At 38.1% G+C, this 231,420-nt stretch overlaps 2 protein-coding genes across 18 annotated transcripts; one reads left to right on the forward strand and one right to left on the reverse strand.

Moving 5' to 3' along the window:
- The first annotated feature begins 20,387 nt into the window (after window positions 1–20,387).
- On the forward strand, window positions 20,388–39,508 carry Scgalpha (sarcoglycan alpha). Of its 8 annotated transcripts, none has more exons than XM_083126857.1 (12): window positions 20,388–20,514; window positions 22,444–22,595; window positions 24,622–24,764; window positions 25,458–25,536; window positions 26,407–26,608; window positions 27,095–27,269; window positions 28,114–28,331; window positions 29,912–29,980; window positions 32,665–32,859; window positions 35,014–35,100; window positions 36,362–36,427; window positions 38,734–39,508. In XM_083126857.1, the coding sequence occupies exons 2-10, from the start codon at window positions 22,457–22,459 to the stop codon at window positions 35,081–35,083; spliced, it is 1,290 nt and encodes a 429-aa protein (XP_082982983.1). In that variant the 5' UTR covers window positions 20,388–20,514; window positions 22,444–22,456; the 3' UTR covers window positions 35,084–35,100; window positions 36,362–36,427; window positions 38,734–39,508. The 8 variants fall into 8 exon arrangements, with proteins under 8 accessions (XP_082982983.1, XP_082982981.1, XP_082982979.1 ...); XM_083126855.1 differs by lacking the exon at window positions 36,362–36,427 and adding an exon at window positions 37,611–37,692; XM_083126853.1 differs by lacking the exon at window positions 35,014–35,100 and adding an exon at window positions 37,611–37,692.
- A 2,821-nt stretch (window positions 39,509–42,329) lies between these two features.
- On the reverse strand, window positions 42,330–186,170 carry Unc-115a (actin binding LIM protein Uncoordinated 115a). Of its 10 annotated transcripts, none has more exons than XM_083126868.1 (19): window positions 185,949–186,170; window positions 87,145–87,240; window positions 86,052–86,235; window positions 84,092–84,216; window positions 82,772–82,898; window positions 82,359–82,452; window positions 81,677–81,767; window positions 80,488–80,648; window positions 79,234–79,305; window positions 77,536–77,725; window positions 76,210–76,455; window positions 74,590–74,696; window positions 73,309–73,495; window positions 70,280–70,393; window positions 63,130–63,227; window positions 57,376–57,445; window positions 54,081–54,121; window positions 48,403–48,591; window positions 42,330–45,625 (listed from the first exon to the last, which is right to left on the reverse strand). In XM_083126868.1, the coding sequence occupies exons 1-19, from the start codon at window positions 185,950–185,952 to the stop codon at window positions 45,512–45,514; spliced, it is 2,310 nt and encodes a 769-aa protein (XP_082982994.1). In that variant the 5' UTR covers window positions 185,953–186,170; the 3' UTR covers window positions 42,330–45,511. The 10 variants fall into 10 exon arrangements, with proteins under 10 accessions (XP_082982994.1, XP_082982987.1, XP_082982989.1 ...); XM_083126861.1 differs by lacking the exons at window positions 63,130–63,227; window positions 185,949–186,170 and adding exons at window positions 61,200–61,297; window positions 144,115–144,427; XM_083126863.1 differs by lacking the exons at window positions 63,130–63,227; window positions 185,949–186,170 and adding exons at window positions 61,200–61,297; window positions 144,115–144,426 and having other exon boundaries at window positions 76,222–76,455.
- Between the last annotated feature and the right edge of the window lie 45,250 nt (window positions 186,171–231,420).

Genomic DNA, 231,420 nt, shown 5'->3' on the forward strand with positions numbered 1-231,420 from the left:
GTTCTGATCTAACATTATGCTAATCGTGTAGATGAGAATGTATGGAGAATGAATTAAAGATGATCAGGAAACATTGACATGACCACAATTATGTCACCTGGATTCGTAACGTGTTAGGATGACCACCACGGGGCTTTTAAGAAAAAACATAAGTAAAGGTGACCTCTCTCATTCAGTGTGTATACTTCGCATCCTAGTTTGTTCTACCATATGGTTCTATCCCTTGTGTTAGTAGACACCTTTACGTGATAATAGAACATAGGATCCTTGTTTGGGACCCGGCAACACGACAGGGTTACTATGTAACATATAAACAGGTTATAATAAATGTAGTTGCTTGAGAGAATAGAATTCCAATTTTTAGGCGCAATTCAGCTCTTTTCTGCCAATCCAATGTGACAACACTGGCCTGTTCCGCCAGACCTGAAACAGACATGGCCCGCGCAAAAACCCCATAACACAACACTCTTTGTCCTAAACCCAAAAAAAGTCTTCTCTTGCATTGTACTCTCATTGACCGCCCTCTTCTCTTGTTATCCCTTCAGGGTAAACGAAACTGCCTACCTCTTCGCTTGTGTCGGCTGCATAAAAAAATGTCTGCTTGTAATATCTATTCGACGACAGTGTTAACGCATTAAATAACGTTTCAACAACTTTTAATATTTTTTTTTTATATATATTTTGCTGTCACTTGCCACTGCTACTTCCAAAGGAAAATATAATTGAAAACATTTTAGAAATTATTGTTATAAGAAGGAAACATGAAAGACCAAAAGTGGGTCCTACCTTACCGATGATTACATCTTCACTCAATGGACATTTCCACTCAATTTTTTTACAACAATTTTAAAAACTACACCCTGGAAAAATGACCCCTGCAAGTTCTCGCGTTTCTCTGCGTCCAGTTTAAGGCAGAAACGAGACTTCCAAAGTTGAGAGGCTCAGGGGTTTATCCAGGATTTTTCCCTTGGGGGGGTGCTGGAAAATTTTGGGGGGTGTAAGTTTGGGGAAGTTAAGTGCATATTTTGGACCGTTTTAAAAATGTTCGCCCTAATTCAATTTCTTCAAGGATGTTTCTAGAGATTAATCACCCCCTCCTCCCTTCCCTTCACGTAACATTTCAGAAGAAAAAAAGATGTCAAATACAGGAAAAAATGAAAAATAGATTAATGTTAACATTTCAGTTTAACGTTTCGAGTATTGCTTTCCTTCCGATAATGTTCAGTACTTGATTTAATGAATCGTTAGACAAAACACAAGGGATGACGTTAAAAAACACAAAATTTTAACATATTATTACCAGGAATCATTTCATGCAATTCTTAAGCTAGTTATAAAGAAATTAGGAACACTTGCGCAATATTTTAACTGTATTTGTATCGTTCTTGCCGTAGGTGTAACTCGGAGTTCAACTTGGGGGTGCCCAATTGAAATATCAGTAACAATGCATTGCATGGGTGTGCTCGCACTTGCCTGTCTGAAGTAGTAGTAATAAATGCAGATATAATATGACTTAAATAAATTATGACACTGCCAGCGAAGCGAGCAAGAAAATTTTTAGAACTATTTCTTTGCAAACTGATTATGCATATTATTAGTTAAACATAGCGACAGTATCCCATGATGTTTACTCTTTACAATCTTGCTTTGCTCGTTCGTTGAAGTTCCTTGACCGATTTCATTCAAAAGCAATATCAGGTATCTATCAAACGTGCAGCCCAACTTCCCACTATATTTTAACGTCTTCATGGCCATGCTCTAAATATATCGAGTTTCATTACTTTATTTCAGTTTGTGAATCATCGTTTAAACAGAGATTTGAAAACACCAGCAGAATTTGGAACTCACTCGCTACATAGAACTATTAAAATTATACATGCATATTTTCTGTTAGAACAGTAGGGGGCAGTCGGCAGGGGGCATGTGGTGAGGTAAAGAGGACGCCGAACGAGCAAAGCAAGATTGTAAAGAGTAAACATCATGGGATACTGTCGCTATGTTTAATTAATAATATGCATTATACCCTTACAAAACTTTGGAAATACGCTTGGCGCTTTTGAGAGTTTATCTTTCAAATACTAAATGAGAGACTCTAGGGAATTAGGAGTCACGTGCCTCTTTGCCTTAAAAGAAAACGAAATAGCATGTGCAAATAAACGCATGGCATGTTAACTGCAAAAGGAAGAAAATGAATTTTCACTTCAAAATTGAGGCAATGCTTAATTTTATTTTCAATTATTTAAAAATTGAATAGCATTTATTTCACTATCCAACACAAAGAGCACAATGAACCAAACAAATTTTCTCTCTCCACGTTTTCCAGCAGGCAGTGGCAACTGGCAAGTGCCGTCGTGCCCTCACTGGTGTGCCTATGGTCAGATATAAATTTGGGACTTAATGTAAATTAAATTTCTTTTATGTTTAATTCCTTACACTCAGGCCCCTAGCCAGGAATTCTTTGTGTGTGTGTGGGGGGGGGGCAAAGTCAATTCTAGAGGGGGCAAATTTTTAATATATTGTGTCGGTCGCATTGACAGATATAGCAGGGTACACAGAGGCACTTGACACCTCCCCAAAAAGAAATAAGTAACAGAAAAGGGATGATATCTTGAAACTGCAACGGACAAAAAAAACTTCGAGCAACATCAAATGGCATTTTTTTGATAATGACCTTTCCAGATTGCCAAAGAATATAAAGTTTAACATAAATAGGCTAATAGGGACTGTATCTACTTGATATTTACAGGTTGATAATGTTAATAGACGATTAATGGGCCTCTCTGAAGAACTGATTAAGGGAGCCCTTTATAAATCATGCTTCATAATGATTCCCTCTAGTTTCCAGTATGCAAGATTTTTCCACACAAAGGAATCAATGGAATCTAATGAGAATCCAACAACACCATTGTGTTCTGTTATGCAAGAAAAATCGAATTAATTAAATAATAATGGTTACATATTATCAGTGATCAGAACGCTACATTTTAAAAGTAGCTTCGCTACAGCTACAGCTACTCTTCCAAAATGTAGCTTCGCTACAGCTACAGCTACATTTTCCAAAAAGTAGCTCGCTACGCTACTCATGTGCGCTACTCGCTACTTTTGCGCTACTTCTGCATAAAAAAATTAAAAACAACCATATGGGTATTAAAAATCTTCTACTACTGGTAAATAAATTCTGTTATTTATTAATATGGTTCCCATCATTCAATAATTTTGATAGCACTGTTACTTCAGTTACTTATTTTTACTATAGTTTTTGAGAATACCATACCTATGCAAGTGGCATATCAATCCAAATTTGATATATGAATATTGCAATTAGGGTGTTACCCAAATTAATGATTACAACTATACACAAATAAAATTTGGAAGGATTACGTATTTATGTTCACATCAACATATTTTTCTTGAGAATAAATATTTCATTTTTTATAGACTGATAGGAAGGCAGCATTTTGAATGAAAAGTACCTGGAACCCTTTGATTACAAAAGGGCCCCAGGTTCGATACCCAGCGGAGGCACATAGTGGTTCGGATCGAGTCTCGATCAGCTTATCTATGCATAAAGTGGACTCAAAACAAAAACTAGGAAAGATACCAAGTTGGGAGGATGAGATCCTCCTGCTCCTCCATTCCCCACACTGCTTGCTCATCATTCATCATTCTTCCTCGTACTTACAATTAGCCGAAAGTGGCAGAAAGAGACTAGATAAGAGAATAATTAAATAAACCATTCATACTCATTGTCATGATTGAGAGAAGTGGAAGAATAGATGAGGAGGTAAACAGAAGAGGACAAATGGGTGGTGGACTATACCAAAGCGTTCGAAGATTAATATGGAACAGGGGTGTACCTATGAAATGCAAGAAGGTAATATATAACACATACTATGTGCCAGTAATTACGTATGGAGCAGAGACTTGGACAATGTAATAGAGAAACAAAAAGAAGATGCAGGCAGTGGAGGAAGGCATAGAATAAGGAATGAGGAGATCCGACAGACAGTGACAGTGGTTGGGGTGAAGCTTTAGGACAGAATAGATCAGGTACAGATGAGATTTTCGGACACATGAAGAGGGTGGATGCAGAAAGACTAACAGTAAGAGCTTATAATGCAAAAGTAGTGGGAATATGGCCAAGGGGGAGACCAAGAAATTGGTGAAAAAAGCAGATAGTGGAGAGTGTTAGGAGAAGAGGACAAGATTGGAACCCCGTGGAAAGAGAGGAGTGGTGGAAGACCAGGAAAAATTCAGAGGCTTGACTTCTATGCCTACCCAGCCAGAGGCAGGAAACGGCAAAGAATGATGATGATGAGAATGTCATGATTAGCAAAAGTTACAGCAAAGCGACGCAAAAGTAGGAAAAATACATAAATTTGAAAACAATGTATATTTTTTGCAATATGATAAAATATATTTAGGAACCTGTCGTGTAAACCTGAGTGTTCTAAACGTATTGTAATTTTAAAATTTGTGAACAAAAGTTATCGCGAAAATAATTATAATTCCAGAAACTGTATATCATTCTTGTAACAATAATTTCTTGCTGGTGAGATCTTATATACTGACGATGATCAATGCTGTTAACGTACTGAGCCATTTATTGCTGGCACTATTCCTTTGTCAGTGCAGTGGAAATTCCATCGCTCGCTTTGCACTGCAAGTTGTGTTTTACACAGCAATTAATGACATTTTGGTGTTTCTTACACCATGGATATCCACAGGATTTGTGAAGCAAACGAGGCACTTTTTCCAGCAGTGCAGCAAACGAGGCATGTTTCTCTCCAAAATAGCGATGCAGCTAAATTAACGAAGCTGTTAACTGCAATATATTCATATATGTCAGTTAGTTATGTGGATATCTGAATTATTGATACTAATTAAATAAATTACGCAGATATCTATAATCTACAATCTACATAATCTGTGTCTTCATGTAATAGACTGTCTTAATGAACATCATGCAAAATTAACACTACAACTACAGAAATTTTGTAGCTTCGCTACCGCTACAACTACAATTTTCAAAATGTAGCGTCGCTACAGCTACAGCTACAAATTTTGTAGCTAGCTACAGTAGCGACGCTACAAGTAGCTCGCTACTTCTGACCACTGCATATTATCTACACTTTGATGAACTATGTAAAAATTTGTAATACATTTTTTTTTGTACTTGCTAAAATATGGGTGTCCAACACTGACTCTATTTCCTTCAAAGGGGAGACTCTTGCATCACTACAGACAATGTTTGGTTACTGGTTACGTTAACCATTTTGCAAAATATTGTGTGAATTGTATTATATTATAGTTGAAATACATGTTTTGACACCTGACAAACAAATAGGAATCCCTTGATTGATCAATGACTTCTTGGATTACAGAGTCATCATTAATATTTCATATTAAGTTTCATAGAAAGAAATTGTTTTAATAGGGCGCTAATAATTTTACGGGGCACCATGGCATTCTCTTTAACATTTTTTTTTCATATAGATCGTTTGGTTCCCAGGGCTGACTCCCACCGCCCCATAGCTATGGCTCTGAACTTGGACTATAAGAATAGAAGGCATTGCGAGCGAAGCGAGCAAGAACATTTTACGAAATGTACTTTTATTTGTATAAAATTTGAAATCGAGAGGGGGGTAATTGCCCCTTGCAAGTGCCCTTGGCCTTCTCGAAGAAAAATGCAAGAATCTCGTAAAAACTAATTCTATCATGAGTATCCAATTGTCCTGCTATTCTTAGATTCTCCTAGCCTTGTTTTTTTTTACTTCAATGTTTGCTTCCCCTAGAATGGACTTCCTTCCAAGGTCAGGAGGGTGGGGGGACAATGCCCCCTGCCGCCCTGTGGTTGCGGCACTGTTTATGAGCGTCTCTTCATCAATTTCACATCATCATTCATTGTTGCGATTAGCTAGAAGTGGCAGAAAAGCAACGCTAAGTAACAAAAATCAAATATCCACTCCCTCTCTCTACCACATGAATCACTATTGCCAAAAAATATTTTTTTCCCTCCCAATCCTGATAACGACATTATACTGAATCCCCCACACGTTTATAAATCACAAAATCAATAAGTGTTTTTGTTATGTTGCTAGAGTAATTGTAAAGATTAGTGAGAATTCTAGGCGTTCTGTATTTTTCACAGGGGTGGCAAAGCAGGCTCTCAGGGGGGGCAGTTGTCCCCTGCCCCCTCTAGCTACCTACGGGCCTGCTTGCACTTCCTTTGCTTCCTCTGAAAAGTTGAATAAACTTAAACATGTCATTATGTCAGTGAACCGACTAGATACAAATAGAAAGACAATCTTTACTAAAGCTATATCTTTGCAAACTGACAATAACTTTAATTTAATAGGGTACCAGTAATTTCACAGGGCACCACGACGTTAACGTTTTTCTATTTTTATCTGTTTTGCTTGTTCGGCACCCCATTTGTACTTAGCGCCCAGGCAAGCACCACACGCGGACCCTCCCCCTTTTACAACTCTCTTTCTAATAGTATCGTAACGCAACTTTATTTTAATTTCTTTTACAAAGGTAAGAACTCTTGGAGCCACAAAAATGGTCATCAACTATAGACGTGAACGAATCACTTAGGTTCTTCATGAAATACTTGCCATTTTATATCGAATACTCGGTCAGAAAATTTTATGTTGGTACTTTATGAATATCGGTTGGAAGAAATTATACCTACATATAGTGTCACTGATTTTCTACTCACCACTTTCGGTTTCTTTCTGTCTGGTTTTTCATTTTCTCTATCTTCTTCGACAGTTTTACAGTCAAGTTTCAGACATTGTTATACACTAAACAGAACGACAACACACGAATGGAGATGCTACACTGAGACTGACCTAAGGCCAAAGGCATTTGACTGTTCTTTTCTCTACCGCTCCAAAATCATTCTTCTCGCCAAGTTACAGAAAATAGTGTTGCTAACCATAGTAACAGAATTATTCACTACAAGGAGTCAAACCTGTATCTTTTAATTTCTTCCCTTACTTTTATCGTACATTTTTCACATGAAAGAATTGAAAGGAAAATGTAACAAAATGTAAATTTAATTGACTCAGGGGTTGAATAATTGAATTTACGAATCTGTAACGTATTTAAGAAATATATAAGGTATTCAAACGCTGAACTGTCAACACTGTGCGCGGAATGTGCTCCCTGTAAGGAGGGCGAGAGGTCAGTTTGACATTTTCCAGATGGCAGTGTCCCTTCCCCAGAGCTGACCGAAGCCTTGTCAAGGGAGCTAGTGTTTACAGGAAATGACCATGCTGCACATTCCACCCTCCTTCCTGGACACTTTGGTTTCAGTTGACCGAAAGGTCTATTGGGCTACGCTCCTTTCTGTTAATGTTGAAGTATTGTCATTCTATTGTTGATACAAACATCCATATTTACACCCCCCTGTAGGGGGGGTGTTCCACTTTTCTGCTTGGGGGGCTGTTCACCAAAATTTGGGAGGGTGTTGAGGGGGTGTTAGGGGGGTGTGGATAAATCACTGGAGAGGCTAGTGTTGCGCTGAAAACACGCCGCCGCCATGTTACTACGTCACTCCTTAGGGAGAGCTCGTTTGTCGTCTGCTTCAAGCGTCCAGTTCCTGATGGGTAGCCCACGGTGAGCGAACACGTGCGCAGCAGTTTTACAAATCTGTACTGATTTAAATAATGGAAGAAGGAGCGATAGGAGAAAGGAAAACTATGCTTTGTAATGATCATTCTTCTATGAAATATCCGTGCTGCTCACGTGCAAGATAAATGAAAGGGTTCAGCTGCGTGTGTGTTCTCAGACCATGCGAAAAGTATTGCTTATAAAATTGGTTGATGACCAGACACTCAAAAATATTTTTTAAACTTATATTTATCGATATTTACCGTAACCTATGTAGTGCAAAATAGAAATTTTCACATTCTTCACTTTATTTATAAAGCCTATTTAATTTTCTTTTCCATAAAGCAATTTCAGTTTGTGTTCCATTTCTGTTGCGCAAATTATGATCAAATATTTTTGTGCAGATAAGAGAAAATACACAGAGAAGATTACATTAGTTGCACAGTACATATCTATACTTAGTTTATGTATAATTATTACAAGGAAATAATGTGTATAACCATGGGCGTATTTATGGGGGATTCAACAGGTCCAACCCCCCTCTTTTTTTGGTTCACTAAAATTACCAGTTTCCTTGTTCTATCCGCTTGTTCATAAAAAATTCCTTCAGACTTATTTCATTCTCTTAAATTAGAGATGTATAGGACGGGATACGGATGGGAAGGAAATTTCGTAATTCCACACACCAGATGGGACTGCAGACCAATGTCTGCAATTTCCTGATAGTTTCGGAATTTCTGCGATAAGAAACTGCATTGAGACTGTCAAATCAGTAATTTTTCCCCCATGAGTCATCTTAAAGTTATTTGGTTCTTAAAAACGTAGTGACAGAAGATGAACAGAAAAGTATCAATACTAGCGTGACTTCGTGACTACATACACACAACTTTGTGGGGTCCAACATCCCCTCCCCCCATGCTTCCGGCCAGCAGTGTTCTGGATTTTCACTTACGAAATAAAGCAACCCTAATCATACCAAAAGTTGATCGTATCGAGACGAGAAATGGCAGCCTTGGTCTCGTTCTCGTTGAGAGTTGTAAATGTCTGTCTCGTGTTTATTTGTAAATGTCTCATTGACAGTCTCGTCTCAATTTATAAACATCCGTCTCGGTTTGGGAGGGCAATTCTCGTTCTCGTCTCAAGTCTAGAAAAATATAGAATTAACAACGTATGCAAAGGCTTATCATTATAAATACAAAAAAAAACTTTCTTAATATTTTTTTATTACTTTTTTTTTACTCCTCGTTTCGACGGTACAGCCCTCGAAAACTAAATATTATCCTGCTTATATATGCAAACCAAACTGCAGATTCAGAATTACCAGGAATGAACTGGCGTTGTAATTATTATACACAAAATACATGATTTATCTGAGGAAGTCACATGTTCCAGGTTTGACTCTCGACCTGGGCATGACTGTTTCCTTGTGAGTGACATTTCATTGAACTGGAAATTGTTACATGGGAGGATGTTTGCTCGAGACTTTGGGGACAGCTAGTGGGATGTTTCTATTGTTAATGTTAGTGTTGCTCACCGTCTCATAAAAGGAGATGGGACAAGTGAATGTTTTCGAATGAGATGGGGCAGAAGGAAAAGTTCGTCTCTTATCATGGCAGATTGGGTGATCCTTAGATTGTGCAGTTGGTGGTAGTGTGTGTGCATGGACGTCCGCAGGATTTTTTCCAGGGAGGGGCAAGGAAGGTATTTTTTTCCAGGGGGGCCAACATGACATATTTTCCCCCAAAATAGTGTGCATCCTTCAAAAAACATTGCTAAATTTGAATTTATCGTGTTCGTGCAATAATTAACACACATTATTGAGGCTGAAATTAAATTATATGTGTGAAATATGTAATTTTTGGTTGACTTTCGTTTTTCAGGGGGGGGGGGGCACGGCCCCCCCTTCCAGACGCCCATGTGTATGTGTGTGGGGGGTGTACTCTTGCACCCCGACTTCGAATACTGTTTGTAGTTATTCATCTTCATTGTAGCGATTAGCCAAAAGTGGGAAGAAATGTGATGTTAGAGATGATACATAATAAATTAACCATGCGTTCTCATCGTTGCGGTTAAACAAAGTGAACGGAAAAGCGACGTAAAAGTAGGCTAAATACAAAAGTTTGCAATATATATATTAACTGAAGAAAACTGACATTTACTGCAGGACATTTAAAAACTCACCGTACCTTTTTATACCGTATCACCTCTTATATTGCAGACATTGGCGTGTAAACCAGTGTGTTCTAAAAGTATTACCTTAAAATTTGTGAAGAAAATATTATGACGAAAATAATTGTAATTCCAGAAAAGGCATTCCTATAACATTAAGTTCTTGCCAGTCAGAACTAACCTATGTATTCGCAATGAACAAGGCTTTTCACGTGTTCAGCCATTGACTGTTACAAGGTTTGCTTTGTCACCCTAATGGGAAAACCCTCTACCGAGTGGCTGAATTATAGTAAATACTACTACAGTATACTTCTAGGGCATAATTCATCTCCAAGGAATGGAGCACATATTTTTGCATTGGAAGTTGTAAGATACTTGTTTTACACAGTAACAAGTGAATTTTCTGTCGCTTCCGCGGCTCATGCTAAGTTGACGGGACGAGCAGAAGCCCCGCCTGCACGCATTTCTAAGTGATGACGTCAGAGGACCTCCTATCTGTCGAGAGCACGTTTTCAAATCCGTGACGTAGTAGGTGAATTTCAGCGGTGTTTGAAGGCGTGTTTCTCGAGAACCAAAACAAATATCGCCGAGATATTTTGCACATCTCATGTTTGTGTCATTATCTGTAAAGTGAATGGATTTAAAACGTTTTTCATGTCAAAGTGGAAATGTCCATTAAGAACTCGATTGTTCTTGCATTTCAGCCCGGCACTTCTTGCATAAATCTGATCGCTGCACAAGACACGAATCACAAACAAACCTCTACCGCCACGAACCTCGCGCTCCGAGCCACGCTCCCTTGTAGCGTCCTGCTCAGGAGCGAGGGAATCCCCGTTCACGATAAAAATAAATTATTCTATTTCCAGTGAAAGTAAAACTACTTTGTAAATATAAGGCGTAGCTAGCATTTTAATTTACATAATTTGGTAAGAAGACTTACTTTACACATATAAGTTCTTTAGACTTTCTGTCTACGCTACGGTGTTCGGTGAATCGACAAGACCATCAGCACTCTGACCAGAAAACGAAGTCAGAACTACAGTACTCCGTAATTTTCAATTTCACTTACACTTGTCGATGAAAGGAAGGAAAACCTAAGTTTCGTACAAAATATGGAGAATGTACAATGAAATAGAAATATCTCTGCACGAACACAGGCTAATATTTACAAAAAATGCCGGTACACCACAAATTTCCAACCCTGGCGGAAATGCAGTGTTGCTGATATTCTGTTCGTCCTAATGGGTAACAACGCGAGGCCGGCCTCAGGAGCACGTTATAAGCATACGTACAGTACTCGTAAGATTAGGCTTCCCGCATATACGACCGTACGACGGAATGTAAAGAGAAGAGGCCCCAGCAAATGTGCCTCACTCCGTGGAAAGTTCGTATACTGGCCAGGGTTAGAATTTTTTTGTAATTATCATAAATGAAAATTCCAAAATTTCCGTTGCATTACATGTGTTTTGACGAAATAAGTAAATACACCTTTAAAAGAGTAATGACGTGGGTAGGCCCGGCCTCCTGGCCTCATAGAACGCTTCGCCACTGCTAAGTCACAGAGAACAACATTTTTTTGTTATAAAATATTGCTACAATTTCACCATTCGAATTACATTGACTCTTTCCAGAAATCTCAGGGGGCGCAAGTGCCCCCTTTTTTATTCTAGAGGAGAGCAAGAAAATGTCAAACTAATAGTAGCTAATATGCATATTCTACACAAAACAGGTCAAATAACCGTATTTAACGAAATGAGCTTAGATTTATGTTTATGTATAACAGTAATCTTCTTCAATAAATGTGTTTGCAGAGAGCGTTTCAAAAGTCGCGAAACCGCTTACAACATGAAAACCGTTATCTTCTTATCCATAAAAGAAATAAGCATTTCCTTGCTTTCATACCTTGCAAGTCGATAATTAAAATTACACTTCTGAACTCTGGTTTCTGCTCTGGGGAATTTGTAAAGAACCTACAATTTGTCACGAAGACACTAAATAAATTGAACACAACCTAAGTACAGCGCCTTGTAACCTAAGTACTGACGCGTCTGCATTATCATATTACCATTATTATTATTTTTTAAATCCAAATAAGACATAACACATGAAATGTGTGGTAGATTCACTGTAGATTCACAGTGAGACAAGTACTTTTTTTTTTAAGGCATGTTATTGCTCAAACATGTCATGATTAATATCAAACGAGAATCACTCCTCTACATGTCCACTGAATACCGACGCATTGTAAATTGCCCATTGGAACAGGGAAATATTACAGGATAATGGTAAATGCTCATTTCGAACTTTTGGCGAAGAACACAAGAAACAAAAGATATTTGTTCTAGAGGAACAAGGTAGCGCACTTGAAATATAATAAATAAAATGTTTGATACATAGGGTCGAGAAATCGTTAGTAAACATAATATTTGTCCCTAGGAGAGGAGTGGGACGCAGAATTTGGTGGAGGGACAGTCAATCTGGTCTATTCTCGCGCTCGCCCGGACGCAAAAATCTCCAGTAACGGCTCTGTAGGGCGCATACTTAACGAAATACACGAATTGTACGAAGATAAGTGGCATCGTGAACACGGTGAAACCAGAGCTGCTTTACAAATCTTGTGATGTGGTGCAGAATGTTGATTGCATAACCTGACAAGCTACAGGGAGGTGCAGTCTGGCGTTCGGAAAAGTTCGGAACCATTCGTAAACCTCCACGGATGACGTCAGACACAGGACATGTCAAAGACGAGCCCAAGCAACGGCATAGGAATTCATATATACTTCTTCCGTGTTTTTGGAAATAAATTTGTCTTAAAAATCGATTGAATGTTCTAGCGTGTGTGTGTAAGTAAATGTATATGTATAGAGCAGACTATACTGTGTCGCCGAAGGTTAACTATCAACAGTGGCGGCTCGTGGTGAACCAAAGTGGAGGGGCGACAGCTCATAAATTTGCTCTACTTGTAATGTGAGTTTAATTGATTAATTTCGTATATAACAGCCAACATAATAAGAAATTGATATATTCGTCCTTACCGAATATCATGCTTTGCACGTTTGCACAAATTAATAATTATTTAACAGTAATGCGGAGATTACGAAAGATGGAAGAAGAAATAGAGTTCTAACAGATTTAGTTGTTTGTTTTTTAACTTAACAGAGGGGAAAATTGATAAGCACAATGACGAATATTTACGTGCATTGAACGTGAAAATTTCTAGTAAAAATGTTACACAAAAAACGTTTCCTGTCCAACATGACTAATTGATATATGAAATAGGGCAGCAAAGTAAATATCTCACTGGAAAGGTGATATCTGCGTTACCAGAAGCTCAAGCTCTACAGTAAAAACTTCAAACTTACCAGAAATCTTCTTCAGACATGCTTGTTCTAGATTCAAATTCGGTCTAGGCCGGCCTAGGTTTTTTATGTTTATTTTATTCATCTAGACTTCTGGGAGAAAAACTTCGCACCAACAAGTTCTCCACGTAGCTCATCGCAACAAACGCACAACTACAGCACACTACCGAAAAAGCTTCACTTTTCCATGGAAAACGAAGAAACAACAAGCAAAGAGAATCGAGTATTCTCTTTGCAACAAGTGTCAACGCTATCGTCTTCCCATGCAGTCATTTTATTGCCTCGGGGTTGCCAGACAATTTGGCCAAATTTTCAGAAATTCGTAGTACACAGGTTCCTGTAGCGGCTCTTGGTGAGTTTAGATGACTAGTTTCTAATTTATTTAACAGCCGGCTTGAAAAGAAATTGCGAAACTTTGTCACACTATCAGGGTTTTTTCAAAACGTGCTAATCAAAACATGTAATTAAATCTAATTTTGTGAGTAACACGAAGCTGTAGCCGACTTCCGTGGCTATAAAAAGCCATGGATCCTGGGTTCGAATCCCGGCCTGGACATGAGTGTTCTTTGTGAGTGCCCTTCCATCATTTAATTATCACTTATCCTCATCGTCGTGATTACCGAAAAGTAGCAGAAAGCGACGGTAAATAACAAATATCAAGCACCTGTCTGTACTTTTTCAGTTACCGATATTTTCTTTCCTCATTGGAAATTGCATTATTTATTGCTCTATGGAATACAGAATGATTTCTTTCGACGGTTGGTAATTTTCTTTCTTACGTTAACTTCATTGCTTCTGGCAACTCTTCATTGTTTACCGTTCTCCGGAGAGAGGGCCAGTTTCGCCTAGGGGGTTGGTTTCGGACGACATACCCTCCGTCCTCCCAGCCCATTCCCAGCCACAGATCCCGCGCGTGTAATTCCGCCAGTTCCCTCGCCTCTTACCCCTCGCGGCAGCGCCTGAAAATGCTTTACGTCTCGTAAGGTGGGAGGACGCCGCCCAGTGTTGCCAACAGCACAAGAGAAAAATGGGCTAAATCGCACCCGAAATGGAGCTAAAATTCACATCCAAGGGGCTAGATTTACAAATCTTGGGTGTTTTGGTGCAAAATTTCTGAAACTCAAGAACCAAAACTAATCAACTGTCAAGATGAGGGGCATACGATCAACTAAATTAAATTTTCTTACCTTAAATAATTCATTTCCCCCGTAAATTGTGGTGCAGTAAATTACACAAAAGCATTACACATTTTCGGCATATTCCTCCTTCATATATATGCCCACGCACACTCACACACACACACACACACGGCAGCACACACGAACTAGTCTCTGGTCGAGCCTCACTGTTACGAACGATTCGTCGATTCCACATCGCATTTCTGTAAACTTTCAAGGACCAGATGCAATACAACTGAACAAAGATTCGCATTTTCTGGAATCGACGCTATCCGTAATTCGCCTCGGGCTATACAGCATATCAAAACCAGAAACCAGGGGATAAAGTGACCATGTGCACTTGCTACCTGCTCCCCAAGAGGGGTCGCAGGACGAGCTTGCAGGTGCAGAGGAGGGTCGGTTAAGTGAATTCTTCTTTGCAGTTTACTTTACTGAAAATACCATAAAACATTTCATTACTGAAAGGGCTAGATTTGTAGCAAGATTTCTCTCTGTAGGGCTAAAAAGCCCCTTGGGGCTTTTGCTGAATTTTGGGGCTGAGTACGTACTCAAAAGGGCCAGTTCTGGCCCCACAAGGGCTAACTTGGCAACACTGACGCCGCCCTGCCAGATTTCTCTCGAAGTTCCGTATTCCCCCGCACGGTGGCCTGCAAACTTCGCAATTGTCGCGGAAGAATGAATACAGAACCAACTAAGCAACGGAATATTTGTAATTCAGACAATGTAAAATATAATATATAAATGTTAAAGTAATGTTTGTTCACTTGTGATTACACACGGCAGTGCGGCGTCCGTATCGTCCTTATGAGCGGCCGCCCCTGACTATCAATATAATTAACATGTAATGAAAAGCGGGAAAGCCGGCTCGGGGGTGGAGCAGAGGTCTATTCAGAATTTTCTCTTTTAGGGGTGTAAGTTCGTGTTTATGGGGGTGAAAAGGTATACTTAGAGCCAAAATAACCACAAAGTTGTCCTTTTTTAAAAACTGTGTGGTGTGTTAGGGCGAAGTTAGTGAATAAATCACTGGGGCCGAGACATTACAATATCAAAATACCAAAATGTAAATACAAATGAAAGAAAATATACTACCATGCACAAGTTAAAATTAATTGATAAATGTGACTTACCATGTCCAGGAAAGAAGCATTAACAAAACGCCAGGAAATACACAAAAAGCACACACACTGCACTGCGCACATGTAGCAAACATAAATAATCCAAACACTATTGTTATTTCACTTCACACTCTGTTCACGCTTCATTTCAGAGTCTGGATAGATGGCTTTTTATATCCCGTGAAGCGTCAACACACACAAAATATTGAGTACTTGTTTCTCATTTGTTCTCAAAGTCAAATATACATTAATGTAAATTAGATCACAAGTTCCCGCTCCAAAGTTAGTCATGCCTGACTACAGGTTGGCATTAATTAGATAACAACCATTTTTTACCTTTCTTGAGCAGACTTCGATTGTGTTTAATTTTCGAATTTAAATGCCTGATACGAATGTATGTCCGAGTTTTGACAAATAAATCTATAATTTCCTTCTTTATCATAGCAAACCTGAAAAGTAATAATTTCCTCATTGCTTTCATTACTCCACATTCCCTGCTTAAATCACCAGGAGGATTGTATAAACAAAATGCATTTTCCATTTGTTCAATGATTTGGAAAAATTCTTCAGTAGGTTTATACAGTCCACCACGCGACACTATGTCAACCCATTTTTTCTCTTTTTGACGAACGGGAGGAAGACTGTCCGTACGAGAACCCAAATCTTTATCTAAATGCCGACACTTTTGCGCAATGAAACCTGCGATATAATATAAACCTTCCTTGGAACAGTCGTGGGCTTCGTTGTCACTGCACTCTGTTGGAAACTGGAGTTCGCTGCCATCGGTGTTATCCTTCGTCTTTGATTCGCCTTCCTCTTTGTCAAGTAAAAGGTCAGACACCATCGTACTAAAAACACTATTGTATGTCCTACTGTGTAATTCATCATTCTCGCACTGATCCCTGGTTGGCATTTTTAGGGGAAGTTGTCCTATATTCACTCCTAACAACAGCAGCCTAAGTCGGTTTTTAAATTCTGTAGGGAGAGGGTGATCATAGAAACCTCCCATGCCACGAAGACGTGAGAAAAGATTTTCAATTACATCCTGATTCAACCTTGCAGTCAGTAAAAAATTCATATTGTGTTTCTGTTTCATATCCTGATAGAGCCCAAATAATGCGTTGATAGATTGTATCATTCCTTGCTGAAAAGGCAACAATTTTCCATGTCCTTTCACGCGAACACTTTCGATGACCTGCTTCATTTCATTTAACACCTTGGTTTGATGTCCAAGATGCACTCCAAAAGCACTTTTTAATTTAACATCAAAATTCTCTTTAACATACGAATTCATTATGTCAAACCAGTTGTTAATTAATGCGAAAAATTCTGCACTTTCAACTTCATTTGGGAATAAATAACATATAGCACTGCTTGTCCTTCTAGAAAATAACTGAGCGGCATAGAATACTCTTTGTCTCTCGCGACCTGATACGCAAATGTGTGCATCCGTTATCGGTAAAGGCAAATGAAGTTCACTTTCATTTTTATCTAACACTGACTGCTGTATGACTTTTTTTGTTACGACATTCTGCGATGGCATTCTCTTTATCAATAAAATGGTTTCTTAGCAATTTAAGCATGTGTGGAGTATCTGCAAATACCCAAATGTTCCGTCCCTTATCATTCGGATTCACAAACGAAGGATGACTCGAAGCGACACCTAATTCTCGCCAAACCCTTATATTTCCACCTCCCAAGTCGGAAACACACGCAACAACTTCATAGCCCGCACTTTGCACTGCTGATATTACTAAATATAAGATCTCCTTAGTCATTTGTGTGTCGAAGTTGTAGTATACAGTTTGTTTCCATGGGGCGTACAACCCGCGAACCAGAATGATCTGTAAAAAAAACAAACAAAAAAAAAAAACTTTCTAAAATCTTGTCATTAAAATGTTGAGTTTCGAGCAATAATTACGGTATTAATACTTGATAATAATCTCATTATGAACTACTAATAAATTTAGTACTTCATCCTGATAACACAGTCTATCGAGATGTGTCTTTCCAAATTTTAATATGTATTTTTCATTCTTAATTATGCTATGTAACACTTTTTTAAGGACTTTAAAGTAGTTTACTTCTATTAGAAAAACTTCAGTCAAAAAATTAACGCTGAGTTTTGGTGAACACACCCTAGCAATTTTATTCATATTTTACCTTATATCTTTTCACATATCCAACACAGTAAGAATACACACGCGCGCACACGCTAACGCAAGATAGAAAAAGATGAAGGTTGCAGCGGAAAAACTCCGCAGTCAATGATGAATGATTTGGTGTTTTAAGTCCACTTTATGCACAGTAAGGCTAATCGGGACTGGACCTACAGTTTAAAGTGGGATCCTAACCACTATGTGCCTCCACCGGGAATCAAACCAGGGACCACTTGATTGAAAGGTGACGACTCCAGAACTGCGCCATCGGAAAGGCTCTCAATGATGAATGAATGAAAATGATTACTTGCTCATTCGTTATGCTAGAATTTGACTTCTGTTACGTTCTAACATTATATAAATAACTTGTTAATTCTACTTGTAAGTAAAGTAATAAATTATTTACCTGTGCATTCTTGAACGGTCCCATGACAGTGTCACTCTCAGCATCGTACGCAACTTTGGAGTATATATTCATTTCGTCGAAGCATAATACGCAGCACTTTTGGTGTGGTTGAAGTGATTCTCCATAACTCTTCATAACATCAATAACACTTTTCAGAAGGCCTGGTCTACACTTGAAACTTTTTGTCCAGTGACGCAAAGTGGAAATGCTTGGAAGAGGGATTTTCATATTTTTCCTCATGTAGGTGTAAGCTTTTCTTGACACATGCCTAAGTGCTAATGCACTTACAATATCACTTCTCGACCACAGTTTCGGTCTGCTTTTGTGGCTAAGAAGACATTCGATTTGGTTGGAGGAAAACACTGGTCGAAGAATTTCCCTTACTTTCTTAGACACATTGAAAGCAGATTGCTTTGATTTGTGAAGTTTTACTAACTGTTGCCTCAAACTTTTATTGCTAATTTGTAAATTCTTCACTTTATGTAATAAACGATTGCATTGTTTCTTTACTTTGTTTACTTTCTTAGCACTTTCATCATGTAGTGTCTGCAGTTTCTTTATTTGTTCTTCAGCACATTTTAATTTCTTTATCAGCGTTTCGAACTCACTATCTTGTTGCAGATTGGATATATTTCCAGTACTCAAAGTCTCTGAATTATGTGCCATGCAAATTCTTTTGCGAGGAGACAACTCTTCAAGTTTTTCAATGCTCGCTTTCTAATCTGACGTTTATTGGCACGTCCACTTCGATCAATTATGTCATTTGGCTGTTGCACACTACTACAATTCACCACACAACCAGGCAAATTTAAACTTGGTACAGCGTTTTTATTAAGTTGCGGTCTACAGGCAATGCTCAGCAGTTCTACTTTTAAGTTCCGTTCGTAATCAGCATCCAGAAAATGCGATGAGCACACTGTCGCTGTTTTGGCGTTAACAGGATCTAACCTCTTACACTTTGAAACCCATATCTTGCACGTAATCGGATCCTTTGGGAACGAAAAGTAGCTTACACCTACAGTATTTCTTGCGTTGTTCGGGCACAAAGCAACAGCACAATTGCACGGCATCTTCCTTAAATGTTATTGTTGTTGCAAAAAAAAATTCTCCACTATCACACAAGCTACAGAAAAAGGAAAAACAAGGCACTTTCACACTCTCTCGCACAAATGCAGATCCTATAACAAGTGGAAAGGTCAGTGACAGAGTCACCCCTGTCCTGTGAGTGACGTCAGGGTTGGGACCGCCCACGACCCTCTTTTTTCAGCTTCGGGAGGGAAGACTGCGCTACTTTCTCAACTATATATATACTTACTTTGACAAGACAAGCATCATAGATGGGAATATCCAATTCCAGGAATATTTAACCAGCTGTTTTTGGCAACACTGCAATGGGGTGAAATGTGACAGTGTTATGTCTGCTATTTTAGTCCCCCTCTCCTATCCGCCTTGCCTATACTGATCTTTTACCTCGGGTCAAAAAAAAATTCATTCCCAGTGGGAAAATTGGGTTCATGCCGCAGTGGCAAAAACCACTACTTATAAATGGTTCATCGAAAAACTCCCTATTCGACCCTGGTTTCATCACCTAAAAATGCCTCGTGAAGTGATCACTTGTGTCCTACGCCTTAGAACGGGACACGTGACCACCAACGATCATCTCGCAAGAATTCACCAAACTCCCTCTCCCAATTGCACCTGTGGAGAACATAAACAAACCCCCACCCATTTATTTTTTCAATGCCCGCTATGGACTACACAACGTCAGGCACTATTTCACAGACTACGTCGAAAAAAGGTTCCTTTTCCTCTCTCCTTGCCCTCTTTACTTTCATCACCTTCCCCCTCTACTATGTGGCCGCGGTGGCTCAGTCGGTAACGCGTCTGACTACCATGCTAAAGGTCCCGGGTTCGATCCCCGGCCGGTTCAAATCCGGGAACTTTTCTAACGATGGAAGCGGCCCCGGCGCCCACCCAGCGTCGAATAACATGGGTACCTGGGGGAAACCCTGGGGGGTAAAGGCGGTCAGGGGCGTGATGCTGATCACATCACCCCCACTCACGACCGGATCAAGAAAGTGTGGGGCGTTACCCCCACACCCCCTATACGCCTTCATGGCGTGGTGCTATGCACAGGGGAGCACTTTACCTTTTTTTTTACCTCTACTATGTGGATTCTCTATGGATTTGCTCGACAGTGTGAACTTCGCTTTTGAAATCATCCCTCATCACTGCAGTGTTCTAGTGACAGTGAAGTGAAGTGTAATAACATATTGTGCTGTTCATACTAGTGCGCGAATTTCCAGCCCTCATTGTTTTCAAACCGTTGCCCAAGACTGCTACCATACAAGCGGTGAGGGTCATGAAGAAGAAGAAGAAGAAGAAGCTATTTTAGTCAAATGTGAAAAACATGTAGCCTATAAATTTATTAATACCAAAGAGGGCAACCAAGTGTTCAACTGATTTTTAATTAAGTGCAAGACATCAGAAAATAGTTCCAGTTCTAGTGTAAGCATTAGAACTTATTGATCGTTTGTGTTTAGAACTATTCCACTTGCCGATGATTTTTCACCGAATACTGTTTATTTTTAATGAAAAAATGAGTATCAAATTGGGTCTTAAGATTTACACATTAGGTTAAATTCAATGTCTAGAACTAAATAAATATACTGCAATAGATTGGACATTAGATGCGTATGTATATTATTGATTTTTCCTTGGTGTTCCTATCTAAATTATGCATGTACGTGCTATTTCTGAATTGGTACTCCGAATATTTACGTGCTCAGACATCGATAACGAATTTTTTCCTAATAAAACATTGAGTGCAGTAATTTATCAACACCCCCTAACACCCCGCCCAAAATTTCTTCAATCCCCTTAAATTTTTTGACAAAAGGTCAATTTATGGTAATTTTGGTTCTACCCCCCAAATGAAAAATTCTGGATAAACCCCTGATTGAGTGCAAATATCGTGTTTGTAACAACTCTTTTACAAACAAATATCCCTGCTTATGTAATTAGAATTAAGGTTTTGGCACTACTCAAGGAGGACACCCCAATTTAGGGTTGCCAGATTTCTAAAATAAAAAAAAAACGGGACATAGACTACAAATTATATAGGCATGGATATAGTTAAATTTACTTTTTATTACAAAATAAATTGCTGTTTAAAGCATTGTTAATCCATAATATTTAACATTTTGACAAAATATATTAATATTTGAGTAAACTCTTGGCGTCCTTTGAGAGGACATTCTTTTCCAGTGCATTACTATAAAATTCAGAACATGACAGCCTATTCTCATTCACTTATTATTTCTTTAGCTAAATACGAGACAAATGGGCATCCCGAGAACATTTTCTGGGATTCCGGGACATTTCTTTATAAAAGGGGACAATCTCGTATATACGAGACGTCTGGCAACCCTACCCCAGTTTGGCGCCCCCTCAAGGGTGGCACTGCTGGTCGCCTGGCTCTTAAGCTGCCCTGAGAGTAAATATTAGTTTGCAAATTGTTTTTCCTTGTCTATCTGTATGAATTGCAAGTTAAGGACTGTAGTAGTCACCCCCCTCAGGAAAATTTGTTCTTGTGCCAGTTTCCTCCAAAATATTTGCAAGAACCTATTTTGAGCGAAACACATTATCACGTAATCAGTTTTTCAACCATGTAGTTATGCCGAAACATTAAGCATTGTTATTAATACAGAAGCTACCAAGAGCAACATTATATGCATAATATATTTTTTGTAAGCTTTGCATGAGGAAGGTAAGGATGATGTTTTAAAACTATAGTTAATCCAATGGAATGAAGTGTAGGAACTGAATCATAACAGAACATTTGTGAAAAATTGCTTCATTGGGTAAGTATGATTGATACACATGCATATGAGCAGCACTTGAAGTGAAAATGTTAAGGGGGGGGATGCTCCTATGGTTTAGCATGGTGACAGTGAGATAGCTGGGAGAATGCTTTGTGAAAACTTTACTAGCTATCATCCCCTGCATCCCCCTTCACTTCATGAACTACACATGAGAGAGAGAGAGATTGAGTGAGTGTGTGTACCGATTATTAAATTTGGCCATGGTTTTTTTTTTTGCACACATTGATTTTGGAACCCTATTAACACAAGAGCAGATTGCACATAGCAGAAAAACATTGATGTATAACACAAAGCTTGAATCATGTACCAAGCTTTAGCACAAATTAAAAGAATTTACCAACTGGTACTGGTACCAAATCTTCAATTGATAGTTTTGATGTAAACCATCATTGTATAACAAATTAGTTGCACTTTTCACAGTACTTGCCTACCAAAGTGGTAGCAGCTAGATTAAAACTTAGAGCTTCTTCACCGTAATTTTAACATTGTATCTTACGTCATGTGATGTTGCTAATCTGTGCCTTTCTAACTTGTGGCATGAATATTATTGCAGATTATTCAGAAGAATGACAGGGAAGTTCCACTTAGGGGTGGCATTTGCTGCCATTACAGGATTGAGTGTTTGCTGTCATGCTGCAAATATTCACATGACTGAAGTGTTTATTCTACCGATTCAGCCAGAAATGTTCAACTGGACATCATTTGGTAAGATGGAAAACATGTAGTATTGCAGGATATTATTATTCGTGTGGAGTTATGGTCACTTCTGGATTGTTACAAACCCATTTTAAGTAAATGGGCATGTTACAGCCTGGAAGTGTCCATAACTGTAAATATTTAAGTTTCTGCTTCCAGAAGTTAATTAATTGAATAAGTGTACGTTAAAGTAAAATAAATGTTACAATAATTAAGTATTGTATGATAACATCTACTCTACCTTGAATGTCAAACAATACAAGATTAATATTATAAGTATTGTACATAGTTTTTAGAATACTAATTCAAAATTATCATATACCTTTCTAAAGAAAAATATCTAATATTTTGTTCACTTAGAATAAGGTGAGTTTTAATATGCGATTTCTAGGTCCATACTTTTTTTTTTTTGGGCTACATCCTAGACATATGCTATTTAGAGATCTTTGCATTTCATGTACACAGCACCCCTCTACTGAAATTCTATAGGACCTAAAAATGCCTAAATAAACTATAAATTCCTAAATGAACTATAAATTCCTATAAATGCCTTAAACCCTATTTTGACGTGAATAACTACTTTTAAAGCTGCCACATTACTTTAGAAATTACTTTTATTAAGAAGGACCCTTAATTTCCATCACAAATCTTTGAGACCCTTGAATGAATCCGAACGGCAAAAGAAGCAATGCGACAGCAAGGGGTGTCAACGTCTGCAAATTTCTGCCATCTTCCAGCTTGCATTCATGATATTGGAAAAATGTGGAGCGAACTGACTGGATAAGACGTTCTCCATTGTTGAATGCTGTATTTCCAAGGCAATTAAAGGTACCATAAGTGTAGCATACCAAACAAAATTGCGGGCTGTTTTGGAACAGAATCCTAGCTATGAAATGTTAAAACATTATTTCCGGCCTTCCAACAGTGTAAGATCGCAGGAAGATTCCAAGAATACCTCCATGTGATTGGCTGTATCAATTGCCTGCTGTCACGAGTAGGAAAGACAACCCTGCAAGTAACCAATCACTTCGCATATTTTCCCCACTGACTCCAACAGTTAGATGAAAGGGATGGGTTTGCGTCGGAAACTACAAATTGCCCTAGTATAGAGGCTGTTCATCGAGGAGAGAAGACTACTGCGAACCTGCCTGCAGATAGAGTATTAAGGTTGAGTTTTTTTTAGCACACTTTATGCACAGATAGATTAATCGGGACTTGACCTACAGTTGAAAGTGGGATCCGAAACACCATGTGCCTCCAACGAATATTGATCCTATGACATCTTCATTCCAAGGCGACGAATTTACCATTATGCCTCGGGGAGAACCAAGCCTGCCTTGGGAATCAGCAGGAATTGCATTTGTTAAGTTTGCACCAATAACTTCCTGTGGCGTTGAGAGAAGGTTCTCCATGTACAGTCATGGAGAGTTCTGGGTTGTAATGATCAAATTGAAAGTTAATGATAATGGAATTCTTACAACCAAGAAGTGTCCGTGACTGTACAAGAGCCTACTCATGAATGACTGGAAGAACTTCACCATGGAGGACATTGAGAAGGATATGGTGGTGCAGTGCTTCAAAATATGATAAAAGGTTTTACACTGGATAAATTGGATACTTTTATAATGAAAGAGTAGTATTCATTGCACTAAAAATAGTAACTTTTGTATGCAATTTGCATCTAAAAGAAGTTATTTCTTAAAATTATTATTAATTAATAAATATGCCTATTAATTTATTATAAGCACCTAAAAGTCCTAAAATGGGTTTATATAGTCCTAAATCCCTATTTTTAGAACCTAAAAATCCATTCCCTAGTTGACTGAAACATGTCATTTGAATAGTCATCTGCATGGCTGATGGACTTCAAAAATGTGAAGATAAAAGAATTTTAAGACATTATTAAAGTTAATATTTTTGATATGACAGTTTTAGCTAATGTAAAATTTGCAGGAAACTTGTATTACAAAAATTAAGAGTAATTCTTCTCCTTTTCTTGAGAAATAACATAATTTTCCATAATCATATTTTATAGCTGGATCTCCAGATCAGTTTTCATATCGTCCTTCGTTGCTGGACAAACCAGATCTTCCACCATGGATACAATACACATATAGCACAAGGCACAAAACTGGCTTTCTATTTGGTGTACCCCCACAGGATTCTGAAAACATTAAGGTATGCAAGGATTTTAAGAGTTTTTTTTAAAATTTTTGTCACATTCAAATTGTTAGTGTAATTGTTCTGTGATGTACAGTAGATTCTACTTGTTCTTTTTCTGACATGATGCCTCCGTTTAGAGACTAACAGATCTGGATCTACAGTTGTAACTAGGAGTGCACTCCATTTGTTTTACTTTATGTCACTTTTCTGCCATTTTTGGTTGATTGTGATGATGAGGACTGACAGTGAGGCTACACATGCTCAGCCACCGAGGTGGCTCGGAAAGCCACTTGAGCAGACTTACAGTTAAATTCAAACAAACAATGTTTTGTTTATATTCTTGTTCATGTAATTTTTTTTTATTTTGGTTTTGATAAATTTGCAATTTTATGTATATACTTCTCATAAGTTAATCGTGATGATAATGAATGATGAGGCAGTGGGATAGATGAGACAGACACAATGATAGGTACATGTCTCATGCAAGATTTGATTCTAGAAGCTTGAATTCATAGTGTGTTACACTAATCACTCTGCTATAGGGGCAGCTTTGTTCTCATCATATATCACAAGTTGATTTAATCTGAACAGTGTGATTGATAATTTCTACTAATAATGTTAAGAATTATTAGCAAACATAAAAAATGTAAATATTATTGCATATATATTAAGTTATTCTTTATTTCATGGAATTTGTTACTTTTCCAGCTCGAAATTGTTGGCTTAAATAGAAAGGATTATGAAACTCGGCATCGAGTTGTACATATGAACATTCAGGAAAAGGAAGGTAAGATAAGTATTTCATGCTTTGTAATTTATCCAACAGAGATAACTGTAGTGCACCACAAAAATGTCCTCTTGCAAACAAATAATATGCAAGTATCATGTTTTTTTTTTGACTGATAACCGCCCCCATGTATAGTGTGATATGTGAAGGTCCTTTATAGTATAGGTTCTTAATTTTGGGGATTTTACTATATGCACCATAAAGCAACTCAAATTGCAGTTACATTAAATTTAAAAGTAGATATTTCAAGGTGACAGAATTCTTAAAGATTCAAAGTTTTAGTTGCCTTGCTTGGGATCAAACATTAAATATTCCTTACAAAATAGGGAAATGAAGTGTTCACTCCACAAAAAAATTAGTCTTGAAATTGGTGTCATTTATCCTGAAAATTTTGTGATTATATTTCAACATTATCATGTCTAATAGCCACAATACACAATCAGAAGATAATAAATTGTTTATAAACAATCCAAAAACAAAATGCAACACTGAAAAGGAACCAAAAATTGTAAATGTGTTTCAGTCCAAACAGTTAAGTATTATAAAATCTACTACATGAAGTATTATAAAATATACTACATGAAAAAGAGTTAAGTACATTTACCCCCTTTTTTTCTGTTGATTTGTTAATGATTAATTTTTTTAATAATGGCCTCTGGGCCTCAATGTGCAAAAATAGTGATGTAGGCAGTTCTTTTCCTTAGAAATATATTTTAAAATATCTTATTATGCTGACTTATAAATTAAACTTTATTATAATATTGTATCTAAATGAAGAATGGCATACATAGGGTTTGCTACTATGTGGTAGGTATTGGAACAGTTAGCTCTATTTTAAGAATAATTGTACATAAAATATATATTTTTCAGTTCAAGCCAAATATGAGGTGCAACTGAAGATAGATAACTTAAATGTGGAGGATATGTTTGACCTATATAGACAAAATAGACTCTTGGATATCTTCCGGAAAAAGCTGTGGAAGGAGAGTGAGCATAACGTTTATATCACGTTTCTTGCTTCTGCCATTCAGCTTGGTGCCAGGTTGCCACTACGTCCCAACGAAGAAGAGGGGTATGTACTATTCTGCATGCAAACTGCAACAAAGTTTTATTTCTCTACAGTATAAAGGCTGGCCATGAAGTCTTTCACATAATTTTTTTTAGTTTTTATGTTTGTTATTTAGCTGCCACTTTCAGCTAATATCAATGATAAGGATGAGCGATGAAATTGATGATGGAAACTCACAAAGGACAGCATGCTCAGGCCGGGATTCTAATCCGGGATCTCTGGCGTCGTAGTACGTGTGCTAACCACTTTTCCATGAAGGCTGGCATTTTCCAAGTATTGGTGATAAACAGTGTGAGTATTGGCAATGGTAATGGTATCTGTGCAAGTAATATCAGTTCAGCTCTATTCATGATTGTGGGTTAGTATATGGTATATACCATTACTACATGGCAAAACAGCCTGCAAAAAAAAAAAAAAAAATTGAAATAGCCAGGACAAAATTCAGCCTTTACTCAGGCTTCAGTGACAGAATGGTCTCATTCCTTGCAGAGTTGTAATGCGCATTGGGAGTGAAGCCAAGTTCTCGTCTCAGCTGAAAGAACTGCAGGAAGAAGTGAAGCCCTTGTGGAAGCTCGGAAGTTGCCCCAGAGACTTTAAGCGTACCAAAGTTGAAAGGATATTCCGAGACGTAGGATTTTTCTTGGACTGGTGTGCCTTTAGGCTGGTGAGTATTACCAAAACTATATACGGTACCAGTCTAGCAGTTCACGTAATGTTCTTGCAAACCAATGGTTCTGTGTTCACATCCTTGGTGAGGCATATGTTTTTGCCATTTATTTAATTGGATCTTTTATTCTCATTACTGAAATTAACAGAGTAGAAAGAAGTCCATAAAATAACTTTTACACTTATAATAATTATGAAAGAAAAAGTCACATATATCAGTGTTTTTAAAAGTCAACTTTCATTTGTAGCTGCAAGAAGTGAAATTGTTATTGCAATTTAAATTCCACATTTAGCAAGTAAAGTGCACTGTGGAGTTAGCTAAATGTTACAAGAATAGTGAAACAATTGTCAGCATCTTTCAACTTACATGAACTTTACTAAACAGCATAGAATTAAAAATTCAACTTCTGCCTACAGTGCTTCACAAGAAAAATGCCAAATCATTCACAATCCAGTAACATTTTCTGAACGGAATATAAAAAAAAAGGTAAAGTGCTCCCCTGGGCATAGCACCACGCCATGAAGGCATATAGGGGGTGTGGGGGTAACGCCCCACACTTTCTTCATCCGGTCGTGAGTGGGGGTGATGTGATCAGCATCATGCCCCTGACCGCCTTTACCCCCCAGGGTTTCCCCCAGGTACCCATGTTATTCGATGCTGGGTGGGTGCCGGGGCCGCTTCCAACGTTAGAAAAGTTCCTGGATGTGAACCGGCCGGGGATCGAACCCGGGACCTTTAGCATGGTAGTCAGACGCGTTACCGACTGAGCCACCGCGGCCACATCAGCATGAACGGAATATATTCTTCCTAATTTTAATGCTATGTTTTTATTGATTCACAGCTAACTCATGACTCCATGATGCATGCAACGCAAGAGACCGAGATGAGCTACTCCCCAGTAGCTTTGAGCAGTGAACGATGGCATACACCAGCAAAATCCGAGGTTCCACAGCGTAGTTATGTCCATGAGTTCGTGTTCACTATCCTAGTTCCAATGGTTGTTATGGTGTTCTTAGTTCTCATCCTGTCTTTAATTCTCTGCTTCCATCATGAGGGGATGTAAGTATGCATTGCAGAGTTTATTATATTGTTGAAAGGTGTCACCACCTTTGCTTATTTTGCAATAAACTGTTTACAAATTATCAATTTTAACACCTAGCAATTAGTTGTCTAGTACTGCAAGTGTTGACATAACATTAGATGTCCTGGAAAAAAGGAATGCTAGATACTTGGGAAAGTGTGCAAGCAATATATCCCCTATCTAAATTCATAGGTATATGTACTGCAATATTAAAGTTTGTTTCCAGTGCACTTTATGCACAGATAGGTTAATCAAGACTGGACTCTCACTTTAAAGTGCGATCTGAACCACAGTGTGCCTCCACTGGGTATCAAACTTGAGACCCCTTGATTTATTTATTTGTTTGAGTTTGTTTTTAAGTTCACTTTACACACAGAAAGGCTAATTGGGACTGGACCTATAGTTTAAAGTGGGATCCGAACCAGTATATACGAGGGTGTTCCATAGTGATTTACACTTTTGAGAGGCCTGCATATCTTGTTGACCATTGGGCTTGCCATGGCAGTCACAGGTAGCTAGTACCTTGGTCACTCACCTGATATCAGCACCGAACAGAAGCAGGCCAATTCACGTAAACCCCGGCGCATTTGTTGCACCGCTGTCAGTGTATGCGTGGATAACATGGAAGGACAGCACTGGGTGACAAGGTTCTTTTGGAAAGAGAACCTGAGTGCCACAGAGATTAAGCGACGGTAGTCAGAGACATATGGTGTGTGTGTGTGGCAGCACTTGGAACCCCATCTTGGCAATTGCACCAGATATTTCCCAACTTCTATGCAGGCACGCATCATCATGTCGCAAAAGCACATCTTTTGCCCACTTCTCTGGCCACATCTTTTGAATTGCGGAATGGAATCTGTGGAGAGTGGACACATATGCTGTGCTGTTAATGGAGCTCTCCAGTTCGAAGCAGTCGACGAGGGTGATGCCCTCTGTGTCCAAAGAGATTGCGGCCATGTGCTTGCAAGCTGAGGATGATGTCTGGAATGTCTGGTGTTTTTATTGCATTGGTTGGAATTTCGTCCCCAACTTGCGGTATTGGAGCCATTGCCAAGATAGGGTTCCAGGTGCTGCCACATGCACCATATTTCTCTTACTATCGTTGCTTAACCTCTGTGGCACTCAGGATCTCTTTCCAAAAGAACCTCGTCGTCCAGCGCTGTTCTTCCATATTGTCCGTGCACACACTGACAGCAGTGCAGGAAATGCACTGTGGTTCACGTGGATTGGCCCGCTTCTGTCCAGTGCTGATATCAGGTGAGACACCAAGGTACCTGCAACTGCCATGGTAAGCCCAATGGTCAACCCATGGTATTCAGGGCACATTATGGAATGCCCCTTTTACAGAATTGTCATTTATAGTGCTGAAGTTACTTTATAGTGCAGGCTCATATTCTTTCAACAGAATTGCATTCAACACTAAAATATATTGTTTGATATTTTTATGTGCTTCCTACTCTTTATTTGCTATGTATATTCATTTTTGAAAAAAGGAACTCCTTTATTTTCTGCTTTTCTAGTTGTATGTATTTTGCTTCTTTTCCGGTGATCATTATAGTCTTTCCAGGGTTGATGAATCAGATGATTACTTTGATTCAATCTTTGATATCTTTGAGGATTATCGGAGGTAAGCGGTCCCTGTGGTACCACACTACCCTACCCCATTCATTTGCATTAACATGAATTTTCAAGTTCCTCACTAATGGAATAATTTTTCTCAAGTTCCCAGCTTGATGTCATTATTGCGTGTTTCCAACCTTTGCACCTTCAGAGAAAAAGGTGTGTGTAATTTGTTTAGTGTTTTTATTGCTTGAGCAAAACAGTTTTAAACATTTTTCTTGTTTTTTCCAGTTCAGTGGAAGTTTCAGTACGCGTAAAGGTTTTTAAATTTTATTGTTACTGACTTTTAGCAAGCAATATTGACATTTGTCTTATAATGGAGGATTATCAAATCCTGGAAATATTTTTTTGTGTATTTTCAAGTTGTTACCGATATATTTTGAATTATTATTGAGACTATGGCACTTGAATAGCTACAAAATAAAATCTTGCAGTCATAAGTATTGCTACACATGTACATACATGTTTCATAAATTGTATATTTTACCCTGGCTATACTGCCATATTGCTGACCAACTTATTTAAACAGCATTGTCATCATAAACACTTCCAGCGACCAGAGAACCAAGAAATCTAATTTGTGCTTTTTTTTTAAATAGTACAGTGCTGTAAATGATACAGTCTTTATTTTAAAATAATTTTCCTTTACTTATACAATGTATTATTTTTAAGAACAAAGATTTTGTTTAGTTGAGATACAAGTATTTATTTTTTTAGTGTAGTTATTCCCATGATAATGTATTAGTGTGAGTTATATGTTAACATGTACTATTATTGAGCATGATTAGCTTTTAGTTATTTCACTGACATGTTTGTCATGAGTAAGTTAAGTCGTTGTTAAGTAAGTTGAATGCTGAGGAAAGGATAGTGATAATTATAGCCTGTTTACTTTGATAGAAAGTTAAGCTACAAAGAAAATTCCTGGTTTTCCAGAAAAAAAAGTTTTTGAAACATGATGGCAAAACATTTCCCGACACACGTGGAATTTTCATGATTTTTTTTTGTCTACAAAATGTTCTACTGTAACAATGTGAATGGCATTGCACCCATCCATGCTGATGCCTCTGCATTATTGGAGGGGAAGGTGGGGGGGGGGGGCTTGTATATAATACACTAATACCATACATATATGCACTGTAGGGTTGGTAACTTTTCTTCTGCAGGTTTGCATAATCAGAGCTGAGAAGGATGCAATGTTGTTTGCTGCCTTTAGTACAATACATGAAGACAGCTTCTGCTGTCTATCACAGAGTAACTCTATGCAGTAATTCAATATCCAAGACATTACATAAGCTTGAGAAATATGTAGTCAATACATCACTGAAAATGTATGTTTGCATATGAAGGTAAAATATCTACAGGACCTGAAGTAATATCTGCAGCTGAATATAGCCTACAGAGTTTTATCATGATTGCCCATCTTAAACATAGCTCTGACTTATTCCTCACATATATCTGGTCAATCTCTGTTCATGCACTACCTGGCAAATTAATTGCTCAATAAACAATTGTTTTATCTGCATTTCAAATCTGATTGCAGGTTTTATTCTTTGATTTCAAAAACTAGTTTTTATTTTTCGAAACACTTTTCTGGTTTCTGTTTTTAAAACTGCTATCATTTATTTTTGTTTTCCAACAAACAGGTTTTAAATACGGAGAAACTAGTACTCACTTTTAACAGCTTCACGGATAAAAGTGAGTACTAGTTTCTCCGTATTTATATACTACCGCGTGTCTCTTTTCCCAATCATGAAAACAGGTTTTCTTGAAAACTGAGTGCGAAATAATTCCAACTGTACTATATTGATTGACAGCTTATCTTGGTAGCGACACAGGCACTGACTGTCGGGCTGAATTGTGAAAATGAAAGTAGCAATTTGTGCTAATTGGAATCCAGATTTGTGGAGGAAGTCATGGATTTGAGTTACAGTCCACTTTATGCACAGGTATGCTAATTGGGACTGTGCCTACAATGGGATCTGAATCGCCATGTGTCTGCACCAGGTATATGTTCATGGTTCGATTTACAGTGAAATCTCATTGCGTATTGTACTTTACAGGAACTTTTATGTCACTTTTCTTACCATGTATGTAGAAAGCCTACAAATAATGCTATGCAGTTAGTTCTAAAATTGAAACCAAGTTTTCAGTCACAAAGAATTGTGTCTTGCAATTTCACTACATTTTAGAAATGTATTTCACCTACAGTCACAAAGTCATATATTCTTTATTCACTCACACATTACTAACTACATTACCTTAAAGGATCATTAAAAACTTGAATAAGGTGACTCAAAAAATTTACAGTTCAAATGGTGAACATTTTAAAAAGTGAACCTTGGCAATTATGTTCTTGCATCAATGCCAAGTCAACTAGTGCATCACATTTTTAGCATCTACTCAAAATTCACACAGAACTTGCTATGATTCTTTGTGGCAGTAAGATTTGTACAATTCCCATTCAGTAGTCAGCCGGAGTTAGAAATGAGAGGCATTTTACACACATTTTGTATTTTTTTTTTTTTTTGCTTCGAAATTAGTTAAAAGTTAGGTAGTGGGATAAATTTTACTTTTAAATTTATGTGCTATTATTTGTTCAAAGGAAAAATTAACAAACTTTTTGCACAAAAAATTTCCAGATATAATGTTTTCAACTTAAATGTATCCACAAGTATTGTTTCTACTTCACAGAACAAAACGCAACATGGAAACACCTGCTGTTCAAATGGTCCAGTACGAAGCCGTTCACAGAGCCACAAACACTTTAAGATCTCTGTCCAATCACCGTGATACAGGACGTTTATCTACACCAGAGAGAAGCTCTACTTTTTCACGTTCACACACTGCAAGCCCAAACAGTTCACTTCCAAGAACCAGCACACCAAAGTAAGTATGCATGCGACATGTTTATTGAATTGCAACTAATGTTTAAATTAATAATAAAAACTTGTCACTTCCGTTTCCTTTCCATAGCTATTTTCTGTCTCATATTATACCGCGGAAAAGAGGGGGGTGCATTTTTGAATCAGTGGTTTAATCCAAGTAATCAGTAGATACTCTACAAAAAGAGTCAAGGTAGTAAGCAATGATCTACAAAGCACGTAACCTTTCCTTAAGAAAACAATATCTGAAAGTGATGTGAAATATGAGGAACAGGTTTCAGTATTTCACATGATGGAAATAAACATTGAACCCTTAAATGCCGAGGCTCATTTTATGCATACGTATTAAGGCCCAGTGCCAAGCATGTTTTCAGCAGGAAGTTTAAAATTATGTAAGTTTCACATAAAAATTTATATTTCGGTAACTACGAATGCTACAGTTACAATTTTGGCTCATATTTTTCATTGCAGATTAGGCTACAAGCTTAATTACGCTCATTGCCCTTTACCAATATTTAATAGAATTCGCACAAGCGAGAGAGGATGATCACACACGAGCCAACAATATATCTAAACACTGATAATGAGAAACCCAAAGTGTCACCACTGTACCTGTTTCGTGATTCCTCGACTGAGTCACGACGTGGCACTGTGTCCTTCCATCGAAGGTGTCCTCAGTGGGTTCGTCCAAACCTTTTAGATGGACCAACTTAACACTGTCACTCGCAACACACTTCCCACTGCGCTTCTCGATCCCGAATCTCCTGATCAAGACTCGTCACCCAGGGACTGCTGGCGTTTTCGATTACACAGCATTTTATTTCCAGCTCGTGACAGGTACTTTTTGGGGAAAAAAGTTTTCAAATTTTAAACTTAAAAAAATCACAGCTACACAAAATATTTTTTTTTATCTTACCTTGACCCCTTCTGGCTACCATGTGAGGGCACCATCAGCCTCTGAACCACACATGACTGCCTTATGCCACTGAACAAATCTGGTAAATTCTCTCGCAGACACCCCACATAACTGTGTATCAGTCGACTTCAAAAGTCAAAGTGGGAGTGGTTTAGTATTAACCCTTCTGGGGGTATGATCTAAAGCAAATTTTCTTTATTGTTGCAAGCAGCTAAAATTAGCACCGCTAGCCAGTCCCTCCCTCCTTCCACCCTCTCTGGTAGTTTCGACCTGTCACTGGGTTTTGGCAAAGTGATTCTCAAAGTACAAGTGCCTGACATTTGACCGCTCTGTACAGGAAACATAACTCCCCACTCTTTGTGTTCCATTAGTACTCTTCCATGTAAAGGAAACTTAGAACCTTACAGGACAGCCTTTCTTGGTAAAACTTGTTTTCAAACACCAGAATTGAGAAAATAATGTCAAAAAATGCACATTATCTTGAGGATATTTCCATAGCCAGAATCAAATTAAACTTTTCCAATTTCTAACATACCGCATGTACTCAAAAATGTATCTCCGAATGTTGCCTGGGCCACAGTATGTTCCAAAAAGTCACATACTGCGGGAAAACTCGATCTGTGACACATGTATCATGTTAAACCCTCGTCTCCTCTACAGGAGGAATTCCCAGATAATCTGCATTTACACTAGTCTTTGATATCATTTCATACAAAAGAACATTAAAAGAATTGCTGTAATATGATACAGAAAACTTCAAATGCACAGTTGTGTGTGTGTGTGAAGTATAGACAAAAGCTCGAAATATATTTTTAATTGATTAACAATGCATTTTAGTAATTAAAACTTGCTGTGTCTTATTCTGTATTTTTACTGTGTATTTTTCTTATCACGAGGTACACCGACCCAGTAAGGTGATAAAACATTACTCCTAAATTACAAGTCACAAATAACATGGTTATTTACAGTTAACACTACATTTCTGTTAATAATAGGTATGGTAAAATGTAAAAAAAACAAAAAAAAACAAAAAACACTGCACTAATAATGATATTAAATTTTAATAAGCAAATGCTTGTAATTCAAGATTTCACAGCATTGTGCTACTTATTAATTGGCATTTGAAATTAGGGCAGTGTTACGAGAATGAGTTCGTTTCTCTTTTTTAAAATGTATCGAGATTCCTGATGTTTCTATTTCTCTGCATAAAAAATCTGACAAGAACTTTGTGTTCCTCTTCAGGATTTCACGTACAAAAAACCCAGGAAACATGGCTGATAGGCGAGAAGTAGTGACTACATGGTTGACATAAACTGCATTCAATTTGGGGTTAGTGTTGCTGTGTTAGGTGTTAATTTTCCAGTTGGTACAGTTGCAACTTGAAGTGATGTTCTGCAAGCATTTCCAGATTATGTACATATACGTATTATCTTTATACATGATGCAAAGTTTAACGGCTTTAATATTTGGGAATTTGCATTGAGCATGCTTTATAAACAGAAAGATTAATCGGGTCTCGATTTCCAAGAGTTTAAATGGGGTTAAAAGTAATTGAACTGGGATTGAAGCAGGACATCTAATCTATGTAGCAAGGTGATGATAACCAGAAAAACCCAAACCATTAGCTATGGTTTAAAAATGACCAGGGCCATCCTCAGCTTTTGTTATTTTGTATGTCGTCACTTTTTTGCCACTTTCAGCTAATGAACATGATTATATAAAATAGATGAAAATACACAAAGCAATTACCCATCTACTTTGAGTGGCATTTCTATGCAAATGTTCCTTTTATCTATTTAATCTAACTCCTAATCTTTACATATGTGTCCACATCAATTTTTTGTAACACAAAGGAATACCCATGAACATTTATTCCAACTACTAGCTGCTTTAAGGTTGAGTTGGTTCTTAATAAATACCTAAGAAGAACTCTTTCTTAGATAAATCTGACTTCAATAGTATGCATTAGAATTCAGTTCAAGTGTGCTGTTTTTCCAATGAACTTCTAAATCACAGGAAATGTGGTGTCAAGAATTAAACTACCTATGCTTTGAGTCAATAAATGTATTTATAACATATTGATTCTCCAATATACACAAACTTACAATTGGATACAATTTACCAATTGGAAATTGTCTTGATTTTCGAATTGGTTTCATTTGAGATTCCGATAGCTATATTAGGCATCCGATATATTCCAATTGAAATTTCAATTGGAACCAATTCCAGCTGAACATGCAACTAAGACTTTAACCTGAAATCTTCAATTGACCATGACTCACAAATTAAGAGTTTACATAAGAGTCTAACACAAACTCAATGCTACTACCGTTCAAAACATGTGGGCGAAAAGTTAGATACATAGTTCGCTGTAGAATAGACAGAAATGTGCGTCTAGAACCACATATATATGTAATTTATCATTCAGTCCTAGATGACAATTGAGTGCAGGGTAAATATGCTGTAGCAAGCAAACATTTCAAGTTGCATATTGATTGTGTGTATGTGTATAGTTATAAATCAAATATATAGTATTAATACACTTAAAAATGGATGCACTATGTAAGTGATGTATGAAAATTACTTTCAGGAATTATTTGGACCATAATTCACTCCATCGTCCAAATCCACCTCCATATACTGGCCCTAACAGGAAGTAAGTAAAGATTGCTCTGTTCAGATAAAGGAAATGTCAATTTTTGCCAGTTATTTTTTTTTTTAAGTGTATAGCATTGGGAATTCCAATTTTTTGATTGATCGATTTTGTCCATTTTATGCACCAAGGCTAATCAGGGACTGGACCTTTAATTTAAAGTTGGATCTGAACCACTGTGTGCCTCCACCAGGTATAGAACTCAGGACCCCTTGAATACAAGGCAATGACATTGCCAGTATGCCAATTTTTATTTGTATTGTTGAAAAACAACAAAGGAACAATGGCTGGACTCAAACCCAGAACCTGCGGTGGCAAGAATAAAATATTTTGGAATTAGACTTAATGCTATTGTAAATTTCTTTCTAGGGTTCAATATCCCTTAAAGAAATGGACTGCTTAGTTCACAATTGAAGAATGTGAATAAGTATAACTTTATATAAATTATACAGGAATTGGCAAAGGCTAACATTTTCTTTTTTAAGGCCTTTCACCCTACCAAGATCTGTAATTTGAAGATGCATTTACCGTACTAACATGCAAGTTCAGTTGTATTTACCCTACATTTGCCTTTTTTAAAGCGTTTAATTTTCTCTGCTCACACGTTTACTTTGATGACAAGATGTTTTGATTATTTTGCAAGTTGCACGAACTTACATTACTGCACACAAAAATGTATTTAGGGCACTATTATACCAGTCAATTTTTTACATTTCTATGTAATTTTTAGCAGAGCTGCTGAAAAAAAATCATAATTGAGGGTTTACTGTAGATAGAATTTTCTTTGGCACTTCTATATTCTGGCTCAATCTGGTACTCTGGTATTTTGTGTCCGTGCTATAACGAACCAAGGCTAGCAAGCCAATAGTCATGATACCCAGGAAATTTTACAATCACATCCAGCACCACTTGCTGCAGAGAACAGTTACTTGCGCCTTTTTAGATTAATATTTTTATACGTAATTATTAGTATAAATTTGGGTTGAATCTTGAAGTTTTGCATGTTAAAATTGATGCCCCTCTTGCATTTGCTGGTAAATTGTTCTGCATGAATATTTTACTTTTATTTTTGAGTCTGTCATTGCATTTCAATTTGGTTGTTTTGGGGAGTTTTTCTTTGCTCGATTTTTCAACATTATTGTGTTTATGAAGTTTTTGCATGATCACTATGTAATTATTTTTCCAGGTTATATTTTGGTTGACCAGTTATTTTCTACCACCACTAATTTGACCTAGATCCATAGACGTAAGGAAGGATAAAATTCTAGGTAAAATCTATATTTTACAAGAAAAATTAAAAATACATCTTTTGAGCAGCATTTACAGCATCACAACACTAATCTCGACATAAACCACAGCACTTGCTTACTTTTCCGAATTATGTCCTAAAATATGGGAAACTGAAGTATCCTAAGTCTTGAGACCTATGTTCAGGTTAATGTTGTGATGTGTGGAATCATAACTTCTTTTAATGAATTCGGCGGTTAATTCAAAATATGATCCAAGAACTCATTTAACCAACTTCAGGTAGATAGTTAATATTGATTGTTTAGTTAGGTTAAATTTTATTACACACTTGGCACTAAGCAGTGAAGAGAAGTTTTGGGGCTCAAGAAATGACTTAATCAGCATTATGCTCCAGCTGCACCTTTATCTGCATTTTCACAAAGTAGTAGTTTGACAATCACAAGGAAAGAACAGTCACATTGTAGCAGTCTAAGGCATATTTTAAAAAATCATGAAATTTACAAAAACAGCTATTTAGTAATTAACTTCTGTAATTGCTCGACATTTTGTTGTACTCCAAGTGTTTCTTTCTCAAGAGATATGTATTATTCTCTCTTGAGAAAGATGTATTTGAAGTACATCAAAATGTCAAGCAATTAAAGAAGTTAGCCACTGAAGAACCAGTTCTTATTAATTTTATCAAGATTACTCATCATTCAGATTACAGAAACTAAAGATGCTTGTGTATATATACATACATGCAATGTTCGTAACTCTACAAGTTCCGATGTGGATGGTGTGGTCACCAAAATTAATCAAATGAAAATAAACAGTTTCGCAGATACCCAAGTACATTGTGTGCATGTGTATATAAAATGAAGCAAAGCTCATTTTAATGGCAACATAAACAGATTTTTTTTACAGGGCATAAGTGTTGAAGACCACATTGGTTAGATTAGTGAGAATCAAGGTTTTAGCCCTTGTTAAAAAAACATGTTCTGCTTTTTCTTTTTTTAAGTTATTATTTTTGGGTGCATCTTGCAAGTTTCCAAATTCACCAAAATTTTCATTTCCTCTTTCAGTGGAACTGCTAGAGGCAATTTCTGACAAAGAATAAACTTCAAAACCTGGTATTGCTAATTCAGAGGCTACGGCATGGCACAGTGAAAGGAAACTAACACCCATAAGGTCTACTATTATTGAAGATAGTTCTGGCTTTGTGTATTAGTGGAAGTAATGTGACCAATAGTGTTAACTGTTGTTCAAAGTGTATTTGCACTCTGTCTATACATGTGTGTTATAGTGAGATAACCAGATCTAGTCAATTTTCTTAAGTGATGTAGGATTGTGCAAATGTGTATTTATTAATTATCAGATCATTGCAGTAAGCTTGAATGTAGGTATGGCAGGTTTGGGGATGACAGTAGGTCTTTTTTTCCCCCTCTAAGAAATGAAAGAGTAGTAACTGTTATTGATGTTAAAGTAAAAATCTTATAAATGTAACTCTTTTTTAAGGTTTGTTTTATTTTGTACTCTCTGATGACTAAGGCAATGAGAAGTGTGCTTCCTCATAAAATACAATTGTGGTCAACTTGTAAAGAGATGAATGAACATGGAATATGAAGAGAATTGTTTTCTTGTGAGTAATGTATTTCTGTGCTAAATGTGGTCAGTCAGATATTGGTTAGTGTTGCTTCTGGCGATTGTAATTTAAGAAAAATCTGTACAGACAATTTTACAATAGTCATCACTGATTAAAATTTAAAGCCGAAATTTGTTTTACTGTTCAGTAGTGTACTGTAATGCTAAAAATGGAATAAAAACATAGTATTTTATAAAATGCCAAATTAGAGCTGAGAAAAATAATTCTACAGGTTTGGTGTGGGGCACGTTCAGCTGCTTACACTTCGCAAAAATCGGTTTCTCAAACATGCTGGTAGCACCAAACTTAACCATCCTAGCCAACATTATTTACACAGTTACAATCCTAATAATGCCCACGTTCTTAGGTTAGGAGGGCTGTTAAGAACACATTTTCACGATGTGATAGCAGTTGGGTGTGCCTCTCACTCAACCCTTAATTCTACAGGTATTGTAAGACTACGTGCAGTTCTACACATCTTCCAAATCAGTGCTACCAGTGGATGATGTTAGGTACAAGTACTATTTTGTAAATTTCCAAGGAGAAATTAAGATTATTTTCTTGTAGTTTACGGTTATTACAAGCATAAGAAAACAGTTTTTCTTTGTGACGTTTCAGGAGAACACACGCTCCTTTCATCAGACATTTATTTTCATTTTGACTAAAGATACAGTTATAACAATGGTTAGTAATTTTTAAACAAAAAGAATCCGTTATATAATGGACGTTGTCAATGTTACATTGTTGTAATATAGCAACTTAACTGTGAAAAAAAGCAGTCTGTTGTATTTTTATTTGAGATTTTTTAAATTATGAATCCCAAATATCATCAGGTAATTCAAATTCATCATTGTTTTCACACAGTCTGAGAATTCAAAATGAGAAACTTTCTACCAGATGCGGAAACCACAGGAATATATAATATAAGTTGTTCATGTTCAAAGGATTATGTGGGACAAACAGCAAGGAAAATGGCAATAAGATGGCACGAACACGATTTGGACATTATAAATCTAAACCCAAGAACAGGTTTGTCAACTCATATCATCGAAGAGAAACATTTGATTAAAAAGAGAAGGGTTTTAAAAAGATTAACGGGAAACACAGAGTTGAATGTCTGGGAAGCTTCGTTCATTGCAGAAGAACACTGGAATAAATTAAATAATGAAAATGGTAATGTAGATCCAGTATGGAGTTTTCTTTTTCACAAATGGAGTAAGCCACCATCTTTGAAATTTAATGTAACAGAAAACATCAGGAGAAAAAAGACTGCTTTTTTTTCACAGTTAAGTTGCTATATTACAACAATGTAACATTGACAACGTCCATTATATAACGGATTCTTTTTGTTTAAAAATTACTAACCATTGTTATAACTGTATCTTTAGTCAAAATGAAAATAAATGTCTGATGAAAGGAGCGTGTGTTCTCCTGAAACGTCACAAAGAAAAACTGTTTTCTTATGCTTGTAATAACCGTAAACTACAAGAAAATAATTCTATAATGCAAGCAATGCGTACATACAAGAAAAACTATTATTCATCTATTACGGGGAGAGAAATTAAGATGCTTTTGTGTTTTGTTTTCAAAGTTTAAGAAGTGGTTTATGCGCTTGCATAACAGTTACTGGCAATAATAGATAGATGCAACCCAGGAGTCAAAGTAGGTTTAGTTGTGCCTGCAGCGTTTAAACAAGTTTGCACACTTGTATGGAGAGAAAACTATTTGGGTGAAGTAACTTCATTATGATAAAAGTTATTGGTTTCCACTACTTTTGCTGGGACTTTTAGTTTCATTGTAACAACCTCAAATTAGCGCCACTGTCAAGACATGCAATGTGTGCACAAGACCAAGAGGGGGGAAAAAAACAACCTTGTATGTCAGATTTATGAACACCGTCCATTTACCATTGTTCATTATTTTAAGCCTCATGTCTACCTTGATGAGGATGAATGATACACACAAAAACATGGCCATGTCTTCTCTGGGATTCAAATCTAGGACCAGTTATTGTGCTGGGTGGCCGCAAATAAAGTTGCCCTACTTACAGCCCTTTGAAGCCCGTTCAAAGCTTCGGATTGTGCTGAAGTTTGGTAGAGAGGCTATGGAGACAATGGAAAAAAAAATCACCAGGTTGAAATGTGGCACTGAAATCAGTGCACAGTGAACATCATGGGAAATGCTTCATGTGCCTATTGATCACACTGTCTTATACTTCCAAAGGGCTGTTTGCATTGACAGGGTGCATATTGAACACTGCTGTACTGACAAACTCAAATTACTGGTCATTGTTACTTCAGTGCTACATTTCAACCTGGTGGTGAAAATTTGAAATCCTTTTTTTTCATCAGCATTCACTGTCCCATGGTCTGCATAACCTTTATATCAAGATTTAGCACAATCAGTTGCTTCAACCAAACTCCAGAAGGCTCCAAATAGGGAAAATTTAATTTTAAGTGTCATATGTACACTTAGTGGTGAAAATTTAAATTAATTTTTTTTTTTTTAATCCGCCAGCATTTGCTTTCTCATGGTCTCCATAGCCCCTATACCAAGTTGCGGTGCAATTCAATGCTTCAAATGGGCTCCAGAGAGCCGAGTACAGCAACTTTAATTGTAGCCATCCAGTACAACAATGTCAAAAGGAATCCTAAATCGCAATTCAGAACTCTGAAGTCAGCTTCCGAGCCCTCTTCTTGCAGACAGCTAAACCCCACAACCACCCCAGAATCTACCAACAAGACAAAAACGCCCTCGATTACTACCACTTTACTGTTATGCATAGCTGCTTTAAGTACTTACTAAGGAACAATAAAACTTCAAAGCATTGAAATTCTCCCTAGAAGCTGCTTACTGATCTCTCCCCTGATGGATGTACAGAGACCAAGAATGTAAATTTCAAGTATTCGTAGTTTACACTCATGTTATGATCACAGTGTTTAAATTTTCAGAGACCACTCAATTATAACTCTGATGCTTTAAGGCCTGTAACACACAAGATCATCATAAGTGAAGGAATTTTCAGTGAAAGAAACATTAAAGAACAAAGCCTTGTTTTATTCTACTTGCATATGCTACACTAAATGCGAACCTTACTCATCTCTCTTAGATAAATAATACACATAAAAATGTGATGCACACAAAAATGACTTGTCTAAAATAAATTCAAATCAACTTCTAAGTTCTCTTTTTCTTTTCCTGTTTGAAATTTACTTTTGCTTTTTTTGAAAAAAAAAAAATCTTTATTTGGGTGTACAGCTGGTAATAGAAACAGGTAAACTATACCATGAGAAGTTAAAGCTCTATGCCACATCACACCTGTTTGTTAAGAAAATTTTGCACTTTTTTATTTCCCTGCATGTATTAAGAAACACAAGTTACAATTATTACAATATGTAACTGTTTAGAAAATTTAATAATGTGTGTTTGGTATGAAGTGGCAGCCTCGAAAACCATTTACATGGATAGGTCAGGACTTTTATTGCCTTTTGTGCATTACACAACCACACTAGCAAACAAACATGTTCAGCTGCCTTTAAAATAACCTTAACTTCAATTAACCTTTTAATAATATTCCCATTAAGAAGTAGGATAAATATCTGCTGTAATAAATTGGCAACAGTAACCATTAAGGTATAAAAATATATTACTACTAGAGAAAAGTCTGAATGTAATTTTTTAATAACTTTCTTCAAATAATTGATTTCAGAGCTGAGAAATTATAAGCCTTCTATGTTTATGAACTTTTTCATTCTGAAGTAATCTCAGTTATCATTAACAATTTAATTAAAGACACACTAAATACACATAACTGGGTATTTAAGCTGCACTAATCACAACACTGTTAACTAAGTTTTTCCTAAAAATAATAAATTTTAGACAAAAGAGACCGGAAATACTTGACTGTTGCAGCTGCACACCCAATTTTTTTTTCTCCACAATCATCACAGATGCCTTACGCTACATTTATTCATGCATACTTGAAGAGGAAGAACAGGACAATAACAATGAAAGCAAAGTAAATATTGTTGACTAAAGCATCTTATTCTTACCAGAAAAATCCCATTAAAAGAAAAACTCTCACTCGCCACATAAATAAAAGAGAAACTTAGAATTCACAACTGCATGTACCTGTACATAATAGTAACATGTTTGGTGATAAAAATGCACACTATTCTTTTTAATTATAACCTTACGTTTTACATACTGATGTCAACTATACAATATTTCAACCTTTATGAACAATAAAAATCATACATGTACAAGACTTAATGTTACACCAGAAGTTAAGGGTTTAAACAGAATTCAAAATAAATCCAACAAAGAAAAATGCATAATTGGTAACTTAGCATACCATACAAAAGTTTAACTTGAGGTGAACTGTTAAATGTTTCAACATATTCCTAGGCTTCTATATTAACCCTCACTGGTAGATATACTTAATAGGTTTATTTAGGATTTTTCACAATGCTTTTCTCCCTTACACACATGGCCACACTTATACATGATGATTATAATCAGTGAACTTACGGTTATGATATTGACATTATAATCCCTTCAAATAATCATTATAACTTTTTGTTTTGTACTTATTAGAATGGCAAATCACAATTTTTCAATGGTCCATTATTACCAACATAACAGATATATTGTAATCTGTTGCATCAGAGGAAACTCGATGAAATGGTTGACATGCATGGTTGTAAAGTAACTCGCTTCATATGATGTTCCCATTTAAAACTTCGTTATGACGTTTTTGTGTTAGAATTCGAGCTGCAGGGACATGCACTGAAGGTGTTATTGATTATTGTTAAGTGCGCAAGACAAGCAGTTGCAGATGAAGTGGTCACCTTATGCACAGCAGGTTTTTCTATACCCACGACTTCAGTTTTCACTTGAAACTAAGAATGCTGCACATATTTTTAGTTTTTGGTCTAAAATTTGTATAAGCAGTTACTTCTATTCTAAACATTGTCACATAACTAGGAAATGTGTGTTAAGCGTAGTGCACCTAACAGTGCTCTTGCAAGTGAGAGCCCTATGCTGGATATTGGAAATATGCTGAATACCAAAGATATAATGCATTGTAGTGTCTTTTTACATGCAAAAACCTTTTTGGCATAGTGAAAATATTAACATACAGGTACTTTGTCAACAAGCTCCCATGTCCACCTTGCTAATTAAAAAAAATAACCAGAAAGGAATTATGTTTATTGATTTTGAATCAAACTATGTCTGGAAATCACAATATACACAATCCAGGAACACACAAAAAAAATGTCAATACAATCATGCACACACACATAAACAATGCAAACTTCTTTTACACTTTTTGTACATAAGCTTGTGAAAAATCCTAGTCACCATCATAATAAAATAATAATTCAAATTATTTCATAGCTGTCTATATACTTATAATACACATGTTGTTCACCTCCACGTAGACACTTCATATAGCCCCTATGTACAACTTATGTTTCAAGCCCTGAAATACAGCCACTGCTTGTGTCAAACTGAAGCAGGAACGGAAACTTATTTAATAGTAGTAGTAGAGGAGAGGGAAATAGTGTAATGTATTATTAATATTACAAAAAAACAAGAACTTTTATAAGGTAAAAGGTGCATGTCAAGGCTCAATCTATACAATGTTCTATGGCCTATACTCTAATTGAAGTCAACATAAATGATATACTAGCATGAAATATATGTTATTACATTAAAAAGATACAAATTATGCTTAGTCAATACAGAAATAGCTACTAGCAATGCCAGGGCTGTATCACGTTTCTCCCTGCAGTCTTGTGTAGTTAGGAATTGGAGAAATTAATTAACAATGCGATTGTTCCTCCCAAAATAATAACAACACTCAATAAGTTTCAATACAAGAGCCTCATACAACCCTCATGCATATGTCTTCGAAGATAAACTAAAAACAAGGCCACAATAGGTTATACAGATCTAAAAAGCATTAATTTAAAATCCTAGCTTGTATATATGTATATATGAAAACAACTACAACAGGCATACGCTCTGAGAAAAAAAAAAAGCACGTTAATGAAGAGCCGAAAGCTTATTCATTAATAAAAGTCTTCTGTTTTCTTTCCCATAAAAGCTTCAACTATTAAGATCACTGTGTTGTTATTTTTGAAAATCTATACCATTCTATGTTGATTCTTCCAAACTGTCCATGCTACCTGTTACAATCTTCCGATAAAAATCTAGAAAAGCCTGGCTCTCCTTTTCATATCATTTCTTTTCCATTGGGGCATTCGGTAGAATTCTACTCGACTGACATGAAACACTGCTTCAAATTCTGCATCTGACAAATGCCGCTGGAAAGAAACAAACATTAGCACTGTCATTATTTACAGACGTCTAACATTAAACCGTGATTGTCTGAATACGCCACATTTTTGTCACACTAACTCTTATTTCATGCTTCACTTTTCTGCCACCTTTAGCTATTTGCAACTATTATATGACATGATGATTAGACAAAATTCTCAACACTCATGCCTGGCCCAGGACACTTATGGTTTAACCTTTGGTGACAATACCATAATGGAGCTTTCATACTGAAGCAACACATGTCACTGGAGACTGACCAATCAAAGCATATGATGTTGCTGGAGGGTGAAATATTGCTTCCGATTGGTTTGTTCTCAAGTGACATGCATTTTGTGTCTCGTCTGCGTGAAACCCCTCAAGTCTACCAATTAACACATACACTGCCACTGAAGTGGCTACCAGAATAACCAAAAATACTTTGACTTAATTGACTATCCTACACTGTAGAAAAATTAAATAGTGCAAACTTTTAAATCCAGTAAAAGAAGATAGAGATGGTCGAAGGTGCGTAAACAAAAACAACAGAAGATTCTATCTCGGCATTAACATAATAAAAAAAATATTATGCAAGGTCAGGTTTAAAGGAGTTTGTGCTATAACAATCAAATCTTGCTTAAGCCAATCAGATATCATTAAGTAATTACATAACTTAATAAATTAATTAAGCAATGGCAATTAAACTTCAGTAAAAGCCTGAGAGATATGCGGTTCACCGCAGTTAACAAATTATTTCACGTTCTAAGAGGCCAGACAACGGAGGTACAAGGCAAAAATTGAACTTTTGAACCACTGAACAGATTTGCATGAAATTTTAAACAGCCTTTTATCATCATAATTGTTGAGATTCCCAAAGTACAACTTCATAGGAGGTGAAACAACCGAGAGAAAAAAAGGATAAAGAATAGGGGTGATAGACAATGGGTACGGACCACCTAGAGTGCACTGGCAGGAGAACGGGTGATACACAATGGCTTCTGCAACAGGACAGCCTCTTCAGAGGTGCCAATGACAAAGGGTCAAGGAACTCCAACAAAACAGGCGATCATAGAAGGTTTGGAAGACAGTATCAGTAAGATTTAACACTGCCTGAAAACGGGAGGCTAGAACAACGACCACTTTGAATCCAGGATACATAGATATTTTAGCAGTGAGAAGACACAGTTTACCATCCACGACCTTACAATACTCTTCTGCGATCAAAAGGCGTGTGTTTACTGCGAATACCAATTAGTGTTTGTTTATTGTGTTTCACCCTGGAGTGTCAAGATTGAGTAGAGAAGGGGCCTGAGGGGGGCTTTGCCCCTTACCATTCGGACGATGCCTATACCTTCGAGAAATCCCTGACAATTTGTGTGAAGCCGTAATAGCCAGAAGCCTTATCATTAGGCCGCCTGCAGCCCGAAAGGCCAAGAATAAACAACACCTTTACAGCAAGACGCCGGGAAGTAACCTGTAATTGCCCAGGTTGGATATGCCTACTAGATCCAGCAAAGGTAAGCGACAGTGTGTCCCAAGTGGCCCGAGAGTGATGTGCTTGAATTGAAGAAACTTCTTTCCACCACCATTAATTAATATTGCCCACTGAGCTCACCGAGATACATTCGTTATCATCCATTAATTGACATTGCTTATTGCAACAGTTAGTACCTTACGTGTGATGATGATTATTATTTTACTCATAGCAGCAATTTAAGTAAAATCATACTTGCATAAAAGAACTTTCCAGATTTATCCGGTACTATCAATCGCTAATGTAAACAGAATAACTGCGAAAAATCTTTGAATTATAAGAGTATAATGTAATGGTATAATATGTACATTTATGGTTTCATAGAAGAGTAGTGTTAAATAACAAACTAAAAAGAAAAGTAAAAGAACCATTCAAACTAAAGTGTTTCCGTTCATGCATAACCTACAACATGATTACAAGTTATGTAGAAAGAAACACGAATGCATTAGAAATAACCGGTACTGCATTAATTACTTTAATCACGAAGTCAAAGTTTTATCTCTTATTATGTTTGAAATGCCGAAGCATGAGAGAGAGTGAATGAATGAATGAATGAATGAATGAATGAATGAATGCAAGGGGCATTGATGTAATCGTTTTTCATGTTTGTCTTTAACTATCAATTATATAGTAGTATTAACTAAATTAATCCTGTGGTTAGTGTGATTTCAAGCAATAGTCAGTAGTCTACCCTCCTATATCAATCTCTTGGGCTCAGGCCGCTAGGCACTTACTTACCTTGGCGTTGGCACTTACTTACCTTGGCGAAGATTTGAATAACAAAAATTGTTTTTTTCAATGTAAAGTATCCTTGAGCATGACAGTGCACCAAAAAATCCCATAAAATTTACCAAAAATGTTACATCTTTATTCATCTTTAAACACAAATCTATTCAACACTTACAATGTCTCTGAAAACATATTGTAAGCAATATTTTGTCTAATAAATTAGTTTGATCTTTGTACACACTTGTAACAAATGATAAGAAGAAATTTCTATGTTAATGATCTGATACTAATATTTCAGGGGAGAGACTATAATAATGATAAGAGATGTTATCCCTGCATCCTTATTGCAAACAGCCTTTTCAGCTGTTCACATTTTTTTTATAAAAATAGCCATATTGGATGACGAATAGCACATTATATGAGTAATTAAAATTGTCTACTTTTGTGAAACTTACATTGTATTAAAATTTTGACACCACATTATAACTAATAATAATAATTAATACAAATAATAATAGTTACCTCAAGGTTGCAGCGGTCCACATCAGCTGGCAGGCGGTAGTTGGTTGTGACAAGTAAATGGTAGGGGTACACTTTTGGTGGCTCTGAAGACATATGGGACATATTTGGAAGGGAACGTCGCAGATGAGGACTGTATGAGGCATAGCGCAAGCCACCAGCAAAGGTTGTGGAACTTCTCATATCAACATGCTATTCAACAGAAAACATTAACATTAGTATTTTCAGCAAGATATGTCTAAATTCAAAATTGTCCTCTTTCCACCACCACACCCCATCAAAAAATATGAGAAGTTAAGGGAGAAAAACACTAACACCTAAATTACATACAAAAGGCAATGAAAGAAATGTACACGTGTAGATTCAATAAGAACGAGAAACTTAAAAATTACAGTTTTTTTTTGTAACTTACATTATAACACATTTCAAATATCTGATTAATCTCATCACTGACAACTACATTTGAAAATGAGAACTTTTGGTGGACAGGACATTTTACGCTGCAAACTCTCTCTGGGTAGGATGTTTTCAGGTGCACGCTTTTAAAATGTGCGGCGATGTACAAAAAATTGTAGGAGGCAAACTTACCAGAGAGAGTCAAAAGTGTTGTTTTGATTTCTTGTGGAAAAAACACTCTTGGAAGACACCACTTGCTGGCAAAATTGGATGTAACTCCTCAACTCAAGTGCATAGATTTATTTCAATTAAAATATTTCACAATTACAAGTAAATTAATTACAGAGGATCTTGGAAAATGTCCACACATATATTTTACATCTTTCGAGAAAGTTTGCTTTCACATGCATTAGTTCTTCAGCGCGACTGTTTTCACATAAGAATTGTACATAAAAATTCTTTGTTCTAAAGTGTACTTTATGTTGCAGCATTATAACACTTAATACTTCAGTTTACCACTTATTTTACAAATCTACATGGAAGCGAATATAAATCCTTTAACTTTTGTATGGTGGAGCCCTGCATGTGGGTGTATTCCCATTGAATCTGACACCTTTTCAAGTGCGCACTTTTCAAATTTGCCACGAAGTGCAACAAAAATCGTAGCTCAAGAACTAATTGTCATAGAGTGATGAGTGATGTATTTGCTTTCATTCTTAAAGACTAGGCTTTTAGCAGAGGTAAAATTTATACATTGTGCCTCTCAATAATTAGTGTTAAAGGGTAGAAGAAAATTGAATTTAAAAAAATACCTCAAAGTGAATGAAAAAATGTAGTAGTGGTGGTACACCCCTACAACCGTGCAATGTTTTGTTGAAATCAGATTGATACTTCTTGGCTAAAAAAATAACATTGTGTAAAGCAGCAGTATTGCCAGCTTATGGAACAATTTCTAGAACCACTCTTCTAGTGTCAGCCCTGTGGAAACTAAACTCAACTCTGTGGCGCCACAGCCCTCGAAGGGTCAGGGCCTGACAGAGGCTTGTCATTGGGTGATGTGTGGTCAGCGCATCGGATCCCATCGCCACTGTTTTTCTGGCTTTTGTGACTGGAGCCCGCTACTACTTATTTTCAAGAAGTTTCCAAATTGTCCTCACGACTATGGGTCAGCACTGACATTTTGGGGGCTCCCCATCGGGAATCTAACCCGGGACCACTCCCACCAAAGGCGAGAACGCTAATCACATCAACGCTAACCAGATGGCTGAGTGGGAGCTCCCCTGTGGATGCTGGATGGACCAAATTTGGATGTAAGCACGACAAGAGGCCACTCTAGGAGGATATGTAATGCCCATGTCACAATTTTGGGGGAAAAAATCCACATTTCCGGAATTTTGCATAATTACGGAAAATTTCTAACTTTGGGCCTTTGCCCCCCCACCCCCCCTTCCAAACCGTTAATTGTTGGATGTTACTTAAAGTGTTGCTTTTTACTCATTCTTACATGTAGAATTTAAATTTTTCAAAAGGATGCAGTAGTTTAGAAGGTATAGCCATTTTTTAAATCAATCCCATAATTTTATGGGGGAAACAAAGGCCTTTTTCAAACTTCGCTTGTTAATAATAGTAACAACGAATATATTGTTTTGTAATTCGAGTGTATTATATCTTCACATGTATACTAAGATAAAAAAAGACATCTGAAAAATGGCACGTAGTTTTCAAGAATTGTCACATTAATTGATGCCATGCTCTGCTGGTCTCAACGGAAATATAGATGTCCAGCAGAAAGACAGAGAGCTACAACATTTCAATGGCATGGATATATTTTCAATAACATGTCGTTGATCCGAGGGAGATTGATTGCAGTGTTGCGCAGTGTGCTTACCGAAGAGAAACTTCACAAAACCTCAGCTTGGAAAGGTACAAAATGTGCTTTAGTTGTGGGGATATGTATATCTGATTTTGCCAGGAAGCGGACTGCTTCCAGTCGCTACATGGGTCTAATTTGAGTGGAACATTAACCAAGTGAATCCACTGTACAATCTGTCCCACAAGATTCTACCCTAGATAAGAAACATGAAAGAATTGGACAACATACAGGGTCAAAGTGAAGCCAGAACTACAGAGCAACTGAACGATGTTGTTAATAACCCATCTAGCAGCATCATATCTCTGCACTTGATGACTTATGCTATGCACAGAGACTGTGTCCACACAGAGCAATTCATTACATTTCTTGATATTTTTAAGGGATTATAAAATAAACCATTTTTTATTTACGATTACCACATTCACGTTTTCATTATCTAAGGCTATAGGGTCTTGCCGGACAGACTGTACATTTGTCAAGAATGTGAATTTACTCCAACATTACTGTTTATCTAATTTCATTGTGTGTGTGTGTATGGCTTCTTCGATTTTTAAATGCCGTGATAACTGTCATAGGCAGAGACATGAAGTCCTATTATTTCGGAAAGTTTCCTAAATTCATAGGTAAACAAAATCAGTTTCTCAGCGTTTACAGATTGCTGTATATAAACTGTGCAAATAGTGCTTCACCTCTTCATCACAGAAATGGTGATATGCAAATTGCACTTCTTCATTTTTGATAGTGTTGCAAACACTAAAAATCACATAGGTTTCATTTAATTTTTGCCTGAAGTCCAACTTCCTCTCAAATCCATTCACTTGCATCCATGATTTCGTGCAAGCAGAAACTGAGCATGTTTACAAGCTTGCTTAAATTTAAGGCCATAAACCTAAAAAAAACTTATTGAAATTATTTACACCACATACATGCTTCATTCACAATAATTACCACCAACTATACCAGCTCTTAGCAAACACGCAACATGCAATGGAATTAGTTTGTGGGGGAACTTGCCGTGCACCTCGCACATGAAAAGATTGCATGACCCATTTTATCCACTTATTCCATAACTGCATATTTTACTTTCCTACAGATTATCCAATCTTTAGAATGCAGTTTTGAACCTAACATATGTGCACTTTAGAAAATGTGTATTTGCTATGTATCTACATGTACACACCACTACATTATTGTATTTTTCTTACTTTTATATTTCTTTTCTGCCTCTTTAGACAAACTTTTTATTCAAATTTTTACACACAAAATTTCCATGCTCAGGTTAGGATATCACTGTTGCCAACTTAGCTCTTTTGGGGCTAGATCTGGTCCTTGTTACAAACAGTATTTTTTTTGTTTCTTTTTTGTTTTGTGTATAACTCTGTATGCTTGGGTTTCTTCCATGGTTCTGTGTAGTTTAAAAGAGCCAATAAGATTTGAACTTTCAGCCCTCCTCCATGCGACGAGGGAGGAAGTATATATATGGCCTCTGACAGAGGACAGGACAGTGTGTGAAATTGATAGCAGAAGGGAGAGTGATCTTCAGTCTTCAGCAGCCTCCCATGAGAAAGAGCATCCCGAGGTGGTTCCGCCGATGCTAGCTTCCACTTGGCAGTTGGGCTCAAGTTGGAGGAATGTAAATAATGTAAATTAGGAGAATTAATGGAAGAATCCGAGCCTTGTTTGTTGAATTGTAAATAAATGTATAGAGCCCATTTCTGCGAGTTTTCAGCAATCACCCTGCAACATTAATTCAGCAAGTTCTTGCCTGTGATTGATTCTTTGGTTCAGAGCGCTCTGGTGAGGAACGAGATGGGAACCCAGGACTAACGATCCTATTTAGTTGTTTATTTGGTTTTTTCCTGCCAGAAGCAGCCTGGTAAGGGTGGAGTGTTGCGGAACATCCTTTTGCACTCTACTCCTAAAAACATCTAGCCTAACAAAATTCATGTAAATTTCTAATTTAGTTTCAAATTTTATGAGAGCACATCAATTTTTCCATGAAAAAATGAAATTTGTGTATATGCGAACACGCATGTGTATGAAAGATCTGGTTTGTTCTCAGTATAAGAAGGCCTTCATTGATACATGCAATAGTAAAGTTTTGTAGCTCTCTCGCCATGTTCAATGTTTAGTTTGCCATGGTATGTGCCCATAATACTTAAAAAAGTGAGCACACTACGAACATACCTGGAATACGGGAAGGTTCTAGTTCCTTGAAAGTGATTTTTAACTCCATTTAAGTGAGATTATTTAGTTTTCTGTAATAATGTATCATTGTTGGGAATCTAACCTTTGCAGCAGAATCTTGTGCATCATTGAACACTAACAGAGAGGCCTATCAGTTCTTATACTCTACTCTGATCGAGAAAGATTGGCGAATGGCCCTTGAAACGTTAGGAAACTATTCCCCTCACACAGTATTCTGCTACATGTAGTTTATTTATTGAAGATTCTAGGCCTGCTACATATTTGCTACTGTTGGTACATACGGTATGCATAAAAAAACATGCAAATGCACACACTTTGTGCTCAAATTTCCCCACCTAGGTTTACTTAGCACCTCAGATTTGGTAAGCTACGCAGTGCAGTGTCTTTGAGAGCTTTCAGACTGAAGTGACTAGAAGAAGCTTGCGGGAATTTCATATGGAGTGATACAACCATAAATTGCACATACAGTAATAGGCATGTGCAACCAGCGAGTGGTGTGCTCAAGGAGAGGGGGTTAGTGGGGGTTATAACCCCTTCCCCTTTGGCCCCGTATTGCTAAAAAAAAGAACATCAAAGGCAGGAAATAATGGCAAAATGAGGAATGACTACTAAAAAAATAGTGTATGTAATCACCACCTCTCGTACATCCTGGGCACACCACTGTGTGCAACCAACAGACTTAGGAGACAAGAATCATGTGCAACTTTCCATGCCAGTCCAATAACAAAGGTTAAATTTCTTTCTGAAAATTTGTTTCCTTCATTGTACTTTGTCACTTCAGCCTCAAAGATCCCCTTTTCTCATTTTATGTTGCAAAACATTTTAGCTAATCGTGACAATGAGGATGAATGATGATCTGATGAAACTGATGTTCGCAAACGAACAAGCATGTCCAGGCCGGGACTTTAGAACCAGAGTGCATTGTAACACATTCAAAACGTGCACCTTAAAATAGCACTGTGCAACATTCAGAACCCAGTGTGACGTAACACAAATCCTTTGTTTTCTGAAAGTATTAACATGCATAACTACAAATAATGTTGTACGGTAGGAAAAACATCTCCAGGTCTGTGTTAATAAAAAAGAAGGCTATGTTAGTATACAATCATGCTTTGCTATAAAGACCATGACCCCAAAACAAGCAGATTCTCCTACACAAGGCAACTACTGTCTGTCTACTCTACCAGAGCAGTCAGGTACGTACCAATGCCCGCCTGTCCACCTCTGAAATGGAGGTAGCTGAAACTGGGAATGGAAAAGCCGACATCAGCATTCACACTTTACTTTCAAGTTTGAGTGTACATGTTTGTTTCTGCATCCAACAGATTAATCTCCTGGTCAATTGGAATGATACGTTATTTTTCTTTTTAAACTTAAACTTGTGATGTAATTATTTTTACTACGGATGTGGCAGACTAATCAGTACTCTATTGTTATCCACCAATATACAGTACAACCAGTCTGTTATTTAGTGTAAAATTTTGTCAAGTAAATGTCCAAACATTCAGTTCCTTTTTCTAAGGCAAAAATCTACTGCAGTCTCCGATTACATGCAATTAAGATTAATGAAGCATCAGTCCCTTCATGGAATACTTGTAACTATATATTGATATTTTGTACTTTTACTAAGTGATGGGACCTATGAATCTGGACTATCAGTTTAAATACTGTACTGATCTGATATCTATAACTAGTTTGTAATTTAGTGCAAAAATTGACATTTTTAATTTTTATAACCATATAATTCATATGGCTTGATTTCTTGAAGAAATGTCGAAACATGCAGTTTCTTTCCAAAGGCAAAGCCCATTGCAGTCATCTTGTTACATATATTAAAGAGGTTAAACCGGTTACGTCCTCAAGGAGCACTTGCAATTTCATATTGGTACTTTATTGGTGTTGGCAAAAATGTAACATCCCTCATAGAAATTAAGAATGAAAACATTCAATAGTTATAATAGCTCAAAACTGCACATCAATTTCTTGGTAATTTTACTTGATGTTGGTATAAACTAGCCATGTATTATAAATTTTATCATATTGATAAACTGCTACCAAAACAAAGAGCAAACATTTCATGCACAACGAAAGATTCCTTAATGAAAAATATTTACTTCTTTTTGCCTTACAAAAGAGAAACCAAGTGTTGTTTGAATACGTTATGCTTTATTCAACATCTAGCTTAGTACTTTTGATAAAGTTTGGACCAATTGATCAAGAGGTTTTAACCAGCTATCCAGATGAAATGTGTGGATATGCAGCCATGATCAACCAGTATATATTTCATAAAAACCACAAGTTACCCACAAAAAAAGTCACCAATTGCAATATGCACTCAGAAGCATGTGAAGAGATTAAAATCATTCTCCTCAATATGCAATGTAAATTCTTATTTGGTACATTCAGCTGCTGTACAAATGGATCTCCCTTTTCAAAAAAGCCATCGCATTGACCCTGTTAGTGACGACTTAAGATCAATTAGCCATTGCATGCAAAATATTAGACTACATCTCACAATGAAGATCTTGCATTAACACCTAATTCATGGCAATGACGACACCACAATACTTGGGTTTTGTTACAACTACAAATCCAACACCATTTATTAGGAATATTTAATTCCTTACTACTTTTAGCTGTAATGCATGGATGTCACTTTCTGTAAGCATATTCTAATATTTCTACAGTTGTTGCTTTAATTTTGAGCACATTACAACTTATGATGTTTGAGTGTTCTGTAATATCAATCTACCATAAAGTTGGGATCACTAAATTCATATTAGCAATACTGCATCAGAAAATATATGAGCCCATTAGCTAAACTGGGATAGAAAATTTAGCCCTTTGAATTAGTTCAAAAGAATATAACTAATTTTTCAATGCAATGGCTCATACTGTGTTTTTCTAGTCTTACAGTAGTACATAACTTTTAAAAAAATAAAAACAATATAAACAGCCTCTTGTAAATATTCACCAGAATTTATTTATGTTTGTTCAAATTTCATGTTACTTTTAGCTAATTGTAACAAGGAAGTAGATTGGTGAGATGAAATTTATGAATGACACCCCCGAGGGACACCCACAAACATGGGCCGATTGGACTGTTCAATACACTGCCACAGAGGCAACTCCAAAAAAAAATTGATACATGAATAAAAATAAATTCCACAAGTAACCTAGAGTTGAATTTAATTTCTTATGAACAAACTAAGCAAACACAGAATTTGAACTGGACAGAGTAGCATATCTTATGAAAAAGATAAAATGAACAACAGCCACGGTTTTTTGTACTCTCTTCTATAGTGGTCTTTCAATCATATATTGATAATTGACAGACACACAAACTCATTCCCACCACCCCCTTTGATGAATACCCTAATAAAAGTGATTCAGGCAATACCACAATAAGCACTCTCCCTTCTTTTGGGATTGAATTGGTGTATTGTGTAACAAGAAAAAATCCCTAGACCAAAGATTCTACACACCTCAACAGACCATTTTTCTTGGAAAATGGCCATCATATTTATTCAGTCTCTGAGTTCCCGCTTTTTAGAAAAAAAAATCATTCTCAAATTCTAACAACAAAAAAATGCTATACTTTCTGACTTTTCCAGGTTTCTGGATGTGATTTCAAAATTCAGACTCTTCCAGGTCAGTGTGAACCCTAATGTTGCAAATATGCATGGAAACAAATCATGAATGCCATTTCTGCTGCAATATCAGACATGAAATAGAATGAGTGCTCCACATGGCAATTTGAAATATGAACAAAATATTTAATAACACCCTGTAATTCGTACGTCCATTAACCGTTAATATACTACCAGATTACTTGAAAATAACTATGAAATGTATCTATATGCAATACTAAACACTAAATACAGGATATGAAAGTCGAAGTTTGTAAAGTGATTTTATTTTTTTAGGTGCAAAACTTATGCAGCACGCAGGAATTCAAGATTGTGTAGATCATGTATGAATACTTGTGTTTTGTATTAACATTACATTCATATAACCATACATCATTGTTGCTACCATGATTAACATAACAATGAAAGGAAAAGGAGGCAATCATTAAAGTATACCAAGTTAACATTACAAAGATCTGCCTCTGTTGCATCCATTCTCATTGTTAAGGTAGGATATACGAACAATCCTCGTCACTCATACATTTTCTTACATTTATTACTACATCTACATCAACACCACATATTGTGATGTAAAAAAAAAGTAAACTATATTCAATTTCCTACCTCTCCATTATACAACACACGTGAGAGAATCTATAGAACTCAAAAGAAGGAAATGTCTGATTAAGATATATACATGTAACACAAGAGAATTGTGTCTTAGTACCTTATCTTCCACTCCTAGTACAACTGATGCTTTTATCTTATCACTTATCTGACTGAACACCTTACATATAAAGCTGAGCAATGCTTAGTAAGTATTATGTAATAGAATTATCTTCTACAAACATTTTTTTGGGTATTACTTACTATCTGACTTTGCGCTGCTGAACTCCGTACTCTGAGTCTTCTCGCCAAGACCACTAAAGGAAAAATCACCCTGCAAAATATACATGTCACATAAGACAACGGCAGAGAAATATGATAACAGGTGGTAACAAAAAACATGCAAAGTATCATGCAAAACATAACATAATGAGTACTTCTTATTAAAATATTCTGTGAGGTTAAGCCTAATTAACTTTTAAGCATGACTAAAAATCAAACTTAATAATACTAACTCTAGGAAACTTTTGCAGTAATAAATAGTACTATTTCTCACTCTCCCTCCTACTGAAAATTGGCTGCTATAAGCAGTTCAAATAAATTCATGTACGAATTCTCAAATGGTATTTACATTATGGAAAGCTTATGTACAAATCTGTAAGATTCTGTACAATTAAATATTAGTAAATTTGATATAATTGCACTCCTATTTTGAATTTCATGGTTTTACAGCCCCCACCCCCATATTCATCAAATCACAATACTACATGTTCACAACATTATGTGTTTTAGTGCAAGAAATTTATAATTATTATATTTGTTTTTATGCTTATGATGATATATTAACAAACTAAGGTTGGTTGAGTTGAAGCTTGAGTCCTAGCCAAGCTAACATTTTTTTCTAGTTTACATGATCCGTATGTGACAAAATGTAATAATTTACATGCTTCAATTTAGTATGATCTTGTAAGGGAATTCTAGACATCCTTAATCCCCGTGCCTAATGATCTGACCAACATAGCACTGAACCTTCAATTCAGTACATTAATTCAACGAGCTTTGTGTGTTCCACTCCCAAATGTGTGTTGTCACATGGAACAAAATCCCTTATACATTTAAACAGTGGAAATTATGTTACAGCAAAATTCCTACCAATTACTAGGGATAGGATTTTAATGCATTTTTGCATTTTTTTTTTTTTTTTTTTTTTTAGTAAGGGCGATAGTGTCCTGAAACATACAGAAATTCAGGTTATGAAAGACTAGTGTGTTTTGTTAAGGTATGTATATGTAGGCATTGAGCACAGTAGCATGGTGCAAGTTTTCGAAAACTGTAAGCAAGTATACTAAGAAAAAGCCCATCACTGACATGACAAGTGCCTGCTAAGTAATTTCTAACTTATGTAGCCAGTTCACGAAATTTCACAAAAGCCTATGTTACAGATACAACAGTACACACCATTATTCATATTTACTTGATGGTTGCAAAGCTGAAGCATGTACTCCTTTCATAATCGACCGACTTCAAGTTACATAAGGAGATTGACACGTGTTACACTATACAAAATTTTCAAGCAGTTTGGGAAACCAGGTTAGTTGTAGACCACTTATTTTCTGCACATTGTTTTAGGTCATAAGTGCATTATTTGCGATTTTAGGACACAAAAGTCTTAGCCCTACTCCTAATAATTATCCCTATGCTGGGTTTCATCATTAACAACCATGAAACCTAATTCAAACCAATTCAGTATCGATCAACATACATATGTTGGTGAAACAGTTAACCAGCAGAATATTTCTATTCAGTGTTCTAAGGCAAACTCCACTGCAGTCTCCTGGTTACATACATTAACCACTTGCCTGACAATATTTTCCCCAAAATGGTCCTTAATTTACACATTTTTTTTATTGTGTGTTTGTAATGTACCAATATCCGCAATTAAGGAACAGTAACGAAATTCTATTTTTGGGGTCAAATAAGGTCACAAAACTATTCAAAAGGAAAGTACTACAAATGTTTGAAAATAGCATATAAACTGTCGAAAATAAAATGTCTTAACATTTTAATGCTGTCCAAGTTTACGGACTATCACACATACTGTCTCACATCAAATGTTACCCACAGTGTGATAAACCCGAAAGCATGGGCTAACACAGAGTGCAACATCGCAATGTGGGCAATAATATCTTGACTCGTGACGAATCTTCTTTCCTCTCACATCACTGGAAAGGCGAGTACATGGCAGCAGTACCTCGACAAGCTATCTACACCTTTCCCCTAGTGACCAAAATGGGAATTCACACCTATTAAAGCTCAAACAAGACTGTCAGAGTAGGCAGAAAAGTACACTGTAGTTGTAAGATTTTAACGAGATAACTCTGGTAAATAACATGTAAAGCAAAAACAAATTCAGAGTTAACTCTGGTTAATCAGGCAAGTGGTTAAGGGGGTTAAAGCATTCTGGTTCTTCACGAAACATTTGCAATTTTGTATTGAATTTATAGAATAACAGCCATTGGTAAATTTTATATCTGTATCAGAAAAAAAAGAACCAATCCCTAGGCATTATTACTGATAATTTATTTTCTTACTAGGAGAAACAAATGTCATTACACTTCTACCACTCCTTATATACTCCTGTTCAGATAAAGTGGCACACTCAATTAAGAGTAATATAGAGTGAGTCACTTGAGCTGAGCAGGGGTGTACTATACAACATATGCTAGTCATGCCTATTGTACACTTAACATTGGCTAAGTAGATTCACTCAACTCTTTAAGTGCTAAATTATAGATTCCATTTGAATCCATGCAATATGTATAAGCAATCATGCTAAATATTTTGTCACACAAAAACTGTTTGCTTCAACAGATAAAATTAATAACTAAACTTTTGTTGCTATCTGGTTGGATTACATAGGAACAACATGGCACAAGGGGAGAAACAATTTATAGTATACTGCCCATTAAACCAGCAGCTCTTTTTCTCTCAATTGGATTTCATACAACCTAATTGTTCCAATTTACGCATCTTTCTTCTGTAGAAATGAACCTGTCCTTCTTGCAAAATTTTGTCCAAAAAAGTATTTTGTTTCAAAGTCCACTTTATGCTCTCAGAGGCTATTCAAGACCAAATCTATAGTTTAAAGTGGGATTCAGACACTGTGACATGTGTTAGGGGATCCAAACAATGACCCTTTGATAATAAGTTGCAAAATTAACCAATATTTGGACATATTTTTCTTTGTATTAAAAAAAAAAAAAAAAAAAAAGTGGCCGAGTGAAACAGTTCATATTTTAACTATGTTCGATATTATTATGTATGTGCAGAAATATACATGAAGTACACAAAAAATTCTTTTGCAGTTAATTGTACAAATTAATTTTTTGTCAACAATTTTTTATCAGTGAAACTGACTAATGATACAGTGATCAAATGAAGAAATGAATATGACCACAGTACTGGTAAATAAAAAAAAGCCACTTTAAACATTATATAGTCATACAAAAACTGCCACGTATGAATCTCAATATAATTGTTTTATATTTGTTTAAAAAATAATAAATCAGATTATGGACTTATTACAAATATATCACTTCCCTGCACAACATGCAAAGGAATGTTCTGTTAAATTAGGTGACAAAATATTTTTCCATTAAAAAAAAGTAACTTCAAACGATATTATATACTTTTCAAAATAAATGTTAAAACACCACAAATGATTTTAACTCTTCATAGACAAGCATTTACACAGCTTAAGCATTTTCAACATGTAGCAATTTTGTCGATCCAAGCGTAAAGGTAAATTTTTTATTGCCTGGTGGTAAAAAGAATGTAAAACAGCATATTTTAATGATACATAAGAAATGTTACAATCTTTTTTTTCAGTTGTAAAACTTTCCATTCCAATGTCAGTAAAACAATATTTTTATAAGTGATTTATGACTTTTACTCATTCTGTACACACCATTGAACAATACTGCTTCCATGTTGAAAATTCCTACATGTTAATGTATAAATCTAAATCTATTGGAAATGTAAAAAAACAGAGGATTTGGCAACAAGGGAATCTCTCCAACAGGACTTACTCCAATGCCCGAGACACTTCCAGCAGTAGAACTGAATGTATGTGATCGGGGAGCCAATCCGTACCCAGGCTTTGGTACATGCCGCAGAGCACTTACAACTAAAACATAGTCACAACTTTTATGTATGATGTGCATTACACTGAAATCACACACACTGAACTTATAATACTTCTATTATTATCAACACATTAATGCTACCCCAGTAATCCTGCATAATAAGATCTAAAAAGAAATATCCTATTGTTGCTGCAAGAATAAAAACATTATGAAGAGTGTCTGCAATATATATATATAAAACATGACAGTGAAATTATGCACACACTGAACATTTTCAAAATATTTCAGTAAAAGATTCACTGGAGTGGGAAAATGTGGACAATTTGAAACAATTAAGGAATGGCAAGAGGAAATTTAGAACAAGATGCTACAGATGATTATCACAACACTGGTATGGCCACAAGCAGTGATAACTTATATGGGCCCCAAGCCTACCTAATAATTTCTCAATTATTATATTTATTATTGTGGTGAACTGGTTATTACAATCGCCAATTCATATGCTATATCCGCATTTCCTTGCAGCCCTAGTTTCATTACTAACAATAGTTGACACTTGTCGACATTGAATTTAAGATGATCGATTTCATTTTTGTTATTTAGTCTCTTTTTTCTGCCACTTTTGGCTAATCGGGGCAATGAGGATGAGTGATATAAAGTTGATGAAGAGACACTGACAAAGAACATCCATGTCCAGGCTGGGATTCGAACCTGGGACCCCTGGTGTCTCAGTATGCTGTAACACGACAATATGCCACAGAGGTCAGAGTTTTAAGATGATTGATTCTGCTTCATTGAGCATGCAGAGTATAATTAACACTTTCAGTATTCTCAATGGATCTTATAGTTATAATGAAAGTTAGCAATGGTCCGTGCAATAATTGTAACACACAGCTTCCTAAGTTAACATCAGATTGCAACATCGAACAGGTTTCGTACTTTCTGATGGCAGCGTGGCAAGCTGATATACGTACTTCAGTATAGAGTTTCTTCCATCAGATTATCGTACTGAACAGGTACAACTCTGTATTGTTTTGCCAACTGAAGAACTCAAGCAGAATGACCAGACCTTTCAGCTCAAGAGTGCCTGGCATGAAGATGTGTGTAAGAGGGTCCCTGGGCACAAATATCTTGCAGCATGACAATCTGAAGTCATCCTTGTGAATGGCACGCTGATACATGTAATACAGCCACAAAGGAGGTAAGGGTTGTTGTACCAGGTGGCCATTACTAAGCTTACACTACTAGATACCTCTGGAGCCAGTTCGAAGCATTGAATTGCAGTGAAACTTGGTATAGATGTTAAGGAGACCATAGTTAAGTGAATACTGATGAACACTTAGAGTTCAAATTTTCACCAGCAGGTGGAAATATGGCACTGAGATGATAATCAGAAGTCAAACATGCAGTGTTCAATATGCACGCTGTCAATGTGAATGACTGTTTGAAAGAATGATCCATGGTCATACGAAGCATTTCGTGGATGCTAATCACTGTGCACCAAATTTCCACCTAGTGGTGAAAATTTAAATGTTTGTTTTTCTTACCAGCATTCACTTACCCATGGTCTCTATACCAAGTTTCACCACAATCCGCTGGTTCAAACAAGTTCCAGATGGCTCTGAGTATGGGCTGGTACAAAATTACAAGTCTGAGTTGAGCCCATCCAAGGTATTTTAAGAGTTGGCACCTCTAGTCAGGAGGGTAAAAAAGGACTAGTAAACTGTAATATTCCTATTTCTGAAAAACACATTTACGGCAAAATCTTAAGGGCCATTTTCGCAAAGTATGAAAGAAAAGGGGCAAAGCCTCACTGTCAAGTTCCATATCAAACTGGAAAGAAGAATTTTTGCGTTATCTGCCTTGTACTTACAGCCATGCCTGCTGATCCACCATTTCTTCCTGTAGCAGGCAAAGTGGAAGATTTCAGTCCATAACCAGGCTTGGGAACTGAACGCAGAGATGAAACAACTGTCAACAAACAGACACAAACACATCAAACATGCATGCATTGTTAGTTCGTAATCATTCTCTAGTTTTTTACATGACATTGAAGTTACCTGGAAAAGTTTACTGTACGTCTTTCAACATACATGAAAAAAAAAACTTGATTGAAAAAAAAATGTGCTACAACTATTGAAGAAACAATAAGAGATAAAACTAGTTGCCAAATTTTCAAGAAGGTAACCCTCCTAAGAACACGTTTTCAAAATATTCATTTAAAAACATTACTTGCTATAATTATCACAGATTGGTGTTACTGCTAAAACAACACAAGCTAGTGAACAAACAGGGCTTGCTTGCTTGATTGATTGATTGATTGATTTAGTTTATTTTACTTCGCGTTTTGTGCCTCTTGGCTAATTTGCGAAGATGGGGATGAGTGATGAAATGATGAAATTGATGAATGGACATTCACAAACAACCAAGCCTGACCGGGATTCGAACCCGGGACCCTTGGAGTCGCAGTGCGATGTGCTAACCACTCGGCCACAGGGTCGGGCGTAAGCAAACAGGGCTTGCATCCATTGAAGCAGAATTTCGTATCAACTGAAGAGAGGCTTGGTCGTAATGTTTGTACCTTCAAGCCCTAATTTTTTGTGCATTATTTCATTACACCATATGTTGAAATTACTTCTAGTTCAACCATAATTCTCAACAGTGCATATGCTAGCAAATATTTGTTGTCTATGAAGTTGCAAATTTTTGTCCATGTGGGTAGTTTGTTTAATAACCATTCCACATTCTTCGTGCATTTGCACACACACAATAATGATGCATTCATATATTCTAGTTTCCACCAGAAAGCACTATCCTATGTGGCTAACAGCCTATTCTCTGTCTGCTGTAGGAACAAAGTCATTGTAAAGAAATATAGGATATTGTGCATGTGATAAAGCCAAACCACTCAACTTAAGGCGAGGAGGGACAATTACGCACTAGTTCTGCATTTATTTCAATATCGTCGGATTGGGCACTGCTATTTAAAAAAGGGTTTAGTATGCAAGAGAGTATGAATTTCTCTCCATGTTGCAAGTGGAAACTGTTTTTCAAGTTTATTAGTAAGCTAGACACTATGTTTGAAAAATATGATTAATAAGTATTTACAGAATCCCATGTATTCCTTATGGGAAAATAACCAACTTCAAATTACGGCTAATCAAATGCGAGTTTAGACTTTTCCTTCTACTATGACAAAGTGCAACGTGTCCTTTTCCGTCCATGTACTTTTCTATGACATTGGATGTTTGGTATTCCAGAGAGAACTGATAAAATAATGGTCCCATAAACCTAATGCATTTCTCCTTGCCTCATACGGCCATCCTGGGAGTGTTGCCAAACCTGATGTGCATAAAAAAGCTACATTTCACCATTAATAGAGCTAAAGATGACTGTCAAGGAGCTAGATTAACGAAGGCTGCAAAAAGTGCCTCCTAGGGTAATTTTAGGTGTCAGAGGGGTGGGGGCTCTGCTATTACCGTTAGCTTTCAAGTGATGGCAATTTATTCTTAGTTTTCACTGCCTAGATTTGGCGGCATTGCTCATCTCAATAATCCAATGATGTTCCTATGAAATCAAAAATAAAGGATTCCCGGATAATAATATTGTCATATTCACCTTAGCCACAGCGCTATATATAAAAATACCTGGGGAGGAAAGAGGGGGTGGGTGATGCAGCCTATATATGAATATCACGTCACGTGCAAAATGTACACTCATGGCAAAGGTTGGTCTTTATGGGCCGGTGGCATCATGGTGGGGCAGAGGGCGGGTGCCACAGTTCATAGTCAAACTAGTGCACGAAAGAGCCAGATCTGGCTCCAAAAGAGCAAAGTTGACAACAGTGAGAAAGACCTAGGGGAAAATGTCCCTCCTCACCTTAACTGCTATACTGAATATGTGGGACCTTATATTTGTGCGCAAAATAACAATAGTAAAAAATAGTTTCACATCAATATAATTAACTAACTTTCTGCTCCCAGCACTACAATACCCACGATTCATTACTTAGAAAGCTAAAAAGTGTGTGTGTGTGTACAATGAAATTGTGTCTGAAAGCAAAACTTAAAACAACAAAGTAATATAATTGTCATGTTCTTTCCCGCTTTTGAATTTTGAATCAACTTGATCTTAAGGCTACGATCATTACTAATGATGCAATTCCCTTTTGAAATATTTGGCAACTTTCAATGTCTTTGGAGACAAAAAACAACTTTGAAAGACTGTAGCTTATTTTTAAAAACTCAATATTAAGCAAATTTTGCATACATCTGTGCAAATAATATATTCACTAGATTATTGCATATAATCTTACATGCATATTAGTATGAATGAAGAAGAAATTGAAATTTTTTGATGGATCTAAAAAAAAAAATGTGCACCAGCAATATTTACACACTTTAATTGTAGTAGTGCTGGAACAAAACAAACATTAGAATAATGTTATCTTTAGAAGAGAGTAAATACATGCCTCAGGCCTGTAGTAAACAGGTATACTTTTCAGAGAAAGGGTTGTGGGGATACAGTTTGTATTTTGTTTTAACACTTTCTATTTTGAAGTGAGCACCAGTTTCATTAGACTTTTATGTCACAAATTGTGTACCTCTCCTTTATAAACAGTATGCATAAATTTGTTAAGGGAGGTAGGAGTAGAATTCGTGACTTGCCTGTACTATAGTGAACAAATTTCAATGTGGTTGAGGGTTAATATAACAAAATGTTCAAGTTCATTACATTATTAACAGTAATGTTACTTTCCCAAATTTTACTTCGTCAATGTCTCACAATCTAGGTTCATCTGGAATTTTTTAGTTTCAGTAGTAGTGACTCAACTGAAAGTCTCGCAATCAAAAAATCTAAGTCACTATACTAAATTCTGAAAAAATAGATTTCTTTGGAATTCCTCCTAGCAATTTTTGTGGTCATTGTATGTATTGTTGCTGGTATACATGTCCCAAAATGTTTAGAAATATTTAGACAGCAGCAATACAATTAGCACAAATATTCTCTTGAAAAGTTCAAGATAATTCCTGCGATTATTATATTTCAAAATTAACAGTGTCGAAATCATACATTTTTGAAGAAAAAAAAATACTTGCTGAATGGATGCAAGGTTCATCACAACTGGCTGTTGGCCAGAAACTTTATAATCCTTATAAAAAATTGAAAAGCATGATTTACTGATAATTAAACAAGATTTTCAAAATTTAGAGAAGCTGAAAAAGTGGATGAAATCCTAAAACAATTTTTTTTTAGTTGCAATAGTGATGCTTTGTACAATAGTGTTCTCATGGAGTGAGTTTAGTTTTGAGATTTTTATTTAAAGTCCACTTTACGCAAAGAAAGGCTAATCGGGACTGGACATACAGTTTAAAGTGGAATCCGAATCACAACTATGCTAACTGGGCCATCAGGGAGGCCTTTCTCATGTAGTGAACACACATGCGTGAAGCATATTGTTAATGTCATACAGGTGAAATTTTAGTATAACTACAGTACTGATTTCACAAAAATTGTAACATTAATAAACTGCAAATAGAAGTCCACTTAGACTTTTTGCATGAACTCTTGTGGGATGTGGTGAAAAAAATATGCACTTTAAAAAGGTACACATAGGGGAAGAGAAGTGCAGGAAAAAACATCAAAAGCACTATTGTTATTGAATCACAGTGCATAATGATTCTTTTGTATCAAAATTACAAGTACAGAAAACAAGTAAAACACATGAAGGGAAGCCTACTGTCACACACACACAAAGCATTCCTAAAAATGGGACAAAAAACATTTTAATACTACATAGAAATAAGATAAAAAGCTGCACAGCTCACTAGCCTTTACAAGCAACATGGAACTGCTTACCTTACGAGAGTTCTTCTGAATGGACTTACCAACAAACAAATACACTATTTCACTTTAAAGTAATCCTAAACAATTTCAAATTCAACATGTAACCAGCAACAGTATTAGCCACGTAATGTACCTATTGTTCTTAAACATTTCAACTACTAAAATATCTAGCACATATATGTATGATTAATCGACAGCAGCCTTGTGAACTTACATACAAACATTACATATGTACCATTCTTTAAATTATATTGTAAGTTAAATTTCTTCCCTACAAAAGATTTTTGTGAGCATTTACAATATACAAAGGAAGTAAACTGGTTTTTGCAATATGCATATTTATGTATTTGTCACATACTGCATCTTGTGCATTGGAACCCAGATTTTACATTTATTCTTTATGTTCCTAATGGAGCCAAATGTTATAAAATTTTCCCGGTTTCCTTTTCATTGCAAGTGCTTTTTCAGCTTGCTCCCCCTGAAAAACTTAAGAGAAGTTCCACTGTAATGTGGTGGAATTCAGAAGCATATTCAAGGAGCTTTCAAACCTGGGTTCTGACATTGCAGTGCAAGATAAATCTTGTCTAGGAACATATATCGGTTGAAGCTTGAATTAAGATGACCAGTCTCATTTTGAGAATATCTTTTGATGCTGTTGTGGTCTTTTTTGGATTAGAATAAGTGAAATTAAGGATGTAAGAGAAATTAACGAGAGTCAGGTAACTAATATCTGGAACTGGCAATGCAGGTGGGTGATGTCTGAAGAAAGTTTTCATGGAGTTTTAGGTTGAGTAGGTAAAACTGTACCCATATTCCTATGACAAGATCCCATTAGTGTGTGTGTTTTGTTTTATTGGTGTTTGTTAGTGTCCTAGAGTTCATTTCATAATTGAGTTGTTGGCACAGGGGAGAAGTTGCTTCGATTCCCAGGGTGGGACTTTTGCCAGTTTGTCCTTGCCTGGGGTTTGACCAGCTTCTAATCAAAAGACTTCTGAAGAACAATGCTGATCACATCATCTCCCATATGACCGAGATCGTGAATGTGTGGGTCCTTGACTCAACACCCCCCCCCCCCTTTTATTCTTCATGCTACTGAAATGCACAGGGCATCGCATGCTACTGTAATGGTACATATGGATGAAAATTAAACCTATCCTCTATTTAATTATAACAGAACACATATTGATGTTAACATTCAAATTTTACTGTACTACCACACTAGACCAATCCATGCCCCAATTCAAAACAAGATTTGATTACCTCAATATTTAACCAATTTGGCACTATGGGTTTTTTCATTCTAGAACAGGTGAGTAAACATATATAGATATCAATCTGAAAATAATATATACAGTGGGTAACTTACACAACTTCCTGCAAACGTGTATTTGCTAGAAACAAAATACATTAAAAAAGAAAATTGGAAGAGAATACATATATTTTCTGGCAACACTCTTAAAGCAACAATTATTAACAGTATGTGAAGTGCTTGCATTAATGGCGCAAACTCTAATGCAAGCTGGAAAAGCACTGAAAGTAAATACAAGATAACACTCATTGCAGCATGAAGTACGTTCAGCCGTGCTTCTTGTACTCCAGGGTGATCTGTGTAAAGGTTAAGTTTGCATGTGCATAAAGGGGGGAGAAATGCATGCAATGTTAAGCCAGAAAGAGGTTAGTCAGTGCATAAGTGCTGACAAGGCACTTACGGTTAAGATGTCAAACGGGTGCAACTTATTCACATGGTTAAGTGTACACAAGAGATTAATTATAAACAGTTTTCTATGATGTACAGGTATCGGAACAGCATTCGTTCAATAACCAACTATTAAGCTGTTGCACCTGACAATATTTTACAAGTATTTAAGTGTAACGTTTTTACCTTTAGCATACAAAGATTGTCTGTCTTGATCCCCTGATCTTGTTATGAAACAGATCAACTTCAGCCCACTTTATGCAAAGAACGAACTTTCTGTTCAATAAATTCATCTTACTTCCAAGATAATAAATTGTCAGGATAAGCACAAATATAGGACAAAATATTTTTAGAATTAGCAACTTATTACAATTAATGCATTTTAATCTACACTATAATTTGAAACAAGGCTAGAGACTTACATCCACTGCATTTCAAATGCATATTAGAACACTGACAAGTATAGAGTAATCTTATAATTAATTACAAGTATGTATTTATTATTGAAGATTAATTTAAGTATTTTCCAAGCAAGTAACTTTTAACTAAATTCTCTGTCTCCAAGATAATATATATTGAAGAATACATAGTTTGAGAATGGAAACTTTAGTGTTTTGAATTAAATACTGTATGTGCGTTCATTTGTTTCTTCAAAGTCTGGCTCAAAATGGAAAAATAGTTTCCTGTAATTACATACATGTGCTATGTTGTCCATAAATCTAAAGTCCCCCAAAAGCAATGTTTACGGAAAAACTTTGATTTAGTTTGCATTTTGTTCATGATTCACACGGAGATTTACTAGTAAATCAACTGCAACAAAAATGATCTCTACACTACCAAAATCTTCCAACAAATTAACATTCTAGATTTTACCTGCCATCTTGAGACGTGGTATTTCAAGCCTCTTACTTCCAAGCGAACAAGACAATTTTCTCACCCCTTGTTCGCACTTTTCACTTGCACCACAAAATATAAAAAAGGCAGCACAAGAAAGCCGACAATTATATGGTTATTTTCATTTGAAACTTAGTTCCTTACAAAGAAAAGTAAATAAAATAATGCTGGTAGTGTGCTTAAAATGCAAGATAAAATTACATTAAAAACACTGTATACTTAATATTTTATATAAATAATATTTCAACACATGAAACAGGTCAAATATTGCCAATTATTAAAACATTGCCCCATACACACCTGTTGTTAATACTTTATTTTTATTTATTTGGGGGGGGGAGGGCATTGTTTTCAATTAAATTCAATACATGACCTGAAGATTTCAACAGGAAAGTGCTGAAATACACAGCTTGGTTTTCAATGCAATTCTGTGCCTTATGTACGTGAAAATCTACTAGCTATGTGCAAACTTAAGAAATGTCACTCATTATATTCTGCTCTGTACAAATACATAGTGTTTGCTCTCTCAAATCAAGCACAAGGTGAACTGGCACAGTAAAGATAAATAACCTGTAACTCTACTCACCATTGTAACTGGGTATTGTCCCTACAGATCTACCGACAGACGAGCGGTAACTGGACCCTCTGTCCATCTCATCCTCTTCCCAAGGTCGAGGATGATCCATGTTTCTTGACGGAGCTGCAGCAGAAAACCACAACAATTTTCCAGTGATCTGTTTCAAGTGCACTACATTCTACATTTCCTTCATCTACTGTATTGTTGTTCATATGCTAACCAGCAAGAACTATCTGCAGTTTCAGGAAATTCTAGTCCACATACAACAAAAAATCCACGTGTGTTTTGTGTAGAGGGGATGATGGGGTGTGCGGAGACTGTTTAAATCAAAGATTATCTTCCTTCATTTATGTGGACTTGAGAAAATATGTTAAAAAAAAATAATCCAAGTGTTGCCAAATGCAGAACATAAAATTCTCTAAATTCAGTATGGAGCCACTAAATGAAAAGTGAGTGCATATCAAGATAAATGAAACTGAAAACATGCTTATGGAACAAATCATATGATAATGTTTACTTTTGTTGCCAACAGCATCTCCAAAAGGAGAAAATGACCATGATAGAGATTCAGATGGAGACTACTGCTTGTAGTGAAAAGAAATACCAGAAAAATCTTCCTTGTAGCATCAAACATGTCGGTAAGTTTCTGATGAGAACATGTGCTGTTATTGTTGAAAACAGCCCTGTTATTGATGAAATATTTCAATTCTACTTGATAAAATCCAACTCTCCAACTGCAATTTCAAATCCATCAGATTTAGTTGTCACTTGAGTTGACAACTCTTGATATTACTGGAATGAATAGTCACTTCAACTCAAGTCACAATTTTTTTTCTTTTGATTAGGTCTGACAATATGTATATCCTCAGCATGGTATTGTCATTGGTATTTATGAAGTAGGCCAGGAAATATTGGAAAATAAAGTTTATATATGCCAGGATAAAATACCATACCATACCATACTGTCATTACAGTATTTTCCTACATATAAATGTTGTTCTTAAAAGTTCGCGTAACCACTGTTGAATATTACCAATACAGTAATCTTACTATTATAGTGATTTTTACTCTTGTGGTGACATTTTGTCCTGGTCCTCCAGAACTGATTCAAGCTTACACCACCATACATACATACTCCATGTATGAAAATTAGTTTACAATTACTAGCCATGTAAGGTTGTGTGAAGTATTGGGTAGTGTAAGCCTGAAAAACAGGACGAAATGTCAGCACAAGAATAAAACCACTTTAATAGTAATATCTGTTGCATTATTTTGCAATGTTTTGACATACTATGACACACTTTGGCATCTCTCATACAGCAAAATCTATTTTTTGCATTTAGCGTGACTTACTTCACGTTTGCTAAGTTTGTAGCTGGACCTACAGAGTGGAATCTGAACCACTAAAATGTGCCCCAATCTGAAATATAGCCCACTATTCTCATGGCAACACCATTAGCCACTATGCTATAGAGGAGGCTGAAGCTCCATTATATGTATGTGAACAGAGATTTTATTTATATATATATATATATATATATATCACAATAATATTTTTGCAAGCTTCTCATTTTGCTACTCTCACTACAATCTTTGATGTCTGCCATCATATGCTAATTTTCAATTGTTATGTTATAAAAATGGTCCAAGTTATTTAATATGAAACATAACTGTGTTACATTCGATGGGGTAAAAACTAATTCAAGTGATAAAAAAAATTCCATTCATCTACTATATATGAAAAAAAATGAAGCCTAAAATGATCAAAGATAATGCCCAAAAAAAAAAAATCATGCAGTATAAAACATATTCTAGCAATACACTACTGTTTCTTTGAAGTTGCAAAAGTGTGTGAAACTTCCACAAAAATTATGAGATCTCTCTTCACCTTTAATGTTACGTTCCAATTATGGTTGGAGTACCGAAAAAATAAAAAGTAACACCATGATGTTCCGGCAACAGCAGCAAACTTTTTCAACCTTTCAATAATAAAGCATTCATGTGCTGTGCACGTCATATCTCATTCCAGTATTCCTTAAGGTAAAACTAAAATAATTTATGTCATGTGCAACAGCTTGATTGTACACGTACACTTTGTTAAAAAATAAAAAAAAATGTTAATGTCTTTCTACTGTTACTTTACCACAACTTTTATATCTACTGACTTAAGTTACGCTGTTTGGAAATAGAATCTACAAGAAATATATGATTCTAAGAAATCCAAGGCTACCAGTCACCAGCCCAGAAAATAATCATGCTAAAAAATAGAGGGGGACCATAAAACCGCATGCATAAAATTGTGAATTTTCATCCCCAGTACAGACGAAATTGAAGAACTTCAGTAATACCTTGCAGAGAAGAAAGCATACAATAAAAGACTGAGTAATAGAGAGTTTCACAAACACCTAGAGTAGAACTACAACCAATTCTAAGAGTTCTTATACATGTTGGCTAAATCATGACATGCAATGTATTACGTAACCTGTAAAAAAAAAAATTGTCAACCTCCTACCAGGTTTAAATACACTATCATTTAAAATTAAAAAAATAATAGGTACACACCTTGTGGCTGTTGTAGAAGATTAAATCCTAATTAGACAAATTTTAATGCTTTGATAACATACCATACATAGGTCATATGAAGTTTATTAATTATAATGAAACCGTTATAAGTACCACTATTAAGCTTATCTAAGTTGATGAAACTTGTAAAAGGAATAATAGCCTTGAAGTTAATATGACCTCCCTGAAGAAAAAAAAATGAAAATAGCTCAATAACTTTAAATTTTCAAACAATGCAGTACAAAATTAAATCAGTATTAACTAATATATTAAAAATTACGAAAAAAATATCACTTAGTAGATTCATGGTCCATGTTTATAAATAATGACTACACAAAAAAAAATATAAAAGTGTGAAACAAATAAGTGATAATATCCACCACAAGTTAGCTGTCAATGCCTAAAGAAGTTTGACAAACTTTCCTCTGAAAACAAAAATAAAATTTAAAAAGATGCTGTGTCGAAGCAATACTCACAGGCATTGATTGGAGATTCATATCTGAGTCTATGGCTAGGTTCTCGATTGGCTGAAGGTGTGCGTGAGGCATTCCGAGGATCCAAATGGCTCAACTTCCACTGGCGGAGTTTCTCTCTATCTCTGACATTTTGAAGGAATACCTTTCCTATACCAGTAGCGATCTTACTCAATTCTTCCTCTTCTTTCTGTAACGACATTCAAGTGTAAAGGTTGTTAGAGGCACATATTTTTGGTAAATAAAAAAGCAAAATTTCAGTGCAAAAACAGTCAATTTCGGGTTCAAAAGCGATAAATAAAATGAAATTTCGCTGCTATAGCAGTGAAAAAGCGACATATAAAATTACATTTTGGTTTTAAAAATGTGAATGTAATCCAAAATCTGATTTAAAAACTGCACTATTACATAAAATAAACACATCCCTTCTAATAGCACATTAAATCATTACCAGAATATTAAGTTTATTCCTGTATAATGGGGTCAATTTTTGCTTCTCAAATGTTTGCAGCAGGATTAATCAATTTTCCGTGAATTGCATAACTCTCAGGATACTTCAGAAAGTGTCGCACCCGTATATAAATGGTAAATTTCGTGTTTAAGAGTCTATTTCGCATTTTGCAGTTCATTTCAGAAACATGAAAAATTAGTATTACAATGTGTTATTTCACATTTCATGTTTTTGTCAAAAACTAAATATGAATGCCTCTACTAGTTGACTAGTTGCTTGTAATGTAGACCCTGTTCTTTTCACAAAACCACAACAATGAGAATGGATCAAATGCAAAAGAAATAAATATCAGAAACTTCCCTGGAATTTGATCTCAGGATTTCTAGATAGGACAGCAGGTTCGAATCCCAGCCTGGGCATGGTTGTTCTTTGTGAGTGTTCCTTCATCATCACTTATCCTCATCTTCACGATTAGCCAAAGTGGATGAAAAGTGAAATAAACTAAACTAAATCAATCTATCAGTATTAAGAGTCAGTGAACTTGCCAGTAACGATACCGATCAGACTTTTCAATAAACAGCCAATAAAGTAAGGCAAAATTCTTGAATTTTGAAATTTTTATGAATATAATGGTATAATTCACATAACCTGGTTATGTAAAGAAAAGTGTTTACATGTGCAGTTTCCTTTTCAAAACTAAATTTGTTGTTGTCATCTGGTGTCAAATACTAAAGAAATGAATAACAGGGTCATTATGCAATTTTATATCAGACTGGTAGATTATATCAGTATTGGCATTAAAGAAAGAAATTCTGTTTCACAAAGGAGCATACCTTTAGTTTTGCTTCCTCCCCATTCTTCATTTTAGTCTCTCCATCTTCCTCTTCGTCATCTGAAACAGGAACACCCTTGTACGTGTCGGACCAACGTCGTCGTCGTTCTGAAAAATAATTTATGTAAGCAGCCATCTGAATCCATAGTCCCAACAATTAAATAATAAGTTAACTTTTCCTATAAGAACAAAGTAATACATGGATGAACCATGCAAACAAAGAATTTTAAGCATGAAATTTGTTTACATACACAGATTATTATTTCAGGGAAACCTAGTAAAAATAAATTTTAATTGGCAATAAAGGGTAAAGGTTGAGATCTAAATACCAATTGCACTGGAGGTAATTTAGACATAAGTGCACATACATATTTACATTTGTCATATCTGAAAAATTACAGGAAATTAATGACATTTTTAAATTCCAGGATCACAAAGATTTCGTGACATTCATGAAGAAATGATTTATAGTGTGTGGTACAAATGTTACCTTTCCATCAAAATTGTCATTAATGATAAAATTTTTGCTACTGATTCTGTATTGTAGCACACAGAATTAAAAAACTACAACACTTTCCAGAAATTAAAATATTCTGTTTTAATTTTATAATTGATTTTATGTGAAAGAAAAATATTATGGTAACAAAATAATTTTATGCATAGTTGAACACAACCTTGTCTAGTACACACGTTTATATATTTTTCCAAACATGGAAGTGCCATGTGGCATTTTTGCAGACTGGAAAAGTATGGTCATAATTGGTGATTGATTTCAAAATTATACTTGCAACCAGCCTGGGCTCGGAACGGCTACTTGGGATCCTTTTTAGTTATTTTAATATAAGTGTGGAGTATTTTTACGAAGTTTTTAACATGCTGGGATTTTTTAAATTGGAATATGCAGAGTTTTTGTAAGTGTTTTTAACCTTAACCCTTAACCAAATCCTCATTCAACACTTCTTTTATATGGCACTATGCTCTGTGCCTAGAAACATCCACGAACCTGATGGAGGCAGTCTGACCTCCGAAACGTTGTCATAATAAGACTCCATACTCACTCACGTAAGTAGTTAAATTAATCAATACTATTTAACATATTTATTTCCTTTAATAGTGAGTAACACGCACAAACTTGCAATATGTTATGGACACAGTCTCATTACTTTCTGGACAAGCCCTGTATTCACATGGGAAATGTTTAAAAAAAACTGTAATGATCTGCATCAAAATTTTTCACTTCAGTCTTAATTAAAGAGGAAAATAATCATAAAAATATGAAAATAATCAAAAATATAAGAAAAATAAAATTCTCATAAAAGCAGATTACATACTGTATGCTTTGCAATCTAAGAAATCCCAAGAAGAATTTGAACTGTATCAAAAGCTTGACACACTTTTTTAATACATCTATAGAACAGAACTTAAAGATGTTCTTTACATTGCTTAACTAGAAGCAAAAATAGTATTTTATAATCAGTTACAAGTGTGTCTACAGTGCATGACAAGCTATTGGTAAGTCAATGTTTTCCTCGCTCAATTGCTTGAACTTTGTACATACAGAATGTTTTCTATAACATAACATAAAATAAAGAAAAATAAAAACAACAAAATCATGAGATACCTTTTAACGTACCTGGATCAGTGTAGGGATACGGTGGTGCTGGGAAGTCATCGCGCTCAATTTTAGGTCGTTCGTTTGGATCAGGGCGACGGCCTCCTGGGAAATGTGCCATTTCAATGGGTTCCTCGTTGTTCATATGTGGCGATCTAGGTCGTGGTGTTTCACTTTGTATGCTCTCCACCAGCACTTTCATTCCTGACCTGGAACTTGTCTTTGGCAGGTACACTTTGCCCCTTGAATGAGCCGCTGCAGATAGAAATTGGAATTCATATAGAATATAGCATGAATTTCACTTAAGTTTAAAATGAAGAAAATGCGAAAGTTTTGATAACCTGCGATTTATTTGCTTCTTACAATATATGCAATAGTTCTGTGCAACTAATATGTGTAATGTACCTTATCTTCATACATGGGTAAGAAACAACAAAATTCTGCCTTGATCCTTAACCCATTTCTACTTCAATAAGAAACAGCAGTTTACAAAGACAGACAATGCCATTTTTTTTAAATAGACTGACCGGAATTTTCTGCTTATTCCAATAGAAAGGAATAAAATTTACTGATCTGATATAAGAGTGAAGATGTTCCATAAGAACATGAACAGTTCCTTCGTCTCTATAACTGCTGTATGGAACTAGATCACTGCAACAAGTTTGTCTTACAAAAATCTGGCAGGGACTATTAATTATACCTTTATATGCATAAAAGTGACAATATATAAACATTACAATCAATTACAGGTTAATCCTAGATAATTATCTTATGAATAAATCGATGTGCGTATATATCAGCCAATACCCTGCATTTTACAATTGCAAAAACACAAACATATCTTGAATACAAATACAAAGAAAAAATATAAACACATACATAGAAGTAAATATATATTTATGTTGTACGGACATGACTATTCTTCAAAAACATACTACACTGTACTAAAATAAGTACATGTTAGTTGTAAAATCACATGTCTTTAACATATGTAGTTTCTCTTAGTAATATTGAACAAATATTTAAAGTCATATTTGCACTTAAATGCAATCATATTATATTTTTCAGTTAAACTTCTGTTTCTCATAAATATGAATGTCATTCATTCATACATTTTCTTAACTACGCATTGAACCAAAAGCAAGACCAATATGTCAGAAAGAATAGGTTAAGTAAGGAGGAGCAAGAATAGTTCAGAAGAAAGGAGTGGCATAAGATTAGAAGATCAAAACCCTACTTCTGGGCTGACCCAGCCAGAGACTGAGAAAGGTGAAGGAAGAGAGAAAAAAAAGACACAGAATTAAGACAAAAGCTTACGTTTTCTCATTTACTTACATGGTGGCCTATGAAAATGTGGTGAAGTAGGTGGTTTATCATAGGGATCTATTGGCCGTTTCAAATACCCATGGGTGGGTTCTTCTGTTAGGTAACTATAAGTGTAGATGCGGCTAATATCTTCAGGATACTGATTTGACTTGTACTCGCGAAGTATAAGCCCTGGACTACTTGTTCTGTAACTTGAGTACTGAAAAGAAATCAATTTTTACATCAACTTAAGTGCTGGAATAAACAACCATACTTATCAGTGGCGAGCCAATGAGGGAAGTAACCCTCATGATATTATTGGGTCAAGTTACTGGCACAACTTCAAATATGGTATAAAATATAGTTTATTAATATCTGAACAGCAGTACCTGAATTCCCAGACTGACATTTCACTGTGCAGACCACACTAGCTGCAAAATATAAACATCACACAATTTTCTTGGGTGGATATTTTGCAAAATTAACATGATTTAAAAATAATAAATCATGCTTCATGGAAATGAATTTTTAAAAACATTTAAAAATGTAATAGGATTTGTTACAGTTATATATATTATATAATGAATGGAAGGAAAAAGGGCCAGAAGGGCTAAACAGCAAATTAACAGGGAATAGAAAAAAACGCAGCTGCAAAGAATTATTTCTAAATTTACTATATATGCGCTAAAGAAATATGTAATCTTTTAAGGTCTTTAAAGTTCAATTTTTACTCTCTTCACAACTTTCTGCAAAATTACCAGGTTGAGTCAAAAACCTGGAAAGTCAAGCAAGCACCTGCAAGGATGACAGTTCGACACATTGGATGCTTTGGAAACAGGGGTGCGAGAGTTTTTAACCTCGAAACCAGCAGAATGGTATCGTTACTCTCACTGAACTTTGGCAATGTTCATGTGCAAAAACAAACAAACTTTTGACTCAATTTCTACCTTGTACAAAAATTAAAACATAGTAAAACAAGAAGAATATTTTACATTCTCCTTATACTCCACTTTTTTACATTACTACAGTATCAATTAAGGGTTTTTCACTTATTTTCTCAAATCAAATTCACTGAAAAAATTTCCAGGTTTTCAAAATATCTTCAAATATATTTCCACACTTTTCTGTGGTTTGTGAACTTAAACTGTTTATAGCAATGCCTTCAGTTGCAAAAACCACATGTGTCAGTTTCATGTTTTCTACTTCCGTTATTACTCTATCAAATTAGGTTTACAAACAAATTCGAAAAATTTATATTCACTGCAGAAAACTGAATTTGTGCACTTTTTGTTATTGCAGCAACAATAATAAATCTAGTAATTGATATTATATAAAAATCAGACGTTAATCACAATCTTATTTTATATTTCCTGACTTTGCAATTGACTTTTTCACTAAATCAATTTCCCCGACTTCTCCATGACTTTTTCACTGTAAGTCGATTTCCTGGACTTCTCCATGACTTAACCATAAGCAAATGTCCCCGGCATTTAAACCATAAGCTGATTTCCCCGACTTTTCCAGGATTTCTGGGAGAGTGGGAGCAGTGTAATTACAATTTCACAATGCATTATGGTGTTTTCTTTACATTTGTTTGGATTATCACACATGTTAACCTGTTAGCTCTAAAAAAGAAAATGAACATTGTTAAATATGACACACACAATGCATATTAAAATGCTAAATAATAAAAATACAATAACCATGCAGATGACAAAATGAACTAACCTTTCTAGGCAAGCTATTATAAGGACTATAAAATGAACCACTAAGACTAGGGGTGCGGGATCTCAGGGAGAACTGAAACCAAACAAAAAACAACAAATAAAAACAAAAGATTAAAAAACAATCATGCTCCAGTCAACACATAAAAACAGCATGTTCCCCCACCCCCTGCAAGGTACTCAAAACAATAATGATTTAAAAGCAACTCCATGCAGCAATCAAATAAGATATATTACTTCTCTTCTTTAGTTTACACTAAAAAAATCTTTCCTTGCGTTCATTTCAGTAAACTTATATTATTTTCAAATTAATCATCAAAATTGAATTAATAAAAAAATAGCTTTGAACATAAAAATCTTACTGTTCTTTAAAAATCTCACTGTTCTCAAGTTATTTTCTTTGATACTGAAGAAAAAATACAGAATATGATGCATGCAAAAATGAGTAAAAATAAATACACAAAAATTACAAAATAAAGAGCACTGTAAATGAAAATTTCTGTTTACATGAAAAAGCAAGCAATTTAACATACATATCAATAGAAAAAAATATGAAAATACCTATAAATTATCTGGAGCTTTACTGAAGCAAAGATGAAGTATAAGTGTTTCAAAGCTACACTGATGGGGAAGGGGAAAATGCCAAACACTTTCAACTATCAGATTTAACAATTGTGTTATTTAAAAATCTTCCATAACATCATTTTTCTTAGAATTTTAACATCTAAAAGCTGTACAACAATAAATCCCATCATATGTGTTTATTACATATTTCAATTTACTTTATAGGGGAACAAATCTTGCATGTATTGTTATGTATAATTAATTGGTTATGTTGCAGTCTCAGAGCTAATGACCACTACTGGTTTGTCCCAATAAAGATATTATTTTAATGTACAGTGCCAGAAGGGGAGGGGGGATATAGGCTGTATTTTCCCTGCTTATGTATCCATAAGTTACAGATGATTTATGGTGTTTTATGAGTAATGATGCATGTACCGGGTTTATATCCAGAAGAAAATTTTGAATTAACCGAGGGGATAAAACGTACCACCATGGCTGTTGGCTCATTGATCTAAACTAGTGTTGTATTTTCCATATTATTAGAGTCTTTGGCAAAAAGATGGTGGTCAGAAGGAAGTAGTTGAGCCTCTATGCAAAAACTTGTACTTGACATTACTAAGGGCAGTTTTGCAAATGCTATCCATTCTCAACATAGAATGCAACCAATCTGAATGATGGATTTGATTAGTCTTGCCTGCATCTCGCTGACAGAACTGCTCATTCGGTCAAACTCCCGCCCTTCTTTGGAATCTGGTCTCTCTCCATCTGTACAATGGCCATTTTCTAAAGAACCATTTAGTATTGTGCCGTTCTCAGTTGGTCCTGGACCACAACGAGGATGCCAAATTGCTGTGCCTGTGGATAAGAAGAACAGCAACATGTCGATAAATAAAGTTTCAATGCAATGAAAGAAACATGCAAAAATTTCTATAGCAATTATTTAACTCTCTAAGTCAGTGCTTGAAGTGGGAGGACATTCCCCAGTTAAGAAAATTTTCATACAACATTCCCCCCTGGCTAGGATAATTTGCATAGGCATTCTCCACTTACTGCATTGCCTCCATGTTGACCCATACAACCGTCCCCACCTACCACCAGCTACGAATTTTCGCTTTGAGCACTGCCTGTAGTTAAGCATGTAGAGAAAGTTTGTGCTGTGTACTGGGGTTGTTCAAGGTTGACACGAATTTGTGCATACAGTTTCAATGAATAACTGTATCATGATAAAACATGTGGAGGACATAACAGAACCCTTCATGAGCACCCAGTGCTCAGCATGACTTAATTGGTGCACATGCAGCAGTTGCAGCGAAGATGAACAATAGACTGCAGTCACGTTTGATATTTTTTTTTTTAAGAAAGTGGTTACAATGTCCAGCATTACTGCATGTTGATGAAGGGTGTCTGTCATATGAAATGTCATTTACAAGGAAACACCTAAGATGTTATCTGGACATGTCAGTCGGCAATGCACACTCTCACAGTCTATTTGACAGCAATAAGATTGGGCAAAATGTGCTGACAGATTTTGGTCTATGCTCCTTACAGTCCCCAGTGATAATCATTTGTTTGAGCTCCTTAAAGAGCATTTGGGAGCACAGAAATTCAACACACATGTGGCACTGAAAATATATATCCTTCACCGGCTGACAGCAGTCCAGTTCTTTCTACACAAAAAGAACTGAGAACTTGCATAATGACGACAGGGTGCCTGGATGCACCCGTGAAATAGTTTGAAAAACTGACATAGTTTGGTGCTGTTGGGACTTTCCCTTTCTTTTGTAGAAATACAAGTTTTATCAACTTTGAACAACCCTTGTATTTTAATAATACATCCCTTGTATTTTAATAATACATAAGTAGATGTGTATTTAAGAACTGACCTTGAAGATACATCTCCTCCCCATCTCCAAAAGGGTCTCCGCACTTCGTACACCGAGCACAAGTAGGATGAAAATGATGATTATCGCCAGCCTGGAAATGAATAGAAATAAAATTTAATTCTGTTGCTCATTTTAAGAAATATGTGGACAATTAGAATATAAAAAAATTAAAAAGTCCTGCATCTCTTCTTTTTAAACTTTCTTCCTTTACACATTTGTCTCCTCTATTTTACTGGAACACGCATCTATCTATCCATATAACTATACATTCTAACACAAAATAAAAACAAACATTCCTACACAACACCACACACCCACAGCACTGGTAATTCGTCAGGCCCAGAAAATGGTGCTGTGTGTCGCACAGCAGCAGCTCTTCAGTTCATCCCAAGTAATCTGAGAGTTTTCATTAGCGCTTTTCAAAAATTTTTGTTCCTACTTTTACACCAAAAGATGGTGCTTTTTTTGGAAAACTGAAAGAGTAAGTTTCAAAAACAGATTTTCAGTATTTAAATAAATACATAAACAGTCCAAAGGAGGCTTTGTTTAGATTTTGAATGCATTTCACTGCCATCTTCCAACCAGTGGTAGAAACATATGCTTTCAGCTACTCCAGTCTGATACCAGATACCCATATTGATGATTACCAAGACAATACAAATTAAATTATTTACTAACATACCTGCAACACTTTCCCTGATATGTAGCGGTTGCAGTATGCACATTTAACACCAAATTGCTTCTGGTAGTCCTTTTCACAGTATGGTGTGCCATCCCTGAAACAGAAGAAACACTTCTTGTAAAAATAAACTGGTATGTGAGAAGTTACAATAGTTTACCCCTGGCAGATACATTCATGCATTGCATGCACACAAATAATTCATAAAAATGTGACATTTGGCTACAAAATTTATACTGAATATTTCAGCAATTGCAGGTTTTAATCTGTACTTAACAAGAAATAAGTCTACTACTAATTAATTACATACTGCTAATGATCAAAACTGAGATATGCCAAGTCTATGATACTGCTTAGGCCAAATTGTTCCTAAACTGAAAACTAGCATCATATACAGAGTACAGTAGTAAACTTACTTTCCCATATATTCTCCGTGAAGTACAGAATCACATGTGCGACACTTGAAGCACCAAATGTGCCACTGTCTATCCAGGGCAATCAGAGCTTGGCCCTCTTTCAGTTCTTCTTTGCATCCAGCACACTCTGCAAGATGAAAACACTTAAATAAAAATATTACTATGAATTTTGCACAAAAAAGTAGAACACAAACTGGTACTTATGTATAAATATATAAATATTCATATTTCGAAGAAAGAAAGATGTGGTAGCAAATGGTGGCAAAGGACACTGAACTGTTGCCATTGTGGATAAGTGAGTTAAGTTGGAATACGTGTACTACATTTCAACTGCGTCATGTCAATATATAAGTTTTATTTTAAAATTGTCTTATATTTACTTACAAGATAATCTGAATATTAAAATAGCTGACCCTTAACAAAATGGCAAAATCAATGAAAATTGTGTACTCTGGGATGAGCTCTGACAAAGTATCTTCAATTCCAACCAATACTTTCTGATGCTTAAAACGTTGGTCTCTGCTATATTGATACATTAGTAGCTCAGTACTAGTTAAATGTATCAAGACAATTATGTTTAACAAATTTACTTATGAGATACATATAAAAGTATGTTATATACAAGTTGGTAACATCAGACAAGGGAAGCACCTGAATTCTCCCAGCACTTACATTCTCATTTGCTATGAATGAATCTTCTGCAGCATAATAGCTACTTTTAAATTTCATCAGATTTTTTACAAGTATTCCCATATTGGTTTGATCTAAGAGGAAACACCGATATACTTGAATTTGGACTTACACTACTTGAAGCTTCCACTGTTGAAGTCCTTCTGTATTACACAAATTAGACCAAATAAATTCTTTCATTATACAATATGACAAAGGTAAAATTTAAGATGACTGTATAAGAATCAAGTGCATGTATATGAGAGAGACTAACTATTATCGGATATTTTTAACTCATCAATTTTAATGTAAGTTTTGTTCAATATCTCACTCAAATAAACTTGTTAGAATAATAATAATTGCAAAAGCATTACCCAATTCACATCATGAATGGACTTCTCATTAAAATTCAGTAGGTTTCAAAACATTTCCTTGATCAAATCGCAAATCCTCCCACAAAAACCAGGAGAATATTTTACGTTAAATTGTGCAGTTTATTTTTAACCATTGTTTTAGTGAAAAGACATTTCTAAACTACATTTGCACACATGATGAAACTCCACTTGAAGAGCTGCTACTACTCATTTTTACACAAACTGTTAAATTATTGTAATAAAATGAGGCGAGTAGTAAGAGAGGAAACCGACATACCTGGAGCATTTCCTGAAGGGCTGGCTTGAGGAGATCGTGAGTCCACAACAGGAATCTGCACACATTTTTGACACAAAACTTCCTTGCCAGTGTAGGTCACACGTTCCCCTGTGGGGAAAGGCTGCCTGTTGGAAATCAAGGGGAAAACAATCAGTATTTCAAAGTTGCCATGCACACTTTATTCCTTGTACTAGGAGTGTCAGGTTGAGAATAAAAAATTATATCAGTTAAGTTTGTGGGGGGGGGGAGTAAGTAAATTGATATTGTCCAGCATAGGACCAAATGGAAGTTTTAACTTTTGCATTAGAAATGCAAAAGAATTAGATAATTTCAAAGTATTCTACTGCAACTACACAATATAAATACTCACAATATTGCATACAAGATAATCCAAATATTAAAATAGCCATCTTAATTACAAGCCCATTCTTCACACAATGATGGTGTAACATAAATAAAAATCAGTCATTCAGCATAACTTCCAGGATATTTAGACACAACACAACTTGAAATAAGTATCTGTGATTTGATAAAATTACAACAAATACCTTTTGATACAAACATCAAAAGTTTAATTATATATAAAATGGAACCCAAATTTCAAATTAGCTTCAGAACAAATAATATAATATTATAAGAAATAAAATTAAAGAAAAACACAACAGCATAGCCAGAACATGGCTTTGTTGATATCACGACCAGTGTAGTGACAATTACTAAAAAATACATTGGGTCAAATATAAGCCAACAGCAGCAGTTATGAGTTAAAAACAACTAAAGCTGGAAAGAGTCATCAAATTAAAATGAAAGTCTGGACTTAAATGTCATACAGATAAACTCCTTTTTAAGAACACTGAAAACGCACAAAAAATTACACTCCTTTCATAAAAACTCAAGTGTGTAGCAGGCACTGAACACACACAAGGACAATACGTAACACTAAAGAGAATCATCCTGACTGTTGGGTAGTGCAGAACCTTTTAAGGCTGCAAGAATGCAGTTTCTGTGGAAGAAGGGCGACTGGCATCGAGTACTTTCTGAGAAGATTCCCCTTATACTCTTGCCTCTCAATGCGAACAAATTTCCATTTACATTGCCAGCCTTTTACATGGCCGAGTGGGCAGCATAATGCACTACAAAGCCATAGGTTCCACAATTGAACCCTCAGTAACACAGTCATGGCCATATCACTGTCTGTTCCATCATCAATTTCATACCTCACCCTCATCTTTGCAATTAACCAATAGGTAGAAAAGCATATTAAAGAAACAAAATAATAATATCTATATTGTGAATTATTCAACCATTATCAAAACGTGTAAATTCTAGTGATTACGGTGGCATGTACAGGTGAAAGTTGATGGTAGTATAAAATCTCCTATCCTTTCACAGCAGAATTTCCTATTAAAATGGAGACAAAATACATGAAAAGATTATAAAATATGATTCTGAAAAAAAAAGAAAAAAAAACTATAAGAAATAAACCCTATTTTTACACTCGCATACCATTGGTTATCAACATTCAACTGGGCCTTTGGCAGATTTTCTAAATTTCATCTCAATTTGAAAAATTGCTATGATATTCCAAAATGAAAAATTAAATCTGCTTATAATTCCTTCTATTTAGATCACTCACGTGAATCTTCTTATGGTTTGCCCATTGTTGTAGAGATATTCACAATAGTTCAGTGGCTACATAAGCCTATTAACTCGTGCAAATATCTACAAACAGTGTAAGGAAAACACACAAAGATTCATGTGAATGCTTTAGAAGGAATCTAAGCAGATTAATTATTCAAATTTTGAAATATTATAGCAGTTTTTCTAAAGGAGAGGAAATTCTGAAAATGTCTTCACTAGCATCGGCCAAAGGTCCAGCCAAACAAATTGGAGACATGTCTGGAAATGTTTTCCATGCTCTTCATTTGTCAAGTCTTCACTTTATATAATTCCAACTTACCTGCAACGAGCACAGGTAAAGCACTTCTGGTGATATGTGCTGCCTAGTGCAGAGACCACCTCCCCCTCCACGAACTCTCCGCAAGTAGCGCACTTGGTACCAAACTGCCGCTGGTAGTCATTTGTACAGTAGTATCCTCCGTCCTTACAGAAGAAGCCTCCCTGTGCTAGCGAATTCTTGCAAACTGCAACAATGGAGGACAAATTATCAAAAATTAAACACATGAACTTTCCACCAAATCTTTACAAATTCTCTACACAACAGGGTAGGGGGTACGCAACCAACTTCTTACCCAACTCAGCACTCCAACCAAAGCAGTTATTGATAAAAAAAAAAAAGATAAATTTGTAAATATAATATAAAGATGTAAAATAGAAAACATTGAACGATGTGAAAATTTCATTCTGAAAGTGCCATTTTTAAACATAAAATATACACATCAAACAAGCATAATTAAACAATAAGAAGCATGGATGTATGCTTACAATACATAAATATTTTTCCATCCTTTGATAAACGAAATTAACAATATCTCTAAAATTTCTTGCTTGCAAATTGACATTTATTCACTTAGGGATGGACTGATTGAAATTTTTGCTCACGTCAGTAAGATACAGACAAAATTGCAAGGACTCTATGAAGAAACTCAATCATTCATTCACCTCCCTAAATAACCATGGACCTCCAGAAGGGGGAGAAACACCCCCACCCTTGAAAATCAATGACACCACTAAGGTATAATTTAATTTTGTTCAATGTTAATTATTATAAGGGTCTTGCAGGAACTGAAGAGAGGTTTTTGCCTTGTCTTGGCATCCATATTGTCTCTACTTTAATATTTTAAACACCATTTTTCACTTCTGTTTAGCAAGATTAATGAGTGTATGTCAGTAACACATGCAATTTATCTGTCATGATGCAGGGAAATTCCCCTTATCTAAAATCTATCCCCAGGTTATAAATCATTCTCAAACATCCTTGGAGGAAGAACTGCAGGCAAGACCGAAACATCAGGGATCACATTTAAAAAGATTCGTCACATGCTTAAAACTATATAAATTGGGAAACCCCCATGTTAAAGAACAAAACTTACCTTTGCATTTAAAACAGTTAATGTGAAAATATTTATCTTGTACTCGAAGCACTTCCCCTGAACACTTTTTCTTGCAATTCTGGCAGTATGTCTTTCCTGAAAAAAAAGGAGACATTCAATAAAATTAAATCTAATATTTTAAGAAAAATGGAGTTCTAATTTATAACCTATGTTTACTGTCAATTAACCGAAGCAGTCAAAATATTTATGAAAGTGTACCATTTCTAATTTATAATGAGTTACATCATCAATTCAAAGGCGTAAGTTGCAATTCTTCCAAAAATGATACAACACTAATGCTAAATAAATCCATGCACACCACACACACACACACACATTTAAATTTAGTACGTTAGCATTCCTTCCCTATGAAAAGTTGAAGTATGCATGCTCTATTTATGAAATGAGCTCAACACAGCCTTGACACACAAACAAAACAGCATTTTTTTAATTTTGTTTTCTGGGAATAATGAAGACTTGTGTTAGAAAACAGGAATTGGACATAGGAAAGAATTTGAATTACCAGTGTTCAGTGTTGCAATTTCTTAAATGTGCTTTGCTTTTCAATAAATGGAAATTAAATATTGATTAAAATAGCTATTGCTAACAATGTCAGGCAATTGTTTCATTGTACAAACAGTGGGAAAACCCACTTGTAAGGAAATGACTTCACTTTTGCCTCTTATCTTTCTCCCACATTTCCTTAATAGTTCCTGGAATGAAGAAACTGGATAAGAGCCAAGATCCTAATCTTATTCCAGTGTCGTTTGTTCCTTGGGCAGTCAAAAGGGCACCTCTAACGAAAGTAAATTGACTTAAATTACAAATGCTGAACATGTGAAAGAAACATCAGACACCTCCTTTCGATTAGAGGCCTTAAAACGTCTCCACTGAAAATGTACAATCTCTCATTACTGGAAACCGGGTCGCTCAAGTAACAAGCTCTGGGGTCATTCTTGTTAGTGTATCTCGAGGGATCCAATTACAGCAATCACTCCTTTGGCCCCCCGAGCACGCAGGGGCACTTGAATGTCAATTGGTCCCGTTCGAGCAAAAACCTTTTGTCGGAGGCTCAATCCCCGATTGCGCTTCCGTTTCTGTAGGAAGAGAAGACTACATTTCCAGTCCTTTCTCAACTGATGGTTCTTAAAAAGTGCGAAATGGAGCATTGAGGGATAAATTTGTCTTTAACACGTCTTCCAAGAGCTCTATGCCTTTTCTCACACGACAAATATTTTTCAAATGACGAGATCAAAAAAGTGTTCTTCGAATCTGTGGGTTAACTTGCGGGACCAAGCAAGACCTGAGAAAAACTACTTGTGCCATGAAAAACTACTACTTCAATAAAAATGCAATTGTTCATTGTATTTACCCTTCCAACTCTACAGATCTCTTAACTAGTACTCTTCCTCCTCTACAAATTATCAATGAAAGCACTTTACAATAACATTTACAACTTTTCCAAGCTTTTCAGAAAATCATAGCAATTCAAAAATATGAAAACGTAAGTTAAAACCCCGTGCAATAATCTGACATGAATCGTATTGCTCGACAATTGCTACATTAAACTGGTAGAACTTTTTGAACGACCCTCGTATATACTTAGAATAAGACAAAAGGAAATGACGGGGTAAAATACGGTGGGCCACAAAGGAAAACGACGTGACATTTTCTTCATTACGCTATTTTTATAATCGCCATTACGGTGTCGGTAAGTGGACAACGATCTCTTGCAAGTCAGTCGGTCAGTCACAGCTGGTGGAGAGAAAAATTCTCTCTTGCTCGCTTCGAGTGAGAATTAAGAAAGTTCAACGTCCAGAGATGTGTTTGTGTTTGTATTTTGAACGACCACATTCAACCGAATGAGCATCCATGTGTAAGAAAGATTCTTTTAGAACGGGAAACACGAAACTTTCCTTTCACGCTTCACAAGCCGTAAACACGGTCGTTTTTTGAGCTACGTGCAATGGAATAGGAGAAGGGGGGGGGGGGGGGTGGCCAGTATACATTTGTGCATTGAAGTTCTGCTAATACTTTGTGGTTGGTGGGTGATGAATTATGCGCTGGTGACAAATTACTGTTCACGAGATCAATTTTGGAAATACCTCTGATCAAATGAGCCTTTTTTGTTCACAATTACCAAATAATTTAGTGAAAAATGCAAAATTTAGTAAAGGCTACAGCTACTATAGTTACAACAAAATTATAATAAATGTTCTGTTAATTCAAAAAGTCTGTAGAAAGTAAAATTTTATCTAAAGGGATTACAAGTTTTACTTGGTTTGCATAATTATATCGATAATCTAAGATAGTCGTCAGAAACTAAGGTCCCCTATACTAATTCTAGTCTGAAATTGAGAAATATCCCTTCGTACTTTGACTTCTTACTAGATCCAAACAAACATTCTTTCAGAATCAAACTGGTTTAAATGTTATTTCGAATTCGAATCACACCGTCAAAACAGCAGCTGCAACATTTTTATAGATTCTTACAAAAAACCCACGAAACAACATGGCATTTGCACACCATTGTCCTTGACCGTCTTGGATAACTTACTGGTGCCCATCATGCAGCATCAGAGTTGCACAAAAAAGCTTCGGAATTCTTGCCATGCGAGCAGTTTGCATCTTATTTTCTTGTCTTCCACGCTTTCCTAGAACGTGCACGTACGTTTACCTCTGTTTTATACGTGCTGCAGCTGAAATACCGGTTGTGAACTTGCACATTTTTTTTCCGGTGCAATTTCGAATTCAAACACGCGAAGTACTTTCCAGGGGCGGGCGGCATGGGACGTGGTTGTTGTGGAAGACAAGATCACCATGAGGATGAGAGTTACGCTATGTCGGTTCTCGAACGTTGGCAGATCCGACGTAACCTGGCCGATCACCTGAAAATGGGGGTGGTTATCTGTATTCACCCACACATTTGATAATTGATTAACTTCGCAATAAAGGGACCTGTGCAGGGATATCGCTGGAATTTCCAGAGTTCCGACGCGCCGAGGATGGAACCAGAATCCTACACGTGGCAATTAGGCAGGCGGATTACCAACTGAGTTCTAGTGTCACTTAGATACATTTCTATCGTTTTACGGAGGTTTTTACATCTCTAGGTTAATAGACACGATGAGGATGAATGGCAAGGAATTAGACAAATAAACTGCGAATGCATGCCTAACCTGAAGGATTCGAACCCAAGACTTATATTTAACCATTGCAGGTTACTTTTCGATAATGAATTGCTGTCTTCTTGTAATCTAGGTATACCGGGTTTGATCCCTTGTGGGAGCACACCTACGCCGGCAGTCAGATAATGTAAATTAGTTAATTATTTTAACTTCTCATTATAAAGGGGACCGAGTTCAGTGAATTGCACAGTGTTATTCAAACCATAGGCCCAGTTTCGATTAGCCTTATCGGAGCATAATGCAAAACTTAAAACAAACTTCTGCTATCATTCCGGCAGACAAAGCGTATATTTTCTTAGGTCAGAAAATTGATTTTCTCCAGTTAGACTTGATTCCTGGCCGACTGGATTCCTAGAGATTCTGAAACTTAAATAAACGTCTGGCAGGCAGGTCTCGGGTATCGCGTTACACAAGCTGAATATAAATACACTCTCGGCCGAGGGGGAAAAAAAGGCATCGGCTCATCAAATGTCAGCGGATGATATTTCTTTCGCTAGGTGTCGCACGATTACCCTTTCGAAAGTGTGAAAACGGGCTACTTTGGACTTCTCAACCTGTCGTCGGGCTGCGAGAAGGAACCAATTTCTCGCCTTCTGCCCTTTCTATTTGGAGAACGCATAATACGTACCTATGTGATTCATGGGACGGGTAAATAAAAGGATGTCTAGACTAAGGTGTGAGTACGTTGGAGTTTCAGTCAATCCTCTACAGTTTCGATTCACACTGCCATCGACTTTTAGATTGCACAAGTTGTCTTTCTGTGGTATTTTCCATTAAGCACAATCGGTATTTTTGTTAAGGTTTGCAGTTTCAAAAGATGATCTGAGGTTCAATTACTGCACGTCATCAAGCCCACCCCCTTACAAACCAACCCCATTGTCAAGTCGGTGACACGGCTTAACTGTTAGGCAGAAGGATTGGATTTCCGACCACATCTTCTGGCTCTAGAGCTCACCCAGCCTCTAAATCAATGTATACCTGGGAGCAACCTTGAGGAATAACTGGCACAGTGGTAAACCATGTTTCATTGCAATCAGTGGATCCCGGGTTCGATTGCTGTGGTGGCACATTGCACAGTGGTTCAAATCCCACTTTGAACTGGTGGTCCAGGCACGATTGATCTGAGCATGTGAACTTAAAACCAAGACTGTCGGAATACGGTGCTGATCACATCTGTAGCACGGCGGATATTGAGAATGTGTTAAGTCCCCTACCTCCATACCCCCAAGATGCCTTCATGGGATGGTGGAGCGATTTACCTTTAAAATACACTTACGACATTCAGCAATCTTGAATTTGTATTTTTCTTATTCTACGTTCCTTTTCTGCCTCTTTTTGGCTAATCACGACGATGAGTAATGAATAGATGAAAGGGCACTCGCTTTGGCAGGGTCATCAAGCCGGCATGTGGCACAACGTTAATACATTACAAAATACATCTGCTAAGCAGGAACACAGCCAGCAAAGTGAGTGGTGAGGCGGAGCGGTTTATCCAGAATGTTCCATCTGGGAGGGTGTAAGTTCGTATCGGGGGAGGGGGTGTAAGGGTAAATTTAGAGCTCAAAGGACCTAAAATTGGGCTTTTGTGAAATATTTTAGGGGGTTGAAATTTGGGGGTTAGGGTTTGTGTATAAATCTGGCGAGGTGGAATTGGGCAGGCGAGAATAATTTGCGGAGAATGCACTCAAATTTTATATGTAAAATTGAACTTGAAAATGCAAGTCCTTTTAACTTTTTCCTTGGTGGGGATAGGGTTGAATCAGACGTCCTGGAAAGGTCATCCCCCTGCATTACTGCTACCAGTACTTCCTTTTTAAACTAGTAATTGCTACTTGCTCGAGCGAAACAGCATGAACAATAATAAAGTAAAAAAAATTAAGAGCCGCACGTCTTGTTTGTTTTTATCAGCTATTTCGGTACACGACTGGATGAATAAAAAACCATCAAAGCATTATGTATTGAAGAGTTATCCTCCGTTGCTGGAAGGGACTTCGGTGGCAAGTTTCCCGTCACGTCATTCCTTTCTTGTGACACTTCCTTTGCGTCGCGGCCTCTCAGAGCTCGGGGCTATCGGTTAACTCCAATACCCTCAAGGGGGTAATTTCTGGTGACCGTCTCCACAATTATATTTAATGTTTTCAGCTACTTGAAGAATGGGTTGAGGTCAAAGACCCATAATTTTCATGCTTCCTTACCTAACGGGTGACCGGAGAGCTTTTTTACAAGAACTATTTTCACCGTTATTTGGAATTTTGGAAAATCCAGTGCGAGAATTTGCAATAATGTGTGTATCGCCTGTGCAGCTTGATGAGCAACAGCGACATGTTAGCACGATGGATACAGTATGTGAATAGGTGGAAAGATCTTTTTTTTTTTTTTTTAATAAGTAATCAAACCCTGTCACCTTCCAACATTGACAAAGCAGTTGGGAATATTAAAATGGGCTACGAGGATATTAATGTCTGCACGCTGAACAATGTGCTGGACTGTTAACAACTATAATTACATGTTCAACATGCATGGTAAGAGTTTTTTTTTAACACAAATTGCCAAATAGGGTATAATCCTTCATTACTAGCTTACGCCTGCTACACTGGACGGGAGGATGAGAGAGGAGGGGGAGATAGAAGGATGAGAGAGGGGGGAGGGTATTTGTAAGTGGCAATTTAGCAACTGAACCTTACTTTCCGAAACACCTTACATACAGAAAGTAAGGAATGCATGGAAAAATCAAGATTTTTTCCCCTCATGAAGACAGGAAGGATAGGAATGGGTTACCTGCAAAGCGCGTGTTCTGCTGAACGACATATTTCAAAACATTAGTGACCAACACGATTCCCCGGACTACTACTTTTGGGGATATCTCAAGGATGTAGGATATTCAAAGTACAGTAATCCGCATGTAATTCAACTGTTGCTCGCCAGCATTCAGCGCCGCGTGGATGCTGAAACATGATTTGTAGTTTACATTTGTGCGAAACGCAGAATGGTGTACATCTCCAGGGCTTGTCACAAAACATGCTTCTCCACAATGTTGCATTTCCTTCTGGACACACTATACAAGCGGCAAGACAAATTACGCTGCAATTCCACCCATTACAGAACAAAGCGTGTCTTTATCAATAATTTACTCTGCCTTCTCGTGTCGACCATTATTTATCCCAAAACGACGGGTCTCTTTAGTTCTGTCCTTATCTGATGAAATCAGCCTCGTTCACAGAATTAACCTCCCCCTCCCGCGAAGGAACAGACAGACAACTCGCTCCAGCAGCTGTCGCGTCCGTCATCCCTTGTGAAAGACCAAATTCCAACCTAGTTGAGGGAATACTCTTGGCTTTGTCAACTGGCATGTGCGTGTGTGTACGCACAGCTCTTCTACCAATGCGTGGAATTTTACGTCCACTTGCCCATTGATTTCAACACATTTATTCTTGGAGAGAAGAACAGCCAACGCGGTGGAGCTCAGTTTACGGCGCGCAGCTATTAACGGTGGTGCCCTTATAATGGTGTTCGAATTCCAGAGCCAGAGCCTCCTATATTTTGCATTTTACGTTGCTTACATGCTTTCGGCTAACCGCGGCGATGATGAATTTTGATTAGATGATGAGACTCGCATCCATTGAATCTGGGACTATACAAGAGACCCCTCCGTGGTCGAGGACGTTGGGAGGATGACGCACGATCTAGCCACTGAAAGTTCCGGGTTCGAGTTTTGGAAAAGGCATGAGTAACACTTCGCCAATTTCGTGCAATCGTTCAGTAACTCATCGTCATTAGCCAAAAGTGGCAGAAAAACAAAAGTTTCTCTTGACATAATTAAGTGTCTTCCAAGTGATACAATTTACTTAATAATAATTTAATTAATTTCAATAGAGCAAACTAAAAAAAATATGGAGAAAAAATATTCACAGTTCTATGTCTTACCTATTCAGGACCAGTGTTGTGTCGTTTACTCACTGTGCGTTGTATTTCTGCCTATTGAGGACACTCGTGAAGAAAGTGAAAATGTTGTTTAGATCGAAATGATGGGCAAACTCGAAGGGAGGACGTTCAGGAAAATATTTTCTGGAACTGAGTGTAGCTCTTTTGTAAAGTTACATGCTCTCAATGTCAACGGAGCACTGGGACTTAATATAGTGGGTCTAAAAAGTCTTCGAACATCTAGAATTTTTACTTAAAAGTAGTTATCTTTTAGTGGTTTCGGCCACCTTAGCAATGAACACCATCGCAAGGTGTTATTCTGTCAATTATTTGCACTTCTGTAAAATACGAATGTGAGGAACCTAATTTACAAATATGGGGCTTCAACGAGGCGCAAAAAGTATGAAATTCTTACACCATATATTTACTTAATTTGATTCCATCCAGCAGTCATTCATTACTTGCCACATTAGCACTTGCTAGTAGGTAAATAGGATCCAGTTCTTGAAAATATTATTTCAATTTGTTTGTATTTGGGTTGAACTTTATTTTTAATGTTTATTTTAACAATACTGGCATAATAGTTGATTTTATTCGATTAAGCGCAATGAGTGAAGATGTGGGGTTGTTTCGGAGTGTTTTGCAGCAGTCCAACTCATATTTTGAAATTTCAATTTCTGGACAGTAGTCTTGTAGCAGCTATCAATGAGTTCTTTTAAACATCAAAAGGTTCGTGTCATTGCCGCACACAACATTTGCTCCACACTGGATTTATGATCTACGTTATCAAGTTTTATTCGGGTTCATACGATACATACTATAGCGATTTCTGCCATATTACGAACCATTATTCGGCATATACGGGGAGCATAATTATTCAACATTGTGCATATAAAACTTTTTCCTTTCCACGAGATTCAGTAGATCCAGCATTCCAGAACTTCAGTCTCTGGGAACATCGTGGCAGACGCGAGCTGCTTGATTCAATCAGGGTGGCTTTCGTTCCAGCAACGGAAGTCCCCACCAAAGGACCAATGTCTGAGCTTCTTTCAACGGCCGACAGTCAAAGGAACAGTGTGCCTTACAAAACACTTCCTTTTTAACCGTGTAGTTAAACGGAGCACTTCCATAAACAGTGCTTATTGGCTGCTAAGAATGATGGCGGTGCTTGACAAAGAGTAGCCGATGACTAAGGCATTTCAAGAAATAACTTGCCCGTCTTATTAATGGGAACGAATTGTGCAGCTGGAGTTCTCAGTAAAAGCATGACAAATGTGGATAATTATAATATCTCTTACTACATTTAGTAAGAGAGCTAGAAATAATTTTAGAAGAAAAGGTCACTCGCAAAGAGCAATAGCTGAAATTGTGCACATCCACATGTCAACATTAACACAATCATTATCAATTTCTTGTATTTGTATTCTCATTTTAAGCGGCATTTCTTACTCTTTAGGAATGATGAGGACAATCAGATGGCAATACTGGGATTCGTGGCGAGATAAAAGTCTACGTTCTCGCCACAATTTCTGTGTGGGAACAAAACACTGGCGGTGGAGGTGTAGCATTTCCAATTAATCTATACGCTATTGTAATTATAATTGAATGGTTTCACTGGATACAATTTCTGTGACGTTATGTTTTATACTCCTGGTGCACATCCAAATTTAATTTATTAACCATTTACACAAGTATTATATTAAGGTTTACATTACACTTGCATCGCATATCAATAAAGATAAACACTACAAGCATGTATAAAGTTGCAGTGTCACATTTACACTTGTGAAAATTTCATGCGAGGCACAATTGGCAGATTTATTTCAATCAATGAGCACATGTCAAACAACGAATACAAACAAACCAATTAACAACCAATCCTTAAAAAAGCTCTCAATGCTTGAATCATCACTCATGGAAAATAAGTTTCTACACGTGAAATGCCAAAATGCAAAGAATAGAAATAAATGAGTATAATCTGTATACAAACACTTCAATGCAGAATTCTACATAGTATAGTTTACTTCACATGCTCGCTCTATTTTTACAGGTTGGACAAGCAGAAGTCTCTTGGAAAGACTTCCAAGATCATGTCATGTCAACCAACAAAGGAACGAAAAGATAAATGCGGACAACATGGCGTCCAGCCAGGCAATATCAAGCAACTCAAAAGAAGAATATTATTAACATACAACCTACCGTCGAACTCCGTTGTGTCTTGGTTGCGTGAAAGAGACAGAACATTTAAGGACAACGGTATACAATAAAGTACCTTATATCTTTGCAATCAACTCCACAGAAGGTAAGAAAAAACTAGCAGAATAGAACAAAATGCTGTAACATGTGGTCTTCAGTTACCACATGTATACATAAGAGGAAACTGGTTTAATCTAAGTGACTTGAGCTGTCGGTATGGGATCCATATGCAGTTTGTACATGTGTGAGGAAAAGTGCGTTGCAAGAACCATACGAAGCAATCAGAGCTTACACAAACTCTCACTCGTAGCTATTAAAACTCACAAACTCGTATTAAATTTAAAGCTGACAACTTGACAAGTTTAATTTGAATATACAACACACTTTCGCTTTTGATTGAACTCCTACTGTTTAGGTATTCCTACAAAGTGTGTACCGGAGTCTACAATCTCCACTAATTAGAACAGGGCTCCCCAATCTACGGTCCGCGAGCCACATCCGACCCGCCATTGCTACTTGTGTGGCTCCCCTTAGTACTTACGGAACCTCTAATATTATTTCGAGGCATTATTATTGGTGTAAAAATAAAGGGATGTGGCCTGCGACCAGTTGGCCAGTAGTTAATTGGTTCTGCATAAAAATAAAAAAAACTTGGAAGAAATTTGCTTATGATTGCTGACTCTCTCTTCATCACGGCGTATGTACTCGTATTAGCCTGAACTCGCATGCGGCGATTGAAATTTTTCGTTCCAAACATGACTGCGATCATTTCCATGTGTATTTTGACAATGTCCTGTACTTTGTTGTCCAGGGGCGGAGGGGCATTTTTTTTTCCAGAAATTTTGGAATTTTCCGCCCCCCGCCGCATCCATATATACACTCAATGTGTATAAATTTTATATAGTCAGATTCTATGGTTCATTCCGCGTATGATGGTACTTGATTCGTCCGTCTAGGGCAATTAGCTTCGGACCTACAGTCGTTTCAAGGTAACTGCGGATTTTTCTGAATGGCTCAGTGGCGTAGAGACACATCGATTTGAGGGTACAAGTTGTGTTGTATTGTTCAAATCATAATAGTGCAACTATTTTCTTGTTCCAGACATGCCAGTGACCATTTCCATGTATATTTTGACAATGCCCTCTACTTAGTTGTCCAGAGGGTGAGGGACATTTTTCTGAGATTTTGGAATTTTCCAACCAACGGCCCGATCTCAACGAACTTTTTTTATAAAAAGCTTAATATACGTTCTATATTTAATGTTATCGTTAGTTTTTCGATAGGAGCAAACGTTAAGTAGTTAATCACGGATTAGTAAAAAAAAATGTATTTTTTTACTATTTTATATTTATCATTAATTTGTTAATAATCTAGGCATCTGAGAAGAAAATGTTCCAAACAAACATTGTAGCGTAAACGATTGTCTTTAATTTGACATATTACACTTGTTGATTTTCGCCTTAAATTCAAATAAAACAAATGAATTATATAGTGTGTGCATCGAATTCTTCTAGCAGCATGTGTACTTAGTCCTATTTAATTACACGTATTGTAACTGGTATTGAGTATTGAAGAGTATAATATTGTTATATACATGCAATAACATTTAATAATAATCATAATTGATATTAGTATTATTATTATTAATAGTTGTTTTTGTTGTAGTATTAACTAGCCATTAATTCTGTTTAATTGTTACCGATATTCATGGAAGAATGTTATTGATTAATTGAAATTAAAATTTTGTATGCATCAGCACTTAGGTTATTTTCACCCGTCATATTATATGAGGCCAAGCCCTTATAATGTATAAAAAAATCACCATGCGTGTCTAAAATCTCCTTACCCAGAGTAAAAACCGAGGCGATACTTGAGCACTCGACACATCTCGTATTCCTGTGAGCAATACACAGGAGACCGACCATACATGCAACCATACAAAGGTAGCCTCCCCGATGGCTTAGGGTAACGTCGTCGCCTTGTGATCAAGGGAACCCTGGTTCGATACCCTATGGAGGCACAAAGTGGTTCGGATCCCACTTTATACTGTAGGTCCACTCCGGATTTTCCTATCTGGGCATAAAGTATACTTAAAAAGAAAATCTCAAATCAAACAACACTACAAGGGTTGTGCTGGTCGTAGGTTCAGACGCCAGAGCCTCGCTGATCTCCAAGACTGCAGTTGCTGAGGTGAAGTACGTGGAAATGAGGTTAACATTTGGAAGTGTTCAGAAGAACATTATAACATACGTGTATACTAGTCATTAGTTTCACAGCCGAAATGTCTGCCTTCAACAAAGTAAAAGTCTGTAAAAACAGAAGACTGACCAGAGAAGTTATATTATATGTGGGGGAAATGCATTCACGAAAAGAGTTTTGTACAGCGATGCCGTGAGCAGAAATTTTTGATTGAGAATAAAGATGCATGATTTATCGGCTGAAAAATTTCATTGCATGTGTCGAGCCAATTTTACTAATATCCCTACAGTTTAAAGTGGGATCCGAACCACTTTGTGCCACCACAGGGTATCGAACTTGGGTCCCCTGCGACGACGTTACACTAAGCCATCGGGGAGGCTACCTTTGTATGGTTGTATGTATGGTCTCCTGTGTATTGATCATAGGAATACGAGATGTGCCGAGTGCTCCAGTACCGCCTCGGTTTTTACCCTGGGTAAGGAGATTTTAGAGATACGCATGGTGATTTTTTATACATTATACGGGCCTTGGCCTCATATAATATGACGGGTGAAAATAACCTAAGTGCTGATGCATACAAAATTTTAATTTCAATTAATCAATAACATTCTTCCATGAACATCGGTAACAATTAAACAAAATTAATGGCTAGTTAATACAACAAAAACAACAATTATTATTATTATTAATAATAATAACAATACTAATATCAATTATGATTATTATTAAATGTTATTGCATGTATATAACAATAATATACTCTTCAATAGTCAATACCAGTTACAATACGTGTAATTAAATAGGACTAAGTACACATGCTGCTAGAAGAATTCGATGCACACACTACATAATTCATTTGTTTTATATGAATTCTAAGGTGAAAACCAACAAGCGTAATATGTCAAATTAAAGATAATCGTTTACGCTACAATGTTTGTTTGGAAAATTTTCTTCTCTAGATGCCTAGATTATTAACAAATTAATGATAAATATAAAATAGTAAAAAAATACGATTTTTTTACTAATCCGTGATTAACTACTTAACGCTTGCTCCTATCGAAAAACTAACATTAAATATAGAACGTATATTAAGCATTCATTATAAAAAAGTTCGCTGAGATCGGGCCGTTGGTTTCAGAGATATAGTATTTTTTCAAATGTCAACATTCGCCATCTTGGATTGGCCGCTATTTCTATTAGCTACCACTTTGAGATGGCAAGCACGGTTTTTTGGTATCCTTAGACACCCATATAAGTGTGGAATAAAGGTAAATTAGTACCACCAAATTATACCGAATTCTTGATTTTGGCCACTTGGCCCACTGACTAATATTAGCTCGAGCCTTGAGGATGGTTCAAAACTGAAAAATTAAAGACATAGGGTGATACTTTAAATACATTTTTCAAGGTGTGGGCTAGCGTCACAATATTCGACGGAAGCAGTTGTCGTTCACCGAGTTCATTTGGATGAATTATCAATGGAATTACTATTTTATCCATACATCACCTGCAATTCAAAGCAGAACAGCTTCGTACTTTTGTTCTCTTACGTTTATGCTAGGTGTTTGTATGCTATGATAACACCGTATAATACACTTAAACCTAAAACTCACGTGACTAAACATGACCTTAGAAGTGATTTATGGCTATGATGCAGTGCTAAGTGCAGAACATAGGCATAAAATTATATAAATGCAGTACTTTTATGGATATTCGTTTAGGATGGAATCAAATTTAGTTGCTAGTTTTCCAAACAAGCCAATGCAATCAATATAAGTGGCTAAGTCAAATTTTCAAAAATTGTGTCATTACACCCCTTCCCCGGAATTCTTCAAATGGGAAATCGAACAAAGTATTTATAACTTGAGTTGGTGTTTTTTCAAGTACACTTTGTGCACATTAAGGCTAATTGGAACTGGACCTACAGTTTAAAGTGGGATCCGAACCACTTTGTGCCTCCACCGGTATCGAACCCGGGACACCTGATTACAAGGCGACGACGCTACCACTACGCCATCGGGGAGGCACTATTTATAACTTGACTAAATAGCTTATCTTTACCATGATGTAAAAAAACAAATAACATTATGAATGATAGATTGAACTAAAGAGAAACTTGACACCACTTACATAAGTTTAACTTTCAATTGTGTGTACTTTCACTTTAATCTTGCAAACTTTCTTCTCTTTTACACATAAAAACACAGACACAGGATTACAAAATCAACACACAACTTTACAAACACGAACATATCAACAAGACATGTGAACACATGCAATTTTCAAGCTTCTACTGCAACCAGATGCTTGGCATGAACGGCCAAGATCTGAATTGCATGAGGCGAATTAATGACTTGTGACAGACACACACAAAAGATCAAGAAGACAAATGCTTCATTCACCGGACCAAACGAAAAAACACCGTTAATAGACTCTTGCAGTCACTGATAATGACAGTTTTCATGCAGGAAGTACATCATGCTAACAAGACCCTTGAAGGATTTATATTCATTTTCATTACACCAGTTTATCCATGGGCTCTGACAGTCAAATTTTTCAGAGCCTGTTTATATCTATTACGTTAGATAAGATATATTTATATCAGTGTTCAGTTATTTACTTGATAAATGTTATTATCTGTTATAAAGTTTCTTGATAAACGAATCTCACATAATCAATGATTATTAATTGTAACAAAATAAATATATGAAGACCGACTGGTACATAATATAAGTCTTCTACACTGGTCTATAAGTCTTCATATATTTATATTACAACAAATAAAAATGATGGAACTGAGCTTTGCTTGGATCATCATTCTATTTTACTCTATACACGCACCTTAAACACTTTCTCTTATTAACCAATGAATTCTTTCTAGCTCTACTACCATATTCCAAACGAAAGCAGAAGTCTACCCAAAACATTGAAGTCTTTGCAAGCAATTATACATGACGAATTGTAATAAAGTGTGGATGTTCCTTGCCTTAGGTGATTCCACGAAAATTCTTTCACCTTAGCACTTCGAGAAAGAAGTCAAACATTAGATGCCAAATTTCTCTCTTCCTCACGTTACAAATTTTCAAGTTAACAATTTAAAGTGTCGCAAAGTAACTGTTGTTACTTCTCTTGTAAAAGAGAAACTCTGTTACAGTTGCAGATACTTCCTTTTAAGAGCTGGTTTCAGTAAAAATTCCTCAATACAACTTACTTGTAAGTTGTATCTACAAGTAACTACTTCCAAAGACTGACTATATAAACTACATATCACTTCTTCAAATACAAGGGTCGTTCAAGGTTGACCGGGACTTTTATTTCTGCAGAGGAAATAGGTAGCAGAAGAAACACCAAACTGTCAGTTTTTCAAAGTATTCTCCGTGCACGCCGAGGCACCGTTGCCTTCGTTCTGGCAGCTCCCGAATTCCTTTGGCGTAGAAAGAACTTGGTTGTTGTCGTAGCCACTGGAGGACATCGCTCCGCAGTGCTTCGTCTGTCGTGAATTTCTTCCCTCCTTGATGGTCTTTTAGGGGTGCAAACAAATGATAATCACTGGGGGCTAAATCCGGACTGTAGGGGGATGGGGCAGAACTTCCCAGCGCATGTCGGCCAGAGTTGTTGTTGTTGTCACATTGGCCATGTGAGGGCGGGCATTGTCATGGAGTAGAATGACATTTCCAGACAACATCCCAGGTCTTTTCTTGCGAATGGACTTTCGTACAGCACCACTCAACAATGTGGAGTAATACTGGGCATAACGCCCTTCATGTCCCAGAAGACACTTGCCATGATCTTTCCAGCGGACGGCTGCGTTTTGCTTTTATTGGGGGGTGGGGAACCTTTATGTAGCCTCTCCATGCTGCGTCTTTTGGTCTCTGGGGTTGAATTGTGCAACCATGTTTCATCACACGTGATGATGGATTGCAACAATTCATCGCCTTCTGCTCGAAACCGATTCAGAAGCTGTTCACAGACCGTCCTGCGTGTCCACTTCTGATCGAATGTCAGCTGGCGGGGAACCCAACTTGCACAGATTTTGCGGAAGCGTAAGTGGTCGTGAATGATTGTCTCAACACTCCCGACACTGATATTCACCTCGGCAGCAATATCCCACACTGTTACTCGCCGGTTCTCAAGAATCATTTGCTCAACACGTGCGACTGGTGTGACTGCAGTCGGGCGAATGTTTCCATGCACTTTATTTGTCACCAGCTCCCGTCCTTCGCAAAACTGCTCACACCATTCGTACACTCTTGTCCGCGACATCGTTTGTTCACCATACTGTGCTTGCAATTGTCTGAAAATCTCAGCTTGTTTCACTTTCTCCTTCACGAGAAATTTGATTACACACCGCTGCTCCACAGCCACAGACACACTGCTTGCCGCCATGTTCGCTGCAACTGCTGCGCATGCGCGAAATACGTCATGCCGGGCGCTAGTTACTCGTGAAGGAATACATTACGTCACCCGCACGTTTCATCATGATCCGGCTATTCATCGATTTTTTAAGTACGAAAATCCCAGTCAACCTTGAACGACCCTTGTACCTTCTAGATACCATATCTTGGGTCTATATTAGTATAGGTTGAGTGTTTAATGCAAATTATGATTAACACTGTAGAGCAACGTTGTTTGTGAACAACCTCACCACCCAGCAAGGGCGATTACGCGGCACACACTGAAATATGAAACACGTACTCAGAACAGGAAATTTTTTTATAGAAATAGTTTGGTGAAATTTTTATAACCCGACAACTGCATTTGCATTCATGTTTAAGTAATCTGAATTACTTTATAGCTTTTATGAAAGGAGGAAGAGCGCGTAAACTGAAAGTGAAAACTGATATTTCGGCAGCATCGCTTTCCACCTTCGGAATAAGATCTCTTCGTTCGAGAGTTCGATGACCCGACCGCGCAGAAATACCAGAGTTTCTCGTGTTTCACATCGCGTGAGGAAAGTTCACACTCGGGTGTTTCTGCCTACCCCTGTCAGGAATAAAACAAGAGAAGAAAGTGAAAAATGCCTGCTGGCATTAATGTTCTAATGTGAACAGAGAACTTCTCCCCATGCTTTGGAAGTTTGTACAGGGGGACGAATTCACACAGCTTTCAAATATTTTCCTTGTAAATTTCTACAAATTCAAGTATCGAAAACATTACAAATCAAGGGAAAATTATAAGCTCGTGAATCGAGAGGGAAATAATTACTAGAAAAAAAATTCAGGTTCCAGAAAATGTTTATATTTAGGCCGGGAACTCACTATAGACAGGATCAAACCAGTTACTCGGTCTCGTCTCGTGTTCTCGGCCTTGTCTTGAGTTGTAAACAATCGTCTGGTTCTCATCTCGGTAGGTATGGAAGGGCAAGTTTTGGTCTCGTCTGGAACATATGCACAAACAGCATACACAACGTGCCAGTACACACTGTTCTTAGTAGTTTTTAGTTTCCTTCTAACGCTTTGTTTCGACGCCACGAACCTTAAAATAACCCGGCATTTTATCCTGAATACATGCAACCACGCAGTACATGTTCACAATTGTCACCGATTGGCTGACTTTGCAAAATTTATTTAAAACTTAGCTGGAACGTGAAGAAATCGCACAGTAAAGGAAATTTGGTATAGTTTGGTTTAAACACATTTTTCAATATCATACCAAAGCCTCGAACCAGACAGTCTCTGACACTAGGTCTCTGTCTGATCCCGTCTCACTTTTACAAGGCCATCTCGTCTCCAATATATCAATATTGGAGATTCAAATAGTCACCGACTGTTGTCGTGTTTCACTGACATGTTGCTTATCTGACAACTAAGTCAAACGCTCAATACGAATTGCAAATTATTGTTGATTTAATTGATTGATTGATTGAATTGGTGTTTTAAGTCCACTTTATGCACAGTAAGGCTAATCGGAACTGGACCTACAGTTTAAAGTGGGATCCGAACCACTATGTGCCTCCATCGGGTATCGAACCGGGAGCCCTTGATTACAAGGCAACCACGCTACCACTGCGCCATCGGGGAGACACGCAAATTATTGTTGATTAGCCACTAGTGTCCCTCAAGGTCGAAACTCGAAACAACGGGCCTTCGACCCGAAGCACAATCCCCTTGGAAAGCTTCTCCAAGTTCGTACGAGGACAATCTGCTTGTCAGTTAGCCTCCTGAAAAGGCGAGGTGCATTATGTGGACGCAAGTACCAAGAAGAAGCCGAATATGGCTACCAATAAAATTAGGGCAACAAGGAGAGAGTTGCACGACCTTTCGTCATAGTTCGCGTATCCCTGTAATTTACCTCGTCAAGATTGTTGGTTGCTGAAGATTTCCAATGTTATAAGGAAGAGCTTATTTTTATTACAACATGTGCTCGAAGTGGGGGAATGCGGAGGGATGCTTGCTATCCCCCAGTCAATAAATTTCCATGAGGCATCCCCCGCCAGATAGGATCATTTACAAGGCATCCCCCTTCACATATTGCATTGTCTCCATGTTGTCACAATACAAATATCCTCCCCACCTATCTCCGAACCCGACTCAAGCATCCTCCCAGCGAGGAATTTCCACTTCAAGTACTGGTTACGACAAATCCTTTTAGGCATCGGCAGGATATGCTGTATACTAGTGTTGAATGTCACTCTCTCGTAGAAATGAAACTTATTTTAAAGCATTCCGACAGTTCCAATACTCGAAAAATAAAACTATACCGCATCCAAACAGTTTAGCGGTAATTGACGCAACAATTGGAATGGAGCTCTACACACACGGTACGTTCAATAAATTATTATGCTGAAAGAATTCTCGTTTCCCGTTGGTACTCTATTTCACTACACTACAAAAGGATATTTGGCAATATACTTTGCGGAAAAGTTTGTTTTAAGAACACTGAATCTACAGTTTAAGAGAGATCCAAACCACTCACCGCGGTAGACCAGATTGACATTTAACACCCTTATTTACTGTTGGGTCATATTTGACCCGCTAAATTTTTCATTAATTATCGCACACTACGTACAGCCACCTTCTGGTTCACTGTTTTGTTTTCTTGAATATTGTTTTTTGTTTCCGTTGCATAAGATTATCTTCTTTGGAATTGAAGCTTTCTTGGCGACGTGTTTCTCCGGTTACCAGCCAGCTTCCTAACGCCGATTTCATCCGGTTGGTTACCCGAGAACACTTGTCCGAAATGCCTATTTTTTTCCAGAGCTAACTGGAGTTTTGTATTAGAAACATAACGAAACTTTACTTAATCAGGTAAGATATAACTCAATTGCAGTTGTGGAATAACGTCTTATGGTGTTTACATTTAGCATTTGTCACAAAAAAGAATTAATTGTACGAGAAGTTTCAAGTGTTAAAAGACCTGTAAATTTAACTATGCGTCGTCACACTTCTCGAAATACGTTGCACACACAACTTCAAATTCGAGTTTGTCAAGTTTATTTTTGTCTCCGCTAGCAAAAACACCAAAGAATATATGAATTACCTATATTCTAATTTTCTGGTAAACAAGTGACAAGCAGGAATGATAATACCGTAAGACTTGTTTCGCTTCGGGTAGGCCTATTCTGGATTCTGCATAAGCTATTCTGTACGGAGCCACTCCCATTAAATGCAAGTGAAGCAGAAGCCACCCTCCTCTGTACTTGATCTGAAGGTCAAATCTAGAAGTCAGATGAGGTTAAGGATATTCGCCTGCGATCAAATCCGGTTTTTCCGTTGCCTACACCCAACCGCTGCAACATAATACAATGACTCTCGGCCACCCGGGCATAAATTACAATCGCGGGTCATTCCATGTCAAATCATCCAGAATTTTGTGAAAATGTCACCCACCATCTCCGATTTTGATGAAATTCGGTATACTTATAGAACTTTTGATGCTAATTACAAAAATGACAACTTTTTTGAGTTTGGTCAAGGGGTTCAGAAATTACGCGTTTTTAAAAATCTCGGTGTACGCCACATGCGGCTCCACTTTGAATGACACGCATTAGGTTATAAATTATAGTATCTTCTCTCAGGTTTGCCGTAGAAACTTCAAGTTTCTTTTCTTTTGCTCAGGATAGTGTAAGCTTTCATTTAAATAAGGTTTCAGATCAGTGTATCAATAATCATGTATTTTATGTATAGTTTCATGTATTTTTTTAGAAAAATAAAGTACTAACTTCAAGAGCGAATTTCGTGCAATGCCCCCCCTTCAATTTCCCCCAAATTTTATATACAGGTAGCTCAGAGTGGGTACTTATGTTTGATGGAAAAATTGGGATGGGCGGTTCAGAGACAGGGTAATAAAAAAATAATTTGCATTAAAAGTTAATCTTATTAAAAATACTTATGTATTTAGCACAAAGTCTGAAGTACAATATGTTTTGAGGTATAATAGTCAAAATTTCTGTTCACTATGTGTGAAGGTAAGCATAGGCGTAACCTGGCGGGGGGCAAAGGGAATCATTTGCCCTATCCAAAATTTATAGATTAATTAAAACCTACAAGGTAAATATATTTTGTGAACCTCCTGGCACTTGAGGAACAAACAAAAAAAGAGTAATTATTGTGATTTTTTAAATGTATTTAGCAAATAATCTTTGACACTATTTTAATGGGACGGAAAACTTTATGACTCTCTCAACCCAAAGATAGTTCCCAAGTTACGCCTATGAAGATAGTACCGAAAAATACTTACTCGATTGTATGTTATGCATTGCCAAAATTTCATGCACTATAAATTGTGGCGTTCACATTTTCTGTTCCCAACTGTAAAAAAAATATATCTGTACCTTCTCGGGATGCTACGTAAAAGAATTTTCTTGGAATTGCCGGCCTTTCAAGGAAGGTATGCTTTGTTGCATGCTAACTTAATCCACGCTTTACTTCAATTCATATCTACTGTGAAAACTCCAGTGTTTTAGGTGGACTGTCGAGCTAGGAAAAAGTCATCGTCGAAGTAGTGGGTCTTTGGATCTTGTTGAACTTGAAATGGAGGAGAAAGAAATATAGGTGGAAGTGGAATCAATGACACCATATTCAAAATACCGTGGTGAGGATACAAATGATTTCTTAGTTTAAATCGTTCAAGCAAAGTTGACTGTGTTTCATAATTTATTTGCAGTAGTAATGTAAGTATATGAAGACATATTATGTACTAGAAACGCAATTTGTAATTTTTACACAAATCATTGATCATTAACTGTAAAGTAACTCACAGTTACTTTCAAAGTACCAGTAACTGTAACTGAGTTACTTTTTAAATGAGTAAACGAAACTCGATTACTTGTAAAAAGTAACTTACCGAACACTGTAAATAGCCTGTAGCCTAAGTTCAAAACCGTGCATACTTAATCTTCCTGGTGTTGTTGTATAGTACTATGCAATCGCTGACACATTGTACTGCGGGTTGTTGTCATTTCACTTACGTGATTAATAAGAAATTTATGCCTCTAATACTATTTCTATGGAATTGGTACTTCATTGCTGAACTTGTTACTTGATACTGTTGATGTCTATACAAGTACAAGTCTTCTAAGTGTTCCAACCACCCCATCATAAGGAGATTTTCTGTGGTATATGGCAAGAAAAGCTCCATTTGGAAAAACTTCAATCAGCACAAATGTGTATTATTAATTCTTACTTCATATTACGTATCTCCGTGAAGAGTAGCAAAAAAAAGTTCCATATTGAGATAAAATGCACAAAAAGAAGAATGTTCTCGAAGAACATTTGCTAAACTTGGGAATATTAATGATGAGGATTATAATTTTTTAAAAAATTGAAGACAGTTGAAACTAACTTAGATACAGTGCAACCTCGATTTTACGTTGTTCAGGGGACCAAGCTGAAAAAATCTTGAATTCGAGAAAATGTAAAACCGAGGAAAATTTCTTAGCAATTTGCTATGTTGGGACCACCAATATTGAATGTAAAATGCAGGAAAATGTAAAGTCGAGAAACTTGAAATCTGGGTTCCACTGCAATTATTATTTGTAGGTATTAATTAATCTATAAATTTTGGAGGGGGCAAATGATTCCATTTGCCCCCCGCCAGGTTACGCCTATGCTTACCTTCACACATAGTGAACAGAAATTTTGACTATTATACCTCAAAACATATTGTACTTCAGACTTTGTGCTAAATACATAAGTATTTTTAATAAGATTAACTTTTAATGCAAATTATTTTTTTATCACCCTGTCTCTGAACCGCCCATCCCAATTTTTCCATCAAACATAAGTACCCACTCTGAGCTACCTGTATATAAAATTTGGGGGAAATTGAAGGGGGGGCATTGCACGAAATTCGCTCTTGAAGTTAGTACTTTATTTTTCTAAAAAAAATACATGAAACTATACATAAAATACATGATTATTGATACACTGATCTGAAACCTTATTTAAATGAAAGCTTACACTATCCTGAGCAAAAGAAAAGAAACTTGAAGTTTCTACGGCAAACCTGAGAGAAGATACTATAATTTATAACCTAATGCGTGTCATTCAAAGTGGAGCCACATGTGGCGTACACGGAGATTTTTAAAAACGCGTAATTTCTGAACCCCTTGACCAAACTCAAAAAAGTTGTCATTTTTGTAATTAGCATCAAAAGTTCTATAAGTATACCGAATTTCATCAAAATCGGAGATGGTGGGTGACATGGCCTGGATGATTTGACGTGGAATGACCCTCGCCTGTTTCACGGACACCTTTGGCATAAATTAAGTCACTGAAAAATATCTACGAACGGCAACAGTGCTCTTTGCCTTACGTCATTAGTGACGTCACGGGAAACCTATATATCACGTCTAATTCTGATATTCTTTTTTGCCCGTTCTTCCCACGCAAAATCCTGTTCTTAGTTAAGCATGCGCTTTCTCTGGCCCTGATTAATCTTGTTTACATCAATTGTTCATGCTGGCTTGAAGACAGGAGGTGGCATACGCCCATTCTACGCTGAAGATCGCCATTTCAAAGCAAAGAATAGGCACGTTCCTCTCAATTACGGTATCATATCACCAAGTACTTTTGGACTTATATACGCAATCGGTATAATATTAAAGAGAATGAAGGTGATAAGTTTTCAGTCTTCAGGCAGCGTAACAAAAATATCGAGTTACATGCATATAAAATAGCATCCAGAAAAACTTACGTTAAGTTCAATGCGCAAGTGAAAACTTATGCATGTACCTTGTCATTTACCACCAACCACGGGAATATATTAGATTTAAAAGAAGAAAAAAAACGCGAAAATGAGCAAATCAAAAAATTTTCGAGTGCATTTAACGCTAAGATGGGCTAACCGGGACTGAACCCACGGTTTAATGTGGGATCCGAATTATTGTGCAATTGGCCTCCAAAGGATCGAACCTCTTGACTCGTTACAAAGCGACAGCGTCGCTTCATGTGTAAGGCATGGTCACGTCTTCATCCAGAGTAAGGAGTCTTGCGGATAATGCATTTTGCGTGAGCACTTTTTTTTTTTATAGTAAGCAATGTGTACGTCGGATATTTTTACCAGAGGATAGGTTTACGTATGTACTTCTACGTAATAGTACACATTATGATGAATTGTTTGGACAACAATTTATGAGTCAACCACCACTGATCAGTGGTAAAAGAAAAATAGTCCACATTGTTATCTTTAGTGGTGCGTTGTATTTTTTTGCAATTCCAGACTACTTGCATTCGTTCCTTCATCAAACTAAAAATAAATAAACATCAACGTTTAATATACAGGCATAACTTGCTTTTCTTTCTAAATGTAGACAGCCCAAAAATAGCTGCTAAAAAGAAGATTAATTCCTGGAAATGCCAGTGTGAAAATATCATGGTGTGTCCAGAGGGAATACTATTCGATTTTACAATAGTTTGTTATTCAGTGCAATTATTGGAGAAATCCAAACAATAATTTGTGGTATATTTTTAATTATAGCCACTGCAATCTGTAACGACTCCAGGAGTCCAGAGGGGTGGGTTACCGAGGCCGGATCGTCCAGGAGGGGGGGTTCAGCCCAAATATACCTTTCTGAATGGTATAAAGAGGTTAATTGAATGCGACAGCCCCTCCCCCCCACCCTCTCCCTCTTTTCTGCGATGTCACTGTTGCAACGGAAGTATTGCTGCAACAAATGTAAACATCGTTGTTTGATCAACGATAGTCTGCTCAATGATTCGGAACTTTGTTCGGTGGGTAATACCCGGATACTGACGCGACTTTGGTTTCGAGTTACTTCTAATGTACAGTGACTGGTGGAAACAATCTGTACGCCACTTGTAAAATCATTATTGACTTCGGTTTTGTTTTTTTGAATCCGCTTTTTGCACAGAAAAGCTAATCGTGACTGGACCTACTGTTTAAAGTGGGATCTGAACCCGTTGATTACAAGGTGACGACGTTCCTGCATACCATTGGGAGGCGTGGAATCATTATTATTCAATGAAATTAATGTTTGAAGTTCAAGACATAAAAATGCCATACTCAGCTATTTCTTCCAACGGAACCATTTGTCTAACCCTCCCACAAAGCATTCGTCAGATTCTATAGACTTCACGCTCGTTAAATTCAGAAAAAAGAAGAGTTCCGATGAGCGCAACAAATATATGCACGTGGATTGCCAGAGGCCTGGCTCTGAATGTGAATTTCCCCGCCCAAAAGTGACCGTAGCCTTGAACCGGTGAGTCAGCTCTTAGTCATCAGTGAGCAGCCGTTGAGCAATTCCCTCCACTTTTTGCTCGCTCGTTTTTTGTGGGTGGCGGGATTCCACCATAAGTAGTGCTGCCAATCTATATATTATGTTACTAGATTAGAGTAGTTTCAAGGACACTGGGGTAATCCGACTGCTAACAACTCTGTTGATGCTTTTTGTTAATAAATCATTCCGGTGTTAAATCATGTTGATAAGGGTCCGTAAAGATAAGACAAGAGTACGCTACTAGGTAGCTATTGTATTATATAAGTCGATCCTAACTGGAATGGTGGGCAACAGGAACACTAGCCTCAGTACCCATACCCGCCAGAAATTGTTTATTATCGACTAAAATTGGGACAGGTACATGGACGTTGGCAGGATTTTTTCTAGGGAGGGGGGGGGCAAAGGAGGCATATTTTCCCCCTTAATAGTGATACCTCCTCCTCAAATAACAGTTTGTCTGAAATTATCATGTTTCTTCAACGCCCTTAAAATAATTAATATAAATTAGTGACAAATGAAATTATGTGTAAAATATAGACTTTTTAGGCAGACATTCATTTTCCAGGGGCATGGCCCCCATTGCCCCCCCCCCTTCCGGACGTCCATGGGCATGTACTCCGCACACAAACCAACCCCCCCCCCCCATCACATTTATCCAGACAATTTCAAATCACCTGAAAATTTCCGATTGTAGGCCTCTCGCATATGCACCAGCTAACATTACTTGATGGCCACTTACGCGAGAAGCATATTTTACAGAACGTTCGAATAGCTTCTCCGCGGAGACTGAAAAGATTAGGAGAAAGAACACCAAGAAATGTCTGTCAATAAAAATGTGAAAGAACATGAATAATCGCAAAAGCTAATAAGAGTTGTTTACTACAACCATCATATATTCAGGGAGGTTACTTAATTTTTGCATCTGCACTTTGCATCTTATTCTACAGCAGCTGTAGGAAACTTATCAGCACAGTCAAAACAAAAATACAAAACAAATCCACCTAAGGAAATCATCCTGACGTCCAGACATGCAATTACTCCACCCGCCATCTGCTGCAGCTAATCCTCTCATCTGCAGATAATGCCGAGCCAGGTGCCATTGTTTCAATTACTATTGCAAAACGTGAAGGAAGCTTAGCTTTGGAAAGTGTACAAACGAATTTCCCGGTAGGAGTTTCTTGAAATTGCAAACAGGAAATGAACAGTTTTGAAACAATAGTAATGCTGACCAAACAATATTTGCCCGGCATCCCACGCCCAATCTAACTGAAATCAATTTCCTGTGCAGAGTACACAATCCATTGCAAATCCCCTTCATGGAGAATGGGATAAAAGCATAGTTTCCTCCAATTATAACGGCACCTTTTCTAACAATACAAGAATTCCATGCTAAAGTTTCCAAATTTCTCGACAAGAAAAGTTACAACAGGAAGAATGTAATTCCAACTCAATATCGATACAAATATAAAAATTTATTTTGCAGTGGTTTCTTTCGCGCTACGAATTGCAGTTAATTCGTTCATGTTATAAAATGTACGCTCCTTAACGTCATAAGTAGGGCTAGGATTTTTATGATCTAAAAATCACCAAAATATGCAAAATAAAATATGCTCTTATGACCTAAAATTTTACAAAATATGCACTATAATTTGAAAAGTATGCCCTTATAACTAGACTGTTTCAAACAATATCTAACTTACGCTGAAATATTTTCATATACTATTCTTAGTTCACTTTATGGGCCCTGATGAGTTGAAATGCACAATGAATACTCTAAGTTTTCAATTAAAAATGGAAGATTTTGCTGGTCAAAAAAAAAAATCTAGAGAACATGGGAGTAAGAACAAATCCACTTGGAAAATGACTATATTTCTTGAAAAAGCGAAAATATGCTGAATATGACCGAAAATCCATCAAAATATGCCTTATGTAGAAATGGCAAATATGCCCTTCAAAAGCACCTTAATTCAGTTAATTTATTCATAATATGAATTTCTATACATTTAGGGAACACATCACCCTTACAAATAAATATGCTGTCATAAAAATCCTAGCACTAGTCATAACTACGAGGGAGGGTGGGTCAAATGAAAACCTTAAAAGTGTCATAAAATGTTTAATATTTATGCTCTTGTGATGAGATTTGGTGGTGGTGTTGCTCGTACTTCACTTTCTCTCCAATAGGTGGTCGTTGTAGGAGCAGTTTCAAGATGGCCGCCCCACTAACAGCATGCACCAAGGAAGAACAGCGATCTGTGATCAGATTTTGGACGAGTGAGGGCATTAAACCTATGGATATTCATCGCAGAATGAAGACGCAGTATGGTGAAGCTTGTGTGTCACAGAAACCGGTATATGAGTGGAGTAGGAAATTCAGAAGTGGTGTGACATCTGTTGCAGATGCTCCTCGCCCAGGCTAAGCACATAGAGTTGTGACGTCGGAGAATATAGCGGCTGTTGAGGCCGTTCTACGGGATAACAATAACTAGTGCTTCATATTGTGATCTCATGAAGAACAATCTGAAAACTGCAATAAGGTCAAAGCGACGCGGGAGTGCTGTCGTCAGGTGTCATTTTTTTTGCAGCATGACAATGCTAAGCCACATACTGCCCAAATGACTGTTGCGACAATTAACGACTTGTATTTTGAGTGCCTACCCCATCCTCCATACTCCCAGATTTGCCACTTGTTTGGACCACTTAAAGAGGCCCTAGGAAGACAGAAGTCCCGTTCTGATGACGAGGTCAAAGAGACGGTGCATCATACGTGGTTACGCAGCCAACCCAAATATTTTTACAGCACTTTCAAGGTTTTAATTTGACTCACCCTCGTATATGCGACCCTGAGGCTTCTAAACATCATACAGGACAGGGTGTCCAAAAAGTCATGAACGCACGTAACTTTTGTACAAAAGGCGAGAGAGAAAGATGAATCTTACACTGGGTATTAACTTTGTCTATATGGATATTTTTTGAATCTCTCGTTCTACAAGCCTTGAATTTGACGGATGTCGGAATATGGCAGTTCTCCATGTAACAGCGAGCGAATTAATAAATCGCTTAAGGATCATTGCAACCCTGTATGAAAACAATATTGCGTGTTCGGTCATCGAGGTTGATGTCATCTACCAGTGGCTTTTAGTACAGTCAGAAGTAACATCCGATTGATACAACGCAATTGTGGTGCATTTAAAGGTTTGCAAAATTAAGATAACTCACTTCCACTAAGAAGAAATAAGAAATATAGACTATAAAAAAATGCACTTGAAAACAATCGAATAATGTCGGTCGAACTGCACCTTGAACAAAAATGCTGTCTAAAGCAGAAAATTGTGGCACTATTATGTGATTGTGTGAGGCGAGTGAACATCCACATTAAAGTGAAAATCGCCCAGACATTCAGTGTTCAGCTGACTCAAAATAAATGGTGACGTGAAATTCAGAATAACGTGCAGCTAAGAAACGGTCCTTACTTGCGGATGTTTGTGATGGTCGTATACCCGTCGTTTCCCACTCTTGACTTATTCATCTTCATTATCAAATTTAACACAGGATAGACTCTTCAATAAGCTTGTCATCAGGACATCTTACTCCTCCCAATTCTTTGCTTGAATTAAACAATGAACATAAACAAAAGGAACCCCAAAAGAATCGGGGAATTAAGAACTTCCCGCTGCCAGCGTAAAGAAGAGGGCTCCAACAGTAGGGAAGTCGTTGAGATTTTTGAAAAGTGAACTCAAATCATTCGGGCTTTCCACGGAGCCACTGTTCTCTCGGCCGCCTTGAATATATTAATCAAAGATGCAGAACTCAGTTTTGAAACTTGGCCGCCTGCCAGGTGTGCAAAATTCTTCTTTTATATCCGGAGGGGAGAGGAGCAGTACAAGATCAGAAGAGAACGTGTAGGGGAGCAAGCAAAGCATGGTGACCTTGGGCGATAATGAGGAAGTGGCGCATCGGGATTCTGTGACGTTATCCCTGCCCCCTCCCGACATACATGTAATGTTCCGATTTGGCTTTCGTAAACATGCAATGCTTCCTTATACATACATGCACATCAGCGTGCCGAAATATGGAAGCAGAAAACAACTGCACTGTCAATTTCCCTTCTCGTGTGAACCCAGGGAACATATTTGCAAAACCTATGTGGAAATATCAATTGTAGGCGCGTGGATAATGGTAAGTCAATAGTACCTCGTTTCGAGAGACGCAAAGGTCAACCCGTTTATTGCTTGGAACACAACGGGCCAGAGCGCTGTGAGAAAAGTATTCGTAGTGTAGTAGGTTAAGACGTCCGCTGACTTGTATTTTCCCCGCCTCAAGAACATTGGTTCGTAGAATCGAACCCTAGTCACTATATTACTGCAAAGAGTTCTCTCTTGTTAGGCCAGGTGTGCTATCTTTTTGAGGGCGTTTTTTGATGCTTTCGGTAATTTGAGGATTTTGTAATAATGACGTAAGAAAGCGCTCCTATTAACTTACCATTTGCCACGCCCCTCGTTGGGAGGTTTTGTAAATTCGTACCGGGGGGGGGGTTCTACGATCAAAATTCTCAAAGAATGAATGCAGTCCTTGAATGTGCGTACTTGTCTTGGCCTCGATGTTAGGTTCCATTTAGCCTAATGTTTATTTCTCCTTGCGAGGAGTCAGCCGTAATACATTTCAAGTCTAAAGACTTGACAAAGATGTACGTACATCACTGCCATTCTTGATCGGCTATAACGTCATGATGAGCAACAACAGAACGACAGATTCTCTCCCACAATGAAACCGGTTAGGTTGCAGACTCGATCGACAGGTTACAGGTTCCACATTGGAGTCTCGACCTGGGCATGTTACTTTGGAGACACCTTCATCTATGTCATATCATTTATCCTGATCGTCCCGATTAACCCGCAGTATAAACGCTACATAAAATAAACAAATACTAATACAATGACAATGTTTCTTTACACAGTTCTGTACGGTCAATGGTGGTCAGAAGTTTGGTCTCTAAAAAAGCAACACCTCAACGCTTTGCGCTACAAATTACCAGACAAAAAAACAACAACCTGGAACCTGTACTTCAATGGTTATTACAACCGTTAAGAAATGCAGAAAATAAATGTTCCTGCACGACGGAGACAAGGAGCCTTTCAGGTTGTCAGGCTGCGAGACCGATCACAAGAACCTGAATTCCGAGTACACTGTTTGCCTACAACATTACGTGGATTCAGAAACTGAGATTCCGTGTCGGGGTGCGGGAAGCGCTAATGTTTTCGGAGGACGAAAATCACAAAGGAAGATAGCCAAGGCTGATTGTGATGCATTGAAGGATCACGACTACGCAAAGGTGGAAATTGTGTCAAGTGGAGGTCGCGGCTCTTGAAAGGAAGGATATTCTGAGACTTGCGTTTTCATTATGGAAGCATCCGACGACAAGTTTGCCTTCGGACTACACCGAAAGGGATTGTCTTGATAGGTATTCATTTGCCTAGCCTGATCGCAACGATGGTAATGACAGTACTAATTATTCACTACCTCCACAAAACAAATGTGCTACAGGGACGGCACACACACCCAGGAAAGTAACGCCAAAATGTATTTCAAGATTTAAAAGAAAAAAACAGGGGGCAGGATAGAAATGGGTTCCTGAAGGTTTGGACTGTGCGTACAACCACCACAATACAACAATGCATAATGGAAATTCCAGAATCTGGTGCGTGCTTATGCGCTATATACGCCAAGGGAGCAATTCACGAAGGGCTAGTGAAGCCAATATAAAGGGATTACATTTTTGTTAATTAGCGTCGCTTTTCTGCCACTTTTGGTTAATCGCGACGATGATTATGAGTGATGATATCATGAATAGATGAAGGGGCACAAAGGTCACCCATGACCAGGCTGGGATTCGAATCCGGGACTTCTGGCGTCGTAGCGTACTATGCTAACCACTCCGCCCTTGGGTAAAGGGAGAAAGTTTTCGTGCTGATATATGAGTGACCATCAGTATTTCGTAAAAGTTTGCGCGAAAAATGCAGCGAGTCAGCTCACTTTTCCTGATTTTTCGCTTCCGTCGTTTAACCTGTGTGATTGTGCCAAACCATAATACATCCTAGCTTATCTAGGCAAATACGCAAGTGCAGTCGTAAATGTAGTTTGAAAATCTGACTCGGTAAAATCTGCAATGTATACTTCGCCGCTTCATGCAGCGTTAACGCTTACAGTTTGTTACATTGTCGAACAGTACAGAGTAATTTCGTGGCATTACAAGACAAAAGGTTGGCAAAGAATCTGGATAGGCTCTTTCTTAGTGGCTCGTCGTTCAGCAGAACGAGAGCTACAGCTGACAAGAGGGAAGTAGGCCGAAACGGAAGAAAGGGGCGGGAGGAGGGGGAGAGGACGGGTAAAATAAAAACATGACATCATGGTGCAGAAGAACATCTGACATCATCTGTCGACGTGATACGAGATCTGCCAACATTGGATTCACTTTGCACCGAATCAACATCATCTCTACCCGGTATTGGTCGTCTCTAAAAAAGCTAATGGAATTCCGGTCCAGACGGAAGGGTGGGGATTTCGGGAACCAAAGAATTGTCTTCAAAGCTCTTTACCAACAGAGGATCAGTTGCAACCTTAAAAAATAAAGAAAAGAGCAAAGAGAAACTGTCTACGTTCTTAAGATATTTTGCGCTAATTTTGTCGGTATCGGAGGTGGTCTGTCATTTTGGCGTACCTTCGTCACCCCTAAGTTTTCCGGAGAGGTGTACCCTCACGAGGATCACCCTCCGTGGTGTCCATCTCGGGTGTATATACACCCATTTCAGCAGATACCGTGGGATATATCAGCACCCTGGCTATTATTACAAATGGGAATAGTCTATATCGTTCACCTAGTTTCAGATTAAAGCTTTAAAAGTCATGGGGGAAATTTTAGCCATGTTGTGTGGCATCTCACATAAAACTATTTTTTTGGAATGTTGGAAACTGTGGAACAATTTATTCTTCGGTATAAGTGGTACTATGGACGTCCGGAAAGGAGGGGGCAAAGGGGGTCACGGTCACCCCTGGAAAATTAATGTCCACCTAAAACCTATCACACAATTTAAATTTCAGTCGCAGTAATTTACGTTAATTATTATAAATTCATTGAAGAAACATGATAAATCAGACTGAAGCATTGTTTTTTGAGGGGGCATCACTATTATGGGGGAAAATATGTCGTCTTTGGCTGCCCCTGGAAAAGGAATACCTTGCTTGCCCCTCCCTGAAAAAAAAATCTGCGAACGTCTATGAGTGGTACACTAAAACAAACTCACTCTATATTGCACACTCAATTTCTTTTCAATCTAACACTTTTTACTTTGGTTATCCTGTTTGAAAACAAACTGAACTTTCTTTGTTACTATTAACAAAAATTACAGGGGTTTCTATTTTTTTGTGACTTGAACAATGCCAATTTCCGGGGGGATCGGATAGATGGATCTGTTCGACCCATTCCCCTTCCCAAATGAGACAGAATGATTCTACAGTATTGAAGGATTGTTTGTTATTGCTTCCTGATATATTTATCGAGTTGTCCTTCGCCTGTAGTGCGGGGAGGACTGAATTGCATCGACTGCAAAAGTTTCCATTAAGACTGCTTCCACGTTAGCCTCCGATCGAGGTTTTGGAGATCAATAAGCTGATAATTTGTATTACTTTTTTGGCAGACAAGACAAGTAATGGTAAGGTTCAAGTTGTAAGAATGTCTGCAAGTTGTTCAAATATCTATAAAAACAACTTTCTCTTGACTGTACCGTAACATTAAGGTCATGGTAGTCATCTAAAACTAATACATTCAATTAATTTTATTAAATAACTCCAGGATGACAAAAATTTAGCAATCAACCAAATTAACAATAAATCGTCAACTAAGCTACAGCTGAACAAAAAAGACGCCTGTTCCCTGGGAGAAAAGGTCGTTAATACACCTGCATGAGACGTTGGCTGTCCGCATCTTAAAACGTATCATGTTGATCAAATACAGTACTATAACGATAAAATTTGGAGTGTTGAAAGACCTATCAAATGCTATATATGGCAATACAAATTATCCTCATTGGCCAGTTACGTCAAGGATCTATAATCGTAATGCTGTGGCGGGTCGCTGGATAGCTAAGATATAAAACGAGGTGTTGTATAAAGGAAGCCCGTGGAAGCCCCAGTTCAAAACCGACGCGATTTCCAAATTTTACCACAATATATATAAAGGGGTCGGCCCCAATCTGGTTGGCCAACTTGGCCTCTTCAAAAAATTAGATAAGAACTACATGAGTTGTGTGTCAATGAAATTATGTAAAAATAAAGTTCCGATTAGTAACGAAAGAACATAGTAAACTCTGCTCCAACAGTTGAACTTCATTTTGATATCACAAGCATTAATACATTACGACGTTTCACATATTTAGCAATACTAAAAAGAGAAAGGTTATTTTTTACCAGTTTGGTAAGCAGCCAGTGGCTGATACGCTCTGCAAACAGATTTTGTAGTTCGAACACTTGAAAAACTAGTCTTACAACGCCTTTATCAGTCAGATAAGCTTCGAGCTCCAACATTGTAAATAATGACGCATCAACTTGAAGAGCACGAACCATAGCGATATCTTAGCCTATTTTCCACGCATGACTAATACCAACTCCATCACTGCTTCTCGGCAAAAGATGGCTGGCCCGTGGAGATCTTTATCAGAGACAAGAAGGGATTTCCTTTGCCATTTTCCCTCCAATTATCCCGAAACGTGGCTCTCCAAGAGGATTCGTGACACGTTTGGATTTCTAGCATGAACCAGCCTGCACAAGTTCATCGTTCCGAGTTCTGTTGATTTCAAATGTGTTTTGCTTAAGTCAGCAAGGTCGTCTGCCACGTCGTACGAGTACTATGCAGAAAACATATATAACTGCTTTGGCAAGCATGACACTTCCAAGTATACTAAGCAGTTGCAATTATTTTCACAAAATGTGTAGAAAATGGGACTAATAATAATTAATCTACTTGCAGAAGGGCTTTGTTTATAATTTTCAGAGATTTGCAATGTTTATTAATAATACTTAAAACCCCCATTCTACATATTAAAGCTTAATAGCGAAGATACGAAAGGAACAAGCCTTAAGGGCGAAACTCTCTGCTTGAATCTTTGGAAGAAAGATCAGATCGAACACTCAGTTTAGTAAACCACGGAAACAAGAGACAAAAAGTATGGTGGCGTTCAACAATGCGTAATTTCAAAACCTTCATTTCAAATGATGACACTCCATGAAATATCTATACTGTGTCCAGCATAAATAAATAATTCAATATTAACAGGAAAGCACGTCTTAGTCACAGTGGGGACCTAACAGAAATTCTTCCGGAGTTTACTCTGTACTTTAAAAGAACACAGCGCGTACAGTTATTTTACTGTAAAACTAATTAACGAAAAATGGTTATTGACTTACTTAATATTCGGTGAAAAAAAAGGCACAAGGTTCGAATAACATTTTCCACAAAATTTGCATTGTTTGCAAGACATTAATTTAGGTACCAGAGTAACATAAAACATTCGGAACACGGTGAGAGGATATTGAGGTTAAAACGACATAAGGATGGTTGCATAAACGGGCGCTGGAATATATATATTATACTACAACAGATAAAACGCCTACAATAAGTTTATCTGTGATGCTACTGTCAAATAAACCAAATAATTAAATGAATAACTAATTATCCTCAAAACCTAACTGTAGCGTACATTAATGCACGCATAAATTCAACAATTCCTGCCAATTAGTTTCAAATCTTCCATCTTTTGTACTTTAATTGTATGCAAGGAAAACTATCTTAGTTGTCGAAACAAATCGTGCACCAAACTTTGGCCAGTCATGCTTTCTTCTTATTCACCGCACACACCACTGTGAAGTGTATTAATTTCATCCTATGCAGGCGGGAACATTCTTAAGATTACAAGTTGAGGACGGAATCTGCCCCGAATAAACGAGAACACTCGGGCCACGTTTCGATAAAGGCACTCAAAGGGAAACTGGGCTAAGTATACACCCACGGGACTGTTTAATTCCGGCGGTTCGTCACGACGCCATCGGAGTTTGGTTTCACTGTGAGCACTCTTCCAGGTTCACGAGACTGATAAACCGAGATGAATTCCTTATCCACTTTTACAAACAACCCACTGACCTAACTGAGGAATCCAAGGGGGTCTTGGTTGATTCACAACGGACCTTTCACTTTTAAAGGGACTGGGCATTCTCAATGTAGGGTTCCTAATAGGACACACACACTAGAACTCAAGAAGCTTAGATGGAGACTGAGGAGGAAAATGATTCCACACGGTTAAAAACGTACCAAGAAGATGACTAGCATATCACGCGATAATGCCATTACTTGAAATTTGAAATGATATCAGTAGTTCATTAATGTTAATTAATACGAGTCATGTTGATGTATGTAAAAAAAACTTAAATTTGTGTAGTTTTATTGGCATCTTTACACGAATTCCATGTGCATACTGAAATTATATGTTCATTATTGCTACGAATACATAATGAACAGTTTCAAATACATGGGGAATATCAAGAGGACTGATAGATGACGCTCGAAAAGGCAAATCAATATAACCATAGATTTCCTACCGAACTTCAAGGCTTAAATAAATCACTAGTCAAACGCCCCTTTTGAAGATAACTTCTTGCTTGATTGCACTTATTTTAGGTCACTTTTCTGTCACGCTTGACTAATTGCAATAATGAGGAAAATTATGTCTGCGTGGTTTAGTGACCGACATATGATCTCACCAACGAAGGTTCCAGGTTCGAGTTCTGTTCTGGGTTCCTTTGAGTACCTTCATCAATTTCACCTGATCATTCGCTCTCATCGTAGCAATCAGAAGTCAAAAAGTAAGAAAGAAGCAACGTAAAATAAGATTACATACAAATACAAATTAATGATTGGAAGAACTTTAAAGGACACAACGAAAAGACTGGGACTCGAACACTTAACCTGGTACACTTCCTTGCAATAATAATAATACAATTCCAAATCAGAGGATTTTGCAAGAAGCCACTCCCCAAAAGGAAAATCCAGGCCGCCATCCACGAAAATATATTTGACTGCGCTCTCTGTATAACCACTACATTCATTTCTCATACCAAGGCGACGGCATCTAATCAGAGAACTTTAACATTGTGCAACTTGCCCACCCCCTCTCCGACAAGTACTCACCCATTTCACTCCCCGCACAGCCGGATGGCAAACCAATGCTACACGAATCTAAAGATAACAATAATTGATAGCTGCGAGACTGACAAAACCGAACTCCTGTTCCGTCACGTGACACTCGCATCATCAACGTAAGGACCTGAACTTTGGTTCGAGATCAACTACATGCGATAAGATATCCACGGAGCTCATCTAATTCCCCCATTTTGCAATAAATGGTGAAAAATTTATAATTTCGTTCTCACTGATAAGATATTTTTCTTGAATAACATGTAATGTTTATAAGGACAAGAGAGAATAAAACTGAATAGTGTAGAAGAGTCCATTCCAACTCTGGCTGTTAGGTTAAAGCATTGAAACAACTTGAACGAGGAAAACTCAAACTTTAAACACTACGATAATCTCGTGTAACTATGTTATTCACAACATATTATCTCAAAACACTTCCCAGACAACAAAAAGTCATTGACACGCTCGAAAACCAAGCACCATAAAGGTCATTGGCATGGTACTTGACAGTGGATGTATACACACTGCACAGCTCCTCCTTCACAAGAGGATCTCATCTTAAAGATGAGCTCTCAGGGGTTTTAGGATCGTGAAATGGTAATAGCTGAAGCGTTTTCAAGGCTCTTTTATCATCCACAGTGTATTAGCATGCAAACACCGGCGAGGGCCGTAAAGTTACATTATGAATCAAGCCAAGAGACTTGTCTAAAGCGTTTGATGAAGCAGCGCCTGGGGGCCTTTGAATTTTCCGAACCACTTTCCACATTTCTCTTCATTCAAACTTGCCAATATCAAAAGTTTACACATCACTGGGTCAACTTAAAACTGAGTGCAAGTGAAAAACCATACCTTAAAATCCGGTGATGATACTCTGTGGCACGTCTATTTCTGGTGACGTCAGGAGCGAAGACAATGAAAGGAAAGTCTGTACAAGTCGCCTTTAATATATTATCTCAGTTTCGTGTTATAAATACTATTTAAACTAATCCACTACAGACTTCCTATCTACTTTACATTACTTTGTAATTGTACAGACGCTTAAGTCTACTTGCGTGGTTGTCGTGTAAAGCCTAAGATTACCACAAACTTATATTTTATTTCCAGTCACGCATTTTAAGTGCATAATTCCCCTTCTCTAGTGCATATTTACTAGTGTATAAATGCGTTTGTGTGTGTGTTTATATGTAATCTACACTCTTATATGTTTATTATTTGAATTATGTAAGCTTTCCTGTAATTGGAGATTTTCTCTGTAGGAAGCAAACGAATAAATAAATAAATATTCTCTCCAAGTATTACCACTTTTTCTAGTGGTCTTATTAAGTTCGTCCGGTATCTACAAGTGGGTCCGGTCCCTCTTCCCATGAGTAAAATTTGGCCCACAGTTACATCTGTGTCAATGATGATTTCTGCCGTAGAGTTTTTCGTTGGTGCTGCCACACTGCAAGAATCAGAGCAATAAGAAAAACGACAGCAAGTTTTTTACTTCTTGAAAGTTGAGTATGATCACAAAAAAGAAGGTGATTGGCTGATTTCATGTGAATGTAGTCCACTTCAAGAATTAGTAGTCTTCAATCAGCAGAAATGACTGGAAATAAGTCCTAAAGAGCACTAACCAGGAATAAATTGTTTCCTTACAAACCACTGGCGAGAAGAGCTACATTAATGTTTCAGACAAACTTCTAGTTGACACTTATAATACCCACAGTCTTGAAGAGGCGTGTGGACCACCACTGGTCCATTCGATGTTGCAAATTCTTGTAAGGACACCCACGTGGGCATACCGAAACTCGTCAGTACTGCGAGTCTTAAGTTTGTCTGGAACTGTATATTTAAGTGAGTGCAAAATTTTTCTATTATTTAGATTTTGTTGTTGAAGCTAAAGAACCACTCTTCGATACACGAATAAGATATTCACACAGAAGAAACCACTGAAATAATGGCATTTTGCTGAAGGCATACATGAATCTTTTTCGAGTCACGATGAGCTGGTAGAATAGAACAACTCTCCTTTTCATTTACATGTTCCATCCCACACTTACCTTTTTATGAAAACTCAAAATCCGCTTCCACGCGGCCTGCGACGTGTTGTGAAGGTCAAACTGTGGGTGCTTGGGATCAGTAGGAACGGGGAGAGCGGGGCAGACAGAGTCCGCCATAATGCGTTATGAATCATTCGCTAAAGACGCAGAAAGCAGGAAAACAAAATCAGACGCCATTACTGTTATGTCACGGCAACGTGAGCGGGTTATGAAACTACTGGTTTGGAATGCTGTAGGCGAAGCGAAAGTCAATTTTACCGGCAAACGTCAACACAGAAAGACTGAAAATCGTGTTGCAAACATAATTTCGAAGACCTTCAAATTTACTGGATGTCAGTAGTGTGGTCTCAAGCCAAATTCTTTCTACATATTATATGCACGAACACATTAATATGCGAGTTGTACATGATCTATGTAGGTTGTTCGCGGCGATAATTCACGAGATATGAACAATCTTAACTGCGTTACACGAGTCAAGCAGAACCTTCGGCTCATGATACTAAAAGTACCTATCTCCTAGCATCATGCTTCCTTCGGCTTTGCAAGTTTTACGTTAACCACTGGAGGACAAGAGCCTGGCACAGGAAGGTATTTCAGCACCTATCGACATTTTGAGGAAAACTGATAATGATAATCATGCTTACAGACTGCGCGCATGCAAAGTTTTCATACGATGAGTCTAATTAGGGTTTGCCTTGCTAATTGTGAGGTACAAATATTATTACTAATTACAAATAGGTTATTTAAGAATGATTTCTCTCTTGTAGTCTACGGTTATTGCACGCATAAAAACACAGTTTTTCGTTGTGACGTCAGTTATACTGTATCTTTAATCAAACTAAAAATAAATGTCTGATTAAGGGAGCGCGTGTTCTCCTCAAACGCACAACGAAAAACTGTTTTTCAATTATTTAAGAATGGCCGATTTGAAACAGGAACTGATATTTACTAATGAAGCATCGAACCAAAAAGTAATACGATCATCGCTCTAGGTCAGGGAAACTAGCTTTTCTGCGAGATTTTCATCAGTGTGTAAAAAATGCGATGTTTAAAAAAGAAATTAAAAAGTAATTTGAAATCACTTTAAAGCAGATGGCTCTTCTCAATAGACCTAGCACGAATCAAATAATAAACAAGTTTCCTTCTGTCCTAAAAAAGATTTGACGTACCAAATTAACGTTTAATGTTACTTTCTGGAATGTCTAGCTTCAACGTTTTGTAATAATAATAATAATAATAATACTCTGTCCCGGGTATCTCTGGAGCAAGCGTGTGTGCGTGTACACATGTATAAATATACATGTATATGCAATGTGTATTAGAAATTGTTATAATCGCATACAAGTTCGAAGTTACTTGTTATAGCACCACTGAAATTACAAAATACCCTTTACTCCCGCAACCGTAGATGTCCTTTAACTCCTGTGTTACGTGGGGAAAAGTACCGTATCAGAACGCCGCATCGTTCTTGTGAAATTCCTGTGCACGCAACCCGACGTAACCACAAATATTTTTAAGCTTATAGCGTTACTCTTGACCAGGAGCAGAAATATGAAGATTTTCCAGTCCTCTGCACGAATATGCGTGTGCAGCAGCGACACTGGGAAAAGTACACTGTCAGGCAATGTTAAGAAAGCACTGGCTTCCCTGTTCTGAATGCTGCACAGTCCAGATGCACAACAAATGCACGATGATAGTAAGCCATTAACACGTCTGCACAACAGGCAATGAGGGACTGCAACGTAACATAAAAAAGATGTACCGCTATCTGACGAGCTATTCAGAACATGCTTCGAAACAGAAAGCAGGCGAGTGCGGCTCGTCAGCCTGACGTACGGAAAGAGAAACCATCTTTCTTAGTTAATGATATAATCGCTTTATTCATTAAATAACTGAGGCTAGCTCCGAAGGGTTCCGGCTAGGGCAGAGCTTGCTGCTTCAAGCACAATGCCACGGAAGGTTTCAAACAAACTTACACAAATCGCACCGGTTATTAGGCAGCATTCTATCGATTATAGTAGCTATTACTTTTTAAGGTTATAGAAAATGTGGCAATTGGAATTGTCGAGACGGTCAATTTGACATGAAATGTTATCCGTATATCGAATAATCAGGACATTCGGATTATTCATTGCTTTAAAGATGGCTATCAGATAATTTGAATCCGGATTTATTTATTATGTCGCGTTGGTAGACTCACTGAAAAGGTTCCACGTCTGAGTCCCGGCCCACATGGCCGTTCATTTGTATCTTCATCGTCACGATTGGACTAAAGAGCGTAGAGAAGCGATGTAACAAAAAAAATACGAATTCTTGGTCACCAATCAGACTGGGCGTAATTTGGGACCTAACTTTGGGGGGGGGGGGTAGAATCAAAGGGTTCTATCCCTTAAAAATAGCGTCCAGCATTTTTTGCTAAATAACTTAAATGTCTGAAATCATAAAAAATTCTCATTACTCTGTTCCTCAATCCGAGGAGGTTAACGAAAGTACCATTAACTTGTAAGTTTCAATAAGCCCGGCACGTTACGGTAATGACAATCTGTAGGATATTTTGCATGCAAGTAAACAAAGATGATTCGCAGCCAGAAAGGGCTGGAGCCTGCAGTAATGTTGAAAATTCTACGAAATAAGTAGGGGGAAGTACAATCCGCGATCTGGCAGCTTTTGACACGTTTCGACAATTCAGCAGTATCGAATGTCGCTCAAAAACGCTCGCCAAACGCAGTCTAAACAAAACAGTTTCGCTTGTCAGCAAGAGGTCAAAAAACCTAACACACTTTCACCACGGCCGCCACGCCCAGATTGTCACATGACTCAATTGGCAGCTGCTACTAATATGTGCTCCATAAGCGCGCGCACACACACACACTCGACTACGCTAACAACCGGGTTACCTCCCACGTTATTTACATTTCCAAGCTGCTACGGCTGCGTGCTATGCAATGTAAATCATGTTTGAAAGCATATACTGGATTTTATACTAATATATCGATACAATCTACTTCTTAAAATAGACAATATTCCGTTAAAGAGCTATTCCAGGTGCAAAATTATTTACGACCACTGAGACTAATGATTTTCAATCACTATTTTATAAAAAATTCAAATAATTCGTGTACCTAAGCAATGTCTGCTTAACATATTTGCATTTTGAAAACATTCATATATTTGTTTTTAGAGTTGACTGTCGAAACCTTGTTATAGCACTTACCGCATTTACTTTTTCATGTGTTTCATCCAAAGGTAGCGAACAGAACAATTGCGAAGAAGTTCCTTGGTTCTCCTCAGAAGTATCCTTTTTACATATAAGGGGAATCCTTCAAGAAACTTGTTGGGTGTAAATCAGACAATAGTCAAAGGCACAGAAAGCACAGCTCTTACAGCACGATATAAATCTTATTTCGCTTCTCCAACATCTGCTGATACGTGCCCATCGAGTATTTTTATTATTTTCTTTTCTGGCGTACAGCAATGCTCAAAGATACGCGGACACACATTGTCCATTACAATTTTCAATTTATGTTGTGCTTCAGCGATTCGCTTGAAATTGTGGAGGCAAGCGAGCGCTGCGAATCTATTGCTAATAGATTCCTTAACAATAACTAAAACTACGCTCTTCGAGGAAAAATTCTCCTTACCCTAGTTTAAAGCCGAGGTTGTAAAGTGGACTCGGCACAAATAAGGATAAACGCATGACAACACTACCAAACTGAGGATTATACTGGCAGTGCCAACAAAAATATTGCCGGGGGGGTAGGGAAGGCGCCGTCCTCTTCACGGAACCAACTCTGGTTTCTTCTGCCATGATTACAATGATAACCTGCACTGTTACGAATCAGATGAGAGGTTTCCCCAGCCATGAACGCGACCGACGAAGCCTCCTGCATCGCTCAATCCCAACCCTCTTACAACGCTACAGTACCGGTTCTCGCTCTGCAGTCCCCGTGCGAGAGGGTTCTTTCCCAAATAAGGTGACTTGACCGAGACTGCTTTATATCATATGCACTTACACAGGTTACATTTGGATGTTGGAGAGGGCAGCGGCAGCCTCTGCCTTGAACAGTGGTTTGTTTCAATTCTAAATTCTCATTACACAAAAACAGGTCTAGTATAGCGATGGGCAATTTAAGTACACGTATCCAGGAATTTAGACGCAAACTTCTATCTCTAGCCACAACAAAAAAATACAAAAAAAACTTACTTCTGGTGAAAAATAGGGATGGCCAGATCCGGATCCTGGCGGATCCGAAATCCGGATCCAGTTGGTTCCGGATCCTAAAATTTTTCGGATCCGGTACCGTTTTGCCATTCCACATGCGCTTCTTTGGAAAGTAAGAATGTGTTTATAACATATTGTTACCTGTTAATATACATATATATATAATATATATATACATACACACACACACACACACACACACACACATATATATATATAGTGTGTGTGCGCGATTTGTAATTAATTAATACACTTACAAGGGAGGTCTAAGTCTCCCCCTCCGATTTCCATGAAACTTGGCAGGTGTATAGAAGCCCCCCCCCCCCTCAAATGTCAAGAGGAGAAATTGAAGTAGGGATCTGACCCCGAAACCACGTAAATAGGGCATAGGAAGAAACAGGGGGCATAGGGTCTCTCTATACACCTGTCAAATTTCATGGGAATCGGAGGGGGACACATGGGTCAGATATTCCCCACGTCTATTTGTCCTCATCTTGACATTTGAGGCGGGTTTTGCCCCCTAAAACAGTTTTTTAGCCGAAACAACAACAAAAAAACACGTATTTCTTCCTTTGGGCCCCTCTATACACCTACCACGTTTCATGGAAATCGGAGGGGAACACAGGGGTCAGATCCCCACTTCAATTTGTCCTAATCTTGACAATTGAGTGGGTTTTGCCCTGTAAAACCGTTTTTTAGCTGAAACAAAAGAACACGTATTTCTTCCATTGGGCCCCACTATACAGCTGCCAAGTTTCATGGAAATCGGAGGGGGACACAGGGGTCAGATCCTCACTTCAATTTGTCCTCATCTTGACATTTGAGGGGGTTTTGCCCCCTAAAACCGTTTTTTAGGTGAAACAAAAAAACACGTATATCTTCCTTTGGGCCCTACTATACGCCTGCCAAGTTTCATGGAAATCGGAGGGGGACACTTAGATAACCTCCCTTGTTAGTCTTACACTTTGTAATTATATAACACTGCATATATTGTAATGTTTTATTTTAATTTGTAAAACTGTAACTGTAGAACAATTGTATAATTTTTGTATAACATTTCTATCTTGTTATATGTGTTAAAGGTTTCATCCTGGAATGGAATGTCTCACATTTATGTGTGTTTTCATTACCAATACATTCGAATGAATACATATTCGTTTCAATGGCATTTACATAATCACCACTGACATTTTATGTTAAACAAGTAAGATTATTTTTGTGCACGAGTGTGTTAGCCGATGCGTAGCAAAGTATTTTAAGAACAACACTTGAAAAAAATTCTTGTAGGACTAACTAATGAAAAATTTCTTTGTAATCGAAGATCATAATACCTTTTAAGGTGTGGTAATATTATAATGGGATTGAGATACGAAACTCTCGGATCCGGATCCAGATCCGAAACTTTCAGACCCGGATCCGGATCCGAAATTTTCTGATTTTCGGATCCGGATCCGTTTGGCCATCCCTAGTGAAAAACATGCTCGCCTTTCCTAGAAACTATACACGATTCTAACTTGCATAAGAGCAGCTATAAATCTGATTAACGGTGTCTGTTTCCACGAAGGTTTCACACCATGGGAACAACATATGATGTTCACTGGGTTATGAACATAACATGTCAGGTTTTTCCCAAGAAGCTTCCTCGTAAATCATGAGGATAGCGCACTTTTCTTCCTGGACACAATGGAAGATGTACTTGTCCGTGCACAACTCGTTTCGACCAACTCCCTCGCAGGTTTTATTCTTATTTTTTCCAGGAGCGACCTACTTTTTTTGGTCGGCAGCGATTTTTATCTACGCCGCAGTTCCCGCACGTTAGTTCTGCGCAAAAAATTAAGTGTTCTTAAATGCACAGAAAGTACATTCAGTCAAAATTTAAGGAGAGACAAATTTCACAAGATAAATTATTTAACCGAGTACTTTCAGAACTTAATATCATTTCGGTTGTTTTAAACTCTACCTTGTACACAACAGGTGCGAACCAGTCTACTATTCATGCGAGACCCAAACACTAACAAGTACCATGTGGAATCGAACCCGGGAAGCCTTGACTACAAGTCTTGTGGATTTATTGCATTTCACTTACACTGTACGGTCACGGACACATTCGTTCACAAAGTGGCACATTCTGTAAGGCTGGACAGTTGAAGCATGTGCCACTTCATCTGAACAGAAGTGTACATGGAGAAGTTTTAGTAGTACATGAATTTCTGCACATGTTAACATGGCGTTCGATGGCAAGGGTCGATGTATAATTCTTGGAAAGGAATACGTGGTACAGATGTCCGAAGATTATCCCGGGTGTGAGATTAAGATCAGGAAATACGATGCCCAGTGACTTATCCACACTGCACCAAAAATTTTTGAAACCCCGCCTATAACTTTTCACAAAGCGCAATTTATGGTTCTTTTGGCGCTAAATATTCCGCTACACTTCCTACCCCCTCTAAGTGGAATATTCTGGATTAGTACCTGTGGTGGCCAGTCATTCAGAGTTAACCGCTGATGTTAGCTCAGGATTTCGGACATTATTGTCCATAAAAATGAGTGTGACGAGTTTTATGCATTAGCTTTAGGATCTGAACACCACTTCAGATACAAAACTAATAGAAGGCGCTAAATGAAAGTTGCTAACACTGCAGGAATTACATTAATCAGAGAGCAACTATAATTTTAGCCTTGATGCCCGTCGCCTGTGCCTCGGTAGCCTGAAATGGCAGTTCCAATCCAATACAAATGCGCCTTCGAAACCAGATCTTTAAACCCTTTCTTTTTGTGTGAAATATAGAATTGAAATTAATTTTACAACTACAACCACTTGGGAAAAGCGTGCAGTTGTAGAGTGGATGTTTCCTTTCTGGCAGAAAAAAAAGAGGAAAATGAGATACGGACGTCATTAACGCTTCTCATGCCGGCAACAAACTCACTTTTCCAGGAAACGCAGGGAATTACTTCCTCCATTCATTATAATGGCGTTGCGCCTTATAGTCACGCGTTACCTCCACTGCATTCCATCCATAAACAGTATCATCATTCTGAACTAGAATTATTCAGCAGTCAGTTTGAGCATAAGAATTGCTCCAGGGTAACATTTGAACAAAAGCTCAAATTTTGTGCAAAGCAAAGGTCGATAAACGCATGCTGGATCTTACTATGGCAATACCCGCGTCATGTTCTAAAAGTGAAAAAGTCATTTGCTGATGGGCGTATGATATTTATGGCCACACCACTCTGCAGTCAATACCCGATTACCTTTCGGGATTTCCTGGATTATTATTCATCTTCAGCGTTTTTCGAGATGGAAGGATTTTCACGGACCATTAATTAAACTACTGACGAATCCAAAGGACAATCTGTCGTTGCTCATTCATCTACTCCATGAAAAATCTGGTAAACTTATGTAATACTTGAAATCGTGTTTAAGGCGCTGGTTCAGAAAGCCTCACTAACTCTCTAGCTTTCTTAAACCCGAAGGTTTATGACTGCAGCAACAAAAGCCTTCCATCTGTCCCTATATTGGGCAAGATCACTCCCATTTTTTCCATCCTTACAGATTTCCATTAAGTCCATCTCAACGTTATTCCTCCATCCTCGTCTTGGCCTTCTCTTACCATCAGGTTTCCAAACAAGAATCCCGGAAACTCTTCTTTCCTGTCCTATTCGTGCCACATGGCCTGCCCACCTAAGTCTTCTTGATTTAATTATTCTAATAATACCTTGACATGAATGGATCAGAAAGCCTGGACGTTGCAATGAAAAACCAAAATCTACCGATTAAGGCAGAGAATGATAAATGAATGAAACACTATATGCACTGACTACTATTCAAAATCCCCACGGACTGACTGTTGACTCTGCAAACTCGCTCCTTGCACAAACAGGCCTGAACGGGTAGAAAAATATGTTGACTCCAAACCAACCGTGAAATTGGGCATACAACAATTCTGCACCTATTGGTCAACCCTACAATGCGTCAAAAGAAAACCTGTCCAATTCTGTTTTCCAAACGTCAAATCTAGTGTCCAATCAAAAATCTGCGATTCGTGGAGAAAGGTCGAGACAATCTTCAAGGAAGAAAGGCCAGGCCATTTGCGAATACTCTCTCCACTGTTGTAAACTCAATTTTATCGTACGATAAAATCGTGCGGGTCATTTAGCGGGAGAAACTCAAGATGCAATGTTGGATTCAATTTCGACCTCACATTGAACCATTTAACAGCACCCATAAAGAACAAGTTGTTTTTCGCACGGCAATCAACCTTAACCGATCTACCTGCTGTTTCCACGCCCACCAATGATCTTTCCAGCACGAAGACATATTTGGAGGTGGTTCGTGGAATGATGCTTTGGTTCTCTTAACGGCTTGACAACCTCTGAAGGCAATTAGGAATAGTTATAGGTGTAGACCTTACACTGCCGTCAGTCATTTTGCGCATGCTATAATACTTAATCCCTACCACATTTGTATTTTTCCTATTCGTCGCTTTTCCTACCACTTCTGGTTCACCATGACGATATAGATTAATGGTTAATACATGGAAATTGAGATATTTCCGAAGAGGGCCAATGCCCAGTCAGGATTCGTACGAAACCTTCGGTGGTGGTCTTGCGTCTGCAATTCCTGCCACATACATCAGTGTTAACACTCATTACACAAACATTTGGAGAGAGGTCAACTTCAAGTACATTTTATGTATAGATCTATAGGCTAATATGAACTCAAACAATGAAAAAAGTACTCTAAGCGAGAATCGAATCCTCACCTCACGAAAAATAAATCTTTATTTACAATTTTCTAATTTTGTTTGTAATCTGTGTTAACGTCACTGCAAGGGAATAAACTGAAAAACAATATTTTTTTTTAGTTGCGCCGAGGAAAGAAAAATCGAGAACTAAAGAGGGCTGTCGTTTCTTTACCTCTCACCGCAGATGAAACCAGTGTGCCTTTTTGCCAATTTATTGATTGGCTCGTTCCCAAGAGATGTGTGTCGCGTGTTGCTTCGGTCTGAGATCTCCCTTAAATGGAATAGTTCCAGTACATACATACATGACGCTGCTCGTATGCTCAATCTTCACGAGTGGATTCAGCAGTCAAAAATACAACGCGCGAGAGTTACTTTACAAAGGTTGTTTGAATTGTTATTTCTCGATACAGCTAATTTGAAACTTCAACCTGATATTCCCGCAGTCTCAGTAAACACAGTTCCCTTTCTTTGCCATGGGTTGATGCAAAATGTCTCTCTTTGTGTATTCACAGAAAATTCACCAGTGACAATCAGCAAACGGCAACATGTTGCTCTCGAGATGTGTAAAAATTCCAAAGTCATGCCAAAGAGCCTTTTCGGAGGTCAACTACTCCTTCACACACATTGCATAACACGACTTTCAGAGGAAGAGAGAAAACTGAAAGTGGCTATTAAGATTCCAGTATTTACACACAATGACTTGCGCTCTTTCTTCGGAAGCGTCGAACGAGAAATATCGTGTGAAATGAAGGAAAATATTCATGATGTCAGCGGGCTGGGAAGTGAAATTCACACGAGCTGAAACAACCGCGAACATTCATCGACAAGAGTTGTTTATAGCTGTCGATGAGCAACTGCATCACTAACATTACAATTAGTAGATTTCATGGTGTACTCTTATGATAAGGAGAAAGAATAAATTAAAGAGAAAAAATCGAGCCAATACACCGAAGTGATGTGCAAACTGGTAAGAATGAGGTGGATCTTAACTTTTATTTACAACTTTAGTGCCAGGATAAGAAAATACATTACATAAATAGCGTTGCATTCCACATTTCTGGTTGGAAACTGCTTCTAAATTGTCTTTAACCTGCCTTCTTTCTAAAACCACATCCTATTTTAGTGCATGTTATGCACATCTACTCCCACTCCGCCCAGAAGAGTTATTTCAGGTATCGTTCTATAATCAGGATTAATGTATTGAATCACAGATGAGGTTCCACGTAATTGCTGGCGTACGGAAGGGGTGGGGCGGGGAGTGGGGAGGAGCTCATTGGACTACAGGCCCTACCGAAATTGAGAAAATCAAAATTTTCAAATGAAGGCAGTACAGAGTTATGTAAAAAACCAAGTACAGAGTTATGTAAAAAAAAAAAAAAATGTGGTAAGCGACACCCCACCTTTAAATGACACCAGATTACCATTTTTGTCTGAACAACTAAAAACGAAGGTTAAAATTGGTACTTGATAGTGTATCCCGGGGTTCACTTTTACAATCCAAATGTGGTACTATTTTCATAAAGGTGTAGTTCCATAAAATTCGATTTCAAAAAGTCTACATATGTATTTAATGTAGACATCTCGCCATAGGTTGATTGATGTTCACTAAGGAACAAGGGTTGGGTTTATTTTTTTCGCATTTTTCAAACAATCGCAAAAGCCGATAAGTACTATCAACTAATGAGTTCCATCACAATTTGCCACAGGTCTTGAAGTTTAATAATGAGACAAATTTAGTATGTTGCTGATTTCTTTAAATGGGATAATTTTATTATCATTATAAAACAAATATGTATACAGCTTTATTCGTCAATCAGTGATAAAAAACGATCTATAGCTTGGAATGAAAATAACGACGCTGGATGGCGAATTACATTATCGTACTTTCATTCAGAAAATTACAAAAAAATGAATTTTTAATGCTGCACGGTACAGACTTGCATGCAAAACAGGTTACTAAACCAAAAAAATTATGGGGTAACAGACCCATTTCATGCAAATCGCCACGCCAAGTGCTGGGAGAAAAATGTCTTACCGAAATATAAACATTTTTTTTAGCAACTACTTATATTTTCATCGTCTTTGTTACAAAAAAACGTCAAACCAGGAAGCAGGCAACAGACAGGTGAATGCACTCTGGGCTTAGCAAGCCAACCATGGCGACGGAAAGAGGTGAAGCGCCAGAACAGCAGCCGAGCGCACCGCAGCAGATATCAAGGCATGCAATTCCATCAGGTACGTCGAATAAAGATAGCCCGGGGAGAGAATTCAATGACTTTGATATCCCGCGAGAGGAATACCGTTAACGAATGATTGTTCAGTCTTTCACTTCTTTCCAGAGAAAGGTCCGTTCGAAAAAAAAAATCGCAAGAAATTTAAGGGAAGGAATGTGTCTGATTACAATTGCACGGAAGGCGGCCGGCCAATGACCTGTGGGGAATTTCAAAGGCGCCATTTTAACTTGCAATTTTTTTATATATTTTTTTAAAAAGTAAGGGAAGAAAAACTGCGTGGTTATCCTAAATGAAGTCTTCTTCGCTTGGTATTTGAAACGACACGCTTCAGACGACCACACACATGCGCGGGTATGTCGTGATTTTATCGCACGTTCAAGAAGACAGCGGTTTCATTTATGATTATGTAAGAACTTTTTTTCTCCTTTACATGCGCTCGATATCTTTTTAAAAATTACATTTCCTTACGTGCTATTTTTAACGATTAAAACATACGTGCTTTCCATCTTTTACACTCCACACGAATAATACAAACACTTCGAGTTCAGATGAACATTATGTCAAGATATTTTAACAAATCTGGAATACCTTACACTTGGCAATGTTTAAGTTTGTTCTTTATAAGTTTACACACACCATCACACACACACGCACACAAAATTAGTTTCCAGTAAAAAAATATTTATGGGCGGCAAACAAATGATTGTTCACCAGACAAAGTCTTAATAATCATGCACATTTGCGTAGTTACATTTTTTCTCATCAAAATTATCAAATTTAGTAATGGCTATCATTTTTTTTTTGTTTGCTGTTATCAAAAAGCTTAACCAAACGTGCTTTGTTATTTCAAACAAATATTTTTTTTCTGTGCAGATAGGTTAGTGGGGAGTGGGGACTGGACAGTTTAAAGTGGGATCCGATCCACCATGTGCCTTAACCAGGTATCGAACACGAGTGTCTTTGGTTACAAGGCGACAATGTCACCACTTCGCTATCGCGGAGGCAAGGCATACTTGATAATGTAAGGTGGTGTCTGATGTAGGTCTATGCCTCTATGGATCTACACCAGGTTACACACAACGAAAGAATTCGACCAAAAAAAGTGTGTGTTATAATGGTATAAGCAAAATCAGAGGGGCGCCATCAAATTCGAGGTGGCTATTGTCGCCAGATGACAACTAATCAAAGGCACTAATCTGACAGAACCACTTCAAATGCAATAACTTAAGATATTTAACCTCAAAAATAATATACGCAAAACAATGCCTGATACACTGTTTGAACAAGGTTGAACAAGGTATCACGCAATCTTAATGTGCTCATTACCTAGCAAAGGTAAAGTTCACGAATAAACAATCATCTATCCAAACGTGCTGATGGAGGGGAAACTTGCACGTAATGGCACCTCCTTGTCAGCAAACAAAGTACGTATAAGCTCAGCACTTCCATCCTGCCCGATGATTGTGGATGAAAAGTGCGTCTTCAACTGCGTAATCACACGGCTCCAGTCGGCAACACTTTGAAACCAATAATCAGCAACTCACTCAATGACGTCACCGTGTGAACAGTCTCCTTGCAGTCTCCCACATGTAACCTGGTCACCAGTGGTTCACCTTGAAGCTGAAGTTGGTTTGGTTCGTTCGCACCTTGTAGAGATCTCTCGCCGGCAAGTTTTCGGAAACTCCCGCTTCAATCTTACACTAGGCAAACCTCGCGATAGGCAGGGCCGACCAAGCAGAGAATCTATTCTCCATACACTGCCATCTAAATAGCCAATAGGTTGTCTCACAAGCCATGTGTATTCATTCGTTTACAACTCTATGTGATGCAGGAAAATTCATCCCAAAAATGAAACCAAAGGTCAACACAGAATTTAAATGATTTGGTTTCAAGGGAAAACAAACCCATAAATTCAATTGTAGCATGTAGAGTCGAAAGGATCTGTGAGGAAATCACCCAGATTCCTGTGAACATGTTACGTCGAGCTATGCAGGAAGTCCCTCAACGACTACAGGAATGGTTGCTTAGAAAAAGTCATCTAACGTCATATTCAAAACAAACCTTCGCATCTCTTCGGCAGTATGTAATTATGGAATGGCATCATCTGTACTATTCATTTCCATAATTAAATCCTTTGCAACTATTTATTCTCTTCCCTATACCCCACTTTCAAAATGTTCCGTCTTTTTGAGACACCCTATATGTATAAAGGGGTCGTATAGCAAGGTTTGCTCTGACCTGGTACCCTTTCGGACCTGAAACCATACAGTTTCACAATACTTCGGAGGAGAAAATATTAATTATGTAAACACTGTATCTAATTACCCGAAAACAATTTACAAGTGTCTCCAGTGAACACTAATATTGAGGTCCAAGATGAAAAAGCCAGTCATGGGAAGGGATTAATAAAAAAAAAAATTAAAAAAACAATAAAAAGCTCCCCATGGAAAGAAGTAACAGGAACAAAAAAGAAGAGGCGACCGAAAAATGCCATTACTTTCGCCACTTCCTTCCTCTCTCTCTTCCTCTCACATTCTGCTAGACTTTCTACACAGCGCCCTCTCACGAAACGTGACGCTGCTGTTCCCAGTGTATTCGAAATTATTATGGAATCTCCAAGCAGAGGGTGGAGGCTTTGGTGACAATTATGAGGCCTATCTCCTCAGTTGACTAGTCCTTGACATTATCTTCTGGCCCACATAACAAGCGACCAGATCCATAGGGAAGCAACATGGCGGAACTTTTGCGCGCAAGTGCAATGTTTGTAGCGCAGAATCAGACAAGATTCGTTATGGGTGAATAATTTCAAGGCCAGGCTGGAACGAAAGACATCCCAATAAGATTTTCTTTAGCGCAACGGAATTGGATGTTACAGAAGTCCAATCTCAAATCCTACTACATCTTACGTTGTATGTAGTCCATGAAGAAGTAAATTATCAACCCAAAAAATATATAGTGGGTGCTTACGACACACAAAATGCAAGTACGAAATTTCGTTAATAATGTTTGAAATTTATAACAAGTTTAACAATTGTTCTGCAAGTTCCATTTCCAGAAAAGAATTACATTTAGTAATTAAAAACTCGTTCCGGGTTCGAGTCCATGCTTGTTATTGTCCTTCATCGGGTTTATCTACTAATTCATCCTCAACGGCACAATCTGCTCATGCCTGTGGTGTGAGCACTTCCAGGTCTTATTCCCGATTGGAACCTACAATTTCGTTAGTGGAGGAGGGCCGTCACACATTCTCACCCTCTTCCATAGTCTGGCCGCTTCTACGCCACGTATCCACGCAATCACGAGCGGTAGTGACCCACAGTGCCTCTTTACAGGGACATCAACATAAAATGACATGACCACCCGCCTCGGAAATCGAACTATGGTCTCTACAGTGAAGTAAGGTACTACCTTATTCACAAAGTTCATATTGCAACATACTAACACGCTGGAGACAAACATTCCAGTCAGGAAGTACATACATGTAACAGCGATTGCATTCTCACAGCTATGTATATTTTGTTACGCTCATGAAAATGCTATTACATGTTCAATGAAGCCAGTGGCGGACCCAGGAAAGTTCCTAATCAGGGACGAGTTTATTCGGATACCTAGTTGGAAACAATCTGTCCGTGATCTACTGGTTAATATATAGTGTTGAAACAAAAGTGAATGCCAACCACGATGAAACTTTGCTGTACATACTCTTTTCTGTACCCCTCCCATAGATGCGCGGCCAAAGTCCTTCGTGTCCTGTGATTGTTTTGAAATTTTACAGATAGGTTAGAGATATCTCGTTATGAAACAGCTTCCCCAAATATACGAAAATATGTCGATTTGACGGTACGATACGATGATCACGTCGACGAAATCAAAAGCAGCAGCTGACACAATCAGCCTCCAACTCTGACCCATATCCGACACCTTGCGGGAGAGAACCAGTTGGCAACAACGACCGCCTCTGCTCTCGCCGCACTCGAACAAATGTATTGTGTGTGCATCCACCCACATGCGTGTCCTGTCAGCTTCCTGCCGTCATCGGAGCTTTTAAAAGCGGTGACGTAACAGTGCTACATCCACGTGACGAACTGGCTGAGTCGGCAACTTTCCAACATTTACGACACCAGATCGCCCTCAGGAAAACTTAAACCTCTTCTCAAGCCAGGGGAAAACATCCAAAGTATGCAGATGTATCACTTGCAACTGCCAATAACCACGATATTTTCGAATAAAACTATACTATTTATATGATTAGTTTGTAATCTCTTGCGTAAGTCGGATTTTTGCTCCAATTGGCTTCATGAGTGATTATGTAATTGATGGGCACTGTAGGATTCGAATCGGCAACCTTCCATCAATAGACCTTAGGTCGAGAAGGCAATACGTAACGGCCTACCAGGTCCGTGGTCTTTGGTTCCTATTTCTAGCAATAGGTGATTGAATCGTTTGCAACTAGTCTATGAAAGACTCTTCATTGTCGCGATTAACCTACTGAGGTAAAAAAAAGCAACATAATATAACCAAAATAGGAATACAAAAGAAGGAACTACCAGTTTGTAATGAAAAATCAGGTCGAGTTGCGTTATCAGTACTTAAATATATTTGTTGAAATTGTAGATATCTGAAAACAAAACAACCACCCGCTGAAGATGGGTTTACATTGACTGATGCAGAGCCAGTCCTCTCTAGACACGCTTGGGATCTTTTTAATTGCATTGCTTTTCAAGCTCTTTAGGTCGAATGACTATTCGGATACATGAACTGAAGTCTCCACAAGATAATATCTATGCCTTAATTTGTATCCGAATCTGATGCTTGGATTCTTAAGATTTATCCATGTTTCAGAAACCGTGATATCCGCGACGGGTCAAACCAATTCATAATGAAAAAACCGCTAAGAAATTGTAATCAACATTAGAGTATACATCCTTTAAAAACAGTGCAAATGTAACAGGCTTTTAACAATAACTTGAGGGGTTTTCACGTTTGTGTGGTGGCTATCATCTTGTAATAAGAGTGTGTTCCCGGTGGAAGTTTGGATCCCACAATAAACTGTAGGCCCAATCTCGATTAGCCTATTTGAACAAAGTCGAGCAAACTTGACCAAATTAATACACAACAGAAAAACAATGAATTTTCTACCATGTGCCAAACATTCTACGAACAAAAATATCCCTCGAAGGAAGATAAGACAATCTCTGGGAAGTAAAAATACATCCGCTGGAGTAACCACATAGCACGCGAGCGGAAGTCATTGGGTTTTTTATCCGGCAATTATCACTTCCATTTAGATAGACCCACAAGTATCAAGTGGCTGGAGCGCTAAACGATGGGTTAATGGAAAATAAAATACAAGACGTTTGATTTTGGTTATTTTTATGGATTTCTATTGTTAAAGTATGAACAAAGCAGCTAGTGTTGGCTCGATTGCTGGAATACAGCTATTCTGTTCTACACCCAACTCAATTGCTTAAAGCAACGCAGATTTCCTTCCTTAGGTAAAGCGATACCATCATACAAGAACACATTCAAATGTTTCAAAAGTATCTGTACTCTGTAGTGTATGTTTCTATCGTGTAACTTTACATGATTTAAGTTAAGCATATGCACATATAGGTTAATCGGCACTGGACCTACAGTTTAAAGTGGGATCACAACCACAGTAACCATTGTACAATGTGCCTCCACCAGGGATCACACGTTGAATGAGTTGCAGCAACCCAGTGTGCAGTTACAACATGCTCTAGCAGGAAAGATAAAACTTTTAAAAAGCTTTTAAAACATTCCTACGTGAATGCCTTATCCCGTCGCCAGAGAAGAACAAGACTACTTTATTCTAATGGAACTATCGCTACAACGTATGGATGCTTGTTATTCTTGTCCCGACCACTTCATTTGCACAATGAAGAGTGAACAAAAAGGTATAAAGCAAGACTACGGCTAAGATGCAATGGTAAAAGAAACTTCCATAAATTAACCAAGCGAAAGCCACAATTACGTAACGCGTGTGGCATTCCGATTGCCCAACACGAACATTAGAAGACATTTGCGAATAATCGCTGCTCAAAGTCCACAGAGATCCAAGATAAACATTTCGTCAATACTGTGAAGGACGTTCTGTAATAGATTCTCCTCAACACAGCTGAAACAAAAGTTCTTAATCTTAGATTTTCAGTGTGAGTAATGACTCCTTTATAGCTTATGTTTGCAGGGAGAGGTGAAGTAGACTCGGAAGTACAATGCAGTTTAATCACATCACTAAGGTCAGAGTACAATAGCTGTTTTTTGACCTACAATCCACTATGTATCTGATGACACGCTTGGGTTCAGAATACAGCAAGGATTGAGAGTATGAACTGATATTTTCTTATCTCAACACAACATGGTTGTGGATTCAGCGTAGATTAGAGTTTGCCCAAGAGCATCTAGCTCAAATAGTCACGCACTGAGCAAACGACAACTTCACAAAATAACAAGAGTATTGGCCTCGCTTGAGCTGCTACTTGACAGCAACTTCAAACTATTCCCTCACGGGAAACGATAGACAATGGTTCAAGCTGAGCGCACATAGTATGAAATCAGTGTGTTGGGGGGGGGGGGGGGAGCCCACCTCCAACCAAAGCTTACTCACCACATTAAAATTTTCCGAGGGGGAGTTACCTGTTTTAACAAAGTTTGGACTTCAAATATACGTTTCAAAGAAAAATCCCGATCGGCACGTGTTACACACACACATATTAAAAGACATTCCTCTCCCCCCCTAGTTTAACAATTTCTCATCCCGTGAATATGACAAAAATGCCACGGATGAGAATACCTAATCGACAGGATTATTGGTGATTTGATAAAAGAGATTAGGAAACCAACACAATGTTGGTGCCTTTGTGCCTTTCGCATGTCTCATCCAAGAACAAACTTGACAGAAGCGTACAGTTGCTGTCGTGTTACAATCACCCACCTACTGCTCTGTGCCTTCAAGAATATCAAGTTAACAAAGTGTATACAAGTCACCTTATGAAGTGAAAACTGTCAGATTCTAGTTTTGAGGGGACAAATAACCAAGGACCAGTCTACTCTATTCCACTTTAATGTTTTAACATGTCCATTACTATCTTTTGAGCTTTTCAAAAAATATTATAAGTTCAAAATAAGATTGCTAAGTTCTGAACCACTTGACACATGTACTATGCAAGAAAATCCGAAGCACTGCAATATCGCCAGAAGGAAAAAAGATTGCTGAACGAAACGCTAATTGTGTTCTGTAATTGGAAGGATCGGCGGAGCATTTTATCATTACAATAATCTCAGCTTTTTGAAAAAGAACCTTTAATTTTCTTTTCTCAATCTGTTGGAACTTCTGATGAAAATTTACTTTGCAAAACGACTCAAGTGCTCGGGGTGGTGGTAGGAAGTGGGGAATAACTAGGAAAGCTTACACAAACCACTGTCACTATCATTATTTTATGTTAACTACGGCAGCATTTGTATGCCTTAATCTGGCCAATGGAGTTATCAGAGTGGTCTCCTTCTCCTTTCGTGATTGCGACTTGAAGTTCGATCTCACCATGGCGAACTCTGGTCTAGAAACCTAGACAGGAAATGTGATAGAAAGTGATGATGGAACATGGGCGTCTTCCGAAAACATCTTACACCCCCCAAAAAATGTCAGCGATATGCCACGTAGATGCTTTCAAGAGTTTGCACGAAATCTACAACTTAATATTATCTACATTTGAAGCAAGAAGTGTCACAATATTGTAAATAACATCAACTAGTTTGTGGCCAGATTCAACAACCACGTCAGCTGGATATACTTGCTCTTGCTGACGGCAATGTTATTTTAATCTCTACTAACCACGTTTGGTCACTACCAGTGACCTTTTCCCGTAAATCCCCGCTGTTTTGGTCCCCCCCCCCAACACACTTAAAACTTCTGAAAAACTTTAATCCTTTGCTACACGGATCTCAATCTATGAACGTAAGAGACATTTTCAGGTAGTCTACTTTTTCAATAGATCAGCATCTATCCAGCTGTAACTTCAACTTCAGCTCGTTTTTGCCAACACTGTACGCTCGGTTTGTGTATTTCCAGCAGCATTGTGCTTGACTGTCAAAGTCAACGCATCAAACATTCAAATACAATTCATCAACGATTGTAACACGAAAACACTCGCTTCAACGCACATCACTTTCGTCTTCTGCGTGACTCCTGGAGGAAACAGATCAAATCAGATAGATATTCATAGCTAGAGTTGTAAAATGGGGCGATTACTTTCTGGAGTCGAAAAAGAGTACATTTGCTTACCTTTTGCCTTACTCGCTGTGACCTTCTCCTCCTTCTTGGCCAATTTCTTCCCCTTGGTCTTGTGGGGCGGTTGCTGTTCCTTCAAAAAAGTGGATGTTGGAGATTCCGACTGGTTCTTCTCGCCTTCCTTCTCTGTCCAAAGGAGAACCATCTTGCCGGCCGACAAGACCTCTTTGCACTTGTGCCTCGCCCTCGAAGAGGTTTTCTCCACAAGTAGCCTCGACCCCAGAAAAAGATTACGTCACCAATCCTCCAGGACAACTAGCAAACCTCCTACCAACGACGTAGCAAGCAGGCAACTGAACATCGGCAATCTGTTCCATCAGCTGAAAACCGCTGTGCGAAACATTCATGCTTGCATGAACACGAGCAGTGTTGCCAGCCTTGTTTGCCGACAATCAACCGATGACGTTTCAATGGTCATGGGTACCGTACAAGCAAACAGAAGGTTTACAGGGGTCACTGATAAAATGGGGCAGTCTTCAAGGAGATCCGCGAGAAACTCGAGACGTTATCGTCGGCCCATTACCTCTATTTTACTTGTAACCCTGTTATACTGGTTTCAAATTGCATGGATGCGTAGGCAACTAGGCTATACATACCCCTCACCATGAACTTGTCATTTCATAGATGTCAATTTCGTGCGAAAACGCAAAAATGAGGAACCGCAAAGAAAGAAAAAAAACCTTCAGAACCAAAACATTAACTGCTGGAAAAATTGGTATCGGCGATGTATTGACACACAATCGGGATTGTATATAGTATATTGTTATAGTACTTTATCAGCAAGCAGTCTAACAATCGCTCATACTCTCCTGGGAAAAAAAAAACACTTCATCTAGGGGAAAAAAAACAACTGAATTTGTGGTCTGCTCATGGAGAGATAGGTGCCATCATAACGCTCTCTCTTCGAGTAGAGCTTTCCTTCAAAAAATTTGTTATTTATTTGCCATTTTCGGCTAATCCCGACAATGAGGATGAATGACGATTAGCTGAATTTGATAAAAGAACCCGGGAACTTTTCGTGGTGATGGTGGTGAGTGCAAAAGTTGATCGATCACTAACACGCTCGGCTACTGAGCCGACCTCCCTACGTAAAATTTAGAATGCGGATAAATATGGTATAATATGGAAGAAGCTGCCCAAAAAGGGTATGGTGAGGACTGGGTCTACAGTTTACCGTGGGATCTGAAACAAGGTCTCCGCTGAAGATCGAACCAATGACCCATAGATTAAAAGGCAGGCTCATTTATGATAATTCGGGACAGGCACTACTTTTACCACTTCCAAATGTCCAATATCTGAATCAAAATTGATTCTGTACTTTTATACTTTATGTTTGACTTTCCTAGCACAAGCACGATTACGGCTATGTCCTCCTTACCAAGGTCACTCGGTTCAAATTCGTACCCGGCGAGGGTGATGATACAGTACAGACAGGTACGTTCGATGCATCATCAATGTGTAATTAAAATCTACAAGCTAATATTGAGCCTGCAACTGTCTTTTTTTTAAAAAAAAATCACTACAAATTCTGATGCATGGGAATTGAGTCATATCATCACCCTGGCTGGTCCACCCCAGATTTGCATCCAACATCCACATGACTATAAATACACATTGCATCCCAGATGATGAATACAGAAAAACAGTTTCCGACACGCCAGAATGAAAACTAAAGTGGATACAGTCCAGTCTCATTTAGCTGAATCAAACCCATAAATAACCTACAAAAGATTATATTGGTATTTGAGACACCACAGCCTCGTTAGCCTACTTCTGTTGCAGTTCCTAAGGGTGATAGAGCAGAATTGGATTTGACATTTTTGTGACAACATTGTCTGTATTTCTCAAGTGACCATATTGAGGTTGATGCAAAGTTACATTTAAATAAGTTATATCTTATATGTTATTCTTGATTTCCAATTTCGGAATAATATGACGGGAAAATCGGGGGGGGGGGGGATGACGTCAAAAACTAAGTTTAAAAAATGCAATTTTACAGCAGACAGTTATTTATGCTTATTGGATCATCACTGATTAAAATATTTACATATGTACAATATAAAATATAAAATTGTGTGTGTGTGTGTGTGTGTGTGTGTGTGTGTGACAAATGAAAGCAACAGGAAATAACAGTTTGTGACATGCGTACCTTTCCCCGAACGCCCTAGAATTCACGTAGAAAATGGGAAATACGTAGAAGTAATTGTCAAATATGGTGAACACTATGAATGGTAATGAAACAAGACGAGAAGTTTCGAGTAGGGTCTCCCTTTTGGACAACTCTAGAGCAACCCTGAGTTCTGACGTTACAGGGGGGAATGCTTTTATTGTTAGGCTAAATTCCTAAGTTGTTAGGTTAGGCTAGTTAGGTTTAGTTCTCTTAGCATAAATAATAAATTTTCAGTGTATTTACACTAATAGAACCAAACCTAACAACGTAGGTATTCCTCGTCTGACGTCAGATCGCAAGGTTGCTCTAGTGTTGTGCGATAAGGGAGACCCTTTCGAGTATGACATTTTCAAGGAGACTCGGCAATTAGAAAAAAAAGTTCAAAACACGACACATTTGTGAGCAACACCACAAGTAATTCGTATGCAGCTCTATTTGTGGATCAACAACCTTCACCAAAGAGATCTGGTAAACAAATATCCAACGTTGCAACACTGACAGCATGACCACCAGTTACTTCACACGAGCCAATCCGAGAGCAGCTGAGGAAGAGACCGAGAGTGAACTCGACCTGAATGTTGCAACGAAACTAACCAAACCAACAAACCGGGTAAAGCTGGTGTGGTGAGAAACACCACAACAGCAGGAAGGCACGTTGGTGGTGGGGCTTGCCATTCAAATTACGTCGGTCTATTCATTCCAGCTGACAGATCCCAAATGCCCCTTTCGAAACTGTCCAAGTCGTGGGAAAGCTTATGAAGTCCCCAACTTAGGTGCCAACTCTAAGAAATGCCCCTTGCTTATGCCTCCATCCCATTAAATTAAACTCTGATGGGACCATTGTATGGGGCTGACGATGGATTATGATGATGTAACTGCCCTTAAAAGTTCTGGTAATGACTTCCAAAAGCTCAAATGCGTCAATCTTCGTAAAACCTTATATTTTCCTAAATAAATATTGCAGTTGTAATGTATTCTGTGTTAAACATCACTTCAGAAATAACAAGTTGTCCCCTACAGATTCAGCTACCTTCACTGACCTTTAGAAATATCGAAAATTACTGATAACTGCTTCTTTTGTTGTTTCGCTTCGCTTGGCCTGAACAAAAAATAAGATTCTAATGTATTTTAGTATAATCATTCTCGGGCTATAACACAAAAACTAAGTGTTAATAGCAGCAGCCATCTTGGATTTGTGACGTCACGGAGGCAACAGTGTTCCCACTCGTTTTAGGAAAAACAAATGCCCAGACTTTTGCAGGTTTTCCAGGCAAATTTAAAAATATATATTTTCCACACTATGATGTGGTGGTGTAACATGCTAATACTTCAAAATAAATAATGAAAAACTGTATAAACATTTTTATTGTACAATATTTCCCACTACGAAGCTGGTTCACGACGAGAACTAATTTCATTCCCAAATCCAGACACCACTTAATTTACCTCAACTTTTTCCAGGTTTTGTGGCAAATTTTCAAAATTCCATGTCATTCTCACCCGTTTCATAGGCTGATATCCTTCACTCTTCAAGTCATTTTCCGGTCATTGAAAACCCTGTCAATATGCCACAAATTCAGACATGACAGTAAGTTTTCCCCCAGTACTATTTTCTTCACTTCAACCAGAATCCTACGATTGATGTTCTCGTTCTGCAGACCGTGTTTGTAATGACTAATGCATGTGATGTAATATTATATCAATTTCTCGGAAAGATCACAAATGACAACGGTGTATTTTCCTTTGGAGAGAGGGCTGACGTGGGAACTAGGCAACACTGTATGGATTTGTTCAAACCAAAAGTGCCCGTAGCTGTACCAGGGCACTTCTGCCGTAAACCGGCTGCAGCGGCCAACTATAGAAAAACACAGGGGGTGTAATGGAAAATACTAGGTCTCAAAATGGTATTTACTGAAGTAAAGCAAATCTATTGCAAACTATTTTGTGCAAGAATATCGGGAATAATGTACTTTAAATCCAGGGCTAGCCCCTCACCTTGTATGTTTTCGTAAAGTTTATTTGTACAGGGGCCTATGGTGTCAATGTGCTTAAGGCACCGGTGTGTAACTAACAGTGGCCAATAAGACATTGGCACTGTTCAAATATGGCCGCGCTGCATCGCGAATGGCTGGCTGAAACTCTGGAACAAACTACTCAGCCTCAACGTGCCACGGATCTACGTCTCCATGTGTACAGTGTTACTAGTCATGACTTCACTTCTGTTAATAGAATTATCTCTATGTCGTAAGATCTTGACTTCCTACATGACAACCAAATGAAAAAATGATAAGGAATATAATGGATGAATGCCAAGTTACACAATGACCTACCAGAACTAGTTAATGTGGGATATACCTATTGGTGTTTTTGGCCATAAAAAAGCATAAAATTCGTTGAATGAATTTTTTTAAAATGTAAAATTAATCACTGGCAACAGAAATAAGTTTTACCCAACCACCTTAACGGTCATCCTCCCCCCCCCCCACACACACACAACCTTAAGAAATTTCTGGGTAAGTCATCAACAATCTGACAATTACACAAAACTTGTTTTCTTTGTACAAGTATCACAATGTAGATGTAGAACATGTATCACAATGTAGAACTGGTTTGATTGATTGATTTGGTTTATTTTACTTCGATTTTGTGCCACTTTTGACTAATCGCGAAGATGAGGATGAGTGATGGTATGATGAAAAGTCACTCGCAAAGAACATTCCATGCCCAAGCCAGGATTCGTACCCGGGACCCCCGGTGTTGTAGCACTCTGTGCTAACCACTCCGTAATGGAGGTCGGCTAGAACTAGTTTGAGTTGCACGTAGTACATACATTCCAGTCAATTCTTTAAACATACTACATGCATTTAATTTCGGTTAAACTGGAACACGCCGAAATGGACCTACCTACTTAATTAAGGTTTGACTGGATTTTCATAATTCCCAGAATATATTTCTTTCCAATTACCCATCCCCCCCAAAAATTCCGAATTCTGAAATGTTAGATACATTTACAATTTTCTTTAGAATATTTATGGGAATTTAAGCATGCACGGCATGTACAGTACCCTTCACAGCCATGACTATGCTAAAGGGTAGGTATTTCCACGTTATTTTGTGACCATAAGATATAGGTTTTCGATCACATCATAGAGATTACTATTTCAATACTATAAAACCTGAGTAAATTCTATATGTTCGTTTTAATACTGAATTTATTCAGGTTGTAAAGAGTATAATTCATAAACTTCATAATATAACTAAAAGAAACATCTGTCCCAAAGTAAATCTTTCATAAATATCTTGAATACGTCCAATAAGGAGTAAATTGCAGTTCGTTAGTGACTTATTGAAAAACATGTTAAAATTCCTTCAATTTATACCCTATCCTGAATGAACAAACAACCTTCCATCACATAGTGCTTTTTGGTTTTACAATTATCTGGCTTTTCTGCCAAAAAGAACTAAAGATTCGGAGCTCCCACTCATTTTGCAAAAAAAAATTTCATGTCATTTCCAGTTCTCCATGTGCTTTTAAATATTTTTCCAGACCACTGTATAATGATTTATCATGCTGATAAATACGTGACAGCTCTTCAACTCTGCATTTTTTTTTTCAAACGAAATATTGAAAACAAATGACGACAAATATAATAGAACATTTCTTACTAAATATTATCCAAACAAGAAACATGGAAATTGTGAAATGTGTTTTGTTTCCAAACACACACACAATTTTCCTTGTTTCCAGGCTGTTGAACGCTACTACAAAAATTTCTGGCATCTCCAATTCCTACGTTCGTTTCCTTGATATTCCAGGTTTTCGAGCATCGTGGGGGAAAACTGACATTACAGAATTCTTAGGGTGTGTTTTAATGGTTTCTAAAGAACGGCAATTTTCTTCGGACTGTACAATCGAAATCGATCATGGATTGGCGCCCTTACACTGACGTCACCATTATAAAATTCCTCCCTGAAACTCTACCCCTTCCGTGAAAACATGCACACGCACTGTTACTGTGTGTGGATTGCGTGAGATGCAGCTTGTGAAAATGCAACCTTCCGTGATCGCCGACAAGCCACTTGGGTTGCCGCAGGGCCGACTGAGTCGTGTAGCCCAAGAAATGGGCGAAGTTTCAATGAATACAAAGGCTTGAGTTGCTTTACAGTCTGTGCAATGATTCCTACTAAATGAAGCAGACATCAGCCTTATGAATGGCGATATACTGAACACCTATGGCTCAATTCTTATTACATACAGTCGGGATGTTAAATGTCAATTCTCCCCCCACGTAGAACACCCTGGTAGTGTTGTCACGTGGCCAGACTAATATTTTCGAGACGAGACAGACCAGTCTCCTCTCGTCTCGCGGGCGACCAAAGGCTCGTCTCGCCCCGTCTCGTCGGGATTGTATTTTGCATACTAATGAGGCTCTGGAGTGTGAAATCATTACACACAGACAAAATTATTTCATCAATGTTGAATATGAGGTAATTGCTTCGTATAGGGTTGAATCCGAATCTCAATTATCCATACCTGATTGATCCAATATCCGAAGAATCTCGTATTCGTATCCGAAACGCGCATCTCATATCCTGTAAGAGTATTCCACATCCGATAACCGAATCCGCCCATCCCCATTTCTGAAGCAAGTACTAAAAATTGACACCTTTGCTGCGTACGAAATGGGTGTCTCACCTATTTGAAATCGATGAAGGGACACACGTAGTGAGACCAAGCCGGGATTCGAACCCGGAATTTTCTCTGGCGTGACCGTGAGTCGACAACTGAGCTGGGCCACCGAAGCAGTCTACTGTTTGAAGCAAACGCGTTCACTTGACTACTCCTCTTCCACGAAGAGAAGAACCCTCCAGGGTCTCTCGAATTTTCCAAACCAAACGAGCGAAGACAGCGTGGGTTATGTAATCAACAGCTTGCCATGCAATCCTGCACGTGCGTTGCCACTATGCTCGGCGTTCTTCAACATATTGTCATCGCCTTTATTCAGTGGCGGAGGCATAGTGGTCTACTGGGCTGGTAGACTGGCCCGCGGGAGACCCGGATTCGATTCCCGGCGTAAGGTAGGTTCTTTCCGGCGTTGTCAGTTCATAAAGCGGCTCTGGAGTTCAACCAGCCCCCAAACACATGGGTATTTGGGGCAACCCTAGGCGTAAATGCGATCGGAGCGTGGGGCTGATCATATCACCTTCAAAAAATGTGGGGTCCTATCACCTTCCCTAAATGTCCCTTCATGGTACGGTGCAATATGCGCTGGGAACTTTACCTTTAACCAGTTCCAAGTGTTTGTATTATCATGTAGGAGAAAAACGTACACAGCAAAAGTAGAGACGTAATATCTTAACTGTTGAAGTTTCATAAATACCACAACACTGGGCACTCGGGAACGAGCGAGGGGTTTGATTCGTTTGGTTTCATTTTATTCCACTTTTCTGCCACTTTTTTCTAATCGCGAAGATGAGAATGAGTGATATGATGAAATTGATGCAGACACTCAAAAATAACACCCATTCCCAGGTCTGGATTCGAATCTGGGACCCCCGACGTCACCGCGCGCTGTGCTAACCATTCCGGCACGGAGGCGGTCTGCTCCAAGTAAGTACGTTCCCTCAATCCGATGACGGAAACGAAGTTAAAGAAATTAGCAAACAACGTAATGTGCATCGCACGTTTCAGGTCAGAGCAAATTGGCTTTAGGAGTTGATTGACGCTACTAGGCTGGCCTTTCGTCGTTTTGCAAATAGCTTCGGTGTGCGTGCCAAGCGAAAGCTGACATCCTTAGTTTCACCTGGGTGTGAAAAAGAATGCTCATCGGATGTTGATCTTCATAATTGAATGCGCTGAAAGCAAAACTTCCGCTGCTTCTCTCCTGTTGCTGCAATGCGATTCGAGTCACGATTGTCGAGGATTGGAATGAGCGAGCGGCATTGCACTGCGAGGTTGCTGCATTATGGTCTGCAAATTAATTCGCGAGTTTGCTATGTGAAAGTCGAACGGAAATTTAATGTCGCTGGGTTTTGTTAGGCCCACTAAACTTTTTTCCACCATTTTCTTCAGCCGCGATTTTATTTACATTCTTCCGGTGGACGGTAGGTACCTTTAGCTGGAATCCGGTCTATTGACAGTGATAAGTACGTTCACACTGCAGTGGCCTGCCCGAAGAAATCTCTCAAGGAATTAACAATGCGAACTATTGCCCTCACCCCCCCCCCCGAAATGTCCTTGAACCAAAAATTATTATAGTTATTTTCATTTACAAGCCCTCATTTTGTAAAGAAATGCATTTGTACAATGTACTTCGAAATGATTCGTTCCATTTTAAATAGACATACATATTTTGTGTTTACAACGCCGCATCAGCATAAAGGAAAATGTCATATCACGCTGCTAGCAAGGGTGTCCACGGAGAGGGAGGTATAATGGCGTGGATGGCGCATCCATTTTTTTTGGGGGGGGGCTTAAAATAATATAAAATTCAACATGCATATATTTTTCTAAAAAGTTAATATCTTGGCAACATGCAGTAATATGTGCGATGAGGCGCCATATCATTTTCTTAGTGATTCATTTAGTTTAGATGGTACCAAGTAACTTTTGCTACTAAATGCACCATATTTAATCCGTTAGATGGAAATAAATAATTTAGGGGGTGGGGGAAGATCAAGTACATTGTTCAGTAAAGCTACAAGTGACTTTCAGTTCTAGGATAGTAGTAGGCACGCTTTCGTAATTATATACTTTATGGGAATTATGACATGATTTGGGGGGGAGACGCGCCACTTGCCTTGGGGGTCACCTCTGGCTACTGGATGCCACCACTGAGGCTGTAGTTGTTCTCTCAGCAAGCAGTAAAGGCAAATGGCGACCGGAAAGTAAAACGTTTTCTGTGAAAAAAAAATATATATAAAAAATTAGAAGGATCGAAACAAGATTGAGAGATAGGAAATTTGAATCGAGATGTTACCAAGACGATAGAAATTTGCCAAAAGTTTAGTTAAGGTATTGTAACAAAAACGACTAAGCAATTCAACTGCAGAACCCGACAGGAAATACACATGGAAAACATGCCCCACACGAGAATACCAGCATTTCGCGACTTACATTTCGCAGTCGCAGATACACTGACCTCTTTACTCAAACTTTCATGAATCGCGGCGTAGTTGAAAAAGAGAAACTCATTACTTTACTGGGTGCAGAAGCTGCAGTACTACTACCAAATGAACCTTCACCGCTTTTCATTAAATTATAGAAGCTGTTACGAACATGACGTGCACGGTGTGCTAAGAGCCCAACGCATTGTTTTGCAAGGCAGGTGTTTCCAGATGACATCCCGCAAGGTTTGACCCAACGTCGTCACTATGTGGAGATGAGTATGTAAATTCTTGCTTCCAAAGTTTTCTAATGTCTCTTAGATTACTTAGGCTTTGCCTGAATAAAAAGGGGAGCCACAACAGCGCAATATATAGTCTTGTCACAAATGGCCTTTTGCTTAAGTGAGGCTGTCGGCTTTCTTGTGCGTGAATAATTAAGATGCTGATGGGCCAGTTTGATGTCTCGAAAAATTTGGCGTCCTACAAATATTCAACAGATTGAACCAGGGCTACCAAAATGTAGTTTCGAGGTACACAGTATGCGTTCTTGAACGGAGTTCTTCAGGTGATTTCGTGAGTTCTTGTGCTAGTTTGCCCTAGATAATATTTCCTAGCAACGCAGGGATCCCCATTCTCTCAGTAACCAATATTATGCTTGAGTCTCTGCGTCCTCACTCCGATAATTACAGAGCCTGTTGGAGCGAGGTAAATGATCAATCCCCTTGAATGTTGGGAAATGTCGAGAATAGCCGAAACGCGTTCATTAAAATCACGGATATGCTATAAGTCAACATCATAGTGATTCACGAGGTACATTTTCGACCACCTCTGGTCGAACTATTGCAACTATAATGAATTATGATTGTCTGAAATTCATGAACCGACACTTAATCGAACACGGGACCTTCGTGGCGGAGTGGTTAACACAGCCTGCTATGTCGCCAGGGGCCCCAGGTTCGAATCCTGAGTCTTTGTTAGTGCCCCTTCATCAATTTCATCATAACAATCATCCTCCCTGTCGATTAGCCAAAAGTGGCACAAAAGCGAAATAAAATAAATCGAATCAATCGAACTCTGAACTTGCGATAACAACATAGTGAGCGACTCAGCGTGCTTAAAAATTAAAAGGTATCTTTGTAGTTGATTGGTTTTGCCGTTAGAGATAAAGTTTGAGAAAGGACTAATGTAGAATAAGTTGTATCGCTTTCTATGTGAAATCCAATTGATGCCTGGGAAAGAAAGATGCGAACATACTCAGAAAATGGAATTGTATCCGGGTACAGTACGAAGGCTTGGAGTGGAAAATTGCTTTCAAAGACCTACAAAATTTGAAATAACGAAATCCAAGCGCTTTGTAAAGTGGTACTATATTGCTACAAGATGAACGAACTGTGGACAGCATGGTATTAAATAGGGGAACGGTGAAACGGCGTGGATCGTTACGCGGGAGTCATTTCCTGAAATCCTTTTAATCTGTGGATGGCGGAACATCGGCCCGATGGTCACCCCGCTTACTTCCTGCTCGGTGCGTCCGTGAAAAGTTTCTGGTCGCCGGCCAATATTGGAAATGCCAGTGTTTATGTACCGTAACTCCTGCGGGAGCCAGCCTATTAAATATCCTTCCAAGGTCCCCGTGGTGTACTCCTGACTGGCTTGTGGAGGGGATTCTAAATGCACCAACTAGGTTATATCGGTCCATTTCGCAAGCAGACATTTTCCTTCAATAGAATTTCTCGTTCACATTTGGGTTTAAACAAAGTATTATTCTGTATATTGCGAACACCTACCTAGCATCACAAATATCTCACTCTAGGTGTACGTTTTTTTAAAATTATTATTGTGTGCGAGAGAGAGAGATTTACAGGCTATTCTCCATGGTAAAGCTTTACAGCCGCTAAACCAACTTTTTAATGTATTTTTCTACGGGTAATTGCTCACTTTCTATTATGCAAACTATTAAAACAAGATCCTAAAACAGAAGTTAAGTAAATTATTTAAAGAACTTAAAGACTGGTTTATGTACGCCACTGATCGTTCTCCATCGCACCCTTCTGACGACCAGAAATCCTCAGACGGAGCCGAATCGAGTGGCTATTTAAAAACGTGCAGACTGAGGGCATCTGTTCCACCGCTGTAAACAGCGTTTGCAGGAGAAAACTGCTTGTTCCTTCCTACTTTCTGTACTGCGCTTGGCGGTCAGTTTCTCTACACGAAGGGAAGTTTGCCTTGGTGCAGGGAAATCTAGTTCCAATTGTAATTTAAAAAAAGGTAATTTTATGACAAAATATAGAATTTGCAGGAAAATTTGAAGTTGTCGGACTTCTGTTTTTGTTTTACTTGTATGCCTGCAATGGTGTTTTATTTCTATCGAACATACAAATGATACGCTGAAGGGGCAAAAGTGACAAAGACTATCGACTTTCAAGATTTTTTAAAGTATTGATTTGACTGAAGCAAAGTACGAAGTGAGTGAATTATTCGGCTGGTGACAAACTTATTCGTGAAGAACATTTCAGAGTGCTTTTCCAAAATCACATTGCTCTTGAGAATTAACACTGCCTTCAGAAATTCATCGTCAGTAACTACCTAGTTTGGGCATCCTTCACAGCGAAAGCTGATGTTCTGCAAGAAACTGACTTTGAGTCTCTCGTTCATCAGAGCCAGAAGGATTTGGGCGAGTGTTCTCTTGTTAAATCTAAATGTATTGTTTTATCGAATTTTAATGAATAATTTTTAATCAGATTTGTCTATATTTTAAAGCTTACAAGTGTTAATACAGAGCAAGAAATTAGTGGAAGTGAAATGCGATAACAAAACTGGTAATAATAATAATAATGATGATGTTGACAGGGTCCAAAACAAAGGATAGCCTAGGGGCATATATTTTATGACCCCCCCCCCCCTATGTTGAGTGTCGCTCTTCTTCTACTTTTGTCTAATTGCGACGACGAGGTTGAGTGATTAGATAAATGATACACATGCCATGCCAAGTCGGGACTCGAACCTGAGAACTTCGAAATAGACCACTTAACGCGCTCAGCCATCGGGCAGAGCACAATAAGACCTCAACCATTTGTGTGTAGGTGGCTCCAACGTGGAAGACTGAAAGCAGGGTATTGTAAATCAAAGAAACTTTTTTTCCGAGAACGCCTACGATCTTTCCAAGCGTGGCTTTCTTTGTGCAGAGAGAAACGACTGAGGCAACGGCCGTAAAACTGCACTGTAGCATAATATTGAAAGTTTTCATTTTCATAGTACATTCCCCCCTCCTCACCCACTCCCCCACAACGCCGTTACGTCATTGTTTCGCAAGAAGACCATCCGTCGAGCTTTATGGCTTGGAAAAAGAGTTGTTGCTAAAGGAAATTCCTGTTTACCATAACGCTCTCCCAGCATGACTTGAAACGAACATTTTTATTTCATTACTAGCAATCGCAAATTGGTTCTGCATCATGCTTCTGTACGCTTCCACCTGCGCCTTGATGTGTCGTGAACGTTGTTGCCAGTTTGGAAGGGGCTGTTTACACATTCTTTACATCAGACATACTGTTAGGCAAGCATTATCTCAGAGCCGTGCTCAACGTGGAAGGATGAGAGATCCCCAGCTACGAGGAAAACTTGCACAAAGCATCCCCCTGGAATTATATCGTATATACAGCGATTTCACTATCCACAAAACGCACAGCGAAGAACTGATATCTCTTTACAACCTTGCACTTTTAACTTTTCTCAAGGGGTTTCCTTACCCCCTTTTAACCTTTAAGTAAGAATTTTAGATAAGGTATATTTTCCCGTATACATTGAAGGGTGCAAAATAGCCATACGTACCGATACACCCAACAATTTTAATTCAGTCAATCATATCAATCAAACAAAACGCACGACGTTTTATAATGGTATTCAAATTTCGATCACTCTTCAATCCCGTACACCCTGAAAAATGCATTCTTACAAGCTAACTAGGCTTTGGCGAATAGACCCTACAGCCAGGATTCTCCTCTGTGGAGCTGTGTTTTGTTCTCATATCTTCCATTTCGGATATTTTACGTTGCATGTTTTACTTTTTTGGTTAATCGCGACAACGAGGATGACTGATGAAGTAGACGACATCGTATCACATGCCTTGCCCACCGTTCGAACCCAGGGTCCTTGGATTATTGATTTTCTTCGTTTCATTGCCGCTTTTCGTTAATCGTGACGATTAGGATGAGCGATGTTATGATGAAATTGATGAAGGGACACTCACAATGAACATCCATGCAAGGCCGGGAATCCAAACACAGCATCGTCGTGGCGCGTTGTGCTTACCACTCCGCAACGGAGATCGGCCAAGTATCCTTGGCTTCGTGTCATTATGTGTGCTGTGTGCCCCAACATGGCCTCAGCGTTTATCACTGGCATGGAGATTTTATTGCTTTTATCTCCTCACGTTCGGGTTCGTTGTTCAAAGGGTCTTATCCTCTTATTACGCGATACGTGTAAATAACCTGAGAGCTGACACATTCAGAATCATAATATCAATCGATCGAACATCTCGATCTAACAGTTTCTACTTCAAGCGCTGCTCCAGGGGGAATGGAATAAAATTAATTATATTGGAGCTCGTCTGCAGCTTGGGATGTTCAGTTCTAGCAACCAGTTTGGTGTCCGAATCGGACTTCCAACATATTTTGGTGGCAATTATTACTACAGGGTAAGTTGACGCTAGTTGTGGAAATTATTGTATTTTTGTCAATTGACTTATGGGGCATCCTGTATACTGCGATGACCTGGTATATCTAATAGACAATTAGATTTGAATTCAGCAGCTTGACCAGAGATATCGATGACAGCTCTCACGTACAAAATTCGCACAAATCCCTCGTACTTTCCGGCCTGTAGACACCGTGAATGTTCGTCCATTCGGATTCTGCAGCTCTTCTCTCGGCAGACTTTGTGCAGACTTCCAGCTTTTGCTGACGGAAACTTGTTAGCCTAATGGTTCTCGCTGAAGCAGCGCTAATTGTCTTTCTTGCTGCTTGCGAAAATTACAATTTTTGCATTCTCCTCTTAAAAATGTTGCCAGCCATTTTCAGATTACGGAAGAGAGAAATGGTGATCTGTGACCACCAAGAACCAGGGTAAAGTGGTAATTAGCCCCAAGTCAATAAAGAGGCCTGATGGTTCTTTTTATTTTTACTTTCACTTGATGGGGAAAAAATGGTTTTGAAAACCCTACACCCGAATGTGCCTTAAAACGGAATTTGTAACTCGAATACAGATATTAAAGAATTGACTTTCTGTTCTAAGTCAAGTTTATGCACCGGTAAGCTACTCGGGACTGAACTTAATAGTTTAAAGTGGAATCCGAACAAGCACCTCAATCGGGATCGAACCCGAGACCAATTGGTTACAGGATGACAACGTTACCACTACGCCATCGGGAGGTCTTGCAGATATTAAAGCACAGAATATTTATGCAGCAAAGAAATCTATGATTAGCAATTACACATTGATTTTTATAAAAATGTTTACAAGTTCTACTGTTGAAATACACAGAGTGTTAGTATCTGTATAATATTTATTTTGCGTTCGTTTTTACTTTTTTTTGTTCTCATGACGATGATCACCAGAAGAAATTGCTAGGACTCGGTGGCAATACCATGGCTCGACCTCTCATGATGGGGAAGAAAATTAATTTCCTACGTCAAGTGGGGGAAGGAGTCACTTTGCCCCCTTCATGGTTGATTGAAAATGTACTGTTTTAAACGCAAAAAGGAGTCTATCGTCCCCCACCCGGTAAGTTCGCCCATGAATATGGTTGGATTCTGCTCGTAAAGTATCACTACAGTTGTGAAATTATCTAATAACTATTTTTGTCATTGCTCTACGGTGCGATGCCCACGAAGGTTGTAATTTCGTGAGGATTATTGGGGCTGTCGAATCAGAATGTAAAACCAGGAATTTGCAAACGGAATCTGAATACTGCAATGCTGCCATCCAGAGTTTCCATATCATATGTTAAAAACGCGGCATGTCTTGCTGTATCGCTGCACGATGATTTACGATCCCGCACACTGGAACGTATATGACTCACGCAGACGTGGCCCGAAGGAAATAAAACCGGAATGCACAGCAATGGCACTTGGTCGTCTGTGCACTTTCACTGCCTCCTCATTTAGTATGTCAGGTGCTTTCATTTGGAGCTGTAAAATCTCTTGTATACTCTCAGCGATACGAGAGAAAGTAACAAGACGCAACTTAACAAAAGGATTTTTTTGTCTCAAAATTCTTCACATGCGCTTCCCACGGTACAATTGCCATTGCAAGGAGAGCCATGTACACTTCCTCTACCCCCACCCAATAATAATAATAATAATAATAATAATCTGAGGGGGTGAGGACCATAAGGCCGGACTGGACCTCTGGCCTGCGACAGCAAAGTAGTCTTCGAATGTTCCTCTAGTTTTCGAAAAACCGTCATTCTAGTCCAAATTCTGAAGTATCAACTTAGGAATTTTGTGTGGTTTATTTTTGCTGTTCTCTACATATTTGTGAATAGTTTTGTGGCACCCTAATGTTATTTTCGATCACAGATATGTATTGTCCCCCCACTTCAATAATTAAGCTAATGTACGGATTTTCGGGACAGTCCCGGAATAGTAGGTGTCCCGAAAAGTTTCTTCGAGGCGTGCAAATGTCCCGGAATAAGGTGGGAAAGCAGAAACAGTTAAGACTATACTTCCATGAATTTCTGTATTTCAAAGTAAATTATTTTGATTGGTCCATCCTCAAGTAGGTAACAGATATTCGATGAGCAACCGGTATCGAAAAATATTAGCGCTAATTACATAAAATTCAGTGACACGAAACCTATCCTCGATTTGTCCATAGCGTGTGCGGAAAAAGATTTAATTTGTGTAAATTATCAATATCTCACCTAGCATGGAGAATACATGAAAGAAAATTAGTTCTTTAAATTTCTTTTAGTACCAGAAGGTTTCAACGATTCTCTTCCCCCAAGTTTCAAACGTTTTAGCTCCAAAGTTTATTTATTACGAACTATGTGTGTGTGTGTGTGTGTGTGTGTGTGTGTGTGCGCGCATGTGATGCGTGCTACGCGAAACTGAGCAATGTATAAACATTCCTTTATGACCAGCAATTCTATATTTGCAATAGTGAAATCTATTGGGAAAATATATTGTTTTGGGATATTTAAACATATTTCAAAATTCTCTAAGATGTGCATATATAGCCTATAGACACCTGAGTCCATACTTATTTTACGTCGCTTCTCCGCCACTTCTAACTAATCGCGATGAGGATGATTGATTGATGAGCCTGATGAAGGGACGCTCACATAGAAAAACACCCATATCCAGGCATCAAACTTATCATTCTAAAACATGCAGTATTTAGTCTAAGACGAAAACAACGAAGTAATTCTAGATAGTAGAGTTTCTACTAAAAGAAAAAAATAGTGTAGTATAGGGCACTGCCCTGCACAACCATCAAACATATGACGATTTCAGAACCTGAGGCAGAAGAAAAAGAACATTCGTGTTCATGTCAAAATTATGACACAGATCTTCCGAACTCTTGCAACATAATTGATGCTTCAGCCATAATGTAGAAAAGAACATGTGAGCACTTTCATTTAGCCAGAAGCGCACACACACACAAAAAAAACCTGAAACTGAAAATTTGTGTAAAAATATCCAATTTCGCGTGTTGCGAATTAACTTGGGAAAGTTTTTCAGCACGCTGCCCCAGTGAAAAGTTTTATCGAACTAGATCATTCCCATATAACCATTAATTGGATACCAACAGCATAAGGATGGTCGTCTCAAGTACACCGAGAGAAAGCTTCTGCACTTCTTAGTCTCCATCCAGAAGCCTCGAAATGTTTTTGACCTTCACTCCAGAGTCCAAGCTTCTATTCCAGTTAAAGTTATTGAACTAGAACAGGGGGACCTATAGCGTTTAGAAATAAATATATATTTAAATTTTAATGTGTGTATGTGTATGTATAAATGGTGGTGGTAAATTTCACGAAAATGAAACCAAAACGAGTTACGAATGATTATATGTTTGTATGAAACTATTTGATATGAACTAACTAACTCTCTAGTCTTCTTAAACCCGAAGGTTTATGGCTGCAGCAACTCAGGCCTTCCATCTGTCCCTATCCTGAGCAAGATCTGTATACTCTTTTCCATCACTACCGATTTCCTTTAGGTCCATCTCAACGTTATCTCTCCATCCTCGTCTTGGCCTTCCTACTGGTCTCTTACCATCAGGCTTCCCAACAAGAATCCTGTAAACTCCTTTTTCCTCTCCCATTCGTGCCACATGGCCTGCCCACTTAAGTCATCTTGATTTAATCATTCTAATAATATCTGGACAGGAATACAAATTGTGTAGTTCTAAATTATTCCACTCACCTGCTCGCCATCCCATTTAGGTTCAAATATTTTCCTAAGGATTTTATTTTCAAACACACTTAATTTATGTTCCTCTTTCAATGTAAGGAACCAAGCTTCGCATCCATACAATACTACAGGCAAAATTACTGTTTTGTGTATTTTAACTTTTAGTTTCTTACTATTTGATATGTATTTGCATAAATGTTTCTAACTGTTGTTATGCTGTCAGCAGAAAGGCTGTGTCCAAAAAGTAAACTGTTACATCGCGAACATTTTAATTCTGCTATAATTAAGAAAGAAGAAAGAAAATAATTTTTATTGGCCAAATTATTATATATATATAATCATCGTTTGCTATCAGTCTTTTCTTGTTTACCTGTCATCTCATAGAAATGCGACCATTTTTAAGTGAAGGTGTGTTATCTTATGCTTCACATGTTATACGAACGGAACGGTATAGTTATTATCCATATATAAACAATAATTACTGCCTACATTTCCAAAATATAACCGTATAACATACACATTAATACTAACTTTGGCAAGCAAAATCAAAGCTTTCATTAGTTCAAAAGAACAAACAAGGTTTTCAATATACCACATCCTTTTTAACACAAGTACATACGCCCACGCACATATGAGCCACGATGCCGACACCTCTCTCCTAAAGACCGTGAAATGTAAGAAAGGCGCATTTATTGGAGATTATTATTACTTTGGAGACAAGCTAAAAAAAAAAAAAAGAAGCAACGGTAAAACATTTCTACATTACCATAACAATAAACCACGCTTAAATTAGTAATATGAAGTAAATTAGTTAACACACAGAATTTAAGACTTTTGCTTGATATATTTATTTGAATTCGCTTCTGTGCCACTTTGGGTTAATGGCGAAGATGAGAATTAGTGATGATATGACGAAATTGATGAAGGGACACTCACAAAGAACACGCTTTCCCAGGCCGGAATTCGAACCAGGGACCACTGGCGTCGTAGCGCGCTATGATAACCACTCCGCAACGGAGGTCGACTTTTAAGGCTGTTGCAGACCCGAGATGCAGTTCGGAGACACGTGGTTTACACCAGGCTGAACTTGTTATGCATTCTTTCCTATCATACAATGATAACATCACATCACGTAAACACGAGAAATTGTATTATGAACGAAACAATACTATAACAAAGTCATTCACTTTCGAAACTAACGGTGCCTAACATTTTATCGCAGCACTTAATAACAATAATGAACATAAATAAATTGTGAACAGAGCGGAAACTGGCATTTATAGTTATTTGCGTCCTGTCATTGTAATGAAATTTATTCATTAAATAATACACAAAGCCGAGCTTTATATTAAGATTTGGGTCCTCTGAGGAGCATGTAGAATAGGAAATGTTTCATCGATTAAAGTACAGTGCGTCTAATTGCAATTTCGTACTGTGTGAAAGAGTGTGGTTTTCGGTTATTTGCCGTGCTACTTCTTTGTGTAATTGCAGTGTGTATGTTGTGTGTAAGTGAGGCGATTGAAATGCCAGCCGAAAAGTTCACTTTAGAACAAAGAATGTATGACACTTGAAAATAGACTCGTGTCGAAACGTGTGTAGGCAATTTGCACAGAAATTCCCGGGCGTTTCATCTCCAGGTAGAGAGACGGTTAGATGACTTGTCCTTACATTACGAGAAACTGGATCATTAAATTTTAGAACCCCTAAGCTAAACCGACGGATTCTAACCGAAGAAAAACTCGACGAAATTGGGGCAGCGTTAGAACGGTCTCCAAACCAACCTCAAATTTCATCACACAATGACAGGAATGTGTGAATGTAGGTGGACATCACTTGGAACAACTCTTATAACACAGGTTAGTGCTAGTTTTGCAATATTAATATAAATATCTGAATGTTAAAGATATGTCCATAAAAATAAGCGGGACGTTACTGGTCGAAAATGTCGGAATCTCCGCTAGCGCCGCCAGCCACACTTCTCCCGTTCTCTCGGCCTCGCAAGGAATTGAACGCATTGTATAATTGCTACATAATTTTTCCCCGTGCGTTCTTTCGCCGGATTTATCTCAGTGTGTGTCCACAGGCACAGGCTCGTTAGCCTGCAAGTACTAGGAAGGTCAACAAAATATGGAAATGACTGTTTCAGTGCACTGATGGTTTGAAATCTGAATATAATAAAGGCAGTGTGTCAAAGCATTCACTCATCTAATGTATCGAGTATAAGTTTCTCCACAAGGTTCTAGAAAATTATTATTGGTTGACGAGATTATCCTGAATGCTCTGAAACCCGCGTATCTCTTATGCATATAAAGGTTGTGAACCGGTGTACAAGAGGTCTGAGGACCTAACTACCTCGATTTACTGTTATAATAATAATAATAATAATAAAATAAGCTCAATTCAAGAGGGGCATGCATTTGTATATAACGACGATTCAGAGGAACAGAACTACGTTCAGAAAGCATTGGAAGAAACAAATACAAAACGCAACACGCATTACAAATCAGTTTGGTGATCGTTGTTCCACCGATCTGACGTCATTTTACCACCTGTTTACAGCCTGCCTTCACGCTTTTTTCCACAACCACGCCTGGGCATTCAGAAAAGCTTGTGGTTTTCTGCTTCCGAGCTTACGTAATCGCCCTTCACAAGACCTTAGTTAATATACCCTTCATGCACTTGTTACACTATCGTGTACAATAAGTTCTCTCCAAGCCCCAAGGTCAAAAGTGGCGATTTTAAACGACGTGCTTAAAAATGAACAGTCCTCTTCAATTGTTACTGTGAGCACGTTTCCTACTGGAGCCATCACACAGATGAAACTCCCCCGCTCCAGTTTTCACGAATAAGGATCACACAATGAAAATCCTAAAATGTATGGAAATTGGTTTTAAAATAGGGTCTAGCTCTGCTTTTGCTGTTGTCGCCTTGCGAAGTAAGTTACTCGTAATCACTCCTAAACGAAGTAAAATTACAGAAGTACAAACGCTTTCGTAAGATACTATAGGATTCACTGACTGATGATCAGAAGAAAAGTTAAGTCCACATTCGATTAGCATTGAAAATTGCTGTGAATTACAAGATACTATACAATGCGTTGAAAGAAAGCAATTATTAAAAAAAAAATATTATTTGCACGCACACATTGCATATACTGAGTGAGTCTGTTAAGAGAGGCCCCGTGGAAAATGTGCTGCTTGCATGTAGGTAACCCTGGCACACCGAAGAGAAGAGCGGGGTAGAGAACATTCCAGGATATCGGTGCCAAGCACGTGTATAGCAACAACCCTCACACACTCGAAGAACTCCAGAACAACATTATCACAGCTATCCAGGCCATCCCGCAGGATGTCCTCGTCAGTGCTTTTCAGAACATGTGGTATCGTCTGCACACGTGCCTCGAGGTCAACGGAGGACATTTCCAGCACCTCCTCTAGGTAGGTTGTTGTCACACTGTACTGTATTTACAGAAGAGATGTTTCATTAATTTACGTTTATGTCAAGATGTCTTAACTGCTTGGCACCGATATCCTGGACTGTTCTCTACCCCGCTCTTCTCTTCGGTGTAACAGGGTTGCCTACATGCAAGGATCACATTTTCCACGGGACCTCTTTTTAACAGACTCACCCAGTATTAGGTATGTGTCTCATTTCTTTGTAGAGTAGTTTTTCTTTTAACTTCATTCTTGCGGTGTTTTATAATTTCTCTGCGTAACCATGCAGGCTAATATATATATATATATATATATATATATTTTATGGAGTTAGGTGGTAGATCATCATTTGAAGAGCCTCGGCAAAGATTTCAATCAATTTAATTAAATATGGGGAATAAACACTGTCCTTGCACCATCGGGAAGACTAATGGTTAGCGTAGACGATTCAGGGAGCCTGCATGTATGTCTGCCAACCCTAATCACGGAGTGGTCAATGTAGCGAGCTACGGAGCCAAGGATTCTAAGTTCGAATCCATGGTTGTTTCACTTTCATCGTTGAGATTATCTTAGAGGTAGAAAAGGGCGACATAAAGTAACCGAAAATACGACTCTGAATTTCATACCCAATGAGATCGCGAAGTTGAATGTTAACCTAGTATATAAGAGTACGATTGGCAATGCAGTTCCAAGGTAGATACAATGATTAGTCAACCAAAGCCTCCCTGAGAGCACAGTACCTACCGTTGTCGTCTTGTAACGAAGAGGATCCGGGCTCTATCCGCGGTGAAGGTACACTGTACAGTGGTTTGAATCTCATTTTAAACTGAAGATTCTATCCCGATTATCATATCCGACCATAAAAATAACCTCTGACGAGGCCCTCAAACGAATAGCTGTAGACTTGACATTACAAAACTATGGATACTATTTCAAAATAAAAGTCATGACATCCATAGATGAGTCCTCCCTGAAGAGGTTCGCATTTCTAACGCTATTTTCACCGTAACAGTGAAAATTGATAGAGGTTAAGCAGATGAAAGAACAACATCAAGTGTGACTGATAAGTGATAACCGATAGACTGTGTTTTACCTATCACCAACTCTCATCATTCTTTTTATGGTACTGAAAATTAAGAAAACATCGTTATGTGACGGTTGTGTCCGTACCAGTCAACTACCGACAACCTGGAGTCCATCACATCTACAAAGTTAAAATGTTGTGGATAGAAAAATACTACTAAATACTACCTTACCGCAGCGTAAATCGTAAGGACAAATACTATAACGTCGACAGAAAAATAGTACATGAAAGAATGCAAGAAGAAACCACAAGAGGGTTCTGTTACCTCATTTACTGAACAGCCTTCTTATGCACATTATAAGTTACCCAATTACATCGGACTTTCACGAATGACTCCAACAATCTACATATATTATGTGACACTCCATCGGAGGTTACTGAGAAATGCGAAATGGAACGTATCACTATGTAGTTTCACCTTTCCTAAGTTTTCTAAATTGGTACAGATGTCACCGAATACTGAACTCTTGTATAGATTCCGATGCGGTTGTGAGAGCGAATGCCGGCGAGACTGATTCTTTGGTCGTCTGTTCTTCCCGCTCCTGCCATTGAACTTTTCGGCCAACCACATAATGAGATTAGGTCCATGCTCCCTTCGGGAAGTGACTGTGCACTATTATGGACCTTTTTCCGAGAATAGAACGTGACAACTCCGTGACGGAAGGACTTTCCCTCGCCGACAAAAAAAATCTCAAAATCGACAACATAACTCCCCTTGAGAGATTTTGTATGGGATTAGTATCGAGGCGAGAAAAGACAGTCTCCTTACAGCGCCTACAAGCGGGTGCTGTAATTTAGTCCGCACCTTCGGGATAATTTTAAAAACACTCATTAACGCAAATAAAAAAATATATCTTACTGCACATTAAACAGACGGGGAAATCGGTACATGTAAATAGCCCCCTTAACATTGTAATCCTCCAGTGTCTAGAACGAGACGACAGTATCGAAGAATAAGCCTCGGTTCCCTCTAAATTTTGCGATGTATCTTTAAAGAATCAACAGGTACTTCCTTTCTCTTGTTCTGCAAGGAACGCAAATTCTTTAACCTGTCAATCGCAAATAACAGCACAATACTTACTGTTCCTACATCAAAGTAGCCATGCCAACATGCATTTTCCCCTCCATATTCATGAGCTGAAGGATTGAAGTCACCAAACAAAATATTGCGACCGCTAATTTCGAATACTGCTCGGTTCAACTGTAACGTTCCATGTCGTATGACATGCACAGTGTAACGTTGATTGATTTTTTTTTACTTCCCTTTTTGTGCCACTTTTGGCTAATTTGCGAAGATGGGGATGGGTGATATGGTGAAATTGATGAATGGACACTCACAAAAATCCATGCCGAGGCCTGGATTCGAACCAGGGACCCCTGGCGTCGTAGCAGCGCGATGTGCTAACCACTCCGCAACGGGGGCCGGCGTAGTAACGTTGAAATTGAAGGGGGTCACACTTCGTAAACACCTAAATACAACACAATGAAATTTATATTTTGGCTTTTTTTTTTAAAAAAAAAAGAAAGAAACATTTACCTTCCATGCTTTTCTTTCATGCTACGGGGGGACTGGTACACCGGGGTGAGATGTTCGCCCCAATTGAGCATTGGACGCCCCACCCCAAGGATTATTTACATTTATTAACTTGTTCCCAACCAGTCAAAGAAACAGATTTTTTGATATTGATCACTACTAATTTTTAGTATTCGAACTTAATTTTGTGATAATTGAACTACTGGCATCGCTCTTGTGGGAAAAATTGAAATTCTGAAACTGTACGTTATACAAAACTGTTTCTTAAAGATAAAAATGAACCGTGGTACATTGTTACTGAAAGGCCAAACTGAATTAACTTTTATCAAATGCCTTGTAAAACTTAATAAACATCCAATACGGAAAAAGTTACGTGTGATCCTCCCTCTCTCGTAAAAAATTGCTCAATTCGAACAACGGTGAATCAGTGAATATAAGTTGACCTTTGCAGATCCTACGATCGAACCGCTGAACCTCTATGGTAGAATCAGAGCAGACACTGTATCAAATACCTTGTTTAATGCAATTAAACTTCTACATCGTGTATCAAGAATATTCCTGGGGGGAAGGGTGTGTGAACAAAACAACCAAAACCACTAAACATCATTCCAGCCTGAGAAATGGTTACGTTTACTTAAAATGCAAACACGACGAACTGGTTCTTGACTTCGGAGCAACGCTTATGCAGAATACAAGTTCGGAGCGTAGGTGTGCGAAATCCGGAAGAGGAAACTGGGGAAGATTTGCATCAACTCTCGTCCTTGCTCGACTGAAATATAAGAACCATGGGAACAAACTTTCAAGGACAGATTATTAAATTAAAGCATCTCATGCTAATACAGCCGGCAGAAAAGTCAAGAAGTTGAAGGTTACGTATCTCCAGGACAGAGCTTGGCAAGTGACTCAAAAAATCTAAAGCGTTACAGGTACAGTTACTTTGCATCCAAAAGTAACACGTTACCGTTACTTTGTCACACAATAATGGCATTTAACTGTTTACACAAAAATTACATATCGCCGGCCGAATACTATCTTGTCGTGTGTCCATCTGCACTAACTCTTCAGGAGAGCTGATTGAAGTTGGACGTATGTAGATTTTGCACACACTACACAATTTGCGCTAACATTTTATTAATGTTGATAATTCACATCCAAATACGTCATCAGCACATGTACGGAACATGATAATGTCCACTAATTTCAAACCAAAAGTGGAGATACGACAAAACAGTACTCAACAGACGATATGTTCTCTTCCCAGTGTAACTTCACATGCACAAGTTTTGATTTGATCAGTTTTATTTTGCTTCGCTTCTCTGTCACTATTGGCTACTCGCGAAGATGGAGATGAATCATGATAAAGTTAAGTGGATAAAGGGACACACACACACAGACAAACACCACAGAGGATTACACTGGCTGTGGGTCCAGTCACCAGGGCCTCGTTAGTCCGCAAAATGCAACCAGGGTTTAATGTGTGGAAGAGAGGTTGGCATTTTGGGTGTATTGCCAAAGGGTCATCTTGTACACTTAATGTACAAGTTAAAAACATGTCACAAACAAAATGTATGACATCCATAAACAAATAGGTACATTTCTGATGAAGTCCGGTAGCGTAGTAAATTGTATTATAAAAACGGAACAACGAAGTATGTACCGATCTAAAACAATTTACTACGCTAAGAGACTTCATCAGAAATTAACTTATTTATTTACAGACGCCATGCATTTTGTTTATAGCAATTTGCAAGGTCATTCTGTTGTGTTGGTTGTATATACTTCCAGGATAACATTCTATTTTCCGAGGGTTCGTACCGTCAAAATAGGCGTCAAACAGGACTTTTACCAACACAAAGAAAATTAGTTCACCTTAGTGACCTCTACACGTTGTGAAATTTCGTGCGGGGTCGCTGTATATGTTGCTCATACATTTTTCGAAAATCGAGATGAGACCGAGCTTTACACTCGAAACCGAGAACGAGACAAGCATTTACAACTCGAGACGATGACTGCCACGTTTCGTCGTCTCGATACTATCCCTATGTTCTTTACAGTAGTTATCACTTTTTCTTTTCTTAAGAGCAGTGTATTTTCGCTTCAAATCTTTCGTTTTTTTTTTTCTTTTTTCAAAATGTAACGACCAGTTTGTCCTCACACGCTAGCCTTGAAGTGCTATCCTGCTGAGCTAACCACGAAACCAACTTCCTTATCACTTAGCAACGAAGCTGTAAGTGGGATTTGCAAACAATCGCCACGTCACAGATTCTTGGGAGGTAAGAAATTAACGTACCTAGTGGCACCGTTGGCGCCTCCGTGCTAATCACTCCTTTCATCGGAGGAAAAGAAAATGGGCAACTTTTTCACTCCTCTACACAGGATTTACATGAAAACAACAATGCGTGCATTCAAACGAACTGTACAATTGGGAATAGAATTGAGAGAATATACGCGTAAGAATTTTAGTAGTCTCGCTTTCGTCTCAGGAGCGAAGGTGGTGCAGTTGATAGGGCGTCCGACTGGCACGTGAGAATCGCGGGTTCGATTCCCGGTGTGTGAGATTCGAGGATAAAGCGGTTCTTGGAGATTCACCAGCCTCAAATAAATGGATACCTCGGGGTTAAAAGAGGCCGGAGCATGGTGCTGATCACATCATCTCCAGAAACTGTCTTGACAGTGGGGGGGGGGTATGGTACGTGGAATGAACACAGATATCTTCAACAGTCTCGTTTCAAACTGCAAATTCCTGCCACTGTAAAGGTTTTCTGCGAAAAATCCGTGAGCAATTTAGTCGCCCGAAAGGAAAAAAGTAGGCAGTAATAGTCAAGCCATATAAAAAGAGGAAAAAATAACCGAACTATGAGGAGTTCAGAGCACAAGTGGCGTAACTCCACTTTTCGTGGAAATTGAGTTATATGTATAACTTAGAAATGTGAAGTATCAACATTGCAGTGCTAGAAATAGTAAGTATCTCCTAAGTTTAAAATTCTTGCTCTCATAGAGCCACCACTAAGTTTGTGCCTCAACAGATTAACATTGTACTAAGTTATTTAAATGTGCCTCTTTTCCCAAAACTGTCATGAATGGAGTATCTGCTATGGACACTTTATTCTCCTGTGTTGTGACACAAACTGTGATGTTAGCAGCTTTTGAGTTCGAGTCCATGCTTGAGCTCTTTGTGCCGAGTGTCCTTATCAACTTCATCTAATCATCACTCATCCTCATACTCACAATTAGCCAAACGTGGCAAAAAAGCGGCGTAAAATAAATACTCTGCTAACTGGCATTCCTTGAGGTTTAACACAAAAAAAAAAAAAAAAAAAAAAAAAGGTAACTGGTAAGTCTCCGTTTGGATCAAGTTTAGGGGACAAGCGTTTTCCAACACTTTGAGAATGAAATATTTCGAGAAAGCACAGAGTAGAAAATAGAGGAAAATAAACAATTTGATGGCTCAAACAGGATGCGAACATTGCATCCATCTGTCCTGTAATTATCGACACGGCTCAATTTCAAATTCAATTTATTTTCTTCCCTCTGGTCATCAACTTGTCACGAACTGTTCTTTTTTACCATACGAAAAAAACTATCGTGAATTAGTTTTCAATCACCTGGTAGCCCTGCAGAACCCTCACAGGGCCTACTTTTTCCTTCCTTCTCTCACCAGATGTCAGCTTATTCTGATGACGATCAACGTGTCATCGATCAATCCGATCATATAATTCTGCTTCGAACGTGCTTCGAGGAGGAATTCGGAGCAATGTTGCCAACAATGCATTCATATTACCAAGCACAGTGATTGTTACCCTATTGCCACGTATCTTGGTGCGAATCATGTCACCAGACCACAAAAATTACCTCGATAAACTTTTGGAAATACTTTCTCGAGTACCACACTGCATAGAGCGTTCCGTGTTACAGCCCTATGTACGAGCTCATGGGATCCACTTTCGGTGGAGATACAATATCAGCGGTAGACTCTGGACTGTACTTTAGGCCGGATTAGAGTAGTGGACTTAAAATGTGCCAAAGCGTATTGATATTATACGTATCTTATTGTTTTGGATTTGTCACATCTTCGATTTCCTTTCAACTACTTTTCGCTAATCGCGACCATGAGGATGAAACATTAGTGATGAAAAATATGAAACGACACTCGCAAATGAACCCTGGACAGAAATCGAACACGTAACTTTTGTTGACGATTTCAAGTGCTACCACTCAACGCGCTCGCCATCGACATGGTCATAGTATTTGCCATTTTATGGGATAAACAAGAACAGGTATAATGTGAGGCTAGTGAATTCTACCTCACAGGCCTGAGAAGATTGTAAATAAGCTCATGTAATGTTATGATTTTAATGGCATAAATTGTCGAAACAGCATATCAAAATACATACTTTGTAATTTTCATGTGGGTGGAGTAATTTTCAGATGAATGATACAATCGATATAAACGCATGTTTTGACAGGGACTTTGGGCCAAATGCAGGAACCTTGACATGAGAAAGGTTGGCAACACTGATTCAGGGTTACCGGGCCATGGATATGGCAGTAATCACGTACGTATGAAGAAGTACAAGACAGCAATGGTTGCAAAAATAAAAAAAAAAAAGGTACGAGACGGAACAGGTTCCGTTTATCCAATACGACTATATAGGTTAGGACAATAGCAGGCCATGGTTCGGACAAAGTCGGTGCTTGCAGTGTTTTCCCTACAATGTTCCCGTATCTCACGAATAGAAAGACAAGCGTCAGGATCTGAATTACTTGTTAAAACCACGCCGAATTATCAAACTACAGCAGGCTGCAAAATAAATAACCATGCCTGAAAACTAGTGGATTTTCAACTCTAAAACAAAAAAATACATGTTTATTAAATGGAAATAACATTTCACGAAACAATGAAGAAATCCCATACGAACAAAAACATAACTGCACGACGTTGTTCAAGGTCAGTTTTTCCAAACTGAAATCCTCAAAACAAACTTTTTTTGCAGCATCATTGACTTGCAACGTGTGTTAATGTAAAGAACTGAAGTGAAACTAACGTCTGAAAAACAATGGTACATCTGAAAGTAGGCCACAAAGTGTTTGCGTACACCATTATGCAACTATCTAGATAACGCCGAGTTTGTCCCCAACTGTACACATTTGTTGGTGAAAGGATAGCAGCGATAGCACATTCACACAACCTACAGCTATACGCCATTCTTTCGGCAATACAAGACGGAATCCGAGGGGGGAGGGTGTAGTGTACCCTATAGATTATCCTTTCATAATAAAACATAATGCGGTTTTTCTTCTAGATTTTGGTGTTCTGGCATGCATTATGCAACAAGTAGGGTGCAATTTTCGTATCAGTCCTAGTAGGATAAGATCATAATGATTAATTGTACCCATCAGTGGCGTATACGTCATTTAGTTGCCCTAAGCTTTACATTGGAGCTCGATGGGATGGCTATTCAAACGTTATTTTCAATGATGGTAAGAATTTCTCGTGTAAATCGATAATAAAAATGGATTTAGCAAAGCTTTAAGATAATGTAGCCAGTCATAAGTTTCCAGAAATTACATTCTCCTTAACCAAAGAATTAATATATTAAAGCGCAACGGAATGGTTGCGAAAACGAGCTAAATATAGTACGTTATGAACAAAGAACCCTAAACCTGACGTCATTTGGGTCGTCTCTAGCTGCCATGGGTCGATAATACAAAAATTTAGATTTTTACACTATGCCTTGCTTTTTTTTCTGGTTGCGAGCATGTGTAATTCAACGGTGGGTAGGAATCGAAGAAACTCCCAACATTATAAAGAAAAATGTATTAAGTGCATGATACATATTATACACTATGACTGACATTATGCCCTATCCGATAATTTAATATTAACGTATGTTTTCATTGTATTAAGCAGATATTCTCCCCTCGTATTCTAGTACTTTTTCTTGGTAACAACAATTTTAAAATTATAATACCTGTAAATAAGATAGCACTAGAGGTTGCGAGACATGAAACAGAAGAAAAAATATTTTATGTAATAACTATTCTTGACGATAAATGTGTGTATATAAGACAAAGGACTATATTTACTAGCTACGTGGAAAAGTATTATATCACGTGAAAAAATAGTCAGCTATTAAAAACAACTATAAAAATAAAAGTACAGTCGCGCGGAATTATTATGCATTATTCTTGACCGGATACTCAACAATAGATCACTTAAATTGTGAAAATTGCAAGTGACGTAAAAAAGTGCTGTGCAAATTTTAAGGCTTCTTTGAGTTCCGATATCTTTTCTGTTGTTGACGATCGTCTTTCAAAAGTCTTACTCTTACAGCACTGATTATTCAACTATCATGTTCAGACATCATTTCTGAGGTTAAGAAGATATTAAACTTGCAATTTAATGTAATAGCAGCACGTTCGGCATCAAATTTCCCATGTATTTAAATGGGAGAACAATTGCCGATCGCAACAGGGGTGCTGCCACCTACAATAGTTTGCTTTGACCAGGCCCATTGCTGTGCGTGTTGCATAGAGCTGACAGCTAAGGGGTTAAGATGTTCACTTCGCTGTGCGAACACGATATAAGCGACAATACTTCTTACATTTGGCACCAGAGTGCAGCATATACAAGGAATGTACAGGGAGACTCGAAAAGGTCTGTGCTACATAGTTGCAAACTTTAGCTACAATTCGCTAAACCTGGCGGATTTTACGGGGGGAGGGACAATTTTCTCTAGGTCCTTCTTGCATTACTTCAAATATAGCGTGATTTTGGGGGGAAATTGAACTGTTATTCTCACTTATATGAAGTTACAAGGGAGAGGAGTAAATCTGCATTCAGTACAAAAACATTATTGTGAAGACTCGTATGCGAACCGTACGCGACGCCACTGGTAAAATCTTGCGAGAAATAGTCATACATAGGGAAAAGCAAGGGTGTGGTGCAAGGGAATTCCCGTCTGCCAGCGCCTGACCCTTTGCTCGGAGAACTGGCGTGTTTGAGAGGTGAGTCACATGGCCGGAGGCATTTCTCTGCCAGCCTACTTCTTCCGCTTGCCTTGCTGCGATGCACATTTAGCCGGATGCTATATTCCAATCTTAGCCTGATCTGATCACTGCCGAAATGCCTGAAGCAAGCGGTACCCTTTAGCACAATTAGACTGAAAACACATTTGTTTCACCCTCAAGTCCACTTTATGCCCAAACAGATATCCAGGACTGGACCTATCTCCCAACTGCCAGTCTCCTTAACACAATCCTACCTAGAGGTGTGGAGATTTTCAACCAGTAATGGGGTGACGTGGGGTCAGCATGTCGAACCCCCCGCCGTTATAGGAGATATCCGTGACCGGGTTACGCTACTCACTCGAACTCGAACCCATGCCGTCCCGCAGTTGGAGCCTAGAGCACAGAGCCATGGAGGAGGACATAACTTATTACTTCTGCTATAAATTTTCCAATACTGACGGTAGGGTATCATCAGATAATCTGACCACTGGCGTGTCCAAAGATGGGGGTGGGAGTTTCTGGTGGTCAAAAACCCCCTTTAGCAGAGTATTCCTAAAAAAGAACGTCAAAGCCAGGAAAAGATGGCAAAATGAAAACTGACTACTAAAAAATTACGTAACCTCCCTCTTTCGAAAATCTTGGGTACGCCATTGAATTTGACTTACATTTCCTACTTGCAAACTATATAAGAACTAAAATTATATTCGAGGTTCAGCTTTAGGTTCAGGAAGGAGAGAACGTATTTATAAAGTTGCTAAAAAGGTAAAAGCTGATGTGAGAGGTACAGAAAAAAAAAGTCTGGCATCCATCATCTTCAGTTTCACATCAATACGCAGTCACACCTTCATTGCTACTTTCTTGCACGAAAAGTGGTCTTACTTCATGTACAAGGGTTGGATAGAAAGTAATGGCAACACTGGTATAATTGGTACTTGACCGTATTGGCAGAGGAGCACGTGTTACATTCCTTCAAAGTAATCGCCCCTCATCTCTACGACCTTCTGTCACAGGTATGGAAGGCGTCGTACACCGTCAGCGCGTCCATCTCTGTCGATGTCCCGCAGTGACCGCCCTATAGCACGTATGATGGCTTCGCGCGTGTCGTAGTGCTTCCTTCATTTTGACAAAACGGTCGTAATCACACGGTCTCATACCAGTGAATACGGCTGATGTTCCAGTACCTCCCACTACCAGTTATGCAGGAGCGCCGTCACATTGTTCGAAGTGACACCTTGCATTGTCAAGCAGGATGATGGGACACCGTGCCGTCGCTTCCTTCTTAATGCGAGACGAAGGTGGTGTTGCAAGAAGGTGCAGAAGTAGGCTGCGTTGACCGTCTGCCTGAGAGACGTTGTTCTTCTTGCCTAAACATATTATTAGGGCGCTTGCACTCTCGTCCTCTGCTTCAGAGCACTGCTGTTTTTGACTGAAAAACATACAATGGCTCCCACTCACTATACTTCCTCGTCTGACATTCCTTTATCAGCCACGAAACGCTTGTGGCGCTGTGACACCCCTTTCACGGCACAGCAGTGTTGCCATTACTTTTTATCCAACCCTTGTAAATAACAAAATGAATTAATCTGAAAATTATTATTATTTTAAACTGCATTAAGGTATAAATATTTATGTAGAATTTGAATATTTCACTAACAAAAAATATTAGCATCTGTAGCCTATATGTTTCACAGACAAATGAAGTCAAAATTTGCTACATTTTTGAAGTGTCACACATCCCACATTTTCTTTAATGCTTTTCGAGTATTCCGGCCACACTATTATACTAAAGTTTTTTTTTTCATTTGTTAAAAAAACACCACAAAGTTCTTCATAATTCTATGAAATCCTTTCATTATCAATATTTTAATTACATTACACTTTGTGTGTGAAATGTCAAACACGCAATGTTGGAATGCCCCATATGTTATTCCAAAGGCACAAATTTGACTTCAAAAAATGACTGGAAACATTCATGTGAATTCTATTTTAAATCTAGCCTCTAAAATTGTAGAAATAACATACAACAAAAAAATAATTCCAACTATGTAATCCTGACCCCCACCCCCGGAGATTGTTCATTTTCTTTATACACAACACTGTGTCTGTTCCTAAAATTTTAATTCTCAGTGGGGCATATCGACCATTGTAGGGTTACTGTTCATTTGATTCCCTTTAAATCAATTTGCCAATGGTGGTCTGTGATGTAGTGAAGGATGCTATGCTGGCCATTAGTAATGGGATGGATAAACAAATATGCTGGTAAACTGAGAAAACATATTCAATTCATATTCCACACTAGAGGAACTTGACAAATTTGAATTTAAAACGTGCACTGTTGCCAAACAGTTATTCTGGTAATGGGGAAGCAACTCCTTGGCTTTATTTTTGTCATTTTAGTCTGTATGTCTGACTGAAAGTTAATTGTTAAAAGTAATTTTGCTTTTGAACGTTAATGAGGATTTATTTCAGTTTCCTTGCTGTACTAAGTTGAGTAACATACTGTTAAAAAATTAAATAACTAAATGACATTCTATATTCACTGAAACCAAGGTCTTTAGGACACTGTAAGAGGATAATAAAGAATGATTTGTCTGAGAATTGAATATGGTATTTGAAAATTTTCCAGAAGGGAAGAATTTCAGTTATTTCTTTGAAAAAATACAACCCCCCCCCCCACACACACACCCTATTTATCAGAAAGATAAAAAAATTACATCTAGATAGGGCAATTACCACTTAATCCTTCCAAACATCCCCCCTGTGTGTGAAGTCAAGATAATTGCAATTTGGTACAACAATGCCAATACATGATATTTTCCTGTCAAGCGTTCTGTCTTTAGATAACACTAATACAACAAGAAAGTAATCAAGGGTACACTTATCAGAAAGTAAAAAAAAAAAAGAAAATGCAAGCAACAAAAAATATAGCATGATGATACTTCAGAATAGAAGAAATTTTGAATCTGCAGAATGTGCTCGTGTTTTGTGAATCTAATTTGAACTCGTAGATGTTTAATACTAGAACACTCGGTGTTCCAATATTACAGTGTAACTATCGCTACGTAAATTTTACGTACATAAAGGAATCGATTTTTAAAACAACCTCTACATCATGAAAACAAATTTGTATTCATTGTGAACACTATTTTGTTTATTTTTCCTTATATTAGAGTTATATTCTTCATTTTAAAATGTATAAACATGGTTTTATTAAACATAGAATATTTTAAGAGAAGGTCTTGCTTGACAAGCCCGTTCGTACATTAAGAATGAAGGCGAAAAGTTTGAACAATGAATGCAAACAATAATAATATTCATAACACTGTAAATAAGGAACTAATGTAATTTTAAAGTATTACAAGAAAGTAGTGCTTGCTTCTAAACTTTCGTTTTCAAAATCTAAGTATCCAAATCGAATTTACAAATGCCAAAAGTACGTGAAAGATTTTTCTCGTTTTACTACGTAAAATTGACATACAGTGCACAACATAACAAACCAAATCAAGATGATCAGCGCTTGCACCCTCCTTACCACAATGCTGCCTTATGTCAGACAGACAACTTGAGGCACTGCTAGGCAGAGGGATGAGTGAGTGCGAGGTGACGTATGGTAGTGTTCTAGGGTTAAGAAGTAGGAAGTATTTCTAGCACAGCTTTTATTTAACATTGTGAACAAAAATATAGAATATAAAGTCAGAATACATACTTATGAATTAGTATTGTAAAGAGAGTGAGTGATGTTATTCATAGCTCATGTCACAACTGCCAATATTCAAAATGACTTGCATTATAATCATACATACTTGAATATTTAAAGCTCTATCTGGTGAAATGTGAAACATAGCATTGCCATTTTTATTTAAGTAAGCAGGCAAGTGGTGATAAAGTGATTGGATTGCTATTGGTGATTGATATCATATTGTAAGGCTATCAACTTTATATATAATTTTCAGAGTTTGCCAATATGCATTGCATGGAGTTTTATCGGTTGCAGTGTTTGAAATACTGGAATCAAATCAGATCATATCTGTGAACTGAGATGGAGAATTCTTTTATTACAAAGTATAAAACTGCAACAGCAGTCCACAGGGCATATTTTGAAATGCATCCTTTTACTTAAAATATCCTGTGATGACACCATAAAAAATGATAAATTGGAGTAAGGAAGCTAGGAAGGTTTTTCAGTCATTATAAGCCTTTTTATAAATAAATACTTGTCTAATGCTCATCATGCTTTTCCTGTGTTTTCGCATTGTTTGTCCAAGTGCCAGATGACATATTGGACAACTGGAATCAATAGCATGTGCTTATTGAACATTTTGACCAACTGGTAGGACATGTACTGAAGCACTCATGGGGCAGAAGTACAGGGAAAAGATTAGTAACATGCTGAACAAGAAAATATACAACAAATGTAGAGAGCATTCCCTGACATTCACTACGAGAGACTGCTACAAGCGGCCCAGCGTTAGCGCTCGTCTTTCCCGGTGAACGGGTCCGCAACAGTCGGTAGAGTCGGCTATTAAAATTACAGTTTTTATATTGTGAACTAACCTTGACTACAGAAGATGTTGAAAATGATGTTCCTCTGCTGCAACACATTCCTGGCATCTCCCAAGAAAATTTGCATTTACACGTGCAAGTTCGTCTACTGTAATTCTCCCGATTTCTCGTACAATACTCTCTTTTAAACTCAGGGATGGTGTGCAGATTGTCTTTGTATACTTTATTTTTTTTTAGATTTCCCCATTTTTCTTTCCACTTTTATTCAGAACTGACCCTGTTACTCTAAAATTTTTTACGATGTTTAAAATAGTGGTCCTATGTGGAACGGGAACACCAGGAAATTTCGATGCAAAACGTCGTCACACTTCTCCAAAATTCCTCTTTCCGAAGTAACACTCGACAAGATAAATCCTTTGTTGTAATGTAAACTTTCGTGGTGCCATATGAAGCCACAATCTTCAACACAACACAACTTCGGAGGGAAGATTATACTGGCGTCAGTCTGCAACGTCAACAGAAAGCGAAAGAGAGCAATGGCAGGGAGAGCGAAAAAACAAACAAAAAAAAAAACAGACTGTAGCCTGCGACTGTCGCGGACCCCGTTCACCAGGAAAGACAAAGGCTGATGCCAGGCCACTTGCCACTGAGTCTCTAGCTAATGTCAGGAAATGCTCTGTAGAAAGGTACAAAAAAAAAGGGACTGAATTCTTAATACTTTTTAATGCTACCACCCTTGAAAGATAAAAACAAGATTACAGGGCAAAAGATATAACTAACTATAACTGCTTCCTGCCAAGGGAGCAGACAGGTAGCTGTGTCAGCGAAAGGGGACCATGTCAGTGAATCTGCCACATCCGATGTCAAAGTGTCAAAGCTCACCATTTTGAAACGGTCAATGGTTACTGCATATTATGGATTTCCCCTTTAATGGAACTGTGTGGCTCAAAATAGAACACCTGTGACATGGAAGGTTTGTCTGGAGCTATGTTTGTTCTGGTGTTAGTATTTATAGTGTTTCTGGGTGGTTTACAGCATGGAAGAGATTTACCTTTGGATGCACTAGCTCTCACAATTCCTTTTACATTAATCTACATACAATGCTGTGATAAGTACTACTAGTGTATTGATGTTCAGAATAATGACAGTATCAACATGAATAAGGTGCATTGTACTGCACCATGAATGCACATACTAAGTGTGGAACTAGGGTCCCACTTGTCCCCAGGTGCCCAATGATTAGAGGTTGGATGAACCCCGGAGCCACTTAGGGACATCAGAACAATTCCCACTGGAGATCTACTACGAGAATCAAGTGCATGGCAGTCACATGCCTTGGGTACTTTATACAAATGCATTTTTCTTAACGTTTCTGTAACTATCAAAATTATATCGTGTAAAGTGAAGAAATCTTACAGCATGTTGATGCCATAGCATATTTCACTGCTAGAATCAGTCCTACTTTTCTTAACATCTTGTGTATCACACCAATTAAAAGAGCCAAAATAATAGTGGCGGCCAAGAGGAAGTTAACCAATGTTTTTTCACATTTTCAAAATACTAATACTATTAAATGAAGAGGAAACAATGTTTCCTACGAACGGTATTGGATACAAATCAATGAAGCTGCTAAACTACACACTTGGTAGCATTGATTCATGGCATAAATCTCAATAATATACTGGTAGACTGATGGTTACACATACACACACAAAAAAAAATATGCACTGAGTTTCAGTTTTACACAATATCCCTATAATTAAATTCCATTTCCTCCTCAAATTACACCTCTTCCTCTTTGATTTAATTAGTTATTAGATGAAAACCTTGTAACTTGTGAGTGCCTCTCAACATGTATATCTTAACAATTTCAATTGCCAAACAGAATGTTACATAAAAAAAAATTAAAAATATTTCGAAGCATTTATGCTAAAAAAAAAATGTTAAAGGAAATGCTCTCCTCTCAAGCAGGTCTTAACCAAATTCACACTGATCCAAAATTTTACACTTTCTCAGAAGCATATTATGCAACAGAGCATAATGCATGTTCTTGATTTAATTTCATTTTCTGCAGTTACCTTTAATTACAAGCTTGATAATCTATGGATTTATATTGATTTGCCATATTTTACTTTGCTTTTTGTGCCACTTTTAGCTAATTTGCGAAGATGGGGATGAGTGATGACATCATGATATTGATGAATGGACACTCACAAACAGCCATGCCCAGGTTAGGATTCGAACCCGGGACCCCTGGCATCGTAGCGTGATGTGTTAACCACTCCGCCAAGGGGGCTGCGATAATCTATAAGTTTCCACGTGCTGAATGACGATGTTCTGGCCTTTGATGCAATATATCATTGGTTCAATACTCGATATGAATCCCTAAATTTCAGTATGGACTAAATATAGTGAGAAGAACTGAGCTTTCAGAAAAAAAGTAGTGAACTATATTCAAAATTGCCAGAAAACAGCAATGATGAGACTTGGAAGCACTGAACACACGTCGAACGTGCATAGCTTGGTTGTAACTTTGCTTATAAGTGAAAGAAACAACAACGCAAACACACAGTAAATTTTTTTTCAAAGTTCTTACTCTTTATGCGTGAAAAAAGCTCCAACATCACATGTTTAATGGCTGCATTCATGCATTATTCACATTGGCCATCAGACCAAATAATGAGCCATAAACAATGCAAATTTGTGGCAATAGGACTAGTAACTACTCCATTGTTGTAAACAGCTGATGTTAATAACTGGCTGTAAGGATTTCACTAGCGGCTACTTAAAGGAAACTTTACATGTGAACCTCTCTGTAACAGTTCATATGTTACATGCACTAAAATATTGGTCGCATAAGAAACTTGCACCACTAAACAAAATAATTAGTAATGAAAGTAATATAATAACTACCAGTAAATAATGCAACAAATAATTTAATAATATTGATCTTAGAAATTAAATTCAGTTATGATTTACACAAATTTACGCTAAAAAAATTACACATAAGCACTTATCCACATCTTTAGCTCAGACTCAGAAGCAATGGAATTAGCATTGAATGTGTTACCCTGGATGTGGCATTTGAAAATTTTCCAGTGGAAGGAGGTGTGTGGGGGTGGGGATTCCAGTACCTACATTTGAAGTTTCAGAAATTAGAAAAAACTTGCCAAAAATTAGATGCCTGACTATTTCCTGCTAAAAATAAGAGTAAGTATAAAATTTACCGGTGGATACATTACCATAAAAATTTATTTCTGTCTGTATTTCTAGTTGAATTTTGAATCTGAATCAAAAGTTGAAAAATGGATCAGCAGATTGGCCATTTACACCAGTCACATTATGCATGGAAAATCAAGGTTAAAAGGGGAATATAAATGCACTCTGAGTAGAACTAAAAGTGTAAGTTTGAAAAAATATCAACATGGTGAAAGAGTTGAGAAGACTGAAATGTCACCTGAGGATATTAGAGTTGGTACAATGGGCCCAAGTTCCTTTTTTTTTATTGTGATTTCATCATGCTACGAATGCAATTTTTACATGGTTCGTTTTCGATTAACTTCTGTTAACACATACTGCGGAGTTTTACTGATTACTTAAGATTTTGTTCAATATACACTTTCGTAGTTAGGTTAGGCACGCCAGGTTTGGTTCTCTTAGCATTAAAACAAAGTTCCTAAATGCATTCTAGTAAGCTTCTGATCTACTTCTGAATTAATTCCCACTAGTCTATTATACTTACAGTCGCTTGTCAATGCAAAATACACTGCTCTCCATAAATTAAGCAACAAATGGTGATCATCCAATAGAATCAAACACAAGGCCGGAGGGTGTACATATTTTATTTGTAACGAAAGAAACAGAAGAAACACAAAACAAGGTACACAGTTTTCCCTAACGCATTCGTTGCTTTCTTTCAGCGTGCCCACCACTCTTCTTCTCTTTTCTCCAACTGTTTTCTCTTTTACCTCACATTTTCTTGTTGTTGCTTAATTTCTGGAGGGCAGTGTACATTGTCCATGGAAAGCTCGTATGTTTGCATAATGTAATTTTTAAGGTTTTTTTTAACAAATAACTTTTTCGCAATCCGAACAGTGCTCATTATGTTAAGGAAGGTTCAAATTTCGTGTGACAATGATTGCCAAAGTTCTAAAAAAATTAGTCTTCCTGCTGTGAGAATTTTAAAACAAATCATAAAACAATCGGAACCGGTACTAGTTTACTATCCTTCGGACAGATTTCTTCATTTCTACAGAAGAAACTACTTACCGTAACAACTTCCTGTAGAATTGTCTAACATTGGGAAGGTGTTTTGTGTGAAATTCAGGTAAGTTTTCCGTATCCTGGAAACTGATTTCTTCAAATTTAAAAGTTTGGAGCTCATTTGGGGGCAGGTGACTCTGGCCAATTTCTAACATGCCTTTAACAGGGAGTCTATACAGAAAATCGGGGAGCCGGAGCGGAGGCGGGGCCACCTTAGTGGTTGGGGGCGGTAGATCAATTACCCCAGGGGCGGAGCCCGGAATCGGTGGGAAATTTGGACTAAAAAGTTTCAAACGAAAATAACTTTTTAGCTTAAATTTCACACCGATTCCGGGATGGATAGCCCCAAAAACCATTCACGGAATGTTCCACGAAGCAGATAGGTAAGTACGAATGTCAAAAATTGACGAAACTAAGAAGTTATAGGTGTCCGAAGGATAGTAAACTGTTACCCCTGCAGTTTAAAGAGAAATCCGAACCACTGTGCAATGTGCCTCCAAGACGTATTCAACACAAGACCCCCTTGATTACAAGGCAACAGTGTTACCCAAAGTGGAATATAAAAAATATTTGACAAACATTGTCTTTGTACAATATATATGAGTGGATCAATGCTATTTAATTAATATTACGAGTTTAAGGGACAAAATATTATCACAAATTAACATTCTTATACAAAAATACACAAGTACAATTTTTAAATTGTCACTTGCCACAAGGGGTAATATTTAGAGCTCCAAGAAATAAAAAGTGTGTAAATATAATTATTAAAATACACAAAGTAGCCAAAAATTTTACAGATTTCCAAGTGTGATGTTTGTAAAAATTAGTATGTGAAAAATGGACAATGGGAGGGGGGAAAAAAGTACAAGACAATTCTTAAGTGGAGGTGTTTGACAATAGTTTTGTATTTCTATTTAGTTAATTTACGACACAATGTCTTACTTTCACAACACTCTCTATTAACTACCAAACTACCCTAGCGCACACACTTACTTCAATTATTTGCAGTTAAAGTTTAACAACTTAACCTAAAACTAACAACAAAGCTGCACGATTTGTAGAATGAGGTAATGTGCAGCACTGAAGGTTGAAGTCAGAGGATAATAGGAAAGTAATCACTGTAACTATACGACATAATAGATGGTAATATATGCAATGTTATATTCCATGCAAAGCATCGTGGATACATACTTGAACTGTGTGTGTGTGTGTGTAGCAATCCAATATAGTTCTTGTGAGTAATCACCTCATAATTACACAAAATAATACTGATGAATATCGATCCACCCTTTACCATAAAATACCCTAACTCAGACAAAATCAGAAACAAGACTACTGTTATCCTTGAATACTGGCACTGAACAGGCAAGTTCCTGAAACTAGTATGGCAAACAATAAAAAAATAGCTTTGAACCGCAAAACTACACAAGCTGGAAGTTCTCAAGGTGCACATTGCCTTGCTACAAGGTGGAAAGTGGTATAAATCACTTTTTGAAACGAGGTGCGATGTAGAAATCCGGTATTATATGCAGGAAAATGTCACATATAATATTCCCAATATACTTTACCTTTTAACAAACTTTACTTTTCCAAAACAGGCACAGAAGTACAAAGGTGGAAAGTGAAAGATCATTTTTTAATAAATTTGGGCCGACTTGGCTTTCCTACAATGCAACAAGCTATTAGTTAGTGTACATTTTTGACATTCGGCGTTTTTAATATTTTCTTCGTAAGTTTGATTTGTTCAATCTCGTATTCTTGCCCGTTAATTAGCAGTAAGCAATAACCTTGCAGTTTTCTTCAACACGCTAGAAATGTTGTTAAACCACTAGTGATCCAATTTACAATTTTTCTATGTAAACAGCGTACGGGTTACTGTAGACTATTGCGAATTGTATAACGACAATGGTTAAAAACGGTTTATAAACCTCCATGCATTCCGTATTTCTTTCATTGTAAGGCAATAAATAATGTTAGTCGTCGTAAACAAGTTTACATTAACGGTACGTGCTCATCAGAATTCAAGCAGGAACAAATCTTTATCGGCTTGCTTTTCAATGAAAACGTTACAGACCATTGATATATAACTTCTTCAGACACCGGACGTAGATGTCTACGCCTCTTTTCTAAAATTAGACATTTTGAATGAGCTTCTATAGGTATTAACTGTTAACTTTCGCCTACTAAAATTAAGTAACGCCTATGGGTGTGTGTCAAGGCCGGCATGATCAGGAAGAGATTTTTATGTGTAGCCTCAAGATATGAAGCGTAAACCTAGTTGCATAACTGACTCAGTATACATACTCACCCATTTTGATTGGATTTCAGTTCTTTTCTGCCAAATTAATGCCGATGATGTGTCACCTAAAGTCCATAGTATTCAACATGAAACTTCTATCACATTCCAAACTAATCGCACCACTTACAGCTAACATACACCCACTTATACAAAACCACACAATCTTTCGTTAAACTTCAGAAACGCAGTCACCGTCTGCGATGTACGAACCATCGACGAAGCGGACGAGTTCAATTTGTTCTAGGAAGGGGAGAGTCTCGAATTGAGCCTGTGGTTCGCTGTTTTATCTCGTAGACAAGATAATTTTATCATTGAATCTTGTCTCCTGGTAATACCCAAGATAGGTTTTCTCCGAGTGAAATGGGGATATATATATATATAATTAAATTATAATTCCATTAAAAATAACATTTATAAGGACCTGTGTGTTGAACTACGTAAACATAAAATTAAAGCTATTTCTTTCCGTTCTAAGAGAAATTTCATTTGTTGCAGGACCGTGGCCAGAATCTAATTCAGGGGTAAGCTAATCCCTTATCAGCAGCTGTGCTGCAGCTACGTAACCTATATACGTAACAATTATGAAAAGCGACAGATTTGTTCCTGTTCCAACGAAACATTTGCATAATTTCGGGGGGGGGGGGCTTCAGCCTCCCGAGCACCAACCCTGACGCAATAAAAAGTCGCTTTATGCTGAGATTGGTCACTCCGAACTGGGCCTACAGTTTAAAGTGGAATCCAACTGTGCAATGTTCCTCCATCGCGGATCGAACCCGGAACGCCTAGATTACAAGGCAAAATGATCACTACTACACATAGGCGTGCGCACGGGGGCAATCCCTATTCACGGACGTTCGCATATTTTTTTACGAAGGGACAAAAAGTAAAGTAAAGTAGAGTAAAGTGTTACCCTGTGCATAGCACCACGCCATGAAGGCGTATAGGGGGTGTGGGGGTAACGCCCCACACTTTCTTGATCCGGTCGTGAGTGGGGGTGATGTGATCAGCATCACTCCCCTGACCGCCTTTACCACCCAGTGTTTCCCCCAGGTACCCATGTTATTCGACGCTGGGTGGGCGCCGGGGCCGCTTCCACCGTTAGAAAAGTTCCCGGATTTGAACCGGCCGGGGATCGAACCCGGGACCTTGAGCATGGTAGTCAGACGCGTTACCGACTGAAGCAAAGTATTTTTTCATGGGGCATATTACCCCGATAATAGTGCTGCTCCCTCAAAAAACAGCACTTGAATTTGAAATTATCGCATTCCTTCGTCTCCCCCCTCATTACATAACAATTAATGTAAATTACTATGACTGGAATCAAATTTTACGTGTGAAATATATACTTTTAGGTTGACATTCTTTTTCCTCCCCCCCCCCCTTCCAGACGTTCCATGGCCGTTTATTTTTATACTTTCACCAAGAAATTTAGTGTAGAGGAATCTTATCACTGTTACTAAACGATATTATAGGAAGAAATGAAGTATTTTGAAGCCGATGAAATTTCAAAGCAACTACAGTGAAAGGGGCTGCAGTGGCGCAACCACAAGGGGGCAGAGGGGCAATGCACTCTCCCAACCTTGGACGGAAATCATGGGGACAAACATTGAAGTTAAAGAAAACAAGACTAGCAGAATCGAAGAGTAGCAGGACAAAAGTATTCTCAAGATGGAATCGTTTTCACGCCTTTCTTGCATTATTTCTTCCAGACGGCCAGGAGCACCTGCAGGGAGGCACAGGTCTTCAAATGTTATACAAATAAAAATACATTTCGTAAAATATTCTTGACCGCTTCGCTCGCAATGTCTGCTTTTCTTAGACTTGTCAAGTTCATAGCCGTGTATGAAATACCAATTTGTTGTCAATAAGTCAGACAACAAAGTGTAAAAGACCTACAAATGACTATACAAAACTGCTTAAAAAGATACAATACAAACATGTTTAAGAAACATAGGCCTAAATGTTCATATGCATTGTGAACAAGTTGTGTGTGAAAGATCGCCTGTAAGAAGGGAAATTAGACACATTTTCTGTTACTCTGGCGAATTTGCCAGCAAATGCATAGTCGAAAGAAAACAACTTATGTTTACTTTGCTTTCCAAAGCAAATCATTTCACGACATTCTTAAGGTTTGAGGTTACGATATCAATAATTAAATGGAAGAAAAATAATTCTTATCTGCCACAAAATGACAATTTCCAACGTAGTACTGAAATTCGCCACCTTTCTTTGTCTTCTGTGTAGACGCAACTGCGCATTACAAACTGTACTGCTTGCTTGCTAGTTCGCTCACCACACTGTAGTTTTCAGTGGAAACAAGGCATATGTTACTTGATTTTTTACAGGCATCAGTAAGCAGGGACGTAGCTAGGTTGATCACTTGGGGTTGGGGGCAAAACCAAAATGTAAGATTTTTTTTCTATCAAACCATTAACAATTGACAAGCTATTAATGTAATGTACCATATTTCTACCTCTTGGGTTAAATGCGATGATGAGATTGAATTATGACACGATGAAATGCCGATGGGACAGACATGATGCAACCATAGCTGTCCAAGGTCCGAACCTGGGACCTCTGGTTTCGTAGCGGTTTATTATCACGCCAGGGGTACGGTTCGAATCCAGGCCTGGACATGGGTATTTGTAAGTGTCCCTTCATCAAATTTAACCATTAAACACGGTGAAGCACAAGGGCCTTTGCTCATCGACACGGAGACAGGTCAGGTGATAAACATTTTTGGGGTCCAATGAACAGATTGTGACACTTTGAGGCATCGCCCTCCCCCAGCACAAACCGCTCTGTCCGCCAATTGTTTCAGCTGAGCGGCAATAGTGACCGTGTTACGCATTTTCTTTTAGATAAAATGTCCAGTGATATTGGTAGTGAAGATTAAGATTAGCTTGCCATTAGATTCGAATATTTGTGTAATTTCGAGTGAATAAACTTTCAAGAAAAAAATAAAATCTGCAGAATCCTTACTCCTTCTCTGCATTTGCATTTGTTTCCCAAGATGCCTAAAACTAAAAGTAAATTATTAATTACAAAGCTTAGGAGTAAAATGTGATCGCCCGACTCCGCTCCCCCACCCACTTAAATATAAGCAGCCTCCTATTTGAGAGTTAGCACGCGCTACGATACCACGAGTTCAAGTATTCTTTGTGAGTGCCCCTTCATCAATTACATCTAATCATCATTCTTCGTCGCCATTAGCCAAAGTGGCAGGAAAGGGACGTCGAATAACTAAAAATAGAGATACAATTAAAATGATTAATTAGGAATATTGTTGGGATATATCGGTCTCTATGAATCTTTCTATATATCCGTAAAAAAGGGGCACTTAAACATTTTCTAAGATCTATGGAGCAACGTGCTTCCAACATTTGCAAGATGGTATTTAATGCAATTTGCCGGCCTCCGTGGCGGAGTGGTTAACATATCGCGCTACGACCTCAGGGGTCCCGGATTCGAATCCCGGCCTGGGCATGGATGTTCGTGAGTGTCCATTCATCAATTTCATGCTATCATCACTCATCCCTATCTTCGCAAATTAGCCAAAAGTAGCACAAAAGCAAAGTAAAATAAACCTGCGATATGCAATAAATTGCATGAAATTTTGATTGACACTCTGCGTTGCCAAATTTTTAGTTTCGAGTCGTTTCCGAAATAGGTGGCATCCTCAACAAGGCCAAGCATGGCGAAGCCTAAGGGTAAAAATACAGTGAAGCACAGAACAAATTTATCGGTGTTTGACGACATTCTGTACACATGCACGCGCGCGCGCACACACACACACACACACGCACGCACGCACAAATTGCTAGGTTAATTATTTGCTTTGTTTTACTTCGGTTTTCTGACACTTTTGGCTAATCGCGAAGATGAATTTTGATAAGATGAAATTGACAAATGGACAATCGCGAACACACATGGACAGCACACAACACAAATCTCACAGATTATACTGGTTGTGAAACCAAGCCAGGGGCTCGTTGGTTTACCAAATGCAGTCCAGTGTGTAGTACGTGGAAAGAGAAGTTGACAATTGAGCGTCTTCCGAAAGGGACAATCCTTTTACACGGCTCCTGAAAAAAAATCTGGCTACGCCTTGGCCCTTGGGCAAATAGGATCATAGGGGAGTAAAATAGACCACATTTTCGGTGGCCTATACCCAGGATTTTCGAAAGGGGAGGGGGTACGTATACTATATTATATAGTCAGTCCTCATTTTGCCGTTATTTTATGCCGTTGACGTTCTTTTTTTTTAAAAAAATTGCTGGACCAAAGGAGGAGGGGGGAGCTATAAGGTACTCCTCCGTGGCGTAGTGGTTAGCACAGCGCGCTACGACGTTAGGGTTCCGCTTTCGAATCCCGATATGAGTGTTTTGTGAGTGTCTCTTCATCAATTTCATCATATAATCACTCATCCTCATCTTCGCGATTAGACAAAAGTGTAGGAAAGCGAAATAAATTAAATTAATAATAAGACTCTCCCACCACCAAGGGATCCCGGGTTCGTTACCCGGTGGAGGCACATGGTACAATGGTTCGTATCAGGCCCGTAGCTAGAATTGATCTCCAGGGGGCTCACGGGTTGTCAGGGGGGCTTTGTAAACCAAGTCCAATTTTCAAAAGTTTAACAGTGTTAAATGAAGGTAAATTATTTGTGTGTGTGTGGGGAGGGGGTCATTAATAGTGTTGCTCACGGGACGGGACATGTCCCGTCTCGTCTCGTGTCCCGTCTCGAAAACGTGACGGAGCACGAGACGGGACAAGCCTTTTTGAAATTCGAGACGGGACGAGACGGAATGCCTTTCTCGTCTCGTTTTCGAGACGAGACACGAGACGGGACGGGACGGCTTTTGAAAAGTCTCATCTCGTCTCGAATGTCTCGAAATAATAAAAGCAAAATTTTTAAGCAGTTGCAAATACTTGTTTGCTTGGAATAAAGTATTTCAATTAGAAACGTTGATAAGCGTGTATTAAGTTAAAATAAGAAGACTATAGTAGTAAGACCCCCCCGTCCATCCCACCTAAACCGGAAATGAGATAAGATAAGAGCGGAAATGAGATAAGATAAGGGGTAGGCGTTTTGTGAGTTAATTAGAGTGTGTTTCGAGCCGACAGGAAGTGATAAGATAATAGGTGGGCGTTAACTGTTTTTCTTGGAACTCTGGAGATAAAGGGGAACAGGAGGAAACTTGTTTGTGGAATGAAAGTTTTTAAATGTGTGTGTTTTTTTTGTTTTGTAATGGGTGTTACCGTAACGTCCCCTGTGTTTGAATCTGGAGTTGAGCTGTTGTTAATGAGGACTTGATAAGGGTTTCTGTTGGGGGGCGTAAATGACTGTTGAAGTTGATAAGAGTCGACGGTTGAGAAGATAAAGGAGTTGGAAAGGAAATGTGTTGGGATGTTGAAGCGCTATGGAGAGATTGTGGAACACGTGTTGGGACATGTCGGGTGTTTCTTGGAATGGGCATGTAGAAGTTCGTGGGAACGTTGATAAGGTATGACTGTGTGCAGGATACGTTAGTAGGCGGTGGAATGGAGAGCGGGCAAAAAGGAAAAAAAGTTTCCGAGAGGCAGCATGTGAATAGAATAAAAAAAGTTGTGTTCTCGGAGGAGGTGGAGATTCATAGTATACCGGGAAAAGAGGAGGACCGACGAGGCACGTGGGCGTTGGATGCCTTGCGCGAGAGAATGCGCAGAGAATATCAGGGAATTTGAGGAGGGGTAGGTAGGTATATAAAAGGTTTTGCCGTGTTTCACTTACACAGTTCGGCAGACTGTACGCTATCAGGTAGTAATCATCTGCGATTTTGCTGACACTTGTTCCTGGACACCCTTGCTGACACTTGTTCCTGGACGAGCTAGGTATAAAATCAGTATTCCGAGGTGAGTACTATAGGTTTCGTACGCCTATACGTGAGTAAAAGAACCTATGTTCGGAAATCCAAAATGGCGACCGGAAGTGGGGTTATCTTGGAAACGGTAAGACTTAGGAAAAATCTGTTTGCGGATTCATCACGTACGCCTATATGTGAGTAAAATGTAAATAGAACCTATGTTCGGAAATCCAAAATGGCAACCGGAAGTGGGGTTATCTTGGAAACGGTAAGACTTAGGAAAAATCTGTTTGCGGATTCATCACGTATGCCTATATGTGAGTAAAATGTAAATAGAACCTATGCTCGGAAATCCAAAATGGCGACCGGAAGTGGGGTTATCTTGGAAACGGTAAGACTTAGGAAAAATCTGTTTGCGGATTCATCATGTACACCTATACGTGAGTAGAATGTAAATAGAACCTATGCTCGGAAATCCAAAATGGCGACCGGAAGTGGGGTTATCTTGGAAACGGTAAGACTTAGGAAAAATCTGTTTGCGGATTCATCATGTACGCCTATATGTGAGTAAAATGTAAATAGAACCTATGCTCGGAAATCCAAAATGGCGACCGGAAGTGGGATTATCTTGGAAACGGTAAGACTTAGGAAAAATCTGTTTGCGGATTCATCACGTATGCCTATATGTGAGTAAAATGTAAATAGAACCTATGCTCGGAAATCCAAAATGGCGACCGGAAGTGGGGTTATCTTGGAAACGGTAAGACTTAGGAAAAATCTGTTTGCGGATTCATCATGTACACCTATACGTGAGTAAAATGTAAATAGAACCTATGCTCGGAAATCCAAAATGGCGACCGGAAGTGGGTTTATTTTGGAAACGGTAAGACTTAGGAAAAATCTGTTTGCGGATTCATCATGTACGCCTATATGTGAGTAAAATGTAAATAGAACCTATGCTCGGAAATCCAAAATGGCGACCGGAAGTGGGGTTATCTTGGAAACGGTAAGACTTAGGAAAAATCTGTTTGCGGATTCATCACGTATGCCTATATGTGAGTAAAATGTAAATAGAACCTATGCTCGGAAATCCAAAATGGCGACCGGAAGTGGGGTTATCTTGGAAACGGTAAGACTTAGGAAAAATCTGTTTGCGGATTCATCATGTACACCTATACGTGAGTAAAATGTAAATAGAACCTATGCTCGGAAATCCAAAATGGCGACCGGAAGTGGGTTTATTTTGGAAACGGTAAGACTTAGGAAAAATCTGTTTGCGGATTCATCATGTACGCCTATATGTGAGTAAAATGTAAATAGAACCTATGCTCGGAAATCCAAAATGGCGACCGGAAGTGGGGTTATCTTGGAAACGGTAAGACTTAGGAAAAATCTGTTTGCGGATTCATCACGTACGCCTATACGTGAGTAAAATGTGAATAGAACCTATGCTATAATACTGACGTGTGCATAAATAACAGTTTTTCTTTTATTTTCAGATGGCATTGTTACCTTTTGATTTCGACCTTTTGTATGCTGACCTTAAGAACGAGAATCAGAAGGGAGAAAGAAGAAACCTATGGAATAAGAACCAGGCTAAACATGCGGAGAAACATATTGCGTGTTACGTCGACTTTTGCGAAGAAAACAACTTAGCGGAAGATCTGTTAAAAAATCTGGAAGAAGTGTGCAAAGATATGGAAGTGAGAATCGACAATCTGATAAAAATGTTTTCATGTATAATCGGGAAAAAAGAAAAATCTGCGGTATTCGGGGATTTCGTCGAAAATATAAAACGTGGGCAGTATGTACCTTCCCATCTATCTCTTCGAGTGTGCTTTGAATTGATGGAGTTATTTAAAGGTGTCAGACAGCAGAAACAAGAGGAGAAAATGGGGGACGAGGAGAAAGGAATGGAGAAGAGAATGGTGGAGCTTTTGAAAAAAAGAAAATTGAACAGCTAGAACTAACATTACTAATACACTAACACACTGTTCAATTTTCTGCGGTTGCATTCGAAGAGATAGATGGGAAGTTTATTGATTTGTTGCAATACAATTATTCACCTGTAGAGTTTCATTATGTGTAACAATTTCTGTGTATATATTTTGTAAACTGATGATCGGCACTATTGATTTGTTACAACACTGATATTATATAATTACTCACCTGTAGAGTTTCATTACGTGTAAAAATTTCTGTGTATATATTTTGTAAACTGATGATCGACACCAATAAAGATTGCGATGTGTAAATATGAACTTATTATTTGCCAAAATGAAATTAATATAAGGTGCTTACATCGTCCCCGTTCTCCATTCTGATCCTTCGTTAACAATTTCAAAGTGTGAAATGATCGTAGAGAAACATATGCAGCTGCCGCAAACACAGATTCCAGTATCATATCGTCTTTCAAGATAGTAAGTTGATTGCTGAATCTGGCTAATTGGTATATCCGGTAAACTCTGATTGCAGTATCATATCAAATCCGGTCTAGCTCAATTAGGAGCCGAGCTATTTGCTTATCTACGTCCTTCTTCCTTTGGCGATAGATAAACATTTCGGACGTTCCTTCGTTAAGAATTTATCTACATCCTGTGTTTACAGATAAACATGAAAACCCTTACATAGCGATATCTACAAGGAAAACATGTGGTGAAGACGGTTAACCATTTCCAGGATAATTACATAGGGTCAGTAGAACCGTTAGGATCGGAGATAAATGTTGCGTCATGTTTGCGTATATAAAGAACGGCGTTCTCTCCACAAAACAGTCTTCGTGAAATAATCATTGTACGATCATGGACGTACAGTTATCCGCTGACGAATTACTGGCGTTATACAGGGATGGGTATTTCAAGACACCCGAACAGTTACGTGAAGTGTTAGCATACGTCGCCCAAAAAATCATTTTAGGGGAAAGTGTCTCGTTAATTGGCGAGTATGACCGATTACTACAAGCAGTGACAACGTCCGTACCAGAACTTTCCGGACGAGGACGGACATCCTTGGAACAGACTGTACCAGCATCGACATCGAATCCTGTAACATCGAATCTAGTTTTATCACCACAAACTTCGGGAAATGTTTTATCCAGACCAGATACGGAGTCTCGTTCAGGACCGTCTTGGAGATTTGATTCATCCGGACCAACATGGAGGATAGATCAAGCAGGATCGCCATGGGGGACTGAGGAACCAGGACCATCGTGGAGGACGGATCAACCAGGATTATCGTGGAGGACTGACCAGTCAAGATCATCATGGAGCACAAACCAACCAGGACCATCTCGAAGAAACAGTGCTGAATTATTGGCAGACTCAACAACAGAAGAAAATCCTACAGTTGTAGAAAATAAAGGTAGGAAATCTCGTAAAAGAAAATATGTTTTACCAAATACTGAGTCTATCGGTAACATTACTGTACATAATATTAAAGATATGCAGTATCCTAGATTTAGATCTACAGGTCATCGTATAGAATTTAGTTTTGAACCTCCTTCGGAAAATATTGATCCTCATGAATGGATTCGAGAGGGGCTCACAAACCTTCTTAACTTTATCAAAAGACATGCTAAAGATGAAGATAAAATTGGTTTGAGAATATCTAATTTATCAGATGTAAAGGTAGATGACATCTATGTAGCATGGCACAGAAGTGACCAATTACATGCAGATATGTTATGGGATATTGTAGGCAGAATACTCCAAAGTGCAAAGACATTTTTGATTACTGATCATCTAGTTCTACGTGCTGATCATGTAAGTATTCCTGTGGGGGGTGGAGGACTACGTGCTTACAGTGCACCAAACCATATATTGGTTGCACAGAAAACAAGTATAGTTTCAGTGAAGAGTTTAAAACAACCTCTATGTCTAGCAGAGAGTTTAGTTATTGGTAAAGCTCGTGCTGACAATGATCCAAATTATAAATCATATGTAAATGGAAGAAATTTGCAGAAACCTGTATTTGAACTCATGAGTAAAGCAGGAGTGAATTTAGGAATTAACGGAGGAGGAATTCCAGAACTTCGAAAATTCCAGCAGTATCTGGTGGATTACAAAATTATTGTCCATAATAATCTTCGTGACCCAAAAGATATTTTATTCGAAGGTCAGATACAGAACGCATCGAAACATATATATCTTTTGTATGACAGTACAAGACAACATTTTGATGTCATTGTAAACAGAGTGGGTGCATTTGCAGCAAAAGACGTGTGTGTAGGGTGTAATGAACTTATCTTTGATAAACCACACACCCACAGGTGTAAAGAAATGTGTCCAATGTGTCGTGGAATACCACCATGTATACAGGAAAGTAATTTTAGAAAAACATGTGAAATATGCCATCGTTTATTCAAAAACAGTCAATGCTTTACAAAACATATGTCTACAACTTTTAGAAAGGGAACTGTGTGTAAAGAGATTCAGCAGTGTGAAAAGTGCCACAGAATAATTCTAACAAATAACCGACGTGAAAAAGTGCACAATTGTGAGAAGAAATATTGTACAGTATGTAGTCTGGTAAAACCTATAAACCATTTATGTTATATGGGTGTTCCAAAACCGAAAGGTGGTTCTAAATTTCTTTTCATATTTTACGATTTTGAGTGTTATACAGATATTCCTAATACTGATAAAGAAAACTCATTCATCCATGTACCTAATTTAATCGTGTTACAAACAGCATGTCATAAATGTTATCTTTCGGAAGATCTATCTACACCGTGTAAGGTTTGCGGAATTAGACAACATATATTTTGGGAGGATCCTGTTGACACATTCCTATCCTATTTGCAACTACAGAATAAATTTCCACACATCATCATCTGTGCACATAATGCACGAGGGTACGATTGCACGTTTATTTTACGAAGAATGTTGGAGACCAAAATGAATCCGAGGGTTATTCTCAATGGGACGAAAATTATGAGCATGAGATATGAAAACTTGTATTTTATCGACAGTCTGAATTTTGTTCATTCGGCATTGTCAGAGTTTTCTAAAATTTTTGGTTTACCTACCCAGAAGGGACATTATCCCCACTTGTGGAATACAGAACAAAACAAGAATTATGTCGGAGAAATACCACCACCGTCAGCATATGGCTATGATCGCATGAAAAATGTAGATGAACAGAAAACATTTCTATTGTGGTACAACGAAGAGAAAAATACTAACAGAATATTTGATAACAGAAAAGAACTTTTAGCATATTGTATCAAGGATGTTACTGTTTTGAGGCAGGGGTGTTTGAAATTGAGATCGGATTTCATAGAAATCTGTAAAATAGACATCTTTAGAGAATGTATCACCATAGCCTCTGTCTGTTCTCTGATATACAGGTCCAAATTCATGTCTGCCAACACGATTGGAATAATTCCAAAAGGAGGATACCACCATGCTGATACAATGTCGAAATTTGCTCTAAAATGGTTGACACACATTGAGAAGGAGAAAAATATCATTCTTATTCACGGGGGACGAACTCGTGAGAAATATGTATTAGGTGGGCGATACAAAGTAGATGGGTATCATGAAGAGACTAACACAGTATATGAAGCATTAGGATGTTTTTGGCATGGTTGTCAACGATGTATGCCCGTCAGAAGAAATACACACCCCCAATACACAGATGTAGATGGTGATGAACAGAGTGGGAAAGAAGATAATGAACAAGATTTATTGAATACTGCAGGATTTCGATATGAGATGACATGTCGTAAGTTAGCAGCACTCAGGATTGAAGGGTATAATGTTGAAGTAATGTGGGAATGTGATTTCAACAGATTCCTCAAAGAAAATCCTGCTATAAATGTGCATCTTTCATCTCATCCTATTGTAGAATGCACACCCTTAAACCCTCGAGATGCTCTCTACGGTGGTAGAGTAGAGACTGTCAGAACCTATTACCAAACAAAGGAAAATGAAACCATCTGTTATAGGGATTTCACCAGTCTATACCCTTATGTAAACAAATACTGCTGTTATCCTGTTGGACACCCTAAAATATTTCTTGGTGAAGATATTCCTGTCGTAGATGAAATTCTGAAAATGGAAGGTCTCATCAAATGTAGAATATTACCTCCAAGACATCTTCTACACCCCGTTCTACCGGCAAAAATTAACCAGAAATTAATGTTCGTTTTGTGTAAAAAATGTGCTCTTCAAACACAGTGTGAAGAAAGGTGTGAACATTCTCCAGACGAACGTGCACTAGATGGAACTTGGGTTATAGCCGAAGTTAGAAAAGCATGCAGTTTAGGTTATAACGTTCTAGCTGTTTTGGAAGTGTGGCAGTATGAAACTGTGCAGTATGATCCATCATCTAAGACAGGAGGATTATTTACAGGATATGTAAATACTTTCCTTAAGATTAAACAAGAAGCAAGTGGGTGGCCTGCATGGTGCCTCACTGAAGAAGATAAAGAACGTTACATACAAAACTATTTCAGCAAAGAAGGAATTCTTCTAGATAAATCCAAAATAGAGATAAACCCTGGAAAACGTACCCTTGCAAAACTATGTCTAAATTCTTTGTGGGGAAAATTCTGTCAACGGGAAAATCTGTCCCAAACAAGTATCATTACAGAAACAAAAGATTTTCTAGACAAAATGACTGATCCTAACATAACAATTAACAGTGTACTATATCTGAATCAGGAGACTGTTATAGTGCATTGGAAATATATCCAGGAAGTTCTCAAACAAAACACGAAAATTAATGTTCCTATAGCAGCCTTTACTACATGTCATGCACGTCTAAAATTGTATGAACTGTTGGAGAAATTAGGGGACAGAGTATGTTATTGTGATACTGATTCAGTCATATATATAGATGCCCCTAATATGATCTACCATCCTGAAATAGGTGATGCACTCGGTGAACTGACAGATGAGCTAGAATCTTTTGGTAACGAAGCAGTTTGTAGGGAATTTGTTTCAACAGGACCAAAATGTTACAGTCTTAAGGTATGTAAACCAGAATGTGCACCCGAATATATATGTAAAATTAAAGGAATCACATTGAATGTAGGAGCCTCACAGGTAGTAAATTTCGACACCATGTGTCGTATGATTAAAGGTGAAGAATTAGAAGTTGTGGTGAAAAATATTTTTCGTATAAGAAGAACCAAAGAACTCAGAGTAATCACCACAAACGAACAAAAAATTTTTCAAGCTGTGTTATTAAAACGTAGGTTTTCTGAAGACTTCCTCTCCTACCCATTCGGGTATTATTAAATGTACAGGCAGATAATTTTGTAATATCCACAATGGTGAACAATGTTGTGTGAAATATAACATTTTTTGTTTTGTATATATAATATTTTTTGTATATAATAAATACTATGTGTATAGACAGATAATTTTCTAAATTGTCATTGGTCAATAATTTTATGTTTAAAATATAACATTTTGTGGTTTTGTATGTAATAAATATGTGTTCTTGTAGAAATGTAGTATGTAAATATGTTTCACATTTTGTAAAAAAAGTAATGCTATGTAGATATATTGTCAATTTATGTATATATTATGGTAACAGAGTCAGAAACTACTGTGTTATCTTCTACCCATTTGCGTATTACTAAATGTACAGACAAATAATTTTCTAATATTGCCAATGGTGATTTTTATATAAATATATATTATGGTAACAGAATCAAAAACTATCATTTGTCTTTCGAATTCCTCCAATTCACTATCGTAAAAATTCTAAAACATGGTGTTTCCTAAACTTGTTCATCCTTTTACAATGATGGTCTGTGGAGCATCAGGGAGTGGTAAAACTACTTTCGTGACAAACCTTGTCGACTCTATTGCTCATCTTGTAGAAGGGTCTGTTAAAAAAATAGTATGGTGTTACGATCAGGAAAACAGTACCCCCAAAAATATTGGTAATGTAGAATACCATAAAGGAATTGTTGATTGGCAATCGTGGAACGGTAAAACACCCACCCTTGTAATTTTAGATGATCTTATGATGGTTGCTCAAGGAGAAAAAGTTGCCGATCTTTTCACAAAAGGTAGTCACCACAAGAATATTTCGGTAGTCTTCATAACACAGAATCTTTTCCACCAGGGAAAAAATTGTAGAGATATCTCTTTAAACGTAAAACATTTTGTCATATTCAAAAATCCACGAGATATGAACCAATTCACCGTGTTCGCACGACAACTTCATCCTCACCGTATGAAAGAACTCGAAAAAGTATATATAGATGCAACAAAACACCCTTTCAGTTATTTGTATATTGATCTTTCCCAGTCAACACCTGATCCTCTACGTTATCAAACAGATATTTTTAACAAGGATTATTCGACAGCATATCTTCCTCACGAATGTCTAAAACATCGAGATGAAGAGAACGAGGAAGAGACGTACCAGTTCACATTCTAAACATAATATTTCGTTGAAGAAACACTCACCTTTTTTACACTTGCTGAAAAATTCTCCAACAAAAGTTCGTAAATCCTTGCTAAAGAGTGCTCCTAAGAAATCAATTCGTTTCATAAGCGAGTGCTGTCTAAATGTTTTAAAAGGTAACGTAAAACTTAAACCTTCTGTAAAACGTCGTCTGACACCTTACAAGAAGGTTTTACGTAATCTTGTAAAACCCAAAGTGAACATCGAAAAACGAAGAAACATTCTCGTCCAGAAAGGAGGGTTTCTACCTTTACTTCTAGGTTCCTTGTTATCGGGACTTCTTGGAACTCTTCTCCCACACTAAAATGTCATCTGCTTTCAAAAAAATGATTGTTTTATCACCAGAACAGTTAGAACGTATTCGAAATATCGAATCGTCTGTGCACCACAAATTATCAATTTTAGATAAAAAAATGAGTGATATACTAAAAATGAAAAACATATCGGACGATCAAAAATGGCGTCTTTACAGAAAAGAACTGGACGAGTATTTATGGCTGAGTCGAAAATCCAAAGAACCATTACAGATTCCTATTGTTCAAGATAACGATGGTTCTTCTACTATTTCACCAGAATCGACGTATTTTCCTCAGAATCTGGCAGAGACGTTACCCCGTAATACACGTCATCAGTTACAGAATATCATCGATGAGTACCAATCCACGGCACAACATTTGATAGACGAACGTCAGGAAAAAACACTTCCGGATCCGAAAACATTGAACTTCTCATCGTCGCCAACGGAAAGCCCTGGACCGTCTCATCGACAGAAGAAGAAGAAGAAGAAAGTGACCGTCCGTGTTTCCAGGAAAACTACACCTTTTCTGAGAACACCTGACGCTTACAAACTGGTTCCTCTGAGAAAAAGCCGTAGACAGAGAGATCGGTCATGGGAGTCTCTAAGTTGAAACACGATAAAATTCTCACCAAAATATATTACGATCCCCGACACCACGCTTCATTCTCATCTGTAGATCGTCTGTGGAAAGCGGTACGGGATAAAAATATATCCCGCGATACGGTGAAAAAATGGCTGATGCATCAGGAAACCTACACTCTCCACAAACCGGCGAGAAAAAGGTTCCCTCGAAATCGTTACAATGTGTGGAACATAGACATGCTTTGGGAAGCTGATCTCAACGACATGGCATCGATTCAAAAACATAACGACGGATACAAATATCTTCTGACAGTGATCGATGTATTTTCAAAATATGCCTTTGCATTACCGCTAAAAAATAAAACAAGCAATTCTGTAACCGAAGCTTTCAAAACTATTTTCGAACAAAACAGACGGAAACCTGTTACACTACAGACCGACCAAGGAACGGAATTTACAAATTCTACATTCCAGAAATTTTTGAAAAACCAACATGTACAATTCTCGACAGCAACAAATTATCCTGTGAAAGCGAGTGTAGTGGAACGTTTCAACAGAACATTAAAAGAACGGATGTGGAAATATTTCACCTCAAAACAGACAAGACGCTATGTAGATATTTTACCGCAACTTCTCGAAGGTTACAATACAGCGATCCACAGTTCCATAGGAATGGCCCCTCGAGATGTCAACGAAACAAACGTTTACATTGTGTGGAAACGTCTCAACAAACCTGACAAACATGTCTCGGAACCATCTTCAGATCTGAATGTTGGTGATATCGTACGAATTTCTGTAGTCAAAGGACATTTCGAGAAAGGATACGAACAATCGTGGTCACGAGAACTTTTCAAAATCCATTCTCTTGTTCAGCGAACACCTGTACCTGTATACATATTAGACGACTTAAATGAAGAACCAGTAAAAGGTACATTTTACAAACATGAACTGCAGAAAGTTTATTCGGATCCTGAAGAAGAGTATAAAATTGATAAGATTTTGAACACTCGGGGAAAAGGTAAAAATTTGGAATACCTGGTTCGTTGGCTCGGATATCCACCTAGTTTCGATTCGTGGATCAAGGCATCTTCCGTAAAACAGTTATCGGGAAAATAATTTCCAAAACATATTTATATCAAAATATAACGGTACTGCGATCCAGTGAGTCTTCTGTGTTCGGCGAGAATGGATGATAATTTCTACGTTTACCTCCTATCATCTGCATCGGAGGAATATTTTCCAGACAACACACTCACCCATTTCACCGTAAAACTTGCTAAACGGATCGATCTGTCTCCAGAATTGTGGGAAGTCGGATTGGCAGAACTACATTATTCAACTCTATACGACAATGTTTTGGAAACTGATTCTGGAATGTTAACTCTTCCTGTTCGGACATATGCAAGTGCTGAGGACCTAGTCTCTACCATCATCGAATCTCTCCCCGACGACCTGGAAATAAGGAGATCCGTTCTCGAGAAATTCTGGCATTTTTTGACGGAGCCGCAATGGGGAACATTTGGATCTACTACCTGTACGGATAACACACTCTATATTAACGAACAACCATTTTATTTTCCTGCAACAACATATACGATAGAGGATCTGATTTATTTCCTGAAAACAGACCCTGCTAATGTAGCTGTTCCTACTCATCTCAGGTTTTTCTTCAAGCAGGCCGTGTACAAACATGTATCCGTGATAGGGGTTCCGAAGCCTGAACCTGACGATGCTCCAACAAATACCGTTACACCCATAGACGAAACTGATGACTATGCTAAATTTCGATATGACATATTGAAATCTATTTATTCTACGCACGCAATGTCCAATAGTGTTGTGGATAAAAACCCATATATATTTATTTACTCCGATCTGGTGAAACAACAATTGGTCGGGGGAGAAATGGTACGTCTCTTGCGTCTTACCCGAAAACAGTGTTCGGACACAAATACGTCTTGCACAGTACCCGTAGCCCATCAATCATTCGACCCGATTCATTACGTTCCTCTGGATAAAGCCTCTTTCGAAACAATAGAAATTGCGTTGTACGATAGAAAAGGAAATTTCTTACCTTTGAGAACTGGGTCCGTACCCACAATCGCTGTTTTACATTTTCGTAGAAAAGCAAAGTCCTTTTAAAAAACAGTAGACCGCTATTTCTCTCAGTCTTTGTCGAAAAGCGAATGAATCATCATGAATTCGCAGACCGAATATTACAGTAACCAAATCCGTGGAGGAATTGGCCCCATCTACCGTTCAACTAGAAATCAAAAAGGGAGAGGATTGGGGTCACTTTTCGCAGGACTGTTTAGAATGGTGAAACCTCTACTCTGGAGCGGTGCAAAGACGATCGGAAGAGAAGCTTTAAAAACAGGAGCTAACATTATCACCGACATTGCAACAACCCAACAAACTCCGAAAACTATTGTTCGTCAACGGGTACGTGAAGCAGGTCAAAATCTTCAAAGTAAAGCACAACGGAAAATCGACTCTCTGGTAGGTTCCGGTATAAGAACCAAACCTGCAACAAAAATTGCTCAGTTGATGTTAAAACGTTCAGCCACCCGTATTAGAACATCTACGATCCGTAAAAAACAAGCATCCAAAAAACGAAGGAAAACATCCGCAAAATCTAGGAGAACACGTAAAAGAAAAATCAAGCAGAAGGTCTCAGGGAAAGATATTTTTGGATAATGATGGCGGATAACATGTGCATGATCTCGCAGTTCGACCTCTTCCGGAAAAAACCTATTCAGCAAAATGTGGAAAAAACGTACACAGCCACCTACAAACCTATCGCTTCCATCGATAATCAGAATATAATTCAGTTTGTCATACCGGCGGCAGGAACTGATTTTCTCGATCTTTCATCTGCCTATCTCCGTCTGCAAACGCAAATGGTTAAACAGGATGGAAGTCCCATGAGTGCTTCCGAAACAGAAAATGCCCTCACAAAAAACTGCGGGGTCGTGAATTATCTTCTCCATTCACTCTTTTCCCAATGTACAGTGACTCTCAACGGCATTGCTGTAACAACCGCCGATAACAATTACGCATATAAAGCGATCTTCGAAGCAGCTATCAATTACGGAAGCGATGCCGCAAACACGCATCTCACGAATGCCCTATGGTATTTGGACACACCTGAACATCAAGATGAAATCACTGCCGACAACACAGGTTTCACCACAAGAAAAAAATTTTTCCAGTATGTTCCGACGACCGGAAATCCTACGGAAGTGACAGCCTTGGTCGACCTTATGGGAAAACTTCACATAGATTTCTTCCACCAGTCTAAATACCTGCTCAACGGTGTTGAAGTTCGCATCGATCTAGCTAGATCACGTGACACTTTTTACATCTGGGGAGACCAGACATCACCTACAGTAAGAATAAAAATTTTAAAGGCTGTTCTCGAAATAAATCACATCATTCCTACTCCTACCACCAGTTTGGCCATAGACAGAGCACTCACTTACGCTCCTGCTCATTATCCGTTCACCAGAAGCGTCATCAAAGCTTATTCTTACGTCGCCGGAACGCAACAGATTTCGATCGATAATGCTTTTCAAGGTCCTTTTCCGAATGTTGTTCTTTTTGCTATGGTATCCACCGCCAGCTTTCTCGGAGACAGTAAGAAAAATCCGTTCGACTTTAGAAGTTTTAACCTATCTTCTTTCCATCTTGTGAAAAATGGAGAACTCGTACCTTCCGAACCTTTACAAATCACCACAGGAGGAAACAGCGGATTGATAACACGTGCCTATCAAACTCTATTTTCCGGTACAGGCATTCACCACGCCAATTACGGACACCAGATCACACGGAAAATGTTCGAGAACGGATTCTTTTTCCTGATTTACGACATAACGCCAGACTCTTCAGGAAACGACACGCACACCAGTCTCCAGGAACAAGGCATCATCGGAGCCGAGATGCAGTTTTCTCCTCAGCTGTCGGAAAATATAACATGCCTTTTGTATGCTGAATTTGAATCTGCAGTAGATATACCTAAAGATAGAAGTGTCATCCTCCATCAGTGAGACCGAATTTTCCATAAATATGTGTGCCTGTGTTTCTGACTCCCAGTGTTACCGAAATAGCTCTTATGTAAACATTATACTGCTTGTGATGGAAAAACCCACCAAAGTGATAACCCGTACTATCAAGCATAGTAGTGTTTCTTCGGAAGTGACAACTTCAAAACCTGTGAACATACAAGTGTTTCCCGAACTACTTGACAACAGCCCTGGAAGCATAGAAATGACCAAAGACAGACACATTATTATACATTATTGAAAACATAAGCAGCATGAACACATCGCAGATCAGACAGATTCTATCTCGTAACTGTTCCACCAGAAACATTTTTTACGGTGTTTACCCGAGAGATCTTTTACCTCGGACGTTTCCTACCCCGGCCTTGATCATCGCAAACACTGACAAGTCCGACTCCCGGGGTACACACTGGGTGGCCTTCTATTTCGATAAAAATAATGTGGCCGAGTATTTCGATTCATACGGATTTCATCCTTTCTATCAAGAATTCGTAACTTTCCTGAACAGTCATTCCTCGGTCTGGACTTACAACAACATTCCCTTACAGGGGATATTGGCCACAACATGCGGTCATTACTGTTGCGTGTATGCTTATTACAAAGCACGTCACGTTACAACCAAGGATTTCATCCAGACATTTCCACCAGGTATCAGTAAAGATGGATATATCCTGCACCGTTTTCGTCAGATCTTCAAATGTTTACCACATTCCAAGTGTCCCAGAGGGGAACAAACGTGTTGTTCTATCCACACGATCCAGGCTCGCGTCATGAAAAAATCTATTTAAAATGTGTGCTGCCGTATCTTTCTCTCAGTGCCATCGAGACCGTTCTAGTGAACACACCATGGAACCTACTGCGGCTTCTATAATGGAGAAACACGACAAACTTGTGACGCGTATGACCCATAAGGATGATGTTTCCAAACGTAAACCTCGCAAACGTGTGCAACCTATTAAATTAGAAACCGTTACTATCAAGAACGAGACGGCTGACGAGGGAATGGATGTGACTACGGACTGTGATTTCATAAAGAGACGTAGGGAAATTGGTTTTTCCACAGACAAAATCGAGTGTCCTAAACTACATGACGTAGATGCATGTTTAGATCTCTATCTTGCAAACACATATTTTCTGAACAAGGAAAAAAACAAGTACGTAGCCATAGGATTCGAAAAGGAATCCCCTTTCAATTTGGTGTGGGAGTTTTCGCAACAGGGGAGATCACCCGTACGCATCGATTCTAAACAGATTAGAGAACTGTGTGCTTTAAAATCTGACTTACTGAATTACGTCGACACTGGTCGACGATTCAATTATTTGGTTACTGGAAATATCACCGTTAGTGGTGTAAATTTTTTCGGGAAACGTTGCATCTCAATGTATCAACATCATTCACCGGATGCTTTCATTTTCACAGCCTCTGAACTACATTTATTTATGTGTAATCTTTTCAGACCTCTGCAAAAATTAATGAACGAACGTTATCATAAATTACAACCCGAAATGGAGGCTTTTGTATATTGTATAAAAAAGAATATGGTTTCAGAAAAAAAAGAAGTACCCGATGTATTGAACTATTTTTATGTACTTTGGTACAACGAACTGATGATTGAAATATATCTTCAGAACAATCTTGGACACACATTGATATTGTAAATAACTTACGTTATGTATCTGATGCTGTAAAGTATCCATTGTAAATCTATTCCATATTGTAAATGAACCATTGTTATTTTTATGTATTGTAATTCAGTCTTTGTTATTTTATGTATTGTAATATAACCCTTCAGGTATTGTAAACCTTCTATATCATCAATTGTAAATAAAACATTTGTGTTATTCTATATCCATACTATCAATTATAAATAAAACATTTGTATATTTTGAACATTTCTTTTATTTATTACAATAAAAAATGTACATTTTCCAGACATTTTCAACTGCACAGGTTTTTTCACCTTTACCATGTTCTTTACATTTTAAACTTTCTGAACTGTTTTTGACACTGCTTAACTTTGGACATTCAAGTTCTTCGATATTGCATACAGTCATCTTACCCTCACCTTTTTTCCCCACTAATGTTTTCACCCATTCCATTTTCTCCGTACCTTTAACATAAACTTGCTGATTCATAAGCACTAAATACAGAAGATCTTCTAATTTCTCGTACGGTAGCCATCCATCATTCCAATCGAGACCATGTTTGTTGGTACGGAGCCAGTAATTCACTCGGCGATACTTTTCACTCAACAAGTGTAAACCATATGGAGGTTTCACTAAACAGTCAAATGCACTGTCGAAAGGAAATTTTAAAATTCCTACTTCTTTACACACAAATTCTCCTTCGACTCCTCGAAAACCTTGAATGTCCAAAAAACAGGCATCCATTTTGTTCAACAGGTGAACACTGTCAATGTATCATCAATACTGCCCCGACATATCGCACACTTGTCCAATTGAGAGGCACAGAGACCACAGGCTACAAAATGTCGACACGGAAGAATTACCACACTGCAAGAGTTTTCAAAACATATTTTACAGAGTAGCACAGAATCCACACTCTGATTATCGGATGTTTTTTCAGTAGTTTCCACACTGTCGCAATATTTGCAACTTTTCGAATCACTGTGTAACGCTGCAACACTCTGTATGTAACTACAGGCTGGTATTGCCTGGTAATGTTCTAGAATCGGGCAATCTTCGGATGTCCAATCACACACTCCGTACCCACAATGGAAACATATTACCCTATCACTGAATCCTGAATAATAAAAACCTGCAGTGACTAATTCTTCAGCAGTCTGACGTAATCCTATTGGCCACTTTCTGTAAGTCTTGTATCTCGCATTCACTGACATATAATCGGTGGTAAAAGGACCGCCTGCTATCAGACGAGTATGGTAAGTATACACTCTCATATGTCGAACAAAGAAAACTCGTATGATACTGTAGGTATCGGGTATGAAGGTTCAGCCAGAATATTCTCAAAATCAGATACTATAGGTGACGGGGTCCTCGGTATCGGCGATAAAGGTTCAGCCAGAATATCCTCAGGATCGTCGGGGAACAGCCGTCTGCGAAAATCGAAACCTTCTGGAGGAACCACAGGGAAACAAGGATGACCTTCTAAGTTAAGTAACAATGGACGATCACAGCCAGAACACCACACGGAATTTCTGTCTGCCAACAAAGAAAGCCACTCTTTCACTCTCTTCTTCAAAGCTTCGCCTAACTCTTCCTTCCTGCGACGTAGTTCGCAGATACACCCGTGACTCGGAAATCCTGTTCTCTCGTCACCTCTTCTTTTCCTCTCTTCTATCTCCTTCAAAGTCTCGCAGCGACGGTGAATTCTTTTTCCTGAGCCGTTGACCACGTGACATCCACACCAGGGAGATTCAGGTATCGCTACATACATAAACGGGAAATAACTCAGCAACCGATCCAGGGCCGTTCGATCGCTGTCCAGATCGCCGCAAGACCGAACAAGTTCCCAGAACTCTTCGTAGCTGATCTCGTAGAAATTCACACCATTATCAGACAAACGTGTACCACTTACATCCATCCTCACATGATACTAAGATCCTCCATCCTTTCTATTTATACCCTTTTCCCTCCTACGTCACCATTTCCGTTAAACAAACTTCAAACTACAAGGCTACGCTCAAAACATGTTCGGGCATGTTCACACAGAACCGTTACACCACCCAGAAATTGCAAATTCATACAAACCTACGCCCAAAACATGTTCGGGCATGTTCTATTCAGACAGAAAACCGTTACACCCATTTCCAGTAATCTCAGACTCATCAACGGTCTCAAACGGGAAACGCCCCCCAAAAATAGCCACCTAGCTCATGAACACCGGAAACCCTTATCAAGTCCTCATTAACAACAGCTCAACTCCAGATTCAAACACAGGGGACGTTACGGTAACACCCATTACAAAACAAAAAAAACACACACATTTAAAAACTTTCATTCCACAAACAAGTTTCCTCCTGTTCCCCTTTATCTCCAGAGTTCCAAGAAAAACAGTTAACGCCCACCTATTATCTTATCACTTCCTGTCGGCTCGAAACACACTCTAATTAACTCACAAAACGCCTACCCCTTATCTTATCTCATTTCCGCTCTTATCTTATCTCATTTCCGGTTTAGGTGGGATGGACGGGGGGGTCTTACTACTACTATTCTAGAGAGAGGCATGAATGAATACCTAAACTTATTTCCTATACTCTTTCGAAACACTGCGTTACTCCCCATTTTTTTTAAAAAATAACTTTATGTTACGATAGTACTCCAGATACTAATACAATTCTGAATAACATCAAGTAAAAGGGCAGGTAGAGAAGGTGGAAGGAGGGGCCAAAAGATCGTGGAATGTGTGCGTCCGAGGTTTATCTTGTAAAAATAGTCTCAGCTCTATAGGTTGGAAAGATAAACGGACCGACGGATATGGTTTATTTTTATTATTTAATTTTTACATCAAAGGGTGTACAGAAGTTATTGTTATTAGGAAGTAGGAAAAGCATTGTAGGAAACATGGCAGTACAAATTGATAAGGAGTTGTTGGGAAAGTTATTAAGGAGTCCAAGATATAAGCAAGACTAAGAGAAGGAGATAATTAGGGACAAATAATCTTGCATTATCCCACTCCGAACAGCTGAGAGCTAAAGAGGAGGAGAAAATACGGGAAATATGGAAAGAAGTAATTTGGTGATTTTAGTGTTTACAGGGAACCACGACAAGATTTTACCACATGATTATTTGCACGGGTTGCGAAATTATTAGAATGTTATGGAAATTTCGGATATGTCTTTGTTGAGAAAATTCTTGTTGTTTCCCTCAGGTATTCTACAGGTGGTTGGATTCGATTTTTTTACGTCCGTTTGAAGAATATTTCCAATGTTTTTTTTAATTCTTTATTTCTTATTTAAGGAGAATACTATTCCTTGGATTGTAATAACGAAATACTGAGGCTGATATAGAATAGATTTCAAATGAAGGAAGTGCACTAAGTTCTGTATAATCGTCGTACAAGGAAACTTTGTTCTATGAGGGGACTCCCCGATGGTACAGTGGTAGCATCGTCGCCTTGTAATCAAGGGGTCCCGGGTTCGATACCCGGTGAAGGCACATTGTGATTTCAACCCCACTTTAAACTGTGGGTCCAGTCCCGATTAGCCTCTCTGTAAATCAGATGAAGGAATGTTGTAGCTGTTCTTTTTATTCTGTAAATTTAGCCTTCAAGTTTATGAGCAAAATACACGTAGTATCTACTGTCTACATTTTCACTTGTTATTAAACACATTTCACAAAGTAGTTTTATCGAACTTCAGAGGGAAGCTGACAGCAATGTCAGGGTGGCGGGAGCTGGTTTACGACCAGGTGTATTTCGAGACTATTTTTCGCCGTTCCCCACTGACAGAGGTTTCGCTTTGAACAATGGACACGGTTGCTTCAGGGGACAAACACCAAACATAGGGCGAAGATGACCTGCAGTAGCGGGTACGTGCCATAAATCCAGGCCTCAATTAGGAATGAAAGTTGATGCAAGGGAGGGGCAATAACAATTCTGTAATTTGGTTTGCTTGCTGACAGGAAGTTTTGCAAGAAAAGCTGAAAAGGAAAACGGCAGACTTTGAATGAAAGAGGGACAGTGAACACAAGTTCTTTGTATTATTCGCCGCCACACAAGCTTCCATTTCGAAGGTGAGGCTATCAGCAGCGAAGTTATTAGAGGGTTGGAAGCAGTGACGACGCCAGAGGGACAGGGGGACGCCCCATGTCAGACACTTCGCCCCCCCCCCACCCGGGCCCCCCAACTGAAGTTAATTAAATATCGAATAATAAGAGAGTTCATTTATAAGAGTATGACGATTTTCACCTTTTCAAAGTGGTGTATTCTGCATGATATCACTTTCCTGCTTATAATACCAACTTGATTAACAAATATTAATTTGTTTCGTCCAAGATTCGAGCACCGACCTGGGCATAGGTGATTTCTCATTCATTTATGTCCTGTAATAGCCGAGATTAACCTAAGTTTTAACCAGTCTTAAGAACTGGGAAAAAGTGTTGAATGTGGATGATTTTAAAACATCACGAATATTTTCAGGACCACAAGACATCATCTGTAGTACGGGCAAATTATTCTAATCGTGGTCGTTAGTGACAACGCTAATTATTAAAAGACATTCAAAGTTGATTCAAGATTTGGTTGGTTGGTTGATTTGGCGTTTGAAGTCCACTTTATGCACAGTAAGGCTAATCGGGACTGGACTGATAGTTTAAAGTGCCTCCACTGGGTATCGAACCCAGGACCAAAGGTGATCGAAGAAAACCCGTCACTACATGTCAGTTGTGGATTCATCGCGGTTTCTTACTATTCAGGGACTTGAATTTCGAGATGATGAGTGTGAGGAAACCTTAACAAAGGGAATTTCTTCGATACTCTTGAAGCTAATGGATATTATTTGGAAATGTATTGAACGTGAACCTTAAAATGCAAATTACACTTAAAATTCGATTCAAAACATATCGCGGGCAGGTAAAAGAACGCTTATTAGGATTTGCCACTCTTCAATCATTAGATGCAGGTTCGCTCTTTCTCGTACATATCAAAATCGAAGAACTTCTTCCCACGAACTCCATAGGTGCCTGTAATTGGGTAGCACAGACATACGTTGGAGTGTTAGAGTAAGAGTAAGTATTGCCAGGGTCAGAATATTTCTTGAATTATGAGATAACTGTAACCTATGTCTGATTTTTTATCCTGTGATAACATTTCCCTGAAAGGTGAAACACAAATTTTGCCCAAAACTCTTCAGCGTTACGAAGATGCTTGTCCTTAAAATCTTTGAAAAGGCTTGCTCGAAACAGGATGCTGGATGCAAACTGCCTCATTTGGCTGTTCTTGCCAGTCCTGGACGTACCAAAGGTGCGCAGTGAGTTCTCCAAAGCACATAGAGCAGAATTCTTCTACAGGAGAATTGCACTTCACTAAGTGCCTCACATTGTATCTAATACTTAAGAAGATTCATTTCTTCCAACGTCACGTTTATTTTGCAAGAAAATTAAACTCTTAGAAGCATTATTTTCATCATTTATATTATTATATTATAACTTAAATATTTATATCAGTAGTTTCATCTCAAGAAAGACGATGAATTATAAAATTATGAATGTCTTTCAATACTGAAATAGGCCACTAGAGACAACGCAACTTACCAATAAAAAGGAATTAATGTCTTTATTAAAACGAATCATGTGGAGATAAACTCGTAATCAAGAAGTAAATTTAGGCAGTAAACGTCCACTCTAAATAAAAGACACACACAAAACACCATACATGAATATAATAATAATTATAATAATAATAATAATTATTATTATTATTATTGTTATTATTATTATATAATCAGATATTATATGTGTAGTGTTTTCGGGCGTTTTAATGTGACTGCCCCCTTACAATATTTTGTTGCCAGCCGTCCCCCCCCCCTCCAGTCAAATTTCCCTGGCGCCGTCACTGGTTGGAAGTAAATTTATTAGGACGAGGAAAGTAACATTAGCTGTTGACAGTGTTGCACCAAAGGACGTGATATGTGTGCTACTGTTTGTATAAATGATAGGAAATTTAAGCAAAAATTTATAATAGTTGAGACTTGAGAGTTGTTTCCTTCATTTGATCGTAGGAAGAGGTTTTCTGAGACAGAGTGGGATTATTTTACACATACATGGGAAAGGGTGGTTGTTTAAAGATAGAGACGTATTTTGCACATTTTTTAAAAGTTCAGATAAAACGAGAATTTAGCCTTACTGTTATGAAAAGAAATAACGCAGTACGGGGAAATAATAACTTCACATTTTTCGCACCTGGTGGGATGAAACACAAGAGTATTGCAGGAAGTCTATGAACGAGGATGAAGAAGGATATGTGAAATTTGACTTACCTGCGGGTGAATTAGTTTATTCTAATATTCTTAAGGTTGATATTGTTGTTTTTTTCGTTTTTTTAAAGTCCACTTGATTCGCAAATAGGCTAAATCGCGAACCGACCTACAGTTTAAAGTGCGATCCGATCCACTTTGTGCCTCCATTGAGTATCGACGCGAGGACCCTTCATTACAAGACCTCGACGTTATTACTACGCCATCGGGGAGGCACCCAATTTACACAAATATGTTGATTCCAATAACACGTTATATGCATAATCTGATAATGATGCACTTTGGGTGCATCTAAACATATTTTTTTCAACTATAGCATGTCTAAAAGAATCATTGAAGTTGGGATTTTTATAACTTCAGGAGGCACGGCTCTGTAAACGTGCGATATAAAATTAATGCAGGTTTGCCTTCCATACGTGGTGGTTTTGTCACGTTTCTTCGCTTCGTAAAACATACACTTTTGCAGCAACGGCTTCTTGCATCCTCCTGGGGCCTTGCTCTAGCTAAACAAAAAATATATTTGTTTAGCATAATCGAGGGTTACATATTCCTGCCGAACTTACTAGAAAACAAGGATTCTATTGGGATCATACTGCTTTGAATGACAGTATCAATGAAGTTTTATGTACGCTACTACTTATAATAATGAGCATAAAATATTAATCAGGAACTTTATTTTTCGTCAACTGGATGTAACATCTTTTTTTGTTATTCAGCAAATATTCAATTCATCACCTTTTTTGACATTAATTTTCTTGCCAGGACAGCTGTTTTTATGCAGATTTTGACGATCTTAACTACACGTAAGCTAGTTATTAGCTAATATTTGTGCTGTTATATTACTATTCTTCTACCATCTCTGTAACATGTCATGCAATAACAATAATAGAATTGATTAATTTACATATTCTAGTGAATAGACCTATGAATTATATTAATGCATTAATTTAAACATTTGCTTAATTGTTGTCGTTAATGTTATTATTATCATTTTTTCTGAAACACTTGGCTCAGACACCCTCCCCCGAAATATATTTCTAGATGCGTGCCTGCCGAAGGATAAATTAGATCAAGCGGTGGTGGTACCGGGCATAGAGGCTAAAGGGAAAACAAAGAAGTATGTGCGTCATAAGCTGAGCATAAGAAACAGCACAATATCACAAAGAAACACTTTTTGAAACTTATGTCATAGAAGATGTTTAACAATATTAAGAACAATAAATGCTTTCTATTTGTAATATACTAAATATTGAAATTTTAAATAGTCTTTTATGTTCGTACTACACATTTAAAAACTTTTTTGTTGCTCCCCAGCGCCAAGCTTAGAATTTAAAGAACAAATGTACATTTTCATAGTGCACGGAAGTTAGACATTCAGAAAGAAAGAAGGTCTATTGGAAAACATTTCAAGACTTCCAAAAGGTATAGCAGTAATGAAAAAGAGCACTCACTTATACCGTGTTTGTTACAACCTGTCCGGCTTCCCGCGGTAGCTGATCGCTGGCTTTTCTAGCATAAACCAAGCGGTGTTGCTGCTGAAGACCGCCTGAACTCCGTGCTGGGGAAAGCCAAAGCCAGGCAGCAAATTAAAATACGCAACGTGGCAACAACGTCTACGTAAGCTCCTCTCTTTTGGCTTCCATTCGCTCCTCGCTGCCCAGCAGACGACTTTTTTCTCGTTTCTCATTGGCACCAAAACTGTCGAGCGATCGCTAGCGCGGTAAACGGGACAGGTTCTAACAAACTTGGTATAAATGGACGCAATGGGTAAAATATTTGGAGCTTTATCCCACTTTCCGGAAAAATATTTCGTGTTTCTGCTACTTTTGACTTTTGATGGCATGATATCCCGGATCACTTTTACGAGACGAGACGGGACGAGACGAGACGAGACAGAACCCTTCGAGACGGGACACGAGACGGGACAAACGAATATTTTCGAGACGAGACACGAGACGAGACAGCATTTTCACGAGACGGGACGGGACAGACCAAAGTCTCGTCTCGTCTCGTCTCGTGGGCAACACTAGTCATTAAGTTAATATAAACTTTAGAAATATCACACAAGTAGTACATTTTTCTATAGGTATCTTCTAAAACATCTCTTGACATCTTGCTATTGACATCATCCCTTATTACATACTACACACTACTTTTGATGATACAGATATTTATGTCATACAGAAAAATGCACAATATTCAATCATAGTGCCTACCGCACATTTCACCCCCAGCTGAAGGAATAAAACTTCCCTTCGTTCCCAAAATTTAAGAACTGTTGACCTTTGATGCAGATATGAAAGGAAGGAATGTGGATGATGACGTCAAAGTCAGAGATTTCTGTCTAAACGGGAGACCGCAACAGGGGCAGCAAATTCTACGGATAAAGAAACTCATCTGTGAAAGAACATTCTAGTCTAGAGAATCTTCTAAATAATTGCCGCTACTTCCACTTCAGCTCATAAACAAAATGAAGTTTATGTTCTGTGACTTTATCCTTCACCAAGTTGTGAGCAAAATAATATCTGCTGCCTACATTTTCACTCTTCACTGCAAACAAATTATACAAAACAGTTTTACCTAATGTCAAGGGGGAGCTCAGCCTGGCTATGGCCCTGCTATGCAAGAACTTTCTAAACTCTATACAACCTACTAAATACAGGGTGTCTACAAATGATTGAAGCAATTTCAAGATGTTACTGTACGTGTGTCATTGAACATATTGTGAAGTAACTGTACAGTTTTGTAGAGAAACTCAACAAGTTTTGTGACACATTACAAAGGTTCGTATATGCCCCTCTTCGTGATTCTGCAGACATAAACTTTATAATCAAGTTCTTCCCAAACGCGATGAAGCATGTACCTATCAATTCGATCAAAAGCACTGATGATACGAGCCCGCAGTTCTGCTAGATCACTCGGTAATGGAGACACAAACACTAGATCCTTCACACAACTACCCACGCAAACAAGTCACCGTGAGGCAATGACAGCAGTTGTTGATTATCATTTCCACAACGACCGACCCATCGGTTTGATACTCTGGTGTTTAAGATTTTGTGGACATTGTGATGGAACTGGGGCGGAGCGCCATCCGACTGGTGGATAACGTTCTCACTGTCTGTCTCCAACTGTGGCATGAGCCAATTTTCTAACATGTCAAGATACACGTATTCTGTAATGGTTGTTCGCTGAAGAAGAAGCGTCCGTAAACTCTAAATTTTGAGTTTGTACAAAAAGCATTGAGTTCCGGAAAGTCACGAATATGCTCAACGGCTCCACGGCGAACAGAAAACTGAGATGATAATAATAATAATAATAATAATAATAATAATAATAATTCCTTTATTTAGTGGGCGAGGTTCAGCCGTAGGCTGCTCTACCCCTAACCCTTGTCGTGAGCTACATAAGAAAATATAAGTAGGAATATGATAATATATGAATAGAGATGAAAAGATTGATTACAGTAAAGAGAAATAAAGACTTTCACATTACCTACAATTACGAATATAATCATTACAGTAATATTAGTCATACATAAGATAATATAAATGTGAAAGAACAAATTTAAAATCAATTTAAAAATAATAATAATAAAAAAATAAATAAAATAAAAATACAAGTGTAAATAGAAAAAATATAAATGTGAATGTTAACATACGGTTGCCTTTAAGTAAATAATAATGATAATAATAATAACAATAATTTGAAGAGAGTAATAAAATTCCAATAGTTACAGTTATAGAATATGAGTGCTTTGTCATTTGTTGAGTGCCAGTTCACTTCTAGTGTGTGCTACAGCTCTGCTGCTGTTACTGTAGGAGCATTTCTTTCAATTTAATTTTGAAACTCTTATTGAGTTTTATGGATTTAACATTTGTTGGTAGTGCATTCCATGCTTTCGGGGCAGATATAGAAAACGATGAGGTATATAGCGTAGTCGAATGGTGAGGAATGTCAAGTACGTTGTGACGACGTGTCTCGTGTCTGTAAATTGTGTTGCGATTACGTAATAATTTTTCAAATAAGTACGCAGGTTTACATTCAGTTTGCAGCACATGAATAAAAGATAGATAGTGCATTAGCCTCCTCTTGGCCATTGTTAAAATATTATGTTTGTTTAAGATGAGAAGGATGTGATCGCGTTTATCCAGGCCAAAAGTATATCTGATGCATGCATTTTGTGTGATTTGAATTTTCCTACAGAGTTTTTTCGCAAGTTTGGACCCATACACAGTGTCACAATAATCAAATAGTGGAAAAATTAAAGATTGAACTAGTCTAAGTTTACATTCTGCAGGTAGTTGATCTTGGAAACGGTAGAGGTTTCTCAGAATAAAATATGCTTTTTTTACATTGGTCATTGATGTGATCCGTCCCAGCCCTGGCCAGTAGCGTACGCAGGATTTCATCAAGGGTGGTGTTATTTCGAAAACTTTCTACAAATTCACATTACCATTGTTTTATTATACTTTAATTAATAATAATAATAATAAATTAATAATTCTTATAATTAATTCATGAATTAGTTTAATTACTACTAATAATTACTACTAATGCAGCTGCTATTTATGAAAGAAATAGAACAACATTACATTTCTTTTGTTTCTTTGTTACAAAATAATTGTCTAGTCAACGGTTATTTGTATATGATAAGTGAGACATTTTAAGTGTGAAGAAAATCCATAAAAACAAGCAAATATATTAAATTTATTGAAATAATCGAAATATAAAACTTATTCAAGGAGCCGCGCTGGTCTAGTCTGACAACTTCGTGCGATATCCGGGTTCGATTCCCGGAATTGGTTGGAATTTATCCAGCCTTGTCTCCGCACCCCGCGCCTTAGCAATGGGTACCTGAGAGCAACCCTGGGGGATGAAGGCTGCCTAAGCATGGTGCTGATCACATCACCTGCAAAATAGTTCGAGATCGAGAATCTTTGGGACCCACCACACCACTACGTGCGCCTTCATGGCACGATGCTGTATGCACGGGGGAATTTACATTACCTTTACCTATGGAACTCGCCCAGTATGATGAAGCGCGAGAATACATGTTGCTAAATTCTACTGAGTCTATGTTTTCGTTGAAAAGTAAGTTTATAGACATTCCAACACATTTATCAGTTCTAGGTGATTCACAAAGCACTTCTTCAACATTATTTAATGATGTGGATGTAGACTCAGCATCACTTGAGAGTTCACAAGGGGATGTGAAATCAGTACCGGGAAGAACGTTTGCAATAAGGTCGGCACACTGCGAGGAAGCAAGGAATTTTCACAATTCTCGCAAGAGTCACTGCGCGACTCTTTGCTCAAAAAAAATTGCAAAATTGAACTTTGCGGCCGCTTAGATTGTGTTTGGAATGTTGTGTTTTTCTTCATGCTGCATGGGAATAATAATTCAAATTATTATTATTATTATTACTGTCGCAGATCTTTGACTGATAAATTAGCCATTTTTATTTTTTCTACTGCATTTTCCATAATATTTCAAAAGCCCAAGGGGGGTTTAAACCCGGTAACCCCTCCCTTGCGTACGCCACTGGCCCTGGCCCAAAACCATGGTAACGGTTGAAGTTTTTGCGTGCGATGACGTGTGACCGGCCAAGTGAATGCAGCACTTCAATGTGGAGTCACGTGAAATGACAAAACGACAGTGTTGCAGTATGCAGATATTAAACACCAGAACAAGAACAATGTCTAGATGAGGATGTGTACTACAGGCTGTGGAAAAGGAGATGCGATAACCACTAACGCCGTCAAACGGTTGGGCGGGAACTTTACGTCACATACCATGAAGAAGTAATAGGGTCTGAGCTGATTATGTCCTTTGCTATTAGTCCACTCAGAATTAGTTCACTTCATCAAATGATTTACTAAATCTCATCAATTTACATTGTCGAATTCATTATTTGAGTTTTTTTTTTTGGTTTAGGTTCAACATCTTCACCGAAGAGAAAATTATGCTCATTTCTTTGTTTTCCTTGACCCTGTATATCCAGGGTCAAGGAAGTCAGTAATAAGGTGTGTTATATACAATGTACAGTGGGATCCATGAGTATTACCGTGCAAATTGTCCATGACTATTTTCGTTAATTTTTCTCTTACATCCTGTGTGTTTTCAAGCGATGGATTTTCATATATGCTGGTGCAGAATTGTCAACAACATGTTTTGAGTTTTCTTTTAATTCTTGAAGCCCTTATTGGGTCAAATAAAGTGCACGAACATGGTGATGGACAATTTGCACGGTAATACTCATGGATCCCACTGTACGTACACCTATAGATTGAATTGTATCTTCTCCAAATATGATGTATAAAGAAACAAACTGACGGAGAACTAAGTGAGGTGAGTGTACATTTTTATATTACTATTATAGTGGAACCACAAGCAAAGAAACCTGCGCAGACTCACGACTCCTGTGCACCGTACTCCAGTGTGGAGGGGATGGGGAGAAGAGTGGAGCACGCTCTCTTATAGTCCGAGTTGAACGGAAGAGGAGGAAGGTGCGCGGGGACTTTTCGACGAAGGTTCTTTTTCTTGTAGTCGCTCTTATAAGTAAGGGGAACTGTGATTGGTCATTCATCAATTTTATCACTTCTTCATCATCTCAATTGACTTAAATGGCCGGAAGAGCAAAGTAAATTTATCAAATGTAAATGCAAACACTTACAGTTTAATAAATAACCAAAATAGAATGAAAAATTAGCAGTTTGTATTTTTATTGCTTTATGTGAATATGTAGGGAAAAACGAGAGAGAATTGTACACCAATGGCAAAAGAAATGGTAGGCGAATTGCCTATCATAATTTTCCTCCAGTCTGTTTTCCCCAATCTGGTGATCACAAATTGAAATAACCAGAGGACAACGTCTGCTTTCCATTATTTAAAACAACAAAGGATGTAGAACAAAAAAATGAAAATAGCGATGGACAATTTGCCTACTATTATCTATCTCTTGAAGAATAAAAATACATCTAAATTTAGAACCACAGTTAATAGCTTGCTAATGTAATATTTGTTTTATAGAAGATTAGTTGGGTAACATTTTCCATTAATGGACATTAACTTTAAAACTTTTTCTTATTATTACAAAATACACTACATTACTTCTTAACTTTCTTAAAGTATTATTGTTTTTACTAATTTAATAGATATAACTAGACTATAGGTTAATTTCCTTGTATTCAAAATTAGACATTAATATTATTGACATATTCCATATCATAGTGAAACTTATACTTGTATGATCAAGTGAATGGAAATCAATGAATTAATCTTTGTAGTTGGTTGTACGCCTTTAATTTTGTTTTAAATTAATGTTTCAAGAAAACTATATTTCTGCAATATACTTCTACAACTGAATTCTACCTTATGGCCAAGTTACAAAGCAAAAATTAAACCATAAAGCTAAACTTCTACAGCTGATGATCAAAGTCTAATTACGGCTTCACAGTAACGCAACTTAGCGTTGAACAAAACTTCGTGTATATTTTGTGCTTATAAAATACCGACACGAAAGTTGTCGTATTAATCATTTTACACATCGGTAAGAAGCCACACTTGGTTTCTACTGCAGAAATTAAAGACTACACATCGAAAGGTGGAAAAAAAAATGTGCCCTTGCATGTTAACCTGAGACTGTAGTGGCGTGCCCAGGATTTTCGAAAGGGAGGGGTTACGTACACTATTTTTGATAGTCATCCCTCATTTTGCCATCTTTTCCTACATTTGACGGTTTTTTTAGGTATAATGGGCCAAAGGGGGGGGGGTTATAACCCCCACCAACTCCTACTTGGGCACGCCACTGCCTGAAAGAGAATGAAATATTACTTAATGCCAAGTTTGCGTGAAAGCAAAGTTGAACAGTATTACATTTTATGTTAGACAGACTTTGATATATTTGCGGAAACATGTTGTGCACTGAAGAAAAAAATACAAGTGCATAGCCTAGTGTAAATATAGCGTAAATAAAGGCTCATTTGAACTTCTTTCTTCTTTTATGCACAGTATATTATGTTCAACGTACTTGGAAGATGTATCTTGTGCTGATCTAAAATAAATAATAATGCCAAGTGGTGTGCGGTATCTCGAAAAATCGGGACCGGGATCGGAAAGAAAAATTCCGTCCCGATCCCGACTTCAGCAAATGACTTCCCTACTTTTATGGATCCCGAGCAGTCGGGAAATACCGGATGGTCATTTTAAAACGGTATTAATTCTTGACGTTTTCTACATTTCAAGTGTCTGGAACTTATCGCATATTGTTAGTTTTCATTCGAGAAATGCAAAGACAATCACTTAAGGTGAAAATGACGTGTAGAATTTGAGATTTCCAGAGCCTCGGGAAATTTCGGAAATTTCCCGTCCCGAAAATTTCCCGACTAGACGAGAAATTGCAAATATTTCCCGTCCAGAATGTCGGGATTTAAAAAAATTAACGTTCCAATCAATAATATTCTGTCCCGCATAACAATAAGTACCCATCGATATTTATTTTCAATTTGTCTGAAGCCACAAAATGCAAATGGGTGGAAATGCTCATTTGTGTACTCGATTTCGTGTGTTCAGTTTCTGGCATGGTTTCCTATGTGCATAGTGCAACACTAGCGCATAGATTTGGAATTCATTTCATGGATAAATTCACCTCTTACCGTCGTTTCGTCATCACGAGTAAACAACGGATTGGCCCAACCTATACTTCTAATAACCTTGATCCGTCCAGTCCAATGTATCGTTAACAATCAGGCCAAGATTTTTTGCTGAATTCTTACATGGAATGGTTTCACTATTAATTTTAAGTTTAATTGGTTCAACAATAGATTTTTTTGCGATTGTTTCGTTCCAATTAGCATATAAAGTGATTTTTCAGGGTTTATCTGAAGTCCATTTCATGTACACCATGTGTAAATATTATTTAAATCGGTGTTGACTGAGGAAATACTACTTTCTAGCGCTGTACGTCTAGTCGAAAAATAAAGTTGTGTACCATCTGCATAGAAATGTAGAACTTGTAATGTGTCACAAAACTTGTTGAGTTTCTCTACAAAACTTCAAAGTTACTTCGTGGTACGCTCAATAATACATGTAACATCATGAAACTGCTATCAATCATTTGTAGACACCCTGTACTTTCCGCTATTAGACTTCAGTTCATAAACAAGATGAACGAATGTGATAGCTGATCTTCGATCTGTGAATTTGTCCTTTCATCAAGTTATGACCACATAATATCCGCTGTCTACATTTTTACTTGTCACTACAAACAAATTATACAATAGTTTTACCTAATGACCGGGTGCTAACGACAACGCAAGGGGGAGCTGACGACGATGCCAGGGGGGCTGACGATGATGCCAGGGTTGGCTGAGCCCCCCCCTAGCCCCTGTCTGGCTACGGGCCCGGTTCGCATCCCACTTTAAACTGTATGTCCAGTCCCGATTAGCCTTTCTGTGCAGAAAATGGACTTCATAAAGTGGACTTTAAAACAACAAATCAACTCTTCCACCATTAGCGTGCGTAGGATTTGTTTTCGGAGGGGGCTGGAATTATAAGGGTGGATATTGATATTACATAGCTGCACTCAGGGTAGATGATTCCTACCCTGAAGATAAAAGTGATGTTATCGAGAGCTCAGAAATCTTTCCAGAACTCACCTGGTCGATAGCCCCAGAGAATCAGTTCATCATTCGTCGCTATGAAAGTTTCAAAATGTAAAGTATAACAGTTAATAATAGGAAATTGGTTGTGAAGAGAAATGTATTAATTTCTTAATGCTAAGCTAACAATGAAAAGAACATAAATAGAACAAGGATTATAAAAAAAGATTGTTCGACCAAATAAGGACATCTGTTATCCATGGACGTCCGCAGAATTGTTTCCATTGAGAGGCAGGCCGGGATTCTTCCAGAGGGGGTGGGAAGATGAGGCATATTTTCTAATATTGCCCCTAAAAAAACACCCCTTCAATTTCAAGTTTTCATGTTCCTGCAAAGAAAGCCCTTAAATTACTGCCACTGAAATGAAATTGTGTGTATGAAATATACAAATTTAGGTTGAAATTAATTTTCCAGAAGTGGTAGAAAAGCGAAGAAAAGAAATGCCTTGATGAAATGGCAACAAGAAAAAGGTTAAAATTGAATATTAAAAAAAACAACTGGATAAACATGTATTAAAATAGGCCTTTATCATTATATTCAACTACGCATGTTCTGCATAGAAAATTATTAAAGCATTTTGCGTTAAATTCAAGTCAGAATACCGGAATGTTGGATTCAGATTATTTTTTCTCGATTTAGTTTATGAGCTCAGCTTCTCCTTTTCAATCTTCCCACTTTTTACAATTGAGGTCAAATGACTCATCCTTTGCATGAGTATATTCATGTTCTCTCTTTTTCACTAGTGCAAAGTTTTCATAGGAGAGACAGGTCAAGCAATGCCTCTCCCACAGTGACGTGTTCAGTATTTTCGAAAGGAAGGGGTTATGCATACTTCTTTTAGCAGTCAGCGCAGTGCCGGATCTACAAGCCGCAAAACCCGTGGTGCGAGGGGACGCGAAGACAAGTAAGCCTTTAGGGGGGGGGGGGGGGGGTTAAGCCATTGGCATAGTACAGGGTTCGTATATACGTATGTAAAAATAAACGTAGTTACTCAGTGCTACAGAAACGAATACAATATACCTTGGTATACAGGTAAAGGTAAGGTTTCCTGTCCATATAGCACCGTGCCATGTCGGCACATTTAGGGTATGTGGGCCCCTCATATTTTCGATGTCAGCAATCTTGGACGTGATGTGATCAGCACCACGCTGCGGCCGCCTTTATCCCTTCTCCCCCGGTATCATTTGATTTGAGGCTGGGTGGGTCCTAGAGCCGCATTATGTGGGGACAAAGCTGGGAAGATCCCGACCTAAGATAACCCACTCTGTGTTTCCCGCGTGGTAGTCAGACTATAATCAAATGAGGCTAGAATTTCACGAGAAATGCAGTGGTGAAGATTTCGTCAACCTATCTTCCTTTAATCAGGAAAAAGTTACGACTGCATGATTGTAACAAATGGATCGTTTTCCAGGTGTAAGAAAGCAGTGTCATATATACTATATCACATCACGCTCTCTGACATCACCTCCTTCCCATTTAAAAATTGTGAGTTGAATTCAATATGGCGGCCACCAATATGGCGGTCGTCCACTTGGAACACAACAACGTGGTTCCCCCTAAGCTTAACCTGTTTCTATCATGACCAATTGTACCCAGCCTAACTCCTTTTTTATAGGGGGTGTTAAGTGACTTTGGAATCACTCACTAGGCCCTTATATGTGACTTTGTCAACATGAGATCAATAATCACACACACACGCATACATTATATATGTACATACGTTTTTATATATGTTGTGTGTGTATGTATGTGTGTGTGTGTGTGTGTGTAAAAATAGGTAGGTAGAGGGGGCTTTTGATATTTTGCGGGGGAGGCCAAGCTTTGTAGATCCGGCACTGCAGTCAGCGATCATTTGGCAGTCAGAACGTCATTGTACACTGTTCACTTCACATACCAGGTGGCGGACTCCCAGTGGCGTAAATAACATTCCCGCGGTGCGGGTTTGCACGACCTTCGGGGGCGCAGTAAGAATGATAAATTACAAAAGCCCGATAGTTAACAAAAATTTTCCTTTCGGCGTTAAAATATATTTTCAACCGAACATGTATTTTTATGGCCCTACAACTTCAAACAGAAAACGTTAATCATTAGAAAAGTAGAAGGTGAACCTTCAATAGCTGAATAGTCACCGAGTGATTACGTCGCCGAAGGGTAGACGACAGGCAAGAAAGTGCATTGACAACGCTGACTTTCACCTCTCCCCGCCCATAGTTACCGTCTGCGTTTCAGAAAGGTTTGATGAAATTGCGCTCCGTACCGATACCGATTTCTGAGAAATATGAAGCTGATGTATCTTGCACTACAGCTACAGAAAATGTTTGTTTTCGGAATGTAGTGTCAATTGAAATTAGAAAAATCATGTCGAACATCAGCGAATTTGCAGAATTCCTCTTGCTAGAAAACAAATTCCTGACGTACGCACTGCATTGTATGCTGTATTTGACCCTACCTGTGGAGTCTTCATCAGCTGAGGTCGTTTCCCAAGCTAAAATTGATCAAAAATTTCTTGAGAAGCACAAAGACCAGAGTGAGATTCAGTCGACTGGCAGAGTGGCACTGCTAAGCATCGAAAGCGATCGGGCTCGAAAACTGGACTTGAACAAACTAGCACAAGAAGGCTAACAGAGGACTGGTAATTGGCATTTAACAATATCGTATTTTTTGTAGAAACAGTGTATTTTCATATGTAATTATAATATATACTCTTTTACAGTTTGTCTGTTGTCTTAACTTTTCGTACTAGTTTTTACATTGATTAAAATTACATGTGTATATTTTCATATTTGTATATATATCTAATACTCGTATAAATGTAGGCGTGAATTAATGTTTTAGAAAAGAAAGCTTTTTTTCTTAAATGAATAGGGGCGCACAACTGAAAGTTGCGGGGGCGGGGGGAGGGGGGCGCAGAGCGTGTTAGTTACGCTACTGCTGACTCCTCCACCTATAAAACCAATATGGTTGACCTATGAACCACACCCTTCAACAAAATCCAGGACTTCATCCATATTCGAGGTTCCAACAGCCTACACACTATAACCATGCTTACCTCATACAACCTAACTTTTTACCTACTCCCCAAAATTCACAAACCTGCCAATTCTGGCAGATCCGTTGTGTCCAGCTAAAACTCACCCACTGAAAGAATTTCAGCCATTGTCGACTTCCACCCCCAGCCTCTTGTGAAAGCTCCTATCTTCATGATACCAACCACTTCATCCTTAAAATCAACGTCCTTCCACAACTGACCCCAAAAACCATCCTTGCCACCATTGACTTTACTTTCCAAGATACCTCCCCTCCAAGGAAACCTCGTGATTAGCCACAAGTGGCAGAAAAGCGAAGTAAAATCAATCAATGGAATCGTACCTTAACAGTAGACCAAAACCCCACAACCCCAGCACCAATTTCCTGACCCACCAGTCCTCACAAGTTCACCTTCGAGCACACACATTACCTTCAGATCTGGGAGTACAGCAATGGGCACCAGAATGGCCCCATCCTATGCCAACCTGTTCATGGGCAAACTCGAACAAGAGTTCCTAGAGACACAACCCCTGAAACATCTACTCTGATTCAGTTTCATCGACATCTTCATGCTCTGGACACATGGAGAACAATCCCTATTCACTTTCCTGGACCATCTGCACCACTTCTCCTCCACCAAGTTCACTTGAACCCACTCCACACACCAAATCACCTACCTACATATGGAAGTGCACATTGAGGAAGGTCATTTGAAAACCAATCCACATCAAACCCACTAATCATATGAAATACTTTTACTTCTCCAGCTGCCACACCAAGAAAGCCATCCCATTCACCCTGGCCCTCAGTGAACAATGCCTGAACACTTCACCCACCTCCCAAGAGAACTAAAACCCTGCCTACACCAAGCCTTGGTCAACAGTGGATACATTCCACCCTGGTTACCAAACAAATATCCCGAGCTGCTTCATACACCTCCCATAAGAAACTTGTCATCAATCGCACTGTACTTGCCACCCAATATCACCACCGCCTCAACAGAATCAGACATAGCTGATGTTCCCTTCTCTCCATTCTAGACAGTAATTCCAACACCAGAAACGTTTTTCCTGACAAACCCAGAGTTGTTTTCAAACGTCCCTCCCTAGCCCCCAAAACATCTTGGTAATCCCCCCCCCAAATAAATAAATAAAACAACCGCCTGCGAAGCAAAACCTGCCCCATCCTCTTAACTTCCACACCGCCAAATTCACCCTCTACCCCAAAGGAACCTGCCACACCAGCAACCTCATCTACACAACTACCAGAACTTCCTCAATAGCTGGCGACACCACCTCTGGATTGCATCTCTGTATGAATCCGCTGTGGTAGGGAAGCTACAAGCTTGTGGAAATATGCAACATAAATTTGCAAATACTCGTGCATCAGGTCAGTTCTGCTAGAGTACGTGGGTGTCTCTTAGTCTATTTCACCCACTGTTCCAAATGGTCCCACATACGTTCGATTGGATTCAAATCGGAATTAGCAGGTCAGTCAAGATGAGAGAGCATGATGGAATGAATGTCACGCCATGCAGACCCAATATGAGCTCTGTGGATGGAGCAGTTGTTGTCTTGGAACAACAATGTAGGGTAAAGGGCAAAACATGGTCATCCAGAATGGCGAGGTATCCCTGCTGGTTCAAGGCCTCGGCCACCTGCATGATAGGGTGCAGTTGATACAATTATTATATACATTATGTTCAGGACTGTATTAACAATCAAAATAGTTTCCATTTTATGCTAGATAGCATTATAAGAAAAATAACATTACGTTTTTTTAAGAAATCTAGATTAGATGTAATCATATCATGCTCTTAAATGGTAAAAATTTGAGGTCAAGTCTTCAAAGCATTTCTTTCCTAATACTCGTTACATTTAAGATACATTTAATGGTATAAAATATAATTTAGTGTCACATTTTTAAAAGTTTAGCTGTGGTTGAAACACACGTTTGTTTAATAGTGTAACCTTATTTATTATTTTATAGTTCGATGGTTTATTTACAACTATATTTTCAATTTCCCGTTGCTGTGTAATGATTGGGGGGGGGGGGGGAGCAGCATCTGCTGTAGTTACCCAGGGTGGCGAAATAATTAGTGCCGGCCCTGACTTATGGTGCACTCACCACCTCGCATTGGGGCAGGGGAGGCAACATGCCCCCCACCCCCGTCGCTCCCTAAAAAATGAGACTATATTTTTCTAATTTATTTTTTATTCTGAAGAAATTTGAGAAAATATCTTTACACCAAATGAACCTGGACTCAAGTTTCTGCCAACAAGAACAGGAAGTACGTGACTGACAGATCCCCAAGCAGATTACGAATGGCAGTTTGGTCTCTTCAAATAAAGTGGAACATGAATTGACCCCCCCTTTCCCCCTAGACATTTGCTACTTCTGTTTAGAGTTCCACCAGGTTTTGTACAGGTGCACTCGCTTGTAACAATACTCCGGGAGTGTGTGTGTGTGTGGGGGGGGGGGGGGCAGAGGTCGGTGCACTCAGATAACTGCCTGCAGTTCCTAAATAGATACTACCCGACACATTTCTGTGAAACAGGTGCCGTGGAGGAACCAAATGTCCTTTGTCAAATTGCTGGCGGGAGAATATGAAGGTTAAGTTAAGTTCATCTATTGTTATTCGGCGATCTTCCAGAACAATGACGGCAGCTGTGTTAACCATGATCTCGTTCAATGTGGTGGCCGGAGCACCTTGCTTTTTGGTCGAAACACAGCCCTCCTTAAATGGTTTGAATCACCGAATGCAGTTGATTGTGGAAGGACATCTTTGCCATATGCCTGCTGCAACATTTCATATGCTTCAGTGGCGGATTTCTGCAGATGGACACAAGATTTCAAATCTGCGTACTGCTCCTCACGAACAGACTCCATTTTCCGTATGCAACTTCTGACCATTCGCATTTTGTTTGCGCAGTTTTGCCAGATGCATGTGCATACGTGCTTGCAATTTTATCTGCAGATTCAATGAGACACGTTCTTCTCGCGCAAATTTGTTTTACCGCTGCATGTTCACCTTACAATATAAAAAAAATCATTCTCACTTTTTTTTGACTAGCCCTCGTACATACACATACTTCAAGTTGTGTAAATTGCAGCCCAGTTGCTTTACAGGGTGATGACATTAGTGTTCACCTTTCCAAAGCTGTCAATAGCAATGAAATGTCAAAGGTTACCTTACCTAGAAGAGACTTAAATGCATATACCCAAGTTGGGCAAATTATGATGAGTCCAGAGGTAGGCTTGGCATCCAATGCAATGTCCAGGCATTTAACATGTCTGTTTTGTAAACTTTAAATATCTGGGAAAACTGGAAGTGAAGTGTGAAGTGGTCCTGGAAGTAGCAGCAGAATGTCAAAATAAATCCTGGAACGGTGGTTGTGTGAACATTCAAGAAGGGGTCAGAAACTTGTTCAAGAATCATAGTAAAGATTGTAGCATGTTGTCAATCTTTGATCTGAAAATGTCACATACATATAGCATATCTGTCTTTGAGAGTCCGAGCAAAACATGTACCAGAGATGTACTTTTGCACTAATGTATAATAATTCTGTCTAACTTTTGTAAGAATTTTTTTTTTAAATTGAGTTGCGAATTGATTGCAGACTCACTGTCACCAAACACAAAAGATTGTTTATTGATATTCAAAATAATGTTATACTAAAAGCAAGTTTTGAAGCTTCCCTGGTGATGAATGATGAATAAATTCTCTCGAGCTATTGAGTTTCCAAGCTTTCAAGAGTTAACTTCACTCTCATTTTCAGGGTATAAGTGCTGAATTTTTTTGACCTGGTCAATAGCCCGAGACAATTTATTCATAATTTTATACTAGTTCTAGTACAACCAAGTATTATGACCAATCAGCATTGGGCATACATGCCCACACACAAATAACCACAGGCCAACCTAAGTACAAGGGCCATTAGGTTGGCATCAGGGAAAGCTTGTGAGAGCTATTTTCCCAAAACTCCCCACCCCCAATTAGAATCATGGGTCATGTTTACCAACCACTTGTCACTCATGGGAGGGGTAGAAATGCTTTATTTATAAAGAACCAACCATTGTTAGGCTAACAGTAGCCATTTTGGAGAACAAAAACCATGTGCTCCAAATCACATGTTTACTAAATCTTTTATTCTTTACTGAAAATCAGAGATAACACTCACCCATAGATAAAATAATGCCTAATTTATTAAAAGTAAACTCATTTGCAATTATCTGGCATAATTAAGCCAGAAAAGCTGAAAAAACACTTTTGTTTATACTTTTTAAGCAATTGATAACTCTGCCATCTGGTGGGAGAAAGTGGCACTTCTCCTACAGACAAGGAAAGATCTCAAAGGACTCCAGCTGGCCAATGAGAAGCCTTCAAGGCTGTGACGTCACAGAGGAGACTTTCAGATGGCCTAGTGTGTTCTGAGCTTGCTAGTCAAGCTCACTTGTATTACAGACCCACCTGAGAGCAGGTCACCTGGAAGTTGCTGGTAAAATCCAGTGTGTGAATGGCCACCTGTGCCAGCAACAAAGGATACATAAAGGGAAAAGGGATGTAAGGTCCTGTTACAGTAAACACAGGCCTAAGTGTGTGTGACCAAGTGGGATATTGTGTCCACAAGTGCATTTAAGGACCCCAGTGAAAATTCAGCAAAATAGCGAGTTTTGTGTCCCTCATCCCATGTGGAAATCCAGACCACATGGTCGGCAGAACTGACGCCATAGAAGCATCAATAGGATATCAGAGAATATCCAAGTTGTTCTTAGCCATCCATCCAAGAAAAGCCAGGAAAACTCATTTATCACCCCCCCCCAAAGCCTTTGTTACACCAAGGAAGCACATAATATTAAATTTTTAGTGTGGTGTACCCCAAAATTGTCCATGTGTCGGGATGTGGCGATAAAGAGTGAAATAGGGTGTGTACGGCCCCAGGTATGATTGATATAGTGTGAAAACGGCTGATATGTAAGTACAAAATCTTTTGTATATCTTTTTTGTGTCATGTACAGTGAAATGCTCATGTTTGGTGGCAGCTATGCCACAAGCGGTGTTCTTTTCAATGAATAAATATGTTGTTTAAAGGTGTCTGACCTTCTATCATTTTAGTGAATCATAAGCCTATTAAGCCCTCCTCTAGTTACCGATTATTAAAGTTAGGCTAAAGTTCGTCTGTTGCTTAACAGATATCTCAGGGGATATCTGTTACTATACGGAACACCACACGTGGAATAGGGTCTGCGTGTGGCCACGTAAAGCGTGGTTCTCTTTTGTTTTTGCTGTTTTGATATATTATATATTTAAAGTTAACCTTTTGTAAAACCAACTTTAAAGCAACATAATATAAATCAGCAGCCCCCATTAAAATCATCCCCTCTTACGAGATTATGAGACTCAGGGGTAGCAGATTCACTACAATGGATACAAGGTCAAAGTCACTAGAACGGCCAGCTGGCCATATGTCATCCCCCAGTGGTAGTGGAGACTCCCAACTAGCCTTAATTATAGCCATGCTCAAAGACCAAGAGCAAAAGATTGACAATCAGGGACAAAAAATTGATAGTCAAGGGCAAAAAATTGATAGTCAGGGGCAAAAGCTTGATAGTCAGGGACAA

This window comes from Lepisma saccharinum, chromosome 8 (genome assembly GCF_977018435.1).
Source record: "Lepisma saccharinum chromosome 8, izLepSacc3.1, whole genome shotgun sequence".
Classification (NCBI taxonomy): Eukaryota; Metazoa; Arthropoda; class Insecta; order Zygentoma; family Lepismatidae; genus Lepisma; species Lepisma saccharinum.

Excerpts from the sequence above, each read along its gene's own strand:
- Scgalpha (XM_083126852.1), top strand. The coding sequence starts at position 22,457 with ATGACAGGGAAGTTCCACTTAGGGGTGGCATTTGCTGCCATTACAGGA. Across the intron at positions 32,860-36,361 it reads CCAAGAACCAGCACACCAAA|GAATTATTTGGACCATAATT; the intron begins GTAAGTATGCAT and ends AATTACTTTCAG. Across the intron at positions 36,428-38,733 it reads TATACTGGCCCTAACAGGAA|TGGAACTGCTAGAGGCAATT; the intron begins GTAAGTAAAGAT and ends TTCCTCTTTCAG.
- Unc-115a (XM_083126861.1), bottom strand. The coding sequence starts at position 144,265 with ATGGTTCTCCTTTGGACAGAGAAGGAAGGCGAGAAGAACCAGTCGGAA. Across the intron at positions 82,453-82,771 it reads CACGGAGAATATATGGGAAA|GGATGGCACACCATACTGTG; the intron begins GTAAGTTTACTA and ends CTTCTGTTTCAG. Across the intron at positions 76,456-77,535 it reads ACATTTTCATAGGCCACCAT|CGGCTCATTCAAGGGGCAAA; the intron begins GTAAGTAAATGA and ends TTCTATCTGCAG.